This window comes from Plectropomus leopardus, chromosome 20, assembly GCF_008729295.1.
Source record: "Plectropomus leopardus isolate mb chromosome 20, YSFRI_Pleo_2.0, whole genome shotgun sequence".
Classification (NCBI taxonomy): domain Eukaryota; kingdom Metazoa; phylum Chordata; class Actinopteri; order Perciformes; family Serranidae; genus Plectropomus; species Plectropomus leopardus.
In genome coordinates this window covers 9,350,021-9,611,923 of record NC_056482.1, presented here as the reverse complement: position 1 = coordinate 9,611,923, position 261,903 = coordinate 9,350,021, and the positions used below count along the sequence as shown (strand labels likewise).

The 261,903-nt window shown below is 38.2% G+C and overlaps 11 protein-coding genes across 18 annotated transcripts; 7 read left to right on the top strand and 4 right to left on the bottom strand.

Annotated features, from left to right (window-relative positions):
* Window positions 1-8,702: 8,702 nt before the first annotated feature.
* Window positions 8,703-66,628, top strand: ptpn13 (protein tyrosine phosphatase non-receptor type 13). Of its 3 annotated transcripts, none has more exons than XM_042508776.1 (49): window positions 8,703-9,034; window positions 15,399-15,518; window positions 19,515-19,681; window positions 22,447-22,512; window positions 24,389-24,574; window positions 25,487-25,574; window positions 29,796-30,428; window positions 38,010-38,102; window positions 41,159-41,258; window positions 41,886-42,096; window positions 43,203-43,277; window positions 43,398-43,569; window positions 45,656-45,806; window positions 45,951-46,089; window positions 46,421-46,573; window positions 47,462-47,644; window positions 47,752-47,914; window positions 49,051-49,486; window positions 50,194-50,300; window positions 50,902-50,955; window positions 51,544-51,633; window positions 51,789-51,896; window positions 52,017-52,148; window positions 53,595-54,079; window positions 54,486-54,602; window positions 56,283-56,376; window positions 56,513-56,598; window positions 56,695-56,863; window positions 58,210-58,424; window positions 58,542-58,640; window positions 58,736-59,118; window positions 59,211-59,370; window positions 59,466-59,621; window positions 60,275-60,446; window positions 60,553-60,763; window positions 60,914-60,999; window positions 61,085-61,146; window positions 61,428-61,583; window positions 61,943-62,108; window positions 62,261-62,350; window positions 62,492-62,598; window positions 62,687-62,742; window positions 62,846-62,943; window positions 63,242-63,390; window positions 64,087-64,177; window positions 64,304-64,641; window positions 64,720-64,935; window positions 65,043-65,105; window positions 65,993-66,628. In XM_042508776.1, the coding sequence occupies exons 2-49, from the start codon at window positions 15,404-15,406 to the stop codon at window positions 66,068-66,070; spliced, it is 7,725 nt and encodes a 2,574-aa protein (XP_042364710.1). In that variant the 5' UTR covers window positions 8,703-9,034; window positions 15,399-15,403; the 3' UTR covers window positions 66,071-66,628. The 3 variants fall into 3 exon arrangements, with proteins under 3 accessions (XP_042364710.1, XP_042364709.1, XP_042364711.1); XM_042508775.1 differs by having other exon boundaries at window positions 54,486-54,617; XM_042508777.1 differs by lacking the exon at window positions 54,486-54,602.
* A 2,036-nt stretch (window positions 66,629-68,664) lies between these two features.
* Window positions 68,665-75,903, top strand: sdad1 (SDA1 domain containing 1). The gene is made up of 22 exons (XM_042509162.1): window positions 68,665-68,868; window positions 68,949-69,053; window positions 69,706-69,804; window positions 69,922-70,032; window positions 70,672-70,743; window positions 70,831-70,931; window positions 71,016-71,073; window positions 71,190-71,264; window positions 71,490-71,591; window positions 71,683-71,752; window positions 71,851-71,954; window positions 72,181-72,238; window positions 72,532-72,590; window positions 72,678-72,754; window positions 72,926-73,023; window positions 73,140-73,216; window positions 73,528-73,657; window positions 73,800-73,891; window positions 74,544-74,734; window positions 74,884-74,968; window positions 75,399-75,560; window positions 75,664-75,903. Exons 1-22 carry the CDS (start codon window positions 68,779-68,781, stop codon window positions 75,709-75,711), a joined length of 2,064 nt encoding a protein of 687 aa, XP_042365096.1. The 5' UTR covers window positions 68,665-68,778; the 3' UTR covers window positions 75,712-75,903.
* A 2,569-nt stretch (window positions 75,904-78,472) lies between these two features.
* klhl8 (kelch-like family member 8) lies at window positions 78,473-93,204 on the top strand. Of its 2 annotated transcripts, XM_042509617.1 has the most exons (13): window positions 78,478-78,542; window positions 78,808-78,858; window positions 82,444-82,663; window positions 83,230-83,291; window positions 83,838-84,003; window positions 84,589-84,909; window positions 85,177-85,363; window positions 85,660-85,803; window positions 86,384-86,495; window positions 87,136-87,304; window positions 88,304-88,463; window positions 89,024-89,225; window positions 90,510-93,204. In XM_042509617.1, exons 3-13 carry the CDS (start codon window positions 82,466-82,468, stop codon window positions 90,631-90,633), a joined length of 1,845 nt encoding a protein of 614 aa, XP_042365551.1. In that variant the 5' UTR covers window positions 78,478-78,542; window positions 78,808-78,858; window positions 82,444-82,465; the 3' UTR covers window positions 90,634-93,204. The 2 variants fall into 2 exon arrangements, with proteins under 2 accessions (XP_042365552.1, XP_042365551.1); XM_042509618.1 differs by lacking the exon at window positions 78,808-78,858 and having other exon boundaries at window positions 78,473-78,542.
* Window positions 93,205-96,396: 3,192 nt separating this feature from the next.
* On the top strand, window positions 96,397-98,715 carry LOC121960077 (C-type mannose receptor 2-like). Its single transcript, XM_042509677.1, has 5 exons — window positions 96,397-96,454; window positions 96,544-96,656; window positions 96,785-96,924; window positions 98,607-98,677; window positions 98,710-98,715. The coding sequence occupies exons 1-5, from the start codon at window positions 96,428-96,430 to the stop codon at window positions 98,713-98,715; spliced, it is 357 nt and encodes a 118-aa protein (XP_042365611.1). The 5' UTR covers window positions 96,397-96,427.
* Window positions 98,716-99,542: 827 nt separating this feature from the next.
* On the top strand, window positions 99,543-109,219 carry LOC121960076 (macrophage mannose receptor 1-like). Its single transcript, XM_042509676.1, has 26 exons — window positions 99,543-99,642; window positions 99,797-99,932; window positions 100,737-100,819; window positions 100,934-101,053; window positions 101,128-101,229; window positions 101,315-101,473; window positions 101,580-101,662; window positions 102,586-102,730; window positions 102,823-102,867; window positions 102,963-103,130; window positions 103,557-103,676; window positions 103,796-103,906; window positions 104,002-104,034; window positions 104,198-104,332; window positions 104,496-104,642; window positions 104,762-104,896; window positions 105,554-105,711; window positions 105,825-105,969; window positions 106,085-106,139; window positions 106,273-106,339; window positions 107,094-107,227; window positions 107,300-107,343; window positions 107,477-107,650; window positions 108,552-108,706; window positions 108,842-108,955; window positions 109,073-109,219. The coding sequence occupies exons 1-26, from the start codon at window positions 99,543-99,545 to the stop codon at window positions 109,190-109,192; spliced, it is 2,988 nt and encodes a 995-aa protein (XP_042365610.1). The 3' UTR covers window positions 109,193-109,219.
* A 1,132-nt stretch (window positions 109,220-110,351) lies between these two features.
* On the top strand, window positions 110,352-121,438 carry LOC121960075 (macrophage mannose receptor 1). The gene is made up of 19 exons (XM_042509675.1): window positions 110,352-110,446; window positions 110,554-110,708; window positions 111,434-111,639; window positions 111,718-111,895; window positions 112,458-112,682; window positions 113,628-113,797; window positions 113,883-113,953; window positions 114,363-114,463; window positions 114,570-114,686; window positions 115,966-116,103; window positions 116,192-116,346; window positions 116,530-116,629; window positions 116,758-116,993; window positions 117,547-117,730; window positions 117,867-118,115; window positions 118,262-118,444; window positions 118,575-118,655; window positions 120,478-120,638; window positions 120,731-121,438. Exons 1-19 carry the CDS (start codon window positions 110,352-110,354, stop codon window positions 120,773-120,775), a joined length of 2,850 nt encoding a protein of 949 aa, XP_042365609.1. The 3' UTR covers window positions 120,776-121,438.
* A 125-nt stretch (window positions 121,439-121,563) lies between these two features.
* On the bottom strand, window positions 121,564-175,984 carry aff1 (AF4/FMR2 family, member 1). Of its 2 annotated transcripts, XM_042508927.1 has the most exons (19): window positions 175,782-175,984; window positions 172,281-172,401; window positions 170,097-170,933; window positions 165,935-165,976; window positions 163,335-163,421; window positions 162,576-162,609; window positions 161,702-161,759; window positions 160,562-160,703; window positions 159,403-160,434; window positions 159,227-159,315; window positions 158,897-159,122; window positions 158,650-158,741; window positions 158,230-158,293; window positions 157,946-158,082; window positions 157,633-157,704; window positions 125,579-125,672; window positions 125,392-125,426; window positions 125,065-125,303; window positions 121,564-123,957 (listed from the first exon to the last, which is right to left on the bottom strand). In XM_042508927.1, the coding sequence occupies exons 1-19, from the start codon at window positions 175,832-175,834 to the stop codon at window positions 123,833-123,835; spliced, it is 3,579 nt and encodes a 1,192-aa protein (XP_042364861.1). In that variant the 5' UTR covers window positions 175,835-175,984; the 3' UTR covers window positions 121,564-123,832. The 2 variants fall into 2 exon arrangements, with proteins under 2 accessions (XP_042364861.1, XP_042364862.1); XM_042508928.1 differs by lacking the exon at window positions 165,935-165,976 and having other exon boundaries at window positions 121,565-123,957.
* A 6,675-nt stretch (window positions 175,985-182,659) lies between these two features.
* On the bottom strand, window positions 182,660-190,746 carry gsdf (gonadal somatic cell derived factor). Of its 2 annotated transcripts, XM_042509309.1 has the most exons (6): window positions 190,624-190,746; window positions 186,149-186,495; window positions 185,428-185,585; window positions 185,216-185,299; window positions 184,980-185,110; window positions 182,660-184,348 (listed from the first exon to the last, which is right to left on the bottom strand). In XM_042509309.1, the coding sequence occupies exons 2-6, from the start codon at window positions 186,259-186,261 to the stop codon at window positions 184,205-184,207; spliced, it is 630 nt and encodes a 209-aa protein (XP_042365243.1). In that variant the 5' UTR covers window positions 186,262-186,495; window positions 190,624-190,746; the 3' UTR covers window positions 182,660-184,204. The 2 variants fall into 2 exon arrangements, with proteins under 2 accessions (XP_042365243.1, XP_042365244.1); XM_042509310.1 differs by lacking the exon at window positions 190,624-190,746 and having other exon boundaries at window positions 186,149-186,764.
* Window positions 190,747-193,928: 3,182 nt separating this feature from the next.
* On the top strand, window positions 193,929-201,852 carry LOC121960074 (serine/threonine-protein phosphatase with EF-hands 2-like). Its single transcript, XM_042509673.1, has 14 exons — window positions 193,929-194,093; window positions 194,774-194,828; window positions 194,963-195,138; window positions 195,235-195,349; window positions 195,449-195,495; window positions 196,194-196,360; window positions 196,523-196,559; window positions 197,465-198,067; window positions 198,246-198,431; window positions 199,575-199,717; window positions 199,871-199,977; window positions 200,083-200,246; window positions 200,333-200,420; window positions 201,048-201,852. The coding sequence occupies exons 1-14, from the start codon at window positions 193,929-193,931 to the stop codon at window positions 201,230-201,232; spliced, it is 2,238 nt and encodes a 745-aa protein (XP_042365607.1). The 3' UTR covers window positions 201,233-201,852.
* A 2,166-nt stretch (window positions 201,853-204,018) lies between these two features.
* On the bottom strand, window positions 204,019-214,050 carry nup54 (nucleoporin 54). Of its 2 annotated transcripts, XM_042509493.1 has the most exons (14): window positions 213,949-214,050; window positions 213,361-213,474; window positions 212,261-212,344; window positions 211,434-211,520; window positions 210,719-210,877; window positions 209,888-210,114; window positions 209,239-209,426; window positions 208,927-209,123; window positions 208,483-208,537; window positions 207,388-207,481; window positions 206,604-206,711; window positions 206,288-206,407; window positions 204,725-204,835; window positions 204,019-204,601 (listed from the first exon to the last, which is right to left on the bottom strand). In XM_042509493.1, exons 1-14 carry the CDS (start codon window positions 213,989-213,991, stop codon window positions 204,473-204,475), a joined length of 1,716 nt encoding a protein of 571 aa, XP_042365427.1. In that variant the 5' UTR covers window positions 213,992-214,050; the 3' UTR covers window positions 204,019-204,472. The 2 variants fall into 2 exon arrangements, with proteins under 2 accessions (XP_042365427.1, XP_042365428.1); XM_042509494.1 differs by lacking the exon at window positions 213,361-213,474.
* A 2,264-nt stretch (window positions 214,051-216,314) lies between these two features.
* LOC121959941 (lysosome membrane protein 2-like) lies at window positions 216,315-245,383 on the bottom strand. Of its 2 annotated transcripts, XM_042509496.1 has the most exons (13): window positions 244,929-245,383; window positions 233,880-234,037; window positions 231,194-231,341; window positions 230,826-231,017; window positions 230,088-230,179; window positions 229,300-229,419; window positions 224,150-224,328; window positions 220,064-220,182; window positions 219,299-219,372; window positions 219,155-219,206; window positions 218,692-218,844; window positions 218,487-218,528; window positions 216,315-217,283 (listed from the first exon to the last, which is right to left on the bottom strand). In XM_042509496.1, the coding sequence occupies exons 1-13, from the start codon at window positions 245,049-245,051 to the stop codon at window positions 217,173-217,175; spliced, it is 1,563 nt and encodes a 520-aa protein (XP_042365430.1). In that variant the 5' UTR covers window positions 245,052-245,383; the 3' UTR covers window positions 216,315-217,172. The 2 variants fall into 2 exon arrangements, with proteins under 2 accessions (XP_042365430.1, XP_042365431.1); XM_042509497.1 differs by lacking the exon at window positions 218,487-218,528.
* Between the last annotated feature and the right edge of the window lie 16,520 nt (window positions 245,384-261,903).

Below are 261,903 nucleotides of genomic sequence, written 5' to 3'. Positions count from 1 at the left end.
AACTATATGTAAACTCCAAGATTTTGATACACATTAAAATGCAACATCTATTTGGAGAAAATAGTGTCAGCGTCCCAGAAGAAGCGAGACATGTCATATCTGTGCATATCACAGCCTAATAGACAATCAACACAACACATAACAGCTGGAGTTCATCTCCTCACAGCTCACACTGAGCCTTCTCATTTATTACTCTTAATTTACATGTATTACTTTATAACTATTTTAGAATTAATATATTAAATTATATTGTTGTGAATTGTTTCTTTGCTGTTGTTGGGTTTTTTTTTTGTTTTGTTTCGTAAACCACTAGAGCAACCACATATTTTTGTTCTTACCCACAAAGGTCTTTAAATGTGATTTTAAGATAGAGAGAGACAACGTACAGTGTAGCACATATTAGAACCAAATTAAAATGTGACATCTGCATGGAGAAAACAGTGTCAGCACCATACAAGCAGCATGATTTGTCAGTGCATTTCACAGCCTAAGAAACAACCAACTCAACAACACATAACAGCTGGAGTCCATCTCCTCACAGCTCACACTCAGCCTTTCATTTGAATTACTCATAATATAGGTAGCTGGTTCTTGTCTATGGAGATTACCATGTTGCACCACCATGTTTCTACACTAGCTACCAGAAATGTCAAACCAAACACTGTCAAGTCAAGTCAGACTTCATTTGTAAAGTACATTTAAAAACAGCTACAGCTGACCACAGTGCTGAACATGCATATAAAAACAGATTGTCGAGCTATTTCTAGCAAGCCTATATAATTTCCAATTATTGGAGGGTCACTTGAATGCATCACCATCTCAGGATCCTCTCATTAAAGGCAGGTGTGTCAAATTAGTCAAGAGGAAAGACCTGAAAGAGGATGCAGTCTTTAACTGCAGTGTTTTTGGATCAAATCTCTGTTTTATTGTTTTATAAATCCAATTTTTGCCCCATAGATTTGAACTTTATTTTTTAAAAGGCCTGTTTTTTAGATGGAATATTAGTTTGGGGTATTTTTTTGTTTGAAAACGACAATCTGACCAATTAGTTCAACAACTCTCCTAACATCCTGCTGTCAATCGACACTTGAAGAACCAGGATCATTAAACAAAAACAGTGAGTAACCAAATACAGCGAGTTGGTCATATCCCATGGTGTCTGTGGGCGGCTATTTCAAGCCTATTTAGAAGCATCAATACAGATAAATACAGATGCAAACGACAATAGGAACACAAGAAAAAATAAACAAGCAGCAAACTGCAGCACAACAGAAGATGAAATCAATTTAAGTTGTCGAACTTGAATCAATTGTACGTTGTCAATACGTACGGGTCTTCAGTAAAGTTTAACTGTTCCAGAGCTTAGGGGCAGCTATACTGCAAAGGCTTGGTCGCCGCTGTTTTTGTGTCTACCTCTGGGAACATCAGTACCCTAACTGGAGTATGAAGATGCAGTTCTGCTACTTAAGAGGGCACCAGACCATTTAAAACCTTGAAAACCAGCAATAAATTCTTAAAATCAATCCTAAAACAGACAAGAAGCCAGTGGAGAGGCCTATACTGGTGTTATGTGATCCCGTTTTCTTTTTCCAGATAGAGGATGAGCAGTTGTATTTTGTACTAACTGCAGATGAGAAAGTGTCGATTGATCTACACAAAGAATTACAATAATCTAGCCAAGAGGTAATAAAAGCATGAATAACTTTCGGGAACAGTGGCCCTAGATAGAGCCATCAGTATTTTTGTGTTAGACATTATTTTTGCGTTAGTTATTAGGAAGTGACCTCTCTGGAGGTAAAAACCTCCTGAACAGTGAACACTGAAGGAATTCTAACCAGAAGTTTCAACTGGTTGCAATCTGCAACCTCACCACTAGATGCCACCAAAGCCCCCTAGATCTTAAAAACAGGACCTTTAAGTAAATTTCATTGTATACAGCAACAAGCGACACTGTACAAAGGAACACAAAATGACTAAATTACTTTTGCGCATATATACACAAAAATACATTTATGGTATTTATATATTTTTATATAATATTTTCCATTACTACCGGACCTATTGCTATGTTTCCTTTAGATATATAAGAATCATGGCAAGATTATATAATGAATTATGCTATATTTTGCAAAACAATTGCCTAAAGTGTTCAGACAATGAGTAATTTCATTTTTTTTGGCATCATTCTTCTTAAAAGTGTCTGGATTAATGGCAGCGTACATATACCAATGGCCCTGGAAAATGAGATTCAGGGTTTCATAAACTATTGGGATTTATTCTAACAGATACAAATACAAACACATAATTAACTGGTCATATTTGTTGATCTTGTGGTTAAATTCACCCAGTATCAGTGACATTGTTCACCCTGCTGCTGAATGACAAGCTAATTTCCCTTTGAGACCACTATTGTTACTTTTGCACACATACACCATTCTTGCTATTATCTACTTTTTTTTTAACTTCACACTATTTCAGATGTATGTGTTGGTGTACACATTAACATCAATGTGTCAGGAGAGGAGCCACTAGCAAAAGAGCATTTCAGTGTTCCCCCACACTCAGTCAGCTGGACAGAATAACAATGCATTTATTAAAAGCATGGCAGATATTAGCCTGAAGAGGACTCAAAGGAGGTGGAATTATAATGTGCTAAAGTCAGGATACAAGGTTGTCTGGCTGCTGACAATGAGATATGTCCTGACCTCAGTTTAATAAGAAGATTAATAAAATGTGTGACACTGTTGACCTCTACAGCAGCGACGGGTAATTGAAATAGTTTTCTGTGGATTCCAAGCTTACTTCTGCTCCTCAGACAGCTGCAGTCTGTCTGTTTATCACACTTGCTTAAAAACTCACTTTTCCAACATTTCTTTTACCATGTTGGTGTGACTATCACACCCAGACTGAGTTGAAAAATGTTAATACTCAGCATCTCCACAGGGCAACTTCACAGTGAGATAAGCAACTTCAAAAGCAGGTAAAACAGTGCCCAGTAAAGTCAGCTAAGCCTAACATGCCTCTGAGTTAAATTCAGAAACACTCATTGTGGGTGGATGCAGTGGTGCTGCCAAGGGGTAGCCAAGGGTGTCCACGGCCCACTCATTTAAAGAAAGCTGTATTTTTGTCCTTTTGAGGAAAAGAACAGTCAGCCTATTTGAAGAACAATGAATCATTTAACACATACAGATACATAATGCATTAAAACAAGATTTTGGTGGAACCCAGCATGTTAACTTTACCAGTATTAGTCTATGCGCATCAGATAAATAGTAACATTACACTATAAAAAAAAGAAACCAAAGTACATCAGCATGCGATTCTTTAACTTTTATATAATTGCATAGTTTTCAGCTAACCTATATGGGCCAAATCCCAATGTTTGTTTACAATAAGTTCTCTGTAGAAAACCTCTGTGTCATGCACATAAAATGAAATGAGAGAAGGTTGCCCCCATTGTTTAGATTTTTAGCCACCTAAAAAAAGCCAAACTTAAATGTTTATCAGTTTAAGTGTACATTATCTTTAATATTTTTATGGCTATACTTTGCCATCAGACATCCTTTTGTGAGCGGAAACTAAATCTGTAATCTCAAAGCCACCAGACTTGATTGACAAAAACAGTAAATTTACTCTGCAGGGCACAGGAGTTGTTGGTCTGCCGTTGCTTCGATCATTAAGTGTGTAAGCTAAATTGGAGATAGTATATGTGTATATATAGTGTACACTGAAAGTGATTTTTAAAAAAAATTCTTTTCATATTTAGGTATAATATGCTGTGGTCCCCATCCATAGCACATTGCCCATCTTCCTTGCTAAAATAGAGATTAAAGAGATTAGAGTAGATTTGGTTAATCGAAGATGCTATCAAAGCAACACAGTGCATAAATACAGCAGCAACATGAGATAGGTGGAACCATCATGTTAAACTATACCTCTTTAAATATTACAGGGACGTCACAGTGATGCGGTTTATACTACAACAGCAAATTAGAATTAGAAAGTGATATTCATTTATGGCTTCTGGTATTGGTGTGCCACCATTTGATTTTTAAGTGGCCCCATCTGGCCACCACTGTGGAAAAATCCTAAAAATTCTGTGTCAAGCGCAGAAGTCTTATAGAGCAAGACCCAAAGCAGCTTTTTGTATTAGATTAGACAAATTTAGATGCTTATGGTTAGGGCACAGGCATAAGAAAACCTTTACACATATGACCATTAAAGCTAGGCTACATTATATTCTGATGTCTCTCTCGCTCTCTCTTTGATGGACATTTTATCACCATGTTTTTTTAATTTTAACTTTACACATACCGAGGAACTAACTTCAAAGGCTCCAGGAAAGTTTTCAGTGTTCTCCAGCTGCACCCAAAGGCTAAACTCACGAGTCAGCAAACCGCATGCCTTCAATCTACCAGGTGCCCCACATTTCCAAGACTGTCTGAACAGGCATAGCCGCTCTTTCAAGGGTTCACTGAAAATCGCCCTTGGGGCTCAGACCAGCACTGATGAGGAGGTATTAAGGACAGCACTGACAGAAATAGAAGCGAGAAGAAATCTCCAATTCAGAGCGCCTTGGTTGCACTTTATGAGACATTACTTACCCAGACCCTATTGCCCCTCTCAGTATGAAGGCTCTTTGCCTCAGGTAATCAACAGAGATGAAAAAGTTATTGAGTAAAAGGAGACTAACAGATCTGTCTGGCAGCAAACACTGGTGTAAATATCCTGTGGGCAGGGTAGAGCCTCTCCTATTGTATGTGCAGCTGAATGAACCACGTGCAGACTGTGATTTTCCTCAAGTATCTGGGTTGAAACTGCTTTTCTGACCACTGAGTCAGTATGTAGTGAATAGGTCAGGTGCTACGTGATGCGGACACCAAGGTACTTAAAACTGTCTACCCTCTTCACCGAGGACCCTTCGCTTGTCCATTATCCATTAGCATCTCCTTAGACATGCCAGCATTCAGGAGGGTTTAACTATACAACACTGTAAAAAAAATTCAGTTGTTTTTACAGGAAAAAAGGCAGCTGTGGCTGCCAGAATAATTCGGTAAAAAATACTGTGAAGATGGAAACAACATCACAGAACAACCCCTACATTTAACAATTTAAAACTGTTGTAATTACAACATATTTAAACTGTCAAATTGGCACTCTTCATTTAGAAGGCAAAAAAATAATTTCTGCAATTTCATCACCAGTCACATTATGTGTAAAAAAAAAACCCTCAAATTAAATTAACAGTTGACAATATGCACATTCAAAGGTCATATTTATTTTTCTTTCAATTTCAAATAGTAGTTATTGGCAGGTAAAATAACTTATTTTTGTTAGTGTCTTAATATTTATGCCCAAAACATTTTGTTATTCTTTTTTTTGTTTACAGTGAATAACAATAAGAAAGTTCAAGGAACATTTAAATGTTCATTGTTAAATCCATTTGTAGGCTACATATTTATCTCTAAAGCATAATATATGAATTTATCAATGGCGATATGCTTTCTCTCTGCAAAAAGACACTACAGAAATTCTACAAAGAATTATCATAAATTCAACATTTTCTTACTTTAAAACCAACAGTTTTGTTGGGTTCAGTGCTTGTTAAATATTGCTGTAAATTGAACACGGCTTCATTTTTTTTTCAATTTTCACTTTTATGATGTCTTGATTTTACAGCACTTTGCTGTTAATTTTACTGACATTTTTACAGTGTAACCAATGACTCAACAAACTCTTCTCTTTATCTTGCAAAGTTTGTCATTCCGTTCCAGTCTCCTCATTGAGGCAAGAAATTTCACAACATGTTAACCATTCACCCTGTAGTAATGGTGCAGTGGAATGCCAGTCACATACTATCTGCACTGCACAACCTTGAATAACTCTTGCTTAAAGCCATCTGCAAAGTTATTTGCTGTCGCTAGTTTGAATATTTATTCAACACCTGACAGGATAATTAAATGCCTCATAGCAGTTTTGGTATGGTTGAGACTACAGTCCGCCCCCAATATTTTTTTACCGCTTTGAAGCACCTCAAGCTGATTGCCATCCATTATCTTATAGAGATGGCAGACATCTCCAAAACTCTCAAGTCACACCAAAACAATCTAGATTGATAAATATCTTCATGGGTAAGAGGAAAAAACTGTGTTGCTTTAAGAAACATCTGTTTGATTATGCCAGCCCATTACACATTAGGCTTTGCAGCTAGATTTCACTTGCTAATGGTAAAGCAACAGTCTACCTGAATAATTGCCTTTAATGTAGTTTAAACTCCTAATAATTTATAACCAAAAGAAAAAGTTCAGTGACATAATAAAAACTGTTTGGTTTTTAATCAACCACCAGCATGCACATTAATAAACACTGTCTAATCTAATGAAAGTGACATTAAAATGTTAAAAATAACAGTCATAATTGTATCAGTTGTTTATCAGATGAGATGGGCTGACATGCTGGTTATGCAAATGTGCAATTTACAATGGATAATGGGTTCCAGTGGCAGTGGCGCATGGGGCTATGGGACATCTGCACCTTAGTATTCACAGCAGGATAATCCATATGTTTCATTACACAGTACGACATGGTTTTTTAAAGTGTGTTTTGATTGAATGTGTGTGTATGTGTATTTGTTTAGGTTACATTAAGTGAGTCAAAAATAGCTTCAATAAGGACAGAAGGGCTAAAACACACTCTATACCTTTTTTTTTGGTAATATCATTAATTTCTGATTTATTTTAATGTACTAAAAATCTTCTTTTACCCACTCTGTGAGAAAGTTAGAAAGAGATTACAGTATTAAAAAAAATCAAACTCTGTACCTAGTGCATTTTTATTGGTGTCCTCTCTGAGATTTTACCAAGTGATAATATATCTAAATAAGGGGAAAGTATGACCACAGAGCACAGCCTCCAAATATTGTACAGTACATCTCCACTATGTTCTGCTGTGTCTTTTCAATCGATGCAATAAAAATGAAGTTATAAAGATGTTCTCAATGAAAAAAATACACTAATACTGGTTTAACAATAAGCTACAGAAAATGGATTCAAGGAATGACTGTTAATTACATTCAGAAATATAACTGATAAAATTACAAAATTACATCCGTTTTATGTATGCAAAAGTATGTAGTCATGCATGCACAGAAATAAAAGATAATTTTACAACTAAAAGACTTCAGAGTAGAGAATGTACACAAGAATAAACTGCAGACATTATGTGCAAGGGAATCCACTTCTGAAATATTCAAGAAAGTGAATATCAACTGTCTGCATCTAGGGAGAAAACTTGCGTTAATCAAGTTCCAGTGTTATCGTCCAAGCCCATGGTTAGTGATAAAAATCATGCCTTTTAGCACTGACAGGCACAGGCAGGCAGAGATAACCCTTTCAACACAGCCCCCATTGAAAAGGCAGTGTGTAATGATGACTAACAGTCACTAGATGGCACAAGGCAAACCATAAATGAGGCAGCTTTGAAGTCTTCCAGAGGAAGGAAGTACTCCGCAGTGAATTGCTTCCTGACTCTCAAGCAACTTTGATGTAGTGGGAAAAAAACTACTGAATTACAGCTTGATTTCTATCACGTTTTTAAAATGTCTCTACCTTCACATGATCCCAAGAGTTAAGGAGACATAACATGATACACAAACTAATTTATAATTGATAATGAATCAAATTTACAGGCAGGTAGGTGTTCACTCACAAGAAATTTGCTTTGTTTTATTGGTGCATACATTGTGCATTTAATAAACATGTTAGGAGGAATAAAAAATAAGGCAAAGATACTGCAACACTCAGGAATTTAAATATAGAATGGAAAAATGACAATAAAAATGAAAAGATACCTTTAAAACGTAGGCTACTCTAACATATCAAATCTGTGCAAAATAGCTATTTCAGAATAAGCTGTAGCTACAGTTTTATGCAGGATGTACCAAAAGCACCCCTGTTATGATGAATGTCTTAAAAATGAGCTTTAAAATGTCATTGTATTACATATGTATTTTTATTTGGGAATAATTCTGGAGTAAAATAGCTCCAGAGTGATACATTTAGTCATTTATTTTATTTTATTTTATTTATAATACAGCTGCACCTCTGCAAAAATCAAATAAAAGTGACTTAATTGATTATTTAGTTAATATGAGCAATAATAATAATAATTATAGTAATAGAACCAGACAATAATGCCGAAAACAGGCCAGACAAGAATTAACGTAGCATTAAACAAGAGATTATGGGCAGAAACATGTTAGAAAAATACAATAACAAAACGAAGGCTCTAAACACACATTACTCTTATTATTATTATTATTATTATTATTATTATTATTATTATTATTATTATTATTATTATCAATGTTGTTTTTGTTGCTATGGTTATTAGTAGCAGTAATGATTATTGTTACTGTTGATGCTAATATCAGGATCAAGACACAATAAAAATAAACAACCAAAAAGACAAAAGTTTTTTGTCCTTACAAAAGTTGGGCACCTACATATAACACATTTTTTAAAAAATTGATTCTGCATCCAGGACTCAGGCTCACTGTACATTTTACTCCCAGTTGTGTGTGTAACTATAGAAACGGTGAAATGACAGTCCCCTCGCGGAGAGCCAATGGACAGCCATAGTAAGGTGTCTTGTTACTCCCAGTCAGCCCACGCTAGCTGGGCTAAAGGAGGGGTTATTCGGCTCCTCCGCAGTAATGGTGACTCGGCTACGCTGGAGGGGAGCTCAATGCTGTGTTGTGGCTATCAAACACGACCTCTGAGCAATTTCCGAAGAAGAGATTTAGTTTATTTTTTAGCTGCGGACGCCTCGGATAACAGTACCTGCCGGTGTAGTGGATTTTGACCGCGCTGTGGAGAAGACCTGTTGCTCGCCTGCCTCGCCGCATAGTCAACTACTATCCAAGATGTTGCTTTGTGGATGGGATGGCCGCTGGTCCCGGTTGTGTGCGCACTCATAGCCTCGTCGGAGTACCGAATATTTTACTAACAAGTGATTTTGTAGCACTTCTGGACTGGTAAGTTAAAGCGTTTAAAACCCAATTTAGAAAAAGTTAGCTAACTTAAGCGTAACGGTTACTAACGGGAAAAACTAAGGAGTTGTGTCGCGAGGCTCAAACGCTAATGCTTCTTTTATCCAGAAACGTAGACAATGCTATACGGTAGCTACTTTAATGCTAGTAAACAGTATTTTTTGTTGATATTTTAGCATGTTTCGACCTACAAGTATTACAACGTATCCTGTAAACAATACTGTTCCTTCTGGTGTGTGACATACATGGGGCATCTGTGATACCCCATTTCAGTATTTAAAGTTTGGGAGGGAGGAGACACCACTACAAAAATAAGAGGCTGTCTGGCTAGCTAACTGCCATCAGTACTATTTGTCTTATTTTGGGTGAAATGGCCAACATTTTTGTTCAGCTTAACAAAGCCGTTTAGAGGCATAATATACCAGTGCAGGGCAGGCTGAAGGTTTTATGGGGGTTGTAGGACGGCTGCTTGTACCCCCCTCCCCCTTCATTACCATAGAAGAGTAGTAAAATTAGCTTAAAGTCAAAGGTCATGAGGGTTTTGAAGATGCCAGTCAAGACTTGAGAGAAAGGTGGGGAGTCTGTGTGATTGATTAATACAAACATCTAAAGTGGTTATGATGGAGATGGTGTGAGCATCATCATAGGAAAGAAATGGGGAAAATAGTCAGTGGGTTGGGTTTGAGTGTGTTGGGAAGAGGGGGGTGTGGAGTGAGGTTTTGCAAAACCATGCTCTGCATGTCACGGTACTCATAGCAACCCTGTGATTAACAGAAATGGAGCGGATGAGGTCGAGACCAAAATGAGAAGTGAGGGCCGTTGGTCCAAAGCTGGGCTGATAATCATGGAATAGTCGTGGCTCTCTTTCCTGACCCTGGTTGAGCTGAAAAACATAACACCAACATCCAGGGTGGCTTATTGGTTTGGGAAACCAGTCCATAACTGGATGGTACCAGGCTCAGCAATGTAATGGCCAACATCCATCAGCAACCCCTGCGTTAAACTCATTGTAAAATAATCTGGGAAAGCATGTCGGCTAATTGACTAAATTGTAAGAGGGTTACGATTAATGAAAACCAACCATCGAGTTCCCTTTCATTTATGTGAGTCACCATTTCTGTTTAAATCCTGCTACAGTTTTCTTAGAAGACACCTAAGTAAGTCACAGCAGTGCATGCAACCACAATCTCTCTATTCCTGTTAGCTTTGCACTAAGCAAGGATACATCAGGTACTGCATATTCACATTCAAAGAGGAGGTTCTTTCACTATTGAGGTATTTCCACCAGCAGGTCGGTCCGGTCTGGTTCAGTTCGGTATGCTTTTTTTTTTACTTTTCCATTGTGTAAAGCTGTGGATGGTACTTTTAATACCTCTGGAACCATCCCTATATTTTGTCATCCCTCAGTTTCAGGTACCTAAAACACAGTACTAAAGCACTAAAAGGTGGAGCTAGAAACGCTACAGTCCACTGATTGGTCAGTAGAGAATCAAAAGTCTGTGCTCAGAGCTGAGTTGTGGCTGGTTTAACCACTGTTTATACCGTGACAAGTTTTCCATACAGTAGTAAACTATAACATGAAAGGATGTTTTGCAGCCTCTAGCAGCAGCTGTAGACTGAGAGTAAAAATAATTTCATTCACTGGGTCAACTGTTGGCAACTTTTAAGGTGAACCGTTTACTTGTAATGTTACTCAATGCATGAGATGATGATGTGAATCCATTAGCACACCCTAAATTTCAATATGACAACTTTGACCTCTCCATCTGTTTTTATTGTCTCACTTGGACACTCAGTAATGAGTGGACTTCAGTCTGTATCATCAGTAGACAAGGAAAGCCAGCGAGTGTGTGACGGAGCAGCAAGTGACTATAACCTCGCCCATGTGTAATAGTACTGTCTGCGGTGGAAACGCTTAACAGATCTAGGGTCTAGGTACCTCTCTGAAGGTGTTACTTTTAGTTTTGAAGGTACTATGCCGAAAGCCTTTGATGGAAACGCAGCTTATATGTCTTCAGTTTATCAGTTTAATATTACGCATTCTGGTTTTGGTTTGCTATGTGCATTTTGAAAACATCAGTCCTTACATCATCAGTCATGTTGGTTCAAAAGATATTCTGATCCAAGCCTTCCTAGACACAGTGTGTGTTTTGAATTTGAATCGTGTGCTCGCAGGCTGCATAATACAGTAAGATTCTGGGAATAGAGGTTCACTCAGAGTTTGTTGTTGAATTTTCCTGGCATAAATGACTTCAGGAAGATTCTCACCTCAATGCTGGCGAAGAGTACCTCTTCTCATTGGCTTCTGTTCCAAATGTGTTTGCCAGCTGAGACCACAGTTCTGATGTTTGGAGGATATGAACAAATTCCTTCTCATATCTTATGTTACGAGTTATGCTTTTGGAAATCGAAGCGGAATCTGGCGTTTTTATGGACCTCAAAAGTGAAGCTACTCCAGTTTTTAAAAGATTTAGGATCAAAGAAAAGTTAAAGAGAGTAAGACGTACATGTTTTTCTGATCTTTTTGTTCCTGGCAATTACAGAGGGATGAGCACGGAAAGAAAGCAGCAGAAACTGACATTATGTGGACCTTTTTGGTGTGGGTCTGTCAGCTGAAGTGCAGTTTTTCAGGGGATTGTTTTCAAATCATTTTCATGGGTTGTAGCTATGTCACAGACAGGAAGGTGGGAGGAAAGGAAAAGCTTCATCTAAGTGCAGAGTAAAGAGCACTATCACGTTTCCAGGATTATTTTCTTTAAAATCCTTGTGACTGTGGCTAAGACTTTCAAACACTTAGCAGCAGCAGACTAAGCCTTGTTTAAGGTTTTCCTTCTAGCTATGGTGTGGGAATACATGGGAATACCTGGGAACAAACATCCCCACTGTTTGAAAAAGAATAAGAGAATGAGGCGCTGAAGTGGTGAAGGCTGTCTGCTCTTGCTGTTTTGGGCCGCTGCCTCCTAAGCCCCCTCAATAATGAGCAGGACCATAGTCCAATACGAGAGGAGCTGGCCTGCGCAGCAGCCTCAGTGTGGATAAAAAACATTCCACTGTAGGTCTCTGTTGAAATAACAAGGGCCGCAAAACAATCAGTCTTCACAGCACCCGCTCTCCCCATTCTCATGGGTAATGAGCAAGATGGGTAGTAACCCACTTTGCCTCGAACTTCACGCCTCCCATTGACTAGAATGGTTAACCTGCATTCCTGCATAAACATTTAGGCCTCTAACATGCTTACTCATTAATTCTCTTCTCCAAACTGAGATTCATAGAATGGATGTTGTTTCACATATTGCTTACAGATATAAGGCCCAACGCTAATGAGGAGGCTGACCCAGTTTATGTAAAAAGTTTATGGATGAGTGATATGCTCAAATTTAGCTCATAATAGAGTGCCCTAGGGATGACGTTTTTCTGTAGGCCAACCTGGAAGCTAATGACGCCCTGGTTCACTCCTCAAAAAGCCTATGGGATTTTTCTATTGGATTTTGGATCATGGCAAAAAAAAAAAGTTCTGTGGTAAACAACCTTTATAATGACTTACACGTATTGTTTAGCAGGATAATCTTTACAAATGAACACCACTTTCAGGATTTCTAAAGCCTAAATGCAGTCATCAGAAGTAAAAAACTAACGTTAGGCTAAATGATCTCTGCTACGGTCATATCGCCACGACTAAGAAGCTGTAAAGCAATGTTTGGAACGGCTCAATGTGATGACGTTCTGTCGTGTCAATTAGCCACAAATAAAAGCCTCAAGGTTCACCAGTGGGGTATTTACTGACGCATTTTATGTCGTAGAACAAAACATGAACGTCTCTTAAACTTGTGTTAACCATAGACCATATTTCAGGCTTCTAACAAAAAACCTTCTCAAAGAACCTATTGACTTTGAAACAAGGGGCCCGAAGGTGCTTTAACGCAAATTCATTTCTGGATTTAAGGACTCATTACTGGGGTTCTCTATACCAAATGCAACAAAGTGGTGCATTGCTTATTTTTATAATGTTGAGTCAACCTTGGTATTTTTTCACTAAGCTAGCAACATTTGTCAGTCTCTCAATGGTTTCACCAATTTGGTATCAACTGAAATATCTCAACAACTATTGGATTGATGGCACAAAATTTGATACTGTCAGTTATGGTTCCTAGGTGACATATCCTAATGACTCTGGTGATCCACTGACCTGTCTTACCGCTGTTTGGGCATCTTTGCTGTTAAGATCTTTTGTGTCGCTTACAGACATGATGTCTGCAGTTTTGTCACACATTGTGTTTTGGCTTTACTTAAAGAAAAAATAAGTTGCAAAACTTGTTTTTTTTAGGATAGTGATACTATCTATGGAAGATAACCTTTATGAAATGTAGTCTCATGTACCCATCCCAAACATGACATGTTTGGTTGATCTTGCATAGAAATTTTGCCCCAGTCATTTTACGTGTTTTCATCTGCTATGTTTTTGTGTTTAGATTTACAAAATCCCATCTAGAAGCTGTCATCTAGTGAGTCCAAAAATACCCTGTGCTGTGTTTAATGTGGGTTTACTCAAACTTGTGGGAAAAAGTAAAAGAAAAAAATCAGGCTAGACTGCAAAAGTTCAAAACATCAGGCAATCTGTCAAAACTGAAAATATGGACTTGTTTTCAGTCAAGGTATTATCGAGTTTCACATGTGTTTGGCTAAAAACAGAGTTCCATGTTATATTTTACTCTGTCAGTGTCAAATGCTGTGGTTAAGTATAGGGAAATTTAGAAGCTGCACACCAAATTTTGAGTCTTTGAGGTCTACACCATTGGACTGTAGAGAATGTGGAGGCAGGATAAGAAGGCTATCACTATCAGTAGGTTGTCAGCATTATAATATACAACAATATCATCATATATGATTCTAGAGGAAAAAGCAAAGACAATTTCAGAAGTGGCAATCTCAAACAAGGTGTCATGCACGTTAGATACGTCGGTAAAATCAACTCTGGTCAGGCAGTGAAACCACAACAAAAGGTGGATTTCAGTAGCCTTTTTTGGGCTTTTGAAAACACGTCCTTAAATCATTACATTACAAAATTTCAAATCTATCAACCTAGCTTGAGTCATCTTACTCAGAGAACACAGGCCAATTTTGAAGTTTTTAAAAGGTGTCCGCCTTCTTCTCAAGGGAAGTGATAACACAGAGCAGACGCTGTCGTGGCTGGTTATTTATGTTTCTTTTTGCTTCTTTCCCCTCCCCTCTGTGATAGATGAGAGATTAACTTAATGTGTCATAAGTCTTATCCAGGGTCCCATACAGCTGAATTTCAGCTCATTTATGGCACTTTAAGCCCACAAGCTTTGGAGCTCTTGTTAAGTTTTTTTTGTAGACAGTTATAGTAACAACGAAACGTAAAACTGGATATCCTCTCTCTGTGACTTCATATTAAAACTTGAAAATCATTTGAAAACAAATCATGTCAGACAGCCAGCCCGTGGGTCACATGAGTTCAAAGCTTTGCCTGTAGGCATTGTGTGTTGTGGCATGTGTGCTATCCAAATCCATGTGAAGTACTACAGATATGCCATTGAGTGATAATATATTTCAAAGCAAAGCTGTACCACTGCCATCTACAAGAAAATAAACTACCTAGCCTGACCCAGTTATGGTTTTATGACATGTAATCAGGAAACAGGAGTGTGAGTTATTGCTTCTTTGTAGAGCAGCAGGCAACTTTAAGACCACACCAAAAAAAAGTGGTGTTTTGATTCTCGATTAGTGCCCGCTTCAGTTAGAAGCTGCTATCTTATTTCTCTGAAGCTCCAAGTAATAAACTGTCACTTTGTTGAATAACTTAAGTAAAGCAGGGTGTGAATCTGAATGTGCATGCGTGCATCATGTGCTTGAACTACGTCCTCTATAGCAGAGGATGATAAAACGGCTTATGCCTACAAGTTGTGGGAGTTTGCTCAGGGGCACGAGAGAGAGAAAAATGTTGATGTTAATTGCATCAATGCTTAGGATTATTGTAGTAAAATGGCAATGTGGGTTTATATGCTTTCATCTTGAGATTGTCGGGCCAGTCAGGACAAGTAGGGTGTGGATTCTCACAGGATTAGATTTGTGCTGGATTAAAAAAAAATTTGAGACTTGCCTTGGAAATGAATTAAAACTCAGGTGCATATTGCTCTGAGGAGCCCAAGAGATGTGATCTGCAGACGCTTTGGTTATTTTTTTTGCCCAATTTTACCTTGAGCCAGAGGCTTCTGTCATATTAAAAGAGCATGTGCCCATTTCTCCATATTATGGTTAAAGCTTATTTCTGTTTTTATGTGTGTTCATTTTCTGGTGTAAATCAGTTCTGCTCTCTCTGCTTGCACAGGGAAGATGCATGTGTCTCTGGCAGAAGCCTTGGAGGTTCGAGGAGGGCCGCTCCAGGAGGAGGAGGTCTGGGCAGTGCTCAGCCAGAGCGCTGAGAGCCTCCAAGAACTCTTTCACAAAGGTATGAGCATGTGGAATCAAGTGTGCTGAGACGTTTCCTAGAAATAACTTCAGAAACATAAAACAGAGATAAAATATGTTTGCCTTGCATACTTCACCTTTCCCATCATTATTCAGCTGCTTACTCTCTAAATCTATTCACGCTACGTTTTTTTTAAATGAAAAGGCTGAATGAAAATCTTCCGGTGTCCAGATCCCATGAACTGCAGGTGCCATTTCGTGTCGACAAATTTATTGCATCAATTACTCTCTCTCTCAAATAATTTGTTAATATTATTTCTTGCCGCAGTGGATTCAGTGCCCAAACCAATCCATCACATTAAATCAAAAGAAGCAATATGAAACAAAAAAAGACGATAAATGCTTTTACACAGGGTCGTTTTTATACTTCGAATTATAGATTCAGTCACACTCAAATTTGTAAAACAAAAATTGGGTTGCCAAATCTGTGCACTAATTCTGTTTTGTCAGTATGTTGCAAACTGGTTCTGCATCATTAGTACACTTGTTGACTGGGCTGTTTAGTTGTAATCATTTTTGTGAGTCATTTGTGCCTGTAAGTGTCTGTGATTGTCCTTGAAGCCAAAGACAGATAAGGCTGCCCAACTGCAGTGTCTGTAACTAAATAAACTTCAACAGCAGGTGACTAAGGAAGGTTTAATTCTAGAGACACTAGGCAGGATGTGAGTCAGCGGGCATTGCAGTCCTTGTTGTTAAATGTTTGGGTGGTGCTTAGTCTCAAATGAAACTCCAGTGAACCTGATTATGTTGGCCATAATTGACTTGTGTCATCTAAACTGTTCACCTGGCTGGCTGTGTTAATTACCACAAAGCACATAAGCAAGATTTAGTCGTGTGCATTAACCAGACTGACCTCAACTTCCAGTTTTGCTGACTGGTTCTCATTGCAGACAATCCTGGTGTGCTGTAGGAATTCCCTCTCATCAATGTGGCCTGTAAATATGCTGTTAATGCTGAGGTCACATTACAAAAATAGATTATGCAAATGCTCCTCAGCTGTATTCTTAGATAACGTTCTCAGCATATTGAAAACAAAATGCAAGGCTGGATACTTGGAGTATTTTAGATGAGCTTTGTTTAAACTTTACGTGACACCGTGCTGCAGGAATTGTGATAGCTAACATACCCCTCTTTTCTCTTCAAACTGTAATTGTTTAGCTGTCTTGAGTCACATGTGTCCTTTTGTGTGTACAGTTTTGGACTGCTGAGTGAAGCTAAGATTTGGAGAGCAGATGTTGGAACGCTATAATGGAGTCACTGAGCTATGTAAAAAAGTATGTTTACCGTGAGAGTGGATTAATATCAGCAAGTTTTAAACTTCAATTTGACAGTTAGTTAGGTGCTATGGAAGGTAATGGAGAAGTTGATTTTTTTTATGGTTTATGCTTAAAAAGTATAAGAACAAGAAAATCTTTAGTTTGCTGAAGCAAATATAATGTTTGCAGTAAACTGCATATTTTAGATTATTTAGTTTCTGTCACGGGTGCTATGAAAGTGAATGTCAGGCTGTTTCCTAACGTACAATTGACATAGCAAACCTTTACATGAGTCTTCAGTCATTGTGAACAGACTCACATTGTCTAACACTAAACCAACAGCACAGTTTTATCCCTGTGTGTAAGCAGTAGCAGTTAGTTACTTTGTTTGCATTGAAATGATTTGTTTAAACAAGCTATGTGTGAATAATTTGATAGAGGTATTCCTCCTCGTGGTTTCATATACATAATATTTAGGATCAAATAGAAACCGTACATCCATTATTTGCTTGATGGATTATTAAGCTTATTCTAAGCATGGTCACAGGGGTGTTGGAGCTGATCCCAGCTGACATTGAGTTAAGGTGTGGTAAACCTTGGACAGGTCACCAGACTTTCAAAGTGCTGACACATAGAGATAGAAGGCTACATAAGCTCCTTTCCCGTAGCACAAAAACCCACCAACAACCACTAACATCTGTCTTTTGTGTTTTATGGGAAAGGTTACAATCGGCATTTACTCTTGGGTCAAATGATTCTGCTCGGGGTCGACTGTTATTGGTTTTTCAGGGCTGATACAGATACCGATTATTTTTAGTTTGTGACACTGAGAACAGACATTTGGAACAGATATGCATTTACATTAAAAATGAAAATATTTCTGTCAATATTTAGAATTTGGAATATAACAAACTCCAACATAAAACTGTTTGAATGGCTATAGCAAATGTGTATCAACACTTAAAATGTTCAACATCATATACAGCAAGTTTCCAGCAACTTTTTTTTTTTTTAATGTCAAGTGAAAACTTCATAAAACAATGAATGAATAGCCACCTGAGGTTTTATAAAGTAAAAGTTCTTCCCTTGTAGACACTTTCTTTGCACTTTTTAATTAATTAATTTTATTGGCAATCATAAAATACAATACTGGTACAGATAATCTGCGAAATGCCAAATATCGGCCCCAGTGATTTGATTGGCAGTGATAGAAATACAATACCCGGGTGGTGTGCTAATTTTAGCCCCTTTTCCAGTGTGATGTCATTACAGGCTGCAGCAAAATGGCTTTTATCATGTTTAAAAAACCTGCATATACACACACAAATTTGGGTGGAAAAAGAGTAACAGACAGACAACCATTCACGCTCACATCCACACCTACAAGTAATTAAGAGTCAACAATGATCTAACCCGTATGTCTTTTGACTGTGGGAGGAACCCTGAGAAAATCCACGCTGACTCATGCAAACAACACAGAGGAGGGGCAAAGCCGGCATAATAGAAACCAGTGTTTTCCAAAACTGATTACTGTTTTTGTTGTTGATCTTTCTACCTGCTCTTGTGTTTGGTACTCTGCCGAGGCCATCCACTGCTCCACATCTGCTAGCCTGTCACTATAATGGCATGTTTGCTGCGGCATTGAATGCATGGTTCACCGTACAGTTTGTAAACATCTACTTTTTGAGGGCAGCCTCTTAGCGTAATAGTTCAGAATTATCCCATGGCCCTAATGGCTAAAACAGCAGCTTATCAGACTGACAGACTACATTGTTAAAGGATAAATAACTTACAGTTGTACAATTTACTGTCCTTTAAAGTGAGAAGGGAATCAGACGGTACATTCCCAAGTCGCGTTTCTAAAATTTTTTAGCTTCTACTAGGTTGAGCAGTCAGTCAGGAATAGTTTCTGCTTACTTATGCAGTTTATTGAATCTGTTGATGAGTTTGTTATACATCAAGAGACTAATTTGCCCAGGCTGAGTCATGCACTTCTGCTCAGCTCTATTCTTTGCCTGGCAAAAGTTTTGTGTGGGATACACCTGGTAACCCAGTCTACTTTTGAATAAGATCTTCAAATGGTCACACGAGTTTTAAACAGGAAACTTATATTTACTTAGTAAATTCCAGCTTTTGAAAGCAGATATTTGGTGCCTCAAATCCAGTTCCTCTGTTCCTCTCACTGCTCCTCTTGGAGTTAAAGTATCAGTCAAAAAGAAGAATTTTGCAGCGCTGCTCAAACATTCCTTTGTATATTTTTAAAACGTTCTCTAACCATAGCGCTGGCTGTGGCTTTGTAGGAAAAGAGAATTACGCTGTGTAGCCATTCCTTTCTGCTTCTCTGCCTCAACAGTTATTTTCTTGCAGGCTAAGAAAGCAACATGTGTTTTTGTTTACTTCAATCATCTTGAGTTTCCATAAACGCCGAAGCCTTAGCGAGAAACATCCACTGTGGTTGGATATGTCTACAGTCGCTGCATTCAGGCTGTAAATGCTTAGACAAAATGTGATACTTGTATAGAGCTTGGAAACTGTGTGTGTGTGTGTGTGTGTGTGTGCGTGCGTGCGTGCGTGTGTGTGAGAGAGAGAGAGAGAGAGAGAGAGAGAGAGACAATGGCTGGGGATTTAAATAATGGAAGTCCAAATTTTTGTGTTTGTTTTCTTGTTTTTGTTCCTGATCTTATCTTATCTCCATTTGTTTGTCTGTTTCCTTCTTCCAGACCCTGCGGCCATGGGCTTCATCATCTCTCCCTGGTCCCTCCTGCTCATGCCCTCTGGCAACATCTCATTCACAAACGAGTATGTCACCCAGCAGGACTTAAGAGCCTTCACAGCCCCCGAGGTCCTTGAGGGGGTCTCCTTGACTTCCATCTCTGATATAGAGAAGGTATAAACCTTAACATAACCCATGTGGTGACAGAACCTTACAAACTGTTTAGTCTGCATTAGGGGTGGGTGACATGGCCAGAGTCTTCGTGCATGGTATATTGTTCTATATCATAATTGGTTGAAAGTTGTAAATTCAATTTGGAAATAGTCTAAAATAACCATACTGCATTTCATTACATTTGATTATTTTTGTCTTCTTTTTAAAAAAAATGTTTTTGAACACAAACAAAGAAATAGCTGCCTCACTAATGACAACACTTGGGTTAGAAACAAAAGACTCAAAATAGTACAACTAAAATTCCTTCAAATGGAATCTTAAAGTTTCCCCCAAGCAATAACTTCAAGTTTTACATGTTTTGTACTTACAACTTCACTTTCTTCCCCCGTGTCTGCCCTCATCACATTACCTTGCAAGGCAGCTGGATTTACAAAACCCCAAAAAAATCACTGATTTTCTACATAGCCTGCCCCGAACACTCCAATGGTAAAAATGGTGATGCTAAATGGATACATTCTACTGTTGCATGGTATATACAGTCATATCTCCTAAACCTAGTTTACATCTTCTAATGCGTCTATGTATCACCTGTTCTCAGATCTTGTGTTAATGATCATGTGTTAGTTTAAAATTCAAATTTATTTTAAGCACTGGAGATACACAGTCTTCTACTGCTGCCCATTGAGTACCTTTAATGTCCAATGTATAGGATTTCATTAAAAGTCAACTTTATTGTCAATTCTGACATATGTATAGAACATAGACAGGATTGAAATGCAGTTACGCCCAGACCCCCGGTTTAAACGTGTAAGTACGTAAACAACGGTGGAGAAAAGGTTAAAAATCAGGCAAGTAATACAATTACAGTTCAGGAAGACAGACATGAAAACACACAAGCACCAACTTTAAGTGGGATGCATAGTCAAAAATAGAATATAATATAGTAAGTATGCTTTCTTTAGTGCATGATCACCTGAAAATAAGAATCATTGTGTTTTCATTACTGTAGGATCTGTATCTACGGTGGGTCCTTGTTTATGGAGTGTAGCACAGCCATGTTTCTACAGTAGCCCTGAACAGACAAACCAAACACTGGCTCTAGGCAGGGCCATTTGGATTTTTTTTTTTTTTAATATGAAACACTTTATTCAGTGTTTTAACATGTTTAAATCACTGGGTCCTTTTGTTTTGGAGAGAAAGAGACCTCTATGGATTATTCATCTTGCATTGCACACCTCCTAAATGTTTCAAGTTATCAGAAAAAAGGTGAGCACACTTTAGCACGTGCTAGGCTAACGGCCTGTGACTGACACGCCAAACAGTGTCTGAGAAGCTCTGACTTGTAATGTGAAACCACTTTATCGAGTTTTTTTTACCAGATATAATCACCTGGTCTGTTTGTTTTGGCCAGGAAGAGACCACTGCAAGTATTTCGGCTCCTGGTAAAAACCTTCCAAACAATGAACACTGAGGGAATTTTAACAAGGAGAAGTTTTAACTGCTTGCAATCTGCAATCCTCTGCTAGCTGCCACTAAATCTCACACTGGACCTTTAAAGCTACCCTGTGCAGTTCTCTTTTAAACAAAGTCATGCTTAGTGTTTCTCATATATTGTGTATGGAAAAGTGCATTGTCTTCCACAAAACATCAGCAAACTCTTTATAAAGACATATACGTAATTGGTTTGAAACCTGCATTGTTTACATCGATGTTAACTTGTTCTTCTGATGATCATTTGTCAAAGTGTTGGGTGTAGAAACCACTGTTACTGTGAAAGGGCAAACAGGTGTTTAATTAGAGCACATCTACGCTTGGGTAACACAACACCACAAAACTGTGGAGATAGACTGCTGCTGTTTGGAGATATGAAATCATTGTGTAGTTGCAACATTCAGAACTGAAGTCATCAGCAACTATACTATCTCCTGCAATGCACAGCTTGTTTTACATATGCGCAGAGCCACACCCCCTCTTTATGGCTCTGCCCCTCTAAAATCTTGCATGACTGGATTCCCGTCTCTGGCACGGCCCCACAGACCTCAACACAGTTTTGTGCTGAGTCAGTTTTCCAGCCCTGGTCCCGTCTCCCCAGCTGAGTTATTTCAGTGTAGAAAGCCTAATCTGTTTCTGTCATTATCAGAGACTGCGGGTAAACATACGTCAGCTGCGAGTGCCACGATTTTCCTCTCACTTTTTCAACATTTGGTGTGGTATTGTTGCTTTTTATGGGCAGCCTTTAAGTTTCCACATATTTTTTGAAAGTGCGAGTGTGTCTTTAAGTTTGCACTCAAGCTCTGTTCCTGAAAGACCTTGAAGGCCGTGTTGCATTCTTTGGCAATCCCTGAATTATTCTTTCCTCTACCAAGCCCAACATTCAGGGGAAGTGATTTCTCTCCCAAGCAATGAGTGCAGAGTAATAAGGAAAGGAAAATGGAAAAATGTTTTTGGATTTAAGCTGAAAGCCCCTGTCTTTTTCCTTTCCAAATAAGACTGAATTCATCTTTTATTACACTCCAGCTTTAGTCTGTCTCTCTTTCATCCAGGCCACTTTGATTCAGTTTTTAAATTTTAATCAGCTTCAGTGTCTGGTTTATCTGAATGAAACTAAACTTTTATATTCCTCAGCTTTCTACATGCTCACTCTAGCTTTACTCTTGTCTAGTCTTTTGTTTTGGTAAAAATGTAATACTTTTATCTTAAGACCAATATTAAAGGAAGTGTAATGCTGCTAATGAAGCTTAAGTGATGTTTTCTTTTTTCCACAGATGCACATGTACTCTCTGGGGATGACCCTGTTCTGGGGAGCAGACTACGAGATCCCCCAAAGTCAGGTAAATTATTACTGGGGATACTTCCTTCCAGTTGGATAGGGGTTACAATATGGGACCATATTTACACGACATTCATGTTGGTTACTAAATTGTGTTTATTATTTTTAGTAAACTAAAATAGTTTTTGCTTTTGTTTTTACTAAAAATAACTTTCACTACATTGGGTATCCAAACAGTGTTGAACCAAAAGGACAGGCGTGAGGAAACAAGCTGTTAGCACATCAGCATGAAGTGATATTAAAGTGGTTTCTTTGAGCTGATTGATGCTTATGTGATTTGACTAATGATTTGTGTGAAATCAGATGTTATGACTAGCAGACTTGGAATGGTTATTAAGAGTTGAAACCATAAATAATACACTGCAACAGCCATGTCCAAAGTGAAGTTTTGTCAAAATTTAATCTGCGTTTTTCCATTACCAAAACAGTATGGAAATGCCTCTGATACTGCCAAAAATGCTTGATTGGGTATCGTAGAGGATATTATATACTATTAAAATTATTTACAAACTTAAAAAGTAGTTTCACTTTTGGTTAGAAATGGCAGCATCTCAGGAAATCAGTTCCTCATTGCTATAGACAGTAGCTCAGTAACACACTAAGTTGCACTGTGGCAACTGCTGTTGTAGATTAGTGAGGAAAAATCTGTTTCCAGTAAATCCTGTAAATAGTTTTTTTTAACCCATTGGTAAAGGAACAGTGGGTTTAACAGCATCTTCGTTTCATTGATTTTGTCATCACACAAAACTCAAAGTTATTTAAACATTGACAGTAAAAGTTGCGCAATGTGAAAGTGGACAGTGCACTTGCAGGAGCTCGTGTGTGGAACAGTGCAACTTTTAATACTTATTGGCACTGGTAATTTAAAGGAAATAAACATTTCAGTCATTCTAATTTGCAGCCAAAATACCTCATAACCACACTGAAAGCCGACAGTATGTTATTCATTGGAAGCTGAGCTTTAAAATGAGAGCTGTATCTGAATGTCACATCTGGATTAGAAAAGGTGCAAGATATAAAAGCTCTCTGGAATGTGTTTTAATCTTCCAAGAGCTCTGGAGATGGTCTGGCTCACCATGCGTTCATATCTCATCAAGAGTCAGCCAGGTGTAACACCCAGTGTTCACATTTATGAGAAAGCACCGCCCACAGGTTAGAGACAGCATGACTCACACTCATGCTTGACATCCTCTTCAGTTCACTGAAGGGCTCAGGCCTCATCCACGAAGGAGGTGCTTTTACAGTGCTCATGGCAGCTATAAAGTCTGCAGCAAATATATAGCCAAATATAACATGTCATGCAGGCAAATAAAGTGTCACATGAAGTGGACACACTGGCTGTATAAAGAAGTCACACTTTCCGTGTTTATTTTTACTCACAGAGCCATTTATGTACCTGCTTCTTTCTTTAAATAATGTGCTTTCTTTAAGTATTGAATGCAGGTAATGTAATTACTGTTTCCATTTACATGTATTTATTCAGTCAACTTTACAAACCTGAAACCATTGTAGCATGTGAGTATTTCACAAAATTAAATCAGATGAAAATTGGCATATTTATGTGTCACCTACCTAGATAATGTCAAACACAAACTCTTTATAAATGTGCACTAATACTGAAAATACTGTATGTACTGAAATAACATTCGTGACAGAGCAAAATCTGCAGCATGTAAATTAGATGGAAATTCAAAGTAGGTGATGAGTTTGTGCTGGCAAGGCTTAGCTCTGCCCTCTTATCTGAGCACAATGGAAGTCAACATGATATTACAGATATCACAATCAGAGATACCACTGGAACACAATACTCACAGTACATTCTGCTCTTGTCACTGTTTTTATGTTAACCATGTCCGCATGTTCTTTTCACTGTGCAGCCCATGAAGTTGGGGGAACACCTAAACAGCCTGCTTCTCAACATGTGTGATGATGTGACAGTGAGTCGAATGTCGTTGCGCACGGTGCTGGACATCTGCAGCAAACACATAAGAAACTCCACTTGTGACCCTCCCTTCTCCTATATCAGAAAACTGGTCCGGTTGGTACTGGGCAGCCTTTCTCAGGTAAGCACTGTTTTTTTTAATGTAGGTCAAATTCAACATTCCTGTTTAAAAGCCTATATTTTTAAATTGTCACTACATTGACACACAAAAAAGCATGTTTTCCTCTTACCTGTAGTGTTTTTATCAATCTAGATAGTTGCAGGTAATAGGTGTTAGTTGCACAGTGTTGGAGATATTGGCTGTAGAGATGTCTGCCTTGGCCTGTAGTGCCAAAAAACCCCCAAAAAACCATTTGTAAAACTCAACAGCAGTGTGTCTTTCCAGAAATCAGGATCCAGTTACTCAAGATAATCCACAGACCTTGTTGTGAGCAATTTCATGTAGGAACTATTTTCTTTCTTCTGAACTACACTAGCTCATCTAGCACCACTGAGTTAGCTAATGTTACAGCTCAGCTGAGGAGGACGCCGTTAATGTTTACATCTCAAGCTGTCGTGAGAATGAACTTCTCATCCATGAGTAAATACATGCTTCCGTCTGTGTGGTGATACAGTTAGCAAGCTGAATGCCATCTAATTCCATTATATTGGAGGTAGACATATCTGGCCAATATTTCCAACACTGACCAACTCCCACCAAAACAACCTAGGCTGATAAATAACACTGCAGGTAAGAAGAAAAACATGTAGCTTTGACTTTTTGATGAACTGTCCCTTTAGTCTGCATCCTAGCTAAGTGTAAGTTAAAAGACAATTATCTGCTCTGTTAAAGCACAGTGGGTTTGTTGTATTACGTAACAGATAATGGGGCTCATGCTGATAGAACATGAGTTCAGGATGGATGACTCAGAGGGAATGACCCTTCTGTGAAACTTAGGTTTTTTTTCTCCTCCTTGCTCTGCCCTTTTTTCTCCACACTCACTTTTTGTTTTTCTTTCTCTCTTACTTCCACTTGTGTCCATCTTTCTCTCAGCTGGACGGTCTGCTGACTGATAGAGAGTCTCTTCCGGAGCGGAGTAAGGAGATTCGTGAGAGGCTAAGGGGCAAGGGCTTGCCCTCAGGTAAGATGAGCTGCACTGAAACACACACACTGAATACAGAGTTGGATTTGCTTGGTGTGTTGTCAAAGAAACTTTTCTAGGGTGTAGAAAGAGATCTCTATTCATGCAGTGATTCAGATGTCTTGGCTGCCAGTGCTTCATGATAAAGATGTCTGGTTTCTATTAATCTACAGTTGTTTTTGTTAGCATAAGTTTCCTGTATTCTTCATCTAAATGGCACAGACTTTGGAACAAGAACAAATCCCCACATCCTGGATTAGTTGGTTCTGTTGAGATAATGATGCAACTTTTTTTGATAAGAGAGCATATTATCTGTTCTTTCTTTCTACTGATAAATTGAGATTATGCCTGACTGTAATTGGACATACTATTGATATGTTGTAAGTTGTTTGCAATGATCTTACTTTAATGTAGAGAGAGTTGGATGTAAATGCCTTCCCTGGTTGTGAGCAATTCCATACTTACATCTTCACTTTCTGACTTTGTGGGAAAGAATCGAAAGTAGACGAGGAATAACACGCTGCATCCCCGAATCGGATTTAATTCAGGAAAATATGACCAAATCTTCCCAGTGGTTTCTGAGAGAGCTCCGGCATATTTCCAGGCCATGGAAAGGAGAGCGCAGCACAAACATGGCTGTCGTCCCGATTATGTAAGCACGGCATGGCATTGATTACAGATGCATATTTTGGAGTCACCAGTGAAGCTGCTGGTCTGCTGTTTGTATCAGTGCTTTGTTTCCCTGGTTGAGCACCAGCCAGCCCTAGGGAAAGTACATGCAAAGATTATTACCAAGTTCTTAAGCGCCTTTCTTCTCAAGGGGCAGCTCTCTCTCCTGTATGCCAGGTTGTAAGGAGTTCCACGTTGTAATTTTTGCTACAGGAACTCAGTCATTGTGTCTTTTTTATGTTGGATATTTTATGCTGTGAATTCTCCATAGCTATAGTCTGTATAATGCCTAAAACATATTAGTATTACGCTGTTTCCATCAGACACGTTTGTTATAGTCCCCTTAGAATCTGTATGTAACCCATACAGATAGGCTAAACCCTAGATTTGTTTTGCATTTCCACCGCATAAGGCACAAGGCAAACGTACGTACGAAAATAGAGACGTCTGTTTCAAACATTGTAAACGTCACTGCTCTCATACGTCCATGCATTCTTTATGATTGCACAGATATAGCCAATAGATGGCACTTTTTACCACATTACCTTCTGTTCCACAATTTTTCAACGTCTTCATCATCTCCTACAGCTGTATCTAGCTTTAAATATGCTACACTGCCCCCACCCCCCATATCCAAAAGCTTTCAGAAAATATATACAAATATTGACAAAATTAACACAGAGTACAGACAGAAGACCCCATTCATGTCCTTATATGTAACTGATGTTGTGTAAATGAGCTCTTAAATTTAGGTGAGGTTGTTACCGCTCTCATTATACTTCCTGTTCATAGACGATATCGAAGAATGTCTGCACCTTGCTAATCGTCCAAGAAACAGGGTTGTGACATTTAAGAACAAAAAAGAGCAGGCTGGATTGTTTCTGTCGCAGTGCATATACGTATCTAATGTTTCTCATCACCTACAAGGCAGAGGAACAGCTCCACCTTTCTGACTGTCCAGGGAATGGGGTTGCAACATTTTCAGAACAAAAAAGAACAGGCTGGATCTTTTAGTGTTACAGTTCATGGTATATTTTAAAAACGTGGGTTTGTGCATTGAGTCCTTGTAGAGCGAGAGTGACGATTCTCTCTTGACCAACGGACTGCAATGTTTCTAGCTCCACCTTTTAGTATCAGACCAGACTGCGAGGTACCTCACAGAGGGCTAACATAAAACAGGATGGAATAGAACGGTTCTGTTGGTACCATCCACAACTTTTGACAGTGGAAAACACAAAAGTAACCTTTCTAATATGCAATGATTTAAACTGAACTGGACTGCTTGGTAGAAACGAGGCTATAGCTGAAAAAACTTGTGGCAACAATTGACTTCTTTCAGAAATAAAAGACATCCCGTTTTTTTTTTTTTTTTTGCTGAATCTAGTCCTTGTGTGCTTCTCTGAGTTCCTGGAAGACAGCCTGTCTGTCTTTGATGTGTTTCCCTGTTAAGAGCGAGCATATGCTTTGTAGATTAAATCACCACATGCAGCGTTTTTACAGGACTTAACATCTCCCTCTGCTCTCCCGTTTCTGCATCTCTTCCTCTTGTTTTTGCTCCTGCTCATGCACATGTTTGCCTTCTGTTTATGTCTTTCAGTCTAAAACAAGAGCTGTCACTGGCAGCCATGTAGATGCAGCATGTCTGGAAAGGCAAAGTTAAAATTTATAGACAGAAAAAGAGAGCAACATAAATCTTTCAGTTTTAAGAAAGGCACAGTGATAGATGAGCTGGTCCGGAATTTGCTCGTTATTGTGGCGCCATATGTTTTATTGTTTGTTTTTAAATAATCAGGAAAAAATACAGTAGCTACTGAACAATACGGAGATATAGAAATGCTCGGTGCCCCTTGAGGACTAAAGCAACATGCTATTTTTCTTAATTTGCTTATCCCTGTGCTGTTGTTGGTTTATTTTAGAAATTAATTAGTTTTATTTGCCATTAATGGCTGCTACATTTCCAACCCTGGGGCTGTTTAACAGAAAATTCCTATTGCTGCTACTAAGTCTAATTAAATGCCATCGAATCCAACAAATTACCATGGGAAATCCAGTTGGCACGATTAAAAACACTGATATTAGAATTTAAGGGGATTTTCAGATGAAAGGAAGTTTCTGTACCTGCAGCTGTGTTCCTGCACTGGATTATTAGACGTTATGTAAGCAGCAGTGTCAGGGTTGTTGATCATAATATATTGTATACTGCATCTCTAATTATAATAGAGAGGGGAATCTGAGGACGTACTGTGTGCCTACCCAATTATTCATTTACTGTAGCTGGCTGTATAATCTTTTAGCAGAGAGGCCATGAGAGGCCTGAAGCAGGTGCTTGGGCTGTTGAGGCCAAGCCAGGGTATCAAACAAGTAAACAAGGGGAGACTACAGTCGACTGTGCCATGTTTAGTTATCATGTCGTGCTGCTGTTAGGAATGGATGCCAGGTTGGACAGGCACTTAGGCATAATGAAGCGTACTGTATTTATTCAAATCCAAATCCTTGTTAATCCTCTCTAGGTCCTCTTCTCGTCATAAATACCACTTTTCGTATTGCGTGTAGTGTTAATAATGACGTGACCCACTGGGAATGATCCATATTTCAGATTATCTCCTATACTGTGTATTATAATAGGAAAACGAGATATGCCAAGAAATGCAATCCGTTAGCAGTCTGTTATATTTTGCTTTTGAGTACCTACTGAACGGTTTTATTTTTTTGGTATTCACATCACTCTACCTCAGAGTTGAATTTGATTTTGTATTTTACATTACAGTTTACATTTTTTCACACTTTGTTTCCTCAGTTTTAGAGGTTTTTATATTTTATTATATCTTACAGATGTTAGGTTGACCTAACGTAAAGTTTACTTTGATTTTTTTTTTATGTTTACAAAACACTTACATTTTGTAACATCTCATTTATTTATTGCATCTTATTGATGTTTGGTCAGCTTACCTTAGAGTTGGCATTTGATTTTGTAAGTTACATTAGATTTTTTTCCTCATTTTGTTTTCCTGAATTTTAGAGGTTTTTACATCTTAAAAATGTTGATCTACCTCAAAGTTTAATTAGATTTTCTACATGTACAAATTACCTTTACACTGCACACATTTTGTAACATTTTATTTACTAATTTGTAAATCTTTATCTTTCTGATGTTAGTTGCTAGTTTGCCTCAAACTTAATTTTACTTGATTTCCTTATTGAAGGTTAGATAATTTCTTCTTTCTCCTTTTTCTGTTTATTTATTCATATGTTTTTCATTGTTGTGATAACATTACAGTTATTACCTGTGTGCCTTAATAAGCATGGTTGTTAAATTAATCCATAAAGGTTGGCAATGATTTAAAATAGGTTGTTTACAATTATCAATAATTATCAATATCAATCAATCTAAACTTCATCATGATAACATTTTTGGCCATATTGCCCAGGCCTGCTTCAAGATGAAGATTTGTTTGTTATTCTGTGTTTTGAGTTGTGTTCTGGCAGTATGAGCTTTTGCTCCTGGTTAAATATAATATATACCAAATAACGTTGGCTCTCCTCTGTTCTCAGGGAGGAGTGCCGCCCCCAGGGTTCTGGAGCGCTACAAAGCCAGGAGTCAGGAGCAGACGTCTCTTAACCGGGGCCTTAGTCGTTCCATGGGCTCTCTGCCAATCCAGGACCTGTTGAAGGGGGATGAGGGGGCAGGCCTGCCATATTCCCTGTCTGACTATCATCACAACTCTGACTCCCCCACAGAATTCTATCCCAAACCCCCCTCACTCCAGCACCAGCACTCCTATCCCCATCTGCACCCCTTTCACCCTCAGCAAAAGGGGCGGCCTGTGGAACTGGACCGGAGGTCTTTACCCTTCTATGGTGGGGACGTAGGCATTAGTCAGGCCAGGAAGAACTGGGCTTCCTCTGTGGACTTAGCTTGCATTGACCCAGAGGCTCTTCGTTTTGGGGCTTTGGAGGATGCGCGGAGGGGCAGCAGTGCCATAAGTACCCACTCCATAGGCAGGCGAAAGTCACCCCTGCGGGCATCTAGGGAGAGGGATTCTCGCTTTTCTGAGTTTGGTGGGCTTAAGAGTAGGAGGCCTCATCACCACTCAGCTCTGTCGGTGGGCTCCGGCCTGCCTGGCGCCTATGACAGGATAAAGGAGAAGCAGAGGAAACTTCAGGTGCTGAGGCAAGCAGTGGATGGTGAGTATACCTCTTGATATGGCTGTGCAGTAAAGAGAGGAGGTTGTTTTCAGTCCCAAACTGAGATAAGTTTTTATTTGACTCCTCTGGGTCAGCTGATTTGTGTTTGTGTTGGAGAATTTCTTGTGAAATTTACAGTGTATGTCTCATGTCAGTAAGATGTAAATCAAACTGGTCTATAGGTTTGATTGCATATGATTACTTCTTCAGGTGTGCAGAAGTGAAAAAGGAGTCAGGGTTTGAATTTTGCTGTCAAGCTCTTTTTAAGATTCTTTACACAACCATTTGTCATTTTTTTAATGGGTGTGACTGAGAGCATTACTGTGAATAATTGTGCAGGAGAAGCTGTCTGAAAATGTGGACTGTTATTCCCACATTTGAACAATATCATGTCTTTCCCCCCTCTCTTTGATGACCAGATTTTCACCCTGCCTGCGAGCGTGGCCATTCAGAACAGCTTTAACATTTTTGCCTTCTGTTGAAATCGGGCAACATGTCATGTAAACTAGTTCCTTCCAAGCATAACTGAACTCCTACTGTGCACTTGACATATGGCGGATGATCTTTGTTTTATCCTTTTCTGATAGTTGGTTTGGAATGCATAACAAAAAATAATCTTCAGTGATTGTCTTTTAGTGTTAGGTTTGTAAAAATTAAATCTCGACAATTCTAATATGATAGATTTGTTAGGTTTGTTAGTCAATGAAATGACTGTCCAGCTCTGTCTGCAAAATATACAAACACAATTGGCCTGTTTTTTGCAGCCACAACTATCTCCACCTTTTTCCTTTTCTTCTTTACAACAGGTTACTCTCAGCAAACACCAGCTCACAAGTATTGCATGAGAATGTGATTTTGGTGACAGATTGGAGCCTGGGCATTTGCCACCATCATCATTTAATTTGTGGTGCAGGTACTTGTCAGAACATGTAGTTGGCAGGCTTCAACATTTAATGTTGCCACATCAGTGTTATGTGCCAAGTGGCCCACAGTTTCAAAGGGGAAAAGCCCATCAATTCTCAGCTTTAGTCTGCTACTGAGACAATGAGTAAAACCTTTAGGAACACGTAACATTTCGATGACCCAGCTGTGTCATTAAAATCTATATTAAAATTGAAAGATAAAAGATAGAAGTGGGTGATAAAATAAAATTATCAGGCAATAAGCAAGGGTACAGGAGCTTAGGTGAAACGGCTGCAGGGAGCTGTCAGCCGGTCCGATCCGAGAGGTGAAAATGTGACAGCGATGAGATGACGTGAGCAGACAGACACCCGGACTAGTTAGAGGTTGTGTGTCCATCTGTAACTACCATGTGGGATAGGTGCTGGCTCGTATGAAGTATCGTTGGTGGTGGCAGAGCAGCAGTGTTTAGACAGAATGTATGAGTCACTGGTACAGAGGTTTCCAAATGGCTGATTCTAATTACAGACCAGCTTAATTCTAGCCTGCTGCTAACTGTCACACATGCTATATAGCCAAAATGCTCTCTTTTTTAAATTTATTTTAATCATTTAGCCCTTATTTAACCAGAAAAAAAGATTAAAAATCTCTTTTTCAAAAGTGTCCTGGCTCAGACAGGCAGTAACATGTCACCTTAGAATTAAAAGGTTCTATCTGACATTTTTGTCCAAATTGAGTTATTCATATGTTCTTATTCTGTGGCAACTTATTAACATTATGTTAGGTGATTTTTGTAAAGTTAAATGCATTTTATACATTTTATTTGGAAAACTGCAGGGTTCGTGTCATTTTTGCTGCTTGGAATGGAAAAAACTTTGCAACTCAATATCTCAAAACCTTCAAAAAAATCAAAATATGCATCTCCAAAACAAGCAATATAAAACACAAAAAGACCACAAAATGAAGATATACAAGGAAGGACTAAAATGCTGTAAGTGAACCATAAAAAACAAAAAAAAATCAAAAGACCAGCCAAGACACACCCTAATATTGGCGTTTCATAAATAAAGGCTCTTTTGCAAGACTCCACACAAACCCTAGGTATACACAATAAGACCAAGTTCTGTGAATGGAGAGCATAGCCATTTTCATTTTTTTCCCTTATGTACGCACATAAATATGCCGAAAGTCAGCCAAAAATAGCTATGTAAATCAGACAATGCCAAAGAAAAAAGTCCACAAAGTTTTAAAGACAACCACCCAACCTGAGCGTACAGGATACAGTGACGAGTGAGGGGCTTGCAACCGATAATTAATCTCAATGCACCATGAAACACAGGGTCCAGAGCGTGTTTTTTCTAACATTTAACTTTAAACACATAGATATAAGAACGCATATGTGCAAGGTATTTACAATCTTTGTCTAATCACATGCTTAGACTGAGCACACACAACGCAATTGTTAAACACCTCAGCAGTCAGCCCCAAGAGCTTTCACTCAGGAGCTTATTGAATTCTTCGTAAAGTCGCTGTAGGCAGACTAGTTTTGTGCAAAGTCACAAGTGGCTGTATGGGTCTGCTGGCCATCTGGGAGCAGTGGAGGAGCACGAGGGATGGATGGTTTCATATAATAAACCCCTGTCTTCTACCTCTTCTTCCCTTTCCTCCTCCTGCTGGTTTCCCAGACTCCCCACACTCTCCAGCTCCCTCCAACCTCCAGCCTCCCTGCTTTTCTGGCAGCTATTTTTAATGCTGACCGAGCCACCGACCGACAGCATTCTTCTCCTCGACTGTGGCTTTTTATCCCCAGCAAGCTCTGCCTTCCTCTCCTTCCCTCCCCTTTGCTTTTTGCTGATTGTAATCAGAGGCGCTTAGCATTTTTTGTTTCATATGATGGTGTGAAAAGGCAAGCTGCAGGAACAAGAAGTAAGAATTATAGCTACACTGTAAAATCTGACAAGTTGATGTTAGTTAAAATAATCAGGGAAACCAGTTGCCTTGAAAAAGAAAAGTAAATATCTCTAGTCTTAATTTACGTCTACATTATTTCAAAGTGTTAAGTTTACTCAAAATTTAGATGTATTTACTTAATTTTGTGAAGTTGTTGCAACTTAATAATGACAAGTGACATTACATTGTTCTTTCTAAGATTTAGCAACTTCAGCAAACCAAGTTAATTTCACTTAACTTGATCATCATGACAAAGCGGATTTTGACAATGATGAAGTTAGGAGATCTGCAACTTCTGTTTTCTCAACATGTTTAAGAATGTACAAATACAATCAGCTAGTTTGCAACCAGCAGAATACGAGTATACAGAACATCAAACTTGGTTTACTGAAGTCACTAAAAGATTGATTGAATTACACTTATCATTTTTAAGTTGCAACAACTTCACAAAATTAAGTAAATGTCACACATAAATAGATGTGTGCTTGTTTGGTTAAATTGAGAGGATTATCTTTTGTTTATTTTTTGTTTCAATTGCTTTTAATTGATATTAAATTATGGACAATGTTAGACACCATGCTGATGCAAACAAATGTTCACTCCCATCAAAACTAACTGAGGTCAACTATGAAGACTAAGCCAAACTATTTTTGTATTCCATCCCAGATCTTTTTCACTACAGTATGAACGGGGCCTAATTGAGCACAGACCATTTGCAGGGCGGCATGGATGTGTTACTTGGCAGAGACCGCCCTTTCTTTCCTTTTCTCTTACTTTTTTCTGTTCTTTTCTGCAGGAAAGTGATGGCGCAGCAGTGGTCAGTGCTCTCAGGTTTCACCCAGTTACACACTGGTTCTCTGCCTTCTGTGTGTATGCATTTGCAAATCATGTTCCACCGAATATGTATTACATGAACACAACTAAACATTGTGTGTGTGCATGCCGGTGTGTGCATGGGCATGTTTATACCTGGTCCCCTATGTCTCACCCCAGCGCGCCCGCAACCCCCCCCCCCCCTTCGTTCTTCTTTTTGGTGCCAAGGTGCTTCAATCAGTAGAAACTTTCCTTGCAGGCCTAGAGGCTGTAATTGGAGTCATGCGTAGCGGATGAGGGAATTCCAAACATTATTGGACTTTTCCGGCACTTGGCAGCAGGTCATGTGGTTTTGGACCAGGGTGGGTCCAGCTTGGACAACAATACAGAACATTGCTGCCTCAGGGGATGTGTTACTTGGCTTATGCAACATGCATTTATCTCCTGACTTCTCTCTCCTCCCTTCACCTTATCTTCAGGGAAAGATTATAGTGTTTGTAAGGCTTTCATAAAAAGTTCACTACTTTCAGCTTTATTTCTGATCCCTTTTAATCAACTGTCTGACTCATTTCCTCTTCACATTATGCATAATGTCTAAAACAAAGGCACACAAGAATTTTTATGAATAGACCTTTTTCTAGTGGTGGGCTTTTTTTTCTCTATTTGTTCACATAAAATTTCAGTTTTGCAAAATCTACATTGTTTTACCTCTGAGTCATGTTAACATGGGGGTTTCTGTAAGCTATTATCCCTTTTAGTCACTGCTTTAAAGGGAGTTCCTTCTTTCTCCCTGGGACCACCAGACTTTAAATAACCTCACAGGCTGAGTTTGTGTCTCTTCTCAGCTTGAACAGCCTAAAAGGCCATAGACTATAGAGGCTGTTTGTGTACTCACAGAAAGCCTTTGCAGTTCTGCATGGCAAGGAATCAAGCAGAGAGGAATAACAAAACGTGGGAGAGGAAATGACAAGATAAGGTGAAGGGAGGAGAGAGAAGTCAGGAGATAAATGCATGTTGCATAAATTGTTCCCTGGAGATGATGCTCTTCCAGTTACGCAGACTGTTTTTCCAGTGTGTTTTACTCCCTACACTGGGAAAAAGTCAGTGTAGGGAGTCAGAGTATTAACCCTTTGAAACCTTAGCAAATTTGTTTGATTTTTTTGTAAAAAGTAAAGTAAAGTAAAGTAAAGTAAAAAGACCTAAGAAAATTACCTGAAATAAGCAAGGTAAAAATGAACACAAACAAGAAACTGACCTTTAAAAAGTGCTGATTATTTATTTTATATACTTTTTTTTCTGTAACATAATTTTAAATATAAAATTATAATGTTTATAAATATTGTTTTCTGGATATTCTTTTTCTGTTTTTTGATCATTTTACAATAATCCTTTCCTCTTTTTAAAACATTTTTTTAGGTAATTTACTTGGCACCTGTTATTTAAATATTTCAATTTGTAGGACATTTCTGGCCAAGTCGCGCCACGAGAAAACTGAGGTCGATCCAGGTTTCAAAAGGTCAAACTAGAGGTGAAACCCTGGCCCTTTTTAAACCACAAGTATTTAATTACAACTAAAACGTGCTGACAGTAACTGAAATCCTCCTATTTTCTTTATTTCATTGTCTTTTAGTGAATTAATGTGTACTGTATGTGTGTGCATGCTTGCTACTCACCAACTGTACTCCTTGGAAGAGGAGTACATATTTAGCGGTCTGTGAAACATTTTCATTATTGGCAAGATATTGCTGTTCATCTCTTGAATTAGCTGTCGGCCTTATTGCATTGAGGTGCAGTGGGTGTTTTGAGGTCATGATGAAACAGTGATCCAAGGTTTATCTGGGATGTCATATCTCACAGGTTATTCACTCTCAGGTTGATTGTGACTGAACAACCACCTTAGATACTTGTGGCTTGACCAGAGATTTGAATTTTGTACATATTGGAATTTCTCCGCAAGCTACATTTATTTTAAAAAATGACAGAAGTGACATTTTTTGCGTTTCTGCGCTCAATATTCAGCCTAAGTTCCTGTACAACATTATTAACGTTTTGCAATGCAGAGTATTTAAAATGTATAGCGATGTATTGTGATTTATTACCGTTAAGTCTGTTCATCTAATTTCAGTCATTTTTATTGCAATAACATGTATATAGCTGACTGGAAAAGCCTTTTTTAAAACTCTAGTTGGCTACTAAAAGTGAAATTTGTATTTTCAATCTTACCAACGTTAAAAAAAAAACAAAAACGTGGTGTCCATGTATTGATATAATATTGCCAGGCAAAATATTGCAATACAATGCTGTATCAAGTCCCCCCCCCCCACCCCTGGTAGGCTGGGTACTTGCATTTCAGCTGTGTTTATAACAGGATTTTACTTACAAGTACAAATCACAGCATCAAATTGTATGACTTTGGATTAAAGCAGCACCTCAGACAACCTTTTTTTCATTATTGTTTGCGCTGGGGTCTTTCCTGTTATTTTTGCCCTATCCAGGATCTGACTTTAACTGAGGATGTTTTTTAATAGTGAAGTTAATGTACGTTTAATACAAGATTTGTTTGGATAATCATAAATACAATCACCCACATTTTCTTCCTGGCTCCTGACAAGCTAGGTTTTTTTTGTTATTTTTTGTCTTTCAATATATGTTTACAAAATTTAGTAGTACATGAAAAACTTTTAGCTCTGTTTCGGTTTCGTTTTCCTGTCAGACTGTAATCAGATCATAAACAGTTCTAATTGGCCCTTTTTGAAAAAATCCTGCTGATAGTGTTGGGCTGTTCTTGTGACAGCAATGGGTTTGATGGTTTTCTATTCTCTGCATTATATTCCCCACTTCACCCTGTATGTCTCCAACTATAAGGCCTGCACAATAGCAACATAGAGGACAGTGTAGGACACGTGTGTGAGTATCTGTAAAAAGATGTCGTTCAGTAAGTGTTAATCGCATTAGTGAAGCTAAAATGGTGAATGACTATAAATGACAGAAGAAACTCTTCCTGTCTGTACCTTATTATGCAAATAAAGCTGCTCTCTCATGACTCACTATCCAGCAGAAAATGGAAAAGCTTTTTCCACAGTTTCCTAGTAAAGTTATAGTTGCTACTTGGCCATAATGCTTTTACTCATATAATGTTTACGTAAGACAGACATCATTACAAAGAGACGTTGTACTGTGAAACTCTGAACCAGAATGCCTTAGCAATGACAAGGGAATGCCATTCATTCAAGCTATGTAGCTGATACTGAACAGCAGGACTGTCAAGTTCTGTGTGTAAGCCAGGGAAAAACAGGACACACAAGGTTAGATTTCACACTGTTTTAAACATTGTTTATGTTGTTTTCCTGCGTTGCCACACACTTTCAAGTCATTGCTGAGTTTAAGGAGTATTGCTGAGAAAAAGTGAATAATCGTGGCAAGCTGGTCTGTACTTGCTGTGGTTCATCCAGTCAAGCAAGACAAAAGATTACGCCCTCAACAAAAACCTGACAGGAGGCATGCCTGTGTACACTTGTGCAGAAGCTGCTTTTCAGTGTAGTTACATATGTCTTTCATTAGGAGTGTTTACCAACAGCATGAGTAATACCTACTTTGTGTGCCTCAGTCTGGTTTGGGGTTGCCATCAGTCTCAGCAGGATTTGGAGAGAGTGTTGTGGAAGAAAACAGTAGCACGTCAGTTCACCTGCTGTCCAAGTCTAATAAAAAGTTTTTGTGAAGTTCTGTGTTGAAAAGAAACCGCCTTACCTTAACATCCCTCACAAACAGAAACAAGTCCATTTTTAACCATTTTTGAAGTTGTGTCATGTGCATGAAGTTTGATCCATTTCATTATTTCGCAGACTTGCTCATATATTCCTGCATGGTTATATTAAATTACTTTAAAAAGATGGGCTGATGGTCTTTCTCCTCCCTCAGACCCAGTCCATGGCCACCAGAGGTACCACAGCGACTACAGTTCATCCAGCGAAAGCCCCTCAGTGGCTTCCTCTGATCCAGACTACAGACAAGGTAGAAGATGCCCCTGAGGAATTCTTTATTGTCATTTTTAATCTTTTTATGCAAAGTCAATGGCAAACTACGCCAGGGCTATATCTCTTGTTTATGAAAAAGTTTGAACAAATGCAAATGAAGGCAGTAAAAAATAGCAGTGTTTTTATCCTTTCACTTTTGATATTAAAAAAAATCTCATTTGGGTCACATATCTGCCTTAGGCACATTGCCAAGTGCAGAAAATTTTTTAAAAAAAGCTATCAATGCGTAGAACCATAATAACATCTGTCTGGGGTTGCAAAGGTATGAGATTTTTACGGCACGATAACCGTCTCAGAAAATACTGCGGTTTTACAGTATCACAGAATTATTATTCTTATCAGTCAGAATGACACTTAAAGGAGTGAAAACAGAAGGGTTAGTTTTGATTAAATAAATGTTTTATCACTGTAATTAAGACTTGAAATCATTTTTTAATAGAAGCGTGTGTAAAAAGTTTCCCTTTTGAAAGTAACTGAAAGCAAGGTGAGATTTTCCAGCCAGCTGAGTAATTTTCCAATATCGTAGATGAGCAAATGTACACAGTAAGATAATCATCAACTTTCATATGAAAAGAATACCTTAAAACAGTGAAACCCTGTATCTTGCTCCCTCCCATTCCCTTCTGTCTCACACACACACATAGACACACACACACACACACAACTCACCTCACCTCATGACTTCTTACATCAATGTCAAGGAAAAATGTTCAGGAGGAATGTTTTTTGACTATTCCACCACAAACAACATGTTTTCTAAAGCTACTAAGCATGGTCGGAAATCGGGATCGGAATCGCATGGGTCTAAGTTAATTTGTGAAAGATATGATGAGACACTGTATGTAGTTTAGATCTTTTGTCATACCGATATATAAGATTTATGTATGCTGGGACACTCAGAGATTGCTTCTGGGCTGGATGCGGCTCGCGGGCCATCAGTTGAATAGGCCTGTACTACACCTTGTGTGGCACTTGTGTTTGTGTAAACCTTTGTGTGCAACAGGTAGCACATGCTGCATATCGCATACTGGTTTTGTGCATGCGGCAGAAGCAAAAATAACAAACCAAAGTAGGATACATTTCAGAATAGCCTAACTCTTCTAGTCTTCTGTTACAATAGACTGAATTAATCATTTAAGAGGAAAAAAGAAGAAGCCACACAGTAGCTACATGGTTCTCGGTCATGTTCCTGAGGATTTCTAGCCCTGCTGGTTTTCACTTTAGGAAATCTAATCAGATTTACACCTGGAACGGTGAGTGAATCATTTAACAGGAAAACCAGCAGTCGTCTGGCCAGCAAAGCCTGGGATTGAAAGCCACTGGCAAGGGATATCAATTATTCTTTGTCTCCGCTGACCGCTGACTGTGGTCTGTCCTGCTCAAAGCCAGATTCCCCACTGTCTTATTGCCAAACCTCACAGGGCACACTTTGTAGCCTAAATGTGGTGAGGTGCACCGCTCTCCATTTTCACTTGTTTCCAGGTAACCGCAAAGTCATCTGCTGTCTGTCACTCACCTGCAGCTCTCAATGGAATTAGATCATGTCCTTAGCTAAGTAGGACTGCACAAGATAACACACCGTCAGCGTCACTGGTTGGTATGACAGTGCAGGTACAACTTTCCCGGTACACAGAGTCAGGTGCCAGTGTAAGGCTTGCACTATAGTAGACTGATAATATGTCAGTAAACACGTTTATTAATATCAAAATATATTAGTAAGTACTTATAGAGGTAGTTTCAAATGCAGTGTGATTTGCTTTTGTTTTTATAATCGTGAGTAATCAAGATTAATTCACTCCAAATTTTCAGTGTAGTGGGAGATGAAGCTGATAAAGGTCAAAAGCAGATTTATTCACGATGACCTAACACCATCATCATGTCCACAGGTTGCACTTTTGCACAAATTTTTGACATTGAGCTCATAGATCAAGCAAGTTCATTTTTTTCATTCTTTTTATTTTTGATCGTTTATTCTGTTTCTTTTTTATCAAACAAAAAATGACATAAAAGGTTTCGACTGCCAACTGCAGTCATTAGTCAAAACATGTCAAGGTAAAAAACAACATCTCCAACATATTTTGTCTGATAAAAAAGAAACAATAAATAATTGAGCTCATAGCTGTGAAGAATTCAGAGATGTAGTGGAAACAGTGCCAGTTTTATGTGGAAATGACTAAAATATATTAAAGTCCAAGTGAAACGGAAGTTTGAGCATCTGTGGCCTCTGTAAAGTACTTTTTTCCTTGTAAAAGGAAATATTTCAGCCGTGTACAGTTATAAGAGGGATTTTAATAAAATCCTTCACTTTTGATTGGATGGCTAAAAAGTGAGCGTGCTATGGAGCTACAGCAGACTGTTGGCTTCACGTGCACCTCCCTAACCATTAGATCAAGAGAAGGAGGAGGTAGAGGTAATTGCCCCCGATTGCAGTATGAGACATCAAACATTTGAAATCATTTGACCTGATTGAAAAGGAAGGGAAAAGTCGATGATTTTAATGTATAGAATACTCTGATACTGATATTTTTTTAACATGCATTTTGCATAAAACAAAAGATAAATAATGAACTAATACAGGAGCATGGTCTGAAATGGAAAATGTATTTTTCATCTCACAGGGTCTTTAAAAGCGTTCCAAAATAAAGGCTGTTTGAATCACTTTCAGCTGAAGACATGGGAAGGCTCTCGATGTGCTAGATCATTCAGTGTATTTTTGTAGTGGCTGACAAACACTATTGCTGTCATGCAATAATGGTATTTTGTACACAATTTCAACTCATGACAACAGAGCGACCATTCATGGTGCTAATTTGACCTGATTTCTCAAACTACTCCACCTCTGAACACATGTTCATGCAGGTACATTTGGACCACAGTGTGTGTGTCTGGAGGGGTGTGTCTGATTGTGTGTGTGTGAAAACTACATTTATATATATTTATTACATTATTACCCATGTGTTTGTGCGTGTGTGTGTGTGTGTGTGTGTTTGTGTGTGTGTGTGTACACAGCTAATACTCCCATGTCTCTTTCAGCTAAGAAACCAGGCGATGTGAGGAGGTTTGGCTCCCAGGTGGCACTTTCCTCTGAACATGATGCCCTGTCGCTGACAAGTCATAACACACACAGGCACAGGTAACACACACATAGTTTTTTGTTTTTTTTTTACAGTTTTTAAACAGGTGGCAATTTAACAAACACAGTTCCAGTATTGTTTTCTCCACTAAGCAGCCAAACCACAGCTACTAGTTAGATGATCATATGGAAATCTGTCCTTTCATGGATGTTACAGACCCAACAGAGACAGAGCAGGGAACTCATCGATGAATTGGTCCTGTTCGGTCCTCTGGGTCACACACAGCTGGTGTGGCACAGCAGGGTTAGCCCCATGCTTTGCTAGTGAGGTCATCTAATGTGACATCCACATTCAGCAATCCCTGTCTCTCTAATCTCTGGCATTACAGAGAACTGCTGCCTGCTGTTGCTGTGCCTGCTAACAGAAAAACCATGGTTTCTATCTGTCCCTGTGCACAGAGCACTTGTTTTCCCTAAAAGAAAATCAGCCAGTATTTGGTGACTTTTGTGTGTCACTACATTTTCTGACATTCCCTGCTCATGTTGCCACTTATAGGTATTTGTTTTATGGAGGAAGCAAAAAAGAAATCCAGTAAATAAAAGACAAATTCACAACGCATCCTATTCCATTCAGCTTTTTGACAGTATCAGACTGACACTACCTTCCTTCATCTCTTCTGCCTGCAGGCTGTATGAGGGTGCAGCTGATGAAGGTCTGGTTGGAGCGGAGCTGCTCCTTCAGAGGCAGGAGGAGGAGGTGCAGCGGCTCCAGGCCCACCTGGCCAGCAGGCTGTCCAGGGCGTACCCCACTGATGACCCCCTGGCCCCATCTCGTACTTCCATGCTCGACCTTCGAGATCCACTCCACGCCTCTTCTGTGCCACTTCGCAAACCCAAGGTCTTTGCTCTTTATGGTTTAACAGACTTAAAGATATGCTTTAAATTAGGGCTGGTTTTATTTTCAGTTACGGTTTTGGCTTCCCTCGAGTTTCAAAACAAGATAATCGAGATAAAATGATTTAGTTCAATAGGACGAGTCTATCAGCGCTGCTTTCTTTTAGTCTTTTATTTTGTTAATAAAGCGCACCCCTTCCCAGCAAATGTGCTCGTCCCCCTCCCCCAAAAGTCCAAAAGAAACTTTCAGCATGAGTTAAAAACAGAGAGTCACTGTCTGTTGTTCTGAAACTTTGTTGGTATAACTTTTAAGATGATTGCAAAAATAGAGCTGTTGGTGAGGAAGAAAGGTAAATCAAACTCTTCAGTGTGGAAACACTTAGGGAGTCAGACTTATCAGGCTTAGCTCATTGGCAACTCAGTTGTTGATGGTGTGCTTACTGAATGTTTTGAAATTCAAGTTGCTGACTGTTAAACATAATTCATGTCACCCTCTCTGCTGTAATTACAAATATATGGGATTGTGGTACATGTGGGATTTTTTGGGTACGGTTGCATTCATCCCACCTACTGTCACAAAATGTGTTAACACAAGTGATTAAGTTAGCAACAATCTGCTGATGCTGGCAGTAAACCTTAAATGGAGTGCATGAATTATACTCCTATCAGCTGAATTATACTTCTATGGTAGATTTTAAGTTGATGTCATTTTGAATGTGGTGGTTTTCCAGTTACAAAATCCTTTAAGCTGAAGAAAAGGAATCTTGCCCTTCCACTTCTGGTGAGACATGATTACAACAGAGAAGCAACAAGGAAGCGTGTGTGCAACAGTTAAAAAGAATCACATGAGCTGTTGTCATTGAAAATTCATGATTACAGCAGCTATTAAAACAGGTTTGAACCTGCAGTGTGAGTGTTTTTGTGTGGAAAGATAGTAGGTCATATATGTGTAATACATGTGCAATGATTGTTTTTGTATAGTGTTTCATCACACAAACATATAAGAAAAAAAGGCCCAGGTTGCAAATTATCCTTTAACTTTTCAGTAAATTAAATGTTGTCCCCATGACAATTACTTTCTTTTTTTTTTTTTTTTTACACCAATGACAGAACTTCCACGGGCCTGAGTTTGTGAAGATGGCCAGTGAGCCCCCTGTTGCCTTGTCTGTTCCCTCTTCGATAATGGTGAGGATGTAAATTTAATGCCACCTTTAAGCCAATGTATCCATGGTGTTGTCACAGAAACTTCCTTGTTTCCTAATCATAAATACATTATTCCTTCCTTTTTTTCTCTCTGCCCACAAGAAACGTGGTAAGGTGGAGGAAGTGCAGAGGAAGGTGGGTGTGGTGCTGCTGAATGGCCAAAAGCTGGAGCTGAGCTGTGACGTCAAGGCAGTGTGTAAAGACGTTCTTGATATGGTGGTTGCTCACATCGGGCTTGTGGAGCACCATCTCTTTGGCCTAGCATACCTCAGAGGTACTGTATATTGCTCCTGTGTATGACGTTGTGGTGTTAATTTTGTTAATCAAAACCATGACTAAATATGTTTGTCAACAGCCTTTTTTTCTGTTACAAAGATGAGACGGCACTGGCTTCATTAAACACTGGCTGGGACTAAATAGACATCCCATTTTGCTGATGAAAAAAGACAAGACTAAATGTAGTCTAAAAGATCAAAACATAACTAAAATCTCTCTTTATTTTCTTTGACTACCGGATTTCCACAGATCCTTATAAAGACATTTAATTTATTAACCTAAAAAAGGCCTAAATTGGTATTAAAATGTCTGAAGTCGAACTCTCAAAAGGCTTAAAAATGTTAAGACATGGGAAGTAAGATTTTATGAATTGTTTTTCTTACATTGCGCAATATAAATTGGTAAGATCTACTTTTTAAAAAATAATTCACTAAATATCTTTTCTATAACTTGACTCTGAAGTGTACATTATAGAAAAATTGGCTATTTAACCAAGATTTTGTGGCATGGCTGAAACTAGCACAAGGTAATGTATATGAAGGTCTGTGTATGGTATGCAAAACATTTTTCAAACTGGGCACGATGAGAATCAAGGCAGAGGAATCCTACATGCAGTCTTCTGCTTTCCTTTTCCTTCAAATGAAACCTTGGAATAAAAAGAGGAGAAGAAATATTAATTGTTTCTTTCAAGGCAGCATTTCCCTTTCTTGTGCTGTGTGTACCATATCAGTACTACACCTGCAGCACACAATGAGCACAGACTGCACTTAAGTAACTTAAGTTGAAGCTGACAATATCAACAAAAGGGCTTGGTAGAAAAAAAAATGGATGATATCTGGGCCCATTGTTTTATATTAGTGTTAATGAGGGTATATAGCTTTAAGCTACTTATTGAATCAGGTTGGTTCAACATGAATATGCAAATTAGAACATGTTTCACTTCCAGACCAGACACTTCCTGCAAAACTGCATTCTTTATCATTCGACCTGTGTTCTTCAGCAGATTATCAGGTAAAAATCTTGTATGAAATACATTTCTAAAATGACAAGATTATTGGTTTGGGCAAGACTAGATTGACTGATATTATATTGAACATTTTATATTGATGAAATGTTCAGTAAAATCTGAAAGTAAAATGTCAGGAGCTTTCTTGACAAAAACTTTACTAAAATAGTTATTGTTTTGTTAGATAAGACTAAAATGCCCAGACCTTTATTCAACTAAAACCTTTTTTAAAGGACATTTGACACAGGACTTAGACTAAATAAAAAAAAAACAAGCTTATATAAAGAACACAAGACTGTGAGGTATACAAACGTAGGGGGTCAGTCCTCCATATTGTGTGCACTTCCTTGTTACCATAGCTCTTATTTGTTAACCAGTGTTAGCTCTGTCACTGATCCATGTTAACCTTAAAAACCTTCTCGACCCCCTAAGAAAACATTCCAGGAATCCAGTGTTGTTCATGGAAGACCTTCGACGCATCATTTATTTTAGAGAAAATTTTTCCCTTCTTAAAGGTCTAGTGTGTAGGATTTAATGGCATCTAGTGGTGAGGTTTTCAGACTGCAGTCAAAATCTCACATCTACCAAGCATTTAGGAGATCTAGGGGGGCTGACGCAATCACGCATATGTCCTTATCCAGAGCCCAAATTTGGATTGTCTGTTCAGGGCTACTGTAGGGAAAACATGGCAGACTCCATAGAAAAGGGCCCGTTCTCTTTATGTAGATATAAACCACCTATTGTAAGGTAACGAAAACTCAATAATTCTTATTTTCAGGTACACACGAATTTATGAATTTATGCGTAGTTATAAAAAATGTAATGTGTAATGTAATGTAATGTAATTGCCACTAAATGCAAGGTATAAAACCACGAGTTCACGTCAGGCATACTAGATGTGGTTTGATTAGATTTTGGTGCAAAAGTTCATGTTATTTCCATATAAAGTAATTTTCTACACTTGATGTCTCATTAAAGATGCAAAATGTTGCTGCAAGCAGACATTACTGATTAATTCCTTCTCTCTCGACTCCTCTCCATCACCTGAATCCTCTCCTCCTGAAAATCCTACACACAGAAAATGAGTTTTTCTTCGTTGATCCTGATGCCAAACTGTCCAAAGTGGCTCCAGAGGGATGGAAGGAGGATCCCAGGAAGAAGAAATCTGATGTGCCTTTTAACCTTTTCTTACGCATCAAATTTTTCCTTGATGATGTCAACCTCATACAGTAAGTGTCTATTTTGGTAGGTGAGAGTGCAAACTTTCAGGAGTTTCATTGCTACACAACAATGGGCCCATGTGTTGGCATGTCACATTAAATCCTAATAAATCCATATAAACAAAAATGTCTTTATTTTTCGGTGTGTAACAGGCATGCTATGACCAAACATCAGTACTACTTACAGCTGAGGAAGGATATCTTGGAGGAGAGGATGCGCTGTGACACAGAAAATGCCATCCTGTTAGCTTCCCTGGCGCTGCAGGCTGAATTCAGTGACTACCAAACTGAGGTACTAAATCTCTTTGCTACATCCACTGTGTGTGTTAGCAGATAACAACTCTTGACTTAAAATACCGCTTTTAACTGAATTGTGAAATTATTATTTATTTTTTTAATTGCTCATTTCCTTTCTGATTCTTTTCTTTTTATTTCTTATAAATTTTAATTGTGTGTTATACATGTTTTGGCTGAATAAACCTATTTGAAGTAGAATGTGAGATAAACAACTTGTAAAACTAATTAGAAATGGAAATGAAAGAAGCTGGACACTGGTCTCATGAAATTAAATTTCATGAAATGACAAATTGATCCTAAAAATAATGTTCATCTCTGTGCCTCAGCTCCATGGAAAGACCTACTTCAGACTGGAGCACTACCTCCCGGTGACTGTCCTGGATAAGGTTGACCAGACGACTATCAAGGAGGAGCTTCCGAAACTTCACAGCAACTACTTTGGAGCATCTGACTCTGAGGCAGAGTTTGAGTTTCTCAAGGTCAGCAACACCAGACTCTATAGAAATCATGGTTTCAGACAAATGGACCAAAATATTTTCAGTTACTGCTACACATGTTTATTTTGTGTCAAACGCTATGATTATTTTGTTTGCACAATATGGCAGGCGCTCTAGAAAAAGAGTTTACTTTGGCAGAAGAAGTCATACATCTGAGTTAGTTTCACAGCAAAGATTGCAACGTCAGCTACAAACAAATGTAGCTGTGTCTTTTTCAGTGTGTTTTGTTTTTTGGCTTTTTTTTCAGTTCAGTGTTTTTATTTCATCACACATAATAGAATAAGTAAAAACAATACAAACTGTATAAACAAAATCAGCAGTCTATACTGTAGTGAATGAAAAGGATCAGGCAGAAGCAAAGGCATATATATAAATGCCTGTCCTACATTCTTATCAGTTTTATCAGTCAACTACACTTTAAAGATAAAAAGAAATCAGTCAGACTTGCAACCTGCAAAGTAATCATGTAAATCATTCTTTGAAAACCAAAAATGAGTTACACGTATCAGCATTGTCCCACATTTTAACTCCAACAACAGAATCGCATCTGCTTTTAATCTCTTTTATAGCTTTTGGTACAGAACATTTTCAAAAACCTCTCAACTCCTGTACTAAAAATCCTTAATATTCATTCTGCAGTGACTTTGTTTTTGCTCTGAAAATTTTTGCTTTATTTTATAAATTTTCATTCTTCCCACGGTCGACTGAAGCAGCTCTATCTTCTTCATGCCACTGAGCCAAAGAGAATAATAACATCATATTGTATGTAATTAGATAAAAAAATCAGTGTACTTTGCATGAAAAACACAATGACATCCCTTGCCTCTTTCTCAGTCAATGTTGTCTGATTTAACATTGTTTGTCTAAAAGGTGAGCCAGAGGCTGACAGAATATGGGGTCCATTTCCATCGGGTTCTTCCTGAGAAGCGTTCCCAGACGGGCATCATGCTGGGCGTCTACTCCAAGGGGGTGCTCATCTTCGAGGTGCTAAATGGAAATCGTACCCCGGTGCTAAGGTTCCCCTGGAGGGAGACAAAGAAGATTTCATTCGTAGTACGTAAATAAAACTACACCACACTATAGCGAATGTGATTTATTCAATCTATTTTAGCACAGATGCTCCTCACTTTCATTAAAATGTTTAACTTTTCACCCTGAAGAAAAAAAAGATTTGCCTCCAGAACACATCAGATGGGATTAAGCACCTGTTTCAGACGGACAGCAATAAGACCTGCCAGTATCTGCTACAGCTCTGCTCCGACCAACATAAGTTCCACCTGCAGATGAAGGCCCGCCAAAACAACCAGGAGCTTCAAGACCTAGGTAGGAGAGAAGTGAGCACCCACGCATGTCTGAGTGGAAATAGATCACATGATAGATGGGAATATTTTACCAGCAAGGAGTGACACATATTTTCAATGAGTTTAATGTTAACTCGTCACAGAATTGTTTTCGCACAGAGGGTCAAAAAGTGAAATATCACCGTCCAAAAAAAGATAAACCTCTTGATGATGTCAGCACTGAACTACACTGTTTGTAGCCGCAGCTGCATGTGTCAGCCAGCCCACATAATCCTCTCCACATACTAGCTGATGCCCACTCATTTCCGTCTCTGGAATTTTAGTTTGTTTCTATAAATTACCATACAAGCAGTTAATACACCTGAATAAGCTCCACTGCTTTCTACAGACATGCATCTAATCTTTGCCATTTTATGTCAACCATCATGTCAATAGACTTAAAACTCTGTTGAATCTATTCCAGTTATCTAAAGGTGAATCAAACTTGTGGGCGCTCTCATGGTGCTTTCCTTGGTTTGATTTGTTTCACTTGGCAGAACAACAGAACAACTTTGTCTACATTACGCCCCAAACTTTCACCACATTGTTGACATAACGCTCTGACTAGGTTTATAAGGTGACGATTGGCCAGACCATTAGCTGTGATGATTAAGATGGATATCTCCAGGGAAAAAAAAAATAACAATGCAATTATGAATACAAAAAGTTCTGGGAGTTTATATACAATGAATTTGAGCAGAAATGTATTTTCCTGATATTTTCAGGAATATTTAATACAATTCTCTATATTTTTTTTTGGTAAATTTAGTGTATTCTTTTCTCTGATGGTCAGCCAGTACGCTGTTAGCTTTGGTTGTGTTAACTGGGTACTTTTCTAATTCGAGAGACTGTTTATCAGAGGATGAAAGCTCTGTGAATATAGCTTGCGTTCAGGTCTTCATCCTGCCATTATGCTATGAGATGTGCATTTATTTGTTTCTTGTACAAAAAAAACCATAAACACTGATGATATGGTGAGATTTAGGCCTACTTTGTTTTTATTTTTAAGTTTTCCAACATCCCTAAAAATCAAGAAAGCCCTGTTTTAAACCTTAACCTGACCAATAGTTATGAACTAACCAGTCCTTTTCTGTTGTGTCTGTCCTTTCTCGTCATCAGAAAACTCCCCCTTGAGCAGTTTGCAGTATCCCTTTGACCCTCGGAGTGGAGACTCGGTGGGGAGGACGGTGAGCTCAGGCAGCCTGGCCCCCAGCTTATCGACACGCTCCAACCCGGACCACCTGAAGAGGATCTCCTACTCCGAGGTGGCCCTCCACAAGGCACCGTCTGGCCCAATACTGGTCCAAGATGAGCTTCACTTTCCAGGTTTCAATCCAGCGGCCTCCACAGTCCTTTCCAATCCACGGATAATGAGCCGCTCCCACCACAACCTGGGACAGATGCCAGATCCTTCGGAGCAGAGGGTGGCGGAGTCATATCGTGGCCAGTCGCACAGCGGACTGAGTCAGGCACAACCCAACCAAGTGGCCTCTCACTTCCAGCTACACCAGCGGGCCAGTTCTGACACAGACTCCCTCTCACACCAACAGGACAAGTGAGTTGAAATGAAATGTTAAGCAGAAGCCTCAATACGCAAATCTATGAGAGAGGGTAGTTCAAATTCAAATCATGACATTATTTCTTTGGTATTTCATTACTTTGCCATCTATCAAACTATTCGGGAGCTAGCATATTTTATTTTAGGTTTTTAAATTATATTTCATGCTCAGTTAAGGAAATGGGATCTTGTGTTTATTAGTTGGCCCTCTGTAAAGTGTTCAGTGCCAGAGTCTCCAAGCTCTCCTCAGGACAGGCTGAGGTTACTAAGTGAGGACTTGTTACTGGGACTATAGCTCTGCATAACTCCACAGAGACACAGACGACTCCACCTCAAGCCTCTAATTAAACCTCTGGGGGTCTGTGGGTGTGTGGGTGCACACACGCCCTTGTGTCTGTGTTATTGTGAGACTGTGTTTACCACTGTGTTTTCCTATTTTAAATTGGTAACAAACCTGTTTTTGTGCCACTTGCTCCCTCTCGTGTCAGCTTTACAGATGATGTGTGATTTTAAGTAAAGTAGCATTCTGTTTGCATAAAAACCTAAAACACATCAACATTTGTATTTAGTAAGAATAACTGTGTGTGTTTAGATTAGCCAAGCACACCTCTTTTTACTCTTTTTTTCATTCCTCTGCCCCTGTTCAGCGAGGAAAGTTGTGTCCTCAGGCTAAATCTTCCTTTACTTTCCTTCCTCCGTCTCAGATCTTTTGGCTCAGTTTCCCACAGCAGCCCGGTCTGGAGTCTCAGCAGGTCCAAAAAAGAATCGGACTCTTCCTCCACAGAGGATACCGGCCAAGCGTATGTAGTTGGTAAGGATGCTGTTCCCAGCTTAAATGAAAAAGCTGTGATCATATAAATCAAACTGATCATAGGTGTGGCAGAGACTCTATAATAGTTAACCAGAATAGTGAATTGATTACACCAAAAGTTAAGATTGTAGTTTTGTAAGAGGGAAAAATGGGTTAGTTTTAGTACTTTGTGCATCAGTTTACATCCATTAAAAGTGCCTTTTTTTGCCAATGACATCCTCAGATTATTTGAAGTGTCTGACAACATTATGGAGAAGATCATTTGTTAGTGTTTCTCACTTAAGGATAAATCTAATTCTGAAATCTCACAGACTTAATCACATTGTCAAAATCAGCTAAATATTCAGCCATGACATGGAAAATCTTTTAAATAACCCTAAACTACACTTTACAATTCTTTTATGTAGCTTGGGGCCAGACCAAGACGAGCTTGAAAAGTGATCAGTAAAATCTTAAAATCAATTCTAAAACCAACAGGGAGCCAATAGAGAGAAGCCAGGATTGGGGTGATGTGATGTTGTCTGTTAAAACCAATGAGAAGCCTAGTTGTCATTATTCTATGAAGACTGGTCTTGCTGATGTTTTCCGTTTCTGTTCCCAGGTGTCAGTATGCACAGTTCCTCAGGACCGCCTTCAACCCCAGCTTCTGTTAATGGTATGTATCAAAATTTCTGTCATTTTTTCCCCCCAAATCTATAGACTCTGGATTTTCATGCTTTGTATACAGGATAATGTCAAAGTGCAGGAAATATTCCACTTCTCTTCACCGTCAATCATTTTGTAAAAATCCCCTCCCTCTCCAATCTGTTGAACCATACACTGACCGTGGTTTAGCCAAGTAAGGATACACAACCCAAAAAAAGTCTGTGTGCTAAATCATAATTATATAATGCAGAACTGAACCTCTGTCCTCTCAGTGTTGCCTGCTTGTGGAACTGGCAGTGCTCCCACCATTTAATAGCTTCATGCTTGGCAGTGAACTCATGACCTTCCCTTTCATCCTAGCTTAACCCTTCTTTCAGGCCCATTAGCCAGCAGTGCTGAAGTAGGAGCCCTTCAGCAGCACTGTATGCCTGCCTGAGCTGATTAATAGTTGCAGTGTGGATATACTAATCCGCTCAGAGTGGCCTACTGTATATCCCCAGTGAAATTTATTGACCAAAATTATGATAATGTGCATCAATCAGAGCGAATGTATTTTCCTGTAAATATAACAAATGCCGTGTGTCCTTGTTCTGCACAGATTCACTCAAGAAAAAGCTCATTTCCTTACCGTCTCCAGAGAAGGAAATCACAACTGTACACCTGAAGAAAGATGTGAAATACGGCCTGGGTACGGGTGCATTTTTCTAAAATAATAACTCAATGTCAAACTGTTTGTGCTGCCACTTCTGTCAGATTTGACAAGTATCCCCAATATGTTTTGTGTTTGAATGAGTGTATGTATTTACGTGCTTACATCTGTTTGTGTTTGTGTGTGTTCTGCAGGGTTCCAAGTTGTTGGGGGGGAGAACTCTGGCCGTATGGATCTTGGCACCATCATTAGCTCCATCACTCCTGGGGGTCCTGCTGATGTCAACGGTTGCCTTAAACCTGGTAGGCCAGTGTTTTTTTCCTCTCTTCCTTTTTTTATGGGTATTTTATGGTTTTTGCTGTCTGCTGTGATAATAGTTAGCAGTGTTAGCATGAATGTAACAGCTGTAATTGTTGCTGCAGGTGACCGGCTGATCTCAGTGAATGATGTCAAGCTGGAGGGGCTCTCTCATGCTACCACAGTTGACATTCTCCAAAATGCTCCTGATGATGTCACGCTGGTGGTGTTACAGCCCAAAGAGAGGCTCTATAAAGGTAAGAGCAGGATGTGATATTTCAAAGTTATGTGTATAATGATCATGTTTTTGGTCATAGTTATTCTTTGTTGTTATGTAAGGACTTCATTACCAATGTTGTCTCTTACTTTTCAGCTTGTCGACTAAACTTCCAAGGTGCATTATGGACCCAAATATTCCATTGTTAATCTAAATAATAGCCCAATCAGAATAAAAATTCCTGCTGTAACCACCTCAGTTGGAAGAAATTGGCCCCGCAATTTTCAGTGGGTTGGGTTTGAAAGGGGTGGTGTAAACCTTTGATAATCCATTCAACAGAAATCATCAGCACCTAATAACCACGTAAACACATATTCCCATTGTTTCTTCCTGGTTGGAATAAATTGATTCTTTCTGGGGTAACATTGTGTGAAACAGTGCGCCACACACGACATGCTGCCGCATCTTTTTCTCCCTTCCTCCCTCTTTTGATTTTGACAGAGAATCCTTCAAAAAATCCCCAAAAATATTCAGCGCTCTGCTAGTGCTACATTCTGATGCGAGTGCTCTTTGATGACATCTCTTTGAGTTGCTGGATAAAACAACCATCTTTTGTTATTGTTGGCAGTAGCCTGCATCTGGGACATCTGTTATATTTCTGACAAATTAGACACCTCACAGTGGGCAAAACCACTCTGCACAGGTCAAAAATGTTATATATAGAATAAATCCTCTGGGGCTTATAAACCTACATCTTATTGTATCACTTAATTCACAGCGTTCCCACAGGTCATGAAATTCCTGGAATAGTATAGTAATAGAATGAAACTGGAAAAAACTGTTTTCCAGGCCAGGAAAAGGTTTGGAATTAAGAGAATGTTTTGGAAAAATGTTGATTATACATTATTTTGGCTATTGTTTACATGGTCATGAACATCCAAAAACATGTCTAATTCGTCTCCTGTGTAACTAATTTAAAAAATGTAGCAAGGCCAGAAAGTATTACTGCTTTACCAGCTCAGCAAGCATTTATTTAGCTGCGACGACTTAAACCATTTCTCAGTCAATCTATTGCCGCATCCAATGATATGCTTACCAGTTTTAAACTACTTAAATAAAGTCAAGTAATATTCATAATTCTAATAATTATAGCTTTATTTATATAACACCTTTAATAAAAAAAATGTACAAAGTGCTTTGACAAACAAGGCAAAGCAGAAGCGAGGGGAGTTTCTTGCAGAAATAACATGACAAATAGAGCCAAACAGTAATACTGAACTAAGGCTAGACAAAAGAGAGTAACAATCACAAAAACAAAAATAACAACAGCAACCCATCCCAATATGAATAAATGATGTTTGTTGCAGTAAACACAGAAATAATATTACTAATAATAGAATTAGACATGGCCGGGGCAGAATAAAAAAATCAATAAATTAAACGTCCATGTAATCGCAGCTACAGCTGTTCTTCTTTGTTTTGACAGACTCTTCCTCAGGCTATTTTCCCTACCAAGCCAAGTCTGCTTTGAAGGCGCTTAACTCTAGCCAGAGACGAGAACAGGACGTCGATACCTCATCAGAGGAGCAGGTGGGAACAGGAAGTCCCAGTCCCACTCTCCACAGCGCTGCCACACCGTCATCCACCTCCTCCCCAGTCCACCGGCCCACCAGCCCCAGTTCTCAGGACTTCAGGAAAAGCAATGTTCCTAAAATCAGCCCACTCCCTGCTAATGGAGTTCAGCAGGCCCTGGAAAGAGCTACAGCTGCCGCCAAAGCTGCCACCCATGCCCAACATCATAGACCAGAACCTAACGTGGGCTTGGATCCTACGCCACCGGCTCTGCCACCCAAAACTAGAAAAGCTAAAGTGTCAGAAGCTCCCAAAGTTTCCGAGCATTCTGACTGGGGGGATTCAGACATGGATGAGGAGACATATTCCAGTAGTCAAGAGAAACTCAAAGTCAAAAAGGTGCGGCCTTTGTGTTCATGATGTCATTGTTGTAAAAGGATTGTTTGCTTTTAAACGTCATCCTACAGAGAAGTCATTTACTCAGGAGATCTGTGAATCGAAACTCACATGTTTTTCTTCATGGTTTTTGTTAATGGAACAGGATAAGAGTCGTTCCTCTTCTACAAACAAGCATCACACATTACCTCTCAGATGCTTGGCACAACTAACTGCCTGCCATAACCTTTGCCTGTCATTGCATTTCCTATTTAAATGCATGGCAGTTTGTTACGTTTACACTGCATGTTATGACACTTTCCTCTCAGTGTTATCCTGTTCAGCTTCCTCACTCTCCCTCGATCCCGTTTTCTCTCTGCATGTTTCAGCTTGTGATAATTCACCTTAATGCCCTGTTCTCTGTTTGCAGGAATACATCATGGAAAGTTTAAATGGTAATGCCCCAGGGGTCAATAGTCTCCGTCCAGGAGATCTATTTGACGTTGAGCTGTCTAAAAAAGACAGCAGCCTGGGCATAAGTGTCACGGTACTGTTCGGCAAGGTTTTCACCCTCTCTTTGTTTTGACCCTTTCCCCCTCATCTTGTCACTGTTTGTGTTTAAATGTTGCTTGGTTTGGTTTGCTTTCCTAACACTGGATGCTGTCAGTCCTGGGAGCTTTTGTGGCAGTATTGTCCTCCTAATCCTTTTAGCATGCTATCTTTTTTTGTTTGTTTTAATCAATAAGGTTTTTTTTTCACAATAACATCACACAGTATATTTAGTACCTGCACTGTAAGGACCAAAAGCAATTTAAACAGGACTTGTTAAAGGAATACTTCGACCACAAAATGATCATTTGTATATCAATTACTCACCCCATGTAACGGTGAATTTGTGAAGAAAACCTTGTTTTTCTCACATGCTTCTGCAGTGAACAAAGAATCCAAAGATGAGTGAATAAATTAGAGTAAAATTGGGGCACATTTAATAAAAGCAAAACTATATTAAAACATCCTTTTACAAACTTTTACATGACTTGTGCAATATAAGCAGTCTTATTTATCCAGTCGTATGCTCAGTGCTTCCCAAGTACATGCATTTCAGCAAAATCTGAGCTATTTAAAACACTTTTTATGCACACGTTGTGTGAGAGTTTGTAAACAGATGTTTTGATACAGTTTTGTTGTTAAATGCACACCCTGTGACTCTAATTCATCAATTATTTTCAAAATGTTCGAATTCTTTATTCTCTGTGGAGGCAAAATATAGTTTTCTTCACAAATTTAACACATTCCTTTAATGAGCTTTCTTATGGTTTCCTACATGTTTGCTGAAGACTTACTGGAGTACCACCAATACAAATTTCTATAAAACAATTTGAGCACCTTATTGATTGACAATAACACTCAATAACAAATCACTTGACTGTGTGTCATCAGACCAGGTCTCTGTCAAATATTTGTGTTTTAGAACAATAACTGGTTGAGTAAGTGTATTGAAACTACCATGAAATTCATCATCATAACAATAAACCCATCATCAAGACTGTCATAACCAAATGGACACTGAGCAGAAAAACTCACTGTCTCTGATTATTAGAATTTAGCCTCACAGTAATTTTGTCAATAACAACACAGTGGAGGATTTTTTTTTTTCATTTGCAAATAATTCATTATTGTGATGTGAAAAAAGCTTTGTCTAGCTTGTGACGCAGATGGGACAGTTGGAGTAGGTGAAAGACGAGAAAGAAACGTAACTGCTGAAAACAAAAATGCAATTTATTTCTCTCTGGTGAAATAAGTTCCACCAGGCACGAAGCAGCTAATGGCGTTTTTAAAAAAAATGGCAACATCTGCAAAACCCAAATCTGAGCCAGTTATTGTGTGCGTTCGCATGGGCATCAACAAATTCCTGATCTATGGTTAGATCCACAAAACATGCATGTTAACAAACTACAGTATAGATTTTAGGGAAACTTTGGTCTTCAATGTTTTCGCCAGATGGTTTTTCAATACTTCTTTTGTGAAGTAAATGATATTTTCTTGTAGTAATAGTCTTTATAATGAACCAAAATTATATTTCTGAACCCACAGCAAAGACAAAGCATTTACCCTTTAGCAGTTACACTTTAAATGAAAAAAAAAACTCCACCCCAGCCATCAACCCCCATAGGAAATTCCATTTTTCCTTTGGTTTATTAGACTAAGAGGTGTGTTTATTTCTTAGGGAGGAGTCAACACGACTGTTAAACATGGAGGCATCTACGTCAAAGCCATCATACCAAAAGGAGCTGCTGAGCTCGATGGAAGGATCCATAAAGGTGACAGCCTAAATGAAGATTTTGCAAATATTGACATGAAACAGACTTGATTCTAATCTAAATTAGAAATATTGGAACAACCAAGAGTGATCATGTGCTTTTATTTAGACTCTTTTTGCGTTTGTTCTCTGTTCAGGTGACCGTGTGGTGGCAGTTAATGGAAAAAGTCTGGAGGGAGCGACTCATCAGCAAGCAGTAGAAGCACTCAGAGACACGGGCCAGGTGAGGGCTGACATTTACCACAAGCGCCCTGCTGCCAAACTGTTTAGGCTGTGCCCAGCTGCCCAACTAACACTCAGCAAATCATTTTTCCCTCAGACTGTTCATTTGTTGCTGGAGAAGGGTCATCTGCCTGCAGACAGCGTCCATGCTCCCCTCACGCCTCAATGCACGCCACGAACTGCTGGCAGCGACCAAGACCAGAGCAAGAACAAAGAGCAGCCACTTGAGGTCAAAGAAAAAACAGAGTACAGCTTTGTAACACCAGGTGAGGTGACAACAAGGCACATGATTAATTATTCTGAAGCAGCGTCATTATAAATGCTTGGGTCAGTAGGCTGTGCAACTGTTTTTTTTCTCTAAGAAAATCCAGTCCAGTAAAAATGTTAGTTAGTTAGTAATGAAAACAAACACAAAAACACTGTGATTATTAGCGCATAAATTCTTTAACAGTACTACACGAAATCACTTTGGTCTTTCTAAACAAAGTAAGCTGCTGTAATCTCATTTGAAAGAAAATGAGCAAGTGTGTACAACCCATTAGCTGCACACCGCTGTCTATTAGAGCTCAGTAACTCGTTTGGATGTGGGACACCGTTATACTGCTTTCCTGGAATTGGCTGTTTTTAATTTGTGCATGCTGTAGATGTGGTATGTTATCAATCTGTTCCTGAACTTGTATTTTGCTGTAAGCCACAGACCAGGTTTTCTTGCTGAATAGTAACTCAAAGCGGGAATTAGGTTAAAAGTAGACTGCAATTTTGGAAAATACCAACTTGATTTGATTAACTCAGACTGCTAAAGTTCCATATTAGCTTCAGGTGAACTACATAATGCATCATAGCTCAGAGTAAAGACTACAGATTTAAGGCTCCTCACTTAATTTGGAATATTTTCAAGAGGGTTTCTCTCACAGGAAGAACAATTACAGCCCACAAAGCTGCTTTCACTGTTGATATGAGCATGTGAGTAATTTATTAAAAATTAACACAATTAAATAAACACGTTTCCTCTTACCTGTAGTGCTGTTTATTAGTTGTAGAGATGTCTGTCTTCTCTCTAATATAATGGAACTAGATGGCATTCAGCTTGTGGTGCTCAAAGGGCCATAATTTTTGTCACTGTCTCTTGACAGAAATCAGCCATAGACCTTATTTAGAGCAGTTTTAGGAACTAATTACTTTCTATCGAACTATACCCGCCGACTATATCACTGTTCTGAATGCATGTCTTTGGCTCTTGGAGCACTGCAAGCCGAGTGCTATCTAGTTCCATTATATTCAAGACAAAGCAGACATCTCTTCAACTGATATCTCCAACACTCTGCAATTCACACCAAAACAATCTAGACTGATAAACAGGTCTGCAGGTGAGAGTTAAAATGTATTTTGTTTTTGGGGTGAACAGGCCTTTAAAATTGAAAAATAGATGGTTGATCATCTTGTGCAGAGTCACGGGGACCATGTTGGCCAAATGAGAGGATACGCACTGGACACACCACACTGCCAGTTTATCACAGGACAAACTCATCCAGACAGTTCACATTCACAGATCACACACTGGCAAATAAAATAGTATCCAGTTCACTGTAGATGCATGTCTTTGTCCTCACAGATAACGTGTTTGAGGTGTGTCTGCTGAAAAACACATCAGGACTGGGCTTCAGTTTCAGCCGAGAGGAGAACATCCCTGAAGAACCCCCCGGCTCCAGCATGGTGCGGGTTAAAAAGCTGTTTCCTGGCCAACCTGCTGCAGAGAGTGGTCGCATCAATGTGGGCGACGTCATCATGCGGGTCAATCAGACCCCCCTCAAAGGCCTCTCACAACATGTAAGTAGGATGTCTCTCCTCCTGTGGTCACACATTATTTGTTATCTAATTAGACTGTTTTTTGAGACTATATTTTATTTGTAATTTTGTGTCTGTATGTCTGATTCCTTCACATAGGAGGTGATATCAGCCTTGAGAGGAACAGGACAGGAGGTGACTTTGCTCCTCTGTAGACCTGAATATGGAGTTCTCCCTGAAATGGACACCTCAGCTTTGGTGAGTCACTAAACTTTGGTCATTTTTGTCCAGAACTACTGCATTTCAAGTACCAGAAATAGCTGGAAACATTCTTCTAACTTATGTCTTCCCAGACGCCCATGCCATCACCCCGAAAGGAGCCGGTGACCCAGGCAGAGTCCAGCCTTAGCTTCGGCAGGGGGACCTCTCCTCCGGCTACACAGCGTCAGAAGAGTCAATGCTCTGTGGAGGACGCCCTGGAGAGGCTGCTGCTCAAAACCCCCGGCCGACACAACAGCTACAGCGACAGCACTGATGGGGATGAGGAGGTGGAGGAAGCCTTCAGCCCGAGCCCTGCGGAGCAAAGCAGGCAAGCCTGGGAGCGAAGTGTCTACCACACGCCCAGCACCAACATGGGACTGGGACGCTATGACAGCACCGGTCAGCTGGACGACACCATCACCTCAGCCTTCTACTCCCCAAACCTGTCGATGACGAGATCAGACCTCAGCAAGAGGTGCCCGATTGGTTTTAAAATATCACATTATCTGCCTTAATGATATTCTCTGGTAGGTCATGTCATTTTTGTCTATGTGCTTGTTTGGGCAGGAGTCCTTCATCCCCTGTGACAGCTGATCTGGAGTCATCCCACTTGCGTATGATGTCGTCCCCCACTGCCCCAAGCCCTGACCCTCTACCCCCTCCTCTGCCTCTGCCCTTAAACCTCACCGTGTCCGGCAATGGACAGGACATGGAGGACTTTGTTCCGGTAAGGACTTAGGAAGAAAAAATGTGCATCTAAACTTCAAAAATGCATTCATACCAAGAAACATTTCTGTAATTGAGATTTATTTCTGTTGTCAGGAAGTAGAGCTAAAGGTCTCCTTGGTGAAGTCAGAAAAAGGCAGCCTGGGCTTCACCCTCACCAAAGGTAACGATCATGGGTGCTACATCCATGATATCGTCCAAGATCCAGCCAGAGGAGATGGCAGGCTCAGGCCCGGTGACCGAATGATTATGGTACGAATTCATCCCTGATCATTTACTCTGGTCACAGCCTACAGTGTGTTTCAGCCTGTGTTGTAGTTACATTAATGAAATCCAAAGACAGATTGTCTTAAACTTCAACATTTTGGGAAATAACACTTATTCACTTTCTTGGCAAGACTCAACTCTCTCATGTCTGTACAAGCTGTCAATTTTAGCCATCAGTCCTGTGAAAGTTTAGGAGGGGCGGGACAACTACCACAAAAACCGACTGTCACATCTTACAAGTGCTAAACAGCAACAATGGAGAAAAAATATGTTAAATATGTTATTATTTCTTCTCATGAACCCAAAACATCAGCAGGTCTGTCCTCTCTCCCTACATGCTTCAGGTTTTCTCTCATCCAGAGCCAGTACTCTACACTGTGCTGACATTTGTACTTCTGCAGATATTGCATATAGTAATCAGGCACAATCAAGGGTCTCTGCTGAGGAAAACGCAGCACCTCCAAAGTGCTCACAGCTGGGCTTTTCCTAAGGAGGGCATGGCGTTTTCAGCTGCGACAAACGTTCTAGTAAACATGGGGCCTTACTCAGTGAAAGAAAAGAAATAAGCATGTTTACCACATTTGTGAACTATACCTTTAAATCCATAATGGTTTGAATCATTTATTTTCTATCTCCAGGTGAACAACACAGATGTGAGCAATATGGGCCACACCGAGGTGGTCAATCTTGTGCGCGCGGCCCCCCGTGTGGTTGACCTCGTGGTAGGGAGGGTCCTTGAGGCTCCAAAGCCCCCCATAGAAGCCCACCTGTTGCCTGACATTTGCTTTAAGGGCAGCCAAAAGCCACTGGGTAAACAAAAAAAAGTCCGGCACATCTGACATTCAGACACTGTATGCTCATATGTCTTGCATCAAAACTCATTACTTAACCGTTTTGCTCCCTGTACTATCTCCAGGTTTGGTGCTGGATGGAGGCAGTGACAGCGTATTCGACGTCTTGTTTGTGAAAGACATCCTGCCCGGTTCAATGGCCTTTGAGGAGGGCAGCCTGAGACCACTCGATCTAATCCACTACATCAACGGTGCCCCAACGCAGGAGCTGACTCTCAGTGAGAGCACCAGACTGTTGGAGCTGTCCCTCGATGACCTCACTCTCAAGGCCACAAGGTAGTCCTAAAGACTGACATTTGATGCCTGTGTGGGATCTTTAAGTCAGTGTTAGTGTTTGATCTGGATGTCATTACAAAGTTTTTAACTAAATATACTGTAGGTGGCATGATTTCAGTGACTTCTGTTTCTTCTTGTGTTTTCTCAAAGGGATGGAAAGCCTGTTTCTTCGGGCCAAAAAAGTGTCTCTTTTCTAAACAACAATGTTAGCCCCAAAGTTTCCTCCAGCTTGAATGGTATGTGTCAGATCTTAAAGGTTTGAAAGTGATGATTGTGTCTATTATTTTACATATATTGCAACTTTTTTTAAATCTTTCTAAGGGTTTCTCAAAGGAGAAGATCCAAGAGATACAGAGTGTCTTGCAGCACTTTGTCCTTTAGAGGTGAGTAAAGAATATAGTTTTATTTTCTGCTCTATACTCCGTTGATGTTCTTGAAACAAAATGTGCTCTATTGTTGCATTAATTATATTGTTTTTGTTTTTGGTTACATGTGCAGATATTCTCGTCAAAATAATATAGTTATCGCTGAAAGCTCAAGTTTTGCCATCTTATGTCTCATAGCATTCATTACTTCATTGGCTTCTTCGTTAATAAACGCTTATCCACCAAAGTTGTGTATCATGGATTGAAGGTGATTACAGGTTTATTTGTTGAATATGCAGGAGGAGATCATAACGCTGGATCTGGAGAAGCTGCAGTCAGGAGGCCTGGGTTTCTCCGTCATCGGAGGGGAAAGGGGGATCTTTGTCAAGTCCATCACACCGGGAGGAATAGCAGAGTCCTCGGGCCAACTGCAAGTGGGAGACCGTCTGCTAAAAGTGAGTGATGTTTGACATTTGTTGCTCTGAATTAAAGGTGTGTGGCAGTGTAATTTTCTCCAGCGACTCTACCCTGTGTGCTCTGAACGTTTAAAGGTGTGTACCCCCACAGTGCTCAGGTAAGGTTGGGGCTTACTACAAAGCGCCAAAGCTTTTTTTTTTTTTGTGATGTTGCGTGCACATGTATTTAATACTGTGAACTTATTTGGGGGTGGATTACATATGTGTTAAATCTTCAGTGGTTGTACTGAGATTTTGTCTGTTTTGTGTGCATGTGTGTGTCTTTATTTATTGTTGCTAAATCAATAAAGATATTGTCTGTGGAAAAAAGTACTGTGAATTTTGTCTGTCTTATGCAGGTGAATGATGAACTAATGACAGGTGTGTCCCACACCAAAGCTGTCACAACCATCCGTAAAGCTAAAGGCCTGGTGAATCTAATAGTGTCCAGGCCACCAGACCAGAACCCGAACACATACCTGGCCTATCTGCCCATCAACTCTGACAAGTGCAATGGAAACACAGGTACAAGCACAGACACAACACATGGGAGTTCCCATTTAGATTGTTTTGGGGATTTCATTTGACTCTATTGAAAATAAAATTGTGCTTGTATTTGTATTTGTAAAAATCTTACCTCTCCTCTCTGCAAACAACCCTTCTGTCCTTCATGTCAGATCTGAGCGAAGACAGCGGAGCAAAGACTAAGCTGTTTCCTCTCCATGATAAGCTGAAATCTGGCAGCGTCCCTCCCATACCACCAATAGGTAATTACATACAGGCTAGAAAATGTACTGAAAATCTTGGGCAATGTTGAATGTTGACTAGTTTTTTTTAACAAAGTGAATGCAAATCAAATAATACATTTGCAAACTTGACAAACTTGACTACATTCACATGTTTCACAGACTATGCAGATGATCTGCCAGAACAGAGAAGAGAGACGGAGCACAGCGCAGAGCTCTCAGAGGACACAGACTGCGACGGCTCGTCTTTACCTGAAGACTCCCCCGAGGTACAAATCAAATCCATCACACTCACTGAAACATAGAAACTATATGCAGCTTTATCTGATTTTTTTTTCATTAATTTTTTCATAATAGAGTTCCCGAAAAGTGGAATGGCAAGAGGAGAATGTTGATGATCCAAGAAATGAAAAGTAAGATCTTCCTTTTTGGAAGTACACCTGTCATAATTAGAACTGCTAATATATTCACATCTCTCTTCTTAACATCACACTGTTTGTGTTTTGGGATCAACAGCTATCTGCAAATGAGTGCCGGACAGCCAGAGGAAGATGAAATCACTTGGGGAAGTGATGAACTGCCTATTGAAAACATGAACTCCAAAGCAAGAGATGGTAAGAGCGACTTTTCTTTGGATTTTAAATTTGACTAAAAACTGGGGCCATTAGATCTAGATTTTAACATTAAATTGGTTGGTGAGAGCTGTGAGCATTGGAGTCTAAAGAAAGAGGAGGTCAAAGGTCACTGAAATGTAATATCATACATGCCAGTCCATCTTTTCGTAGTGTTCATGTTGACAGAATTGGTTTTGGTAAACATGTGTGCTATGTGTTAAATTTCAGATTTCTCTTAACTGACTAATTTTGAGTTATGTTTGTAATTCAGCTTTAACTGTATCGTTCCTTCATTCAGATGGGCCGATCATCACAGAGGATGAGCTGACCTCTCTGCCCCTCGTCAAAGTGGTCCCCGACGGCCAGTACACGGGACCAAAGCTCAACACTGTGGTCCGCATGATGAGGGGGCTCCTGGAGCAGAAAGTCCCGCTGCAGGAGTTTGAAGTAAGAGCGTGTTTTCACTAAGAATGGACTGCAGCTGGTGGTGGCAGCATGCCACCAACTGCTATCTGATCTGACCTCTGATCTCTCAAGGCCCGATTCACAGAAGATGTTGTGCTGATATATTACTTTTATGGCCGTTTTTTTTGCATCTGATTGCAGCTATCCACATGGCAAAGTCTAAATTTTGCCTTTGAGCCAAGAGCACAGCAGGCAGAACAACGGCACAGAAAAAAATAAAAGTCCTGACTAATGAGGTTCAGAGGCATTCCTCAAAACTTGGAACTGGAAAATCTGGGTGTTACACTCCAAATAAATGCACTTTAATTGACACCAACTCTCTAAAAACACTACTAATTTTGCTGTTAGTGTGTGCGGCTGTTAGAGTTGATCTTTGTGAATTGGACTTTTTTTTTCAATGAGGCTCATTTGCATAGAAAGGGGCCAATTTTTGCCAATTGTTTCCATATGACCTCATTTAAATTTTATCAAATAAGCACAGCTGAGATTATGTGCTTGGCAGCGCAGTCAGGGGTGCACTTCACCCTTTGTGGGTGTTCAGAGAATTACACCGTTCTTTTTATCTTGTTTGTGCAAGTAAAGCAGCAGCAAAAGCCAAGCAATCCTTTGGGAAATTCGGCTATGAATCATTTCATTTGATTGATGTAATTTTTTCTTATCTGTTTTCCTTCCTGGCAGAATCTTCAGAATCTGCAGCCACTGGACGACTGTTTGATAGGTCAGACGAAGGAGAACAAGAAGAAGAATCGCTACAAGAATATTGTTCCCTGTAAGAGAAGTCACTATGTGTTATTTGCACAGTGTATTATAGAGGAAAACTTGAAGGTTTTCAATAAAGCTGGAAAGTTAAAATGTTTGAAATGTGATTTTTTTTTTATGTATGCGTCTCTTCCAGTTGATACAACTCGGGTTATGCTGGGCAGCGATGGCGGCTACATCAATGCCAACTTCATCAAGATGCCAGTGAAGGATGAGAGCTACATGTACATTGCATGTCAGGGTCCCTTACCCACCACCCTGGGTGACTTTTGGCAGATGGTCTGGGAGCAGAAGTCAAACGTTATCGCCATGATGACCCAGGAAGTGGAGGCAGGGAAAGTGAAGTGTCAGCGGTACTGGCCCGACACGCCGCGCACAGCAGAGATGGTGGACGACAGGTTGCAGATCATGCTTATCAAAGACCAATATCTTGACAATTTTGTCATCCGGCTCATTGAGGTCAAAAATGTCCAGGTCAGTTTAATAAGAACAGTTTTAAACGTTTACGCTCTGTTAACAGACACATTAACTGAAGAGTTTTTCCGTCCTCAGACCAATGAAACACAGCTTGTTACTCATCTGAACTACACGGGATGGCCGGACCACGGGACGCCCTCGCAGCCCGAGCAGCTGCTCACGTTTATTTCCTACATGAGGCACGTTCACCGGTCAGGGCCCATAATCACACACTGCAGCGCGGGCATCGGTCGATCAGGAACCCTCATCTGTATCGACGTGGTTCTGGGTCTCATCAGTAAAGATGCTGATGTAAGCGGACGATCTTTCTCTTCTCTGTATTTGTTTATAAAGAAGCTTCTTGTCTTGTTTTGTATTTATTCAGCGTGATCTCAGTCTAATTACCATTTTTTTTGCAGTTTGATATTTCAGATGTGGTGCGGAACATGAGACTTCAGAGACAGGGAATGATCCAGACGGAGGTGAGTTTTTAATCTTTGATTTTAGAATCAAGTCACTTAACTCCTAACCAAGGTGATGATGGTTAACTCAAACTAAAAACTAAAAGTAGGTGTGGAAATGAATTTTAGTTAACGGAAATAAAAATGAAAAATCAGTTTTAGAAAAACAATATAACTACTAAAGAAAAACAATTTGCTACATTGAAAAATTATCATAATGTAGATTCAATAATGAGGAAGAGGAAGACCAGTTGCATTTGGTTTTTTTTATTATTCATATATTACATGTTTGTGGACTGATATCCAAGGTCAGCCGTGTCTACTCAGCATTTGTTTTGAATTTACACCATTAAACTTTATGTCAAATGTTTCAGATGAGAACCGTCCCAAGATAATAAACACAATTATTCTATTACGTAAATTATTTATATTTAAAGCACCATCAAGAACAAATCTGATTCTAAGTTTACTGAAAAATCCAGTGCAAAGTCTTTCTTTTTCTTTAAAAAAAAACCATTTTCATCATATCATTTCATGTATCTTACTTGTTAAAGATAATATTTGTTTACAACACTTTTTTAATGACATATTTCATGAGTGGGTGTGTCACTCAGTGATACATTGGAATAATAAACAGTAGATAGTCCAACATCATTGAAAAATATCTTCTATCCCATTTTATGTTTGAAATTCTACCTGCTGTATTCCATAGAGATAAATAAATAAAAATTGCAAATACAGTACAGTGCCTTATGTAAATACACACTTAACTTAACTGATATTTTGGAGATTAAAAACAAAAGCTAGTGATAAGTACAACACTGCGGTTACTCTACTCATTACTGTTTTGTTTTAACACCTTTTTGGTTCATGTTTTTTTTAAACATTTCCCCCTTTTTTATTTACAGGACCAGTATATTTTCTGCTATCAAGTGATCCTCTATGTCCTCAGATGCCTTCAAGCAGAAGAAAACATCTCAGGATAATAGAAAAACCACATGCTGCCATCATGTAGAGGCTGAGTGACTGTTACACAAGAGCAAAATAATAATGGAGGAGAGTCGACACAGGCAGAAATTGCCAAATTACACTACATGTTTTTAAAATGCCTTAAAATATTCAGTTCCTCGAGAGTAAATCCTTCAAAGAAGTCTATATTTTTACGTTTGCTTTTTGAGTTTTCTCTCTCTCTCTCTCTCTTTGGCTGCTACTCCTCTTCAATGCATTCATGAGAACTGCTGATTGTATTTCTTATCATCACCTACAAGAGAACACTAGTGTTTATTGTTTTTTTTTTTTCCCAGATTCTTGGATATTCTAAAATAATTATGAAAGTGATCAAGGACTTCATATTTTATGTGGAACAAAATTGTACTTGTGTATTTTGAATCCTATTTTGATGCTGGAACATACCTTGACAGAATACTATGTCAGTATTTGCTTTGTAAATCTATTATACAGTAATTGCTCACTGCCTGAGGTAAATGATGAAATTAAAAGTGTACATATTCATGTCCTGAAAATTAAACTGGATACATTTTAAATGGTGTATAGAGGAACATTTTTTCTTCTTCTTCTTTGTTTTTAATAAGAAGTAAATATGTCCTTGTCTTTTGTAGTATTGGTGCATATAGCATTTAGAATACTTTTGAAAACAACTTGTGTTGTTGTGTGAACATATTAATTTGGCGTGACTATGGCACACAGAGAGGTTTAAGAATGCACTAAGAGAGAATTAAAACCAAAATGTCAGTAGGCTAATATCCTGAAAAAATGTCATTCCTGTGAATAAACATTCTTGATATATGCAACAAAATTTCCTACTTGGAAAAACTCCAATTTCAGATATCTACAATCCAATTATTGCCAGTCATAAATTTTCAGATATCCAAAACCCCATACCTTACCAGAAAAAGACTCTGGTAGAAGTTAAAGTCACCTATTAGAATTTTAAAGTGTTTGATATTTACTGTACTTAATAAATGAATAAACGTAACTCTATAATATTAATGTTTTTAAGTACTGAAAGTAAAAGTGTAACTAAATGCTGGTAATAAAAACGTAAGCAGTCAGAATTTTGAGAATTGGAAAATGTGTTTCTTTGTAACATGAACATCACCTTAAAAATGGAGGATAAAAACGAGGTGTTTTTCACAACTTAAAGGATTTAAAGAACATTTTTTTTGTCAGACTGTCCCCTCTATTCCATCCCTTATTTGTATTAAGTAACTAAGATACTCGAGGAAATGTATTGGAATGAAAGTATACTTTTTATTTAGAAAATGTAGTGGAGTAAAAGTGAAAGTTGACAGATATATAAAAACTCGAGTAAATTATAATTACTCCCAAAAATACTATTGTATTGTAATGCAGTATTGTTACTTCATTACATTTCATCATTGATCCTCATTATGTTTATCAACAGGTATCCACAACACATTTGTGGATATAAACAATTACATTATTTCTAGTCATAAAGGTGATTGGAGATATCTGAAATTGCATTTTTGTTATTCATAATGCCAATTGTGGATGTCCTAAATGACATTTTACGAGTGAAAATGTGTTATAGAAATTCAAAAATGACGTTATTAATATCTACTATATATATATATATATATATATATATATATAGATAGATAGATAGATAGATAGATAGATAGATAGATAGATAGATAGATAGATATAGATATATAGATATATATATATATATATATATATATATATAGATATATAAAACTGAAAGCCCAAAAAAACAAACAAACAAACAAAAAAAACCTGGATGGCCTCATTGCAACGTGACGTCTTTTTTCCAAGGAAGAATGCCTATATGGATATTTGAACATTTTCGTTTTGAGCAGAAATAATTGAATGACAGATATATGTAACATATATGCAGTCTAGCACTAAAATAATAAAACTGCCTTTTTGGCAGTAAGTGGGCGGACCAGCGCCGTTGTATCCCTGAATATGATTGGTTCTTTTCAAAATAAGAGATTTATTCTAGTTTGCAGCTCTGGTTTTACTTCCCTTCTACACTTGAGAATGAACCAAAACTAATAATTTATGCAAATATTACAGCTTTTTTATATAACTAATTAGTTAAACCTGTGTGTACTTTTTTATTTTCTTTAATTCTTGTCTGTTGGGTTTGTACTTAAGTATACTTGTCTCAGTATATTAATTTGTTTTTTTTTTTTTGTACTGATAACTGACTATAATGCTTTCAAAACGAAAAACTTTTTAAAATAATAAAAATGATAATAATAATAATAACAATAATAATAATAATAATAATAATAATAATAATAATAATAATAATAATAATAATAATAATAATAATAGCCCAATAAAAATAACTGTTTATTAGACTAGTGCTAACCTGCTAATCGCGTCACCTCGCGAGCGCTTCATCCAACTTAACGTGCACCAGGAAGGCAAGTATAAACGTGGAAGTATACAAAACGTCAGACAAGTGTGACATAAAGAAATTTAAATCATTTTTAGGCTCAAAAACTACAGCTAAAAAAAAAAAATGCAGTAAGAGCGGAAGTAGACTACGACATGACCGGACGTGACGTTTCAACTCCCCCATACAAGTTATGGCAGCTTACACATTTGCCACGCTTGTCTTGTAAACGTTGCCGTTTTTCATACTTTTTTCTCAACTTACTAGCAAAAATAATCTTGAACCATGTCCGGTCGACAAAGCAACAAACTGCCGAACAATCTGCCACAACTGCAGAATCTTATTAAACGAGATCCACAGTCCTACGTGGAGGAGGTAAGTGTTAGCCAAGAATGCTAAAGTTGCTAGCTGTGTCAGTATACTGAAGTAAAGAACAAATGCTGGTTTGTGCACAGTTTCTGCAGCAGTATCGACACTACCAGTCCAATGTACAGATTTTCAAACTGCAGCCTGACAAACCGAACAAGGAGCTGGCGGATCTGGTCATGTTTCTCGCTCAGGTACAGTAACTACTGTGTGTGTTTAGCTTGTTTTCATTAGAGAGTCTCATCTGCATTGATGGTTGAGTATTTCAGACTTGCAGTTAAGTTTAAGTACAAATAACACAATGCAAAAATACTACACTACAAATAAAAGTCCTGCATTCAAATTCTTACCCAAGTTATTATCAGTAAAATGTTAAAGCATCTGCATGTGTTCCTCAATACACGTAAAAGTACTCATCATGTAGTAAAATGTTTCCTGGCTGTTTTACTTTGTATTTGATGTGGGGTTTATTTTTAGATTAATATTACAAAGCATTTTCTAGCTGATCCAAGAGGGTTTTTAAAGAGTTTTGCGTAAGAAGTGGGAGCATTTTCTTAAAACATGAGGAAAAACTTAGAGAATCGTGGTTTCTGCTGGACAGGCGGGTTATGATAAAACTGTAATACAAAAAGTAATTAAAGTTGTCAAATAATAGTGGCGTTAATGGCACAATATTTACCTCTGAGATGGAGCGGAGTATAAGTATAAAGTTAGGCTAAAGTATCTCAAATTTGTCCTCAAGTGTAGTACTTGAGTAAATGTACTTAGTTACATTCCAGCACTGCTGATTAGTAATATGTAGTACCTTCTACTTTTTGTGTAGTTGAAGTTCTTGTTGTCTTTCAGGTTGGTCACTGCTACCTGCAGCACCTTTCCACCTTTCCACAAGAGCTGTCTGAGTTGTTGATGAGTCACCACGTGATGCTTGAGCCAGACCTCAGAATGGTGAGACTGTCTTTTTTAAGTAATTGCTCTTATTTGCGACACAAGTTTATTGACATTGATGCAAATCACTCGTCTCTCAACATTGACACGTTTTTGTGGGATTCCTGTTTTTGTCAGACTTTCTGCAAAGCGCTGATTCTTCTGAGAAATAAAGATCTGATCGACCCCACCGGCCTCCTGGAGCTCTTCTTTGAGCTGCTGCGATGTCACGACAAACTTCTCAGAAAGGTCAGAGCACAGCAAAGCCTCCCGAATATCAACAGCAGTAAAATCCCTAAGGGCTGGTTAAAAGTTGCCTGATATCAGACAGAATTGTCCACTTATTATTCATGGCACCTGTTGTCACATCCTATGTTTGTAAATGTATCATCAGACTTGTGTTTTTCAGTTATCAGTAAGTTGTATCCTTTGAATTTATATTTATGTAACCAGTCATTTATCATTATTATTTTCTACGTCTTGACTTTTTTATATATTGCTTTAGTATTGCAATGTTATGTAATTTCTTAAAATGCAATAAAAAAAGTATAATTTTCTCTTGCTTTGTCCCAAACAACATCGAGCATTTGTTATTAATTTATAAATGTATATATTATGTGTTTTATTACAACCATAAGTAGTTTCAAATGTAAGATAATAGGAACCTCTTGGTAGTAGGTGGGTTTAGAGGGTCAATTTTCGCAATTTATCTGTTAAAATCTTACTGAACTTCGCTCGTAGGCAGACCTTATAGTGTTGAGTCTATAACTCTGACAAATGCTTCTCTATTATTGTTTGTGTTTCACAGTCATATGCTTAATTGCTGATAAGCTCTTTTATTGTTTCCCTCTTCACCTGTCAGGAGTAAACATTTGCTTCTCTCCACAGACTCTGTACACACACATTGTAGCAGATATCAAAAACATCAACGCCAAGCATAAAAACAACAAGGTCAACACGGTAAGTACCCATACTCACGTGTCATATCCCGTTTGTGTGTAATATTGCGTGAAATAGTCACCACTCACTGTGTAACGTGTGTTTCAGATGTTACAGAACTTCATGTACACCATGCTGAGAGACAGCAATCCCATAGCGGCCAAGATCTCTTTAGACGTCATGGTGGAGCTTTACAAGAGGAACATATGGTAGGTTTGATTTATATGCTGGACTTACTTCACAAGAAATTCTCATTATTTTTCATTGCTGTTATCTAATTGACTTTGTCGCAGGAATGATGCCAAAACAGTTAATGTTATTACAACAGCGTGTTTCTCCAAGGTGACAAAGGTATGTTAAAAGCAATATTTTGCTTATTATATTGCATGCTGTATGTGGCGACACGGCACGTCTTCACCTGCCTTTTTTTTTTTACATGTAAATCTACCTGCTCTCTTCCTGTTTAGATCCTTGTTGCTGGTCTTAAATTCTTTTTGGGCAAAGATGAGGATGAGAAAAATGAGAGTGATTCAGACTCAGAGGCGAGTACCAATCGAGATATATACCTACCTTACTTACCTTGTACTCACCCCTGTACTGCTGCAACACTTGAATTTCCCCTCTGGGGATCAGTAAAGGAGTATCTTATTTTATCTTATCTTATATAAAGTAATTAGAGAAAGTATGCTTCTCTCAGTGTAGAAGGGAGTGAATTTTTTTCTTGTTTTATTTGTAAGATATACAAATATCTTTTTTTTTTTTTTCAGGCAGAGGGACCAACAGCCCGAGACCTGAGGGTGAGATACTCTACTGGCAAGAAAACCTCCAAAAACAAGAAGAAGCTGGAAAAAGCGATGAAAGTCCTCAAGGTACAACTGTTTACAACTACTCAGGCACGACTCATTTTGTCACGTTTGTGCTCAAACGCATTGAGTTCATTTTTCTTAACTCTTTGGACAGAAACACAAGAAAAAGGGTAAAGCAGAAGTGTTCAACTTCTCTGCTATTCACCTTATCCATGATCCTCAAGGTAAGCTCACCTGTCTTATCCACATTAACGACTCAAATTCATTCAATTTTACCACAAAAGTAAAGTCACAGTAAAGTCAAGCATCTCTTTTTATGAAGATTTCTCAGAGAAACTCTTAAAGCAGTTGGAAGACTCTAAAGAGCGCTTCGAGGTGAAGATCATGATGATGGATCTTATATCCAGACTGGTTGGAATCCACGAGGTAAGTGACGTGACCGCCATCGGTTGTAGATCGGTGGTAGATGACTTAGAAGTGCCTTCATGAATATTTACAGCATGCACATCTATAATGTGCAGGATAAACTTTGCCAGCGTGTTTCAAGGGTAGCACTTGTCAGTGGCGTCAGCTCTGACTGTTCCTTATGGGCACTGCGCCTTTCACTTTGCATCGATTTGAATGTGATATTTTATACTCTGTTCTTTTGCAGCTTTTCCTCTTCAACTTTTACCCCTTCGTCCAGAGGTTTCTACAGCCCCATCAAAGAGGTAAAATATCTCACAGTTAAAGGTCTAGTGTGTAGGATTTAGAGGCATCGGGTCCTCTTCTGCCATGGCGGAGTCCGTCATGTTCTGCTTCAGTTGCCCAGAATGGACAAATCAGACACTGGCTATACATCGGGCCATTTGCATTTTTGTGTCGTCCAATGTAGTTCTTCCACACAGGCACACAGGAGACTTTTTCCAGCTCTGCAACATCACTGCTAGATGGACCTTTTAACTAAATGAAGTAGTCTGATCTCTGCTGACGAGACGTTTTAAACAAACTGTTGTCTTTCTAGAGGTGACAAAGATTCTCCTGTGTGCTGCCCAGGCTGCTCATCAACTCGTCCCACCAGAGGTACATTTAGATTTCCACATTTATTCTGTCAGTAAACGTGTGGCTATGTAACACATTAACATTTTTCGCACATTCCCACTCTTGCAGATCATTGAACCTGTAATTATGACCATCGCTAACAACTTTGTCACAGACAGAAACTCAGGGGAAGTCATGACTGTGGGGTAAGATGCAGCTTTGTCTAAGTTCTGGTTTCAATCATTTAAAGTTTGTATGTATTTAAAATGAGACGGAAAAATGTTTAAGCCAAAGATGCAAATCCATACAGTTATTTTGTAGCTACCATGTAATACTTTACTCCGTCCTAATACATTTTACTCCGTTTTGTACTCCAGTATCAATGCCATAAAGGAAGTGGCAGCCCGCTGTCCACTCGCCATTAATGAAGACTTGCTGCAGGATCTGGCCCAGTACAAGACCCACAAAGACAAGAGTGAGTGACTTCTTTTTCATGTTAGCTGTCACAACTCTGAGTGCACAAATTAAAGGAGGTGTGCATGTATGTTCCCTCACAAAAAACAATGTGTTTTTGTCTGTATTTGTTCACAGATGTGATGATGTCTGCCAGAGGACTGATCCAGCTGTTCAGGAGTCTCGATCCTCAGATGCTGCACAAGAAGTACAGGGTGAGACAACTGTGAATCAAACTGAAAACAACACATTTTACTTAACATTAAGTGACAGTGAGTATAGTTTATATTGTACTCTATGAGGAAAAATAATATATTATATATTGTATATGATGTGCCACAATTAAAAAGCACGAGTACCTCAGTGTGCTGTTCGTACATGGTCCTGAGTGGCTGAGTTAGTCACAGAAGCACAAATGCACTGAGGAGAGTAGCAGCAATAGATCCAGAAATATAAGCCTGACAAAGCACTACATAAATTCGTGTTCAGATGTAAGAAATTAAGAAATTTGCCACTTGCTATCAAGGGGAGACCCACAGAGGCGTCAACAGAGGCCAAGATCAAAGACTACGGAGAGCTGGAGGCTAAAGATTATATCCCTGGAGCTGAAGTCCTGGAGGTGGATGAGGAGAACAAAGAGGGAGAGGAGGATGGAGGTGAGCAGCTGTTGTGTTATTGAATCTGTAGGATTTGATTACAGTGGCTTAGCTGAGCTGTAAAACAAAATCCAGTGTCATACCTGTGTCCTTGTGAACGTGTATATAGACGATAATTGCACTTATTTATTGTTTTGTACAGATGGTTGGGAGAGCGCCAGTATTAGTGATGATGATGAAGATGGGGAGTGGGTGGACGTTCACCACTCGTCTGATGAAGACACGACAGAAGTGGTGAGTACAATCACTGCGTGCGCTAAAATGCTGACAGTTAAAGCATTTTAGTGCAATTAAACAGTAACTTTGTCTTATTTAGAAAATTATCACTGTATTTCGACAGTAGTACATGAGAGAGATGAAGAAAAATGTGAAGAAAAATCATGTTCCTGTCCCCCCTTAAGTGCTCCTTATGGCATTTGCCAGAATCCACAGTGGATGAATGAGAACAACCAATCAGAGCAGAAGAGTCTCTAACGCAGCTGTCAATCACGTCAGTCACGGCTCGTGAGCTGCGGTCAAACTGTCAAACTTAGCTGCGCTGATCAAATATGGATCAAGATTTTGTAACTGCATTGCCTATTTCTTGACTCACATGTTTTCAGAGAGATATTTAAGTGTCCGGTTTAGCTGTGAATTGAGAAAGTTTGTTACCCGGTTGCATGTTGAAAACAGTCGAGCAAAATCCAAGCAAAAGTTCTGATTTTACAGCTAAACAGTGATTCTTTCAAATGCCATTAGGAGCACTACGATGAGGAGGAACACGATTTTTTTCCAAAGATCATCTGTCTCATATACTACTGTGTTGATATAGTGACAGTTTCAGCAAATGTGACAAAAATTTGTACAGTATCTTTGCTTTAACAAAACAGTCGTGTGTTTGTGTAAGGCGGAGAAGCTTCAAAATATGCCACCCGAGGAAAGAAAAGCCAAAGCAGCTGCGATCAGCGGCAGCAGGCTCCTCACTCAAGATGACTTCAAGAAGATCCGTCTGGCTCAGCTGGCCAAGGAGGTGAACGCTGCACCAGGCAAGGGCCAGAAGAGGACAAATGTGGACCTGGACGATGAGGACGACAGCAGGTTGGAAAGCTGTTTGAACATGGAGCTTAAAGCATTTCATCACTTAAAAGGAGGAAGTTTGTTTTCAGAATATTTTTTTTTTGATTGTTTCTTTTGATAAAGATAGACAATGAGGTTACCGCCTGTTTTTTTTTTCCTAAATCTTTCAGAGGGGAGCTGCTGACCTTGAGGAATATTGAGAAACTGCATAAAAAACCAAAAGCAGACAAGGAAACGCGCCTCGCAACGGCAATGGTACAAGCTTACGCTAACTGTCGGCTGCTTTGAACTTCACTTACGTGTCCGTTGAAATTGTGGTTGTTTAACAAGTCTACAGTACTGTTGAGTGTTCAGTCATTCATGGACAGCTTGCATGCTGTGACAGCACGCATTAACGTGCCGGGCTGCAAGGAACCATTATTTCCATTATCTATTAGCCCGCTGATTATTTTCTTGTTCAATCGTTTGGTCCATAAAATGTCAAGAACTGTTAAGAAAAAAAAAGTTAAATTTTACTATCACTGAAGACGACAAATCCAGCAAATATTCACATTTTAGAGCTGAAACCAAATAATTTCTTCGCATTTTTTGAATATTAAAACATCTCTTTAAAAATAGTTTTCTGTTAACCAATTCATTAATCCACTGAAACCTTCAGCTCTAATGATGCATTTTGATTTTCCAGGCGGGACGCACCGACCGGAAGGAGTTTGTCAGGAAGCGGACCAAGCTCAACCCAAACGCCAGCACCAGCAACAAGGAGAAGAGGAGGACGAAGAACTTCATGATGATGAGACACAGTCAGAACGTCAGAACCAAAGGCAAACGCTCCTTCAGAGAGAAACAGGTGAGTCACGTGTCGGATATAGCTGCTGTATTTGAGTGTGGATGCATTTTTATTGAATATAAAGTTGCGTTTCTACTGAAAATATTTTGATTCTCTTCTCCAGATTGCTCTAAGGGATGCACTTCTGAAAAGGAAGAAGCACTACAAATAGTGCACAGAGACATAATGTTATATTTGCCTTACGGTGGTCATCCAATGGCCATCACAACCAGTGTCTGATAATATTGTACATCCTTCAAGTAGCCTAGAAAACCCGGTCAGTTAATTAATGTATTATTTCCAGAGGATGAACTGCACAGTTTTTCACTGATCTTAAATAAACAATCTTTGTTGTGTAAAGGTTTCTGGATGGGTATCACTATTTGTCTGAAAAAACACCTTGTTATGTTAGAAATTAGTCAACATTAGGCACTGACAGAGTATAAATCTTTCCCTTTAAACCCCACAAATCTTATTTTTATGCTAAGTATTTGTTTTAATCTTATCTCAAATACAGTAATATTTATTTTAAAAATAGTGTTAAGATTTACACTAGCTGTTGTAACAGTGCTGTGATAACAGTTTCTTGCAAATTTTAATATTTTAGGTATTTAAGTTCTTTACCTATGGGCCTGAACCTCATCAGTGATATTTTGTAGCTATACTTTTAATACCTCTGCACTGGCGATATATGGAGGCATTATGTTTTCAGGTTGTCCTTCCATCTGTCTCATGCTCATAAACATGATATCTCAAGAATGGCTTGAGGGAATTTCCTTAAAATATGGCACAAACCTCCACTTGGACTCAATGATGAACTGAACAGATTTTGGTGGTCAAAGGTTAAGGTCAGTGTGACCTCACAAAACTTTCAATGCTGACACTATATAAAATATATATATATAATTCAAGATTCAAGATTCAAAGTGTTTATTGTCATATGCACAGTATGGAAACATGTTTCCCTGTACAATGAAATTCTTACTCTGCTGTCCACAGAATGCCTAACGTTTAGCAAATATAAAAGAAATATGAAATAGAAATTTTAAAATTTACAATAGAAGAAATTTAGAAATTTACAATAGAAGTAGAAAGAACAGTGCAAATAAAACAGTACAGTGCAAATTTGAACAGTGCAATTGTGCATGTGCAAACGGAGTAGTAAACTGTCTGGTACAGTTATGAGGTCGTGTGTGTGAGGTAGTTGCTGTGTGGACTCCTGTCAGCAGTTTAGGAGTCTGATTGCAGCGGGAAAGAAAGAGTTCTTTAGTCTAGTGGTCCTGCATTTCACACTTCTGTACCTCCGGCCTGAAGGTAGAAGTGTGAACAGACCGTGCTGGGGGTGGGTGGGGTCCTTCAGGGGTGGTAGATGCTCTGCAGAGAGGGCAGTGGAGTCCTGATGATCTTCTCAGCAGTCTTCACCACTCTCTGCAGGCATTTAATCAACTTTAAATTGATGCAAAAAAGGCACAAACAGGTGCATGAAAATATGTTTTTCACCCAGACACTAGTTTCACATGCATCTTTCCCCAATGGTGAAATGAAACCTACCCCTTGCACTGATGTGCACTAAACGGAGCTCAAATCAGGAAGTGAATATGTTTGTTATAATTCTATAAAAGATACAAAGATGCAGTCAGAGACTCTAATCTGAAACACTTTTTGTCAAATTCTGCAAATGTCTCCTCATGGTGTGCTTGCTGTCTGTTCAGTGTGTACAAATAAAAAAAAATCTGATGTTCATATGCAGCCCTGGCAACAATAACAGTCTGTTCCTCTTCCATGTCTTCACCCGTGATAAACAGAGCTGCACGTGACAATAATACATTTTAAATAACGTACTATGTATTACTCGAGCTTCTGAAGGAGCACTGAGGGAAAGGGTTTTTTTCTGTGGATGCTGGGTTCAAATATCAAACAATCTCCCTCCAGAATCACAGACTCCACCTTTAACTGGCCAATATAACATTCCAGCATGTCCTTACTTTGGCATCACTCAGTTTAGTGCTTTATTTTGAAATGCCAGAGAGGAACTCAATCACAACTTAAGAATGTGATGCTATCTGCCATAACTTCATGTTTTTACATAATTTTCATGCTGCAGATCCCATTTGTGGCGATGTTTCAGAACAAATAAACTGTTGCAGTTAAACCATGATGTGACGGGCAAATCAGCTTTGTTTTTAGAGATTCAGAGAGGAGAGGCGGGTCTGTTTATCATTTATTTTAGCAATATCATGGGAAGTAATTTATCCTTAACGTAAGACTTTATTCATCCCAAACCAGGGAAATCCACCCTTTACAGAAGGAGCAAGAGTAAACTTTAAATAAGAAAAGATTTGAGTGCTAAAAAGGAGAAAATAAAAGAATAAAAGATAAAAATAAAAGCCAGAGTGTCTTACAATTAAAAGCCTTTGTAGTTTGGCTTTCAATAGAACTTTAGTTTGGCTTTTTTAATTTATTTCATTTAAGCTTTATTTATACAGGTAATCTCACTGAGACACTGTGTCTCATTCTATAGCGAGACCTGTTTAATTCATCTTTATTTATCTATTGACCATTATTCATGTATTTTAGCCTGCTTCATAGTTTTACTACTGTCTATGTCATTTTATTATTTTTTTAAACATATTTATTTATTATTTTACTTTGCGCTGTTATCCTCTCATTTACCTCTTATTTACAATTTGAGTATTTTACTTATTTATTTTAGTATTGCCATTATCATTTTATTTATTTATTTGGTTAGTTAGTTAGTTATGTCTTCCTTCCTTCATGCCTTCGTACACTTAATAACTAGCTTGAACCTGCCTGCTGTTATTCAGCCCCAGGCACTGATAACTTAATTTCATGGATGTATTATAAGGAAGTTCCCACAGCTGTAGTTCAGGTAATCCCTTAAAACTACAATACCCATGAAGCCCCTGGAATCACAACAAAACGTGCCAATACCAAACATTCCCCTTTAGGAAGCCGGCATCTTAATTCTTGCTGCGACATGAGGTAGCTAAATTAAATATTTTTGACTCAATGTGACGATTATACAACGTGTTGTTGTGACTTGTGCCATTTGGTGTGTAGTATTTTCGCTCAACTCCTCGTGAAATCGTTTCCTTTCCCTTCCAGCTAACGTTAGCTCGCGCACGGATGCTAATCTGCCTGCTCGGTACTGTTAGCAAAACGCTAATCGTTAACGTTAATTTTGTTTCCGTCGAGTGACGCTTGATTACTTTATATTTGTTTTGAGTCTTGTTTTGTCTGGTTTCAGAGAGGGAGACACCGCTATGTGGTCCAACGTTAACAACACGATGTTAACACGGTATGCGGCTGTATTAACATACCATAACATGTTGATAACCCGAGCTCATCTTCACAAACTGTTATACGTGTGGTTGTTTGCGTTTTTCAGGGTTTATTTCAGCTCTTGTCAACTGCTGTGCCAGATTAACCCAGCTGCCATTAATATGCGTTTGTTTTGGTGTCATACCGTCACCTAAAAAGTATCGACAGGCTGAAAATAATTTTAGGTGACATCTGAAGGTGCTAGCTATCGTTTACATCAAATAGCTAACTAACCAGGTATGTGTGTGTGTGTGTGTGTGTGTGTGTGTGTGTGATATTGTCTGTAACTGTTTAGCTGTTATCTAACATATGTGCATCCATTACCTCTTCTCTTGATATTCTTGTCACTATAAGAGCATGTTTTCTACACATGGGTCACCCCCCTGTTGTGTATTTTGGGCACGTTTGGCACATAGTTGGGTAAATAGGGCTAGTTTTAGGACTTAATATGCAGTGATTGCCAGTGGTGGAGGAAGTATTAATTTCCTTAAGTAGTAATACCGCACTGTGAAAGTACTCTGTTAAAACGCATTAAAAATTCTACTTAAGCAAAAGTAAGTAAGTCTAATCAGAAAAATGCACTTAAAGTATGAAAAGTAGAAGTACCCCATACAGAAAAAACTCACCTCCAAAACTTAAAAGTATTAACGAAAAGAAAAGAACAGAAAATGACTTTAGTGATTATTGACATAGTTGCCAAAGTGAGCAATCCAAAAGATTACAAAAACACCTGAAAACTCAAAGCTTTAAAAAAAAAGAGATAAAAACAAGAAATTGACTTAAATGTTTATCAAAATAGTTGCCAATTAATTTGCTGGCAATCAGCTGAATTAATATACTCATCATTTCAGCTGTACTTGTATAAGTCATTGTATGGTGTAATTTATACCAAAACATCATATTTCATACACTCTTATGCTTTTTATGCAAAAAAAAATTGTAAAGTAACTAGTAAATAAATCTTAAAGATAAATGTAGTGAATTAAAAAGCACAATATAGAGTGGGATGAAAAGAAAAGACACAAGTAAAAGTACAAGTACCTCAATTTTTTACTTAACTACAGCACTTGAGTAAATGTACTTATTTTCATTCCAACACTTCTAATTGCAGACAGCATGCAATGTGTACAACTGAGGTATAAATAGGTGCAAAACAATTCTGCAAGCTCCTTATGTGATGTGATCGGAGGAAACATCAGAGGTGCTTGTGTGATATGTAATAAGGTGAAGTACCACACAAAGGGTTAAATAAATGTGGGGAAAAAAATCAGCTGACTGCATAACAAATATAATCTTACTTTTTCACAAGCGGCCGCACCCTCAGTGTCTTAAAAGGTGGCGAGGAAAATATAGTAATTCAGTGTCCAGGAAGCAAGCTCATTAGTGGGTAATTACAGTCACAATACACTGATCAAAGGCCAAACCAGGAAAGCATTTAAGAGTAGTTGCTGTGTGCTCCAAGACAAGTGGGTTAAGTAATTTAACATGACAACAGTAGTTTCACATGAGTGCACTGCACTTTGGTGTAGCTCGTCTACCATTGTACCTACTTTGGTATACTAGTAACTTTGTGGGCGTCCCCTTTGTACACAGCTGCAGATGCGTATAAATTTAAAAAGAGGTTGCTGTAGCCACACACTGTTTTTCAGTTCTAACCTCGGTGGAGTTGTGCGATACATCTGTTGTTAAATTATTGATAATCTCGCTCCCTATAAATAATAAAACATGACGATGTTATCATCTTAAGGCCATGAAAGTGTTTCTCAATCGTGTCTTTAAATTCAGTAGTTCTAACTGAGTCTCTACGTGTGGTTTCAAAGATGAAGCCAACCCACGAGCCTACAAAGTAGAACAGATTTCGAGGGAGAGCCTTTGATCACTAGTGCATGTGAAGGAACTTGATGTTTCTCCTCTTATAGCTGAGAGGACTAGTGATGAGGGGGCGATACACTGAGTCTATTCAGACATAACCTTAAAGAGAGACAGTGCATCATCTGTAAGATGTGGGTAGAGGTGTGGCCTCTGGCTGTCTTCTCTCAGTTTCTCTGTGACATATCAACTATAGAGATTTTTCATCAGATTCAGCAATAGGTAGGAATTTTTATGGGTTTGATTGCACAGTATTTTGTACATGGTGTGCCTTGTTAGCTTGGAGGAATCTGCTTTTGCTGTTTTTTTGTCCACATTTGGCTCCTGTCTCTGCTGAATGAGTAAAAGGGAAGTGACACTGAAAGGGGGAGAAATACAGACCAAACTTGCTCTGCTGGCAGGCAGTGTCCCCCACCGCTAATTTCTCTTTTGTTTCCTATTGAAGCCTGGAGAATGTTATTTGCACCGAGTTGCAGTTTCTATGTCAGACATGCAAGTTATGCTTACATGATTCATTAAATGGCAGTGGAAATTAAGCCTGCTTTTCGTGAGGAATGGGTGATTCTTCTGTTATGCATTACTTTGTTCACAGCCTATCCATTTAATTGTATTGGTTATTATAAATATATATATTTTTTCAATTCCTGAAATTATTTATTTGTAGGGACGGCCTGATCAAGTTTTTTGGCCCTGATCCTGTTCCAACACTTGTTTTTACCTGGATAATACAGCTGCACAGTGCACACTTCAAGTACTGAAGTTCCTTAAGGGTTTTTTAATTTATTTTTTACAAAATAACAAAGTTAACATACTGAAAATATTTTATATGGCTCTTATCACAATTCCAATCGGTGCAGCATTTTTTTCTTTATAAAATAACCTAGTAAACAAATGAAAATATCTTTGGAATTTGCTTTCAATTTCACCAGCATTATTTTTGATTAAAATAATTATACAAACTAAAATGTCTGTAGAAATAGCTTTCAAATCCACTTAGTGCAACATCTGTTTTCGCAAAGTAAATAAACAAAACATATGTTTATATTAACTTAGCACAGTTTTTATTAAACAAAATAAATCTTTTATTTCTCTTATTAGAAATCCGCATAGTGCAGCTTTTTTTCAATAAAAAACCGTAAACAAACTAAAAATATTTTAAATGGTTCTTATCACAAATCCGCTTACTTTAAAATTCACAGTCAAAGCAAATAATAATCGGTCGGTGAGTTCCACTTATTCCAGAATTATAGTAAAACCAAAAATGAACAACAAAAATTTCAGTTCCACGTAAAGTGGTTTAGCGGCGTAAGTTGAACATAAAAAAAACAGTTTCTGCTTACTGGAGAATCAGCATCACAATAAAACCTGAATATCTTCCACATATCATCCCCTCTGTTACCACATCTGTATGACGGCAGATGTAAACAAAACATCAGGCTTTGCACATGCTCTAAATGACTGATCCCGATCAGTTAAAAAATACATTGATTGGACCATATACCAATCCTTCTCATCCTTATCGGGACATCCCTAGTCATTTTTTTTTAAAACCACAACAATGCCAATTGCAAGCTCCGAAAATTGAAGATGTCTTCAAATTAACAAATGAACTGTGATTTAAAAATGAGAAAATCTTCAGTTAAGAAGTGATCCCTCTGTTTGAAACTATTTGAAACTCTTATCTGTCTTACAGGTGTTGTTACCTGTAGCCAGCTATGGCACCTGGGGATGTGGTGCCAGACCATGCCAAGCAGCTGAAGCCCAAGGAGAAGCGTCCTGGAAACAGAGCATCGAAAGCCGACTGTGAGCCTGATGGGTCATTTATCTTTGAGGCTCACGAGGCTTGGAAGGACTTCCATAACTCTCTCAGGCATTTCTATGAAGTAGGAGAGCTCTGTGACGTCACGCTGAAGGTAGGTCATACGCTGTCCAGACACGAATGAAGGGAGTTTTGTTTGTCTTATATCTCAACTGATCTTTATTTATGTCGTTTAGTAGGGTTGCAAATTGTAAGCAGTTTCCTCATTTGATTAACAGGTAAAATGAAGAATAGATCAATTAATCATTATTCAGGAAAAAAAATATAAAAATGTTGCTTGTTTAAAACAATACCAAATGCGTTTTATACTTAGTCAAAGCTCACAGCAACATGTTGCATATATTTTGACAGCATTTCATAGTCTGTCGATTAACTGATTACATTTCACATGTTTGATTAAATTCTTAACAAACAATTAATTGATCGCTGATCAATTGTTGTCACCCCTGTTTTTCAGTGTCAGGTTAGAGGTTGTGATTTCACAATGAATATTTTATAAATGTAAGGCGAATTAATCACAATTTTTAGTTGAGTGTATTTTTTTAATGTATTTTCAAATCACTGTACTCTGAACATCCTGTAGAAATGAATAATCAGTGAGCTTATTAGTGCTGTATACTTTTATTCTGATGTGTATTTGGTGTTTGTCTCCTTCTGTAGGTTGGCAGTAGGTTGATACCATGCCACAAACTAGTGCTGGCTTGTGTGATCCCCTACTTCAGGTATGATATCTGAATATATTTTGATGTAGGCCTATAAGAGCAAATTTTCAAAAAAGCATAGACAGAAATAAGTAGTTTTTTTTTTCACTAATGGACATTTAATCTCTATAATGATTTAATGGAACCTCTTGGTTTATACTGTACTTAAAGCCAAATATTATGTAACTATTTCATGGCTTCTTAATTACTTGATTATGATTGATCAATTGTGGCATTCTACAATCTGTTATTTTCAAATAATATACCGCTGCAATTTACACAGTAAAACCCTATTTAAATCAATACAATTATTTAAAACCAATGTTTTTTGTAAAATTATTGATTTCTTTAGTAAATAGTAGTGTAATAAGCTGGATAATGTACACAGAGTGGCTCAGGGTCCTGCATCACTCTGGAGGGGTACATTTCACAAAAATGTCACAAATACTTTTTTTTTTTTTTTTAAATCAAAGAATGACTAATGTCGTGTTTGTATGTTTTTGCAGAACACAAAGCTTTGTGGAGGTTTCTCGGTGTTCTTGTCTAAGTGGCTTTTTCTTCCCTCAGGGCCATGTTCCTGTCAGAGATGTCTGAGGCTAAGCAGGAACTGATAGAGATCAAGGATTTTGATGGTGATGCCATCCAGGACCTGGTGCATTTTGCCTACTCCTCCAAGCTCACATTAACCGTGGACAATGTCCAGCCTCTGCTTTATGCTGCCTGCATCCTCCAGGTAAAGAAACACAAATACTATCAGTCAGCAAGCCTCTGTTTACCTCATCTTACATGAACTATGTGGATCAAAACTTTCAATAAAAAGTTAAAGGTTCTGTATGCACTATTCAAAGCATTAATATAACAGCAAACCACTGTTTGCTTTGTAAAGATATAGTGAATGACATCCTGAGCAGAGAACGAAGTCACGCTCCCTCTATGTGTGTCGTACTGCAACCTTCTCTGTCGTTTGTCGTGCTAAGCCGGTCTGGCCGCACGCACATGTTCTTATAGATAGAAAGATACTTTTAAAAGTGGTATAAAATGTGAAAAGGATATCGAAGAATGTATATAAAAAACCCAAGAATAAAAGAGCCATTGAATGGGCATTAAAGTGCAGAATGAAAACCATGTGATGTTTGTGATAAAATAAATTGAATATATGAAAATGAATATATTAGCTTACAATTCACAGTGCGCGTAACCTTAATTAACACATTCAAGTAATAAAAAAGTGATGACACTTTGTACCCAGATCATAAGTATATTTGTAATACATTGAGATCATCTGTTTAATTGCTTCATCTGTGTGTGGATCTATTAGGTGGAGTTGGTGGCGAGAGCCTGCTGCGAGTACATGAAAGCCCACTTTCACCCCACAAACTGCCTGGCAGTTCGGACCTTTGCTGAGAGCCACAATCGCGTGGACCTGATGGACATGGCAGACCGCTATGCGTGTGAACACTTCACTGAAGTGGTGGAGTGTGAGGACTTTACGTGCGTGTCTCCCCAGCACTTGCGCACATTATTGTCCTCCAGCGAGCTCAATATCCACTCGGAGACACAGGTGTACAATGCAGCAGTGAAATGGCTGAAAGCGAATCCACAGCACCACGAGGCCTGGCTGGACCAGATCATGTCTCAGGTTAGAGAGTGTGTAGCCAAAGGTTATCACCTTTGGATCCGCTTCTTTAAATGAATGATCCATTTTCTTGAATTTAATTTAAATTCTGCATTTGTGTTTGGAAGTGTGTGTGTGTGCTCGTGAAGTTAGATTTTATGACACATTTTACTGTTTACCTGAAGGTTTAGCTTCATAAAATTGTGTAAAATTGTGTTACATGTACGGTCCCAGCTTTATGTAATCACTTTTACGACCATAACACAGTGTGTACGCTGGTCTCTCCTTCAGGTGCGCCTCCCCCTGCTCCCTGTTGAGTTCCTGACTGGAACAGTGGCTAAGGACGAGATGATAAAAGGAAACTTGAGTTGTCGCGACCTGATGGACGAAGCCAGGAATTACCACCTGCATCTGAGCAACAAGGTGGTGCTGGACTTTGAGTATTCGGTCCGTACAATACCCCGGAAACACACTGCAGGTAATACTTGTATGGTATTGTTTGGCTTTGAACATGTAACGACAGGTTTTATGGCATTTGTAGTAACATTCAGCACTTTTTAAAACATACACAGCTACATTCATGAAACTAAATGACTTTCTTGGTGTCTTCGGTACATAAGTAAATTTACAAAAATATAAGAGATTCTCATTTATAGACTTTATGTTTTCTTTTAATTACCCTTTAAAAAAGGTAATTGTTAGGTTTTGTTGGTGTTAAGTATTCATGTGTTCTCTCACTCTAACAACTGTTGTACTTTGCTGCCACTTCTTCAGGGGTTTTGTTTTGTGTGGGTGGCCGCGGGGGTTCAGGTGACCCGTTTCGCAGCATCGAGTGCTACTCCATCACTAAAAACAGCTGGTTTTTTGGTCCTGAAATGAACAGCAGACGGCGTCACGTGGGTGTAATATCTGTGGGAGGTAAGAAGGGATGTGTATAATAAAGCTACAGAAAGCAAAAGATTTGGACAGTTTGGTTTTGAAACTGCAAAGCAGGGGGAAACTTTATGACATATGTTTCACTGCTTTATCAGGTACAACTAGCTGAAACTGTGCCAGTCTCATGCAACAGTCTTGAAACAAATACTACCTTCATGACAGTTATAATCCTTTTTTGTTTTCTAACTGTTTAATAGTGATGCTAATACTTATATTTTTGGTGCAGTGTTGTTGTGCTGTGTTATACAGAGAGGTGTTCAGTGATTTCTATAAACTGACAACTGACTGTATATTGTACAGAAATAATCTACAAAACCCTAATGTTTGAGTTTTTATGAGATAATTTAGAATATAAAATATTCGCTTTATATATGAACTTCAGTGTGCATCCACTATACATTGCAACATACCAACTGAAAACATTTAGTTTGTAAAAAATGATTAGTCACCAGTCAAAAAAGCCTTAATAATTTCATTTTTTCAGTATAATGAACCATGGATTATACGTAATCAATGGACGCATCAAATGCTCATAACCTCTGTTTGACGTTGGTTTCCTCAGGGAAGGTTTATGCTGTTGGCGGCCATGATGGAAACGAACACTTAGGCAACATGGAGATGTTTGACCCCCTCACCAACAAGTGGATGATGAAAGCCTCGATGAACACCAAAAGGTACACAGACAGCACATTATACTGAAGACGAATGGGACTGTCTTCTGTGGCTCACATTTTGGAAGGGGGCGCTATTACAGTGAGGTGGCCAAGTTAAAAAAAAAACAACACTTTTCCTCTCTGTTTTGGCCTTCAAAATCTCATGCTTTAACACATAAAAATTGTGATACAAAAAACAAATTTACAACTTTTAGCTGCTTATGCAGTCTAACTTTTTAAATAACATTGTCAGAATTTTTCTTAAAACTGTTTCTTAAAAATTTGTCTTAAAACTGATACTATTTAACTTCTAGCTCCACTTTTACTTTTGAAAATGTTGACATAAAAGCATAACAGCGGTGGAGCTCACTAAAATTTGCCAGAGCTAGTAGGATTAACTGGGCAACCAAATCCACCAAGCTGGACAAAGTAATTTCAAATATGGGACGTAATCATTGAACATAATGTTCTTCACACTCCAAAAGCTGCCAGTCTGAGTTTTAAACTCTGTGGAATCAGAAAATGTTCCTTTTTACAGCCTTACATGCTCAGAAATAGAGCAGATTAATACCTTAACATGCAATTCTTATAGTATATATACTCACTAGTACTGGGTAATGGCAGAATTATTGCTCTAAACAAGGATGTGTGTGTTTCTCAGGAGGGGTATAGCCCTGGCAGCTCTGGGCGGTCCCATCTATGCTATTGGGGGTCTCGATGACAACTCTTGCTTCAACGATGTGGAGCGTTACGACATCGAAAGTGACTGCTGGAGCGCTGTGGCTCCAATGAACACACCCAGAGGAGGAGTGGGATCTGTGGCACTGGGGGTAAGACTGGGCAGGGGTATCCAATTAAAACTCAAAGAGGACCAGTTATTATTTTTTTTCCCCCAGAAAAGATATTCAGAGTTGTGTCCTAAACATTTGCATATCATTTCAACAATATTGATTGTCAATTTTCAAAGTAGGATACTTTTGACATAAAGACACAGGGAGTTTAAAAACATAAAAAACAAATAGCTATCTTTACCATAAATACAATTCGTCCTAGCATAATGGACCTAAGGCCTGTGTTTAAAGTTAAGAGAGACAGAATCCTGTGAATACAGTTTTCAAAAAAGGAGCTTTGATTAGCTGTTTCTCTCTTTCTTAAAAAAAATACCTTTTTTCAATAAATTTTTTTCAACTTGCTTTATCAGAGAGAGAAATGTTCACAGCAGAGAAAGCTGACTCGCAGCTGTAAGTCAGTTCTAGCTCGATGATGATGTGCGATGCTACTTTGGCTAGAGCAGTGAAAACACACAGATCACTGCCAGAAAGTAGCTGGTCTATTGCTCCATGCTGTCATTTCTCTCACATTTCTTACACTTCATTCACAATGATTGAATCAGATCATTTGAGCCAGGTTTTTGTCATTTTACCTGGGTTAGCTACACACATAGTCTGTAGCCATGACCGTCAGAAAAAAACACCACCCAGTGTGAAAATTAATGTTTTTTCAAGATTCTCTTTATTTTATTTTATTTTTTCTTTTGGCTTTTCAGTCTTTTAGTAGATAGGACAGTTTTTTTGTTTGAAAGAGAGAGAGAGAGAGAGAGAGAGAGGGGAGGACATGCAGCACGACTGCAGGGACTCAGCCTCTGGTCATGGGGGGAAAACTATTATTTATTCTCATCCATTCATCAGAACCTGCATAGAACCGTCACTCAATTCAGGTCTTGGCTGCAGTCTACTATTTGGTAATGTCCACTGCAGAGGAATGCCAATTAGCTGTGACCGTATGATATATAGTCCTGACTTCACTTCTTTATACTCTCTCCTTGCTAGAGTTTCGTGTACGCAGTGGGAGGCAACGATGGTGTGGCGTCACTTTCCAGTGTGGAGCGGTTTAACCCACACCTCAACAAGTGGACGCAGGTTAGCGAGATGGGACAGCGACGAGCTGGAAATGGAGTCAGCAAGCTCAATGGCTGCCTCTATGTAGTGGGTGAGAGGAATACATTTTTTCACGTCTTCACATCCGATCACTTGATATTGATATTGCTGGTTGGAGCCACATACAGTACTTTCAAGATGTGTTTTGTCCACATTTAACCGCAGTGGCTGGATTGACACTGATTGTTATTGTTTTATTGTTTCTTCCTGTTAAGTTTTATTCAAACATACTCAGGTCACATGTGTCTTAGATACACACCCAGCAATTTTATACACAACTGCATGAATCAGGTAGACAATTTTAATGTTTTGTAAAGCAATCTGGTAACTGATTTACTGATTGAGTGAGAGGTTAGGATTTTTATTGTAGCACTTTAATTTGAAGAGTCATTTGGGGTTCATTTAAACGTCTCTTGTGGCATTTTGCCTGGTCAGTAGCTGCAGATTAATTTGGATACATGTCTTCTGTCTGCTCCATTACTAACGACATAATCCTCCAAAAAGAGTGTGAGTGGTTGTCACTCCTTTAGTGTGTTCATGTGAAGTAATACCCTACATGCCAGTCTCCGGTTTGACCCTCTTCTTAATAGTTGTCTCTTGTCTTTCCTAAAGGTGGTTTTGATGACAATTCACCCCTGAGCTCTGTAGAGCGCTTTGACCCCCGAATGCACCGCTGGGAGTACGTTTCTGAGCTGACCACCCCGCGTGGGGGAGTCGGGGTAGCCACTGTAATGGGCAGAGTATTTGCAGTCGGGGGTCACAATGGCAACATCTACCTGAACACAGTGGAGGCTTTTGAGCCTCGAATGAACAGGTGAGGTGGAAATTCGTGAGGAGCATGGGATGAGATGTGATAGTAATGTATTGAGGTGGGATTTGGGATGATTTTGGGCTTTCCTGTTTTTATAGTAGAAACCTCCCATCATCCACTGCTCTTCAGCAATTTGTGAATATCTGAGAAATGTGTCATACTGTAAAGCAACTGGTTGTCTTTTGCATCTGTCTTTTAAACAGGTTCAGCCACATTCAGAAAACTTAATTTGTCCCTCGAGGGGCAATTTGAGGATTATTAATGAATCTACACACAACACAACTACTGAGACTGATTACAAATCGTATTTGTTTAACATGCAATTTCTGAAGGCTTTAGCGTAAAGTAGTCATAGAGAACATGTGGGGTCATTGATAATCCAGTATGACTTTTGAGGACTAAAGACTCTCTGTGTTTCGACAGTCCTTACAAGCTGAGGATAGCAGCACCTGCATTTGTCTAATATTACAGTGACTGAGGGACACCAATGCATAAATATATAAGAAAACACAAGCAACATGAATAAACAGTTACCCACTGGCATCAAACGCGGGTCAGGGTAAGAGTGTCAGGGTAAGCCAATCAGAAGAAGAGTAAGTCAGGCCACCAGTTCACTATCCAAGGATTAGCAAATTTGTGGGTAAATGATACCACAGAGTTAACTATTTTACAGACTCTAGCTAAAAAAAATGACGCTGTCAGTGCAAGATGTCAGCTGCTGTATCTGAGATATTTGGGCTTCGTTTTTGTATAGTGTGTGAAGAAGATGACTCCTTGTCTGTCTTTATGTACAGTTTATGATTAAAAGCCTGTGTGACTGATCTTTTGGTTACATACTTGTATAATTACACGGGGACCAATTAACCCGTAGCACTTTTCTGTTTCACTAATTTCCAAACGATCTTGGTCGCCGATGTCTGTCACGATATGTAAGAAAATCAGCTGCTTATCTTAAAAATGTAAAGACAATGTCTCTAGATACTGGTAACTTTTTGCTACATAGTGAATCGTTTTAATTGCAGTTAGAGACCTGGCTCAAAAATATTGCTGTATTGAGGGCATTAGTAGTCAAGTGGTTACCGTGCATTACTGCATTACTGCATCACTGCAACATCATCCTGGGTTAGATTTCAGTCTTGGAATTACTGTTGTATTTCATACCCCTGTTTCTCCAGTCTCTGTCAAATAAAAGCAAAAATGCCAAAAATAGTGCTCTGCTGTTCAGGACTGTTATGCTGTCTCTTCTTCTTCTTATTCTGTTGTGATTTCTATGTGTTTGCTGTTCAGATGGGAGCTGGTGGGTTCAGTGTCTCACTGCCGTGCCGGAGCCGGAGTGGCTGTCTGTTCATCTCACGTCAGCCAGATCAGGGACGTCGGCCAGGGCTCCAGCAACGTGGCCAACTGCATGTGACCGCCGCTCCACTTTTTACCAGGTGACTGACTGTCAGGTCACCGTCAGATGTGATCACTGCACAAGCACACAACACAAAGCACACAGACACTGACAGAGTGATTTCATTACTGTCGCCACTGTCTGAACATCAGCCTTAATCCGTTACAGGCTGACGTTCGGTTTGCACACAGTGATTGAGGAATATTAGGGAGGTTTTACTGACTTGAAGTGCACGTCTGACAAATCTGAAGTCTTCTCTGACGAAATTATACATTCAAGACATTTTTTTGACTTCTGCTGGTGTTATTTGCAATCAGTGATGTAGTATTTTGTACTGTATTTTCTTCAGTTTGACTGCCTTGACATAGTTTGGATTTTTTTAAGGGAACATAGTGGCTGAGCCTACTAGTATTTATTACTAACATCTCGAGAGTGAGAGGTGAGTTTGGATTCAGAACTAATAAATGAACTGAACATCTTGAATGCGGACTGTATAGTTGGCCAGTATGAACGCATTTCGAAGGTCCCCTCTTGACGACCGTCTCTGGTTCACTCGTTGGCTCTGCAGTTGTTTTCATGAACCAGAGGCGTGACAAATTGGCAGTTTGAAAACAAGAAAAAAAATCGTACTGGATTCAGCACCTTGTTTGCAGTGCAGTGTATGCAGTTAAAACATTTCTTCAGTCAATCCAATATACAATCTTATGATGTCAAATGCATTTCCAGGACTCCTGCTATCTTCTGCCAGGCGAAGTAAAAGCATCTGTTAGAGCAGTTTGACTTTTAAAGGTGCATTTCAGAATTAATCTATCAAAAGATCAACTACAGCAAGCTGGATCACATCGCAGCAGTTTTAACTGGGATTTGCATGTAATTAATTGTGTTTGAACAATCATTTAAGGCTGTTTGGGGAAAAAATCAGTCACTGGGTAGGATGTAAGTGCACAAACACATAAACAATGTGTCTAGTTCAAGCACCTGCTGAATCCTGAGTCGCTTCCTTAAAGTCCTCCTCCACTCACTAAAAGTGTTTTTCTTCTGTTCATGTCCCCTAAAGTGTCTGACCTTGAATATACTGACATGTGTCTTGCAAAGTTTGTCACTAGAGAGGTGTTTTCACATTCCCCTACTGAAAACCTGAGATTAAAATGTACCCTGCACTACTACGAAAGCCAGACGCTGTCTAATATTGAAAAAAACATATCAACACAACACCAGCAAAGAAACCTGAAACCTCCAGCACAGAGTGGACTTGTCAGTACAGAGAGCAGGATCTGCATAAACACAGTGAAACGTTTTGGCAGCTAACATCGTAGAGTGTGCAGTTTTTGAATGCGATCCTGACCAGTGTGAACACGCTGTAACATTATAGCAGATATTATCGGATGTTTAACAACCACTAAAGCTGCATCAGCAACTGCCAGTTAGCCTACAAGCTAACAAACTACGACACAACATAAATAAAGGAGTGAACTACAATTAGCATTCTGATATTTCTGCTGAGTTTGGTGCACAACAGACTCCTCACGTGAGTCTGGATTTAAGGCTTGAATGTGTATGGCTGAATCTTTCTGATATTTCCTCTAAGGTTAGCCATCTTGATGTGCAAGCAGCTGAATGGAGGCCAGGTCCAGATTTTCTCAATAAGGGAGAAAGAGTATATCCAGCTCCTATTCCAGCCCCTTTTCAGAGTTTTTTTTTCTAATGTATTGTTATTATTATTTTCATTTTTTATGTGGGAAAACCAAGTCAAACAAAATATCAACAATACTTAAAAACGTGGCTGGAGGGGAACTTTAACCTTGAGCTCAGAACAGAGTTTGATGACTATAGGACTGATCCGAGCAATACGGTTGCACCTCTCCGGTTCTTTTTCAGTTTTACATTTTTGTATAGAGGTCTGTTCAAACTGACAAGGACAGATATTCAGATCCGAGATTTGTGTTTGACGATAGCTGGACTGTCAGAAATCCTAATCAGAGTGCTTTCAGGTGTGTATGAGATGCAGCTGAAGTTTGTCCCTACAGATGGTTGCGTTATATTTTAATATATGGACATTTTGTATAATAAAATAGGTGTATCTTTGGTATTATCCTTTATTACACTATCTAATCCTTTGCTGTGCACTATTTTGCTAGAATAGGTGTGAAGTCTGAGAATATTTTTGTCCTAAATGGAGATTTTCATGTTATTCATATTATAAGTTTGAAGATGTTTATTTAACTCTCATGCCTATTTCTATCTAAATGTAATAATTTCGGCGTTGTTTTTCAGAATAGGCTGACAGACCTACTTTAAAACAGAAAAAAACACATTTGGTTTATATGAGAAATATACCCATGATTGCACACTTTTTGTCCTGCAGGTTTTAATTTTAGTGCATATTATTGACCTAATGTTTTACACCAAAACTGAAGAAAAACTTATTGGCAACTTTATTCTAAAATGAGCCAGAATCTTCTTTGGTAAGTCTTTTGTAAACTTTACTGTACTTTGTGTTGTTCTTCCTCCTCCTGACAGCTTCCATCTTGTGCTTTTATTTACGTGGTATTGGTATAAATTGGTACAATAAAGTTTTGTGTAAAATTATTGGTTGGAATCTTCAATTTTTTCTTCAAATTTTTGCCTTCCGGTCAGGACTGATAATAAACTAGGTCCAAAAAAAGCACTTCAAGTTTGTGATAATGACCCTTATTATAAAATGAATTATAACTTTTGTTATGAAAAGTCACCATTAACAAGCACATCAGACCGCTCGGAACCAAAGACTTCGGCTCATCCTCCCTCATACTTTGCACCATCTGGTGTGCTTTTTTTTCCTCAATGAAGAATCATAACATTAATATTTTTTGGTAAAGTAAGCATTGGGAGTTTTCTGATTCTAATGTCTCTGCCGAGCAAAACAATTCAGAATTTTATATCAAATTTGCGTTTATTGTTTTGTAACATCCTATTAAAACAAGTTAAAAAGTAACAGTTGGAGGCAGAGGATTTGCAGTATAAAGTTTATTGACAGTTGACATGTGCCTGTTATAAACTGTCTGCTGGACTTTGTGGTTTCACTGTTTCTAATGTGATGTGCACGCTGCCTGAAGCTCCTGTTGTATAAATTGTTTACGTAACTTGATTGTTAATGATGTTCCAGAAACAAATTGTATGACATTTGTGTGTTTGTATTATTATTATTATTATTATTATTATTATTATTATTATTATTATTATTATGTACTGTCTTTGGGCCTAAAGTACAGAACTTACAGAATTTCTGCCATTTTTAACAATTATTTTTCAGTACAAAGAATACAGTTGTATGTGGAAAATGCAAGCACTTTAATCTTCTGGTTAGGTAAGTACATTTTATTAATTTTACATAGTCACTAGTAAACTCAGTGTTGTACATTAAAAATGCATTTAGCAATAAGAAACATTTGGAAGAAAAGTATTCTTTGTGAAATATAACATTGTAAAATACATTTTGAATCCTTTGAAAATATGTCTATTTTGCCCAAATTTGTAATTATTATTGGTAATTGTAATTTTTGTTTTCAGAAAATTCAATTCATATTTAATCTACATTATTGCACAACATGGAATCAAAAATATCTGACTGTTTTTAATCATTTAAGTTTTATTTGGTTACTGTAGGTTGTAATTTGGCAAATGAGACAAGAGGTCAAGTGTTTGTCATCTGTGTTTTTACTGCTTTCAGTCTTTGGACCCTGGACGGATGCTGAAAAGAGGAGAACCAAAGAGAAGATGCTCAGAGGTTTGATTTTTGGGAGTTGGAGCACATCACACACACACGCTGCAGGTTCAGAGGAGTTTGGGGAAAAACTTTTTAGGATGTGTAGGAACACACCTTAAGAGGTGAACGCAGAAAAATAAAAATGGACAGAAGACAGAGGATGCTTCTGCAGCTGCTCAGCCTTTCTGCTCTTCTTGCTTGTGGTGAGTCACTTTTTGATGACATTTTTTGTTAAGCTCTTTACTACTTAATCCCTGAGAATGAAATCTGTCACAGTATTAACCTGAGCCTTCATTTGTAAATCCTGAAAATAAAAACAAGTGTATTTAGAACATTAAAAAATGTGTACTAAACGTTTATTTAAATTACTTATTCCCTCTGCAATGTTTTGTGTCATAAATTAGGGCTGGGTAATATATCAATATTATATCTATTGTAATATAAGACTACATATTATCTTAGATTTTGGATATTGAAGTGTTGTCTTTCCCTGGTTTTAAATGCTGCATTACAGAAAAGTGATGTAATTTTCTGAACTCACCAGCTGTTTTATTATTTTCCTTTACCCACTTATTCATTTTATCCACATGAAAGATGATTATTTATCAAAAATCTCATTGTGTAAATAGTTTGTGAAAGCACTGATAGTCAACCCTACGATATTGTACCAATATTGATATCAAGGTTTTTGGTCAAAAAATATTGTGTTATTCGAACTTCTCCATATCACCCAGCCCTAATATGAATTACATAAATCAGAAGTGTATGGACAATGTGATGTGCAGACCCAATATAGAAAGGAGACTGTATGAACCAGAATCTTGTTGCATAAAAATGTTGATTTGGCAAGTAACAAAACAATGGATTGAAAAAAAAAAATTGTCGATTGATTTTTAACAGTGAAAATCAAAAAGGCTCCGATATTTTATATTTTATTCAGTAGTAATTAGAGCAGTATATTAACTTACAGATATCACAGATGAAGCGTTACTTCAATTTTTTTTCTTCATAATCTATACAAGTAATAGTCTGCTTATGAGAACAAAGTAATAAAAAGATTTATTGTTCAACAGACTTCCAAAACTTTTAAAGCTTAGCTGTTGAACTATTTTTCAGACAAGGCAGTTTTATTTCTGCAGCACATTTCATACAACAGGGCAATTCAAAGTGCTTTACAGAGCAATAAAGTACAGATAGTAAAACATAATAAAGGATTAAGATTTACGAGACAGTCAATCTTAGTTGCTACCACATCTTTTTGTCATAAACTATAATAAAATCCGTGGTCACCAATGCTGAAGGGCTTCATGTTTTAGTCTTTTAAAGACTGAGAGCAGGTTTTTGGTGTCTGATGTTTATTAGGACATTTTTTCGGCGGAAATATTTTGACTTTCCATCGGTGGAGGTTTTCTTGTGGTCTTTTGACCCATAACTGACCCGTGCAAAACATGTGATTCTATAGTGTCTTGTTTTTTACGTTGTTAAAGTCAAACATTACCCAAAGATTTGTATGAGTTGACTGACTAACTGGACTGTGGATCTGTCATGGGACTTTTATGACTGATGGCCATTGAGATGATTCACTAACTTATGAAAGCTCACATCAACTGGGACACTTTTTTACTTATCAACCATGAAATGTAATCTCAGTACTTTTATTGTGCTGACTCAGATGTATTTCCATTACGACTTCCGAGTAATGATGCATCAATTCGACACAAGTGCGAATTTTTTGAAAGCAATCAACTAAAATCTTTAAATAACATAGAATTGTGATGAACAGACCCCTGTGTGTAACATTCAAGCTACATCTTAGTGTTTGACGGTGCAGTGAAACCAAAATGACTTTTTAGTTAAGTAATGACCCTTTTATTGTAAATTATTTTACTATTCAGTGTGTGATGTTTTGTTTATATACGTAACAGTATGTTGTATTGTTGTTTTTCAGCACATTGCCAGTGTCAGCAGGGCTGGAGGGAGCATGAGAATAAATGTTACTTATTTTCAACTAATTTAAAGTCTTGGAGTGAAGCTAATGCATATTGTTTGGAGCAGAACAGCAACCTGATGAGCATCCAGGACATCAGTGAGAGGGTGAGATGATGCACGCAAGCTTCCGAAAATAAGATTTGATAAAACTCTTCACACCCTGGGATCATTTATTTTTAATGTCTTATTTCTAGCTGTGGGTGAGGACACAGATCGGCACAGAGATCTACTGGATTGGCCTGAATGACCAAGTTACAGAAGGCGTCTGGGAGTGGAGTGATGGAAGTCCGTATATACCCTACATAGAGTATGTAATGCTGTTCCAACATCCGAAAAAGCAGTAAACACATCCAAACATCAATACATGTGTGATAACTGCACGCTTAGGGAAGTCTTTTTACTGAACATCCAAAAACGACTTGTCTCCTGTTGCAGGTACTGGATGCCAGGTCAGCCTGATAACTGGGGTGATGAACCCGGGGAGGACTGCGGTCAGGTGGTAGGATCCAGCTTTGGACGCTGGAATGACGAGCCCTGCGGTATTAAAAGGAAATACATCTGCAAGCACTTGAACCGTAAGTCCTCCAACCAGAGTCCATACTGTTTTAGATTTTAATTTGTAAAGCTACAAACTCTTAAAACGCCTGTTAGGTTTCTTCTTTTCTTTCTTTCCTTTTTACCCTTTCAATCATAAGTTCTAAAGCAGGGATACCCAAATTGCTCTGACTGGGGGGCCAGTTAACGAGAGAAATATTAATAATATTTATCAGTTTATATAATAAATAAATTGACTCTTTTTGACCCGTCAGTGTCTGCTGTACACAGGGCTGTCTCTTGAATTCAAGGACATTTAGAGCTTAACACAGACTGTGAGATTCTCCCTGGCACTTTATGTAAAGAGACTCTATTTTGATGCTTTTTATGCACTCTGGCACCTTTCTACCCTCAAAGTGCAACAAAGTTCTCAGTGTGAATCAATTTATTTTCATTGTGAGTTAGAAAATGGTGAGCAGGCCACCCAGCACCTCATTGCAGGCCTGATTTGGCCCACGAGTCATAAGTTAAGTTTCACTGTTCTAGAGCAATGTCATTTGTTTTATTATCTCCTCAGCTACCCAACAAAAATAACGTCAACGTTATAGTAATGTAAGTATAATAATACTCATTTTCATTCACGCACAAGTGCTTCCTCTGAAGTTTTGAATTTATCCAAAACACAGCACTTTGATTACTATTTCATGTAAAGTGGATCCTGTTCTAACATAAATTTGCTCAGGTCAGATAGTGAATGGTCCTCCAAGACTTAGGGCTGAACATGGGGAATTAACTACAGTTTTAGGTGTTGGAGAGGTATTTTGAGCCTTTACTAAAGTAAAAGTACTAATACCACACTTTGAAAATACTTCACTATAATTAGAAGTTCTGCATTTAAAAGTTTCTTAATTAAAAGTGTGTAATACCAGCAAAATGAACTCAAAGTACTTAAAGTAACAGTCATCGTCATGCAGTAAAATGCTCCCTGATTGTATTTTGGGAATAATATCACCTCTCCAATAATGTGTATTGTGCATTTCACTGCTGTAGATGTTTAAAGTTGTGCTAACTTGAACTCCTCTGTGTACGACTGGGTAGTTTAACCTACAAATGGAGAAAAACGTTTGCACACTAGACTATGCTCCCATAAATATTTCAATTACGCAATATTTCAATTGCGTTTCATGTTACATGCATCAGACGATGAGGTTTTTTTTCCTCCACTTGTATAATCTTTTGTCCAGCGCCTAGTTTTTTACTGTCTGTCTGGATGTGTGTGTTTTTGTGAACTTTTAGTAGTTTAACCTACAGCAATGCACCATAACATATAAGACCATCATATGTTTGTAGTGCGGCTGTCCTGTGAGAATCGCATATCTCTAATAAGTGAACTTTTCACGCTGTCAGATAAACAGCTCCGTCTTCAGCTTTTCCAGCTGATCCAAAAAGGTTTTAAAAGAGTTTTTTTAGCTTAAAGAATGTTCTCAACAAGTGAGGGAGCACTTTATCCTTCAGTTTATCAAAAAAAAATCCAAATCCTCACATTTTGAGATACATGGTTTTCATATGTTTCATACGTTTTTGTAATTTTTTCAAGATATTTTTGGGCATTTCTCCTTTTTCTCTTTTAACGGATGCCATGGTGCGCACGCTTAACCCGGTGAGTTACCAGCCACTGTACATTTTCTTATTATTCAAACACATTTTCTTTTCTTCTCTTTAGCGGATCCTGCCCCACAGTGTGACTTGGCGAACGGCTGGAACCCGCACGGCTCCAACTGCTACAAGCTGAAGGCAGACACCCGTAAGAGTTGGGTGGCAGCGAGACATGACTGCGTGCAGGAGGGAGGAGACCTGGTGTCCATTACCTCAGCAGCCGAAGAGCAGTATGTCACAGGAACGATGGACGAATCGTGGCTCGATCTCTGGATCGGACTTTCCACACTGGTGAGAGGAATATTGTGTGGCATTAAATTAAGAAGCCCACCTGCCACCTTGATATTTAACCCTCTGAAACCTGGGTCACCTTGATATCTTTCCAAAAAATGAGGTGAAGGCAAGAAGCAATTTAAGAAGAAATGACCCAAAAATTTGCAAGAAACTAGTAAAAAGTAGAAATAGATAACCTGAACATGAGCAAATATATAAATAGATAAATGGGAAAGTAAAAAAAAAAAAAACAACCCCAAAAACTGTGAAAAATTCTAATAATTTTGAAAAATAATTTAAATTATTTTATATAATTATAAATATAGCTCCATTGACATTTTTTACCACCTTTAAAAAATAATTTTCCAAATCTACTAATTTATTGTAATTTGAAGGACATTTTTTGTCAGTCAAACCAATTAGCTCATGGTTAAAAGTATAGTAATAAATACTCGTGAAAGGAGTCCAAATGCAGCACAAAAAGCGATTTCGATCCAGGTTTCAAAGGGTAAATATTAGATAGAAATACCAGGTATATAATAGTGAAGTTGAGCTTTGTTTTTCTAGAAATGCAACAAGATTTCATGTCAAGTTGAGGCTGGAAACACTCAGTATGCGTGGTCTGATGCTACTTCACTGGGGTACACAAACTGGGGCAACGGCGAACCTGCTGGGTAAGATATCAGATTGTTTACATGTTATTTGAATTTAAATATTAATTTGTGCAAACATGGTTTTAACACGTGTTCTCCATCAGAGACACACAGACCGGCTCATGTGCCGCAATCATCAAAGACTCCTCAGAGGAGTTTGGGAAATGGAGATCACATGTGTGCAGATATGAGCGTCCTTACATGTGTAAACGGCCTATCAACAGTAAGGATAACACGATATCTCTTATTTTCATTACAACAGCATAACAGTATTGTTTAGATTCTTCTCCCTCTAACCTTTTGCTGTTGTTCCTCTAAAACTCCCCTCCAGCCATCTGCCCTCCTGGCTGGCAGAGCTTCGCTGGCAGTTGTTACTGGATGGTCAGTAATATCAATCTGTTGACCACCTGGCACGAGGCTTTCACCAAGTGCAACGATTTAGGGGCCAACCTGCTGATCATAGACAGGTAAGACGTGACCACATTGGCAGCATTTCGCTTTTTAAAGGTTTGTAACAGTGGATTTGTTTGGAGTAAATAATGAATAAATAAATCTTTAACATAATCATTAATATAATAAGTCATAAGAAAGCACAAACATTTCTTTGATTTTCTGTTAAAGATGGACACACTCATACTCACAGGCCTCAATTTCTATGTCATGTCACAGCACTGACCTTAATGAAACCTCTATGGAAGTTAGAGCAATAAGTTATACAGAGTTGATGATTTTAAGTTGAAAATATTCAAATGATTAATGTGTTGTTTTTTTTTTATCAAATGATCCTCAAGTCTCGTGGAAGAACCTGTGAAAAACTAATTTATAAAAAAATACTTCACCCATAAAATAACCATTTTTAGATCAATTATTCACCTGGCTGTTGGATTGGCAGAGACAACTTTGTTTTTATCTCAAATATTATTATTATTATTATTATTATTATTATTATTATTATTATTATTATTATTATTGTTGTTGTTGTTGTTGTTGTTATTGTTATTGTTGTTATTATTGTTATTTTATTATTATATCTCGCTTTTTAGCTGCTAAATGCTCCACTAAGTCCACGAAAAATATCTTTTTTCCATTTGTAGGTGGGTTGGCAGTGTATTGTAGGTATATCTGAGCTTCTTCACTTGAAAGAGCTGCTTACTGTGGGCAGAAAAAAACATAACAGTGAGCTAAAAGAGGCTAAAAAGCTGAGCTGGACTGCGGGAGCACAGTGAAAGTCTCACCATGTCTGCCATTTGTGTCCCATTCCTCGTATACAGTCAAGAAGAACAGTTCTTTATAAACGGGAACCTGCCAGACTTTCACCACGTGGACATTCCCGATATCTGGATCGGTTTATCAGGTAATCTACACACTGTATGTTTCGATGTTTACTGTGAGGCGATAAAATGTCTTATCAATATATGAGATTTGTGAAAACACTTTCTGTTCATGTTGTGGTTTGTAACATCACCAGATAAGGACCAGGACGGGCAATTCAGATGGGTAGATAAAACCCAGATTACGTTTAATAACTTTGGCCCTGGTTGGCCCACCAACACCAACGGCTTCTGGGACTGTGGACAAATCTTCACAGGTGAACTGACACTTCAGTATGTTTTAGCTGAGGCTGGCATTGCAAGACCAACATCAGTTCATGTTCTCCTCCAGGAAATTATGAGGGAAAATGGGAAACAACCAACTGCTTCAAGAGCCTGGGCTACATTTGTGAGATGAAAGGCGGACAGAATCCTAAACCAACTTCAACTCCCGGTCAGTCAGCGCTCATGGTCCCTCCTCACAAACGGTCCAGTTAAAGCTTTGGTAATAACTGTGAGACTTTTTTTTTTTAATCCAGATTTCCACTGTGATGCTGGATATTTGTTGTACGGGGACTTCTGCTATCACTTTGAGACTGAGTCAGTGAAAAACTGGCATGATGCTGAGGCTCACTGTAACAAAGAGCAGGCTCACCTGGCCAGCTTCCACTCACAGGAGGAACTGAGCTTCTTAACCGGTGAGAAATCACTCCAGTTCATCCAGTTATCCAGAAATAATTCAGGAAATGATATGGATGATGTCAACCTAAATATTATCTAAATATTACTGTCTATTCTCTGTAGCTCACATGCCCGGGGAAGCCTGGGTGGGTTTGAATGATATCAGTGTTGAAAACCAGTGGATATACACCGACGGAACTCCTGCAGTGAGTGATAAAGCCCTGTACAGATAGTTTTTTTAATGATTATTAACATCCCCTTAGCTTTTGCATTGCAGCAATTATTCTTTCTGGGGGGTCTGCAAACTTACATGTTGAAAATACAAAAATAAACATTCACACAACATAACATAATATACTAACATAACACATCAAAAACACATCTGCTATAAATAAGACAGTAACAGTTGACATAGTTTACACAGCAGAGAGAAAATAGACCGGCTCCGACTGAATCCATCACGATATAACAGATAAGTATCATCATTAACACACAACAGAATGCCCAGGAAACATTTACACACCAAAGAATACTCATTATTTATTTATTAAGTTATTTATTTATTTATTTATTTATTTATTTAAGAAGTGCAATTTTAGCAGTGTCTTAAAGCCAAATATGTTATTTTGCTGTGTAATATGATGTGGAAGTAAATTCCATCCCTGTTTGGGTAGTATATTCATGTACATTTAACTGATCTGGTTGTAAATTTTGGTAAAGTAGAACAACCTCCAGCAGCGTGCCTTGTTAAATAATTGTTTAACTGCACTAATGGACATTTAAAAAAAAAAAAAAAAAAAAAAAAAAAACATGAATGGAGTCTCTGCTGTTATGACTAATGAAAACCATCAGTGAGTACAGAAATATTTTTGTCACGTCAAACCAAGAGAGACATTGATGCATTTAAATGACATTCTACAACCAAATTCAACTCCCAGCCGAGATTGTGATGCGCGTAACTTGAGAAACAATTTCAGTTTGACGTAAAGAAATTAGATAATCATGGGATGCTCGAAACGATCCTATTCTTTCGTCAGTGTTCCACGATGGAGAAACACTGCAGCACGACTGTGAAGCTGCTCATGATAAAGCAACATTTTTATTTTTATTTTTATTTTTTGGACCACAGGATCTCCTCCCATGGGGGCCTAACCAGCCAGACAACTGGAATGAGAATGAGGACTGTGCGCACCTCACAGGGATGACTCACTCTCATCCTGGGACACTCAATGATATTTACTGCACCTACACAAAGGAGTTTATCTGCAAAAAAGGTCTCATACATTTAACGTCTTTTATTCATATGCCTTTTGTGTTATAAGTGTACTGTATCTTATACTTCTTCTTTGCTACGGTTTCTTAATAGCCAAAGGACAAGGACCTCCTCCTCAGCCCCCAACATCTGGACCAGGTTAACTTAATGCTACACTGATCAGTTCACCTCAAGCATGAATAGTATTAGTATGAGTCTTGATATGAGCATATCTGAACTCTTGTTTGTAACAGGGTGGAATGAGAAATGTGGCTCTTGGATGGCCGACCCTTTTAACGACTTCTGCTACCTGTTTAACTACCTGTCAATGAGGACGTGGGCAGAGGCCCGAGCTGACTGTGTCAACCAGGGAGGAGACCTCGTCAGTATCACCGACCCGTTCGAACAGGCCTTCATACAAGGTGTGACCTTCACATCTTTAAGTGATTTTTCTTCTATTTTTGCTCATTTCCCGATTGTACTTATTTCTGTGATTGTTTATAATTGTTTGGTGGAGGCGCTGACGGGCTTTCTCCACCAGTGTTGTGATGTTGTAGGACCATGACAGAGAGGTCCTGGGTGATATGGACACCGAGGTATTTAAAGTTGCCCACCCTCTCCACCTGGGCCCCATTTATGCTGAGTGGGTGGACGCTCCTCTGCTGTATCAACTCTTTGCTGACATTCAGCCTGAGCTTGTTCACTTGGTACCAGTCCACGAGGTGGTTGATCTGACCAACAGGCTGTCTCATCGTTGTCGGAGATCAGGCCCACTACCCACTGAAAATCACCAGTGGTTGTAGTGAAGCTTGACTCAGCTCATTTTGTATTTTGTTGTTTCCTCTCAGGTGTGATCCAGCTGAGTCCCGTGGGTATCTCTCTGTGGATGGGCGGTCATGACTCCATCACTGAAGGCGGCTGGGAGTGGATAGACGGCTCTCCTTTCAGATACATCCGCTGGAGTGCAGGTTATTTAAAACCAGAAATGATCTGTATGATTTCTGTGTGAAACAAAACATTTGAGATTAATTTTCTTGCAAAAAAAAAAAAAGACAACTGAATTCCCTTTCTTCGTTTGACTTTAAAGGTAACCCAGACAACTATTTTGGTGAAGACTGTCTGTCTATACTGATTAACGACGGCTACTGGAACGACGACAACTGTGGCAACAAAAGAGGATACATCTGCAAGCGGAAAGGTGAGACACATTGCTTTATTTATTGTTGACACTTGAAGTAGAAGACAATACTAAGTGTTGATACATAGCTGTAATGCTCATGTTTTCTCATTCAGGAAACTTGCCGGTGCCTCCTCCACCTCATGACGGTAACATTACCTCACTATATGACACAGCTTTCTGCACAGTGAATTCAACAAAACAAAAAATATACATTTGTTATGATCAGTTGTATTTGCACTACAGCTGTAATGACTCAAAACAGTCAAAAATTAAAGTAAACACTTAATGTGCGGCTCCTTCCTGCTGCAGGTTTCATGACGGCACTGGTGTGCCAGGGCTCCACTGCTGTACTTCACTGCCCACCTGAAAGTGTCATTAACATCCAGTCAGCTTTCTATGGACGAAAGAGTGATGACATCTGTCCACACCTGGGTGAATCAGGAGGTGCCGCATTGTTTATTTCTCTGTATTCGTAAATAAAAATGCCTCTTATTTTCTGTATCTGCACTTTCCTGAGAGTATGTTTTTTTTCTTTCCCGTCAGTCACATCACATCAATATCTTAATATTGATCAATGTTTAACCAAAAGATAAACGCTTCTCTGCAGGTGAATGCACGGTGGATGGTATCCTTCCTTACTACAGAAAGCGCTGTGACAACCATCCCTTCTGTTTTACTTACGCCCATACGGAGGTTGACCCCTGTCCCACAGTTTCCAAATACCTGAAGATCGTCTACAGCTGCGAACAAAAAGGTGAGCTCTTCTTCTTCTTTGGATCATTTCAGCAGTTTAAAATCCAATCTGCACGTTCCCTGGTGTAACACAAAATGCCCCTGACTTGTGACTGTGTTTTGTGATGTGGCTGCTCACAGTGTGTCTGCACGGCCTGGGTGTCGAGGACGGGAACATCACAGACTCTCAGCTCTCTGCCTCGTCCTCCATCGGTTTCTTCACTCCCAACAAAGCCCGTCTGAATGGAAATTCCTGCTGGATGCCTTCGGGAAGCGGTACGTACCAACCCAACATTCACACATGTGAAATCAAATTTGAATTCATGGTTAAAGTTACAGTTGGTCACTTTTATTAAGAAGAATTTTTATGGGGTGCCCCGTAGCTCACCTGGTAGAGCGGGCGCCCATGTACAAAAGCTATGTCATTGCCACAGTGGCCGTGGGTTCGATTCTACCCTTGGCTCTTTGCAGCATGTCAACCCCACCCCTCCATAATGCTATCAGTCCTATCAAACAAAAGCAAAATCCCCCAAAAAATAATCTTAAAAAATAATAATAATTTTTGTCATAAAAAAAAAAGCAGAGTTTGCATGTTCTGCGTGGGTTTTCTCCAGGGTCTCCGGCTTCCTCCCACAGTCCAAAGACATGCAGCTCCGGTTGATTGGTGACTCTAAATTGCCCTTAAATACAGAAAAAGACTGACTGACTTTATCCTGACAGTAGTACATGTTAGTTTTCTGCGAGTGGTGGCAGTGTTTCATGTACTACTGCCAAGACACAGTGATTTTAAAATAATTTTTTTTTTTTAAATTATCATCAAACATATGACAAAATGTATTTTTTAAATACATTTAAAGATGAAAGCAGACTCACAGTAATCTTAATGCAAAGGCATTCTCACAGTAATCTTAATATCTTATGTCTTCTCCTCAGCAACCTCAAGCTGGATCGAGGTAAACCTGGGCCAGCCCAGAAAAGTGACAGGCATAGTAATCCAGGGTTGCCCTCAAAATGACCACTGGCTCACCAAATTTAAGATCCAGTACAGTATGAACAGAACAAAGTGGAATGACTACACTGTTGACGGGCCGGTGAGTGAGCAGAGATGGGCTGAGCTTTACTAAAAGGCCAAGACGTTTGTGTTCACAACCAAACTGTGATGATGGAGAGCAGGTTGTCATTTTGGATTTTCCTCATTTTCCAGTTTTTCCCAGGCTCATCAGACAGAGACAGTCCTGTAACTCAGCTGCTGGGAACACCTGTGTCAGCTCAGTACGTCCGCATCCTGCCTGTGGAGTTCAGCGGTCAGGCCGGCCTTCGCTTTGACGTCTTAGGTTGCACACCGGACTGTAAGAAAAACACTAATCAGTGCTACAAATCTTTATATATATAAAAAAAATCTGTCATAATCTGCTGTGATACTATTACAAACACTGATCAAAATGAAAAAATATGGCTCAACAGATGCAATCACATGCGCCAGTAAGCCCAACTTCAACTTTGCCAATGATAAAATGACGTGAGTGAAACCTAAAATATTATAACACACATATTGATGTACTCTACACTACATGATTTTTTTTCTGTTCTGTGCATTAACATTTTTTGTGTTATCCGTTCATCACTGAAGCAACCTATTCTTTGTCTTTCAGTGTTCATTGTCCAGCACGCTGTGCCAATGCTGATTACAGAGTGTATGGCACTTCAATATACCGTGGGGTATGTTCAGGGTTCCTGCCGGTCTTAAAAAGTTTTAAAAGGCATTCATTTTATTAATCCAAAAAAAGGCTTTAATGGGTATTAAAAAGTTTAAGATCAATCTTTCAAACGTCTTAAAATAAGACATTTGAAGTAGGATTTTATGATTTTTTTTTTAAAACACACATCATACATATACATCATCAAATCTCAAAATTATTGAAAATATGTATTTTTAAAAAATAATTTTCTGAATTTATTATTAGGCAGATCAGAATAGAGAAACCAACAACACTCATATGCATTTACCACATCCAATTAATTATGAATATTATTATTATTATGAAAAACTTTTTTTCATGGCAAACCAAACTTTAATTTACTTTAATAACATAATTATGTTCATTGTTTTCCATGTGTTTCACTCTAGAAAGATTTTTAAAAAAAAAATTTTTTTTATAACATTTGAAGAAGTTCATCTAACTTTTTAACCTGACCAAAAAAATAATGTTTTATGGTTGAAGTAAACATTTGGGCAAAATTGTCCCTAATAGGTAATTGATGACGCTTGTGTTTTTTTCCCTCAGTTATGGTTATTGTAAAATTGGTCTTAAATTTTACTTTGAGTGGCAATAAAAAAAAGTCCTAAACCTAACTCGTCTTAAGCTGTAGGGACCCTGATGTTGTGTGTCTTATCTGTAACACAACTTCCGTACATGTTGAGGAAAGACTTTTTTGAAAACTAAATAAATAAATTCTTCGTCTCCTCTAACAGGACTCGAATATCTGTGCTGCGGCGATCCATGCTGGAGTGGTATCAAACGAGATGGGAGGAGACTGTACTCTGTTGAAAGTTGCAGGACAGAACTTCTACGCCGGCTCCACCAGGAATGGCATCACCTCAAGACAGTAAGTAGCTGAGCTTTAAACTGAACCTCAAATCCTGGGAGGCTTACTCAATAACATTTATTTTTTCTTCAGATACAATGGAAACTACGCTGTCTCCTACACTTTTGCTGATGGCGGTGAGTTGAGAAGCATTTATAATCCCTTTAAATTCATCTCTTTCTCCTGAGCAGGCAATTGTTCAAAGATTATTTGCGTCTGACGCCTTGAGCAGGTGCATTTTTCAGTTACTATGATTGCACTCTCCCACAGAGCTGAGGTGTTCGGGACCAGACTGGTATGAGTTTGGAGACTTCTGCTACAAACCTTTTGGAGACAAAAAGACATGGCATGATGCCCAGGACACCTGCAGGGCTCTGGGCGCCGACCTCGTATCCATCCTCTCGATGACGGAGCAGAGCTGGCTCGAGAGCTACCTGTACATGGGTATGGATGTAGAAAAATTAGAGGTGAAAGCTGGTCAAGGAAATGAAAAAAAGGGGGTTGAAGGACAAGGTTTAGGTAACACTTTAAACACTGTTAACTTTGGTTTAACGTTGATAAAATATCATATGATCCTCAATTAGTTTGGTAAAGTGTCAATTTTTAGCAAAACTGAGATATGGCTCAAATAACGTGACCTTTGGTAGGGATGAATCATATTTTTATGACCAGAAATGAGTCCACAGGTGTGATAACTGAGAAATGGAAGAAGTATTCAGTTCCTTTGTTCAAGTAAAAATAGTAATATTTTTTACTAATATATTATTCAGAAGTATATTGTGTTCAGAAAAATCAAATCTAAAAAAAAATGACAACAGGCAAATACACACAAAACACACACACACACACACACACAATAAAACCAAAAACACCCCAAAATTAAAAATAATTCCATAAATAAATAAAATGGAATTTAAAAAATTCAAAATTGGAAATGACCTAAATATTTATGAAAACAGTTGTCAATAAATTTTCTGTCAGATGGCGAATTGAATAATCAACTAATTGTCTTAGCTGGACTTGTTCAAACTGTTGTGTAGTTTTATTTATGATAATATTATATTTCAGAACTTCTAAGTTTTTTGCAAAAATAATACGTTGCAAAGTCACGAGCAACTAAAGCTATCAGATAAATGTGGTGAAGTAAGTGTATACTGTTTCTCTAAAATGTAGTGGAGTAAAAGTATAAAGTAGCATGAAAAAAAGTAAAGAACAAGTATCTCAATCTTTTTTTTTAAATTACACTAAATGCCCCTCCATTCATTACCACCACCACTGTGTAAACCATTTCAATGGTTTGTATAAACGAAATATGTTTTTTTAATTTCCTTTTTGTCCTCTACAGCCACCAGTGACGTGTGGACGGGTCTAAATGACCTGGTTGTGACTGGTATGTTCACCTGGTCAGACGAACACATGGTGACCTTCACTTACTGGGCTCCAGGGGAACCCAACAACCACGATGGTTTCAGTGAGGACTGTGTCGAGATGTTACACCAGGTGAGAAGAATGGAAAAATCATTTTATACTACAAATACAAGGCCAAAAGTGTAACCAACCTTACATGGAACCATTAAAGCTGCCATTCTTTGCTGTAAATTTTGATGATTTTGGTGTTTATTTGATCTTTTCCAGACCGGCCGTTGGAATGACGTGTCCTGTACTGAACTCAATACCTACATATGCAAAATGCCCAAAGCACATTACCCATTGCCCTCTGTAGCGCCCACAGTGTACGGATGCCCTCAGGTACAAACGCTACTCATACATTTCATTTTCCGTTCCCTTTTTTAAGCTGATGATGCCTGTTGAAAGAGAGATGTTGTGTAGTGAGATAAGAAGCTTCACCTCTGTACCGTGTGTCAGGGCTGGGGTGCGTACGGCTACGCCTGCTACTTGATGGAAGAGACCGCCATGAGCTGGTCAGAAGCTAAGGCTCACTGTACAGAGAGGGACGGTTTCTTGCTGCACATCGGAGACATGTGAGTGACAACTTTTCCCCATTCCTGTTTTATCTGCTCACGGAACAATCCTTACTTTATTTTATTAAGATTTTCATTAAATTATTCCTGAAGTAAGTGCACAAACAGCAACACTTTACATCACATGACTGGCTCACGTATGCAAAAGACAGAAAAGAAAAAAAGAGAAAAAAAAGTGAAGGCATCGCACCATATGATGAGGTTTAAATAATGACTTTTTGGTGCATTAATCTGATTTATATCCAAGTATTTGTTTGACTTTTAAATCACACTGTGTGCAATTATGTCTTAATTCCTAATTGAAGTCTGTATCTTCATTATTTATTCTGAATGTATTAAATGCCTCCCTTCAGCCAATGTTGTAAATTGTTAAAAAAAAAAAAAAAAAGAAGAAAAAAAAGGTTTTCTCCATTTTTGATCATTTCTTTATGTTGCAGTTTTTTGGGATTGTTTTCACGAGCACAGTTGTGTTTGTTACATCTTTTAACGAGGTGCTATGACTTTTTTCCCCCCTTGCCCTCACCCTTTATGGATGTATGTGATGTTGAGTGTGTAGGAGTTAGTGTTATTGTGATTTTGACCTTCAGGTTGTTTTTGCAGAGATATTATTTGACACATATCTAAACTGTAAATGGGGGAAAAAAACACAGTATGAGTGAAAGGAATAATTAATCCTCCAACTACCCGTTTCTATTACTCTCCTCTGTTACGCTGAATTCGTGAAGAAAACTGAGAACAATAAGAAAAATCTTGATGCATTAAAGTAACAGGGCATCACATTCAGCAACAGCGAAACTATATAAATACACTCTTTCTATACTCTTTCTGTATAATCCAAGTCTCATTTATTTATTTATTCATCAGTGTTTCACAGTTTTATTCTTATGGGAAAGTGAACTTAAAATAACTTATCCGTGCTCTCTTCAAAGGCAGACTCCAATGACAAATAAAGTCATTTACCTCACTGATAACAGAAGCTGCTGATCAGTTTATTTGTGTTATTGTGTGACTTCGGTAAATTTGAATTTGCCAGTTGCAAGGTGGCTGTCCGTTTGGGAAGTTCTGATCATTTGAGTGAAAAAAACCCAAAACTTAAATTATATTGCACGAGTTGTGTAAGAGTTTGTAAACAGATGTTTGACATAGTTTTTCTGTTGTGAAACATGACCCCCTTTTACTTCATTCGTCCAGAAATGCGAGAAAAGCAAAGTGTTCTTCATAAATCCAACGTGACACGGATATCATTTGGGGGGGCGAAGTATTCCTTTAATTATGGCACATTTAGCATCCTAAAAATTCTGTCATCATAATGAGACAGGCTGGCTGGAGTTTCTGATGGATCGGTCTGTCTGGGTTTCACTGCAGTTACGAACAGGCACACTTCACAGTGGCACTGTCGGGAAAGACTGGACTGTGGTGGATTGGCCTGCGTGCTCATGGAGGGGCAGGTGGAGGGGTGGACTACATCTGGGACAACGGGTCACCGCTCACCTTCACTCACTGGGACAGAGACCAGCCAGGTACAGACCCCACTAACCCTAATATCAGCTGGACAGGATAATACGGTGTCTAGGAGGATGTATATCCTGGGAGGATATACAATTATTGTTTATTGTGGACTGTGATTTAAAAAAAAAACCTCAATAACTCGATTGTGGTTCATTTAAAAAAGGCTGCATACACAAAAACCTCAAGAAAAAAAAAAGAAATCAAGTATTATTTATAAGTTTTGAAAAAGTCCTGGTATTTTGTTGTGTGTTGTGAATTTTTTACTGTAATCTTGTGTGGATAACCTTCCATAAAATGCACAATGGCAAATTTAAATTCTGTAGCTGACGGCGAAACATAGCTTCAATATGTGTTGACGTTTTAGGTTTTGTTTTTGATCCTGCATTTTTCAGAATTTTCTCTCCGTGTTCTGTCTCTCCCGTCATGTACGCCAGCTAGCTGAAATTACGTTTGAACAGGGTTTAAATTTAATATATTTGAAAAAGGCTGGAGGAAAAAAAGGAAAAAAAAAATAATAGTCTTATCTTTGATGTAATGCATATATTTATTTCTTAAAAAGTCAAAGTTAAAGTGATTCCAGTATGTTTAAGGGCCATTTTTAATAGCATACTTTAATGATTATTGAGATAACATCTAGAATCGCAATTATTTTTCCAGTATAATTGTGACACAATATTTTTATAGCGTTGAATGCCTAATACATACACAGAGGAAAACGTGTCCTTTTTTTCTCTAGATAATGGGGATGGCACTTGTGTGGCCATGACAACGGGACAGATTGGTGGTTTCTGGGATGACAAACCATGCTTAGAAAAACACGCCTTCGTCTGTGAGAAACCAAGGCCTGATATCACCCCACCCACCAAGCCGCCCACTCCTTCTCCTGTACCGGGATGCACTGAGGGCTGGATAGCTAAGCCTCACTTCAGACACTGTTACAAGGTTTAACACGCTAAACAGCTACAACCATGATTCTGCGCTCGGTTTTGAGGTACTTATTTATTAGCTAATGTATTGCAGCTCTTCCACAATGTGGACTGGTCTCTGAAGAAGAGCTGGGGAGCAGCACGTGAGGACTGTATCGCCAGAGGAGCTGATCTGATCAGCATCCACACTCAGCAGGAGGAAGAGTTCGTGTCTCTCTACAGCAAAGCCAGCAGCAAGTGGATCGGCCTCAAGCACAACCCTACAGAAGGAGGTGAGTCTAACGTGTGTTTTATAAAGCGGGCCCTGATGGAAACTAAGTGGGATAAAATTAAAGAATACAATACAAAAACCTCAATACTGTTCCCAGTGGTGGAATGTACATTTACTCAAGTGCAGTACTGGAGTATTAATTTGAGGTACTTCACTTCAGTATTTTCTTTTCAGGCCACTTCATATTTCTACCACTAAATTTAAGAGGGAATATTGTACTTTTTACTTTACTACAGTTATCTAGTTTAATACAAGTACAGCTGCCATGTCAGTTGATGAATCAGTCGTTTGACAGAAAATTCATTGTCAGCTATTTTGATAAACATTTTTGTCTTTTTCTGATTTTTTATACTGTTTGTTTTGGGGATGTTTTTTGTCTGTTTTGTTATTTCTTTTTTTTTCAATTTTGAGGGTTTTTTTTTATTTGTAGAATTTTCTGCAGTTAATACTTTTCATACTTAAAGTAGATGTTCAACCTGTGTTTTCACTGTGTGGTATTAGCACTTCTGCTTAAGTGAAGGATCTGAATACTTCTTCCACCACTGACTTTTTCCATCATGTAGGCTATTCTTGGAGCGATGGCACACCTCTCTCCCACACCAACTGGGGCTCTGGGGAGCCCAACAACCACGAGGGTCGTGAGGAGTGTGTAGAGATGGTGAGCAGCACCAACGGGACCATCTCCTGGTGGAACGATCTCAACTGTGATGCTCACCAGGACTGGATATGTATGATTGCTAAAGGAAAGACCCCCATCCTGCCCCCTGTACCCCCAACTCCTCAGCCAGGTAAACTTCGACTTGAATGTTTGAGTGTGAAACTTTACCTTTGATAAAGCATGTTTGGCAGTGTTTCCTTTGAAAAAAGATGTGTTTAATTTTAGTGGGTTAAATAAAGGCTGGTTAAAGCCAGGGTAGGTAATTTTAATTCTGGGTGTCATTCCCACAATGAGCATATTCTAATCTAAATTTGAGAGAAGACTTGACTTATGTGCCTCCTCTTGGCTCTGTTTTCAGGCCTTAGTAATTCTAGCCTGTGACAGGAGACTTTGGCCAATCACAGGTCATTTCAGAGAGAGGGCGTTCCTATTGGCTGCTCTAAAAATGTAGATTGGCGTGCACGTTGCTTCAAATGGTAAAAGCCTGATTTAAAGTTGGAGTGTCCTGTAGAGAAGTTGCTATTCCAACAACTGCCTACACTGCAAAGCAACCAAAAAAAGGAAGCTGAACTTCTCAAAAACAGTCTGAAAGAGACTGACAATAAACAAAACAAAACCTGTGTCAATAACGGCGAAGCTTCATCTGAAGTTCATGTAACTCACATTAACTAAGGCCTCAAATCACTGCGTCCCCTGCCTCGCTCCCCACCTTTCTGGGAGAAGAGCGGCAGCAACTTGAGAGACAAACCCCAGTTAGCAGCCGTAGCAAACCCCAGCGCCGGGGGCTTGACTGCTCCCAACTCCCTGTTGGATCAGAAACTTTCTGTTGCTGCCCTTGCACCAGAATCACACTGCATGCATGAGCAGCGCATGATTGCAGCCTCACCAAACTGCAGCGTGTTGCACGCTTGTGGTGTCCACACTGGCAGCGTTGTGGAAAAATGCATTACCATGTAGATTATTCTTTTTGTACGAATAATACAAAGTAAATCATCCTCTTAGGAATAATTGTAGGGTAAAATAATAAGGCCATCGTATCATCTCCATATTTGTTTTGTCATGTTTTAACCCTCAGCTACTGACTGTGGTACCAACCCTGGCTGGAGGAAGAACAACAACATCTGCTACTACTACAACGACACCGACATTGTAGACTTCCACACGGCTATGGAGCGCTGCTTTCATGAGAAGGCCTTACTCGTCTCCATCCTCAACAAAAATGAACAGGCATTCGTCAACAGCATGGTGGGGCTCTATTTTCTCGTACTTATTACAGAAGAATATGTAGTAATAAGTTAACAGTATGTGTCATGTTGTACTCGTCCTCCAGGTGGGGACGGGAAAGGTTGCTGCAGCTTGGATTGGATTGAGGATGTTTGGCATTACAGGTGGACAATACATGTACGTATATTTCTAAATGTCCCCAAAATTGCATGTTATCTTTATAATCATGTACAGCTCAGGCTACTAAACAGTGGGGAGGAGGTCATTACAGACAAGTGAGGATATGGATTATGGATTATGGATTATGAAGTCTTTTTCTGATTTAAAGCTTTTTAATCTACACGGAAAAAAAACTTTTTGGATTTGATATGAGTCACTAATTAAGTATCGATAAAAAACTCTTAAATGTATCAACCTGATGGCATCATCAACTCCAGCTTTGATGCTCTGCTTGGCTGAGAAAGCCAAAGTCTGTGCAGTAGATGCTGATTTTTTTTATCCAAATCACTGCTCCAGAGAGGATTTTCTCTTTGTGATGTGCACATATGAAGGTCAGCAACAAGGTTTCTCTGTTTTATCCACACAGGTGGGTGGACTTCTCCCCCCTCACATACACTCACTGGGGGCCAGGTGAGCCCAACAACGCCAACGGAGAGGAACAGTGTGTTCAGATGAACAGACATCAAGGTATTGAAATTCTGTTCATTGGACAATGAAGACTACATAGATCTGTTTATTTACAGTATACATTTGCTGAGTTGGTGATTTTTACATTAAACTCTGGCTTGTGAAGGTGGATGGAACGATGCCAACTGTGGTCGGGTTGGAGGCTACGTCTGCAAGAAGAACCCCGGAGACATCCACACTCCTCCTCCACCCACACAGCCTTGGAAGGGGAATTGCCCAGCAGGTAACACACACAATTTAAATATAAACATGAAATGACCTATAATGTTTTCATATTAAAATATGCAGGTGTTGACAGATATATATATATTTTAGAGAAAATGTCTACAAAAACCTACATTTTTTTGACATTATTTTGTAAAGTACTCCTTTTTTCTACCTTTTATGGCATAATTTAGAAAGTCTCTTTTTTTACTAAATGTTTATGGCATGCTTTATTAATATCATTAATTTTTCATTGCATTTTTTGTTACATACTATATATATTTTTGTATTATGAATTTTAACATTTTATGGCTTATGATTTTTTATGGCATACTTTACTATGATTTCATTTTTATTACATACTTTTATATATTTAGATTTTATTTAAATAGCAAAATATATACCATGAGTTTTTCAGGACTTTTTGTGGCATATTATACTTTTTTTTATGGCATACTGTATTGTGATTTTTTAAAATTACATACTATGTGTACTATACTAAGAGTTGATTTACACTATAACATGACTTTTAAGACATCTTTAATTTTTCATGATTTCATGACTATAAAAAGACATTCATCATAAAAATTTTTATGACATACTGTACTTTAACATTTTTATGATTAACTTTACTATGACTATAATTTTATTTTCATGACATACTACATTATGTCATTTTTAACCAAGATTTTATTATTTATGGCATTTAAATTAAAAAAATACCATTAAAATGTCCTGAAAGTTTGACAGTTTTTGAGATTTCTTCAATGATACTATACTATGACATTTTCATGATTTTTTAGCAACATACTAGGACAGTTGTTTTTTTTTTTTTAGCGTCATACATACTAAAACGTTTTTGATGACTTTCTAGTTACATACTATACTGTGAAGATTTTTTAGCGTCATACTATACTATGAAATTTTGATTACTCTCTAGTTACATACATTATTTTAACATTTTAGATTAATTTTTATTAACATAATTTACTATGCAATCTTTTAAGATTTGTAAGCACCATACTATACTATGACTTATGATGATTTTCATATGACAGAATATATTATGACATTTTCTGACATACTATACCATGGCATTTGTAATAAAATCTTTGACATACTATCCTGATGTTTTTAATGAAAATTCTTGTGACACCGTATGACCTTTTGATTTGAATTTTTATGACATACTTTACTGAGATATTTGAATCAACTTTTTATGACATTTTGTTCTATGTTTTTATGACATACTATATGACATAAACTGTATGTAAGATATTTACTTTTCTTCCCTCCAGGTTGGATGCTTTTTAGGAATAAATGCTTCATGTTCAAAGGGAAGAAAAATGACATTAAAGGCAATTGGACTTTTGCTCGCAATTGGTGCAAAGACCAAGGAGGAGAGCTGGCAGTTATTGACGACCAGTATGAGAATGGTAAGCTAAGTCTATGAGAATTAAACAGTCCAGTGGCTTTAGGTCGAAGAGGCTGCTCTCTATATTTTCATTCTCTGCTCTCCTTCAGACTTTGTTGCTAGTTACCTGAGGGACTTGGAGCTTCCCACGTGGATCGGCCTGTCAGACCGTTTGGAAGAGAATCAGTACACCTGGAGTGACGGGGTCAGCTCTGTGAAGTATACCAACTGGAACACCAAAGAGCCCAACAATGCAGGAGGAACGGTGAGGATATGTGACCTACACTAAGGTTTCTTAACTGATACATGTGTGTTTGTACGTATGAATGTAAACTGGAGCAAAACAGAAAGGAAATATTGTGAATCGAGAGACCAAAACCTCACTCTGTTCTAAAAAAGCTCCTCCTTAGAGTTGTATAGCTTGAAGCTTTCTTAAAATTCTCAACAGGAACACTGTGTAGCGATGACTCACGGCCCCCTGGTGAGCGGCAAGTGGAACGATGACGCCTGTCATAAAAATCACAGCTTCGTCTGCTACAGGAAGAAATGTCAGTAAACACTTGAACTCTTGCTCTTTTGTAAAGAAACATTCATTTCCTTTCAGAACCAGAAATGACAGAAATATCTAAAACATTTAGCAGCTAAATCCTTGTTGCTTCATCTGCTTCCACAACAGCGAGCGACATCCAACCTCCACCCACAACTGAGAGCCCCTGCCCGGATGGCTACATCTCCTGGTACCAGAACTGCTACAAGCTGGTTGAGCAGCCGGCGACCTGGGACGCTGCTCGGGCAGCCTGCAAGCAGCAAGGAGGCGACCTGACCAGCATCGACATGAGCTACGACCAGGCCTTCGTCGCTGGAGCGGTCCTGCAGGGCAAATTTGATGCCTGGATCGGACTCAGACGCCAGGTGCTGTCTGGGAGGGAAAGCACAATAGTTTACCCAAACTACCTGCAAATTAAAAAGACATTTAAGTCCCTGAACACTTGGTTAAAACTATCAGAAATACATAAACATGCATATAAATATGCAACAACATTAAACACATCCTTATGTTCTTATTATTTGAGTAAAACACTGAAAAACTCAGGTCACACCAAACAACCCACTACCTATCAGAAGGAGTATCAGTATGGCAGTGTAAAAGTACTCCATTACAAGTCCTGCATTCAAAATCCTACTTAAGTAAAAATATAGAAGTATAATTAGCAAATGCACATCAAGTATCTGCAGAAAGATTACCCCTGTGGGGTGATGTATTATTATAGATTACATTATTAGGTTGTTCATACCAACTCATCAGTGCATAAGTAAGAATTTACTGTTGTAACTGGCAGGGTGTTTGGGTATTTGCAGGGCCTTGTGGTCCCGTGCGGTCAGTGGTGTTCCCCGTCAGGTCAATGGTGCAGGAGCAGAAATGGTCAAATCACTGAACCCATGCTTTTATTTTCTTCTAACATAGGATGATGGCTCCTACACGTGGACAGATGGCTGGCCAGTTTTCTTCACTCAGTGGGGACCAGGAGAGCCCAGCAACATTAAAGATGAGGGCTGCGTGAGCATGCAAGGCTCACCGTTTTTCCACGGGACCTGGAACGACACCAAGTGTGACGTAGCTAAACCCTACATCTGCAAGATCTCCAAAGGTATGCAACACAAAGAGAAACTGAACTGACTTCTGCTTTTTCTTCCTTTTCTCTCGTCTGTTTTCTTAATTCAAAAAGGCTTCATTTACAGTCTAAAACTCAAAGCGTTGTTGATGTGACTTACACCGTCTCTCAGAGAAACCACCACCGACTCCCGCCGCTGGTGATGGGAAGTGTCTGCCATTCTGGGTGCCGTACGGACGCTACTGTTACTACGTGTACAATGGTAAGGACGGTTACTCTTGGCCGGACTCCCGACACTACTGCCACGCGGCCAGGACAGAGCTGGCGTCCATCCACAGCAGAGCGGAGGTGGAGTTCATCAGGAGCCTCAACTACACCAAATATCACAACATCTGGATCGGCCTCACCAGGGATCGCAACTGTAAGTTTAAATGCACAAAAGAAAAATGATAGCAGTAATTGTTCATAGGTTAACGTGCACGTGAGCTTTTAATTGCAAATAAAACATTTGAATAAATGTGCACTAACCTTTTTTGACACTGTAACATCGTTTGTATGATTTGTTAGTTGGCTGGGGCTGGACTGATAAGACGTCTGTGGGCTTCCTCAACTGGGCTCCCGGTGAGCCCAACGCAGCATTTCACCCCGGGGATGTGGCCGAGGAGAACTGCGTGGAGATGTACGAGGACGGACGCTGGAATGACAACAACTGCTTGCAGAAAAGAGGCTTTGTATGCCGCCACCGGCAGTGTAAGAATTTTTTGTTTTTTCGAATTATGCTCACTCATTTCAACAGCTTTTTTGGTTCTCAAACCTCTCCGAATTTTGGATATTATGAGCAGCAGATTAAGAGCTTATCTGTTTGAAACTCTATTTTCAGACTATACAACAAGTACTGACTTTAGTCCAGTGTTCCCAACTGACAACCCAACTCCAAGTCCAGATCCAGGTCCAGGGGACAGTAAGTCTGGCAAAATGCTAAATACAGTCTCCTCACTGTCTTTTTTTTTTTGTTTTTTATTTGTCATTTTGAAATAAACAGTATGCTTTGGAAACGTTTTGAATATACATTGTTTGACCTTTTGTTTGACATGTGTTCACAAAATTTTCCCAAACTGTTTGAGGTTGTGTGACATGCTGCATGTAAGCTTTATTACTACTTCAAAATCAAATGCTGCATGTTATAGCCGTTAAAATGGAAAAATATACAGTCATCCAAAAACTCAAGTGTAAAAAGTAGTAGTAAAGTTATAGTTGTATAACAACATTCATAGTGTAGTATGTTTTCCAGAAATGGATAAAAAAGCCCTAATATGCTATGTTGTCTAAAATAGCAACAAAAAAAGTCATAATATAGTACATCATCCAAAAAAGCATGAGGATGTCATAGAATAGTATCTTGTCCAAATGTACACAACTAAATCATAGTATAGGCCAAATGTCATAAGAAATAGCATAAAAAAGTCATACTTTAATATTTCTTCCATAATAACATAAAAAAGTTACACTATAGTATGCTCTTCAAAATGGCATAAAAAGGTCAAAGTATGCTATATTCCAAAATAGCCCAAAAAAGTCCAAGATTAGTATATCGTGGAAAAAAAGCATGAAAAACTAGTATGTCTTCCAAAAGTCTAGAAATGAGACACAGCATGATTCATAGTATGTCATCTAAATCCGCATAAAAAAGTTATAGTATATGATGTCATCCAGAATAGCATGAAAAAGTCATACTACAGAATGTCGTTCTAAAACTGCATAAAAAGGTCTTTGTGAAGTATATCGTGCAAAATATCTAATTTATAACATTTAATTGTGTAGTATGTCGTCCAAAATACAATTAAAAAGTCATTATATAGTATGTCATCCATAATAGCACTGAAAAGTGATAGATCGTGTGTCGTCAAAAATACCATTAAAGAGTTGTGTCATAGTACGTTGTCAAAAATATCATAGTATATGTAGTATGTTTTCTTAATTAACATTCTATTATTTCTATTCAAATTATTATCATGTTGTTCAAACCTCATAGTATAGTATGTTGTCAAAAATAGTATAAAAAAGTAGTAGTATAGTTAATAGCATGAAAAAGTCAGCATAAAAATTGGTTGAAATGTCATAGTATGTCATCCAAATTGCTATAATGAAGCATAAAAAAGTCATAGTACAGTATGTCGACAAAAATAGCATAAAATATCATCGAACAGTGTGTCGTACAAAATTACTGAAGTGTCATAGTATAGAATGTCATCAAAAGGCATTGTACCAATGTATGTCATCATAAGTAGCATGAAAATGTCATACTGTAATACGCATATAAAATTGCAGAAAGAAGTAGTGGTATAGTATGTCTTCAAGAAAAAAAACAGCCATACTATACTATGCCTTTAACAATAGCAGCAGAAAAGCCATTGCATTGTATTTCGTCCAAAATAGCAAAAAAAAAGTCATAGTAAAGTATGTTGTCTAAATTAGCATACAAAAGTCAAACTAGTATCTCGTCCAAAACAGCATGTCGTCCAAAATAACCTAAAAACGCCATAGTAACGTATTTTGTCAAAGATCTTAGATTATGTCATTGTACAGTATGTTTTTCAAACTAGCATAAAAAGGTCATAGTGCAGCATTTCATCCATGATTGTCGTCCAAAATACAAAAAAGTCATGGATACTATGATACAGCATAAAAACGCCACAATACAGTATGCTGCCCAAACTGGCATACAAAAGTCACAGTACAGTGTGTGGTCCAAAATTGCAAAATCCGCTGTGTCTCTGTTACAGAAACAGACGGAGGGGTGATTGCCGGCGCCATTATAGGAACCATTTTGGTTTTATGCCTGATAGCTGGATTGCTGTTCTATATCGTCAGAGTTCGGGGGTATAAACTCAGCGACTTCAGCCTGCCGACGAGAACGACCAGCGCAACCACTCACGTTGATGTGGTAAGTTGTTGATTATCCTGTTAGAGTTGGCTGTGAACGCTGGGTTAAGTTTTAAAGTGTCAGTGCTAAGTTTTGTCGTTTTTCTGTTGCAGCCGGCTTTCAACAACCCAAACTTCGGAGGAGAATCAGATACATAAACAATTATCGCAGTGTTGTACAGTACATTGAAGTCTTTATAAACAAATCAGTGAAAATGTTAATTTAGGTCTCTAGAGTGTAACGAGATTGATTGTAAATATTTTAATACACTAATACAAATAGCTCGTTTTAAACTGTTTTCCTGTGTTGCACTTACGTTTTTGATGTGCAACTGTTTTTTGTTTTTTTTTTAAATGTTTTGAGTGATTTGTACTAAATGGCCGTAGTAATGCTGCGTTCACATGGACTCAGGCAGATGGGCAATACCTTGTGGACAAGAAAAACGATTTGTCAGACAGAATGTCAGGAATGTAGAACGACACATGCATGACGATATGTAGTGATGGTGATACCGTATCTTTCACAAAGAACAGAATGAAATATATTTTTTGTGATTTTTTTAGTAAGTTCCACTAATTGTTCAGATCACTCAGACGTTGCCTTTGTTAAGGAACTGCGCAACATTTTGTTTTAAGTTGTGTTAAAATATTTTAACTGAGCAGCATTGCTGCTGTTCTCTCATCCACTAAAATGATCCAATTTGCCGTCCACCTCATTCCATGTAAATGCAGCATAAACATCTGTAATTCACTGTTATTTACTTACCATTGCCATCAAATTTTGTAGTTTTTTCAACTACAATAAATTAAGAGTAAACAATACATTCATTTCTGTGTTTATTCATTTGTACACTGCAACACAAATTCTTTACATATTTCACAAAAGGAAAAAAAAAAAAGCATCCTTCAAAAACCTCTCTGAACATAATTCCAGTAAATAATTATTTGGACAGGAAGTGTAAACTGATTGAGTAATCCATAAATGAAGCACCAACAATTCAAAGATGGAAAAGACAAGAAAACCATTGAAGTTGCACTATTTATGAATGCCAAAATGTCGCCATGTGCAGTGTAGACATCTGCGGTAAAAAAAAAAAAAGAATCTCTAAAGATAATTTCTAGAGCTGATGGTCGGTACATAAAAAAATCCCAGTGTACTCACTCATTACTTAAAAAAAATATAATTTAGTCATTCATGTGAGAAAATAAATTCAGGGACAATCCGTGAACCTCGTCCAGCCCTTTTATCATGTTACTGCAGACACCAACTGAATGAACAAGCACTACATTTCAAAACCCCTTGGTGCTTATTTCAAGAAACACACTTATCTTAAGTAATGTTTTTTTCTTTTTTTTTTTACCCGCTAACTACATCAACACCTCACTAAAAAAACTTGAGCTCACTTTATTGCTTTGAATCAATGTTACAATAAACTTGTAAAGACGAGCACAGTCCTGCCGGTCTCGGGAACGTGGCGTTCCTTTATCCGATAACGTGCTGAAATCAACTACAATACTCAACAAAGTGCTTTCTTTTATAAGATATAGTTTTGGCTATTCATTCTTCTCCCACAGATTTTAGTAAAACATAGCGCAACTCAACATTTGCTACTCAAGAAAAGTGTGGGAAACAGAGGAAGGCAGCTTACTGGTACAAAAACAAATAAAAGGGAACACTACTGTAGTTTCATGTCTGTGGTCGTCCCACTATTCTTAAACTCAAACTGACAATCACGGCCAATGCTAACCACTACGTCCACCACTATGTCTAAGGAAAGTCAAAGATGTAAACGTAATCCCCCTTTATTTTGTTCTTGCAGGCAGGTGAAGATGTTTTCTGTACTATGACGTTCAGTGAGGAGGAGGAGGGCACAAGTGCAATTTCTTTTACCAGGACGACAGTAAAATCTAGTCTGACAAACTAGACCCGGAGCTGCAGCCGTCAACAATCGCACCAACAAAACCATCAGAGATTTAAGTCCCTCAGGTTCGAGACACTACTATTCAGAATTTATGACGACACAGACAGTCAAGATGCAAACCAAGTAATGTTTATGCCTTGAAATTCCACCAATGCTACACTTACACCCGATAAACGCAGATTTCTTCATTCATAAAGACCGAACAGCTTTTAGGCTGAAAATGTTCTGGAAGGTGACATCGTGAAACTTACTCTCGTTATTCATGTCCAGATATATCTTTGTCATAGGCACAGCACCATAATCTATACACGATTCTACCTTCATTCAACATGTATTTTGTCAGGAGGATAATTTTATGGTATGGCACATTTCATTTATTCCTATAACTGCACTTATTATTGCACAAGAGGTGCGATTCACTCTAATCAGAGCTGTGGGAATCTGACGACACTCACGAGGAAAACTGAAAACATAGATGCCAACGAGGGATTAGCTAAAAAATAAACTAAATCCTGATTTAATCTAATCATTGGGTGCAACAATTTCCCCACATTTAACTTCTACACCCTGTACAAATGTGATAAGAAATGACGTCACCCACGCCTGAATTCTCGCGGCTGATCCTGCTCACTGATTGGTGGGAGAAACAAAATGCAGAATTTATTTATTTTTTTAATTTTTTTTTTTTTTTTTTTTTACAAAATCCCTGAATCCAAATCAAATCCCATCTTCTCAGATTGAAACAAAGGTACTTCCTCTCTTTTTTCAGAGAAAAAAAAAATCCTGATACATTTGAGTAATGATTTTCGTGCCTTATAGTAACATTAATAACAAAAGTTGTGATTATAAATAAGATCTGAGTCTGAACCTGAACCACAACCACATGATAAGGCTGGGGACGCTTATAAAGCCACCAAATGGCACAATTCAATTAAGGTCACTCCTGCATAAACATCCCTGATTTCACTAACGATTCCATGATATCAGCCGATAGAGGAAAAGGAAGGTAACAAAGACATATGTCCAGTACAGCAGAACTAACTCGTGTTCATAAAAACTGCCAGAGAAAGAGAGAGAGAGGGGAAAAAAAAAAAAAAGCAAGTGCAATAATCAGTGTGTTGTCCTTAGGGACACTTGTCACATGAGATCTTTGTCTACCTCATTAACGTCCATGTGATGTGATGCAAACTCGCACTGAGCGACAGTCCAGGTCAGTATCAGAGTTAAACACGCAGAGGTGAAGTAAAGGCCAAGGTGTCTCGCAGGTGTTCAGTGACGGGAGCAGGTCGTTGGGTCATTTTACCTTTTGGCTGTCCAGCCTCAGCCAGTGGACGCCTTGTCTTGTATAACGGACCATAGAGCTCATGCTCGACGTTAGACTCAATGGGCCCATTACTGCGTCCAGTTCTGTCAGCAGACCTGAAACATAAGAACAATAAAAAACATTAAACATCACGCTGACACAGGCGTCATATTTTTATTAAAGTAACAGTTTTTTTGGCTTAAATTTAAATTAGGGATGCAGCCACTGTCAACTCTACACTGACGGTTTGTGTAAAAGCACCATTATACAACAAGCAGTTCCAATCACGCAATCTGACATGTGCTCATATATGCATGAACGCACACCTTCCTCATCACTGCAAAAACTGACTGCGCCATTCCTTAACTAGCACTCTTAAAGAAATCATGTGATTACTGTACCGTTTCGTGCAGGTGAAAGGGAGCGTTTCTGCTCAATATCAACAGATTTTACTACATCAAAAAAATTAAAATGTCTCATAAGAAAACACAGCTGTCCAAATGAGAAATGACAGCCAGCTCAGTAATGATGTAAACGATAAACGAATGCAAAGATGACAATAAGCAGCATAAACCACCATGTTCCCACACATATTATAAAAAGGGGTAAAAAGTGACATTTGCATTTATAAATATAAGGCAGCAAACTAAAACTAAACTTAAACTTCATTTCCCATCATGCCGAGATCTGGTTTTAAGTGATTGGGATTGCAGCGAAAATGTTTTTGAAAGGTTGAACGCCATCAAGAAGCAGAATTTTGTAAAAGATCTTTTCATTAATTTTGACTTGACTGCTCTTGAGTTATTGGAAATGTTTGGCATCCTCCATCAGCTGTGTCGTGACGTGGAGTTACTATCCCAAAAATACAGGTAAAGTTCTCTGATGTAGTAGCTAATCTGTATATGATTTTTTTTTTTTTTTTTTTTTTTTTTAGCAGATATCTTAGTCGTAACAAGACTGACCCCAGACTCTGTGTACTTCTATGGAAACGAAGATAACAGTCGCATAAAGAGTTTTATTTTAGAGCTATTTGATCCAGAATATGACTACTTTTTGATTATATGTTTTTTTTTGCTGGTAATAGTTGTATAATCGCAATATTACACTCAAGGGTGCGCTTTAATGTCATTTGAGCACTTCAGTGATGCTTGTCTGACCGCATCACTGTTGTGCTCATGAGACGTTAAAGCACACCCTCTCGTTTCATATTGCTTGATTCTTACCGCTGCCTTTTTGTGCCAGATCCTCCGCCTGCTCCCAGATGTCATGAGCGCTCAAGAATAACGTAGTAATGCTGATGTATGTGACTGCCACTTGTCCAATGGACTGGGGAACTGCCACGATGCCACCAACAGGGTCCACGACCAACCCGCCGCCCCTGTGGCTGGAGCCGGCGCCTGAGCTGCTGTTTGAGCTGAATGGAGACGGCATGTTGGGCCTGTAGGACGGAGTGACTGTGACTCTAAAAGAGTAAGACGACACACACTTTTCACGACAGCTCAGTGCGATATGTCAAAACAGAAAGTGTAACATGCAACTAGATGTCTTACTTTGATGTTACTCCTGAGGGATCGTGGTTTGAGCTCTGAAAGAGGTAAAAAATTGATTTAGCAAAACACAAAACACACTTTTTTAACTGGGTACAGATTACATTTTGTGTTTATTAAATATAATCTGAATCGTTTGCAAAAAAATGACTTGGGCGACGAGGAGTTACAGTCCCACATTCATACTTACACTGAAGTGATCAGTGAGGGTCTTTGAATACTTGAGCGCTGTTTTGTGTTTTTGGCAAAACATGGCCATCTGCAGGAGAGACTGGCACTTCAAACTACAAGACAAAATCAAATGTAATGCGTGATATGAATGATTTGTTAGAAATCAGTAACAGACTAGTCATCTCTTTGGTACTGTTTGTGCACTTGATCTAGAATAAAGGTTCACAATATCATGTTTTTCAAGTTATGAGCCACATATTTAATTATTCAACAGAATAACAATGTTATGAGCATTTTTTCATTATATTCTTTGTATCATGTGTTTTTATGAAACACTTTAATATGACTTTTATAATATAAACTTTGACTTTATGGAATTTAAGGACTTACTATGACTTTTTTTGTGACAGTATTTGGACATACTATACAATCACATTTTTAGAACACACTACACTGCAGTAATTTTAATGAGATTTTCGTGACATAAAGACTCAATACAACATACTATACTATTACCCTTTGGTTCGATTTTTAAAGACACACTATACTATGACATTTCAGTTGCGTTGTTGACCACTTACTATAGTATGACATTTCAGTCACGTTTTCGACGACATACTATACTACGACATTTTTGTAAGATTTTTGATGACATACTTAACTGTGATGTTTGGGTCAAATTTTTGATGACACTACAGCACGACATTTGGGTTGCGTTTTTGAAGACATACAACACTGATTTTTTGTTTACATTTTTGACAGCATACAGTAATACGATGCTACATGCGACATACTACACTATGACATTTTGGTCACATCTTTGACGACATGCTATACTACGACATTTTTGTGAGATTCTTGATGACATACTATACTATGAAGTTTTGGTCAGAGTATAGGCAACAAACTATACTATGACATTTTGGTCACATTTTTAACAACATACTATTCTATTATGTTTTGGTCAGAATTCTGGCGACATAATATACTATGACGTCTTTTGACTGTCAAGTTTTGGTGAAACACATCTAGGGCCCTGAGGCGTACAGGTCGAACCCTCTCACCCGGGACACAGACTTTTTGAGACTGTGGACAAGAGCTCAAGACTAAAGAAGAGTTTCTTTCCCTTTGCTGTCACCATCATGAACAATACTCAGCTGTTTCTGGAACATGTCAACTTTTAACATTTTTGCTTGTCTTGGAATTTTGGTCATTTTTTTCTGCATGTCAGAATATGATTTTTTTGGTCAGATTTGCAACTTTCTGTGCTATGGCGTGTGTTGGCAGGCTAATCTAAGTTGTTTCTAGCGGTTTTGAGCTACTTTTGGGACATGTCAAATTTTGACAATTTCGCCTTACTATAGTCTTGGATTTTTGGTCATTTTTTCGACATGCCAAATGATGGCGTTTTTGGCTATTTTGCAACTTTCTATGCTATGGCGTGTCTGTGCAGGTTAATCTAAGTTGTTTCTAGCGGTTTTGAGCTACTTTTGGGACATGTCAAATTTTGACATTTTTGCCTTACTATAGTCGTTTGGATTTTTGGTCATTTTTTCAACATGCCAAATGATGGCGTTTTCGGCTATTTTTGCAACTTTCTATGCTATGGTGTGTCTGGGCAGGCTAATCTAAGTTGTTTCTAGCTGTTATGAGGGTTTTTTTTGGACATGTCAAATTTTGACATTTTCGCCTTACTATAGTCTTGGATTTTTGGTCATTTTTTCGACATGCCAAATGATGGCGTTTTTGGCTATATTTGCAACTTTCTATGCTATGGCGTGTCTGTGCAGGTTAATCTAAGTTGTTTCTAGCGGTTTTGAGCTGTTTTTGGGACATGTCAAATTTTGACATTTTCGCCTTACTATAGTCTTGGATTTTTGGTCATTTTTTCGACGTGCCAAATTATGACGTTTTTGGCTATTTTTGTAACTTTCTATGCTATGGTGTGTCTTGGCACGTTATGCTAAGTTGTTTCCAGCTGTTTTAAGCTGTTCTTGGGACATGACAATTTTGAAATTTTTGCCTTACTATAGTCTTGGATTTTTGGTCATTTTTTCGACATGCCAAATGATGGCGTTTTTGGCTATTTTTGCAACTTTCTATGCTATGGTGTGTGTTGGCAGGCTAATCTAAGTTGTTTCTAGCGGTTTTGAGCTGTTTGTTGGGACATGTCAAATTTTGACATTTTCGCCTTACTATAGTCTAGGATTTTGGATTTTTCATTTTTCGACGTTAATAATTATCGCGTTTTTTGGCTATTTTTGCAACTTTCTATGCTATGGCGTGTCTGGGCAGGTTAATCTAAGTTGTTTCTAGCGGTTTTGAGCTGTTTTTGGGACATGTCAAATTTTGACATTTTCGCCTTACTATAGTCTTGGATTTTTGGTCATTTTTTCAACGTCCATCCATAATTATGGCGTTTTTTTGGCTATTTTTGTAACTTTCTATGCTATGGCGTGTCTGTGCAGGTTAATCTAAGTTGTTTCTAGCGGTTTTGAGCTGTTTTTGGGACATGTCAAATTTTGACATTTTCACCTTACTATAGTCTTGGATTTTGGTCATTTTTTCGACGTGCCAAATTATGGCGTTTTTTGCTATTTTTGTAACTTCTGTGCTATGGCGTGTCTGGGCAGGTTAATCTAAGTTGTTTCTAGCGGTTTTGAAAGCTGTTTTTGGGACATGTCAAATTTTGACATTTTTGCCTTACTTAGTCTTGGATTTTTGTTCATTTTTTCGACGTCCATAATTATGGCGTTTTTGGCTATTTTTGTAACTTTCTATGCTATGGTGTGTCTTGGCACATTATGCTAAGTTGGTTCCAGCTGTTTTAAGCTGTTCTTGGGACATGTCAAATTTTGACATTTTCGCCTTACTATAGTCTTGGATTTTTGGTCATTTCTTCGACATGCCAAATGATGGCGTTTTTGGCTATTTTTGCAACTTTCTATTCTATGGCGTGTCTGGGCAGTTAATCTAAGTTGTTTCTAGTGGTTTTGAATTACTTTTGGGACATGTCAAATTTTGACACTTTCGCCTTACTATAGTCTTGGATTTTTGTCATTTTTTTTCGACATGTCCAAAATTATGGCATTTTTGGCTATTTTTGTAACTTTCTATGCTATGGCGTGTCTGTGCAGGCTAATCTAAGTTGTTTCTAGCTGTTTTGAGCTTTTTTTTGGACATGTCAAATTTTGACATTTTCACCTTACTATAGTCTTGGATTTTTGGTCATTTTTTCGACATGCCAAATTATAGCGTTTTTGGCTATTTTTGCAACTTTCTATGCTATGGCGTGTCTGTGGCAGGTTAATCTAAGTTGTTTCTAGCGGTTTTGAGCTGTTTTTGGGACATGTCAAATTTTGACATTTTCGCCTTACTATAGTCTTGGATTCTTGGTCATTTTTTCAACATCCATAATTATGGCGTTTTTGGCTATTTTTGTAACTTTCTATGCTATGGCGTGTCTGGCAGGTTAATCTAAGTTGTTTCTAGCGGTTTTGAGCTGTTTTTGGGACATGTCAAATTTTGACATTTTCGCCTTACTATAGTCTTGGATTTTTGGTCATTTTTTCGACGTTAATAAATTATGCGTTTTGGCTATTTTTGCAACTTTCTATGCTATGGCGTGTGTCTGGGCAAGTTAATCTAAGTTGTTTCTAGCGGTTTTGAAATACTTTTGGGACATGTCAAATTTTGACACATTTTCGCCTTACTATAGTCTTGGATTTTTGGTCATTTTTTCGACATGCCAAATGATGGCGTTTTTGGCTATTTTTGCAACTTTCTATGCTATGGCGTGTCTGGGCAGGCTAATCTAAGTTGTTTAGCGGTTTTGAGCTACTTTTGGGACATGTCAAATTTTGACATTTTCGCCTTACTATAGTCTTGGATTTTTGGTCATTTTTTTCGACGTGCCAAATTATGGCGTTTTGGGCTATTTTTGCAACTTTCTATGCTATGGCGTGTCTGGGCAGGTAATCTAAGTTGTTTCTAGCGGTTTTGAACTACTTTTGGGACATGTCAAATTTGACACTTTTCGCCTTGCTATAGTCTTGGATTTTTGGTCATTTTTTCAACATCCATAATTATGGCGTTTTTGGCTATTTTTGTAACTTTCTATGCTATGGCGTGTCTGGGCAGGTTAATCTAAGTTGTTTCTAGCGGTTTTGAAATACTTTTTGGGACATGTCAAATTTTGACATTTTTGCCTTACTATAGTCTTGGATTTTTGGTCATTTTTTCGACATGCCAAATTATGGCGTTTTTGGCTATTTTTGCAACTTTCTATGCTATGGCGTGTCTGGGCAAGTTAATCTAAGTTGTTTCTAGTGTTTTTGAATTTTTTGGGACATGTCAAATTTGACATTTTCGCCTTACTATAGTCTTGGATTTTTGGTCATTTTTTTTCAACGTCCATAATTATGGCGTTTTTGGCTATTTTTGCAACTTTCTATGCTATGGTGTGTGTTGGCAGGCAATCAAAGTTGTTTCTAGCGGTTTTGAGCTGTTTTTGGGACATGTCAAATTTTGACATTTTCGCCTTACTATAGTCTTGGATTTTTGGTCATTTTTTCGACATGCCAAATTGATGGCGTTTTTGGCTATTTTTGCAACTTTCTATGCTATGGCGTGTCTGTGGCAGGTTAATCTAAGTTGTTTCTAGCAGTTTTGAGCTGTTTTTTGGACATGTCAAATTTTGAAATTTTTGCCTTACTATAGTCTTGGATTTTTGGTCATTTTTTCGACATGCCAAATTATGGCGTTTTTGGCTATTTTTGCAACTTTCTATTCTATGGCGTGTTCTGGGCAGGCTAATCTAAGTTGTTTCTAGCGGTTTTGAATTACTTTTGGGACATGTCAAATTTTGACATTTTCGCCTTACTATAGTCTTGGATTTTTGGTCATTTTTTCGACGTCAATAATTATGGCATTTTGGGCTATTTTTGCAACTTTCTATGCTATGGCGGCGTGTCTGGGCAGGTTAATCTAAGTTGTTTCTAGCGGTTTTGAGCTGTTTTTGGGACATGTCAAATTTTGACATTTTCGCCTTACTATAGTCTTGGATTTTTGGTCATTTTTTCGACATGCCAAATTATGGCGTTTTTGGCTATTTTTGCAACTTTCTATGCTATGGCGTGTCTGTGCAGGTTAATCTAAGTTGTTTCTAGCGGTTTTGAGCTACTTTTGGGACATGTCAAATTTGACATTTTTGCCTTACTATAGTCTTGGATTTTTGGTCATTTTTTCAACATGCCAAATGATGGCGTTTTTGGGCTATTTTTGCAACTTTCTATGCTATGGTGTGTCTGGGCAGGCTAATCTAAGTTGTTTCTAGCTGTTTTGAGGGTTTTTTTGGACATGTCAAATTTTGACATTTTCGCCTTACTATAGTCTTGGATTTTTGGTCATTTTTTCGACATGCCAAATGATGGCGTTTTTGGCTATATTTGCAACTTTCTATGCTATGGCGTGTCTGTGCAGGTTAATCTAAGTTGTTTCTAGCGGTTTTGAGCTGTTTTTGGGACATGTCAAATTTTGACATTTTCGCCTTACTATAGTCTTGGATTTTTGGTCATTTTTTCGACGTGCCAAATTATGACGTTTTTGGCTATTTTGTAACTTTCTATGCTATGGTGTGTCTTGGCACGTTATGCTAAGTTGTTTCCAGCTGTTTTAGTTTTTGGGACATGTCAAATTTTGACATTTTTGCCTTACTATAGTCTTGGATTTTTGGTCATTTTTTCGACATGCCAAATTATGGCGTTTTTTGCTATATTTTTGCAACTTTCTATGCTATGGTGTGTTGGCAGGCTAATCTAAGTTGTTTCTAGCGGTTTTGAGCTGTTTTTGGGACATGTCAAATTTTGACATTTTCGCCTTACTATAGTCTTGGATTTTTGGTCATTTTTTCGACGTTAATAATTATCGCGTTTTGGGCTATTTTTGCAACTTTCTATGCTATGGCGTGTCTGTGCAGGTTAATCTAAGTTGTTTCTAGCGGTTTTGAGCTGTTTTTGGGACATGTCAAATTTTGACATTTTTGCCTTACTATAGTCTTGGATTTTTGGTCATTTTTTCGACATGCCAAATTATGGCGTTTTTGGCTATTTTTGTAACTTTCTATGCTATGGCGTGTCTGGGCAGGCTAATCTAAGTTGTTTCTAGCGGTTTTGAGCTGTTTTTGGGACATGTCAAATTTTGACATTTTCTCCTTACTATAGTCTTGGATTTTTGGTCATTTTTTCGACATGCCAAAATTATGGTGTTTTTGGCTATTTTTTGCAACTTTCTTTGCTATGGCGTGTCTGGGGAAGGCTAGTAAGTTTTTAGCTAGTGGTTTGAGCTACTTTTGGGACATGTCAAATTTTGACATTTTCGCCTTACTATAGTCTTGGATTTTTGGTCATTTTTTCGACGTGACAAATGATGGCGTTTTTGGCTATTTTTTGCAACTTTCTATGCTATGGTAAGTCTTGGCAGGCTAATCTAAGTTGTTTCAGCTGTTTTGAGAGCTACTTTTGGGGACATGTCAAATTTTGACATTTTCGCCTTACTATAGTCTTGGATTTTTGGTCATTTTTTCGACATGCCAAATTATGGCGTTTTTGGCTATTTTGCAACTTTCTATGCTATGGCGTGTGTGGCAGGCTAATCTAAGTTGTTTCTAGCGGTTTTGAGCTGTTTTTGGGACATGTCAAATTTTGACATTTTCGCCTTACTATAGTCTTGGATTTTTGGTCATTTTTTCGACATCCATAATTATGGCGTTTTTGGGCTATTTTTGCAACTTTCTATGCTATGGCGTGTGTTGGCAGGCTAATCTAAGTTGTTTCTAGCGGTTTTGAGCTACTTTTGGGACATGTCAAATTTTGACATTTTTGCCTTACTATAGTCTTGGATTTTTGGTCATTTTTTCAACGCGCAAAATTATGGCGTTTTTGGGCTATTTTACAACTTTCTATGCTATGGCGTTTCTGGGCAGGCTAATCTAAGTTGTTTCTAGCTGGTTTTGAGCTGTTTTTGGGACATGTCAAATTTTGACATTTTCGCCTTACTATAGTCTTGGATTTTTGGTCATTTTTTCGACGTCAATAATTATGGCGTTTTGGCTATTTTTGCAACTTTCTATGCTATGGCGTGTGTTGGCAGGCTAATCTAAGTTGTTTCTAGCGGTTTTGAGCTACTTTTGGGACATGTCAAATTTTGACATTTTTGCCTTACTATAGTCTTGGATTTTTGGTCATTTTTTCAACGCGCAAAATTATGGCGTTTTTGGCTATTTTTGCAACTTTCTATGCTATGGCATGTCTGGCAGGCTAATCTAAGTTGTTTCTAGCGGTTTTGAGCTACTTTTTGGGACATGTCAAATTTTGACATTTTCGCCTTACTATAGTCTTGATTTTTGGTCATTTTTTCGACGTGCAAATTTATGGCGTTTTTGGCTATTTTTGCAACTTTCTATTCTATGGCGTGTCTTGGCAGGCTAATAAAGTTGTTTCTAGCTGTTTTGAGCTGTTTTTGGACATGTCAAATTTTGACATTTTCGCCTTACTATAGTCTTGGATTTTGGTCATTTTTTCGACGTGCCAAAATTATGATGTTTTTTGCTATTTTTGCAACTTTCTATGCTATGGCGTGTCTTGGCAGGCTAGTCTAAGTTGTTTCCAGCTTTTGAGCTGTTTTTTGGGACATGTCAAATTTTGACATTTTCGCCTTACTATAGTCTTGGATTTTTGGTCATTTTTTTGATGTGCCAAATTATGGCGCTATTTTTTCAACTTTCTATGCTATGGCATGTCTGGCAGGCTATTCTAAGTTGTTTCTAGCTGTTTTGAGCTCTTTTTTTGGACATGTCAAATTTTGACAGTTTTCGCCTTACTATAGCCTCTTGGATTTTTGGTCATTTTTTCCCAGGACCAAAGTGGGAGTTTTTGAACTATTTTTGCAACTTCTTATGCTATGGCGCCCAGCAGAGGATGTACTTCCTGCAGTAGCTGAGGAAATTCAACCTGCAAAGACAATGATGGTGCACTTCTACAAGCCATTTTTGAGTCCATCCTCACCTCCTCCGTCACAGTTGGTACGCTGCAGCCACAGTGAGGGAGAACAGGTGGCAGCGTATTATCTGCGCTGCAGAGAGTGTGATTTTTAGGCCACCTGCCATCTTTGCATGACCTGTGCCTAGCGGTTTTGAACTACTTTTGGGACATGTCAAATTTTGACATTTTAGCCTTACTATAGTCTTGGATTTTTGTTCATTTTTTCAACATCCATAATTATGGCGTTTTTGGCTATTTTTGCAACTTTCTATGCTATGGTGTGTGTTGGTAGGCTAATCTAAGTTGTTACTAGCGGTTTTGAGCTAGTTTTGGGACATGTCAAATTTTGACATTTTCGCCTTACTATAGTCTTGGATTTTTGGTCATTTTTTCGACGTCTATAATTATGGCGTTTTGGGCTATTTTTGTAACTTTCTATGCTATGGTGTGTCTTGGCACGTTATGCTAAGTTGTTTCCAGCTGTTTTAAGCTGTTCTTGGGACATGTCAAATTTTGACATTTTCACCTTACTATAGTCTTGGATTTTTGGTCATTTTTTCGACATGCCAAATGATGGCGTTTTTGGCTATTTTTGCAACTTTCGATGCTATGGCGTGTCTGTGCAGGTTAATGTAAGTTGTTTCTAGCAGTTTTGAGCTACTTTTGTGACATGTCAAATTGTGACATTTTCACCTTACTATAGTCTTGGATTTTTGGTCATTTCTTCGACATGCCAAATGATGGCGTTTTGGGCTATTTTTGTAACTTTCTATGCTATGGCGTGTGTTGGCAGGCTAATCTAAGTTGTTTCTAGCGGTTTTGAGCTGTTTTTGGGACATGTCAAATTTTGACATTTTCGCCTTACTATAGTCTTGGATTTTTGGTCATTTTTTCGACGTCCATAATTATGGCGTTTTGGGCTATTTTTGCAACTTTCTATGCTATGGCGTGTGTTGGCAGGCTAATCTAAGTTGTTTCTAGCGGTTTTGAGCTACTTTTGGGACATGTCAAATTTTGACATTTTCGCCTTACTATAGTCTTGGATTTTTGGTCATTTTTTCAACGTCCATAATTATGGCGTTTTTGGCTATTTTTGCAACTTTCTATGCTATGGCGTGTGTTGGCAGGCTAATCTAAGTTGTGTCTAGCGGTTTTGAGCTACTTTTGGGACATGTCAAATTTTGACATTTTCGCCTTACTATAGTCTTGGATTTTTGGTCATTTTTTCAACGTCCATAATTATGGCGTTTTTGGCTATTTTTGCAACTTTCTATGCTATGGCGTGTGTTGGCAGGCTAATCTAAGTTGTTTCTAGCGGTTTTGAGCTACTTTTGGGACATGTCAAATTTTGACATTTTCGCCTTACTATAGTCTTGGATTTTTGGTCATTTTTTCAACGTCCATAATTATGGCGTTTTTGGCTATTTTTGCAACTTTCTATGCTATGGCGTGTGTTGGCAGGCTAATCTAAGTTGTTTCTAGCGGTTTTGAGCTACTTTTGGGACATGTCAAATTTTGACATTTTCGCCTTACTATAGTCTTGGATTTTTGGTCATTTTTTCAACGTCCATAATTATGGCGTTTTTGGCTATTTTTGCAACTTTCTATGCTATGGCGTGTGTTGGCAGGCTAATCTAAGTTGTTTCTAGCGGTTTTGAGCTACTTTTGGGACATGTCAAATTTTGACATTTTCGCCTTACTATAGTCTTGGATTTTTGGTCATTTTTTCAACGTCCATAATTATGGCGTTTTTGGCTATTTTTGCAACTTTCTATGCTATGGCGTGTGTTGGCAGGCTAATCTAAGTTGTTTCTAGCGGTTTTGAGCTACTTTTGGGACATGTCAAATTTTGACATTTTCGCCTTACTATAGTCTTGGATTTTTGGTCATTTTTTCAACGTCCATAATTATGGCGTTTTTGGCTATTTTTGCAACTTTCTATGCTATGGCGTGTGTTGGCAGGCTAATCTAAGTTGTTTCTAGCGGTTTTGAGCTACTTTTGGGACATGTCAAATTTTGACATTTTCGCCTTACTATAGTCTTGGATTTTTGGTCATTTTTTCAACGTCCATAATTATGGCGTTTTTGGCTATTTTTGCAACTTTCTATGCTATGGCGTGTGTTGGCAGGCTAATCTAAGTTGTTTCTAGCGGTTTTGAGCTACTTTTGGGACATGTCAAATTTTGACATTTTCGCCTTACTATAGTCTTGGATTTTTGGTCATTTTTTCAACGTCCATAATTATGGCGTTTTTGGCTATTTTTGCAACTTTCTATGCTATGGCGTGTGTTGGCAGGCTAATCTAAGTTGTTTCTAGCGGTTTTGAGCTACTTTTGGGACATGTCAAATTTTGACATTTTCGCCTTACTATAGTCTTGGATTTTTGGTCATTTTTTCAACGTCCATAATTATGGCGTTTTTGGCTATTTTTGCAACTTTCTATGCTATGGCGTGTGTTGGCAGGCTAATCTAAGTTGTTTCTAGCGGTTTTGAGCTACTTTTGGGACATGTCAAATTTTGACATTTTCGCCTTACTATAGTCTTGGATTTTTGGTCATTTTTTCAACGTCCATAATTATGGCGTTTTTGGCTATTTTTGCAACTTTCTATGCTATGGCGTGTGTTGGCAGGCTAATCTAAGTTGTTTCTAGCGGTTTTGAGCTACTTTTGGGACATGTCAAATTTTGACATTTTCGCCTTACTATAGTCTTGGATTTTTGGTCATTTTTTCAACGTCCATAATTATGGCGTTTTTGGCTATTTTTGCAACTTTCTATGCTATGGCGTGTGTTGGCAGGCTAATCTAAGTTGTTTCTAGCGGTTTTGAGCTACTTTTGGGACATGTCAAATTTTGACATTTTCGCCTTACTATAGTCTTGGATTTTTGGTCATTTTTTCAACGTCCATAATTATGGCGTTTTTGGCTATTTTTGCAACTTTCTATGCTATGGCGTGTGTTGGCAGGCTAATCTAAGTTGTTTCTAGCGGTTTTGAGCTACTTTTGGGACATGTCAAATTTTGACATTTTCGCCTTACTATAGTCTTGGATTTTTGGTCATTTTTTCAACGTCCATAATTATGGCGTTTTTGGCTATTTTTGCAACTTTCTATGCTATGGCGTGTGTTGGCAGGCTAATCTAAGTTGTTTCTAGCGGTTTTGAGCTACTTTTGGGACATGTCAAATTTTGACATTTTCGCCTTACTATAGTCTTGGATTTTTGGTCATTTTTTCAACGTCCATAATTATGGCGTTTTTGGCTATTTTTGCAACTTTCTATGCTATGGCGTGTGTTGGCAGGCTAATCTAAGTTGTTTCTAGCGGTTTTGAGCTACTTTTGGGACATGTCAAATTTTGACATTTTCGCCTTACTATAGTCTTGGATTTTTGGTCATTTTTTCAACGTCCATAATTATGGCGTTTTTGGCTATTTTTGCAACTTTCTATGCTATGGCGTGTGTTGGCAGGCTAATCTAAGTTGTTTCTAGCGGTTTTGAGCTACTTTTGGGACATGTCAAATTTTGACATTTTCGCCTTACTATAGTCTTGGATTTTTGGTCATTTTTTCAACGTCCATAATTATGGCGTTTTTGGCTATTTTTGCAACTTTCTATGCTATGGCGTGTGTTGGCAGGCTAATCTAAGTTGTTTCTAGCGGTTTTGAGCTACTTTTGGGACATGTCAAATTTTGACATTTTCGCCTTACTATAGTCTTGGATTTTTGGTCATTTTTTCAACGTCCATAATTATGGCGTTTTTGGCTATTTTTGCAACTTTCTATGCTATGGCGTGTGTTGGCAGGCTAATCTAAGTTGTTTCTAGCGGTTTTGAGCTACTTTTGGGACATGTCAAATTTTGACATTTTCGCCTTACTATAGTCTTGGATTTTTGGTCATTTTTTCAACGTCCATAATTATGGCGTTTTTGGCTATTTTTGCAACTTTCTATGCTATGGCGTGTGTTGGCAGGCTAATCTAAGTTGTTTCTAGCGGTTTTGAGCTACTTTTGGGACATGTCAAATTTTGACATTTTCGCCTTACTATAGTCTTGGATTTTTGGTCATTTTTTCAACGTCCATAATTATGGCGTTTTTGGCTATTTTTGCAACTTTCTATGCTATGGCGTGTGTTGGCAGGCTAATCTAAGTTGTTTCTAGCGGTTTTGAGCTACTTTTGGGACATGTCAAATTTTGACATTTTCGCCTTACTATAGTCTTGGATTTTTGGTCATTTTTTCAACGTCCATAATTATGGCGTTTTTGGCTATTTTTGCAACTTTCTATGCTATGGCGTGTGTTGGCAGGCTAATCTAAGTTGTTTCTAGCGGTTTTGAGCTACTTTTGGGACATGTCAAATTTTGACATTTTCGCCTTACTATAGTCTTGGATTTTTGGTCATTTTTTCAACGTCCATAATTATGGCGTTTTTGGCTATTTTTGCAACTTTCTATGCTATGGCGTGTGTTGGCAGGCTAATCTAAGTTGTTTCTAGCGGTTTTGAGCTACTTTTGGGACATGTCAAATTTTGACATTTTCGCCTTACTATAGTCTTGGATTTTTGGTCATTTTTTCAACGTCCATAATTATGGCGTTTTTGGCTATTTTTGCAACTTTCTATGCTATGGCGTGTGTTGGCAGGCTAATCTAAGTTGTTTCTAGCGGTTTTGAGCTACTTTTGGGACATGTCAAATTTTGACATTTTCGCCTTACTATAGTCTTGGATTTTTGGTCATTTTTTCAACGTCCATAATTATGGCGTTTTTGGCTATTTTTGCAACTTTCTATGCTATGGCGTGTGTTGGCAGGCTAATCTAAGTTGTTTCTAGCGGTTTTGAGCTACTTTTGGGACATGTCAAATTTTGACATTTTTGCCTTACTATAGTCTTGGATTTTTGGTCATTTTTTCAACGTCCATAATTATGGCGTTTTTGGCTATTTTTGCAACTTTCTATGCTATGGCGTGTGTTGGCAGGCTAATCTAAGTTGTTTCTAGCGGTTTTGAGCTACTTTTGGGACATGTCAAATTTTGACATTTTCGCCTTACTATAGTCTTGGATTTTTGGTCATTTTTTCAACGTCCATAATTATGGCGTTTTTGGCTATTTTTGCAACTTTCTATGCTATGGCGTGTGTTGGCAGGCTAATCTAAGTTGTTTCTAGCGGTTTTGAGCTACTTTTGGGACATGTCAAATTTTGACATTTTCGCCTTACTATAGTCTTGGATTTTTGGTCATTTTTTCAACGTCCATAATTATGGCGTTTTTGGCTATTTTTGCAACTTTCTATGCTATGGCGTGTGTTGGCAGGCTAATCTAAGTTGTTTCTAGCGGTTTTGAGCTACTTTTGGGACATGTCAAATTTTGACATTTTCGCCTTACTATAGTCTTGGATTTTTGGTCATTTTTTCAACGTCCATAATTATGGCGTTTTTGGCTATTTTTGCAACTTTCTATGCTATGGCGTGTGTTGGCAGGCTAATCTAAGTTGTTTCTAGCGGTTTTGAGCTACTTTTGGGACATGTCAAATTTTGACATTTTCGCCTTACTATAGTCTTGGATTTTTGGTCATTTTTTCAACGTCCATAATTATGGCGTTTTTGGCTATTTTTGCAACTTTCTATGCTATGGCGTGTGTTGGCAGGCTAATCTAAGTTGTTTCTAGCGGTTTTGAGCTACTTTTGGGACATGTCAAATTTTGACATTTTCGCCTTACTATAGTCTTGGATTTTTGGTCATTTTTTCAACGTCCATAATTATGGCGTTTTTGGCTATTTTTGCAACTTTCTATGCTATGGCGTGTGTTGGCAGGCTAATCTAAGTTGTTTCTAGCGGTTTTGAGCTACTTTTGGGACATGTCAAATTTTGACATTTTCGCCTTACTATAGTCTTGGATTTTTGGTCATTTTTTCAACGTCCATAATTATGGCGTTTTTGGCTATTTTTGCAACTTTCTATGCTATGGCGTGTGTTGGCAGGCTAATCTAAGTTGTTTCTAGCGGTTTTGAGCTACTTTTGGGACATGTCAAATTTTGACATTTTCGCCTTACTATAGTCTTGGATTTTTGGTCATTTTTTCAACGTCCATAATTATGGCGTTTTTGGCTATTTTTGCAACTTTCTATGCTATGGCGTGTGTTGGCAGGCTAATCTAAGTTGTGTCTAGCGGTTTTGAGCTACTTTTGGGACATGTCAAATTTTGACATTTTCGCCTTACTATAGTCTTGGATTTTTGGTCATTTTTTCAACGTCCATAATTATGGCGTTTTTGGCTATTTTTGCAACTTTCTATGCTATGGCGTGTGTTGGCAGGCTAATCTAAGTTGTTTCTAGCGGTTTTGAGCTACTTTTGGGACATGTCAAATTTTGACATTTTCGCCTTACTATAGTCTTGGATTTTTGGTCATTTTTTCAACGTCCATAATTATGGCGTTTTTGGCTATTTTTGCAACTTTCTATGCTATGGCGTGTGTTGGCAGGCTAATCTAAGTTGTTTCTAGCGGTTTTGAGCTACTTTTGGGACATGTCAAATTTTGACATTTTCGCCTTACTATAGTCTTGGATTTTTGGTCATTTTTTCAACGTCCATAATTATGGCGTTTTTGGCTATTTTTGCAACTTTCTATGCTATGGCGTGTGTTGGCAGGCTAATCTAAGTTGTTTCTAGCGGTTTTGAGCTACTTTTGGGACATGTCAAATTTTGACATTTTCGCCTTACTATAGTCTTGGATTTTTGGTCATTTTTTCAACGTCCATAATTATGGCGTTTTTGGCTATTTTTGCAACTTTCTATGCTATGGCGTGTGTTGGCAGGCTAATCTAAGTTGTTTCTAGCGGTTTTGAGCTACTTTTGGGACATGTCAAATTTTGACATTTTCGCCTTACTATAGTCTTGGATTTTTGGTCATTTTTTCAACGTCCATAATTATGGCGTTTTTGGCTATTTTTGCAACTTTCTATGCTATGGCGTGTGTTGGCAGGCTAATCTAAGTTGTTTCTAGCGGTTTTGAGCTACTTTTGGGACATGTCAAATTTTGACATTTTCGCCTTACTATAGTCTTGGATTTTTGGTCATTTTTTCAACGTCCATAATTATGGCGTTTTTGGCTATTTTTGCAACTTTCTATGCTATGGCGTGTGTTGGCAGGCTAATCTAAGTTGTTTCTAGCGGTTTTGAGCTACTTTTGGGACATGTCAAATTTTGACATTTTCGCCTTACTATAGTCTTGGATTTTTGGTCATTTTTTCAACGTCCATAATTATGGCGTTTTTGGCTATTTTTGCAACTTTCTATGCTATGGCGTGTGTTGGCAGGCTAATCTAAGTTGTTTCTAGCGGTTTTGAGCTACTTTTGGGACATGTCAAATTTTGACATTTTCGCCTTACTATAGTCTTGGATTTTTGGTCATTTTTTCAACGTCCATAATTATGGCGTTTTTGGCTATTTTTGCAACTTTCTATGCTATGGCGTGTGTTGGCAGGCTAATCTAAGTTGTTTCTAGCGGTTTTGAGCTACTTTTGGGACATGTCAAATTTTGACATTTTCGCCTTACTATAGTCTTGGATTTTTGGTCATTTTTTCAACGTCCATAATTATGGCGTTTTTGGCTATTTTTGCAACTTTCTATGCTATGGCGTGTGTTGGCAGGCTAATCTAAGTTGTTTCTAGCGGTTTTGAGCTACTTTTGGGACATGTCAAATTTTGACATTTTCGCCTTACTATAGTCTTGGATTTTTGGTCATTTTTTCAACGTCCATAATTATGGCGTTTTTGGCTATTTTTGCAACTTTCTATGCTATGGCGTGTGTTGGCAGGCTAATCTAAGTTGTTTCTAGCGGTTTTGAGCTACTTTTGGGACATGTCAAATTTTGACATTTTCGCCTTACTATAGTCTTGGATTTTTGGTCATTTTTTCAACGTCCATAATTATGGCGTTTTTGGCTATTTTTGCAACTTTCTATGCTATGGCGTGTGTTGGCAGGCTAATCTAAGTTGTGTCTAGCGGTTTTGAGCTACTTTTGGGACATGTCAAATTTTGACATTTTCGCCTTACTATAGTCTTGGATTTTTGGTCATTTTTTCAACGTCCATAATTATGGCGTTTTTGGCTATTTTTGCAACTTTCTATGCTATGGCGTGTGTTGGCAGGCTAATCTAAGTTGTTTCTAGCGGTTTTGAGCTACTTTTGGGACATGTCAAATTTTGACATTTTCGCCTTACTATAGTCTTGGATTTTTGGTCATTTTTTCAACGTCCATAATTATGGCGTTTTTGGCTATTTTTGCAACTTTCTATGCTATGGCGTGTGTTGGCAGGCTAATCTAAGTTGTTTCTAGCGGTTTTGAGCTACTTTTGGGACATGTCAAATTTTGACATTTTCGCCTTACTATAGTCTTGGATTTTTGGTCATTTTTTCAACGTCCATAATTATGGCGTTTTTGGCTATTTTTGCAACTTTCTATGCTATGGCGTGTGTTGGCAGGCTAATCTAAGTTGTTTCTAGCGGTTTTGAGCTACTTTTGGGACATGTCAAATTTTGACATTTTCGCCTTACTATAGTCTTGGATTTTTGGTCATTTTTTCAACGTCCATAATTATGGCGTTTTTGGCTATTTTTGCAACTTTCTATGCTATGGCGTGTGTTGGCAGGCTAATCTAAGTTGTTTCTAGCGGTTTTGAGCTATTTTTGGGACATGTCAAATTTTGACATTTTCGCCTTACTATAGTCTTGGATTTTTGGTCATTTTTTCAACGTCCATAATTATGGCGTTTTTGGCTATTTTTGCAACTTTCTATGCTATGGCGTGTGTTGGCAGGCTAATCTAAGTTGTTTCTAGCGGTTTTGAGCTATTTTTGGGACATGTCAAATTTTGACATTTTCGCCTTACTATAGTCTTGGATTTTTGGTCATTTTTTCAACGTCCATAATTATGGCGTTTTTGGCTATTTTTGCAACTTTCTATGCTATGGCGTGTGTTGGCAGGCTAATCTAAGTTGTTTCTAGCGGTTTTGAGCTACTTTTGGGACATGTCAAATTTTGACATTTTCGCCTTACTATAGTCTTGGATTTTTGGTCATTTTTTCAACGTCCATAATTATGCCGTTTTTGGCTATTTTTGCAACTTTCTATGCTATGGCGTGTGTTGGCAGGCTAATCTAAGTTGTGTCTAGCGGTTTTGAGCTACTTTTGGGACATGTCAAATTTTGACATTTTCGCCTTACTATAGTCTTGGATTTTTGGTCATTTTTTCAACGTCCATAATTATGGCGTTTTTGGCTATTTTTGCAACTTTCTATGCTATGGCGTGTGTTGGCAGGCTAATCTAAGTTGTTTCTAGCGGTTTTGAGCTACTTTTGGGACATGTCAAATTTTGACATTTTCGCCTTACTATAGTCTTGGATTTTTGGTCATTTTTTCAACGTCCATAATTATGGCGTTTTTGGCTATTTTTGCAACTTTCTATGCTATGGCGTGTGTTGGCAGGCTAATCTAAGTTGTTTCTAGCGGTTTTGAGCTACTTTTGGGACATGTCAAATTTTGACATTTTCGCCTTACTATAGTCTTGGATTTTTGGTCATTTTTTCAACGTCCATAATTATGGCGTTTTTGGCTATTTTTGCAACTTTCTATGCTATGGCGTGTGTTGGCAGGCTAATCTAAGTTGTTTCTAGCGGTTTTGAGCTACTTTTGGGACATGTCAAATTTTGACATTTTCGCCTTACTATAGTCTTGGATTTTTGGTCATTTTTTCAACGTCCATAATTATGGCGTTTTTGGCTATTTTTGCAACTTTCTATGCTATGGCGTGTGTTGGCAGGCTAATCTAAGTTGTTTCTAGCGGTTTTGAGCTACTTTTGGGACATGTCAAATTTTGACATTTTCGCCTTACTATAGTCTTGGATTTTTGGTCATTTTTTCAACGTCCATAATTATGGCGTTTTTGGCTATTTTTGCAACTTTCTATGCTATGGCGTGTGTTGGCAGGCTAATCTAAGTTGTTTCTAGCGGTTTTGAGCTACTTTTGGGACATGTCAAATTTTGACATTTTCGCCTTACTATAGTCTTGGATTTTTGGTCATTTTTTCAACGTCCATAATTATGGCGTTTTTGGCTATTTTTGCAACTTTCTATGCTATGGCGTGTGTTGGCAGGCTAATCTAAGTTGTTTCTAGCGGTTTTGAGCTACTTTTGGGACATGTCAAATTTTGACATTTTCGCCTTACTATAGTCTTGGATTTTTGGTCATTTTTTCAACGTCCATAATTATGGCGTTTTTGGCTATTTTTGCAACTTTCTATGCTATGGCGTGTGTTGGCAGGCTAATCTAAGTTGTTTCTAGCGGTTTTGAGCTACTTTTGGGACATGTCAAATTTTGACATTTTCGCCTTACTATAGTCTTGGATTTTTGGTCATTTTTTCAACGTCCATAATTATGGCGTTTTTGGCTATTTTTGCAACTTTCTATGCTATGGCGTGTGTTGGCAGGCTAATCTAAGTTGTTTCTAGCGGTTTTGAGCTACTTTTGGGACATGTCAAATTTTGACATTTTCGCCTTACTATAGTCTTGGATTTTTGGTCATTTTTTCAACGTCCATAATTATGCCGTTTTTGGCTATTTTTGCAACTTTCTATGCTATGGCGTGTGTTGGCAGGCTAATCTAAGTTGTTTCTAGCGGTTTTGAGCTACTTTTGGGACATGTCAAATTTTGACATTTTCGCCTTACTATAGTCTTGGATTTTTGGTCATTTTTTCAACGTCCATAATTATGGCGTTTTTGGCTATTTTTGCAACTTTCTATGCTATGGCGTGTGTTGGCAGGCTAATCTAAGTTGTTTCTAGCGGTTTTGAGCTACTTTTGGGACATGTCAAATTTTGACATTTTCGCCTTACTATAGTCTTGGATTTTTGGTCATTTTTTCAACGTCCATAATTATGGCGTTTTTGGCTATTTTTGCAACTTTCTATGCTATGGCGTGTGTTGGCAGGCTAATCTAAGTTGTTTCTAGCGGTTTTGAGCTACTTTTGGGACATGTCAAATTTTGACATTTTCGCCTTACTATAGTCTTGGATTTTTGGTCATTTTTTCAACGTCCATAATTATGGCGTTTTTGGCTATTTTTGCAACTTTCTATGCTATGGCGTGTGTTGGCAGGCTAATCTAAGTTGTTTCTAGCGGTTTTGAGCTACTTTTGGGACATGTCAAATTTTGACATTTTCGCCTTACTATAGTCTTGGATTTTTGGTCATTTTTTCAACGTCCATAATTATGGCGTTTTTGGCTATTTTTGCAACTTTCTATGCTATGGCGTGTGTTGGCAGGCTAATCTAAGTTGTTTCTAGCGGTTTTGAGCTACTTTTGGGACATGTCAAATTTTGACATTTTCGCCTTACTATAGTCTTGGATTTTTGGTCATTTTTTCAACGTCCATAATTATGGCGTTTTTGGCTATTTTTGCAACTTTCTATGCTATGGCGTGTGTTGGCAGGCTAATCTAAGTTGTGTCTAGCGGTTTTGAGCTACTTTTGGGACATGTCAAATTTTGACATTTTCGCCTTACTATAGTCTTGGATTTTTGGTCATTTTTTCAACGTCCATAATTATGGCGTTTTTGGCTATTTTTGCAACTTTCTATGCTATGGCGTGTGTTGGCAGGCTAATCTAAGTTGTTTCTAGCGGTTTTGAGCTACTTTTGGGACATGTCAAATTTTGACATTTTCGCCTTACTATAGTCTTGGATTTTTGGTCATTTTTTCAACGTCCATAATTATGGCGTTTTTGGCTATTTTTGCAACTTTCTATGCTATGGCGTGTGTTGGCAGGCTAATCTAAGTTGTTTCTAGCGGTTTTGAGCTACTTTTGGGACATGTCAAATTTTGACATTTTCGCCTTACTATAGTCTTGGATTTTTGGTCATTTTTTCAACGTCCATAATTATGGCGTTTTTGGCTATTTTTGCAACTTTCTATGCTATGGCGTGTGTTGGCAGGCTAATCTAAGTTGTTTCTAGCGGTTTTGAGCTACTTTTGGGACATGTCAAATTTTGACATTTTCGCCTTACTATAGTCTTGGATTTTTGGTCATTTTTTCAACGTCCATAATTATGGCGTTTTTGGCTATTTTTGCAACTTTCTATGCTATGGCGTGTGTTGGCAGGCTAATCTAAGTTGTTTCTAGCGGTTTTGAGCTACTTTTGGGACATGTCAAATTTTGACATTTTCGCCTTACTATAGTCTTGGATTTTTGGTCATTTTTTCAACGTCCATAATTATGGCGTTTTTGGCTATTTTTGCAACTTTCTATGCTATGGCGTGTGTTGGCAGGCTAATCTAAGTTGTTTCTAGCGGTTTTGAGCTACTTTTGGGACATGTCAAATTTTGACATTTTCGCCTTACTATAGTCTTGGATTTTTGGTCATTTTTTCAACGTCCATAATTATGGCGTTTTTGGCTATTTTTGCAACTTTCTATGCTATGGCGTGTGTTGGCAGGCTAATCTAAGTTGTTTCTAGCGGTTTTGAGCTACTTTTGGGACATGTCAAATTTTGACATTTTCGCCTTACTATAGTCTTGGATTTTTGGTCATTTTTTCAACGTCCATAATTATGGCGTTTTTGGCTATTTTTGCAACTTTCTATGCTATGGCGTGTGTTGGCAGGCTAATCTAAGTTGTTTCTAGCGGTTTTGAGCTACTTTTGGGACATGTCAAATTTTGACATTTTCGCCTTACTATAGTCTTGGATTTTTGGTCATTTTTTCAACGTCCATAATTATGGCGTTTTTGGCTATTTTTGCAACTTTCTATGCTATGGCGTGTGTTGGCAGGCTAATCTAAGTTGTTTCTAGCGGTTTTGAGCTACTTTTGGGACATGTCAAATTTTGACATTTTCGCCTTACTATAGTCTTGGATTTTTGGTCATTTTTTCAACGTCCATAATTATGGCGTTTTTGGCTATTTTTGCAACTTTCTATGCTATGGCGTGTGTTGGCAGGCTAATCTAAGTTGTTTCTAGCGGTTTTGAGCTACTTTTGGGACATGTCAAATTTTGACATTTTTGCCTTACTATAGTCTTGGATTTTTGGTCATTTTTTCAACGTCCATAATTATGGCGTTTTTGGCTATTTTTGCAACTTTCTATGCTATGGCGTGTGTTGGCAGGCTAATCTAAGTTGTTTCTAGCGGTTTTGAGCTACTTTTGGGACATGTCAAATTTTGACATTTTCGCCTTACTATAGTCTTGGATTTTTGGTCATTTTTTCAACGTCCATAATTATGGCGTTTTTGGCTATTTTTGCAACTTTCTATGCTATGGCGTGTGTTGGCAGGCTAATCTAAGTTGTTTCTAGCGGTTTTGAGCTACTTTTGGGACATGTCAAATTTTGACATTTTCGCCTTACTATAGTCTTGGATTTTTGGTCATTTTTTCAACGTCCATAATTATGGCGTTTTTGGCTATTTTTGCAACTTTCTATGCTATGGCGTGTGTTGGCAGGCTAATCTAAGTTGTTTCTAGCGGTTTTGAGCTACTTTTGGGACATGTCAAATTTTGACATTTTCGCCTTACTATAGTCTTGGATTTTTGGTCATTTTTTCAACGTCCATAATTATGGCGTTTTTGGCTATTTTTGCAACTTTCTATGCTATGGCGTGTGTTGGCAGGCTAATCTAAGTTGTTTCTAGCGGTTTTGAGCTACTTTTGGGACATGTCAAATTTTGACATTTTCGCCTTACTATAGTCTTGGATTTTTGGTCATTTTTTCAACGTCCATAATTATGGCGTTTTTGGCTATTTTTGCAACTTTCTATGCTATGGCGTGTGTTGGCAGGCTAATCTAAGTTGTTTCTAGCGGTTTTGAGCTACTTTTGGGACATGTCAAATTTTGACATTTTCGCCTTACTATAGTCTTGGATTTTTGGTCATTTTTTCAACGTCCATAATTATGGCGTTTTTGGCTATTTTTGCAACTTTCTATGCTATGGCGTGTGTTGGCAGGCTAATCTAAGTTGTTTCTAGCGGTTTTGAGCTACTTTTGGGACATGTCAAATTTTGACATTTTCGCCTTACTATAGTCTTGGATTTTTGGTCATTTTTTCAACGTCCATAATTATGGCGTTTTTGGCTATTTTTGCAACTTTCTATGCTATGGCGTGTGTTGGCAGGCTAATCTAAGTTGTTTCTAGCGGTTTTGAGCTACTTTTGGGACATGTCAAATTTTGACATTTTCGCCTTACTATAGTCTTGGATTTTTGGTCATTTTTTCAACGTCCATAATTATGGCGTTTTTGGCTATTTTTGCAACTTTCTATGCTATGGCGTGTGTTGGCAGGCTAATCTAAGTTGTGTCTAGCGGTTTTGAGCTACTTTTGGGACATGTCAAATTTTGACATTTTCGCCTTACTATAGTCTTGGATTTTTGGTCATTTTTTCAACGTCCATAATTATGGCGTTTTTGGCTATTTTTGCAACTTTCTATGCTATGGCGTGTGTTGGCAGGCTAATCTAAGTTGTTTCTAGCGGTTTTGAGCTACTTTTGGGACATGTCAAATTTTGACATTTTCGCCTTACTATAGTCTTGGATTTTTGGTCATTTTTTCAACGTCCATAATTATGGCGTTTTTGGCTATTTTTGCAACTTTCTATGCTATGGCGTGTGTTGGCAGGCTAATCTAAGTTGTTTCTAGCGGTTTTGAGCTACTTTTGGGACATGTCAAATTTTGACATTTTCGCCTTACTATAGTCTTGGATTTTTGGTCATTTTTTCAACGTCCATAATTATGGCGTTTTTGGCTATTTTTGCAACTTTCTATGCTATGGCGTGTGTTGGCAGGCTAATCTAAGTTGTTTCTAGCGGTTTTGAGCTACTTTTGGGACATGTCAAATTTTGACATTTTCGCCTTACTATAGTCTTGGATTTTTGGTCATTTTTTCAACGTCCATAATTATGGCGTTTTTGGCTATTTTTGCAACTTTCTATGCTATGGCGTGTGTTGGCAGGCTAATCTAAGTTGTTTCTAGCGGTTTTGAGCTATTTTTGGGACATGTCAAATTTTGACATTTTCGCCTTACTATAGTCTTGGATTTTTGGTCATTTTTTCAACGTCCATAATTATGGCGTTTTTGGCTATTTTTGCAACTTTCTATGCTATGGCGTGTGTTGGCAGGCTAATCTAAGTTGTTTCTAGCGGTTTTGAGCTATTTTTGGGACATGTCAAATTTTGACATTTTCGCCTTACTATAGTCTTGGATTTTTGGTCATTTTTTCAACGTCCATAATTATGGCGTTTTTGGCTATTTTTGCAACTTTCTATGCTATGGCGTGTGTTGGCAGGCTAATCTAAGTTGTTTCTAGCGGTTTTGAGCTATTTTTGGGACATGTCAAATTTTGACATTTTCGCCTTACTATAGTCTTGGATTTTTGGTCATTTTTTCAACGTCCATAATTATGGCGTTTTTGGCTATTTTTGCAACTTTCTATGCTATGGCGTGTGTTGGCAGGCTAATCTAAGTTGTTTCTAGCGGTTTTGAGCTTTTTTTGGGACATGTCAAATTTTGACATTTTCGCCTTACTATAGTCTTGGATTTTTGGTCATTTTTTCGACATGTCAAGTGATGGCGTTTTTGGCTATTTTTGCAACTTTCTATGCTATGGCGTGTGTTGGCAGGCCAATCTAAGTTGTTTCTGGCGGTTTTGAGCTACTTTTGGGACATGTCAAATTTTGACATTTTCGCCTTACTATAGTCTTGGATTTTTGGTCATTTTTTCCATGTGCATAATTATGGCGGTTTGGGCTACTTTTGCAACTTTCTATGCTATGGCGTGTCTGGGCAGGCTAATCTAAGTTGTTTCCAGCTGTTTTGAGCTACTTTGGGACATGTCAAATTTTGAAATTTTCGCCTTACCATAGTCTTGGATTTCGGGTCATTCTTTTGACTTGCCAAAATATGTTTTTTTTTGCTACTTTTGCAACTTTCTATGCTATGGCGTGTGTTGGCAGGCTAGTCTAAATTGTTTCTAGCAGCTTTGAGCTTTTTTTGGGACATGTCAAATTTTGACATTTTCGCCTTACTATAGTCTTGGATTTTTGGTCATTTTTTCGACATGTCAAGTGATGGCGTTTTTGGCTATTTTTGCAACTTTCTATGCTATGGCGTGTGCTGGCGGGCCAATCTAAGTGGTTTCTGGCGGTTTTGACGTACTTTTGTGGGTTGGGAAATGTCAAATTTTGACATTTTCGCCTTACTATAGTCTTGGATTTTTGGTCATTTTTTCGACATGCCAAATGATGGCGTTTTGGCTATATTTGCAACTTTCTATGCTATGGCGTGTGTTGGCAGGCTAATCTAAGTTGGTTTCTAGCGGTTTTGAGCTACTTTTGGGACATGTCAAATTTTGACACTTTCGCCTTACTATAGTCTTGGATTTTTGGTCATTTTTTCGACGTCAATAATTATGGCGTTTTGGGCTATTTTTGCAACTTTCTATGCTATGGCGTGTCTGTGCAGGTTAATCTAAGTTGTTTCTAGCGGTTTTGAGCTTTTTTTGGGACATGTCAAATTTTGAAATTTTTTCCTTACTATAGTCTTGGATTTTTGGTCATTTTTTCGACGTCAATAATTATGCCGTTTTTGGGCTATTTTTGCAACCTTCTGTGCTATGGCGTGTCTGTGCAGGTTAATCTAAGTTGTTTCTAGCGGTTTTGAGCTTTTTTTGGGACATGTCAAATTTTGACATATTTGCCTTACTATAGTCTTGGATTTTTGGTCATTTTTTCCACGTGCCAAATTATGGCGTTTTTGGCTATTTTTGCAACTTTCTATGCTATGGCGTGTGTTGGCAGGCTAATCTAAGTTGTTTCTAGCGGTTTTGAGCTACTTTTGGGACATGTCAAATTTTGACATTTTCGCCTTACTATAGTCTTGGATTTTTGGTCATTTTTTGACGTCAATAATTATGGCGTTTTGGGCTATTTTTGCAACTTTCTATGCTATGGCGTGTCTGTGCAGGTTAATCTAAGTTGTTTTCTAGCGTTTTTTGAGCTTTTTTGGGACATGTCAAATTTTGACATTTTTGCCTTACTATAGTCTTGGATTTTTGGTCATTTTTTCAACGTCCATAATTATGCTGTTTTGGCTATTTTTGCAACTTTCTATGCTATGGCGTGTGTGTTGGCAGGCTAATCTAAGTTATTTCTAGCGGTTTGAGGTTTTTTTTGGACATGTCAAATTTTGACATTTTCGCCTTACTATAGTCTTGGATTTTTGGTCATTTTTTCCACGTGCCAAATTATGGCGTTTTTGGCTATTTTTGCAACTTTCTATGCTATGGCGTGTGTTGGCAGGCTAATCTAAGTTGTTTCTAGCGGTTTTGAGCTACTTTTGGGACATGTCAAATTTTGACATTTTCGCCTTACTATAGTCTTGGATTTTTGGTCATTTTTTCGACGTCAATAATTATGCCGTTTTTGGCTATTTTTGCAACTTTCTGTGCTATGGCATGTCTGTGCAGGTTAATCTAAGTTGTTTCTAGCGGTTTTGAGCTTTTTTTGGGACATGTCAATTTTGACATTTTCGCCTTACTATAGTCTTGGATTTTTGGTCATTTTTTCAACGTCCATAATTATGGCGTTTTGGGCTATTTTTGCAACTTTCTATGCTATGGCGTGTCTGTGCAGGTTAATCTAAGTTGTTTCTAGCGGTTTTGAGCTTTTTTTGGGACATGTCAAATTTTGACATTTTCGCCTTACTATAGTCTTGGATTTTTGGTCATTTTTTTCAACGTGCCAAATTATGGCGTTTTTGGCTATTTTTGCAACTTTCTGTGCTATGGCGTGTCTGGGCAGGCTATTCTAAGATATTTCTAGCGGTTTTGAGGGTTTTTTTGGACATGTCAAATTTTGACATTTTCGCCTTACTATAGTCTTGGATTTTTGGTCATTTTTTCAACGTCCATAATTATGGCGTTTTTGGCTATTTTTGCAACTTTCTATGCTATGGCGTGTGTTGGCAGGCTAATCGAAGCTGTGTCTAGCGGTTTTGAGCTACTTTTGGGACATGTCAAATTTTGAAATTTTTGCCTTACTATAGTCTTGGATTTTTGGTCATTTTTTCAACGTCCATAATTATGGCATTTTTGGCTATTTTTGCAACTTCCTATGCTATGGCGTGTGTTGGCAGGCTAATCTAAGTTGTTTCTAGCGGTTTTGAGCTACTTTTGGGACATGTCAAATTTTGACATTTTCGCCTTACTATAGTCTTGGATTTTTGGTCATTTTTTCGACGTAATAATTATCGCGTTTTGGCTATTTTTGCAACTTTCTGTGCTATGGCGTGTCTGTGCAGGTTAATCTAAGTTGTATCTAGCGGTTTTGAGCTTTTTTTGACATGTCAAATTTTGACATTTTCGCCTTACTATAGTCTTGGATTTTTGGTCATTTTTTCAACGTGCCATATTATGGCGTTTTTGGCTATTTTTGCAACTTTCTATGCTATGGCGTGTGTTGGCAGGCTAATCTAAGATATTTCTAGCGGTTTTGAGTTTTTTTTGGACATGTCAAATTTTGACATTTTCGCCTTACTATAGTCTTGGATTTTTGGTCATTTTTTCAACGTCCATAATTATGGCGTTTTTGGCTATTTTTGCAACTTTCTATGCTATGGCGTGTGTTGGCAGGCTAATCGAAGCTGTGTCTAGCGGTTTTGAGCTACTTTTGGGACATGTCAAATTTTGAAATTTTTGCCTTACTATAGTCTTGGATTTTTGGTCATTTTTTCAACGTGCCATATTATGGCGTTTTTGGCTATTTTTGCAACTTTCTATGCTATGGCGTGTGTTGGCAGGCTAATCTAAGTTGTTTCTAGCGGTTTTGAGCTTTTTTTGGGACATGTCAAATTTTGACATTTTCGCCTTACTATAGTCTTGGATTTTTGGTCATTTTTTCAACGTGCCAAATTATGGCGTTTTTGGCTATTTTTGCAACCTTTTGTGCTATGGCGTGTCTGGCAGGCTAATCTAAGTTATTTCTAGCGGTTTCTGAGGTTTTTTTTGGACATGTCAAATTTTGACATTTTCGCCTTACTATAGTCTTGGATTTTTGGTCATTTTTTCCACGTGCCAAATTATGGCGTTTTTGGGCTATTTTTGCAACTTTCTATGCTATGGCGTGTGTTGGCAGGCTAATCTAAGTTGTTTCTAGCGGTTTTGAGCTTTTTTTGGTACATGTCAAATTTTGACATTTTCGCCTTACTATAGTCTTGGATTTTTGGTCATTTTTTTGACATCAATAATTATGGCGTTTTGGGCTATTTTTGCAACTTTCAATGCTATGGCGTGTCTGGCAGGTTAATCTAAGTTGTTTCTAGCGGTTTTGAGCTTTTTTGGGACATGTCAAATTTGACATTTTCGCCTTACTATAGTCTTGGATTTTTGGTCATTTTTTCCATGTGCCAAATTATGGCGTTTTTGGCTATTTTTGCAACTTTCTATGCTATGGCGTGTCTGGGCAGGCTAATCTAAGTTGTATCTAGCGGTTTTGAGCTACTTTTGGGACATGTCAAATTTTGACATTTTCGCCTTACTATAGTCTTGGATTTTTGGTCATTTTTTCGACGTGCCAAATTATGACGTTTTTGGCTATTTTTGTAACTTTCTATGCTATGGCGTGTCTTGGCACGTTAATTAAGTTTTTTCCAGCGGTTTTGAGCTGTTTTGGACATGTCAAATTTTGACATTTTCGCCTTACTATAGTCTTGGATTTTTGGTCATTTTTTCGACGTTTATAATTATGCGTTTTTGGCTATTTTTGCAACTTTCTATGCTATGGCGTGTCTGTGCAGGTTAATCTAAGTTGTTTCTAGCGGTTTTGAGCTGTTTTTGGGACATGTCAAATTTTGACATTTTCGCCTTACCATAGTCTTGGATTTCGGGTCATTCTTTTGACTTGCCAAAATATGGTGTTTTTTGCTATTTTTGCAACTTTCTATGCTATGGCGTGTGTTGGCAGGCTAGTCTAATTGTTTCTAGCAGTTTTTGAGCTACTTTTGGGACATGTCAAATTTTGATATTTTCGCCTTACTATAGTCTTGGATTTTTGGTCTGTGGTACTCTCACTACCTGGGGCTCCGATTACAGAGCCTGGGTCTGTTGAACTGCACTACGCTAATCCTTTGCCTCTCGGGAGCGTTCCTGCTCCCTTGTTTCCAAGTTTCCCTGGATCCTGGCCATAATGACTGTGCCTACCGTGGTGATAGCTGTGCTGATGCTGCGACCCTTTTGGTTGTGCTCGTGCTGTGCTGTATGATTCTGTGCCCCCCGCTTGCTCTATCGTGTCTGGTCCTGGTTGCGCCGATGCTGTGATCTTGCCTTTGGACAACTCCCTTTCACATATGCATGAGACTGTTATCATCTCTATCAACATCATCATAGAGAGCAATTAGTAATTTCACACCTACCATTACTGTAATATGACATGCATCTGTTTCTATTATTGCTGTGCCCCCCCCACCCTCTCTCTTTCTCTTTCCTTTTTTGCCATGATTGTATTTCATTTGCTATTTACGACATCTATTGCTCGTCTGTCGGTCCTGGAAGAGGGATCCCTCACTATCCTCTACCGCTCTTCCTGAGGTTTCTTCTTCTTTTTTTTTCCCCGTTACAGGGGTTCTTTTTGGGGAGTTTTTTCCTTGGGTGATGTGAGGGTCTAAGGGCAGAGGGATGTCGTACACTGTAAAGCCCTCTGAGGCAAACCATATTTTGTGATAATGGGCTATATAAATAAAACTGACTTGACTTGACTTGGTCATTTTTTCAACATGTCAAGTGATGGCGTTTTTGGCTATTTTTGCAACTTTCTATGCTATGGCGTGTCTGGGCAGGCCAATCTAAGTTGTTTCTAGCGGTTTTGAGCTACTTTTGGGACATGTCAAATTTTGACATTTTTCGCCTTACTATAGTCTTGGATTTTTGGTCATTTTTTCCACGTGCATAATTATGGCGGTTTGGGCTACTTTTGCAACTTTCTATGCTATGGCGTGTCTGGGCAGGTTAATCTAAGCTGTTTCTAGCGGTTTTGAGCTGTTTTTGGGACATGTCAAATTTTGACATTTTCACCTTACTATAGTCTTGGATTTTTGGTCATTTTTTCCACGTGCCAAATTATGGCGTTTTGGGCTATTTTTGCAACTTTCTATTCTTCGTGTATGGGCAAGGTAATCTAATGTTTCTAGCGATTTTGTACTTTTGGGACATGTCAAATTTTGACACTTTCGCCCTTGCTAAGTCTGGACTTTTGGTTTCAAGTCCATAATTATGGCGTTTTTGGCTATTTTTGCAACTTTCTACTATGGCGTTGGGCAGGCTAATCTTAAGCTGTTTTCTAGCGGTTTTGAGCTGTTTTGGGGACATGTCAAATTTTGACATTTTCATTTACTATAGTCTTGGATTTTTGGTCATTTTTTCGACATGTCAAGTGATGGCGTTTTTGGCTATTTTTGCAACTTTCTATGCTATGGCGTGTGTTGGCAGGCCAATCTAAGTTGTTTCTGGCGGTTTTGAGCTACTTTTGGGACATGTCAAATTTTGACATTTTTGCCTTACTATAGTCTTGGATTTTTGGTCATTTTTTCGATGTGCATAATTATGGCGGTTTGGGCTACTTTTGCAACTTTCTATGCTATGGCGTGTGTTGGCCCGCTATGCTAAGCTGTTTTGAGCTGTTTTTGGGACATGTCAATTTTGACATTTTCGCCTTACTATAGTCTTGGATTGTTGATCATTTTTTGGACGTGCCAAATTATGCATCCCTTAAAATTCCTAATTTTGACATAATGTTCAGTGTCATTTTTTTCACTATTTTGGACAATGAACTGTACTATTAAGTTTTAATGCTACCTTTGATGACACACTACAGAACAACTATTTTATTCTTTTTTGGAAGACATATTGTAATTTTATGTTTTTTATGCTATTTTGAATTCCAATGTATACAAAGACTTTTTTCATGCTATTTATGATGATATACCATACTATGATTTTTCCATGCCATTGTGAACGATATACTGGTCTATGATGACATAGTATACTTTTTTGTGCAACTTTTTGTTAAGACATATTATAATACTAACTTTGCCATTTTGGAAGGCATATTATACTATGACTTTTGTACACCATTTTAGACGACATCTAAGATAAGATATACAAAGATATACTATAGTATGACTTTCAACAACATACCATGAGATTGTTGTTTTATGCTACTTTGGATGAAATACTATAACATGAATTTTTTGGCTATTTTGGAAGACATACCATACTATGACTTTTTTAATGCTATTATGAATGAAAAACAAGCCTTCCACTTTATATTGTCTTTTGGATGACATACTTTACATTTTTATGACATTTATATTGACATACTATTCTATGAATGAATGAAATCTTTATAACATTCTATACTATGACATTTCTGTGACATTACTAAACTACAACATTTTCATGGCATTTATGTAACATACATTATAACTTATGACGTTTTTATGGCATATTAGGAATTTATTTTAATAACATTTTGTGACCACATTATGACTTTTTAATGACTTTAGTGACAAAATACTATGACATTTTTATGACATATTCTATGACAATTTTATGACGTTAATTTAATTTAGTTTAATGCAATTTTACATGACATACCATACAATGAAATTTGTTATATATTACACTATGACTCTGATGACATTTTTATGTATATAGTATAGTATACAATGACTTTCTAATTTCACTTTTACTATTAAATTTTCTCTTTTTTATGACATACTATTCTATGACATTTTTGTTACATTTTTATGATATACTATACTATGACTTTTTTAATTAAAAAAATGACATACTTTACAATGACTCTTTAGTTGACTTTTAATATGACATGATTATTTTACTTAGAAATATTATACAATGACATTTTTATAACATACTCTACTATGACATTTTCATGGCATAATATACTATTAAATTTTTTCTGACATTTTAATGTTAGACTTTGAATTTCTGTATATGACATTTTTTAACGATGACTATTATAATGAAATTTTCATGAAAGACTACACTATGACTTTTTTAATGACATTTTTATGAAATAATTTGCTATGACATTTTCATGGCATACTATACTATGCTATTTTGTATGACATATTTATGACATAATATACTTACACTTTCAATGGCATACTGTACTGTGACATTTGTTACGGCATTTACTACACTATGACTTTTTTATGACAAATAATACAATGTCTTTTTTTTTTTAAATTAAATTTTTCGGACATTCTATACTGTGACTTTTTAATGATTTTTTCATGACATATTATCCCTTTAACTTTTTTTTTTTTACATTTTCATGACACACTTTACTGTGTATTTTTTATGACATACTAAATATTCTAAAAATACCAAAGCAACCTATTTATGATAAATCCAGTCTTCCAATTAACGGTCAATCATGTAGTAGAATCAGCAACGGACATTATAATAAACACCTGTACTAAATAAATGCTACACAAATATAGTCATTTCAACTAACAGTTATTTCAAACATAAGAGTTGCTGTTGTGTATGTACATGATGTATGTCTTAATAACTGTAGTGTGTATGTATGCATGTGAGTAATGTTTATGTGTATGTATGGATGCATGGGTATGTGTATGGATGGAGGCATCTAATTATGTTAATGGAAAGTGTACACATGGGTATGTATGTCAGTCTAATAATGTTATATGTTGAATCTTTACCCATATGTGCATTTATGTTATGTAAACCCCACTCTCCAGGCAATTCTGCAATGTTATTTGCCTGTTCATTGCTGTAAATGGCAATAAAGTATGGCAATAAACAAAAAAAAAGATTTGCTGTTGTGGAAAAGAAATTAAAGTCTCCTTGTCTGTATTCTTTACACAAGACCCAAAACAAACAACAATATAACAAATATATATCGAAAGAGACATTCTGGTGTGTGGCGAAACAGCACATTAAGTATAAACTACACCTTACCATAAGGTTAAAAAGTCCTTTTCTGAGGGTGTAGCAGAGGCATCCACTGAGTTTTTGAGTTTCAGTACAAACCTGTGGGAGTGAAGAACGTGGCAGTAAAACTAATAAATACGAATAAAATTCTGTTATGGAGCCAAAGCCTTCGTGTTAAAAGTTTAAATTTAACATTTATATAATACATATTTTTCAATGTCTGTGATTATGACAAGGTGGAATAGCCTACCCTGCACTCTGCAACTTTCCAAACATGCAAACTAATGATTAAAACAATCTTTAAATGGTGCAGATTTTAATGATAGAAGTGGTTTCATACTTGAGCAGTTCCACTGTCTCTGCAAACATAGTGTAGGATGACATTGAAATCTGTGGATCTTTTTCCATCGCAATGCCGCTTTCAACAAAGTACATGGCTGCATCCAGGTAACTGAAAGCTTTACTGAGCTTATCTGACTACAGAGAGAGAGAGAGAGAAAGAGAGAGGGGGAGAGGGAAAGGGAAGGAGAAAATAAAGTTCAGTCGTATGTTACTTGTATGACTGGGTGGGATGGACTGCAGTAGTTTTAATAAACTCAAAACAAACAAAAAAAGAGAACCTACTTCTGCATCTGCTTTGTGCTTCAGCTTTTTGGCCTCCTTTATGTAATGCTTCACAGGGTACTGCCTAGAAATAAAAGACACTTTATTAGATGATAAAATATATCATAAGTGCACTGTTCTTCATTAAAACTGTGGCAACAATTTGATTAAAATTATAGGAAATAGCTTTAAGAACAATCCAGAAATGCTGCTCTGTTTTCTTTAGACCATCTATCGCAAAGTTACTGACTTGCACTTTTTTTTGCAATAACAGCCTTATTATCATATTCCTTGTGAAACTCTAAAATCCAAGGATGAGGAGTTTTATCTGAAATTAAGTCTGGAGGATATAGCACAATTTAGGGGGGAAATCCAGCTAGGTTCAGACAGAGGCAGGCTTTCAAAGGACATAACAAATTAAACTTTATTTTAGATTTTTACCTGTCCTCAAATCTGAGCAATGGCCTTTTGCTCAAAGCTTCCCTGGTGGGCTGTGAAGATGATGTGACAGCGAGGCCACTCTTGCGGGGCTTCTAGGATTGCAGGACAGACTTTTTGTGAATGGTTATCGGTGAGACTTTTTCACTGGTTACAATCACTAAAACTATGAGCACTTACAGAAGCTAGTCTCTGTAAAAGAAGCAACATTGTAGTACATGTTACACATACACATGACAAATTCTGTTACCTTTACAAAGTGTGGGTGCTCTGTGTGTTTTCCATTGCTACTCTTGTGCTTGCGGGTGTCTTTGGACTTTACAGCCTCCTTGCTGGACTCCTGGGTCTCCCCAGAACTGTGTTTGTGCACCTTTGAGCCTTTAACAGCATCTTTGGATGTCAAAGGATGCTGTAGATGATCAGGATTTTTCTTGGCCTTCATTTTCTCACGCTCCTCTATTGAATTGCTGGAACATCTGTCAGGGACAAAAATACAAAACCCATGTGATCTGAATCACAAAAAAAATATCAAAATATATCAATGTTATCCTCCATAATTTTTTTTTTTTAAAAAACCTACTCCAGTTTGACAGATGCAAGAGTTGATGAGGTATACTTGTTTTCCAGCCTTTGTTTCTTCCTTGGAAGAGCTGTATTATCTACCTCAGCCTGGAAGACAATAAACCACACATTGAAACAAAAATATTATGAACACATTTGCCAACTACAACAAACCTGTACCCTTGTATTTCTCACATTTTGAGATATACTCTTTTTTTTGCTGGTTTTGGTGAGTTTGTGTGCTGTAGATGCATCACTGCCCCCTCTATCTTGCTCTGTGACCAGCGCTTGTCTTTTTGCACTGCTGGCTATCGCCTGTTGTTTGCCGGAGGTCCGGGGGACTCTTGAGAGCAAGCTTAGATCAATCTTCACCAGCAGGGATCTACAAGGACTGTGGTGGTCCCAAGAACTCTTGCCTGCCCGCCCAGTCTTCTCTGAGTGCTTGTGGATTGTTTTGTGAGGAATCTTTTTGCCCTTCTGGCAGATGGTCTCTAACTTTGGTTCGGTACGACTGATCCTGAGCGGTGGGGCAGGAGACAGCTGGTCAGGCTGAGCAGGCTGAGCAGAACTTTGGGTGTGGCAGGAACAGAGGTTAGGAGATCGCACGCCACACGATGGACAACGATCACACAGGACCACTGTGACTTTAGGCTCCAATCTGGCCTTCCGCTTGTCAAGTGTAGTGTGTTTAGAAATCCTTTTAGTGTCCCTTTTAGTGTCCCTGCTGTCCTTGCTCTTCTGGCTACGTCCTGTTTTCGTCTTTACCTTGGGTCTATCTGTAAAACAGGGGTCTTTGACCTCCTCACACTTCACGCTGACAGCTGCTTCCGTGCGATCTGGGTAGTTTGCCTTCGCTGGTTTTGAGGAGTGCGTGCTGCATGAAAGTTTCTTGGAGCTGCTGCAGCTGTTTAAATCTGCAGAGATAGATTCTTGGTTACTTTGATGGTTATAGTTGTCGTGGGGGCTTTCGCTGTGCTGCTGGGGCTTTGTAAGCCTATCAGTGAACTTCTTCCTGTGGGAAGAAAGTTGAGGTTTCGATTCCCTGGTGGAGTCGGCCACCTCTACACTGAGTGAGAGCTTGGAGCTTTGACTGGGCGGTGGCTGTTTGTGAGTAGGGCTCTCAGAGGCATGAACGCCGCTCTGACTCTCAGTGCTGGAGTTCTGCTGGCTGGACCGAATCCAGTTTCCCAACTGCCAATCACTATGGGCCACTGCTGGAGCATCACACTAAAAAAAGGATACAAACATTGTGATTTTAAATAATGCGGGAGAGCAAACCGTTCAGAAAATGCTTGTTTACGAGTCCTTCATTCAATATGAACACATGTCCAAAAAAGCACAAGCAGTAAATTACCTCAGTTTTAACAGAGTTGCTCCGTGGAGGCTGAAGTGGCTCCTCAATGGTGCTTTCACTGTCCGACCCTGATCTTGAGCTACTCTCTGAGTCGCTGGAGCTGGCAGACTCTACCCCTCTGGAATGCGCTGCTTCAAATGAACTAGTGCATACATAAAAAACACCACAATAATGTCACATAGATGTGTTTAGATTATAATGGAATTACACTCAAATAACTTGAAGCCCACATGCCCAGACTGAGCCAGTAAACAGCACATTTAACAAGCATCATGTGTGAAGAAGGAACCAATTGAAAAAATCTTTTAATTTGTTTTTTGTTGTGTTGTTGTTTTTTTAATTTTACAATGATTTTTTTTTCTAAAAATCAGGGCAAGAACAAATGATTGATTAGACAATTAAATTAATCTTTCAAGTCATTTTTCAAGCAAAAATGCCATGATGATTTATATTAGTGATATGAATTTCTGTGGGTTTAAGTCTTTGGTTGAATTAAACAAGTCATTTCAAAACATCATTTTGGGCTATGGGAAATTATCAAAAGCCATTTTTTCATTATAGTACACAAAACAATTAACAAAGACAATAATCTGCAGATGAAATGATAAATAATCATTAGCTGCAGCCCTCATGAAAATATGTGTAGAACTTTTTTTTCTGCCCTTTCTTCTAATTGCAGTGTTTGTGAGTGAATGCAGCTGGATCAGAAACTCTGATGGCAAATGGTAAATGTACTGTACTTTTATAGCGCTTTGCTAGTCTTTTCGACTACTCAAAGCGCTTTCACAGGACATGTTACATTCACCCATTCACACAGTAGTGGCAGAGGCTACTGTACAAGGTGCCACCTACTAGGTAGTAATCATTCATACGCATACACACTCTGATGACGTGGCATCGGGAGCAAATTGGGGTTCAGTATCTTGCCCACTGGGGATCTTCCGATTCGAGGATGACCACTCTACCTCTGAGCCACAGCCACCCTTCCTGATGAAGCCAGCTAGTCCAGTTAAGACATTGTTTGGACTGAACTACATGACATCAGTAATTTTCATTCAAGTTCAGTAACTTTCTCTGGTTCTCAGGTCGATGTCATATTTCGAAATAATGGCAAAAAACTGTAAAAGCAGAGTCACTTACGATGAGGAGCTCTGCTGTATGAGCTGGGATGGATCTGCAGGAGATGACTCATAGTTTTCTGGAAGAAACAACAGAGAAAACAAACATTAGTTCCACAAAAGAAACAACACAAGTCATTACATTTACATGTCATCGTAAAAAAAAAATCAAACAGGGACTGCTGTATTTTTTTTTAAAAATTATATCCTGACTACGCATAACTATAAATTATTAAACAATAGAAATACAAAACTTATAAAAGCTAACCTGCTGGTAAAGGTAATGCTTTAAGATCTCTCAAGGCCTGTTTGCTTTCTAATGGTTCAATTTTATAAGAAGCACAAGTTTTACTACAACTGATACTAATAATCTAATTAAATATAAAATCTAATGTATCATTGTTGTAAAATGTTAAAGAAAAGGCCTGAGAACAGTGAGAGATCACTTATCCTCCCCGCCTACACGACTGACTCTTACTCTTAGTTAATTTGAGCTAAAATTACAGGGTTGCTTCTCTCTGATATTTTGTGGCCAGTTAACGGAGTGGTCCACAGTTGCACAAGTTGCTACAGAAACGTTTCCTTGAAGAAAACATATGGCAGTGTCTATAAACGAGGTGCTGCTTTAACTCCATGGATATTTAAAATTCAAGAAGAGTGAGGAGAATATTCACATCACACCAGCTTCCACCATCAGGCCTGAAACTTTATCCAGAGGCTACACAGCAGATCATGATGACAGATCGATCTGTCTGCTACCAACATCAATTCCAGACAAAACAGACTCTAAACCCAGTTTGCACTCAGTGTTGATTTTCCATAATACAGTAAAATCCTTTCCATTTATTATTATGTCCATTATGAACTGTACTCTGAATCATTCCCTTATTACTCACTTTGTCCTGGACATGAGGAGACATGCTCTGCTTCCTGTGAGGACAGAGAGAAATACACAAGCAAACTTTAACCTGGGTCATACATTTGTTCGAATTAGTTTTTTAAATTTGTATTTACACTAAACTGATAACTTTATTATGTGCATGTTATAATCAGTACTCTTTGTGCACATCAATATTTAATTAACAAGACAAAGGGCCTGTGTCCATATAGCGTCTTTTTTCAGAGCATTTCGGTTATTTCATGCTGCTGCTCTTTGTGCTTCCGGTTGGAAAGTTTTCAAATGTCGCTGCCATTCCTTTAGCCCTTGTCTATGTGTCAAGCAGTATGGCATGTCTGTCAGAAACTATCACAACATCATTAAAATAAAAAAAACAATATTTGTGGGAGCAGATTGACCTATCACTAAATATTGCTGGCGAGCGTTGTGCTTTTTTATGGATTTTATATTTTTTTGTAAGTGTGTAGTCAACCCTCTGTTAACGTAGCATTACATTAGCTGCCCAGGTCACGTCAAGATATTGTAGCACAGAAACAAAACTCATGTGTAGTTTGCGCTGAAAGGAAGCGTTCTCCAGCAACATGCAACCACTTTTCTGCCAAAGAAAAACACCATGGGGGACACACAACCTAGAGAGACCTTATAACATGATGATTTTTCCTCATCTTCAAGCTTAAGCATTATGTGCATGGACAGTGCCATGAGTGAGCACTAACTAAAAATTGATTTCAGTACTTCTCAACCTTTAAGCTCTTACCTTGGCCAAAAATGGGGACTTGGGTGGTTCATCTGTGCTCGGTGTGCGTATAGCTGTCAGAAGAGGGGGGCATGAACGGGTCATTTCCTGTAGAGAGGAATATAAAGAGGGTTGGTGCCTTATTGACAACAGGTAAGAGTGGTCACTCTATATAAAATGAACACTGGTGCATGCAGGTGTACGCCCCATATCTATTTCAGATTTCATGCCGACACATGATCTTTCTTTGCACCTGACACAGACAAGAATAGCTGCTCAAAAAAATCAATTTATGTGTCCTCAACTCAATATAAGCATGCAAAACGTGTCAGATGTTCAGTCACTCTTCGGAACGGTAGAATCAGCACGATATGTATAAGTAACATTATCTGTGATGGTTTCTGGTATTTTCACAAAGTACCTTGACTCTGCACTGGAATACTAGCAGAATACTACTAGAAACAAGATGCAGTCAGTTGCATTTCTTTGGATGAATTATCAATGAGAATGGCCAGACTACTCATTCAAACATTATGAGAGGAGAACAAGTACAAAAATGATAGCCGTACACAACAGTGGAGTTCTGTGAATGCACACATCACATCAAACCGTAGAGTAGCTCTGCTACAGCAGCAGAGGATTGTGCTGGGTTCCACTACTGTCAGACACAAGCAAGATACAATGGGGGAGGAATCACTAAGACCAGACTATTGATGAACAGAAAAACCTTCTCTGAAGAATCTTAACTTGCGAAAAGAAATTCACCATTTTATGCTAAACTTATGATAAATTGTTAACCTGTAATTTAAAAAAAAATGGTGCTGGGCACTATACAAAATGCTTGCAGCATGTCCAAAACAAATCATGTTTCATAGGCAAATATCTCAAAGGGTTTGCTAAAATTTGTGTAAGTAACAAACAGTGTGTGTGCTCATCAGACCAGAGTAGTTTGACAAAGCGACAACAGATCAAGATGGGGTGTTGATGTTATCAGCAAACGATCTAAAAAAGGTTAACGAACAGGCAGCAATTAAAAAGGGCCGCACCAGAAGCATGGAGGTTCCTTTGGCATCATGCTAAACAAAGGGTTAATCTATATGAGTGTCAAACGAACATGAATATAACGCAGAGCGGCAGCAATTGGCTAGCTAGTGGGATACACACATGAACTTGCATGCATGCACAGCCAGACCATCTACCACAACAAACAACAGAGAAGCTCTGATTTATAATCACCGAGGGAATGTGACTTCATTTTCCGCTCCGTAAACCGTTACTTTACCTTATTTTTCAGTGGTTTGCTGCTATATTATGTTCTGAATATCACATAGAGCTCCATGAAATCTTACATGCTGAAAATTTGAACGGACTTAAATTTTAATTGCTTCTGCGACCGGAAGAGTATCAGGATCATAATGTTAGCATATTTGGGATACAGTAAACAGGGCTGCTGGCAGCAAGACTGTGGAGCTGTTTAGTATTCAAACAATACTAAATGCAATTATCTCCAAATAAAAATCAGAACTTAGTTATTCTTACACCAGCATTACTTATCTTGTTGAGTCCACGCAAAAGCTGTTCTGAGGGCCAAAACTGGCACAACATGCGGCTATAGTAAATAGATATATAATAAACTAAACTGTATAAATAAAAACATGTTAAATCTGCTGCAAAGCAACTTTATGATGTTAGATTATTTTTAAGTCTATGCAAGAATAAAAATGTCATTTTTGAAATTGCTCATTATTTTCTCACCATTTATAACTTTTTCATTCGTTCCCCAGCTCAGGTCAGTAGCCCACACGCTGATCTTTGAAAACTCAGTGAGACTGTATAACTAGTGAACAACTGAAAATACACAGAAGTGCAGCCATAAAGAAAATACTGCTGATCCAGAGCAGAAGACTGTTGTAAGAAAGCTAAATAAAAGCTTATCTACAGTTACTCAAGTTCGTAGGGATGTTGAGCAACTACAGTCATGTATGTTTGCTCTTCTGTGATTGGAAAAGCAACATGAGCACAGTCAAATTTTGTTACAGAATCTCGACAAGACAGTCAATTGCTTTAATATGCGAGTACCAGGGGATACCATAGACACATTTTGTAGGAATAAGCCTATCATTCCACCGATTGCAGGCCCATAAATCCCCAGCAACAATCTTTGTGCTGTGCTATCACTTTTTGCTGCAGCTATTCATGCAAATTGTAGACTTCCTGCTGCTGCTTCTAGTCAAAAGCCTTTCAACAACAACTAACCTCTGGAATGCTTAAATGGTGAAGCATCTACTGGAAATATAGCCTTGCTGAGAAAGGCAACAGTGCCAAGTAAGTACTGACAAAATTAAATTATGGACATTTTTCAACACTTTCTAGAAGAAGCATGGGTTATAAAGATTATAATAGAGGAACAGGAAAAGCAGCCAGGGCGAAGTGGTTTGATTACGTTTTGCAGGAACATTGTGTTGGCTAAGTATATGTGAGTAAGAAATATGTGTCAACAGGTGGTTTAGGTGTTTTGAACTCAAACATAAAATGTAAATTGTCCCTTGTCATATCTATATTATTATGATTGTAAAAGACAATAGTCAAATGTAAAGGAGAATTTAAACAGGTGGACTCACCCTCAGGATGTCCTCAACACACTGAACTTCACTTGTCCTCATCTGTAGAAAGGGATGGAATATTCATGAGTTACCAAAAAGATAGTGGAAAACCTGGATTCTCCTATGATCTTAAGATCAAACATAGAGATTTATTTAGGGGCTAATTTTTTACAGGACAAACCACTGAAGGCATTTTTTGTATAATTGTATGTTTACGCCACCTTTTGAGGACAGTGTGGGAAATTATATATATATTTTATATATTATATGTGGTGAATGCATCTTTATCTCACCTGCACAGAGGCATACCTATACCTGCTAAGGGCATTGCCAGTTGAAACCAAGAGCTGTTATTTATTTTAAAACCTGCAATATGGCAATCTATCAATAGAGAAACTGTTGTGGGATACTGAAAACGCGCACAGTGCAGCAGAACACACACACACAAAAAAAAAAACAGTCAAACAAAGAAAAAAATTAAATGTCAGAATTATATAAAACTCATATTACAAAGGACAATTATTTAGCTTTTTTTCATGAATAATGGAATAAATAGTTTTTCATTGTTACTTGAGTTTTTACATTAAAATCTAGTCACAATAGGAAAGTGAGGATGTTTATGGCATTTTAGCATTGTCCAGCAGGGTGCAGCACAGACCTGACAAGACTAAATACACAACACTGACGAGAGTGTTAATGAAAACATGCAGGGAAGCTTTTTCTGATTTTATGATACATTTAACTCTGTCCATGACAAAATGCAAACAATCCATTTTCCAATCACAGCTTGGGGGCATGGGATGGCATTTATTAAATTCATAACAAAGCAGAACAACTCATTCCATTATTAGAGACATAGGCTATATAATTTTCATTTTAATCAGTGTTTTTGCCATTTAATTATTGCATAGTATATGCATTATAAAAAGGAAATACAAATAACAATGTGTATCATATTATTCTTTATTTTATTCTTTGATTTCTTTTGATTTAGCGTTCACAGAGCACCAGATGAAATGGTGAGTTTTGACAAAAATGGCCTATAAAGTCTTCATCCAGAGAAGAAAAAATAAACCGACCAACATTACCATATATTCTTTTTTCTCAAATTATTTACATAAATATCTATGAGAAGAATGCAGTTCTATACTGTATCACGCCATCTACACCCTCAATGGGTAGATAAGTGACGCAATACCCTGTATCAGGTGGCAACACAGACCAACCCTAACATCAGATAAACACTGTATGTCAATGAATGAGTCAACAGGCTACAATTCAGTTTGTTTTCAGGCCTGTCTTTCAGCTTTTCCTTCTGAATGGACAGTGTTTGAGATAAGGTCAGAGTGAATGGGCCCCCAGAGCAGTTATGTAAGTTGGTGACAAAGCTCATTTATTGTTAAGCTGCTGAGCCCGGGGCTGTAGTTATCAGAGGCAGCTAAGGTCACGCACACACACACACACACACAGAAACACAACCCACAGGTTTACCACAACCCCTGCTTACCACATATGCCATGCTGTGCACCTGGGCAAGACATGATTCTACATGCATACTAACCGTGCAGTACAGTATCTCTACAGTGCAAAACAACTACATACTACTTCTCTGATTACTTTCCTATTATCTATATTTTCGCATTTGTTTCACCAGTTGAACTCTAATCTAGATGCCTGAACATTTGCCTTAGCTTTGTTTGTACAAGGATGTCTGCTCTCTGATCCACGACACCTTTATATTGACCTGCAAGTGGGAATAACACATTACTGTAATCTCATTACTTCTTCACGACTTCTACTTTTCAATGGTTTGGAAGCTAAATCGACATTTCTAAATATACTGTATATTCAGAAATGTCTTATTGCATATGTGGAAGGTGACTCAGGAGTGAAAGTTGGTAACAAATAGGGAATGAGTAACTGCCTTGGTACCTTGCGCTAGATTAGTCCCAGCTGTGAAAAAAAGAGTCATATTCAGTGCTGCTGTGCTGCTGCAGGAGTGTTGGGGGGAGGTGTGGAGTGCTGCAGGTGCAAGGGTTGTGCGTGTGTGTGTTTATGAACAGAGTTGAGCTGGAGTTCAGCCAAACTCTCCCAAACAAAGCAAGTGCAAGACCTTTTATATGCATGAACAGTCAAGCAAGAATATCAAAACTATGAGGAGGTTTCAGGGAACACCCTGAGATCAGCCGGTGCGCTCTAAGCCCACAGTATGTTTATAGTCCAGACAACAGAGCTGGGAAATGATAAGTAGGACTTCCCTGTCCTACCACCTCCCCCACCTTCCCTGGAAGCACCAAACAAGAGGCTCAGTGGTTTATTATATGTCAACACAATTATTAATACAAGTTTCTGTAAAAGAAAACACACTCGAAAAATAGCTTAAAATTTTTCGTTCAAAAAGCAGGACATAAGTCACATACGATACATACTTAAGTATCTACATCATACTGTACTTCAGATGCTTCCTTTATATTTAACTGCTTTCTACTGTTAAACAAATATATTGCTTAAGTTTATAGAGAGCCAGAGTAAAATGCAGACTTCCAGGCTATTCACCAAAATGTATTTCAGAATCAAACTTATATTTGTAGTAATTAATATACATAATGCAGAAATGCAACATAGCCATGCACTGGACCAAAGATGATGCCTATTTATTTAAATAGACCTGCTCGCCTTGTGCAAAGAGGTTTCCCAGCTTTTGGGTTTACTTCTGCAGTATGCAGTCCACTGAATATGCTCACTGGAGTTTCTCCTGCTGGCCCTGTATGTGAGTTGCCACTCAGCTCATAGATTTCACATTGTGTTGACATCGCAGGTTTTTAAATCGCTGTAATCGATGTATAACCACCATGGCTCAAAAAACTCATTATGTAAAGAGTCATAATTGACTCTGATCGAAGTTCCAGGTGTCCTGTCAACGGTTTTACAGAACCAACTTTTACAATTGTGGCCTATGTGGAAAATGCTTCTTGGGCTGCAGGCGATTTTTTTGCTGCAATACCATAAGAAGCCGCTGGGAAAAATTGGCTGCAAGGCTGAACAGCTTTCCTGGGGGCCTGGGTACAACACAGCGCAGTCAAGTCTGGTCCACAGTTGCTAGAAGACTAAAGTCCATAATAAAAGACCATAAACGACCATAAACAAATGCTTTCTATATACAAACTTTCTTTTGTGTATCAACCACCATCCATTTGAGTGTACCCAAAGAGTATTTGAACAGATACCATCCCTTTATTCTTGTGCTGTCTGCTGTAACCATCAAGATTTCAGTTCTGATACTACTACTATTGCTATTACGAATAATTCGACATTTTGGGAAACAGACTTAATCGCTTTCTTGCTGAGAGTTAGGTAAGATCAATACCATTCTGAGTGCTAAATGCCAAACTTCAGTCCACAACAAGTTAATTTAGCACTGAGCGTAAAAACTGGAAACGGGGAAACAGCTAGTCTGGCTCCATCTAAAGGTAAATAAAGCTGCCCACCAACACCTCTAAAGCTCACCACTTATTATTTTATGTTGTTGATTTGATCTGTATAAAAATCAAAGTGTAACTAGATATAGCACCATGCAATTCTATGCCTCTGCACACCAGCCAAGTTGCACTTACAGTTCATATCCATGTCTGAAAACATGGATGTAAACATGGCAGCACAGATCTATACAATCAGCGCAGTTTCAAAGTGGGCACCCAAGGTTCTCGAATTATGGTCAAAAAAAAGTTTGATAAGGTCACCGTGACCTTGACCTTTGACCACCAGATTCTCATCAATTTATTCTTGAGTCCAAGTGGATTTTTGTACCAAAAGTGAGGAAACTACTTCAAAGCCATCTTCAGATTTTGCATTCACAACAACTGGACGGATGCCACGTCACAGTGACTTTGACCTTTAAACACCAAATTCTGATCAGCTCATCGTTGAGTCTATTAAAACACTGGTGCCAAATTAGAAGGTATTCCTTTGAGGCGTTCTTGAGATACTGCGTTCACAAGAATGTAACGGACTGAGAGACAGAAAAAAAAACCTAAAACATAATGTCTCCAGTCTCGGCTATCACTGGTGCAGAGGCATAAAAACAATAAGTATCAAATTTATCCTGAGCTTAACTAACTAGTCAAGTTATAAACAATATGATACCATATTACAGTTATGAGATCTAAGACAATATACTCACCTCCAAAAATTGTGGCAGTATCTTTGTTTTGCCCAGCTCAGATTTGTTGATTATCTCTGGTAGAGGTGCATACGGCTCTGGTGAAGGCTTCAGCTCAGGTGACTCATTGACCACCTGGTCCTGACCATCCATGGGCCGCACATACGCTGTTGGCTTCTGGGTCATGACTACACTGGGCTGCTTTGACGTCGGGAGTGAGGGGAAGGTCTGGGAAGGTAGTGCATTGCCCTTGTTGGCTTGAGACGGAGGTACATCTTTGGGGGACTGTTTTAGGTTAACTATGGAAACATCCGTAATGCCGGCAGACTCAGTGGGGTGATCTGTGGACGCTTGAAGCTGATGTCTATCCAAGGTGTCCTTAGTGTCCATGTCAGTGTTATCATGGTCACTGGAATGTGGGAAGGGTGGCGGCTTGGCATCAGGAGACTGAGAAGAGATTTCCTGGGGAAGGCTGTCATGCTCCCTGAGATCTGAGTGGGCTTCACTCGTCTTTGCTGACTGGCTTAGCTGACTGTTCTTCAAAGACGCATTTGAGAAAGTGGACAAATGTCCATGGTGGTTAGGAGAAGAAGACATAGTGGACATCCTCAGGGGCTGAGAGGAGAGACCGTTCAGGGGGGGAGCTTTCTGACTTTGGTTGGACATGTTATGGACCGGGTTGTGGAATGGAGGTTTGGTTGGTTTATCTGTGTTTGGCTGACCCTGATCTGACTGAGAGAAGGTTACACAAGAAGGAATGGGTAAAGGCTCAATGGCAAAGGGATACGGATTATTCACATCTTCGTAACTGCCCAGCATCCTCTGGATTCGATTGGAAAGCTCATCCCCTTTGTTTATCTGCAAAATGAAGGGGCAAACGGTGATGTTAACAGAGGAAAGAAATCCTTCTTTAAAACATAAATACACAGAACCAAATGTCTTAAACCTCAAACAAATACACTGCATAACACTGCTGACAGCACCAATCTTCTTTGAGCAAAAAACACTAAAGCATCAAGACCACAGTGAGTGCGGCTACATTTTTTTATCATGAGGTTTATCCCAGTTATGGTGATATTCGGGAAATGGTGATTACATGGGCACAGAGAAATCAGGTTATTGATATTCTGTATACACAACACAGTTTTTTTCCATAGTACTCTAACTAGCATATTCAGGTTTCTCATGTATGCAATATGGTGTTTACATGCTTAAACACATAAACTGGATACTCCAAAAAAAAAAAAAACAATCATTAAGAGGTTAACCATGTCCATGTAAATGTACTCAAAGATATTTTCTTCCTCTAAAATTACTGCATTGGATGAGAGATATTTGAAATCTTTACAAACTGTGCAGGCTGCCCCACTCCATTTGTCGAGGCTATTTGGACCATTAACAGCCACAAAGAATAAGTGCACACACTACTGAAGGCTGAAAAAACCCACACCATCTCATCTGCATGCATATTATTTATAGAATTTTTTTTTTTAAAAATCATATACTGTTTTTTTATTAAGAATAGGGAAATTTTGTAGTTTTTTGCTTTTTTTTAATAACATGCACCCTCATATTTTCTTGTACACAGAGCTATTTTATTGTTTGTGCTTTAACATTCTTCATGTTCTAAATTTTGATAATGTCATAAGGGGGCAGGGGAGGGGCTACATGAGTTTCTGACACCTTATTTTATTCTGTAAACCGCTTTATCTGGGTTAAGTACTTTGTACTTAAGCTTGACATTTGCTATATAAATAAAGATTTTTATTAATTATTATTATTATTATTATTGTTGTTGTTGTTGTTGTTGTTGTTATTATTATTAATTTGTCATCATGGCAGACAGAACAGTGCTCCTTATAGTAAACATGCAAATATAACATCATCACATCCTGCAGCAAAGAAACTTAGATAGATTTTAAGTAGTAAACTATGAATGTAAATGTTGACAAACATTTGACTTACATGTGAAACTAAACAAAGACTTTGTGGGCAATTTTAAAACAATATTCCTCAGCTTCACAATAATGTTTAGTAGTAGTAGTAGTGGTACTAGAAAATTCATTAAAAAGTATTTGTTGAGATTCCTCTCATACTATGTTTGAAATTCAATGCTATTATGGTACCTGAATCTTTACTACTTTTTAAAGAAAGACTAAAATAAGCATCTCCTTTTCCATAACTTCTACATTAGAGGTTCTTTACCTTGTATGGTTCCCCAAAGAGTGGAACGTTGTCAGGATTGAGTTCTTGGGATTCGCTTGTTTCTTGGTTCCTCTGTTCCCATGCACGGAGGCGAAGGCGGTTCCTTTCTTCATTGTATACACTGCAGAACATTACAAAAGAAAGGCACCTCTTAAATCAGCACTGCATTTACAAGTACATCATTTCAACCTAATACTGAATGCAGTTACCCAGATAAATGCCTGAGGTAAAGATACAGTAGATGCCTGAAATGTTCAGATTGGCCACATGCTTTACAACTCAATACAGCCTGTTCTTTGTTACATCTGTATTTGTTTTCTAGGGTTTTTCTACAACTACAACCCCCAAAACTAATAAATGTGATGCTTATGATTAAACCCGTTCTAGGTAAAGACACCAGGAAATTTAGAGATTGCAAATTTATGGCATCTTATCACAGACTTTGCAACCCAAGGGGCAGAGCACCAGTGTCCAGAGGGAGAAGACAGTGCCCATCACATCAACAGACACGTGTAATTAGACTCACAGACGCCATGAGGATTCGCCACAACATTCACATCTGTTCTCTTTATTCCCCAAAGATGACATGCAGGCCATACAGACATCAGATGGATACTAGTTAGTCCAGATATGATGCCAACGGCAAAAAGGGGTTTTTTTTGTTACACTAAATTACATTGTGGAGAAACAGCAGCCCCCGTGGGATCGGTTGTTGTTTCAAAGTTGACTAAAGTAAAGTTATCCACAGTTTAAAATATTTTCAGTTTTCTTCCCAAAATACAGTGTTGATCACAACAACAACCCCAATGGGACGCTCCCATGGCAACAAGCTGAGCAGCACAGATTTGGGACTAAGCCAAACAGATGAGCACTTAGTAGTACAGCACAAACTGGCAGTGCCCAGTCACAGAGCTACCCAGAGGCAAAGCAGCACACAGTGCTTGTATTAAATTACACACTTGTCTTCCAAAATAAACATGAAACATACAAGTTGTTGGTGATTGTACATGCTGATGCTGTGATACAGCACATGACTTAGAACAACTCAAAAGAGCAATATCAGGGGTTGAAATACTGATGAGGCTGCAGAATAAACTGTCCAGAATTAGAACTCAAGCAGTGATTTAATCTTCATATTGGCTCAACCTCTGACAATTTAATAATGAGATGCATCCGCATGAGTATTGTGTTAAACAGACAAGGTCAAAATGAACTGCTTGAGATCAATGTCAATGATTTTAAGCACTGTGGCTGCTCTCTTTGCACTCCTGCTTTTATAAAAAAAAAAAAAACAATTTCATGACATTTTATATAAGATCAACTTAAAAATAATTGATAAATTACATAACAATGAGGATGCTGACATCTTTAACATTGTGATAGTGTTGACTAAGTTCTCTCCAGTCTTTACTTCACACTTGTTCCATTTCCAAAAAGGTGGACATTTCTTCAATATTGCTGAAAAGATATACATCATATATTTCAAATGTTTCTATTTGCATTCTGTATTCAAACAGGTACAAATAGGGCAAAGACATATTAAAAACCCCTCCCTGCTATGATGATGCTCTACTTCCCAAAACTAATGATGAGGGATGACACAATTCTTAACAGGGAACATAAATTTTGCGTACACGTTGCTGCCAGTGCACTCATGAGGGTGTTCGACTCTAATAGAAAACATTTCATCATATGTTGGTTGTTATAATCTGACAATGCATGTGATCATGGATTTAAGGGGACATGCATCCTAAATATTTAGAACATGCGCATTTATCCTCCCAAATAAAAACATGAAAATAGCATAGGACTTTTACTTTGACAAATTAAAGACATTTACACCATGGATTTGTGCAGAGAGGGCACAAAGAAGAGCAGAAAAATCCATTCAGTCATCAAAATACAGGAAATTAAGTGTTTGATGCTCAAAATATTCTGGTGAAGGACACCGAAAACCCCTCGTATCATGTGCCATTAAAATGACAAGCACGCCTTTGCATGTGATACTAGACAGCGTTGGTTTGCAAGCAGAGCTAATCATATAAAACCTACATTTCACTCCATATTGTCAAATATAACCTAATGTGAAATGCTTGTGCAACTGAAGGCAACAATCTAAAGCCATAATCTATTTTTATTTGCCTTTAAAACTTTAAACACTCGCTTATAATTAGTCTGCAATAAATCTTGTATCCTGCCCATCTGGCTACCCAGCAGTCTAAATAAATCTGGAGCTGGCATTTAGGTTAACAGTCTGTTGAAGCCACATGAGTGTATTAGTAAACAAGAATTGTGTTGAGCACATTTGTGCCTTAAAGTAGAAAATCAGTAGAAAGAGATTATTGTCAAGAGACTGGAAAACCTAACTGTTTAAATGTCCCTTATGCTTCATTATATTATTTATTTTACTTTTTAGTTTTGCATTATTTCATAATACATTATACGAGTGGCAAAATGCAACATGCCCTGCATGTACCTCTGAATTAGTGGTAGAAATATCATCAGCGTGGCCAATTATTGGGGTCCATATTTGGCATTTTACCTTTTATCTGTACCAGCATTTCATAGCCGATTTCATAGCCGATAAAATTAAGTAAAAAGTGCAAATAAGGTTTCAGCATGAGTGAAACTTTTACTTTACAAAACCTCAGGGAGCTATTGTAATTTGTTCTTTTTTTATTTGAATTTACACTTTACTTCATAAAATAAGTTGCTGGGAACTTGCTGTATATGATGAAAGTCTCAGTTTTGACTTAAGTGTTATTTGGTTGTTTGTGTGAGTGGGTTTTTTTCTATTATTATTATTATTGTTGTTGTTGTTGTTGTTGTTGTTGTTGTTGTGATGCACTGGTATTAGTGGGGGTGGAGAGTTGGGTTTAGAATAATTTGTCTATGACAAGAAAACGTTTTCTATTTTCTTACTTCTATGATATTTTGAATTTTAAAAAAGTTTAAAAAAAAAACAAAACATATCTCTTCTGGCCAGATTATCAAATCTTAAATTATATGTTGACTTGTGCTTCCTTCTCAGTCACCTTGTCCAGTCTTTTTTGGGGTGATGAAGACAGGATTCAAACCAGTTAAATGCCGTTATCTAACTTGTTACCAAAAATCAAGTTTATCAAAACCCGACACGGTCGTACAGTAAGTCACGTGTAAGTATAGTACTGTTTGCTTTTAAGTAATTCAGGATGTAATGGCTCGTATAAACACAGCACCCCCTTTAACCAGCTGGTGAAAATCACACCAGCCTGCTCTTTCCAGCTGATTCCACCTCTTCCTCGAACTGCTTATCAAAGCTAAAAAATTTAAAAAAAAAACATGCCATGTCACTTTTACATTACCGTCACTAAAACTACAAGCACACCGTACCCCCCGATACTTTGACAGAGTTTCAAAGTAAAACTTTACTTGTGTCTAGCTAATTAACGGTAGTCGCCCGGTCCGGCTGTGAAGCAAGCGCCCAGCTGCTAGCAGCTAGCCGCGGCTATGTCTGCCTACCTCGGCTGAGATGCCATGGTGCGCCTCTCACAACAACCAAAGTTGGTTGTCATGTGTTTCTGACAGTCCCCCAACAAGGTGTCCTTCCCGCTTGGTCACATTTTTTCGTTGTCGCTGAAGATAATTAGTTAATTTAGATGGCTGTCAGGCCGACGTTGTTTGATAGTTGTCTGCTAACCGTCTGTGTTTGGGTCCACTCTCGCTGCCTACTGGATTGTTCTACTCTATTCAGCCGTCCGGGGACCGAGTTCAGTTTTATACACTCAATGCACCACAAGCTTCTTAGGACATACCTCTAAAGCAGTCGTGTAGCTTTTCTAAGTGTAAATACAAAGTAAATATTACAAACGAGTCGATTAAAAACTGTGTTATTCCGTATTTTTTCCTCATGTCCGCAGTTTGTCCAAACTTTACACTGTTACCCCTGCGTGGCAGACATGGTACAGTCATCTGTGTTTGGATCCCACAGTCTGTTTATGAGTCCTGATGAAGTTTTAAACGGCGATTTTAAAACTCGTGCATGTTTAAAAATAATCCTAATTTCAAGTGAGTGTTGACAGCTGCACTGTAAAATCCCGTCATATTGATTTTACTTTAAAATAAATCTAGGGAACCGATTGCCTTAAAAAAAAAAAAAACAGCCTAAATATAACTATTAGTCTTAATTTATGTTAACTTGATATCTAATTGTTAAATTTACTTTCAATCTAGTTATATTTAATTGGTTTTGTGAAGTTGTTGCAACGTAAAAAATTATATGTACAATTAAATCAATCTTACTAAGTTCTAGCAACTTCAGCAAACCAAGTATGATGTGCTATATATTGCTATTCAGCTGGTTGCAAACAAATTAGTAATATTTGTGTATTCTAAAACATGTAAAACAAAAACCTCACAGATCGCCTCACTTCATCACTGGCAAAATCCTCTTTGTCATAATCAAGTTAAGTCAGACTAAATTTTGAGAAAATTTAGCAATTAACTATAAAATAACATACATTAAGATTAATAGTTATGCTTCCTTTTTTAAGGCAATCGGTTTCCAGGATTATTTTAAGTAAGATCAACTTGTCTGAGATTCCTCTCCTGAAACAAAAAGGATGGATAGATAAAGCTATTGACAGAATACAATAAAAGGTGGGAAATATGCTCCAGAGTGGCAGTAAAGGCATAAATGAGAAACACTGAAGCAATTATAATTTGGGCAAAAACATAATTAAAAAGCTTTTTGAAAATGTAATAAAATGAGCCGCAGAGGTGCTTTATTAGAGATAATTAGTATGTTTTGCATGCCTACCTGATGAAGTTACTTTTATTTTAAGTACATTTATGCTGATTTAAAAAAGGGAAAAAAAATAGAATTACAGACATTTACACCATAAACCAATGCAGAAAAGGCACAAGTTAGGGGCTCAAAAATTTCTGTGTGGGCCTCTGCATGTTGTGCTTTAACAAACACAGTGCTCACTTAATGGTAGACAATGCAGCACTAAATGGCACGCAGTAAAGTTACTAATGTACTGATATAGAAATTATTTTTAATGATTTATATATGTGAATCAAATTTGCAGAGCTATGGGACAAAAGTGAGTGTGGATCCAGCATAAAACACTTTTACATTTTAAAAAAATGGTAGCATACAAAATATCAAAGTTTTAATTTAAAATATAAAGAAAATCTTTCACACCCTTTTGTGATTGGTTGTTGATGTGATAACTTACCTTGTTCCCAATTAAAAAGGCAGGACCTCAGGAGCTGGCAGGGATTCACTCTCCTGCCCAGAAACACTGGCACGGATCATAGAGTCGTCTGACTCACTCTGCCGCCTTGGTGCCAGTTTCGGTGAGTGAGCTCAGATTTGATGACACAGAGCTCAAACCTGGCAGCGGTTGTGATGTCTCCTGTGTGTTTCAGAGCTTAGCCTGCAGCAGAAAAACACATAAATCATTAAACACACTTCGACAAGACATGTAGGATAATGACGTGCATCACAAAAGATCCAAGCAGCCAGTTGTCTGCGGACACTGGCACATGCAGGATTTAATGCAGGCCTACAGCACAGGCTGTGCAGAGAGGTCTGTTATTGGACACTCACCCTGGGTGGTTGCTCTGCTGGCTGTCTGCCAGCTCAGAAACACCAACATCATCTTGCTTCATTTAGACTTAACTGGACGCTCGAGACAGCTGAACGGACCATGAGACCTCTTAGATTGGAGCCAATATAAAGATGTAACATGATCATGATATGCAAAATACAATACAAAATAATTATTCAATACTAAAATAAAGATTTAAAAAAACATGACTTTGGTCACTTTTGGCTCACTTAAACTCATTCATGATATTCAGGTGTAATGCGAGACACCCCAGGTAACAACATGTTTTCATGCACTTTGCACAGATTTTGTGATATTTTGTTTCCATAATGTCTTCTTTTGTTGGTCCTCTTTGAGACAAATGTGTGTGTGTGTGTGTGTGTGTGTGTGTGTGTGTGTGTGTGTGTGTGTGTGTGTGGAGGGGGGGTCTGTTCTGATAATGCATGCAAAGGGGGATTATTTTATAAGATAGTGCCTAATTTGCATATTGAACTATACAATTTCAGAAAATTGACATAAAAACAAAATCTTACCACAGTGTTTCTGTCTAAACATGTATGGATTTTTCCTAAAATATATCTTTAAATGCTGTTTTCTCAAAATTTGTTTTTCTCCCACCCTGAGCCAAAAATCTCAACTTCAATAGTACTCACAAAACACTTTCCAATCTTATTTCATATTCACACACACACACACACACACACACACAAAATACTGTTCTGTAATAACAAGCGTGCCCTCCAGAGGCTGGACGGTGTGCAGGACTGCAGTTTTATACTTTTGTTACTTGAAATGATAACCAGTAGGTGGCACTCTGTTGTTTCTTGTGAGCAGAGTAGACAACCAATACACCAACAGCAGGTTAAATTTATTTTTGGAAAATGTATGTGCATTAAATGATGACCAGAACAGCACATACTGACCTAGTAGGGAAGAGCAGGGTTAGTTAAGACATTTTTTTATCAATATGAAATAACCTCCAGTTACTCACAGACTGCATGGGAAGTAATTAAATAATTTGATCCCTGAACAGATATAGGCATCTGTTAACAATTGATCAAGTATTTTTATAACCTAACCCAAACTGGAAAGGCACAGTTTTGTAAAATGTACAATGAGTGCATTTTCCCAAATGTCTGCTATCCGTGGGACAGATGTATAGCAGGTTGGGACACATTGATTTGTGCAAAAAAAAGTATAATAAAATCAAATCATTTACAGACAAAAAATTGCAGTCTAAATTTGAACACTGTATATTTACCATGTCACACATTACATTAAAAAAAGAAAAAGAGTATTTCAGTATCAGCTCAATGTAGTTAACATAGCCTATAGATTTATGCAAGTTATTGAGTTAAAGAAAAAGAAAAACTGCCCAGGGTTGAAATGTGGGCCAATATGAAGTTCATACAGTTAAGTAGAATGAATATTTTACTTAAACTGTTCAGATTTCAAAACTGTGAATAAAAACGTGAGGAACTATTCAAAAGTTTCCACTCTGAGATTGAAAGTGAAAAAGGTGAATGACATAAGTATAGCTGTTTTTTTAACTAGCTAAAATGGTTTTGTCCCATCTGTCACCTTGTCCAAACTGGCCCCGTTCTCCCCTACAGATGTGCACGGTAACCAGATAAACAAAGAGATGATGCACACTGCACATATAGTGGTATATATGGACTGGTGATATACCTCCAAAAATCTCAGCATAATTAGTCCAAACTAATCTGTTTACATTTTGTGTAGGTGCGTATTCTTATTTAGTTTGCAGTAAATTGTAATAGGATTTGGGTTTTCAGTTGTGGTTTCTCATTCTACATCAGGTTACAATTATATCTTCAAATGTGTCTCAACAGTCAAACAGAAAAACACAATAAACATGTGAATGACAAAGGAGAACAAAATGATTCAGTAGTGCCAGAGACACTTACAACCATTAACATTTCATATTAACATTCTTCATTTAACAGAGAACTTTAACATCACTCTAACTGACTTTAAATCCTGCAGATTAGCCATAACGTCTCGCAGATTTACAATAAACGTCTCTTAGTACCCCACAAAGCTCGCTCCAAACACACAAATTGATCCACTTCTGCATATATGATCACGCACCATCAAATAGCCTTAACAACTAAAAACAGGACACAAAATGTTTCGAGTCACATAAATCAGATCTAAAGACAGATCATTTATTCTGATTCTAAAATGTCTTTATAAAACAGAAAAACAAATCATAAGTTGAAAATGAAAGAATATTTATATACTGTATCATTTTTTTTTTTTTTTACAATATCCTGTTAGCTTAACCTGGTATGTTAATGAATGGCAATTTGCAGTAATGGTGCAGAAACTCCCTGCTAATATTTAGTTTGGCAATTAAAGTATCTGTAGAGAATCAGTATCAACACAGATATATAATTTAAGAAATTGTGGTAAGTAAATACAGTAAATGAAAATGTGTCTTGTCAAAAGGAATCTACAACAGAAGCACTTAAACTGAACTCTATAAAACTCTACAAGACAGTAGAGACATTTGCAAGCAAGCATATTGTTCATGATAACAACCTTAAAAAATAAAAACTCCATAGTGATGGTCAGTGATCCTTATAGATTATACGATGGTGGAATGTAACTAAATACATTTACTCTTAATACTGTACTTAAGCACAAATTTCAGGAACTTGTACTTTACTTGAGTATTTCAATTTTATGACACATAACTTCTCAAGAGGGAAATATTGTGCGTTTTATTCCACTACATTTGTCTGACAGCCATAGTCACCAGTAGCTTTAGAAATAGCTTATAAAATATGACGCCTTAGTACAGGATTTTATACAACAGTGTATACAATAAGAGCAGAATTGATGAAATTGGAAACTATTTTCATAATCACTGAAGTATTTCTTAAGTAAAACTAACATTTCCATCTTTTCTTTCATATATTTGAAATATATATATATATATATATATATATGTGTGTATATGTGTGTGTGTGTTTTCTGATTTTTTTGTTTTATGTAAAAATGTTTTAGTCTAGCTTCAAAATTGTGAGGATTTTGTGTTTTAATTATTTTCATAATTTTGATTTATTCGTGATTTTTTTTTATTTTGTTCTATCAGCTGGACAAAACAAGCATCGTTAAGGTGGTTTATTTTGAGCTCTGAGAACTTCTGACGTAATTTTTATACTGCTTTACAAACCAAACAATCTATCAATTAATTGTTAAAATAATCACCATATGCAGCATCATGTAAAATAGTTCAAAATCAGCTAACCACAACAGTTAAATGCTGCTTACACATTAAATCAGGAGTAAAATACATAGATTTATACTAGTATAACATTTACAGGGCTCACCTCTCTGCATTGAGTACTTTTACTTTTACATTTTTAAATACATTTTTCTGATTATACTCACAAGTAAAAATGTAAATCCAGGAGTATTTTTACAGTGCAGTATCAGTACTTTTACTGAAGTAAAAGATCTGAATACTTCTCCATCACTGAGCTTTTATCTGCCACCTTCCTGGTTGGACTGATTTGGCTTCCTCTGCCAGAAGGTGACCAGGAAAGGAGGACATTTTAGAACATTGTCCCCCAGGACGTGCTCCTGAGTGACAACCTGTACACAGAATGTCGTCCCCACCCTCTCTGTGCTGAAGTGCGATGTGACGTCATAGCGGAGGCCACAGTTGTCTGCGATTGTTATAGGGTTGTTGTGTGCGAGCAGTGTGGTGGCAGTGGGTGCAGTGGCTTTGACTTCCAGCAGCTCATGTCCAACTTTAGAGATATCCACAGGCAGGACAACATAAGCACGCAGAAAGCTCTCTCCAATGGTGCACTTGAGCTCTGTTGACCAACAGTATTCCCCGAGGTCTCCTATGAAGAAAGAAAAAAAAATTAATTAGGTTCAATACACAACAGATTTTATGAGCACATGAGTGCTGGACTGACATATAGAGAACCACTTGCACTGCTGATATCTGTCTCAACATTTATATCATTTTTATAATAGAGCTCCAAATGTGACTGAGAGGCTCCTTACCTTCTGTGGAATCTGTAAGCCGTATATTATGATTGTCCTGCAGTTGTAATTTCTTGATGTATGTCATCCCAGTGCACTCCATCAAACAGTCTGTTAGATGTGTCGCTGACACATGACCGGGGACCGGCTGCAGCAACGATTCCTTCTCTGAACACTCAAATGCCCCTACAGCCAGCAGAAGCGGGGACAGTGTGCGAAAAAACACCCACACAGTGAAATATCTTGACATTCTGTCCAGTATCAATAAAGCATCAAATTGCTGGCAATATTGAGCTGCTGGCCCAGATCTCGCTGTCCTCTTTGCAGAGTAATTGTTTTGCTGCACTCCAGGATCAATATCTTGCTTGCACAACTTGACAGTAAGTTGAGACTCCACTGCAGCCGAGAAAAGACTTACAAAAGTCCAGAGTACAAATGCATGCACAGCAGCTGAAAACGATGAAAAAGAAGTGCGCAACTTGTTGCTCTTCCCCTAACCAGCGTCTGATTTCCTGGAGAGCAGTGCCAACATTTCTCCCTCTACTGTTTTCCTCCCTCTAAACATGTAAGTGTCTGACAGGCACGACAGGTTGGCATGAGGGACAGATTTAACAAATCAAAGTTCAAGAATCATCTAGTCTATAATAAAGGTTGCCAGGGAAAACTGTTGTCAGGGCAAAAAAAACCAAACTGTTGATTTCAAACATCTTTATTCAATAATTGTGAGGAAAAAAATCAAGAAATTGGTACAAATGATTTAGACATCACAGCTGTATTATCAGCAAGACAAAACATGTTTCGACAGAGCTGAATGTGTTTATTGACTTGAGGTAATAAGTCAATAATAAGTATACTTTTACGAAATAATTGCTTGAAAAAGTGAATGGTGAGGTAACTTTGTAAAGTCAGTGGAAGCATACAACAAAATGACACACTGAGAACTTTTACTAATCATGAGAAGTGCTCATGATATGAGGATATAATTAAGGACTCGGCTATTAAAAAATGTAAATAAATGTAGATAAAAGCACACATTATGTAAATCAAACAAAAACCTGAAGGTTATTAAAAAAAAGAACAGACAACGAAATGCTCTTAACCTAATATAAAAAGTAATGATATTAATATTAAAATGAAACAATCAACTGGCCATTTTTTGTTTAAAATCACAATTTAGACATGATTTAATTAGGATTATATTATATGCCAGGCTTTGAGCTTTAATTCAATTAAATTAGTGGCCAAAGTAACACATCGCATCAGAGCACAAACATTTTCTTGAGAAAGTACTATGAATTTTTTAGATTTACACCTCATTGTAATTTAGATACAATCCAGATTTGTTCATTAAAGTTACAACTTTGGTGCGTTTCAGGGCAACATTGTTATCTTTTCTACCTGTTGAAACATGAAAATGGAGCACGGCCAATGGACATTCTTGGAAGAGTACAGCACAGATTGATGTTAACACTTGATACTAAGTTTCAGGTGCAGGGAGCTGAGCTGGTGAACACAATCTTCTTCTACTGCTCGTCCGGCCAAAAACTTTTGACCCTCAACACGGCAATCATATACTTCATTTCTAATTATTAGATTTAATTTTTAAGTATATTAAACAAAACAATTGTTTTTCATTTTTTTCATTTGACCATGTTTTCTTCTTGCCCAAAACAGAAAACAGTCATTTCACAGATCAGTGAGGAGACAACTGGCCTGTGTGAGGATTTGGCTCTGCCCTGTCTCACATTTTTTGGAGGGAACACTAAGTAACAGTTAGTAGCTTTAAATAGAGCTACGTACTCATGAGACTTATTTAAAGATCAACTGACCCCCTTTATTAGAGTGTCAGCTGCACTTTACTTCCAGCCCTTGGTGCAACACCAATACTTGGATTAAAATTGATTTGTTATGTTCCAGTATTATCTATCCAAGTTTAATTTTGGTTGCTGCTATTTACACACAATAGTATGCAAATGTAGATTCTAATTTCAGGTCAGTTATTACTTCAGTGGTAAAACGGATGAGGGGATTTATCTAGAACTCATGATCAGTTTTGTGTTTGGCGTCCTCAGTAGATCTGTGCTGGCACATTTTGGTTAGAAAGGACAAACAAATTTTAGTTTTTGGAGAGACTTTGCTTTGGTTCCCATGCTCAGTGTTGAATACACACTGTGAGGATCGAAGATAAGTATTGTGAGAGAAGATAGGCCTGCATATAAAGTTTTATCCAGCTTTTCTGTGTTTTATGCGTTTGTGTGCATGTGCCAGGTGGCTCACATACTCAGGACCGTAAAACAAACTTTACTCTGTGCCGGGCTGCTGGAAGGTGTCAGGCCCACAGCCGCAGCTGCGGATAAGCTGCACGGAGGACATGACAAGGGTAGCGAATTCATCCACATAGAGAACAGGCACCATTTCCTGGGAGGTGGGCTGGCAACAGGACACCTGGAGAGGAACACAGAAATGTAGAAATGTATACAGACAGCAAAAAAGGAAATGCAAACATTTGTTGCATGCTATTGTGGAAAGTAAAAACACAATTACCAATGCTGCCTTTCAAAATATTGTTTTTAAAAGTTGCAGGAATATTTTTAAAAAAAAGCGTATATAAGATTACAATAAGATGTTATGCCACTGCCTGTGTCCACATCTGCTGCCAAACTGCACTCATTTCTGATCGACCAACATTGGGGAGTGCCTCAGCTTGTATTTGGTACATTTGTGTTGGCAGAGGGTAAAAATCAGCTTATCTATTGGCAGTTGTTTCACCTCCAGATTACATCAAAGGACACTCTGTGCTGCTCGTAGCTCCAAGACACTAAAACTTTGGCACCGCAATGGAATGTAAATAAGTTGTAAGAGAGTAATATGTGTGATTGAGTATTACTATTTTATGCAACTTTGTACTTCTATTATATTCGAGGTAGAAGTCTGTTTCACTGCATCATTTCTTCATGGGGATTTTCCCATATAGGAATTAGTTGCATTTTGGGAGGAAAAGTACTACATCATCAAAATTGTAAATGCTGGTTTGCAAGCACTCATTTCACAACTCAAATGTCTTTGAAGATTATACCTGTGAGTCAGCATCTTGGATGTTGGTGTGGGATGATGGACACTGCACAGTGTTCAGTTCGGGGTTGCAGAGTGCACACTGAACAATGGTAAGGCTGGCAGGGTGGATCACCCAGCTGTCCCATCCTAGATCTGGAAAACATAGGATGGATACAACATGCACGCATGTATTACTACATTTCTTCATGTTGATTTGTATACACACACTAACCAACATGCACACACATTGTTGCGTACCTTTCATAAAGATCTCAGAGGCCATGGAGCAGCACTTCAGGTTTGTTCCGTTTCCAGCATCAGGTGACACAGACACTGCTGGAACTGGAAGGACATAAAAAAAAAAGACACTTTAGGCTGGGTGCAACTTTAAGAAGGCCACTGACGATAAACTCAGGCTGGAAAAATGTTGGGATCTGCAGTAGTTTATTGGAATTTTGGGCTCCAGTTACCTGCAGTGTCCTTGGCTCTATGAGCAAGGGTGCTGAAAGTGTGCCTCCATTGCTCTCTGACTCCGTCCAGCCCACCAGCAGGCAGCTGGGGCTCAGTCTGCAGGTTGAGAGCCCCGAGAAGACCTTTCCTGATGGACTGCAATGACCTGCCCTGACACCTGAAGATCACATATCACTCATGTTATTTAAATGGTGCACAATAATTAACAAAGATAAAAAAACAAACAGAGGAAATACTGGACATTTCACAAAAATGCATGTTATTTTTGTGCATTATAAAGTGCATTAGTTGGTGGCTGCACATGCCAGATACACACACACACGCTCTTTCGATGAACTCTAAAAGCACTTTCCAGATGTTTGGCTAAACTGGGAGAACTCTTGCGTTGAAGGATTGATTACACTGCTGAAGTTTAAACAGAACAGTGTGTCACATGTCTGCACAACAATAAAAGTAAACGGTCGAAGCGACCCAGAATCTATCACCCATTTGAAAAGGCCTCAGCACGCAAACATTTCGTGATATGCCATCTGATGGGCAAGTCCGGAGGACTGTCTAGTCTAATTTTACCCTCTGTGGCCTCACAACATGTTTCATAATTCTTTGGACAAGTTTGAGGAGAATAGTTTGAAATGTTCCCTGCAGAGAACTGGCGCAACTAGCAAAAGGACACCAATATAAGTTAACACAAAAAGTTGGATGGACAAGTTAGATACTGACCTGTGATGGTAAACCGGAGAGGCTGCAGGTTCCTCCTTGGATGGCTGCAAGACAAATGCAATCACCATTGAAGAGCCCAGAAGCATCATCATGACAAGGAGTGCAAAGGACATGGTGCTTGAGCCGAACGGTCGATCTAGAGATCAACTGCTTTCGGAGTCAGGATATCAGTGGTCTAAAGGCTGTGGTTGGTTGGTTGGTTCTGTGCGTCTGGTTCGAGGAGGAGATAGGAGTGACCAGACAGTGATGCTGCGCTAGGTATTGTTTTCCAGGGCCTGGGAAACTGGGTTTTTATCTTCTTGTACCCCAGGTTGGCCTTGAGATACTTTACATTGTTGTCATGTCCTCTGTTGTGTGTGAAAGAGTGCAAGGAGGATGATCCAGGAGAGAGAGGAAGAGAGACAAACAGATAGGAATGAGATGGGGGAGGGAGGCCGAAAAAAGGGAAAAGGTATATACTGTTCCACATTACGACATGCATTGTTTCAGTTTCTAGCTGTGATTAGTTTCACATCTGGTGAAAAGCAGGACAGACAAGACAAGACTTAATAGATGAATCATAAGACACTTGCCTCTGTAAAAGTCAACAATGTAAATTATTTCTGTTGTCTGTGTGCAGCATGCTAATGTCATTTTTTTCAGTGCATTTTGGGAAAATATTACTATAACTCTTAACACAGTAATACCCAGGTAGCCAAAATAACCTGGCCCCGCATCAGCCTGAACTCAGCATGCTGGAAGAAATAAGTCAGGCTGCATCTGATTGCCCTGAGTCGGCTGAGAGTCCGGATGAATGATGCCCCAGAATCGGATCGAATTAACTGGCCCAGTACCAGCTGTCGACACTACCATTACTGGGCTGTTATCAAAAATGACCTGGCCCAGCACTGGCCCAAAGTTGGGCTGCATCTGATTGCCTGACTCAGTTTAGATTTGGGATTATTGACGTCCCAGAATTGGGCCAAATAAACTGTTCCAGTACTGACTGCCGACACTGCCATTACTGGGCTGTGATCAAAAATGACCTGGGCCAGCATCAGCCCGAAATAAGTTGGGACGATCTGGTTACCTGAATCAACAAACTGGCCCAATTCCGGCATCCGACATTGCAGTCACTGGGCTGTTATTAAAAATGACATGGCCCGGCATCTGCGTCAACTTGGCAGTCTGGAAGAAATAACTTGGGCTGCATCCGGTTGCCTTACTTGGCTGAAACTCAGGAAAAACGATGCCCCATAATAGAGCCAAATACACTGGCCTGGTTTTGACCCACAACACTGCCATCACTGGGCTGTTATAAAAGACGGCCTGGCCCAGCATTGGCCCACACTTGGCACACTGGAAGACACAAGTCGGGCCACATACGGTTGCCCAGCCTGGCTGAGTACTTTCTTTTTTCTTCCAAAAAATACGTCCCAATTCTGGCTGCCGACATTTCAGTCAGTGGGCTTTTATCAAACATTGTCTGACCCAGCACTGGCCCAAACTTGGCATGCTGAAGATACAAGTCAGGCGGCATCTGGTTGCCTGATTCAGCTGAGACTCAGGAGAAATGACGCCTCAAAATTGCACCAAAACAACCTGTCGTGATCCTGAATGCCCAGGCTGCCATCACTGGGTATTAACTGTCGGTGAAAAACAACCACACACCTCCATCTTTAAATGAAAGTCTGATGATTTTGTCTGCGAGTGGCCTATGACGAAAGAGGAGCATACTTTTGAATGGATTTTTTGGAAAGATAAGCCATGAGCTAAATGACACACCAATAAATAGAAACACACAGATACACACCACCATTTTTTGCCACGTCTCCTGTCATAACTCATAAACTGACTTATGTAGGGAGGCATTGTTGGACTAATGACAGGTTTTTGAGAGGTTTTGTGTGTGTGTGTGTGTGTGTGTGTGTGTGTGTGTGTGTGAGCTGCAGCTATGCTATGTTTTTAGTGATTTAGTCAGACAATAGAAAAGCCTGCTCTGTCCTGTTATTGTGTCTATCTGCTGGCCAATTTTTTTATCCTCTGCACTAACGGTGCCCTCTCCTCTCCTAAGGGTCACCGCAAACTTTCCCATGTAGCCATGGATATCAAACCATAATTCATCAACAGTGCCACAGGGCTCTTGGTACAAGTTGATACGAGACTTGGCAATACTTTCTTTTCCAGCCATTATAAAATGACTGGAAGGCTTTGAAATGAAGTCAAAGTTCCTTACTGCTGCTCAGCATGTATAAATAATACAAATCTGAGATACAGACCTGCAGGAAATTAAACAGAATTTATATTTCAATTTTTAAGCATTAACCTGGTTAAGCCCACTGAGACATTTAAAGTTGAAAAAAAGATTGAACAAATGTCTATCATGCATCTATTTGTCTTCAGAAATTTAGATTTATTTGTCTTTAAACATTTCGATTTTAGTTATTTAAGGTTGAAAACCTAAAGTTTAGTAGAGTCTGTGTATATGGCAAAAAATAATGATGCAAATGTAGGGGGTATGCAGTACTTGTACAGGTTTTTAAAGTTTTTTTAAAAAATATATTTAATGATTACTTTAAAATATGGTCTAAATCTGGGCTATGTGTAGCAGATAAATCCTTATCTATAAGAGGACTAAAGCTTGTAGATGGTGTTTAAATGACATCTGTTGGTCAGTGGGAGAATTCACCCTTTCCAATTTACTATTTTTTGGCACTTTATTGAAGAATATTTGGATGCACAGCAGTTTGTAAAGAGAAAGCTTTCCATTTACCTTTGCATATGGGCTGTCATCAGTTTCTAATCTGACTCCTATTTTTTAGCCATTAAAATCAGAAATAACTGCCTAATAAACATGATAACAACATTAGTCCCCTGCAGTTATCATCCAAGGACAGGATCCGGAGGGAAAGAAATGTATCACAAAGCAATATCGAGTACTGTAGGTAACGCCGATATCTGAGAGCCCGCAGCAAATAAGCCTGGCAGTGTTGGCAGCGTTAGCTGTTGCGTTTGCCAGCGAGGGTCAAAGGCATGCAAGGAATGGTAACTTCAAGTCCTCAGGTGCCCTCTCCTCTCCTCAGGGTCACAGCAATCTTTCCCATGTATCCCAAAATACACAGTTTATCTGCTGCAGAGGATATCAAATCATAATTCATCAACAGCCACAGGAATTCTTGGTACAAGCTGATACAAGACTTGGCAATGTTTTCTTTTGCAGCTAATAAAACATGACTGGATTAATCAAAAGTGAAGCTTATGTTCCTCCGCTATATGTTTGCACATCTGTTTCTTATAACTTGGAAATTTAAACCTCTTTTGGGGTGGGGGCTTAAAATATGCCCACTTGTTGTTTTTTCACTATATACTGTGTTATTTTTTTGTGCATTTTTAAATTGTGCATGAATAAAAAATCAAAATTGAAATTTAACACATAAAATAATTAATTGCAGCCACATCAATGTTGCAACAGCTGGTAATGTGTATGTTTGTGTGTGTGTGTGTGTTACATGGTAGCAAAACCACCTCAGATAGCGTTTTGAGTATTTTGCCAGGTGTTCTCATGTATGTCTGTTTGAGTTTTGCTTATAACAGAACTTTTGCAGAGTGTAGTTTTGCTACTTTTACTTAACTAAATGATCTGAATATGTCTTGCATCACTATCAAATCATTTGTCACCCCATTGCACTGTGTCCTTGGTAACATCCCAAACTGGGCATCATAACACAAATATGTACTATAATCTTACATAAGATGTTCTGCAGGTCTCAACAACACTGTGAAGATCTCAGATCTTAAATGACGGTCAGGTCTCAACTTCTCAGTGCTAGAAAAATTTCAGAGACGACAAACCATAACTCAGCAGAATTCAATAGTGCACATGCACATAGTCAGGGTCCAACTTTAAAATTGGATATTAAAGGTCCAGTGTGCAGAGAGCAACATACGTAATATTTATCACTGTTTTCTTTAGTTTATAATCACTAAATATAATAATTGTGTTTTCGTTACCTTAGAATGAGCCATTTATATCTACATACGGACCAAGGCTGCTATGTTGTTTCTACAGTAGCCTAGAATGGCCAAACCAGCTCTATAGGCAACGGATATCTGGGTTTTAGGACTCATTACTGAGGTTCTCTCTACATATGTATAGGTGTGTATGAGTTTATTTACAAGCAGGTGTATGCGTATTTGCAAGTGTATCTCCAGTACATGTAGAGTACATGAATAACCTTTCAACCCAACACCTTTACTTTTTCTTAAATTTTATGTATGTCTTCTTATTCATTTTACTGTTTTGTTTCTATTTTTTTCTCTTTTATCTTTATTCACACTAATTCTGTTTGTATAGCCTATAAAGTAATTGGATAAATGTGGTATTTTCATTTAAATTGTTGACAAATATATATATATATACATACACTGTCAGCAGCATCCTAACACAGACGCACACACACACACACACACACACACACACACACACACACATATACCTGAGGTCACTTCGGGACACAGTAGCTTTTGATCTCCGATAACTACGCATGAATGAGCAGAGTCCTTGAGTATCAGACGTCTCCCACCACTTCCCTCTGGTAGTACTCGCTGGGAGTCACACCACTGACAGCTGCTCCTGGCTGCGATCACAAAGAGGCTTTATGAACAGATGAAAGACTGTCAAAGAGGCAAGATCCAGATGTTCTTCAAACAGACAACACAGAGGACAATCTGGACACGTGTTTCAACAGACGTTATCAAAAAAGTTACAGGATTTCATGAAGCAAGATAGAGAAGCTACACTAACAGACTTTCACCTGTGGGAATATTACTATAGAGAAATGATTTCAAAATGTCTGCACAAAAAGTCTAAAACAAGATTACTGCAGACAGAAAGAACACAAACTGTAACAATGTTATACAATCCATAGTAAACTCATTTTTACAACACCTTTGGTGTAAGTATGGTTTATGTAATCTCATCATTTTCACATTTGTACCTGCTGTTGTTTCATTAATATTATATAATTTTATATAATATAATAATTATAATTATATTTATATATATATATATATATATAATATAATTCATAGTAAGTGGTGTATTTCTTTACCTACCTACCTACCTATCTATCTATCTATTATCAGTTGTGGGATTGTAAGTGAGTACATATACTCAAGTACAAATTTGAAGTACTTATACTAAACTTCAGTAATTTTGTCCTGCAGAGATTTACTTATACTCTGTTTAGTTTTATATTTCAGGGGGAAATATTGTACTTTTTACTTAACTACATTAATCCCACACTTATAGTCACAAGCTACTTTATAAATTAAGATTTTTGCTTCAAAAACACATTATGAGCTTACACAATATTATATTTGGTTAGAAAAAATTATTATTATTTATTAAGATTATATAAAAATCATTATAATTACAAAAGTTGACTGACAAAACACAACTACTGACAACTATTTTGATTGTTGGAGTTGGAATTACTTATATCACTACAGGACAAATGCAGCACTCACCACTGATGCATACTCCATCAAAAAATATGAAAATAATCTTTTTATTATTTAATGTTTTTTTTTTTTAATACTTTTGAGGTTGGAACTTGACTTCAACCCGCTACAACAGTAAAGTCCTGCTAATGAGATTACTTTCATAGCGGTGTTGGTATTTTTACTTAAGAAGAGGATCTAGTGTATTATTATATCGAGAAAATAGCACTATTGGTCAATGTGACTGTTACTCCAATGATAACTGAAATTTGATGATTGCACTTTTGCATTTTAACTTGAGATAGTGCTCACTCTTTGTATTGTGTGATAGTTGTATTTGTCTGTCTGTATTTATTGTTGTGACTTTGTTTTAAGCTGCAGATTTAAAGGTTTTTATTTGAAGGATATACATATATATCAAGATATATATATATATACATATTTCTTTGCAGTCAATTCACTGTTAATGGATTTAATATTATTATTATTGATATCAAACGAGACACATGAGTGTCTTGAGCCCAGGCCAACACAACCTCCTTTCAAAGCAGATGCTGCCCTTTTATCAGAGCCCTCATCCGTTTATTCAGCGTAGATGCCAGCCGTAGTAAGGTTTAATCCTAATCTACTTTCATCTTGTTTTGTTTAAGTGATCAAGGAGCCTCTCCAAGACACTTGGCCCTGATATTCACAAGCCTTTTAGCTGGTGTGTGTTTGTGTTGACTGAGACTGAGTAGCTGTAGAGAGGGGACATCCATTACAACATTACAGCCACTTGGACCTGTGCTGCTGCACCTGGGAAATGGAAATGTCTACGTGATAACCCTTCTTTTCCTGATTTTATTATTTCACACTGCACCAGTGTGGCTGAAGAGTTTGTTGAAAAAAAAAATGACAGAGTTTCTTCCCTGCAGATGCAGAAGAACTGAGGGAAGGTGATGAAAGAAAGGTAAAGTGACCAGGTAAGGTAGATTTGGGACCGATCCAGTGATTTATTTTTAATTTGTTGTTGTTTTGTTTTACAACAATAATTAGGAAATTCAGACATTAAAATCCAATGCAAAATTGTGTATTCTATTGAATTACATGGCAAAACATCCAGTAATTATAAACACTGGGAACTATTTCTCCAGATTATTTCATTTTCTTCCAGATATTGTTGATTTATTATAAAAATGTTTTACCTTTCTATGAAGACCGCATCTATCATGCATTATGATGACACTCACAGTGAATTATAAAGCATTCATGATGCCTTATGAATACAATCATCAACACACATAATGCTTACTGAGGCTTCCATGCATTTATAATAACATATGCCACGTCATAATGATTACTTTACTTAACACTGGCAATGAAACATTATGATGAAGCATAAATTATTATAAATGCATCATTATGTACCTCACATTACTTAACACATACAATGATAACTTAAATACAGTATGGACTGTTATAGCACACTAAGAGTACTTACTACAGTTAATTATTGATGTGTGAATAAGTGAGTATAGATATTTATAATGCATTATAGGCCACAGCATTCAACCTCTAGTTTATAACAAGTCAAGGGCATCCATAAGACCCTTGCCGCTTATAAATCATTGTAAGTCATATCTATTATGTTTTATGCCTATTGATATACTGCATCAATAAGCACTATATCTGTTTACAAGTGTATTCATAAAGCATTATGAATGCATTATAACGCATTATGAATTTCTTCATATTGCATTATAGATGTGGTCTTCATAGAGTGTTACCAAGTTCTTTTTCTAATCTAAAAGCATGTAATGAAATAGCAAATATAATAGAAAAATGTGTTATACTGTACATGGAGATCTATTACCGCATAATTCCCAGGCTGCAAAATACAAGGTCAGATATCTGACACATGGAAGTATCTTTGTCTTTGACAGTGAATACAGCAGAGGGTCATGGGATGTGGAATGGGAAAATCTCAAAAGCAGCTGAAGAAATGTGAAAGAGGTACAGCATTTATCACAATCATTCTAGTGGATAGTCGAGCATTTTCAAAGCAATGTTCCTATTTATTGCAATAACTTCATGTCAATGTTATTCTTCATTTTCAGTGTCCATCTCAGTTCCAGGTAAATGTGTTTTATTTCATTGGTACAAGTATCTGTTAAAAAAGTCTCAAACAACAGTTTGCTAATTTTGGCAATCTCTGCTCATTTTTTATACACACTGTGAAGCTGCCACTGGTAAGTCTTCCAGTCTGGATCTGACAGAGTGAGTGAATGCATTACTGGTGGAAGAGGAAGATTACCTTACCATGACCAAGTGCTTTCTTCTTCTCTCCCGATCTTCAGCAATCAGGGCAGCTCTGTTAATCCAGCGCTGGTACCGTCAGTATGTTGCTCGGTTGGAGGTGAGACGCAGGTGCACTTGGAACATCTTCCAGTCTATTGAATATGCAGGAGAGCAAGACCAGATCAAGGTGAGCTCCGACAGTTTTGAAGACTTTAGTCAAAATATTTGCATGAAATTAATGAATCAATTACATCTTAGTGTGCCCTCTCAACAGTGACCCAAAAAAAGCATTTTCAGTCTCTTGAAATATCGCAACATCTATTAAATTAATAGCAACAGAGAGAAAGAGAGAGAAAGCAAACAATAAAATGACCCAAAAAAGCTGAAAACTGAAAAAAAAATTAAATTTATAAATTTTTCTGTACATAATTCAAATATATTATTACGATAATTGTGAATATAGTTTTCTGGACAGTTGTCACATATATTTATTTATTTATTTTTTTAAAAATTTATCTTGTCACCTTATACTAATTTCTTCATTGCCTTTTCCCCCCATGTGTTTGAAAGAAATCAAACCAATTTGCCAGGTGTTAGAGGGTTACACACTTGTAAAAATGCAGCACAAGAAAACTAATATCGAACCACGTTTCAAAGGGTTAAAATGAGATGGTCGACATGATGAACATACCTACTAAACATCAACATGATTGCATCGTCATCGTGAGCACATACAATGACATCAGCATTAAGCTCAAAGCAGAGAGCTGCTAGCATGGCTGTATATTCTTACTCTTGTTCATCCGTCTCTTCTCAGAAACTGCAAATTAATCTTCATTTTTAAAATTCTCCTTTTCCTTCCTGCAGCTCTACAATTTTTTTGGCTTCTTGATGGACCACTTCACCCCAGCCAGCAGTGAAAGTAAGAGTGACTCACTGACTTGTAGGTTTTCATTAGATTACTGACAGAGAGATAATCTGAGCTCACCCGCTCTCCTCTCTGCTAATGTGACACTGATCCACTTCCTTTTTTCCATCTCTGTTTTCAACGTACAGGAAACCTAATATCCCACATCTTTCGTAAGAATGAAATTTGTCATGACGCAGACTGGGAGAGATATTTTTGCTACAAGAGCGTTGAGGTCCCCGACAGCTACACCGGCCCCCATCTGACCTTCCCCATGACCTTCTGTGGGGTGTCGAAGCTGGTGGAGGCCTTCAAGCACAAACAGGTACGCACAGAACACACACTCATGGCCGACACACGAGTATCTTAATGTTCTTTTCCTCAGCGCTCGGTTAATTTATAATTGTCTTTTTCCCAGTAGCAGCTTCATGCTCGATATGTTCTGCAGCTTCTTGGAGAAACGTGGAGGCTTCTGAGAATTCTCCCAAATATCAATCAAATCTCCGCAGGCCACGCCAAACACATTACCATATGCGGTAAGCAACAGCAGGCGCTTCCCTGGACACTTTTTATTAATACGTTCAGCATGCACTCACGCCATCACAAATATTAACTCATTATTTATCCATTCACAGGAGATTTACATGGGCAGCTTGAAGATCTGCTGCTGATATTCTATAAGGTATTCACAACATGCAAGTCATCATATTGTTAGAAAGGGTTGTTCATTCACCCAGATTGACATCAGTGTTCTTTTGCTGCGTTTAGACACCTTTTACCAGCTATATAACCCTTTGAAACCGGCGCATATTTGACTTCTTTCGAAAACAAGTATTGAAAATTCTTCTGAATTTCAATACTTGTAAAAGATGTAAAAGGGATTAGGGAAACACAATTTTCTTCATTATCATTAGGAATTTAAAGTTATGTAAAAGAATTATTCTAATTTTTAAACACCTTGATCGGGTTGTTTGCTTGTTTTTCTTTTTTACTTTTTTCCTTCAATTTTTTAATTTAAATTTCAGGTTATTTTCTTGGGTTTTTTTGTTTGTTTGTTGTTGTTTTTTTCTAATTTCTTGCTATTTTTTAGGGTATTTCCCTCTTTGGTTGCTCATTGCCTTCTTCCCATGTTTTTGACAGAAATCAAGCCAGATTGATCTGCTTTCAAAGGGTTAACAATGTGTTAACATTACGTTTGTTTTTTCTGTGCGTTTATTTTCAGGTCATTTTCTTGTAACTTTTGACAAATTTCTTGCTAATTTTTGGGCCATGTCTTGTCAAGTTGGTCTTTGCCTTTTCCTTTTTTTATTAATAAAACTATTAAACCACTTCGCTCATGTTTAAAAGGGTTAACTGACACCTTTCACTGAATCTGTCCAGAATGGTTTGCCGTCCTCTGAGAAGCCGTATGTCTTCAACGGAGACTTTGTGGATCGGGGTAAAAACTCTTTAGAGATCCTACTCATCCTGTTCGGGTTCCTGCTGGTCTATCCCAACGATGTCCTTCTGAACAGAGGGAACCACGAGGACCACATTGTCAACCTGAGGTAAGCTCGTCTCTGCACTGCTTTCCTTCAGTTTAGCGGCTTGTTCCTAATGTTTTTATAAGTTAGTCACAATATGCTCATGCAGTCTATGGCTTTATTAGTGTTCTGATATATTCAGCTGATGTGTGCACTAATCTGATTATTGTTGTGTGCTTTCCTCAGATATGGTTTCACCAAAGAAGTTTTGGGAAAATATAGGGTAGGTGTGTGTGTGTGTTTTCCTTTAACCTCAATATTACAGCGCTCTCAACCAAATTTAACGTCGATGATGGAAGAAATATTCAAATCCTTTACTTAAGAAGTAGCACTACTCAGTGGTGAAATGTTACTAAGTACATTTACTTGTGTACTGAACACTGAGGTACATATTTGAGGTGCTACTTGCATCCTTCTCACTATTTCATGAAAATTTTGCACTTTTTACTCTACTACATTTGTCTGAGAATTACATTTACTTAAGAGATTACAATTTTTAGCGCTAAGTATGTGTTAATCACAATCAGCTTCAAAATATGTGTACACAAAGGATTTTATTCATTTTTTTAAAAATTGTTTTCAATGTTCCCACACATTTTTACTAATGAATTTTCAAAACCTTTCCATAACTACTTCACCCCACTTCCATGACTTAACTTAAGCAGCTTAAAATAGGTAGGCCTGTGAACACACACTTCCCGGGTATTTGCAGATACGCAAATTGCTAATGTTTGCTATCTTTATTTTCAAGTAAGACATGCCTGCCACCAAGTAGCTGCATATGCCAATTGAACAGAGCGGCACATACAGGTACTTTCAAACATCAAGGCTACGCCACTTTTTGAGGGACAGAAAAACAAAGATCCAATCAACGGTCACAAAGCGCAGCAATGGATTTTATATAACTTCTTTCTTGTAATACAATGTAAACATTAGCTGAAACAAAGTATATTCAAAACTTTTCCAAAAGATTCTATTAATTTCAAACCATTTCTAGGCCTGGAAAACAGTTTTTCTAATTTCATAACTTTTCCAGGAATTCCATGACCATGGGAACCCTGGTAGTTACAAATAAATAGACACACAGCTAAAAACAAGTTGGAAAGTCTGGCTCGATTTTGTCTGCAGGTGCACGGAAAGAAGATCCTAAAGCTTCTCCAGAAGATTTTCAGCTGGCTGCCTCTGGCTACAGTGATTGATAACAAGGTGCTGATTGTGCACGGAGGGATCTCTGACACGACAGACCTCGACACGATAGCCAGAGTGGACAGACACAAAGTATGTGTCAGCAAAATGAGTGTATTTGGGGTGTTTCAAATCCAGAATTATTGTCATATTCATCATGTCATGTGTGTTCATCTTTTTGAATGTGCACAGTATGTGTCGGCTCTCAGGCCTCCTAAAGTGACCCATCATGCAGTCAGCAGCAGTAAGACTCAGGCACTGAACAACAGGAACGAGGTTCCTGGTGGACCAGCCGAGGGCCGGCGTCGAGTGTGTTCTCTGACTTACCAGAGGCCGGCCACGGCTTACAGGCACGACTTTCCACGCCGCTCGCTCCACAGCACACCCGTGAGTAGCCAACTCAACTGGTCAGTGGAAGAGGAGCTGAAAAGGAGGCGCAGGCTGGCTGGGTTTGACCAGTCATACAGAGAACTAAAGATGTCTGACTCTGACTCCGATCCGGACTCTGGAGAAACAACAGAGACAGATGTGGAAGAGTGGAAACAAGTAAGTGACAGGAAGAGTGTTGGGTCCCAGTGGTTGTTAGTATTTTGGCAGATGGTCAACGTCGAGCAGGTGCATGCAATAATGCTCCATAATGAACACGTTTTCCTATTCCATGACTTTTATTTGGTGTGTTAGTTAACTGTACAGATTTTCACTACGATCACTATTTCACACCCAGATAGTGGACGTGCTGTGGAGTGACCCCATGCCCCAAAATGGCTGCATTCCCAATGAGGTGCGAGGCGGAGGCTGCTACTGGGGGCCAGACGTCACTGAGGAAGTGTTGGGGAGACACAACCTCCAGCTTCTCATCCGCTCCCACGAGTGCAAACAAGACGGCTATGAGTTCTGTCACAACCGCAGGGTGAGCACAACGATACACGTGAGGTGGAGTTCATAGATCTGATGCTCAGGATTTAGTGGCATCTAGCGAGGTTGCATAATGCAGACATCTGAAAATTCTCCTGTTTGCCCAGCGTGTAGAACTATGATGTCTGATGTGAAAACGCAAAAACATGAAATACGAATGGTCCTGTTTTGGTTGTCCATTCTGGGCTTCTGTAAAAACAACATGGCGGACTCTGTAGAGGAGGACCGTCTCTGTATGTGGATATAAACAGCTTACTCTTAGTTTACAAAAATTAATAAATTAACCTTTGAAAAACCGGATCAACATCTGCTGGGGTGGATTATTATATATTATCAAAATCAGAGGAAAAATGTACAGAAAACTTTATTTAGACTTCTCTAAATTATACATTTAATTTTTTTTTTTTTTTAGCTCTTTCTTGAGATAATTTTCTTTTTTGTTTTTTTTCTGATTTTTTTTTTTTTTGGGGTCTCATTTTCAGGTAATTTTCTTGAGTTTTTTTTTTTTCTTTACTGTGTTCTTGCTTTTTTTTTAAGGTCATTTCTTATTAAGTTGCTTGTCACCCTCTTCCCATGTTTTCAAAATCAAGCAAGTTTGCTCAGATATCAAAGGGTTAAGCCAATTATACACTAAAGAAAAAAAGCTGTGAATATTATATTTAATTTCTGCCAATATATTCCACAAAATAAAAGACAACTTGCTTTGCTTGGGGGCCACTTTGGCAAAATGACAGGAGGCCAGGTGCTGAGCCTGGATTTCCATCGAAGGTCCAGGGGATCCTCCCTGACACTTTTTTTGATGAACAAGCTGTTTTTATGTTTTTATACAGTCTGGCACCTTATTGTACAAAGAATCCCACTGTTTATAGATTTATGTTATTGTAAATAAGGAAATACTTAAGGGAGCCACCTAACACACTATTATGGGCCAGATTTGGCCCACCAGCCATAAGTTGGTTATCACTGCCCTAAATCCTACACACAGGACCTTTAAGGTAAAATACTGATTGTGGAGTTTTCTCAGCTCTTAAATGGTATTGTCAAGTATGACATAAGATGAAAAACATTTAATCTGACAGCATTTAGTAATCAATGGTGAGTCATTAAAAATTTACCAACCGTCTTCTGTTGCATCCAGGTGCTGACTATATTTTCAGCGTCAAACTATTACGAGGTGGGCAGCAACAGAGGAGCCTATATCCGAATGGGCCCCGATCTGGTCCCCCACCTCATTCAGTATCAGGCCAGCAGGACATGCAGAGAGCTCACCCTGAGACAAAGGTACAAACACAAGGCTGCACAGAATTTAAGATAACAGAAAGCAATTTCAAAAAATAATCAACTGAATGTGCCAAAAACATTTAAGCACATTCAGTTGAGTGATTTTCTCAAGAGCTAGAAATAAATGTTTTTTCTCTGCCTGTTGTTTGTCAGTGTCGGGTGGACAGAGAGATCAGCTCTGCGAGCTCTCAGGGGACAACTGTTCGTACACAAGTCTGATCTTATCAGTGCCTTCCAGGATTTTGATCCAAACAACAAAGGTGCTGAGCAGCAGTGATGAATTTTCACACTTTTATACTTATAGAGGAATGCTTATTACATCAGGATGTAAATAAATCTACGGGATGTTTCTGTCTGTGTCTCAGGGACGATCTCTCTGAAGGACTGGGCCAGCGCCACAGAGAGAGTACTCAATCTGGGTCTGCCCTGGAGGGTGCTGCGCCCTCAGCTCGTCAGCAGCACCCGGTGTGGCATGGTGGACTACCAGCAGTGGATCAGGGAGCTCTCCATCACTGAGCCAAAACTAGAGGTCAGCTTTCTTTCTTTCTTTCTCAGCCTGTTTCTGACACACACAGAGCTGCAAATGTTGACTGATATGTCCCTCGTCCATTCCAGATCTCAGATAACAGCATCCTGGAGACTATGTACAAAAACCACTCCAACCTGGAAACCATCTTCCGCATCATAGACACAGATCACTCAGGTCAGTCAGCGGCAAGGTCCCACAAACTATAGCTCCATTGCTTTATCTGCTTTTCAGCCATGCTGGTGGCGTACTGTAGCTTAAGCTCAAAGCACCACAGCCTCAACCAGACACAAGCATGGCTTTAGACTCTGAAGGCCTTTTCACACTGAGTCCGTTTATTTTTGTCGCACCAAGAATAAATACGACCTCATGGTGTGTCAACCACATTTGCACACTGACTCTTAAACTCGCAATAGGTTCGATTTTCTGTTTTCATTTTTTTTGCATCCATCAAAAGCAGCCAGGGATGTAACTCCAGTGGAGAGAAGCAATAGAGGAAATTTGCCTTGTAATTTTATCTCCTATTGCGACTGTTCACAACTAATATGTCAATAAAACATATTGGACTCAGTGTGCAAAGTTTCTTTGCATAAGTTTTTTTTTTTCAGATGAAGGATTTAAAATACACTTTTCTAAAAAAACGCAATCAGCGTGAAAAGGTTTGAAGTCTTTGTCTTGTCACTTTACGTTGGTATTTCTGAAAACCAAAGTCAAATCAACAAATTGCCCTGCTCTCGACGCAATACACATTTTTGTGATTTGGGAAGTATTCAACATAATCCTCCCCACTCTGTTTCTCTCTAGGTTTGATATCTTTAGAGGAGTTTCGTCAAACTTGGAAACTCCTGAGCACTCATCTTAAGACAGAGATCAGTGACAAGGCCATCACAGAGATGGCCCAGAGCATCGACTTCAACAAGGATGGGAGCATCGATATCAATGAGTTTATGGAGGCTTTCCGGCTGGTCGACCTCTCTGCACATTCCTGAGGGCCTGGAGCAGGAGCTGTGGCTGAAACCTGCTGCATAGAGAAGACACAGGACAGGTTGGAATAGACTTGTTAACCTGGAGACAAATCTGTGAAACCTGAATGAGTAGTATCTCATCCACATCCATCAACCTAGATCTTTTCTACCTCAGTTTATTTGGGCTTGTTTGATATTTCTTTTTTTAAGTTTATTTAAGGAGTTGGTGTATGTTAGGGATTTGTTTGTGTAACTTAATGATCAACTGGTTTAGGTGTGCATAAAAAACATCAAACTTAATGTTGTCTTTGCCTTTCATGTTGCCCCAAAAACAGTGTTTTGGACCAAAGTGAGAAATGAAAGGAAACCCTGATTTTAGACATTAATGTCCGTAGGGGAGTGTGAATGCATATTTGAAAAATGTTAATACAGACTTCTGTGGCTTCAGAGGGAGCTGGGCATTGTTTGATAAATGTCTGTAAGTGATGTCTTTTGAGGCATTGTTGGTCAGAGTTGAAGACTACAAGTTTCAATATAAAAAACAGAATTACCACCTCGCTGTTTTATGCTTCTGCAGTGAGTCAAGTTGCAGTTATAGGTTAACTTTTATAGCTGTGAAAACATGGATGCTTCACACACGTCTTCCCCCAGCAGCACATAGGATCTATACAGTCAGCACAAGATTAGTGTCACCAATTCAGTATCTGACCAAATGTCTTGAGAAATGGTGTTAAGTAATGGCCACAAATAATATATAATATGTCCTATGAGACAGTTGTGTAAAATTTTGTCATAATTAGTGTATGAATTCTTGCATTACGGCCAAAAACGTGATATGTGAGGTCACAATGACCTTCAACCACCAAAACTAGTTCATTGTTGAGTCCAAACGGATGTTTCTAAAAGGCTCTCTTAGGATTTCACGTTCATTAGAATAAGACAGATGCAAGGTCACAGTGACCTTGACCTTTGACCATCAAGTATAATCCATTTATCTTTGAGTCAAAGTTTGTGCCAAATTTGAAGAAATTCCCTCAAGGTGCTCATTGATAGATTTGTGTTAATGAGACAGACACAAGACCACAGTAACTTTTGACAACCAAATTGTAATCTGTTCACCAATGAGTTCTAGTTAAAGTTTGTACCTTATCTGAGGAGGTGATCAAGGTGAGATATCACATTCACAAAAATGAGACAGAATAATGCCTCCGGCCACAGCTATTGCCATTGTGGAAGCATAAAAACCTGGTGTTGTGTAGTCAGAAAGAGGTGAGCTTATTGTACCTCTGCAGCTCACTCCCAATCTCTGTTTAAGGCTACATTAGCCACCACTAGCGTAATCACCCCATCTGACCGATTTGTCTGAGCTCAGGTTGCATTTAGGTGGATGTAGACGCCATGTTTTACCAAGGAATGAGTGGAATATTTACCTTTTATAGTTGGTACTAAATCGAGTACAAGTAAAGAGAGGACTGGGGACCAGGATTCGTAATAAACACATGAATACGTGCCTCGGAGTTTCTTTTTGAAGACTGTTCTAGATACCATGGAGCTTGATCAAATTTAATCAATGAGAAAGCGCCTCTACTTAAGGGGTGAATTTGATGATGCATTCCAACACTGTGTGTGATTAATTAGTGTATTTTCTCCTACCTGTGCTCTGACAAACAGTCTGTGGTTCAGACCCTTCAGACCCTTCAGCACGAGGGGATATAATCTGTCCGAAAGCTGCTTAATCAGTTCAACTGCCAGTCAGACTGCATCCAGGACATGAATCCTATCAACTCAAGCCCTGCTTTGATGAGATGCTGGAAAGAACTTGTCTGAAGCTAAACATAGGTGACATTATATGTCCCATATTAGCAGCACAACAATGCAACTGTGTTTACTGGTAACCTCTTAAGATCAAAAATAGGGATGCTCCGCTAGAAATTTTCTCAGCCAATTCCAATTTTCTTTAAAGCCCTAAATGACAACATACAAACATTCTTGTATTGAACTTTTCTTTAACAAAAAAAATCCATCAATCAATCATCAATTCTGTGTTTATAAAACACTGTCTATTAAATAACATTTCTCTCCAAAACTGCACAAGGTTACAGGTCCTTCTTTCACTCAAACTCAAATGAAATCTGGGTTACCTTACTGGGAATGAATTGCAGTATGTAGCACTTAATCTAATATGTTTTACATTGCCAAATGAGAACACATCTATATATGCTCGCACAAATGACTGCACAGAAGAATCAGAGAAAATATTAACCTATACTGTGTATGTAGGCTAATCATACAGTCAGCTATTACTGATCTATCTGAAAAGAGAAGGAGAGACCTTTGTTTCTGTGAGAACAGCCAGTTACTGCGATTACTCTCAGCAGAATGTGTGGAAATGAATTATAACCTCCCTAATGGTCTGAGTAAGTCACGAATTTGTCGCTGGTCGCTTTTAGAAATTAAGTTACTAAGAGGCTTTGAGAAGTCGCTCTGAGGGGCGTAACAAAGCGTCGGTATTTGACGACCTGGGAACCGGATGCAGCGGCTCTGACAATAGCTGGTTACCGTCTGTGCTGCTGTGTGCGTAACGTGAACCATGTGGTGCCTGCATGTACATTTGATTGGCCGGTCAGATCACGGCCGATCAAGCTAAAAATCGGCTGATTCTGGACATCAGCTGATTGACCAGTGCATCTTGAGTCTAAAACAGGATCCGGGTAAATGGGCAAGAAAGTGGCGCTGTTGAAGAAAAAAAAAAAAAAAAGGCTTCCTTTACACAGCTTGTGTGCAAGAGAAGAGATGTTGTGAAGAACTTGTTTTCAATTTAAATGAAATTTATTAACATTCTAACAGCATAAAAAAAGAAAATACAAAGATGTATTTACAATGTTTTCTATCAGAACACACACTCAGTCCTGCGACTTGTTTACATGCCGGCTACAATCATGGTCTCTTATCCATAATCTGATTTATTACAGGGGAAGCCAGCTATTATTAGATGATGATGAGTCTTTTCATCAATCTCTCTATATGAGTCCGGAAAGCACAGATTAACCAGTCAGTTGTTGTTTTGTTGGAATAGAAAGTGGGGCAAAGTCCTGATGAACCAGCTAAAACTGTGAAAAAGTGAGGGTACTCCAGATTCAGATGCTCTCTTATGATCAAACTGTAAGGCAAGAGATTACTTCAAGATTAACCGACAGCCAGGCTATGTCTCAGAGGACTGATACTGAGTCAGAGTATTTGCATGTGTGTGTTGGTAGAGTGGACTCAGCTCAGGATGCCTCCTCTCATGTGTCCACTGTCACTCAGCCCGTGCTCTATGAGTTTGATGTCCTCCAAGTCATCTTTGATGACGCTGATCAAGTGACTTAAACCATCCTGCTGCTGTTTCAAGTGCTGAAAGTGGACAGATAAAGAATTTCAGTCAATGCCCAAAGTCTTTGAACTGTGCAGTCTGGAACTAGAATTATTGGGCACAGATGTTAAAATAAGATGCACTGTGTAACTGCGCTGACTCACTTGTTTGATTTCCCTGAGAAGGTCTGCATCAACACTGTAACGCTCTTCTGACCTCACAGCTCCGAAGTGATTCTGCATCCGGATTTGAGACATTAATTCATTCAACCGACCCTGGAAGAAAAGACAGCACAGAGAATGTAAAATAAACACTTAAAGACCTTGTCTCGAGTTTATTCACAAATACAGTCAAAACCCAATGAAGCTTAGAAGCAAGGTGTGGAGTTTTTGACATCCAGTATCACGATGGAGCTTATAATTGAGTCTCAGTTTCCTGCCAATGGTGTCACACTTTGTCCTGATCTTCAGGTGGAAATAATGCACCAATTTATGCAGCAATACACAAACTGTGGCAGAACAGACAAAGACTGCTTGCCATCAAACACAGTTCTAAAAATACAGAATAACAAAAATGCATTTTGGAGAGAAACACTAGATGTAAAAATAACATACCACCCTCACAGCACCTTTAACCTCCTGAAACGTGGAATGACATCAGTTTTCCTGGCTATGTTCAGATGCCTTTTACATGCATTTAAGCCATTGAAACCCAAAATGATTTGATATCTTTTGAAAACACTGCTAAAAAGGCAATGAGCAACTTGGCAAGAGATGCAAGATATATTATTAGCAGTCAATAATAATATGAAAAGGGGAAATGTCCAGAGACTACAAAACAGTAATATACAATTTTAAACAGCATTTATACAGATATTATGAAATAAAATTCAAGGCATTTAAAGTGCTTTTCCAAACACTATGTCTTAATTTTCAAGGACTTCACTTGATCATATATAACTGATGTGACCAATGTCCCTTTTTGGTGCAAGGTTACTTATCACACTATTTAACCATAACAAAACATTTGAATGTCATGAGAGCTATAACGCATATAGCTTCTATTATAATGCACTGTTTTCTCATGCTTTGCAAAAGTTCAAATTAAGAGACAATTTCACAGCAAGAGCGTCAACGTAACCATAGAAACTCACTACATGTGACCTCCATAAGTGGTGCTGCCCTGCTGGTCCTAGACCTACTTAACTGCCTGCACACAGCGCAGGAGGAGAGGGAGAAACTCTGCCACGCTGCCTGATATCGGACAGAATTGTCAACAGCACATTATAATGACAAGAAAAAAAATCATCTTTGAAATCGAACCATCTGTAAGTAGTGCATGGAAACAATGCCAGTTTCAATTTCAGTTTTCGGCAGAGCAATTACATCAGTGCACCGCTGAGAAATCACGGTGAAAAGCCAGCTCATTAAGTCAAGTTAAATTAATTTCAGTCATGCCAATCATAATCATAACAACTTGGTGAACAAAACTTTTTTGGTCAAAATATACACCTCGTGCGGTTCATTTGAATTTTACGGACTTTCAAAGTACTTTGTAAGAACTGGGCTATTTTTATGGCACTTCCAGGACCTGAATCACCTTATGTGAACCTTTCAAGCATGCAGTGAAGCCATTTTAACCTGATTTCAACTCTAGTAATCTGGATGAATAAAAAAATGAACACTGTCAGTGTGTATCTGTTACTGCTACAGTTTGGACACACTTACCTTGAACTGTGTGGGGGCATTGAGTTCAGACTGTATGGTGTCCAGCTGCACACGGAGGTGCTCCTCATCCACTTGGATAGCATAACCACTTTTCCTTTGAATCTCCTGTTTGATCAACACCTGCCAGGAAAATAAATTTGGAGGAGGAGGAGGAGGAGGAGTGATAAATATGACAAGAAATACTGGAGCGGAATCGACAAAGCAGGGAAAGACACAGACAGTGCCAGGGCATTCAAACTCTAAAAAAAAATCATCAAGGTCATTCCAAATTTTCTTGGAAAACAGTAAGCAAAGTAAACAACGATGAGGTGGCTACCTGCAGCACCCTGTGAGAGAGATCCATCAACTTCCTCTTGTACTGCGCAATCTTGGCCACTGTGGTCGCCTGGTTCTTCTGCAGTTCACTGATGTCACTGGAGATAATCTGCAAGTCCATGTGTACGTGTACATGTGTGTGTGTGTGTGTGTGTGTGTGTGTGTGTGTGTGTGTGTAAGTGAGTGAAAACAGATGGGAAGAAAATTGTTGGCATTTTTCTCCACTGATTTCAAGTTTTATTTTTAGACCAGTCAAGCTGAAAACAACCCCTGCCCTGTTGCCGTAGCTTGGTAACATTTTGTTTGTTGTTTTTCATTTTTTATTTTCTCAACATAATACTAAGGCAGAAGAGGTGTATAGATCCAAACAAGTTTTTTTTTTTACATTTTTTTAACCAATTTAGAAGTTATGTTGGTAAGTCTTGCACTCACTCTATGTCTTTGCATTGTGAGCATTGAGTTACCTTATTAGCTTCTGTCTTACATGATATATCTAATGTGAATATCCTCAAATTCAAGCCAAACTTGGCACATAAAAGGCTTATATGGATTGTAAATATGAAGGGGAGTTCCCATATTTACAATCTTCACACAAACACTTACAACCTGTTGGCAGCTTGCGTGAATTCAACATCTGTGTGCCCTGTCCTTGACACCACAACATCAGTTTCAAAATTCTTTTGTTGATAATCAGAAGGCACTGTGCCCAGGTCCAGTGAGTTGGGGGTTTGTTTACATTTAGAGAACTAAGATTGGCAGTAACAAACAGCAGTGTTTTCACTTACATCCACTCTGGTCTGGTGCTGTTTGGTCATCTGCTCCTGGATCTGCAGCCTTCGAAGCAGCTCCTTGAAACCTACCATGGGCACTGGTATTAATCTGGAGAAAAACATAAAGCACTATGAGCACCTTGCAGCTGTGTGCCTCTGCCCACCACTGAAGTTACAGTTTGCATCCATGTCTATCTACACTCATACATAAATATTTATCACTACTCTTACATGTACTATAATTCAAGTGAATATATAATGATCTAATATAATAATCACAATATAATAACTATCATACTTTCCTGTGAGAATCATGCTCTCTTCACTTATGGACTATTTCTTACAGAGGAGTACAGAGCACTAATAGAGAGCTTTGTTACATAGTGCCACAACAATCATCCGGAGCTCAATATCAATAAAAACCAACAAGCTTGTGGTGGATGACAAGAGGAACAGAATAGAAAACAATGTTGTGGCCATGAAAGATTACAGTCTCAGCTCTGGTTGAGCTGATTTTGTTTTGGTCAAGGTGGGGTGAGCACTTGCACACTGCTTTTATGGGGTAACATAAATAAGAAGAAATAAAACAAAATAGACTCAACTGGTAACATTTATAGAAATGTACAGTTGTGTTTTAACTGAAAGGTAACTATTATTGAAAGAACAAGTCTGGCATTTTACAGTCAGGGTCGTATTCTTATAACTGTGGCCAGCCTGACTGTGGGTTATGCTAACTTTGCCCTGGAAGTGGATCTCTACTCAGTTTTGCTAATTTCCGTTTTATTTTCTGATGGACTTTCTTAATATGTGTTGTTTGCCAGAATTGCTTCCCAAATCTCTACAGTGGACATGGAGAGTGTAAATTAGAATGACCTACAGTCATATTTACAACAGGTATGAGAATCAGAGCAAAGTTTTAAATTAACAGAATGAGAATAAGTTGCGCTACCTGGTACTATGAAAAAACTATGAAGTTTGTGAAATTCAAAATGCAGCGTCTGGAGAATCTAAATGATCTTCTGGTCTTATGCAACTGTTCTACCTCCCCCCACATTATTCATATGACACCCTTTATGGGAAGTCTTAAACAGATGACTTCAACCAACTTACTTCTCTGGGTCAGGGTTGTCCACCTTAGCCTGCTCCCAAATGATAGGGTCCACTCCTAGGGAGAAGAGACAACATCATCAGTTATAATTTAAGACATAAATATTATAAAATCACAAACCAACTCACGGTGGGGAGAAAAAAAAAAATCAATGCAGCATAGTATCCAAAGGTTTTCGGTAGCCTTCTATAATAATAAAGTCAATTGCTTTTTCAGTCCACTTGATACATTTAAAAACTCTGAAAAACATTCCTATTAGATAAAACAGAGGTTGACATAGTTTTCGTTTGGGGACATAATTAAGCATATACCAAAAACCTTTAAGATTGCAATAATGTTGTACTGTGACCGAAGTATCATAAAATATCTTGGGGCCTCTGGTGAGTCCTGCCCGTTCCCAACAACCTGTAGTCTTCAATGAGAGGTGGACACAAACATGGATGTACCTGCAGGTGCGTTTTGCAGCAGCTGTTTGAGCTGTGCTGGAGACAGCTCTGTGCGTGTGACAGACATGGCCACTCCAATCTGTGTGAGCTGCACCTTGACGTTGGCCTGCTCCAGATAGCTGAAGAGAGTAGTGGAGGGGATCCGCTTGGAGGTGCCATTCGGAGAACGCTCCACCACGTAAATGATCACCTCTGTCCTGTGAGACCGAAGACACACGAATAAGTCCTCACATTTGTTTGAAATATATGTATTATCTATTACGACTTCTTACAGCTTAAGAATTGGATTGTAGACATATTACAGAGACGTACTGGTCGTTGGGCAGGGCTTTGACGCCATCTACATTGACAGTGAGTGTCTGGTTGCTTCCCAGGATCTTGTGGAGGGACTCCACCAGGTGCTGCTGCTGACCTCGCACATCTGCCTCCTTTTTATTGAGAAGCAAGACCACTAAACCATCCTCGTCTTTACTCACTGGGACGCAGCTATAGCCCACCGCCTAGGACACAAAAGAAAGAGGATTACCATATGTTAAAATACACATGAACTTAACACTCCACTTACATAAATTAGCAGGATTTCTCATGTTTATTTTTTTGTGTCTGGCACCCACAAATAAATCATCCAACACAAAAAAAGTGAAAGTGAAACTTAATGTTCATTCTGCTGGGTTGAAAAATTTGCTTTCACTTCCATAAATGAGAGGAGCTAGAAAGGGATCTACAGATCAATGACACACCTCCCTAGTGAAAAACTGCTGAAGAGGAAACAAAGAACTCATAGAAACTCTGCCTACTGCTTTGTGTTGAGGGACCAGCAAAAACTTTGATTTTTAGAGTGAGAACACAGAATAATGTGATTATATGATAATGATAAAAATATAAAGAACAAAAACAAAACAATGGTCTGCTACTGTCACACACATACAATCATTCTGTGGGAAACACTGTCCGCTATTACCTTGAACCTGCAAAATGGGTTCTCCTGGGTGAAGTCAACAGGCTGGCTGTTGTTGCTGTAGTAGCCCTTCCCAGTGCCCCAGTATGCCTGCAACTGGTTCCATTTGGCTAAGATGGAGTCACGCTCATCTCCTAACAAGGTGGGAGCTGACAGAGCAGTGACCTGCTGGTAAAGCTGGGTGTGCTGAGCCTGACCCTGCTGCTGCGCCTGCTGGCCGAACAAACCTCCTGGAGGGGGAATGGAGAGGTATAATAGGTCAAATTGTCTTACTCTTTTCAGTTCTGAAACAACTGTATATATCTTTTTTTATAGGGGAAAACTACTAATTCAAATGTTTATGTTACTTTATAACAAAAGGAAAACCACCAATTATTTTTGTACAGTCTCATATTTCTGCCTCAGCTGCACGCTCTTGAACTGATGATGCTACCTTAAGCTGAAATCTGTAACTTTGTGCTTGTTGTCGCCCTCTGTGTGATAAGAGGTGTACAGCAAAGTTGGAAGATTGTCTGTGAGCGAGCTTTGCAAAAAATACCCTGCAGAACTGTAGAATCAATAATGCTGCTGGGCTTATGCTTGATTTGGAAGGGGAAAATACAAACATGAGATGCAAGGTAGGTTACTGTTTCTCCTACCATGGTAGATGTGCTCATTTGTGCATTTTATGAATATCCTTGAGAAAAACAGGTGGCCATATATATCATTAACTCATTTAAAAGCAAATTACAGGTATCAGATTTAATGTCCTGCAAGGCGGATTTGTCTGGGTGATCATTTTCTAATGCTAACATGGAAACACTAAGACCGTCATTTAGAAATACAGGGTCTCACCTGGCTGCTGCTGAGTCTGCTGGATATTAAAGCCTCCAAACCCACCAAGGCTAGTTGTTCCTAAGCCAGTTCCAAATCCTGTTGTCCCAGCAGTGGTTCCAGCGCCAAGCCCAGAGGAGAACCCAAACCCTTTGTTCTGTGTGTTACCAAACAGGCCTCCTAAAACAGAACAGTGTCCCAACACAGTGAGAAAATATCTAGATTAATACTGCTGAATGCCATTTAAGTCTAGAGTGATCGGGAAATATGCTACAGCTTTACAGAGGGATCACTACAGGAGTGACGGGAAGTATTTAAGGTACGTACACCAAGACATCTTATGGTAGTTATTTGTAAGCATTTCAACACAAAGCCGAGTGTGCAGTAATATGGAACAGTGGAGCTTTGGTTGTAATGTATAGAAAACTGAAACCAAACCAACCAAAATCAATTCTCCTTAGGCTGGCCCAAATCCCCTTTTTTTATATACATCATACATTTAAAAAAAATATCCAGCATTATTCATCATTCATGATTTTTATTCAGGTTATTTTCATCAAAGTGCAAGTATTGCTGATAAAACCCTGCCTTTGATGTTGCCTCAGCTGGTAAAAACTGCTGGATTCCTCATTTTTAAAAACTAAATGCTGTATATATATTCTCTTTCCAGCTCTTAAACATGAATGACAACCGAAGGGTAAGTTCATATTTTGTTGTTAAGGCTCACACTGCTGACCTGTGGTGTTGCTGGGAGCAGCAAAGCTAAAGGTGGAACCTGGTGCAGCAGCAGTTGTTGTAGTTGTCCCAAAGCCACCAAAAGCGCCTGAGAAACAAAGAAAATCATGCCAAATGAGATAAAGGAGGTAAAACAAAATGGGGGTGAGAGATAGATAAATGGGCGAAAGCAAAAAGAATGAAATCACTGACTATTTGATACATAGCAGAAGAGAAAAATCATGACTGAGCTTTTAAGATTAAGAAAAAGGAGAACAAAATTTTATTTCTATCTAGTGTTGCTCTTTTGTCTTACATAGAAGGTGAAAATGTACTGGCTTTCTATCAAATCAAATGGCATGAGTGCTTAATTCAACATTTTGTCTCCTCATGCAAATGGAAACAACAATGTAACACGTGAGATGAAAAATCACTGCACCACATAAATGTGAAAATGGATGAAAATGTGTGTTTACAGACACAGACTGTACTGAGTAATCAATCACAAAAGTCATCTACCTGTGCTAGCCAGGCTATTACCAAAATTGAAAACAGTGCCAGTGGTGGTTGCTGTACCAAAGCACCCCACATTAAAGCTGACTGCTGCTGGGTTGGCATTTAAACCAAACCCCCCAAAACTAAACCCACCAGCCGTGGTGTTTCCAGCTCCCAGCCCCCCAAATCCTGCAGCCAGCGGAGGCAGGCAGCGAGAAAGAGAAAATGACATGGAGGGGTTAAACGACAATGCGTCACGCCCCTTTCGGGCTCATTAATTGCATAAACAGTCTTCAGGTACCTTAAACGAGACAGGACTAAAAAAAAAAAAAAAATTTGTATAGTGCATCTTACCAGTGTTGGTGGAGCCAAAACTAAATCCTGTGGCTGGTGCAGCAGCAGTGGTTGTGGCAGCCCCAAAACCAGGAGCAGTAAGAGCTACAGAAAGAAAGAAAAAAAGCAGACACAAAATAGTCAGTTTAACTGGCACACAACTAGATTCAGATACATCGACGAGGATACCTAAAAAGTCAACACAACTTGTACAATCATTACATAGTAAAAATATTACTAGCCCTACATCATTACTCTATTAAGTCCTGCATTAAAGGTCCAGTGGGTCCTCTGCAGAAAATTCAGCACCCAGTCAAGAACCTTCTGAACGTCTGGATCAGAACAAACGTCAGCACACATTAAGGTTTCGGAGAAAAAAAAAAGCGAGCACAAATAAGTGGGTGCTGGGCTCATGGCTTTTCTTCTAGATGAGCCAAACAACGAAGAAAAACGCTGATTTGTAACATTAAACTGCTTTATTTTGTGGTTTTAGCTATTTAAATCACAAGGTCTATTTTTATTGGGGAGGAAAAGACCTCTGCCCATGTTAGGTAAAACACCTCCTGAACATCTGGATCTTTAGTTATCAGAGAAAAGGTGAGCACATATTAGTAGGTGCTGGGCTAGCGGCCCATCTGTGATGTGCAGAACAGTGTCAGGGACACACTGATTTGTGACATGAAACTTCTTTATGCTTTGGAGATGAAGAAACCTCAGCAGATAGTTTTGTGTTGCAGTTTGCTATATTTCAAATTTTAAATTTCAAGAGATATATTTTAATTTTTATTAGTAATGCATATCGGTTCCAAATATCAGTTATCGGTCTCATTAAGTACTAATAATTGATATATGTATCTGCCCTAAAAAAAAACAGTATCAGTGGAATCCCAGTACATTTACCAAAACAACCAGTTCATTTCTACCGATGAAGCCTTCTTTCTGTGAATCCTAAATGAACTGCCCCTTCACAGGTGGATGAGACAGTCCCAACCTAGGCTGACATGAGTCGTTGCATCTCTTCAGTCACACTGACTAAAAACACAGCCGAGTAGCTGTGATTACTGAGGGTCACAGGTGAGGAGAGCTGCCCCCGTTAGTGAGGGTCAGATCTCTGGACTTACTGCCGAATCCTGATGAGGCGGTGGTGGTGGTAGTAGCTGTGGGGCCAAAGCCAAATGCTGCAGTTGATGCTGTGGTTTTGGCACCAAATGAACCGAAAGAAAACCCGGACGTGCCTTAACAGAAACACAGAGAGTGTTGCGAGTGTTGAATGTCGTGACAGTTACGTTAAATTGTGAATTTCACACGCCGCAAGCTCATTTTTGTCAGGGAGCGTGAGGTGCGCTCGCGAGAAAAAAACTTGCCGTTTGCCAAAACACCTAACGTTAGCCAAGAGCTAGCTACATCATAACGGTGTTACAATAACGTTAATGAACGGTGCCTAATAAGCCAAAACTATTTTACTGAAATTACAGAAAAGGTAAAACAATTTACCACACATTTGGCTCAACAGCTAACTGCCATAGCTGTGAAAGCATTTAGCTTTAAATTTATTTGCCGGTTGGTGAACCAACCGACATGACTGCTAACACCACGAGAGCGCTATCACCTGACCAGAGGTAGCTCGTGTATACACACCAAAAATGACGTTAGTTAACAACATATAAACACAATACATAAAACATTTTATGAGAATAAAATGTCCTTACTTGCTGCTGGGTTACTCGTGGCGCCGCCAAAACTGAACGCCATGTTTACTGCCGCTGTCAACCACTTCTTCTTCTCCTTCTTCTTCGTCTTGTTATTTATGAGAGCCGGAAGTTGTCATCCACCATAACGGCGCATTACCGCCACCTGGAGTCTGCATGAGAGATAGCTACTTCTGAAAACATCACAGAAAATTTACTTCACTGGTGTTATAAATAGTGATGGAATGTAACTAAGTACATTTACTAATGTTCTGTACTTTAGTATGAATTTGAGATATTTATACTTTACTTGAGTGTTTTCTCTTTGTGCTACTTTATACCTTTACTCCACTACATTTCAGAAGGAAATACTGGTACATTTTACTTCACTACATTCATCTCATAGCTTCAGCTACAAATTAAGATATTTGCATAAAAATCATATCAATTTAAAAAATATGTTTTATGAATAATTAAACTACCTCACAGATTACACACATACAGCTTCGATTATTAGTTGATAAATCAATAAGTTGACTCACAGAGAGAATTACCAACTATTAGTAGTACTTTTATTTAAGTAAAAGATCTGAGCACTCTCTCCACCACTGGTTATAAAAGCAGCTACAAGAGTGTATGTTACTATTGACAATTTACAATTAATTTGATACTATATAATTCATGATACATTAAGAGACCATTTAAGAATTTTTAAATGCAACACGCAATAATTAATCGATCTCCATAAATGCCCAAATATCTGTGTCCTCACAACGAGAAACTTTTTTGTTCAGTGTAGTCAGTGCAAAACACGCTGAAAAGTTTTACTCTAAAAACCACGACAACAGAGCCTAACCCAAAACCAGCACCTAACCAGACTTTTAAACTTGTGTGGAAAGTTGATTTACTTGATAAATGACTTAAGTTATTAACTGTCTTTTATTTAGGCACAACATGGCCATACATTTGGCAGGCAAATGTATGGATTTCTATCTTCCACTTCCCTAAAATGAGAACCAAACACTGACAAAAAGGCTTTAATGACGATGAGACACATTAACTGAAACTACTTTTATTTTTGTGTACACAGTAAAAACAGTTTTAACAGTCAACATTTCAAAACAAGCTGACAATCAGAAGAATAAGTGGTTATAGCAGTAACGATAATTTCAGAAAATACAATCCGTTATCAAAGTATGGCACAAGGAAGGCTAGTGTGCTTTCCGTGTTTTGGTGTTACAGACAAAGCAAAATAATTTATTCTTTTAAACCACAACACTTATGTTGTGTAATACTGTGTTTTGTTTTGCATAAAAAAATTGCTTTATCCAGCCATTCACCCTGTCATGAAATTATGACGACACTACATTATATACTCCACCAATTTACTCTATTTTCATTACTTTTTGAACATAACTGATTACATCAAACACAAAAAGTCAAATGAGGAAGCAGAAATCTCTAAATGAAACTTATCACAGCTTATCTGCTATTGTTTGATATATTTATTGCTGATTATCATAGTGCACTTATTGACCAGGTGGTATGAAGTAACTCAGTCATCCTTAAAATGTTACAACTAAAAGTAAGCACAGAGATAAAAACTGGGCTCAACTCAGTTTAAATGTAGTCATTCTGCAACATTTTCTCTATGTTACATTAAATGACACCTGAAATCTTCATATTCCAGTGAGGAAAGCTGTAGCTCTATACAACAATCTACCATTCAAGCAAAGCCTTTCACAAAGTGCAGCGTGACCCTGCTGGCGAGACAAGAAATTTTGAAAACTTCTAGCCTTTTTGTTTGGTATCTGGAAGAAAACGACATGCACTTGAGAGTAGATCTGTTGGTATGCATCATGTTCTTTTCACAAAATATGTGAAAACTATAAAAGGCAAGACAAATTCAGTAACATTGATTCTTTAAAAGGCACAGCTTCATACTGGAACTTCATGAGTGTTGAGTTGTAATGGCTGGACATGAAGTCTTTCAAGAACACACACACAAACACACACAAACACACACACACACACACACGCGCATACTAATTAGCACCAACAATGCTAGTAAGGCCTTCAACAACAGTCTCAAAAAAGCTCATTTTGAAATGATAATAGGCTTAATTATATTTTGTTATGTCAGCATTAGTTAGTGTAAGCAGTTATGCAGGGCAAAAACACTGTCAAATCAGTACTGTATGAATCATTTTTCAACCATAAAATCCATAAAGTCACATTCAAGGCTTTAAATGGCTGAGAAAAGTGTGGAACTAGTAGATAACTGTGAAGCTCTAACTCAACATGTTCCTCATTCAAACATTTCTACATTTATCATTTACAAAAAAAAAATGAGAAGGATTTCTTATTTTACAAAAATTAAAGTATCCAAAATATACAGCGTTTTGTCTGATATTCATTCCCATCATACACTGAGAGGAATGTAAGCAGTTCAACACATCTTACACTGTATCTACACAAAAATATGCTCAGAAGGTTTCTCAGAGGCAGTGGTAATGATGTGCACAGATGTCCCTCTACATGCAGTGCACGGATAGAAAACAATGAGGCGTGACAATGTTGTGTAACATTTAGTGGAGGATTAAATTAAACATAGTAATACTGAACTGATTTTAATGTCTTTACAAAGAGGGAAGGCTTGCCGTGTGTTTTGTGCCTCTTTCCTGCTTCAAAAGGCCCCCCTGAGAGTAACACATCATATCTAAAAAAAACCTCACAGTTTATGGATTTAATTACCCTGGTCCCAAATCATCCCCTCTGCCCTGTTACACAGTCTAAAGGTCTGAAGGCACAATCTAGGCAAAAAGAGAATGAGGTGAGGCCACAGCGTTAAAATCAAATTTATCCCACACCTGAGTTGAAAGGGTGTGTCTTGTTTGTTTTGGATCGCCACAAAGTGTACTTTTGCAGCTTTCAGCAACTGATTTAACCCAACAGCAAGAATAAGCCCTAAAAACACAATGTTTTCAATTGATTTACACTTTTTCTGGCGTGCTAGACAGTGTGCTATACCTGGACTTTAGGTAGCTCTTCAAGGATAAAATTAGGTACATACAGCACATTCAGTGTATGAGATTAAAACATGTTCCCCTTCTCTACAACCCCCCCAACCCCCAACCCCAGAGATTTCCAATCATAGAGGAGATACTGACAATTTTCTATCTCTCTCCTGAAAACCCAAATCCCTATTTTTGATTCTGAGCCCCTTCTAACGATTCACCCCCTGCTTAATCTTGTGGGTCCATTTTAGCTGTCAAACCGATATAGGTCCCATTCTGAGGATCTTCCTTTTCCTTGTCGTTGACTGGAGAGTAAGAAGTGTCCTCTTCAGTGGAGGTCTGTGGAGGAAGATTGTGGATGAAAAAAAAAAGAATTAAAAAACGTATTAAAACTCATCTTACTTTGTACAGTCATACCTGTAATTATTGAAGACTTGGTGTCCTTTAACATGCCATCTTACATTTATTGCGCACATATTTATCTTTTGGACTTACATACTAGTATACACTGTATTTTAGCATAAGGCACAATTTATATTTTCCAAACTTTACACACTCAGCACATTATCCATATTACAATTTAAATGTTCACACACTGTGCTAATGCTATGTCTATTACGGCACGGTTTTAGCAAAAATGCATGTCTTTGGGAAGTACTGAGCATGCAGCTGGATAAATGAGACTTGGATTATACTGCACCAGTTGTGTGAGAGAGTCTGTACACAGACACATTGGTATAATTTTACTGTTTTTAAATGTGGCCGACTTCTTCTCCAATTCATTAAGCACTTGCTCTGTTTTTGGGATTCTTCGATCACCGTAGAGGCATGCAAATTAACTGTTTTGACTGCCTCAAACAGTTAATTCGTTTGTGTTAATTGTGTGACTTTGGTGTGAAAACAGGGTGGTCCAGATTCACCACCAAGCCCTACAATATCACAAATAAAGAAACTGATCAAGTCAGTGGTAGACCAGCAGATCCTGTGTTCAGGGAGCCAAAATCACTGCTTTTGTAAAGTGAGTCTGGTGGCTTTGACGAGAGCATAGATGGGGAACTGAAGCCCCTTCCTAAGTTTTCTGATGTGGAGATAAAGCAGTGAAAAAACTCTCATTATAGTGTGCACTTAGACGGTTACCGATTTTGCACCATTCACCGTATATATATGTCTACATATATATATATATATGTAGATAGATCAATGTATAATAAGTGTGGTGTAGTTAGCCAAAACAACTATATTAATATTGCTTAGCTTCTGTGTCAGCAGTCCTGCCGCTTTTTCCAAATTGGGGGAGTGCAGACAGACATCTACTGTTAGTAATACAGTGACTATGGATAAATACACCATACAACCCCACTTTAAAAAAACCCAAACTACCCTTTATGGTTAAAACCAGACATTAAGTTTACTGTACAGCATTAAAATTATTTTGGGAGTTGTGAAAGCTGTCCAAATGCACACTGAGAAATGAGATTAAAGATAAAGCAAACACAGCACAGGAAAACAAAACAAAGCAGCAAAATAACCAATAAGACTTACAGCATAGAGAGGCTTGGTAAACACAGTGCGCTTAACTTCATTCTGCACAGAGACACAGTGATAAACACATGCACAGTGCAATTAGTGTGTAGTTAGAGCAAATGAACCAATTAACCAAAAAAAAATGAACACAAATTACTTTTGGGGACAAAGCGAGCAAACAGTGAGCTGTTAGAATAAAATCAGCTAAGAGGTGGGGTCATACCTTCTGCTTGCGGGCCCTGTACAGAAGGATAATGAAGACAAGGAGCATAATGGCTCCCAGTCCCACAATAATGAGCGGGAAGTTGGACACTAGAGTGACAATCAGCAGCAGCTTCTGCACTCTCGCCGCAGACACATCATCAATCACCACACTCTGTGTATTAAATGACAGAAAAGATACAGTATGTAACAGAAACTTTGTATATTACTTGTATATTAAGTGGCAGGTTTATCAACTTGAATACAATACTTTCTAATGGTTGTGTGCTTATTTGTGTTTTCCCTATACATGAAACAAAGAAGTTTCTTATTAAAATACTTCATTTTCATTTTGGAATTCATCAAGAAAAAAGGACAACATTATTAATTGTGTTTATGAAATATTAACAATTTTGTGATGATCCAATGTAATGATTCTTGTAATGAGTTCAACTCTACTGTCAATGTGTCTTCAGTATTCTTACCTCATTGAGGAACATGACGGGAAAGATGGTCTCATTAATGCTTCTAGTTTTCCTGTAGTGAACACAATGGAAAAAAGTGTGAGCCAGTCAGTTCTGAAACACATACATCAGTGTTTTAGAGTAATGAGATAAGTAGATACTCACGCAAATCCAGGGAGTCTGTTGATCAAGATGTTAATCTGCGCTCTCTTGTTTGCGCGCAAAATCACACCAGTCGTCTGCAAAAAAAGACACGAGATATGAACTGAAAAATGAAATCTCAGACAGTGTCTGGTACCCCTTTTCCACCAACATGGAAGCGATTCCCTTCCAGTTCCTGAACCTAATTTTAAACAGTTGTTTAAACAGGTGTGTCATATTTTAATGGTTTGAACAACTGTTGGAAGTCAAGTGAGTGATAGTCAGACAAAACAGAGGGTGCAATGGTCTCATTAGTAGGTGGTTCATGCTGGTCTTTTTAACCCTAACCCTAATAACAGACCAAAATTTCGAAGATAATCAATGTGATCTGCAACTTGCTTGATGACTAAGTTTAACAAAAGCCTTACCAAGTAAAAGGATTACAGATTATGACATAAAATAATTGATTGTAATTGAGAGTATTATTTATTTATTTTTCTGTCTTTGGTATTGCTGTTATTCTGGGTTATCCTTTGTTCATATAGGATAGGCTACAATAAGCCTTGCTGGTTCGCTAAATAGCACCAAGAATCCTGAATGGAACTGGTAGGGTACTTAGTGGATGTTCTTCTTCTCCTGTATTATTCAACATGCCACTAGGTGGTGTAGCAGTACCTCTTACGACACAGTTGAATGAAATGCTTTGCTCCTACATATTTTCCCAGTGACTATCAAAGACAACTGCAGAGTTAAAAGTGCATTTGAGGTCAGTGAGGCCTGGTGGCTTACTGGGTTTAAGTCCAGGAAGGTTTGGTGGTGCTGTCTTTTGGGGGACATTCCTCCAATGGCAGCTGCATATCTATCTTCTCCAAGGTAAAAATGAGGAAAGGAGGCGACCACTGGGGCACCTGTGTGAGGAGAGGATTTAAGGGAAAAACAAAGAGAAAAGAAAACATTAGAGTTCAGATTTCCTTTATTTATAGTTTTCATGACGCACGTCATAGCAGAAAGAAAAACAGTGCAAGTGAATAATAAACAGCAGAATAAAAATAAGTAGGTAAAAGTCATAGTTAAAAAGCAGTCATAATTAAGAAAAAAAACATTCATAATTAAACTCTATCAGGTGCATAATTGCAGAAACATGAAGGGCCCCTTTAAGTGTCCATAAAGTGCATGGTGTTCTGATTATGATTATGATCAAACTACTTGTATATGTAAATGTACTTGGTAATAAAACCGGATTCTGATTCTGCTTAAACTAAGCAAAGCAGCAATTTATAATTTACAGTAGAGATATACTGTAAATTATAAATGAGTCACAGCAAAAGAAGTTTTCCTTTCTCTGATTTATGAAGTGACATAAATGTCAGCTAGGACCGATTGTGTGCTCCGTCCTTTGTGACAGTGTTGCCCAATCTCTAATCAGGGTTTATTGTGACTTGACACATAATTATGACAAGGGGCTCTTGAGCTGCCACATGTTTGTATAAGAAGGTTTTCATTTTCATCAATTCACACATTAATCAAAGTGTTTTGATGTCAACAAACATATCATCACATAACAGAGGCAATATTTAGAGGACCAAGTCAGTGTTTCTGGGCCAGTTCACCAAAATACATATTTTCCCTCTTACCTGTAGTGCTGTTTATCAGTCTAGATTGTTTTGGTGCGAGTCTTTGAGTGTTAGAGATATCAGCTGTAGAGATGTCTTCCTGCTCTCCAATATAACGTACAGTAGAAAGAAAATAGTTCCTACATGAAACTGCTTACAATAAGGTCTTTGAAATATCTTTTGTAACCAGGTCATGATTTCTGGAAAGAGACATTGCTGTTGATTTTTCCAAATGGTTTTTTTTTTTTTTTTTTTTGACGCTTTGAGTACCACAAGTTGAGTGTCATCTAGTTTCATTATATTGGGGAGAAGACAGACATCTCTACGGCTGATATTTCTAACACTAAGCAACTCACACCAAAACAGATGGATGAATAGCGCTGCAGTTATGAGGACAAATATGCATTTTTCATTTTGAAGTGAACTGTCCCTTTAAAGGAGTTAATGCTAGTTTGTCATATTAAAGTCATATTAGAACATCTGCTCTGTAAAGGGAACCTGTAGAACAAGCATGTAGGTTCTGTAATGTGCTCTTCTTGTTCAAAACAATGCATGTATGTACAACACCATGATGGTGCGACAAAAATTCTCATCCTCCCCGACACACAGGTGTAGTAGGTAGTCGAAGAAGCAGCATAAAAAACAACGCCTCACGTCAAATGTCACATTTCTTGCTGGTTGATTTCTTTACTGAAACTTAAGCAGGGGAACATCTGAGAACAGAAGGTGAGGAGATATAAACTGACCTCCATCGCAGGAAATGCACTGTGTTACTCAGGGTAAATCTCATGAAGCAAATAAACAATAGGTACACAGATGGACCACAACCAAGAGTCGTATCTTATATCCAGGAATCTTGTTACTCTTGCTAAGTTCCTTCCTCATATTGTTAACAGGAGACACCCCGTTCCTACAATATGGCCATGGTCTAGATAAGCATGTCCAAGGAGAACATTCCCGGTTAGGTTCCACCTGTGCAGTGTCACACACAGTCACTCTGTCTGTGTCTCAACAACAGAGTCAGATGGCAATGGCACAGTTCGGGGTGCTGTTGAAGTGGGGCAGAGGTGACCATTTTCCTGTCCTTGTGTTTGGTAACACATGCATGACAAAAACACACCCGCAGTCACCTGAGAGGCTGTTCCCGTGTCAACCCACAAGGTCAATGTAGCGCAAACACACACACACACACACACACACACACACACACACACACACACACACACACACGCACACACACACGCACACACACACACACACACGCACACACACACGCACACACACACCTGATCCTAAACTTAACCCTCTGCACATTCTTTTAAATCCCAGCAGAATGAACCCCTGTTGCTGGCTGCACTAAATTTGTACCATGACCTCAGAGTGCTTTGATTTCTTTTTGTTGGGCCATCATGTTTGCATATTTCTCCAACACAAAGAAGGCCCTCACATAAAACTACTCTGCCTATGCAGCAGAAAGACAGAAATACTTGAAATTGGTGCTACATGACCAGAGAAAACAGAGAAAATTGCTTAAGAAGTGAAAAAAACCTACAACTACCAGTATGCTACGCTCTTGATGTTGTGTGGATGGCTCCCTGTGAAATAATGGGAGCCGGCCAAATTTCGTAATACAGTTAAAGGGTAAGCTAAAGGATGTTTCTGAAAATATTTGGGGTAAATATTTGATAAGCACTGCTTAGTTTTACTGTTTGATCTCCGCTGTTTGCCCTCCGTTTTCACTGTGCAGGAAGCAGTGTGGCGCCCAATTTCTGCTCACAAACCCTGCCATTAGGGCAAAACGAGGCGTTAAATACATGTCTGAAAACAGTTTAGGTGAGAAATAGGCAGTGCAGTGACATAAACTTTATATTTGATAAGTGCTGCCTAGCTTCACTGTTTGATCAGATTTCGGTCCGAGTGTGTCTCTTGATTGGCTGTTTGCTCTTTGAGGTGGCAACTGGGAGCGGTTGGTGAAAATGCAGAAGTACAGCCTGTAGTTTGAGCAACAGCTACAAGAGCCAGAGAAACTCTCCAAATGACTTATATCAAGTCATGTAGAGGAGTTTCGTCAGGGGAGAGGAAGGGCTATCAAGGCCCTGGTTAGATGGAGCAAAGTTTAAGAGTTCATCTACATGTACTTCCCACACTGTTTGATACACAGCTGGTGGAAAATCGACACTGAAATATTCCTTTGACTTTTATGTGCATGGCAGTCATTGGTGTCCATTCGTCTCTGTGAGAATCATCCAGTTAACACTAACCATTCACAGTAAATAACATCATGCCTGTTTTTAATGACTTTGTCAACATTACTCATATTGTTTCACAAGAAGCAGTACGCAAGTACTGTGCCAAATCAGTCCCGTTCACTCAAGATTCAACAACTTGTGACTTGTTTGAGTGAGTTGTTCTATCCCAAAGAGAACATCATGCCTTCATTTTCTTGCAGAAGCAACATGATTGCTGGGAGGTCATACATTCAACAGCTGATTGATCTGATACAGTATGTCAGTGGTAGAGTGTAAAGTTCATTTACTCAAGTGCTTTAGGGTGAATTTGAGGAAGCTGCACTTTACTTAAGTATTGCCTTTTCAAGCTGCTTTGTACATGTACTCCACAACATTGCAGAGGGAAATATTGTACTCCAAATGATAGAAGATTAATGGGCAAATATTTCGATGAATATTCGAGTCAGTTTCTTTTTTTTTTTATAGTCAATGCTATAGTCAATGCATAAAACAATCTAGTATTGCTCTTCACTACAGAAAATTATCATATTTAAGAGAAAGAAGTGGAAAGTGAACACAGGGACTACAAGGTAATGCCTGGTCATATTCAAGGCCAGAATCAGGTGACAGGGCTTACCGACCCCCTCGGCTACTGGGCCAGTCATGGTCAGATGTTGCCTGAGGTGAGGAGAGAGCTGGAGAGAGCTGTGTCACATGGGTCATTTAGACGGTATTAGTGCTGCTGATAGTAGGATGGAAAACAAAAAAAGGACTTGACTAAGATAAGAATAAAAGCAAAATAAAATGGCAATAAGAAAGAACAAGGCAACAGAAATCAAATATGTTGGCGTTCTACGTAAAGTTATGCGTTTTAAAAAGAAAGGCCCAGATCAGAGTGTAGGCTCAGTGTCAGAAGTACAACCAACTCAAAGAACAGGAGACAGAAGAGTGGGCACAGAATGTCATACTCTGTGGCGGGCGTGTGAAAGTGAAAAAATTACATAAGAAAACAGGCTGCACAAAAGGACGTTTACCTTTCCGACAGGGGCTGACTTTCAGAAGTCCGGTTCCCAGGCACTCCTGTGGGGTGACGCAGAAACCCTCATTGGCTGGGTTCTCCTCCTTGCTGGCAAAAACAGAGCGTGGTGGCGTGAAGCGATATGCTGGGATTCCTTTCACCTCCACGTCTTTCTCAAACTCCATGTGGATCGACCTGGAGAGAAAAACAAAGAACAGTACAGTTCACAGCGAATTTAAATCAGTTTTTATTAACTGTGAGTTCTTCTCTTTCTTTATCTCTGGCTACTGTCGTCTTTGCTGTACCTCATGGGCACAATTCGTTTCAAAAACTTGAATTCAATGTCATGTTAAAAACAATATATCCCTTTTTTGTTTTATTATTAATATTATTATCTATTTATTAATTTATTTTGTTGTTGTTGTTTTTTTTTAATACTTCCTGTCTGTTCTAGTTTATTCCCTGTGGAGGAAGCCTATGGGGAGGAGTGAGGAGGGTTTTGGGTTATGAGATCACTCTACTATGTCGGTTCATGCACAACATGCTTTCCCATTGAAACATTGAACGAAAAAAAAAACAAAAAACAGTTGAACTTTTTCCAAAGGCACATCTGTTAGACAGACTATGTATAAAATAAGAATTCAAAGGAAATGCTGCAGTGATTTTCTCACAGGGGCTGGTGGAGGCACATGAGCGATGAAAACACCTCTACTGAATTAATTTAATAATATTTCTATCTGTCTGCTCCCTTAATATTAAATCAATTTCCAGGTACAACACGCACTTATCTGAGTGCTGCTCGGCTAAGTCTCAAGTCAACAAATGCCATTCATCCAGTTTGCTGCACAAAATAAATAAACACAAATATAAAAGTGCACATGCTCTTGCGTTAGCTGCTGCTCCACATTTGTCACCCATTCATTTAAGTCGATTTTACCTGCTGTTGGGAGCTGGGACACCTGCTCACCAGCAAACACAACCTGAACTCAATTCTCCTCTTCTCTATGAAAACAGACAGCTGACTTTCAACTTCAAGAGTAATATCTCTCCAGAAACTGTAGGATCTATGTAGAAATCCTGTTCTTACATTCTAAACAGATGGAGGAAATAACACTATGGTGTTGTGTTGACCTTCTTCTGGTCTGGGAGTGGAAAAAAATCTTTATTTATATTTTAATGTCTGTTGTGTTTTTACAGCTTCCAGGGAAATTGTGTTCCTGTGAGCAGTTCATCCCCGTTCAATGTATCTGCAGCTCAGTTTTTTCTAGGGAATCCCAGAGATTCTCAGCGAGAACAAAGGACTCCATACAGTATGTGCCAACTGGCCGGGAGGATGCGCCCCTTCGTTTCCCAGCCCACCAATCGTGCAACAATACTGTACAGACCTTTCCCTTGACCTTTGTGAGAGAAGCCAAGTTAAAGACTTATGTGTTTCCTCACTAGAACAGGACTGTGAAAGCCACTGCCTTGTACTGCTGTGCATGAGAGAATGTTACAGTATGAATTAATTTCAGATAAACTCAGCTGAAATATGCGTCTTTTGTATCTAAATCCCTTCAGTGTGTGTGCGGGCCAAGGTTGGATGAGATGATGTAAGATACTTGTATCTTAGGTGTAAAAACTTTGAAAGGAGAGAGGAGAGATGGGGTCGTATTAGTATTTTAGTTTAGAAAAAGTGCACCTTGTATAATAATTAATACTGATAATATTTAAATCTTAGTGTTAAAACATTCACTTTAGTTTGCAATGAGGCATAACAGTGTTTATATCTGTTATAATTTGGGGCCACCAGGACCAAAATTCAAATAACTTGCAAACTTTTAAAGCTACAGTTGCTGACTTTTATGAAAATAACTTTGTGTCATATTTGCTGAAACTGTCACGATATTCTGAGAGAACTACTTGAGACAGAGACAGGCGAGGCCGAGGAGCCTCCAACGCAGCTGTCAATCATGTCAATTGTAAACTGTGGTCAAACTGTCAAACTAGGTAGCGCTGATCAAATATGAATCACGATTCTGTCACTGAATTGCCTGTTTCTTGTCTCAAAGGTTTTCAGAAAGATATTTTAGTGTACTGTTTACATGTAAAATGAGACAGTTTGTGACCCAGCTGCCTTGTTGGATACATTCTAACAAAGTACCAACCACCGCCCACTGGCCAGATCAACATGCTCACTTTACAGCTAAACAGTACACTAAAATTTGTTTCTGAAAACTTCTATGGTGAGAAATAGGCAATGTAGTCACCTCCAATGTTTTCAGGAGGTTCACTGGTGACAGGGAAATAGAGCAGGTTGACTCATATAAGTTCTTGGGCAAGTTATCCATTAGTATTATTGTGATTTCATTTCAGTTTTATCCTTATGCAAGACCATTGTCATTATCTTTATTTATCCTTCTTTCCATTATCATTAATATTTTTTCTTTTTTATGCTTGTGCAATAATATTGCTGGTGCAATATTATAGGGAAGGTACAATACATGAAGGCCATGTAACTTTCTTTCCTCATCTGTTGGTGACATCTAATGAGTGTCATCAGTGTGGACTGTCTATTGCATTTCTGTGTGTCTCACTCTGCTTTATTGTTTGTCCGTGAAGTATAGCTTGTGATTGCAGCTTCGTGTAATACTGTGGCTCTAGACAAAATTTTTTGTTTGTTTTTGTTGTTGTTGATGTTTTTGTTGTGTTTAGGTGTTTCTAATCTGCGTCATTCTTTATCTTCATTGGTTGGGTTGAATCTGTTGGGTTTTTTTTTTTAATTCTTTTTTGTTTTGTGAATGTTTGGATAAGTGTTGGTTGTCTAGGACATAATCCCTTTAATATCAAAACATGTCATTAAATGAAAAAGGGTCTTCGCTAGAGGACAGATCGACATACGGCAAAAGGCCCTTTGGTATTTGAAAAATGACACCTGTTTGCAATTCATCAAATCTTTCTGTGGTTCAGCTGTTAGTCAGTGGACCAAAGGGTGACTGCCTCGTCAGGTCACAAATGAGAATTCTCAGCTTAAGGCTGAAAACACTTGAATACAACTGTGTGTGTGAAGGTTAACATGCTTAACTTAATGGAACATTTCCTCTTCTCATTATGGTCCAAAAAACCCAGGAAAAAGGGAGGGATCCTTCCCTTCAATCACAATAGCACAGACAGGCGCGATAAAGCCGTCAGGCAATGAATAAGTAGGTGAGAGTGTAAACATTTGGGAGAGGGGTTTCTTGACACACATCCAATCAGAGTCAAAGGTACAACCATGCCACTCCAACAGATTCTTTCCACGCTGAATAAAAAGGGGAGGATGTCTGCAGCAACATGTGATTTTTTTTGGATCAAGGTCATTTTCTAAATCAGAAGCTGTCATCATCAGCGAGGGCACAGTTTTGTCAGTAAAGCCAGCATAAAGCCGTAGTATTTGCAAAATTTGTAACCCCAAGGAACTATTCATTAGTCACTGTGTGAGAGGCAACTCTCTATAACATCCTGGAATAAATTCTGAAATCCTCCAGAAATCTGACGGTCCCTTATGAGAATTGGCACTGAACATGTCTGGCAAACATTTCCGAGAAGTAAAAATTGGATGGATGCACGCAGACCGTTTTACACAGAAAGCATAATCAAACTTGTTTGTTCCAGCTGAACAAGAACAGAAAGAACGTTTCTTTCCCAATGCTTATCTCACATTTAATAGTTGACAAGAACCATAAAATGCTTTAAGTTTTTTTTTCTCAGAGTTTTCTCGATCACACTCCCATAGTTTTCCTTCCCCCTCCTCACTCTCCCACCTTACATGCCCATTACCCTCCAGACCAACATTCCTCTCCATGTAAGCCCCTACATTAAGTGTTTCCTGGAAACTACCATGTTAGTCTTTCAAAAGGCACACACGGTAAAGGCGGAGAAAAACAGACGTCACCTGTGGTGCAGTTTGTAAGTGATCAGGATGTTATGATAACAATCTGTGGGATCCCAGGCCTGGGAACATTATTTCCATACCACATATGAAAGCCTGCGTCCTGCTGTAAGGTGAGTTGAGTCCAACTTAATGAGGCAAGACCATGCACCAGAAATAGACACTGGTTTATCATAACCACACCATCAACAGGTAAAATAACATTGGTGGGACACTGGGATCCAGAGGGACATATGGAGGATATAAAATCCCTGTTGCAGCTGGATTACTTGACTGATGTAGGACCAAGTGTCAAAAGTTTATTTTTGTTCTTGAGACAGATGAATACTGTCCTCATATCTAACAAGAGGAGTTTAGGGCCATGCATACTTCAGCTAACTATGCTTCTTTATAAATATATTTTGAATGGTTGATAAGGCCCGTGGGCTGAATTATTATAGTCCATAGTACTAATAAGCTCTAACATTAATGGTTCTGCTGTCAGTGTTGGTGAAATTAAGAAAATATATTTCTTGTTCATTTAGATTACTTAAACATTATCTTTGACAGTTTTTATCTTATTAACTCTGTTTCTAATTTGCAATAAGATTAAGACATTCGTCTATGATGCATTTTTTGCTTTTCACTCCAGAGGCGAACTCAGCCTTGCAGCATGCTGCTAGTGTATGTGTGTGAGTGTCTCACACACATAGGAGCCCTGCTCTAGGTGACACTGGCGGAGAGGGCAAAACGCTCCAAAATCTGGTTCAGTCAAGAGGTGATGCTGACACTGTACGTTGCCACGAGGGCAACAACTTTTTTGCAAGTAAGGGCGGGAACACAAGCAATTTTGGAAAACATTTCCCGATAATGCAAACACATACAGGTGGAGAAATGCATTTTTTTTCTACCATCTAGTCAGCAGTTCATCTCCTGTTACACCATCCACCTCAGGTACGTTACAGTGTATAATAGTGATTTGTTAAACAATGTTATTGCAGAATTTTAATTTATATATGGTGCCTACATATATAGAAAATAAAGCAATGTTAATTCTGTTCTCCACTAAAAAAATAAATAAAAAAAATAATCAATAAGAGTACCAATAAGAGTTAAAGTAACCATTAAAGTACCGGAACCATCAGCAGTATCAATAAGAGTAGTAGTACTGTAAAAATTTTAAGGATGCCCATCCCTTGTAGTGAAGATAATTTAGAAGTCTGTGGCCCAGTCGGCAGCAGTAGGCTGCAGGACGGCACTGTGATGTTAAACTGTACCTGCAGAGATCTGGAGTGAAGACATAAAGGCGCTCATTCTTGTCCAGCAGGGGATGGAAAGCACTTCCATCTGATCCATTGATGCTGTTGCTTTGGTTTGAGTTCCAGAAGGTCAACGAGCTGCAAAACACACAGTCACAAACAAGAACATTTTACATATATTTTTTAAAATTGCATCAAGAAAACATTTACACTACTAAAAAAAACTTAGAATGATCATACATATGGTGTCTCTTTGGGGGCTGATTAAATAAGAAATGAATACTGCCTGTAAAGTGACCAAAAAATGTTTGGACTCAGGCAGCCTGCCTTCACAAAAGCTCTACTATTTTTCTGGGACTAACAGAGAACGAAAACATTTTGTTGTTTTTTTTTTTTTGGCTCGATATGCTGTTTTTCAGAAACCCTCCTTTCAATGTCAACACTATTATCATATCCACTTCAGTGACAGTAAATTACAAGAAAACGTTTTGATGATCAAGCATGATTTATCTGAAAGTCACAGTTGATAAGAGAGGTTTCCCAGGAGCAAGAAGTGTATTAAGAGCCCCCGTACTGAGGCAATAAAGTGGAATAAGCGAGGTCAGAAAAAAGCCATTGAGGCATTTGGAGGTACAGGATGTCCTGTCCTGTGCTCTGTACTGTGGGGAGCAAGCCAGACACACAGAGACACAACCAGACAGCACTTACTTATGCAAAAACCAGTAGATTTGAGAAACGTTTTTAATCCAAAGGTCACACAGCCTTTGGATTGGGAGTGTGTTTGTGTGAGACTGCAACAGCGGTACCTTTGGCCTTTCCATGTTTCAACACGGCCATAATCCAAGTAGTTCTGCCTCCCGGTGTGAAAGATAAATTCCCCATCATTGCTTCCATTTTTCTAAAAAGAAAAAAAAAGTCTTAAAAAAATAAACATTTTTAACAGAAAAAACAACAGCACACTGGATTTCAGTGAGTAATTAACCCTTTGAAACCTGGAGCGACTCTACATTTTTTGTGCTGCTTTGAGACGCCTTTCACAAGTATTTGAACCTTTAAACCCTGAGCAAATTAGTGTGATTTCTTTCAAAAACACAGAGAAAAAGGCAATAAGCAACTTGGTAGGAAATGTTTCACATATTTAAATAAATCAGTAAATTCTGAAAATTATTTAAAAAAAGAAAAATGCTAGGGAATAACTATATTTTGGTGCTAATTATCAAAACTGCATATTTTAAATTACGTTACACAATTATTTTAATTTTTAGGCACTTTTTGCAGGTCAATTCCTTTTTTTGTTTTTTTCCTCTTTTTTGTAATAAAAAAAAAAAATCGGGTCATTTTCTCGTACTTTTTACTAATTTCTCGTTCATTTCTTGTTTCGCTCTTCATTTCCTTCTTCCTACATTTTTGAAAGAAATCAAGCCAGTTTGCTCAAGTTTCAAAGGGTTAATCAAAAACAAATTGACAAATCTTCCTTTCCGTAAGCCATGAACAAAATCAAGCTGAGGTTCATCAGTTTGTATTATTTGTAGACCTGTACATGCCTTGTACATGAGGCCAAAATCTTTCTCCACATCAGGACTGGTGGAGGCGATGCGGGCCAGGAGGGGGTCTTCGTAGCCCCATAGCAATTCATCCACAGTGCGAGTAGTGAAGAGACCGCTCCCCAATGAGTTCATCCAGATGGACACCATAGTGGCCTTAAAGAAACTCCCTTTCACCTTGTTCATGACAGCCTGCAGACAGGAAGTGGGAGTGAGGCAGAGTGGAGAAGAGATGGAAAACAAAGCAGGATGAGGTGGGACTGAGGAAACAAAGTGCAGAAGAAAGTGAAAGAGCACATGCTCCACTTTCCCCCCACTTGGATGTCCACTTTGCTCTATTTTTCTGAAACCTTTAGTTTGTGACTCACCCAAGCAGGGATGTTGACTGTAGTGATGTTATCCACAGCTGGGTCACCCACAGACTTCTCCCTCAGGAACACAAAGCTTTTGGTGTTGTATGCAGACACCATCTTATCATCGTCCACCATGCTGACATTGTCCTTGTACCTGTACTCCCTGAGCAAACATAAAAAACTCATGTTTAAATGAAGCCTTTTAAATTAAAGTGAGCTACAAAATCCTTTGAAACCTGAACAAATTTGCCTCAATTCTTTCAAAAATATGGGAAGAAAGCGATGAGCGACAAAATGAAACAAGAAATTAGGGAAAAACAAGGTAAAAAGAAAAATTTAAACATCAGTCAAATAAAAATAAAAGAAAAATAAAAAATAAAGAAAGGCCAACAAGACTAAAAAAGTGCTTAACAATTACAATAATTGACATAATTTTAAATATGCAATTATGACAGTAATAACTTTCCCCTAGCTGTTTTCCCTGGTAGTTTTTCATAGGTTCTTTTAAATAGAATTTTCTAAATCTACTAACTTCTTGCAATCTGTGGAAAATTTCTGGAGTTTCTCATTGCTCTTTTCAAATGTTTTTGAAAGGAATCACACTAGTTTTCCACAGGTTAAAGGGGTTTATATACTTATGAAAGGCGTCTGAAACAGCAAAGAAAAGTGATATAGCTATTTGACTTGAACACTGCACATACATTGAGGTCAACATATCTATTTCATCACAGAGCTGCTTCCTTTCAACATGACATCCGTTTGAGATGTGGTAACGTGAACAGTTTAACATAGGTCCGGAGGTACGGGAGGGTTATTTAGACATGCGCCGTGGCCCTTTTTGGTGATTCAGCAGTGACCCTTGATATTTATTTAAGGGTTTCTGTAGCTGCATTAGAAGTGATTTAAAATGACTAATGTTTCTCACATGGCGGACAGGACAAAATGTAAAACATACTGTATATACCACTACCTGATCCTTACAGCTAACCCACCTGGATTTTTCTTTCATGCTGTTTAATATGTAATTAAAATAAGAGTAACTAAAAAGACCACTAGAGAGGAAGCAGAGAAGCAGAGGCTGATGTCCCTTTTTCAGTTTACATAGGTGCTGAGCAAATAACAGCTACAATTCAACAGCACTGCAAGAGGCAACCATTTTCTATTCTGCAAACCAAAATTTTGCAGTGTGTGGTGTGACTGATGAAGTCTAAATATTGAGACATGAGAAAATGCAGCGCATGAGCCCACAAAGTCAATAAACTCTATAAACATAAACAGCAACACAGTCTGGTTTACATAGATTTTACATGTGTGGTCTCTGAATCACGCTCGAATTTAGCCCCTAAAACAGGAAGAAATTGTGTCAAAACACAGATTTGGCAACCCTTTTTTTCTACATTGAATGTTTTTAAGGTTTCCATTCCAAGCTTTTCTATTGCTTTTATTCTAAACAAAACTGTAACACTTTAACACTTTTCTTTTTTCTGTTTCATTTTTCACAGGTTTATGTCAAAGAAGTGAGACTTTTAATATGCACTCAACAGATGCAAATCCGTTAAAGTTTGGTTGCAGTATTCCAAGTTAGTGAGAACTTTCCATTTTCCAAGATAATCCATCCACCTGACAGGTGTGGATTAAATAGCATGATTACTACAGAGGTGTGCCCTGGTAGGTCACCATGAAAGGCCACTTTAAAATGTGCATTTTGATCATGCAACACGATGCCTCAGATGTTGAAAGTTTTTTGTGGCAATGTCCACCAGAGTTGTTGACTGTGAATTTCATTTCACCACCTTAAGATGTCTTAAATGTTGTTTTCTTGAATTTTGGCAGTACATCCAACCTGCCTCATGACCACATGGAACAACATAAGCTCAGCACCTCCACATCCTGCATCTTTACCTGCAAGATCATCTGAGACCAGCTGATGCAGCAATGGTTTTACACACCTGAAGACTTTCTGCACAAAGCTTTAGAAACTGTCTCAGGGAAGCTCATTTGCATGCTTGTGGTCCTCTCCAGGGTCTTGACCTGACAGCAGTTTGTCATTGTTACTGACTTGTCTGTTTGAGGCTGGTTAGATGTACTGCCAAACTCATGGAGACAACATTGGAGATGTCTAGTGGAAGTGAAAGAAATAATCAGATCACAGGAAACAGCTGTGGTGGACATTCCTGTGGTCAGCATGTCAGTGGAATGCTGACTCATTGTTTGCAAAATCTGTACCATCTCCTCCTTTCATGCTACAGGTGTCCTATCCAATACAGGCAAAAAAAAGCCCAAAATATAATTTAAAAAATCACATTTAAGAGTGGCTTTTTATTGTGACCATCGCAAGGAACATCTGTGTAACAATGATGATGTTTACTCAGCATCTTGATATTCCACACCTGTCATGAATGCATTAGTGCTCACTAACACAGATTTGAACAAATTTTCGACCAAAATTTGAGAGAAATAAATCTATTGAGTTCATAAAAAAGTCTTAGAGGTTTAACTTACACCTGTGAAAAATGGGAGCAAAAAAACTAGTGTAGCATTTACATTTTTGTACGGAGTACATTCAACAAAGTAAAGACAAATGAAGCATAGTAGTATCTGGAGTTGGACATAATATGTGCAAGTCAACAACAACGTCAAATATCTGACAACATGTCAGCCTGTGCACTTATGTGTGCATTAATGTGCTTTTGTCTCCTACCTGTACGTGTAGGGCCCAACTTGCTCGACCTCTGGCTTGGCCCCTTTGAGAAAAGCATCCAAATTGGTCACATTGAAGAAGAAATACTCCATGAAGACAGGAGGGGGAGGGGTTTTCCATGACTCAAACACACGGCTGCCCTCCACCAAAACAATCTCCTGTTGAGACAAGAAGTGCATATCTCGGTTAAAATATTTGATCCTGTGTCCATTCGAACACATGCATTTGGTTGTGAAAAGCAAAACTTCTGATTAATGCTGAAAAAAGGACATGTGTGGCAGTTGTTGATGTGGCTTTGAACTGGTTATGCATTAGCTGGAAAAAAGTGCAAAAACTTTTGCAACAGCAAACATGTGTTTCGAATCTTTCCACAGTCTGTTCACAGTAAAAACAGCCCCAAGAACAAAAACATCCTTGGGGGGTTCGTGTAGGGGAGCTGCTGTCTGAGCATCATACAACAGCATTGGCTTCACACATGAATGGTATTGGGGTGACCCCTCCCCAGCTCCATTGTCAGCCGTTGCCATTGACAACAGGCACTGGGGGAGAGACATGTCATGTGATGCAGGGAGCTGGATGCCCACTTGTTGCGCAGGACCGCGATCTTAATGATCTGAGCTACATTCCTCAGGACTCAGCCTTATGTGGCGCTGCAAGTGCACGACAGGCAGAATTTTTTACATTCCCGTTTCATTTCACAGTATGACAGAAAATTCTCACAGCAGATGTTATTGCCTCTGGACAAGGAAAACCCGATTCACGGCAGGAATCTTTGAAGGAATTGGAAAACACTGGGAGTGAGGGAAGAAGGAAGGGGGCGAGAGGATTAGTATTTCTTTTGACAACACATCAAGAGGAAATCTCACTTTGGCCTAATTGTGTCAGCTTTGTATTAAAGTTAAAAGCAGGACTTTGGTATGAAATAAGCCCAAAAGAGCTGAACATGTCAACGAGTCCCATTATTTCACCAGAGTGCAGGCCCCCTCCTCATTTGGGGTCCCTTGTTCAGAGACAAAAGTTTAGCTGAGTAGCCAAGGACAATAAAGCTGTCACCTTAGATTGAGGAAGGGAGAGCATGGGCTTTCTTTATCGTCTTTTCATCCTTTATGCTTTCATGCTTTTTATGGTACCCCTCCCTGCATGCTACATAAAATATCACATGGAAAACAGGAACAGAGAAACCCTCTTATCTCAGTGCTTACCACAGAAACTCTTACACCACTCCCTTTTTGAAAACACATGTAGCAGGTGAATACACAAATACACTTACTGCTAGTGCTTTGATGTCAAAGGCAGGCAAATACATAGACGTGCACAACACTGGGCACAGCGAGAAGCTATTCATCAAATCCTCCAGCCATGGTGTACAAGGTTTGCATACTCCAAATGGGCTCATCTCAGTAGGCTACACTTAACAAAGCTTTACCAGCTGAACTGTAGTCGGGTCTTGCTGTTACTGAATCCATCAAAATCATATTAAGGTCCATTTAGTTTGTAATTGAACAGAACTCCCCGTGGACACCAAATGTGGCTAAGTGGCTACGTTGGCAGATCCCTGGTTTGGAATCACAGGAAGGCAGTTCTATTGCTGCAAAGATTTTAAAGAACATTCATTCATTGTCTGTAACCGCTTGTCCTTGCAAGGGTCGCGGGGGGGCTGGAGCCAATCTCCGTGGGCGCCAGACTATCACAGGGCCGACACATATAGACAGACAACCTTTCATGCTCACAGTCACACCTAAGGGCAATTTGGAGTCACCAATCAACCTGACCTACATGTCTTTGAAATGTGGAGCCGGAGACCCTGGAGAACATGCAAACTGCACAGAAGGGCCAACGCCTACAAACCGAAGCTCGTTCCAACCCGGGATCAAACCGGGGACCCTCTTGCTGTGAGGCAACAGTGCTAACCACAACACCATCGTGTTGCCCTCTTAAGAGAGTGAATTATGTTGATCCAAAGGTAATGTGTTTCCAGTTGCCTCTATGTCAGCTCCGCTAAATTTGTGCTTTTATGTTTATTTAGCAAGTCTTTTATTGTGCTTTTTGTGGATGGTGTTGGATGGTGATGACGTGTGGCTGCAAGTCACTCATCAGTCATTAAACTCTCCCTCTATTGACTTCTGCTAGCTAGCCAATGTAAACATCCGTATTCATTGAGGATAAGATTTAGAAGACTGGGCACCAGCTCAACTTGCATACTGCTAGCTATTGTACAGGCCAGTGAAAATAATATAGGGTGACCTTCATGTCGCATCAGTTTCCAAGAGGATATCACACACCGTCTGGTTATCATCTTAACTCATCACTTGTTGTCACTTTGCAGTGGACTTCCACGTCTACATATTATGCTCTCGGTATCCTTCTGCGTCTGATGGTTATGTTCCTGTGATTCCATCAAATATATGAGGAGGAACAATGAAGCTGTCTTGTTGAGGTCGGGGTGTGTTGACAGTTAAATCATTCCAAACCCTTGTACAACCCCACGTGAAAAATCAATGGTTCACTGAGGTGTGATTCTCTTTTTTACTTGTATGTTGTGATCAATGTTTTGCGGACATTGTAACACTTTTTTTTTTTTTTTACGCTGTTTTGTGCTGATTAACAAATGCTAGCATGCTAACACGTTTACTGGTGAACATGTTAAACATTATACCTACTGAATATCAGCATGTCAACACTGTTATTTTGAGCATGTTAGCATGCTGACATTAGCATTTAGCTCAAAGAACTGCTGTGCCTCAGCGCAGCCTCACAGCTAGCATCACTATAGACTCTTAATCTTGGCATTAACTTGAAGTACATGAACATGTTAAACATTATACCTACTGAATATCAGCATGTCAACACTGTTATTTTGAGCATGTTAGCATGCTGACATTAGCATTTAGCTCAAAGAACTGCTGTGCCTCAGCGCAGCCTCACAGCTAGCATCACTATAGACTCTTAATCTTGGCATTAACTTGAAGTAATATGAAAAGTTTTTGGGGCCTAGGTCCAGAGCCAGATATCATAACAGCCGCTGGTGATGACTTCAATAGATTCCAGTAAGATTGTCCCTAGGGCATGATTAACATGATTTTTGATGACTATTTGTTTTGCAGTCATGGTCGACCACATGCCACAGACGTTTGGTGTGGATATGCTGTATATGTATGTATATGTTTCCAGGGGGATATTAGTGACCTCATGGCCTTTTCTCCAGTAGCACTGTCAAGATAAACCACATTTTATTTCAATACTGGTAAAACTCCAACTCATCTGTCTTTTTGTGGGAGCACTTCACCTTCTAGAAGTGATAGTACAGTTAAAATGTGAGCGTGTCAAAGCTAAGACTCTGAGGGAAACCCAGCAGACTACCAGCAAGTGAACACTAGCTGCTCACTCTAGTCTAGTCCATGTAAAATTAGCAAATTCCTATTCAGAGACAAGTCGTTTTTCACCATCACCTCATCAGCAGGTCATTGCATACTGACCTCGCTTGACTCACATGGAGGGGCTGCCAGCCCAGCCGGTTTCCCAATAAACCTAGCAGTGTGAAAGAGGCTTACCACACAAAGACAGTCTACTGGTGGGAGGGTATCCATGAAATGAAATCCTTCACACTGATGCAACTGAGGTTAGGGGGTAATGTGATACTGCTAACATAAATCATTCTGCCAAGCAAGTAGAGAAACCATGCGTGTCTGCATGTGAGCCCTGTGCATATGTGTCACACCCACGCATATTTTACAGAGTTAAGATTCTTTTACATACATATACGTCTGCCTGTTCATGTAATTACTACTCTCAAGCTGCAGAAACTACCTTGCATAATCAATCCCTGGGTAATGTATCCGTTTCTCTGTCTCAGCTATCTAAAGATGAATACGTCAACTAATGAGACCAAAACGTGTAAACACTAAAAGCAGCGTTCATGTTAAAGATTAAATAAAGCTTTATTTGTCCCACAGCAGGGGCAATATGCATTGTTATAGCAGTATACTGCAAAACAAGAAGCATCTGCAAAACAGGTTTTAAAAAAGTATGATATAATAGACAGACTAAATGGCTGAATTCACATTGTTGAGTATGAGATAGATATGCCACAGTTTAGAACATACTGATAATGCACACGAGTGATGATTATTAGTTTTGGTAAGTGTTGTCTACTGGAAGCAGCAGGAAGGAAGGACCTGCAGTATCTCTTCTTCACACTTTGCTATTCTATATAAAAACTACAACTGCTGATAGGGATGCATATTCATATTGGCACGTCATCGGTATCTGCAGATATTGGCTTTAAAATGAAATATGTGAATTGTCCAACATGCTGATTACTGGTGATATCATAAACCGATATATTGTTTATTGACAAAGTGAACATGTACAAAACATCAACCTTTTTCTTATTTTGCACAATGAATGAATATTACACACACCGAAAAGCATTGTATTTTATCTATCCATCTGCTGGTGGGCCATCACAATAAGAGTATGCATAATATGATGTTAATTCCACTACAGAAGAGACCTGATGATCACTAAAAGGTGGGGAAAAAAGTAGATATATCGATGTCGTTAACAGGCCAAATTAGTTGTTTTTTTTATCAGCATATCGGCAAAATATCCAACATGGTGCATCGCTCATCGCGGAAAAGATGTCAGATTTATCTTGCCTTTAACCTGGCAGTGGAGATAGTAACAACGTTGAATCCACATCTATGTAAAAGAGACAGTCAGCAGGAAGTGACAGGTGTGACATTTTGATGATGTGTCATGTGTGCGACCCACCACAAGTAAATTTAAAAGGCAGCCAGCAGCAGTTAGCAGCTAACTCAAAAAAGAACAGCAGCTGAAATGTTCCATAAATTGGGGAGTCAATTAGCTGTCGAGATGCTGCTGCCCCAGCAGACCACTTCATAGAAGATGGCTGATGTCTCCACAGTGTTAAAAAATGTCATTAGGAGTGGCCTCTGCACTCCAAATCTGCTCTTTCCTCTTTTATACAGTGCATATATAATGTCTGTCCAGGCAAGTTTATTGTTCAGGTCAATAACAAACAGTTTACAGTATCTAGTTTGCAACTCAGTCAAACTTTCCACGCCCTGAACAAGAAAAAAAATGTTTTTGCTTGTCTGTGAATGTCATCCCAGGGTGACAGGTCAAAGTGGCCGCTGCAGCAATGGCCTGAAATTGCATACCTCACCTTCTGTTCGGTTTACTGTGACTCTGTAAGGTCAACTGTTACTGCTCTGGGTTAATGCCAGCATGTATTATCACCTGGTAAATAGACCCTTACACACAAACTCAAAACTTACATTGAACAAGCAGTGGCACTAAAGATCTACTGATTATTGGACATGATATTCAGCATTTTTACCATTATCACTATCATTTTGTTTTTTTTATCCAATATCCAATAAAACAGGGTAACTGGAAAATGCTCTGCTTTGGCTCTGATGCAGCCGCCTCTCTTTCGTTGGCAGTCTCCAATGTGTTGCCTCGCTCCCACCCACAGCACTACCTGATTAGTTACACGTCATGAATAATAGCATATCAACACTGAGGGCTGTCGTGTCAAGGACAAACAAAGACTGGCACTGTTCTCCTCAGTGAGCAGATCTGTGTGTCAAATGTGAAACAGCTATTGATGGCTGATATTACTGACATCGCTAACCAACACAATCCAAAACCATGAAGCTGCAAAAACACCCAGTAAAGTTCTGCTGTTGGTCTAATTGTAGTTACTACACTTGTATATTAAACTTCAGTTGTATGAGTACAGGACATATTACGTGACGTATTTTTAAGTATATACAATACAGTGTTTCATACACCAGACAAATGCAGATGGAAGATTAGTTGACATTAGCATGCTGTATTTGTGGGCAAAATTTGGCTAGCAAAATGCAACAGTTTAATCTGTGAACTTAATGAGTTTTACTGGAGTTACATTTTGCACATTTCTTTAATGTTGTCACTATAAAGCCATGTTTTAGGTATATTTGTTGAAGGGGTCTGAGTTCTTCTAGAGTACTCACATATGCGCAATAAATTCTGACACATCACTCTGAGTTCATTTGAAGGGCTGAAATAGACCAACTTCTCAGAAACTTAACACAGCAGCAGAGTAACACCCCCCCCCCGCACACACACACACACACAACTGGCATTTTTAGAGTTGCAATTGCTGAGGTAATAACACATAGCAATACCACAAAAGACAGATTTTTGCAGAGAATGTGGAAGTTGTTGCTCTTTTTATAAAGACAGCGTTACAAAGTTCTCTTTCACACCACCCAAGTAAACCCTGAGATGCCTAAAGGTTGTTTTGTCAAGTTTTTCATTTTTACTGTCAAAATTTTTGTTAGCAGTCTTCTTGATTACTAATAATCAGTATCAGAATCGACACTCAAAAAAAAAGGCAAATCGGTCGACCCCTTATTAACACCAGACCAGGCAAAAAAATGGAGCTCTAGTGTTAAAAATTCCCTCTGCTATACCACTTTAAAGTACAAACTGTAACACATCTGAATAAAGTAATTTAGGAGATAATGGTTGTACCATAGTCAAGTTTTGGTGAATAAAAACCCAGACTAATTCACCAACCCAGCATCAGTCCCTGAGTCTCTTAACCTAAGTCATTTTATGACCTGGTTACACCCCTGAATGATTTTGCTTTGTGCTGGAGAGGCAGCAGTTGTTGCACAGGCCCATAAAAGTATCTTCATAAACCACTTCATGAAGCACTACTTTGCCTAAAAAACTTGTAAAGCCTCACCAGTCTTATGGCTGAAGAGTTTGGAGCAAACAGTATAAGTTATCATTGTAACTGACAAGCCTAAAAGTAAATATTGAATGTGTCAGTAATGGTTAAACAAGACTAAACTGTCAGTGATGGGGATGAAATCACTTTGATGGATGAGGAAATGTTTAGAAGTTTAATTCACGTTATCTTTAGTGACGTCATGCAGGCTTTCCCAAACATGCATTTATTTACAGCAGCCCACCACAATTAAAATATCTGCTGAGATTTTCTATTTTTGGAGCTGGACCGCTCATTAGAAATGCTATTTATATATACTGAATGTACCATTTGGCTATTCATTGCGCAACACTCTCGGACTGCAGAGCAAACTTAACCGTTCCTTTTGCTGGGTTTTAAAGTTTGCATTCACTCGCAGAAGCTGCTCTTCTTATCTACTGATCTGATCTGATCTCTTAGTCACAACCTGCTGCTAAGGAAAGAATCAATGAAAAACTATGGGGCTTAACCTGACTCTGAATTATGCCAGTCGAATCAGATTTGGCTGTTCAATACAAATATTTAACTACTCGTGTTGTTTTCTATACAAAGTTTTAAAGTGTGAACGGGGCTAAGAGGGACGTTTCGTGTGAAAGCAGCATTCATGTCAGATAATAAACAAGCTAACTGCTCTAACAACGGGTCGTTTATGAGCAACAACATTTTTTTCTGACTTGAGATATAAAACAAAAGCCAGAGACTATTGTATTAAGTTGCTTTGAGCTGCAATTTCACTAATTCAAAGCAAAAGGTCTCTCCTCCTCCATGCCACTGCCCGCATGCCTGCATCTCCATGTATCAAAGAGTAGCATGAAAGTCAAGAGCACTCACTCTTCAGCAAAATCTTGGCGGGGGGCAGAACATTCCCAGAAGTGCAATGCACAAAAAAGGACTGCTCCACTTTAAGCAATGTCAGTCGACTGAGGGTCCTCGACTGATCTCTGATTGGGCACCACCACGGGTGTTCAGGTGGTTCAACAAGGTTTTTTTTTCCCTGTAACATAACTTTAACTAAATAATGATAAGATTTATAAATATAATTCTCTAGACTTTTTTTCCCAATTTATTTGATCATATTATATCATATCCCCAATCTAATTTACAAATTATTTTGTTGTTCACTCTTACCTTTTTTTTTTTTTTTAAACAATTTACGGAACATGCCTTACCAACTTGCCCATTGCCTTTTTTCCCTATGTTTTCAAAATAAAACAAACCAAACCAGTTTACTCAGGTTTCAAAGGTTTGGATGCTTGTGAAAGGCATCTGGACAAAGCATTAAAAGCAGATGTCGAGTCAGGTGTTAAAGGGTTAATTATGTTGAGGATTTATTTAACATGTGATATGTCTATATCAAGCAAAATAGTATCAAACTATATCTATGATAACTCCCACTTCCTGCAGCCATTTACCTTAGAAACTTCTATAAAAGTGTTTAAAATGTAATTTTACTTAAATTACAATTTTCCACATTGTTAGCAACTTTCAGCATGAGACATCTGAATATGTCTCGTGACCTCTAAGCCAATTCTACTCTTTAATAAAAGCCATCTGATACCTGTTATGGAAAGGCAGGTTTGATATGAAAATAAGGATGAAGGTGTGCCACTGGATAATACTGAATGTGGGCCAACAGTATTTTCATGTCTGCATTGTTATCAATGTAAAATGAACCTTCTGGGAGCGCTCTGAGCTTCACTGACCAACACTATGAAACACTGGAAATCCAGTAACTCTAAAAGAGTTACTGTCTGAAGGCAACTGAATGGTCCACAGCATGTTTACTGGTGCTGATAAAATACTTTCATTGTGGCAAAAAAACAGAACTACAGCAGATGTTTGTGGTTAAAGCTTGATAATGGGAGTGTTTGTATTTGAGGTCCATTGACTTCTCCACCTCTGGGATGGAATATCAAACATCTAAGATCTCTGCTGCATTAAACATGTTGAGCTAAACAGAGTGGAGAGTGTGGGGAATAGGGTTGGGCAAGGTTAAAAACTTCCAACAGCTCACCATAAGCCCAACAATTGCCATTTGCCAATATATTAAGACGTGTGCAGCACGATATCAAGGGCAGGATGATATTGATGTTCATGTCAGGTTAAAAATCTATTCCTTTCAGCTGTAAACATCAGTGATGGTCTCATACTTCTTCCCATAAACCAAACATGATGCAGCTGCAAAGTTGAATACCACAACTGAGAAAACTGTACTTCAGTGTCTTCAAACTCTTCTGGTCCATCATCTGAAGCATCTTTAAACAATCTGCAGAGATACCAAACCTCTTTCATCATCAGCCAATGCTGCTCCTCGGAAAGGAAGTCAACGGATTACAACTTAGGAAAACAAGCGGAGGAAGATAACAGCTTCTCTTTGTCAACACATATATTTGTAAAGAAAAACCTTTAAATAAGCAATAGGCAAGACACCATTTACCAAAGACAATCTGTGTTTCATACACGACATGTCCAGGGCTAAAAAAAATGAAGCCAGTGTGGAAGTGCCAAAACGCTTGGCTCCAAAAGTGACTCCCTGGACTGTATAAATAATGGACATAGCTACTGTGATCATGAAACCATAGTGTGGTTCATTTGTAGCCTGACGTTAGGTTTTTACCTCTGGACATTGCAATTAGGCTTAAAAAAGCCTAAATATGCTGCTAATTTGAGAAGATGATCTTGCTTAACAAAATGTGTAAGTACTATAGATGTTCGATTGCCACTGAGCTATTGCTTTAGTCCAAAATCCAATGGAAAAATCCCACAGCCTTTTTAAAACGGGAACCATGGCGTTGCCAACTTGCACGTCGGCCTTCGTTGGCCCCTGGCAGGGCTCTACAGTGCAAGCAATGCACTTGCAATTGTGCCTAAAAAAACTGACATGTACCAATTGGATAAATAATAAAGGAACACAGTGTGTGAGTGACAGAAATGCCTTTTTTTAAAAAAAAAACAAAACTGTTTTTTTCTCACAGTCACATACAGACAACTTTCACTTGCAGAAACTGTCAGTAGGGCTACAATAGCTGACATCGTTGATAAAAAAGAATCCAATTTTTTTTTTTTTTCAGCGAAGAGAGGAGAAAGAATCCAGCGAGGAATATTTATTTGGAAGGATCAACAACTTTGAAATGTTTGACTGAGCTAAAACTAACATGGCTGACAACAATAAGGCAGCCAATATTAGTGAGATGGGAAAAAAAGTAATGTAGAGCTCTGCCTGTGACACTGTTCAGAGATTGATATAACTTTTAACTGAATATGTTTGGTTTTATGAAGTATTGGTCAGACTTAACAAGACATTTACAGAAATCAGACCTGCTATCAACAGCAACAAGTTTTTTGCATCTTACAATTACTTTGCAATTCTTCAGAGTTCAGCTCATGCTGTGCTTCTTCTATTGTATTAATACTCTACATGGGCGTTAGGAGTCTTTCTGAGTGAGGGTTAGTGAATGAAGCAGCTCCATTGAGTAATGTGTGACCAGTATGATTTCATTCATTTTGTTGTTATGTGCTAATTTGCTCTAAGCAACAGACTCAGCATTTTCTTGTGACATGCTGAAAACTCCAACCCAAGAAAAAGCATTACTGAGCCAGCTCTTCCTTCCTATAAACTGTAAAATATGCCTTTTGACCAAGACCTCATGTGAAGTGTTTTGGGGAAAAGCAAACACAGGGCATGCTAACAGGAACTTTGACTGATTCGAATCTAACTGTGGGGAAGAGAAAGTGCTGATTGCACGGTGCAGGCCACTGAACCCATAATCACCCATCCTCCTCCACCTCAAGGAGCTTGAGCTGCTTATTAGAGCCACTCCTTCTGAGAGGCAACACACAACCCATCACTGTCCATGTTAACAGATGCAAGTCATCAAAACAGACTCCAGTGATAAGAGCAACCACAATACATGATAATAACAAAACAAGCGGATTGCACACTAAAGTTTGGTCAGCTGCTGAATTGTTGTCAAAGTTTGCATATTTTAATCATATTACAGCTGAGTTGTGAGACCAGTTGTTGGTGTGATCCCATCAATCTGTACTCTAATGAGTTTGCAAACAGTGGAGGGTTTGTAATTGGGTTCAGAACACAGTTTAATCCCATCACAATGTTTTCTACGATCTCCAACACACTCTACTTGCACTGTAGACTACACAGCAGTGCAGTCAGAGCACAAAACATTCATGAAATAATAACGTGCTTTATAGAGTTCTGAGGATGAAAAGTGTGTGTGTGTTGTTTTGGTTTTTTTTTTTACCTTTTTGAGGCGGTTGTGTATAAACCTGCGGAAAACTTGACCCAAGATTAAACCAATCCCAGAGATCAGCAGGATAGCACAGATGATCCCAACCGCGTAGATCGCGCATGATCTTCGTGTCATGATTGCAGGTGCCAACAAACACAGAAAGTTGCGCCCGAGACCCTTCTTGAGTTTGAATGAAAGCGTAAATATCCCTTAAATTAAACTAGCTCTCCGACAAAACTCGTACAAAGTTTTCCTGACTATCCAAGCTGTGATAATAAGAGCTCAAATCATGCCTTGGGGTTGTCCTCTCAAGTCGACGAGCAACTAAGTAACGGTTGAAGATGTTTAGTTTGTCCTCGCGAGTTTCCAAGTTACACAGAGCTGAAGGGAAGCCTGTTTGGTTTATAATGAAGCGGTTCACTATGGCAGCCACGAGGTGCCCTGAATCTGTCTATTCTAGAGCTCCAAAGGCGCATTCAATAAAAAAAAAAGTGTGCCACGGAGTATTTGTAGCGGGCTGTAAAGTTTGTCACTCCCTCTGCGCGAGGACAACGCTGATTGGTCGTAGCAGTTTGTGCCCCCGCGGGGGAGGTGAATGTGCGCGTGAGTGTTTGCGACCCCCGCCTGCAGCAGTGCTGCTTCAAGGACAAGCACACGAATCATGTGTGATCTCACGGCCTTACAACCCCACAGGACAGAGCTCTAACACTGTTCACTTACCATAAACTACAGTATTACTATGTTGTAACTGTGAGTGCATACATGGAGTCACAGAAACGTAATCTTTGAGTAACTGTTATTATTATTATTATTATTCTCCTGTGGGCAGTTACCCAAGTGACCAGTGGTGGAAGAAGTAGGTTATATAGGATAGATCCTTTACATTAGTAAATGTAGGATACCATTACTACAGTGTGGAATCACACTATTACAGGAAAAAAAAAAGCCCTGCTCTGAATATGGTGCTTAAGTAAAAGTAATCATTAGGTATAATCTGGAAAATGTACATAAAGTATTAAAGTAAAAGTATATAATGCAGAAAAATCTTTCCAAAGAAAATGTACATTAAAAACTTTTAAACTCTTTTTTTTATTTTAATAGGAAGAAGGATAAGAAGGATACCTCGAAAAAAAAACCTCTCAAAGTTCTTTCTTTTTAAAAAAAACATACTAGAAAAAATAAATTAGAAAAAAAACACTCCAAAACTCAAATTTATAAAAAACTTAAAACAAAAAAAGACTTTATTTTAAAAAAAAAAATAGAAAAAGACTGTTTTATCAAAATAGTTCGCAATTATTACTGAATCGATGGATTTAATCAACTAATTGATGCAGATGTACTTCTACAAACCGTTGGTTAATTAAATTAATACCAAAACATCATATTTTATAAACTCTTCTCGTGACTTTTATCCAAATATCTTATTTTATCAAGTACCTAAAGCTGTTTGATAAATGTAGTGAAGTAAAAAGTACAATATGTCCCTCTGAAATGTAGTTGAATAGAATTATAAAGCAAAAGAAAATGCTCATGTAGAGTACAAGTATTTCAAACTCACTCTTAAGTACAGCTCTTGAATAAATTACCTTAGTTACATTCCCCCACTGCAGGTGACAGTGGGGGAAGGGGTGGGCAGAACATGGCCTAAAGGAATACTCCACCCACAAAATGACCATTTGCAGGATAAATCAATTAGTCACACTGTGTTACCTTAAATCTGTGGTGAAAACTTTTGTTCTTCTCACATGCCTTCATGTAAATTGCTGTTGATTTACTGATAGATTAGGGGACCACCTTTCAAACAATAAATTACTGTTTGTGTTTTCCGCAGAGGCATGTGAAAAAAAAGTAATCTTTATGAATTCAAGGTAACACTTCATGACTAACTGATATACAAATGATCATTGTGTGGGTCCTTTAAGTAAAAGTAGGAATACTATAGTCCAAAAATATATTACAAGCCAAAGTCCTGAATCCAAAATGTTACTTAAGTAAAAGGACCATTATCAGCAAAATGTACATAAGGTATGAAAGTTCTCATAGGGCAGAATGGGTCATTTGAAAGTGTTGTATTCTATAAAATATTATATCATTTTGTTTTCATCAGAAAGAAACACATTTATGAGCATTTTAATTTTAATGTTTGTCAATGACGAGGTGATTTAAGATACTTGATGTAGCTGGTTAGATAAGTAAGAGACCTATAGTACTGCATTGTAACAGTAGGCATATCTTCTTTTGATGTAAAAAGTAACATAACCAAAAGTGTTAAATATATGAATTGGAGTATAATTTCCCCCTGAAGTGTAGTGGAATAGAAGTAGGAGAATAAAATGAAAATACTCAAGTAAAGTACAGGCATGTCTATCAGTAAGTGCCTTGGGTGGTCAGCAGTTGTTTTACAGTACTGTTACTGTAGATATCACAATTTACTTGGTTATTTACATGTGTTTCCCCCTCAAACATTGAACCCACACCCCCAACAACAATAAGACAGTACATGCTCTGGTGCTCAGTGTTTATACTGTTTAACATCGAAAGTAACAGTTACTTAAATATTCAGCTGTCCTCCCATAACCACCAAACCACTTCCTAGTGCTGCTGAATTTACTTAATGTAAGCCCATCAAAAATAAAATAAAATAAAAATAACTAAACGAAGTTAAAAAAAAAATAAATAAATAAATTATATATATATATATATATATATATATATTATATATATATTAATATATATATATATATATATATATTATATATGTGTGTGTGTGTATATATATGCAAAGTGACTTCTGTCAATGTTATACTGCTGTGTAATAATTATAATATTGTACTAATAGATCAGTAGTACTTAAATTTATTCATTAGTTTATGTGCATTTATTTACTTTATAGTATTTTTTTGTTAGTTACATTTGTGAGAACAGACCAAATCCTACAAACTGATAGTATGCTCTGTATGTTAAATCTTGATTTTCTAAATTAGCATTGCTCTTAAAAAATGTTGTGAAGTGAAAAGTACACATCATCCAGTCTAGAATTGGAAAGTAACTAAGAACATTATTCAAATACTACAGATAATTCTTTTTTTTTAAGGTACTTGCACTTCATTCCAATATTTCAGCTTTCTGCTACTTTGTACTTCTTTTCGACTAAATTTCAAAGGGACATACTCTGCTAATTAGCTATTCATTTATCTTGCAGCTATAGCTTCTGTAGTCACTTCAATGGGCAGATTATGAGGCGATGGGCCCCTGGCTCTGGGCACAAAAATGCAAAGGGCCCCACCACCTCCACTACAGGAGCAAGACCAGGCATGTGCATCCCAGGTTATGCTGTAACACTTTATATTTTATTTTATTTTTTTTATACTTTATTATTTTATTTCTTTTAACATGTAACTAGATAAGTACCCTTTTTGCAAGGAATTTCTTTTTCCAATTTTACGCAATACTTTTTGTTTTTGTTTTTAGATTTGGCCCATGGCATCAATTCAAAGCATGTTGTAACATCCCACATTTGCATCTGAGTCAACCCCCTCCCCCTCCCTCTTTAACATCCCTTGTCACAGCCAACAAAGATAACGGATGCAAATCAGCTGCTGCAAAGTCTCTTTTTCACACATCTTTTTGCATTTTTACACAGACCCAAACAACATAGGCATCATTCCGCCCCAGAGTGTGATTTTAGGCAGCATGCTGGCATTGCAGAATCAAAAAGAGGGGTAACAGGCTTTGTATGAAGTGTCTGCTTCTACTGTGATGTATAACATATGTGTCTGCAGTGCTTTTTAAACAATAACAATCACATTACAAGGTAATAACAATCATTTACTGTCTCTGTTATCTGGCCGCTGATCTGCTCCTCTGCTCAGAGGGTAAGAAGCGCCTGGACTTAATTGTTTTCCAAATTTTCAGACATTTACAGCTGCTGTTCTTTTCTTAGTTAGCTGCTGACCGCTGTTTTTTGAATCTCCAGTATTGGATCATATGCACAGCACAATGTCAAAACATCACACCCGTGCTGCCCATGATCCTTTCCAACCGGCTGACGTGCCTATACAGACACCGTTTCGGTGCTGTCACTAGCTCCCGTGGTGACTCAAAGACGAAACAACAGGTACTGACATAAAATCACAACCTATACCTCCAATTCTTGGGATGTCCGGGCTCTGCCATGTGTATAAAACAAAACTCAACTTCAAGTAATGTTTACATCTCCTGTGCTGCGGCTCTAATAATTCATTTAAACAAATCTGACATGTGGTTTGGTGCTGCACAAACACGGTGTGCACAAAGAGCGCAGTGGAGCAGAGGAGGAGAGTTTGAGAGGTGGAGCCTGGAGCTACAGCTGCTGCATGCGTTTGTTCTCTGAGATTCTTTAAGTATATTAAATTTATTTGGACGATAATAATAAGATTTGGTGCGTGACTGTTTGATTAAACCACAGCGGTTGTCTCTTATACACAAACGTGATTGCTGAAATTTTAAGGCAGCAAATTGAAATTTGAACCAACTCTTTGCGGAAGTAAAGCAAACGTTAACTGGATAACACGTTAAATCGAAAGGGTTTTAGTGGGAAAGTAAGGAGAAGATATAAAATAAGCCCTGCATTTAAGGCATGGAGAAAAAGAAAGGTGTTTGTCATAGGCTGAATTGAATGTAAATAAAAAAAACTTTGGTGTAAAAATAGCCCTCAGAGTGTGTCAGAGCAGCGTCTACATATGAGATACAAGCCAGATTTATTTGTCATTTTTCTTAATCGTCGTTTAAGAAGAAATGAAATAAAAGCTGACCTTAAATCCTGCAACATATATACATGTACTCATTGTCTCAGAGATAACATTTAATAATGGATTACTTGCGGAATAGTGGAGGACTTTTACATTACTGCATCAATATTTGTACTCAAATAAAGGATCTAAGCACTCAACCACTGACTGTAATACATTGCAAACAGATCATAAAACACCTAAACAGCCAATTGCAGGTTTTCGAGAAAGTAGCATATAGTGTTTATTCTGCTATTCACCAGTCAGTCAACTTTTACCTATATATCTAATTCTACTGTCCTCATTGATATTCTTGCAGCTTGGCAAAAAATGATACAAACACAGAGATTTCATAGGACAGCCACATATAAATACATAAAACATGTAAAACTGTTGCTGTGGTGTTTTCTTTTTCTTTTCTCTTATCAGCTCACCAGGTCTCTCCGGGTACCGCTCAACCCCTCCATGCCAATTTCACTATATCACATCTACAGTATGCTCGATGCAGTGAGTGGCTTTGGTGATTATGAACTTTCTGTTAGAGACGTCAGAGGAGATGATCAGCGGGCGCCAGCAGGCCATTTGGCAGCATCTACAAAGTGTGTTGTTTGTGATTACAGATATCAGTAAATAACTCAAATTGCGTTGTACCATGTGGAGGGAGTACGTTTATTTATTCACTGTTATCCGTGCCATAGCCTTGTTTTATTGGGTTGACTCTGTCATGACATTCAGTTAACTCCTCTTCTTTTTGTAGAAAGTAATTTTTAATAATTTTTTTGAGGACTATTTTTTCTGCAAAACTTTACTTTGTTAATAAATCTTTCACCTTTGTTTGTTTCATTAACCCTTTCACACCATGATTGACATCAGTTTTGTTCTGATGCGTCCAGAGGCCTTTAACAAGCACTTAACCTCTGAAACCTGAGAAGAGAAAAAAATAGGGGGAAAATTAATATATATTTATATATATAAAATATATCATATATATTTAAAATTATGTTACAGAAAAAAAGTAACATAACCAAGAGTGTTCATTTTTTTTTTTTTTTTTTTTTTTTTTTTTTTTAAATTTTAGCACTTTCTTAAGTTATTTTTCTTTTGCTTTTCGCTTGTTTTTTTATTTAGTTTTTCATATTGTTTTAGGTAATTTTCTCTTTTTCTCTACTAATTTCTTGCTCATTTTGGGGCAGTTTCTTGTTAAGTTAAACAGAAATCCAGCCAATATGGTCAACTTTCAAAGGGTTAATTTATACACTTCTAACTTCCCCTTATCCCCTGGACATATTCAGGGAGGATAATAAAAACATTTAGGTTTTACAAACTTTAGGTACACCTGGCTAAAACTTAATCATTCTAATACAACAGTCTTGTTCTTGTCATCTGTCAAGAGTTCACCAAAGCAAGTATTCATAATCATTTTGGGTTGTAGCTTTCAGTGTGCGTCACTGGATAAAAAATGTCAAGCACGAGACTGTGACCACACTCATGTTCTTGTAAAAGACCCACAATGACTGACTCATCAGGATACTTTGGGACTTCTGCATTTGATAGTGTATAGAGTGTATTAAGGTGAGAGGACACAACATATCAGACATGGTGCCATAAACCCTGACACACTGGGATCCGTCCACAGTCAGCAAAACATAGATCCAATCACTCCAACCGATTTTTGAATTGGTTGGAGTTTTTTTTTCAATTTTTAATTGCATGAATTTTTAAGGTTTATCCTTTCTCTGGTTTTTGTTTTAGGTTTTGTTTGTCTGTTTTTGCTGTCTGTGTTTTCTTCCTCTCATTTTTTCTAATGTCCTTTATGAGTACAACTTAAGATTTTTCTCACTAAGGTTCTTCTTTTATTTGTAAACAAAAAACAGCTGTACAGCGTCATCGTGGTGGCAATGTTAAGTCATGCGCCTGTGGTGTAGTTCGTTTATAGCTTCATGTTAGCTTTTTACTTCTGGCAATTGTGTTTTAGGCTTCAAAAATCACAAGAGTGGTGTTCATTAGTGGAGATTGTATCTAAGTTTCATAAAAGTTTGTTTGCCACAGAGCACATTTTCTGCAAAATTCCCAAAATCCAATAGAAAAATCACATAGGCTTTCTGACAAGGGCGACACTATTTTCCACATTTTTTTTTTTTTTTTTTTTTTTTTTTTACAAAAAGAAAGGTCCTTCCTGGAGCAGCATTCTGTAGTGCATGAACTGAAAAAACAAAGACTAAACTGTTGCAGTGAAGGTGAACTCTACTCAGAGGCAATGTTTGATGTGGCCTCTATTGATTTGGGAGAAAACATTTGCCCTGCCCCACATTCATGCTGTAACACACCTTAGAGCTGCAAACGCTAGTTTGTTTTACCACTGAACAGTCTGAAATGACCAACGAGGAGGCACCTTGAAGCGTTTACTCATTCACTTTATCCAGCCTTGAAGGTCACATGCCTTTGTGACTACTGCTACTTCCCTATGTTGGACTGCAGGGTTTTTTTGTCTTTTGAATAGGGAAGCTTTGATAATGCAGCTGGTAAACAGATGCAAATGTAACACAGACAAAATATACTTTCACTTCAAAGAACAACTCTACTGAAGAACAAAATCAAGCACCTTTTTCATCTGCTGCTTTATAAATAGGCTGTAGGAAATATGTCCATTGTGTCACGCTGTCCCCCTGTTGTTTGCATTGTATCAGCTACGGTGGCCCAAAAGTCCTAGACACCACTATCTATACAAACATCAAGCTCATGTTAAACATAACAGGAAAATGCAATCAGCCATGTACGGAGATTCAATAGGATGTTGCTACTTTGAATTGCCATTGTTTAAGGAAACAATGACTAATGTACCAGCATGTATACATATATAGTCTGATAGTACCAAGTTATTGGGCATTTATTATTTAAAAAGCTTTAAGGGGGATTTAAGGTGATTACAGTGCGACAATATGTTCAGTGCAATGCAGCTTTACATCTCGGGCCAAAACAAGCCAAACAATCTGCAAAAAATTACACAGGGCACTGACAAGGCATAGTGCACCATCTGTTTGTCACATGTTTGTGCTAATGATTTGGAAATGGAAAGAGCCATTTTTTAAACACTAAAAAGCTTTGACTACACAATCCCATTGGGTTTTAACCTGTTCGGCCAAATCTTATCTTATCTTATCTTACTGTAATGTTTACATCCATTATTTATGCTGCTGACACACACATTGTCCTACACTGACCTGACTTCACTGGCTCATTGTTTGTTTATTTATTTGTTGCGGTTTAAAATGAAGCTAAACAAAGCAAGACAAAACAAACAGGGAATACAGTACAGGCTTAAGCAGATGGGTATATAGGCAAATGTTTCAAAAAAACAAAACAAAACAAAACAAAACCCTAGAGATATAGTAAAAGATGCAAAGAGTTCTTCCTGATGATTTATGGTTGAGGGCACAGAACAGGTTGACGGCTACAAATATCCCTGAACTCAACTGCCCCGATTTTTCCTCCTGGGTTACTCAGGTCTTCCGACCAGATGGTTTTGGTTACTGTGTGTTCTTTAGCAAAGCAAGAACAAAATGTTGCTGTTGTTGCACCAGAAGTGTGGAATAATTGGATACTGCCAAGTGGCAACCCCTAGGGCTGAAAAACACAGACGTGCCAAAAACTACAGCTCCTCTAATGGCCACTCGAGGATGGCTCCAAAACAGAGTCAGTCCCCAGAGATGCCCATGTTAAAATCCCAACTTCACAGCATGAATCAACATGTTTACAGCCTAGTACAAAAAAACTGTTTTGGTCTCCGAAGCTAATTTCCCCATTTAGGTCAACTGAACTGGGGGTGAAATGTTGTATAACTCACCTGTTTACATTTCATTAAAGCCTAAAATTAAGTGCAGGTTGGTTTGAGTGACAGGCTGTCTGCCGATAGTGTCCTTGGCTTCTCAGTTCTTCTCAGATTCACCCCTCGATCCTCTAACCTATCGCCTTATGGTCCCTTCTGATTCCAAAAAACCAAGATGACGATGGCAAAATCCCAAACCTCAGGCTTCAAAACCACTGGGTGTTGTCATAGTTATTATTTGTACAGTCTATGGACGTTGTGAACATCATTACAGCATTGCTGCTATTATTTTGTCAGTTTTAACCCAAAGGGAGGCAAGTCGATGCAAGATAGTAACAGTCTGAAAAAGTTTTAGCCCGAGGGTGTCAAAATGAAGCGATTGCTCACTCACACGGACATTCAAGGACACAAACAGGCCCACACTCTTTTTTTTTTAAACCTTAAAACACACAAAAAGTCAACTTTCTGCCATAATAACCATGAAATATGTGGCTTTCATGATTGAAACTCTCTGACAGGGTCTGTTTTTTACATTAACATGCTTGGAAAACAAACTCCTGATGACATCATTTGACCTAAGAGAGCACGACCTCAAGGGAGCTAAGAGACTAGACCAATACATTTTTAATGTCAGTCAATCAGTAAATCAGTCTGATTAATGCAAAAACAGAAGATTTTTGCCTCAGTTTCATACAATGCAATGCATACAGTAATGAGCACACAGGTTTTTGTTGTCCTTATCCTTATTGTATCTAACGTCTGGTTAAGTTGTGTACAGAACTGCTGAACCTGTTAATTTAAGCCCACAGGACAGTTGGGCATCAGGGCGCCACTGCCGAGGTAAGCACAGCTCACTCATGGGGGGGGGGGGGGGGTTTAGGGAAAAGATGTTTTTAGGATATGCTTGGCTGCTGCTAGTTACAAAACTGCTTTACACAGATATGTTCCCAGAATAATGAAGGAGTACACACTGCGATATCTCTCGTTTTAACTTGGTATTTTATCCTGTGTTGTATGGCCTGATTTATTATTATTTATTAATATAGGTCTAATTGTTTCCATTTTCCTTTAGTAAGGCATATCTATGATGCAGGGTCACAAAATCTAGATTCACCTTGTTTAAAAATCTGATTTTGATATTCTATGATATACTATAGTTAAAATACAAACTTTCAAGCATTAAAAGTTTGAATTATGCCACTGCATGCATCCATTATTGCTTAGAACCAGAGTTGTAAACTTGAGTCACACACGACTTGGACTCGAGTCACACTTGCACTTTAACACCAATTCCCATGACTTCATTCGAACTTGAGCCTTTTGACGTGAAAATACTTGAAACCGTCCCCCAAGCCCAAGGAAGGAAGTATGTTATTTAAAAAGTGTGCACAAGTGTCCACAATTTATTTCCCTTCATTAAATAAACAAATGTTAATGATATTAATGCCCAAAAAGTTGACATTAAATTTTTTAACCTGACAGCATTCAATCAAGCTGCAGGAGAGAACCAAGAAGAACAAAGGTTATGTTACTGAGCTGTCACCAATAAACAAACTGCAGTATGCAAAACATGTCCAAAATTCAAGACGAAGATGCAACAATTTCCAAATTCATTTGACATTTGAGTTTGAAAAAAGAACGATAAGTCAATGATGAAAATTCACAAAATTAATGACCTAACACTTAGCTAACATTAGCTTAACTAGCGTATGCATGCAGTTTTTTAAAACACCGGTAAAGCTGCTAAAAATAGGCTATAGACTCTTTACCCATTGCCAGTAGAGCAGAGCTGTATACACAGCACTGCAGGAGATGAGTATGCCTCTGTGTGTGTGTGTGTCAGATTTTTTTTGTGTGTGTGTGTGTCGGTTGTTTTTTTTACCCTAGTATTAATATGTGATCACTGTGCTGTTTAATTGCTTCCCCGTTTTTAATCTTTAATCTGAAAGGACTTTGTAACCTTGTTAAGAGAAGTGCTTTATGGGAATTCAGTGGCTCAGTGGATAGAGCAGGTGCCCCATGTACAGAGGCTGGGTCCTCGCTGCAGTGGTTGCGGGTTTGATTCCGGCCTCGGCCCTGTGCAGCATGTCGTCTCCTGTCTCCCGTTTCACACTTACTCTCTGTCCTATCCATTAAAGGCCAAAAGGGCCCCAAAATATCTTAATATCTTAAAAAAAGAAAAGTGCTTTATTATTATTAGGATTATGTTGTTTATGATAATGATAATGATGACTATCATTAATGTTGTCTTTCTTCTTCTTCTTATTATTATTATTATTATTATTATTATTATCTCTTAGTTATTCTGTCTCTCAAACTCAGTGTAGACTAGTTTGGAGTACTGCTTAGATGGAGACAGAAAGTAATAAGAAATTTAAATATTAGTACGAGTTGACTCAGTACTCGTTAGTCTTGACTTGGGGCTTGATTCGAGACTTATCTGTGACTGGCAAAGCAATGAGTTGGTCCCACCTCTGCTTAGAACAAACCATAGGGTCATTTTATACTGCCACTGTCAACAATAATACCATTATGACTCCTACGCAACCCCTACCACTACAACTATAGTGTCAAGAATTTAGGAACAACTTTTAACATTAAGCGTTATTGAACAAATTAATATATTATTACAAATATTAAGGGAAAAAGGGAGTACTGATCATCATGTACTGATGCATCTTCCCGTGGCTATTTTTCTCTATCGTATTGAAGGCATTTTCTCCCTTTTACTCATCATGAGCACTTCTTCTTGTGTTTGGACCATGGGAGAACATCTGCAGGATGCCAGTCAAAACATCCAAAATTTTGTATCGACTTTCATTAAAAAGGACTTGGCGGTCTCACTCCTCTGTTAGTGATTAAGGGACAAATCCATCCAGCTGCTGTCATTATCAGCCCGGAACTGTTCATTTCCCAAGGAAGATGTTAAATGTTAAGAAAGTGCGTTTGAATGAAGTTATGTCTGTGGGCGGGTGACCCTGCAACCTTGCACAGCTTATTTCAGTTTTGTTTATATTTTTTTTAGACGAACTGCTTGAGTGTAATTTCCAGGATACCGTCCAAGAATCTGACAAGCAGACTGATATACTGGAAAGCAACAAACCAATACAATGCTATTTAACTCATCAGGAGTTAAATAGCAGCATTGAATGTTTGGGAAAAAATATTCACAATGAGTGCCACAGGGATGTTTACCATCAACGTATATGTTGTGCCTCATACCCTGATATTCATCATGATATTTGGTCGCTGTTTCTTATGTCACCTCATTTCAACTTTGATACCACTGATGGTCCACTGACTGTACAGGATGTATCATGTCTTGGCCACAGCATGAGTTTTTATCTCACTTCCTAATGTTTTTCTATACAGTTCAAGGTTACAGGATAGGAGACACTGGAGGGAAGGACAGAACACCACACCCACCACAAACAAAGGGGACAGTTGTTAAACAGGTCGATACTGACACCATGGTGTGACCCTTTGATGGCGATTTCTGGTAAAAATATGGGAAACATATAAAAAATGATGCTTATTGATTTTATTATGGTGTTGATATTGGTAACTAATTTTCATTTAGGTGAATGTTTGATTATATATCGCACCATATTCAAATAGTATTCAATTCAGATGACCTTTGTCTCAACTTGGCCTGAGAGGATATTGAAAACAGCTGGCAGCATTGTTACAAACTGTCTGTACTTCCAATGAAACTTGTTCCGAGACATGTTCTTTATTTATGTATGACCAATTGTTTTCTGTTTGCTCCAAACAATAACGTGAGAATATCGAAGTTGTTATCAGCTGATGTAATAGTATTACTAATAATAGCTATCAAAGCAACAACTAAATTAATAACAGTGTTCAGTATTCTGAACAGTTACCACAAACAATATCACATTTTGGGTGATTTTATGTCTATATATTGTGCTGTGACTCAATAATGCCAATATTATTTGCAATAGACTGACACTGGATAAACTATACATTCTAGTATGCTACAGCCTTTATGGCATTTTTAAATGCCAATTAAGTCATTTTTTTATAGATAAATAAATATGCTTATGAGATTATGTTTATGATATGTTTAATAAATAAATAAATAAGTATGGCTATGAAAATATTACATAAATAGATATATAAATAAATTTAGATATAAATATGCAAATTAAATTAATGAATAAATAAATTGTTTTTAAGGGATGTTTTCCAGGGGATTTCTTTTTTTTATTGCAGTTTTTATTTCACGATTTTTATTTCATAATGCCACATTTATTTCCAACCTTTTTTAAATTTTAAGCTGTTACATACTCATGAATGGGGCATGGTTGTCTCACAGAATGAGACCATAGCAACAGCACAAGAAAATAAGAAAGGTTGCCCTAAATAAATAAAAGTAGCCCTTTGAAAAATGTCCTTAAATAACACCTATTTATTTATTTAGCTACATTTAGTCATTTAGTAATATTTACACTTATTTACACTTATTTATATATGTTTATATGTTGGTTAGTTAGTTAGTTAGTCATTTAATATTGACTTAAACCTACCTACATCACATTAAGGAATTTGGTTTCTGCCTCATTAGTGTACAATTTTGTACAGTACAATAATGAGGCAGAAATAAAAAGCTGAAGCTGTATGGTATACTGACGTCTCTTTATTCTAATTAAAAGCTGTGGATGAGAAGTTTTTCAAAGTGATTCTACACATACAGTATCATACAACTAATCGGAATATATTTGCAAAGATTTCTTTTGTAATCTTCAGATTTGAAGGAATATTTTAAAAAGAAGAAAATTGTGAATGTCATACTGAATTGTAAATCTGGTCAGCTACATTTTAGGTTTTTGTTTTTCTCACTGGTAAGGAGACAGATCTACGAGGTTCACCATATGTCAGTAGACGTTTTCGAGCACATCCTGAGCTTCTTGTCAAGGCCACCGAGGTGGATTTTTTTTTTTAAAAGAACGACACAACACATGAAAACAACAGATGGCAAGTGCACCATCAACCTATAGTCAAGGAGTTACAGTATTAAAAACTTTAGTGTACCTTTGCATGTAAAAAAAAGTAAAAGTTAAAGTTAAAGTTAAAAGTTAAAGAGAAAGTCATACATTGCTTTACTATCCACAATATGTCCAAATATATTATGTGATTTAGTTATTTCTATCATATCTTTTTGTACTTAAAATGTTTGTATTCTTTTCCACGCTTTCACATTTGTGAGTTAAACATTAAAACATCATGATATAAAAAGGGAAGTCTTCCAAGCCACTTGGCTTCAGTAACAACTGACAAAGTTTTAAATATTCTTTGAATAGGGAAATGCATTGTTTGGTAAGGAACTTACTCAGAGTTGACACTTGCAGAGGAAGTCATTACTTCTGTTACTTTTGCCATAGCCTGCAGATGTGGATTCAGATGCCTTGCAGGGTCACTGATAGAGATGTCACAAACCTGTAGAAAGGAAATTGGAAAGATTAACAACTTCCAACTTTGAACAAATATTTGACATTAGTCACTGTTTCCATGACTGTAACTGATATTAAGTGTCAATGGGCCTATTAGTTGCTAAAATGCAAATGTTTGATGTGTATAACGAGGCAACACAGGTAAATTGTCAGTGGCTACAGGAGAGTTTTCTTCCAACAGGTAAAGTTTATTACGAACTTATTAAAAACTAAAATTTTATTTATTTTTTATTTTTTATTTTAGGACATAGCCAGAGGTGCCTGTGCAGTTTTATTGTAGTAAATCACAGTCAAGCTATTTTGTTCAGTCAAACATGAGGTTAATGGGCCCAGTTGTTAAGAAGTAATCTGATCAGATTCTGATTTGAACAAATCTTACAAATTGGTTGATCAAAAGAGCAAAAAAGGATTCTAAGACTGGAATGACAGTGAGATCATGTCATCCAGTTTCGATCCAGATCAACCTTCAGTATGTGCTGTGAAAAACACTTTGGTAGGATATTGATACCTATGATAAAAACAAAAATCCGGATTATCCTGAATGCAGCAGAAAAGTGGATTCATTGTGGATTTCAGGAACAGTGTTAAAAAAAACTTTCAAATTGGTCAAAAATATGTATACATTCATTTGTATTGTGCACATGATTGTTTAACTGTTAGAGTGACAAAGTAGAGCAAGCATTTTTTCCTCACAAATAATCCCCAATTAGCTCTCCGTATCAAACAAAAGCATTTAAAGTTACAATAACACCTCTGTAAGATCAATAAGAATACAATAAGATCTCTGTGTCGTTCTTGTACTTATGGTGATAGGTTGCAATTGTAGAGTGTTGGCTGGCTACGTATTGAAACCAGGATGGCGGTTCTACCTGTTCTTCACAGAGAAGCTAGCCTGTGATATGTAGACCCATCTAAAACACTGATAATCCAGATTTGGTATTCTTGAAACATTTGCATCTGGATCAGGGTAATCCAAAACAATGTTGCTTTGAAAAGCCGGCACTTAAGTGAGATGGATTAGCTGATCCTGGGTAGCAAAACGTGCAACTTCCACTGGGCCCTGGAGACAACTTATCAGATTGGCATTTCTTGCTTACATGTGTGTGTTTTGGCTTGCAGGAAAGGTTAGGAGGGGCCACTTAAGTTACTGAAATTCATCCTCTGGGAGCTATTACCAATTTCCTCTAAGTCTAGTACTTGTTGAGGCTTCTCACTCTTGACCGAAGAGACAGAAAGACATCCTGGCATTGTCTTTCTTGTGGCTGTTAAGCAACAAGGGAAAAGATACATTAAAGAATTAGGGTTCCATTGTTCGGCTCACATGTGTCCGCATGTCAGAAAAGGATCTGTTTCCCTCGACACAACTATTTTTATAAAGAGGAAAGAGTACCATGAGTGGGGTGGGGTACATAAACTTTTAAATTATATGTCAGTGTTTGAAAACCCATTAAAATCTTGGAATATATAAACTCATTTAAATTACGTTAAACGATGAAAACTATGTCATTTGAGAGAGCTGAGTGAAACCACCGAACAGCAATACTTTAAGGTAAATAATTTGTATATATGTATAACTGTATATATTGTTTGTACTGTATATATTGTTTGTTTATGTCGTCCTCTGTGCTTATTTCCTTCATCTTCATCCTGCACGTTTTTGTACTTATTTATTTATTAATATAGTTTATTTTGCACAGTTATCTTGCTATTTTGCTATCCCTTTGCTGCTGCAATGTTGGAAATTTCCCCACTGTGGGACTAATAAAGGATTATCTTATCTTATCTTATCTTATCTTATAATTTAAGGCATATTTCTGAAGACTTAATCAGTCAGTATACACCTAATTAATCTACATTAATCTTATTTCCATGGATAAACAGCCACAAGAAGTGCAGCCAGCATTGGATGTAATATGTGCCTGTGGGATTTCCTTCTTTTTCTACCAGCACAAAGTCCACATTAGCAGGCGCCATCATGCAGCAGTAATTGTATTTGTGTGTTTACACAGTGAGTTAACATCCTCACCTGACGCAGCTGTTTTCCTCTGCCACGCTCAGATTAACTGATCCCTGACATTCGATTTTTAACTAAGACAATTAACAGTAGGCTGTGCTTTAAATTTAATAAAGTGTCAAAATAACATTTTTAAATTAATTAAGTCAGAGACTAAAGTAGCCGCGATTTCAGTTAATTTATGTGCTTGCATTTTAATGCCTGACACTGGAGGCAAGAAAAACCCAAACAAATATAATTTAAAGACTGTGATGAGATACTTATTAAGCGTTTGAGCATGTGTGTGGGCAGGAAATAGCTCATTAAATGTTTGACTCAGGTATGCTGAGCAGCTAGGTGCCACTAATGCCATTAATAACGCTAAATGATCAGAATTGAGGTGAGACAATTTTTGACTTTTTGAAATGTTATCATATAACTAGAATCACCACACCCCCTTCTGTTCCTGAGATATGAAATATATATATATAATATATATATATTTGTCCTTTTGGATATAAAATCATCATCTCTTCACCATTTTATCCTGTCAGACATTGTATGACGTTTTGCCATAATTACCTTAAAAGTTCTTGAGTTATGGCCAAATACATGCTCTGTGAGGTCACAGTGACCTTTAACCTCTGACCACCAAAATCTAATCAATTCATAGTTGAGTTCAGTTGCTTGTTCAACATCAGTGCTTGTTTACAGGTAATTTTCTTGTAACTTTTAACCAATTTCTCGCTAATTTGGTGGGCTATTTCTTGTTAAGATGCTTGTCACCTTCTTCCTATGCCTTTAAAAGAAATCAAGCTAATTTGCGCAGGTGTCAAAGGGTTAAATTAATTAATGAATAGGCCAAGCCTCATTTTAAAGTGTCTCCATGTAAAGCAGTATCAGGGTAAATTGTTTCTCTTCGGAC

What these genes read in the sequence shown, in the direction of transcription:
- LOC121960075 (XM_042509675.1), top strand. Translation starts at nt 110,352, where the DNA reads ATGACCCCCTTTTACTTCATTCGTCCAGAAATGCGAGAAAAGCAAAGT. An exon ending in CATCTGCAAGATCTCCAAAG is followed by an intron (nt 117,731 to 117,866) that starts GTATGCAACACA and finishes ACCGTCTCTCAG; the next exon opens with AGAAACCACCACCGACTCCC. An exon ending in AGATCCAGGTCCAGGGGACA is followed by an intron (nt 118,656 to 120,477) that starts GTAAGTCTGGCA and finishes TCTCTGTTACAG; the next exon opens with AAACAGACGGAGGGGTGATT.
- nup54 (XM_042509493.1), bottom strand. Translation starts at nt 213,991, where the DNA reads ATGGCGTTCAGTTTTGGCGGCGCCACGAGTAACCCAGCAGCAA. An exon ending in ATGCCCCCACACAGTTCAAG is followed by an intron (nt 204,836 to 206,287) that starts GTAAGTGTGTCC and finishes CTTTTCTTCCAG; the next exon opens with GGTCGGTTGAATGAATTAAT. An exon ending in TTCTCAGGGAAATCAAACAA is followed by an intron (nt 204,602 to 204,724) that starts GTGAGTCAGCGC and finishes GTCCACTTTCAG; the next exon opens with CACTTGAAACAGCAGCAGGA.
- LOC121959941 (XM_042509496.1), bottom strand. Translation starts at nt 245,051, where the DNA reads ATGACACGAAGATCATGCGCGATCTACGCGGTTGGGATCATCTGTGCT. An exon ending in GTTGGGCCCTACACGTACAG is followed by an intron (nt 231,342 to 233,879) that starts GTAGGAGACAAA and finishes ATGTTTGCTCAG; the next exon opens with GGAGTACAGGTACAAGGACA. An exon ending in CCTTCCTGGACTTAAACCCA is followed by an intron (nt 219,373 to 220,063) that starts GTAAGCCACCAG and finishes CTTTTTTTGCAG; the next exon opens with ACGACTGGTGTGATTTTGCG.
- LOC121960077 (XM_042509677.1), top strand. Translation starts at nt 96,428, where the DNA reads ATGAGCATCCAGGACATCAGTGAGAGG. An exon ending in CCGTATATACCCTACATAGA is followed by an intron (nt 96,657 to 96,784) that starts GTATGTAATGCT and finishes CTCCTGTTGCAG; the next exon opens with GTACTGGATGCCAGGTCAGC. An exon ending in CATCTGCAAGCACTTGAACC is followed by an intron (nt 96,925 to 98,606) that starts GTAAGTCCTCCA and finishes TCTTCTCTTTAG; the next exon opens with CGGATCCTGCCCCACAGTGT.
- ptpn13 (XM_042508775.1), top strand. Translation starts at nt 15,404, where the DNA reads ATGCATGTGTCTCTGGCAGAAGCCTTGGAGGTTCGAGGAGGGCCGCTC. An exon ending in TCAGTGACTACCAAACTGAG is followed by an intron (nt 46,090 to 46,420) that starts GTACTAAATCTC and finishes TCTGTGCCTCAG; the next exon opens with CTCCATGGAAAGACCTACTT. An exon ending in GATGATCCAAGAAATGAAAA is followed by an intron (nt 62,743 to 62,845) that starts GTAAGATCTTCC and finishes TGGGATCAACAG; the next exon opens with CTATCTGCAAATGAGTGCCG.
- gsdf (XM_042509309.1), bottom strand. Translation starts at nt 186,261, where the DNA reads ATGTCCTTTGCACTCCTTGTCATGATGATGCTTCTGGGCTCTTCAATG. An exon ending in CTCTGAGATCTTTATGAAAG is followed by an intron (nt 185,111 to 185,215) that starts GTACGCAACAAT and finishes TATGTTTTCCAG; the next exon opens with ATCTAGGATGGGACAGCTGG. An exon ending in TCCAAGATGCTGACTCACAG is followed by an intron (nt 184,349 to 184,979) that starts GTATAATCTTCA and finishes GTTCCTCTCCAG; the next exon opens with GTGTCCTGTTGCCAGCCCAC.
- sdad1 (XM_042509162.1), top strand. Translation starts at nt 68,779, where the DNA reads ATGTCCGGTCGACAAAGCAACAAACTGCCGAACAATCTGCCACAACTG. An exon ending in AGAGTGATTCAGACTCAGAG is followed by an intron (nt 71,265 to 71,489) that starts GCGAGTACCAAT and finishes TTTTTTTTTCAG; the next exon opens with GCAGAGGGACCAACAGCCCG. An exon ending in ATCAACTCGTCCCACCAGAG is followed by an intron (nt 72,591 to 72,677) that starts GTACATTTAGAT and finishes CCACTCTTGCAG; the next exon opens with ATCATTGAACCTGTAATTAT.
- aff1 (XM_042508927.1), bottom strand. Translation starts at nt 175,834, where the DNA reads ATGACAACCAACTTTGGTTGTTGTGAGAGGCGCACCATGGCATCTCAG. An exon ending in AGCACCCACACTTTGTAAAG is followed by an intron (nt 158,742 to 158,896) that starts GTAACAGAATTT and finishes CTGCAATCCTAG; the next exon opens with AAGCCCCGCAAGAGTGGCCT. An exon ending in AGCACAAAGCAGATGCAGAA is followed by an intron (nt 158,083 to 158,229) that starts GTAGGTTCTCTT and finishes CTCTCTCTGTAG; the next exon opens with TCAGATAAGCTCAGTAAAGC.
- klhl8 (XM_042509618.1), top strand. Translation starts at nt 82,466, where the DNA reads ATGGCACCTGGGGATGTGGTGCCAGACCATGCCAAGCAGCTGAAGCCC. An exon ending in TGGACCAGATCATGTCTCAG is followed by an intron (nt 84,910 to 85,176) that starts GTTAGAGAGTGT and finishes TCTCTCCTTCAG; the next exon opens with GTGCGCCTCCCCCTGCTCCC. An exon ending in TTTGAGCCTCGAATGAACAG is followed by an intron (nt 89,226 to 90,509) that starts GTGAGGTGGAAA and finishes TTTGCTGTTCAG; the next exon opens with ATGGGAGCTGGTGGGTTCAG.
- LOC121960074 (XM_042509673.1), top strand. Translation starts at nt 193,929, where the DNA reads ATGACCAAGTGCTTTCTTCTTCTCTCCCGATCTTCAGCAATCAGGGCA. An exon ending in AAGTTTTGGGAAAATATAGG is followed by an intron (nt 196,560 to 197,464) that starts GTAGGTGTGTGT and finishes TTTTGTCTGCAG; the next exon opens with GTGCACGGAAAGAAGATCCT. An exon ending in AGTTCTGTCACAACCGCAGG is followed by an intron (nt 198,432 to 199,574) that starts GTGAGCACAACG and finishes TGTTGCATCCAG; the next exon opens with GTGCTGACTATATTTTCAGC.
- LOC121960076 (XM_042509676.1), top strand. Translation starts at nt 99,543, where the DNA reads ATGGTTTTAACACGTGTTCTCCATCAGAGACACACAGACCGGCTCATG. An exon ending in TTGGGAAATGGAGATCACAT is followed by an intron (nt 99,643 to 99,796) that starts GTGTGCAGATAT and finishes ACTCCCCTCCAG; the next exon opens with CCATCTGCCCTCCTGGCTGG. An exon ending in ACTACACTGTTGACGGGCCG is followed by an intron (nt 105,712 to 105,824) that starts GTGAGTGAGCAG and finishes CTCATTTTCCAG; the next exon opens with TTTTTCCCAGGCTCATCAGA.